The sequence below is a fragment of the Phycodurus eques genome, chromosome 17, assembly GCF_024500275.1.
Source record: "Phycodurus eques isolate BA_2022a chromosome 17, UOR_Pequ_1.1, whole genome shotgun sequence".
NCBI lineage: Eukaryota > Metazoa > Chordata > Actinopteri > Syngnathiformes > Syngnathidae > Phycodurus > Phycodurus eques.
Window position 1 is genome coordinate 7,532,277 of NC_084541.1, and position 271,830 is coordinate 7,804,106.

The 271,830-nt window shown below is 41.0% G+C and overlaps 3 protein-coding genes and 2 long non-coding RNA genes across 14 annotated transcripts; 1 reads left to right on the forward strand and 4 right to left on the reverse strand.

Moving 5' to 3' along the window:
* The first annotated feature begins 13,564 nt into the window (after window positions 1-13,564).
* On the forward strand, window positions 13,565-56,219 carry LOC133416118 (sialate:O-sulfotransferase 1-like). 4 transcript variants are annotated; one of them, XM_061702782.1, is made up of 10 exons: window positions 13,565-13,765; window positions 14,800-14,963; window positions 15,222-15,440; window positions 31,657-31,771; window positions 32,717-32,901; window positions 35,734-35,855; window positions 40,023-40,212; window positions 42,267-42,431; window positions 42,515-42,715; window positions 55,264-56,219. In XM_061702782.1, exons 3-10 carry the CDS (start codon window positions 15,251-15,253, stop codon window positions 55,614-55,616), a joined length of 1,521 nt encoding a protein of 506 aa, XP_061558766.1. In that variant the 5' UTR covers window positions 13,565-13,765; window positions 14,800-14,963; window positions 15,222-15,250; the 3' UTR covers window positions 55,617-56,219. The 4 variants fall into 4 exon arrangements, with proteins under 4 accessions (XP_061558766.1, XP_061558764.1, XP_061558765.1 ...); XM_061702780.1 differs by having other exon boundaries at window positions 14,800-15,440; XM_061702781.1 differs by having other exon boundaries at window positions 14,800-15,440; window positions 35,734-35,768.
* LOC133416119 (uncharacterized) lies at window positions 22,161-25,663 on the reverse strand. Its single transcript, XR_009770215.1, has 3 exons — window positions 24,613-25,663; window positions 22,947-24,005; window positions 22,161-22,861 (listed from the first exon to the last, which is right to left on the reverse strand). It is a non-coding gene; the product is annotated as an uncharacterized LOC133416119 (long non-coding RNA).
* A 14,507-nt stretch (window positions 56,220-70,726) lies between the features above and the next one.
* On the reverse strand, window positions 70,727-129,948 carry LOC133416362 (uncharacterized). 4 transcript variants are annotated; one of them, XR_009770247.1, is made up of 5 exons: window positions 129,668-129,948; window positions 90,325-90,388; window positions 76,265-76,303; window positions 73,827-75,917; window positions 70,727-73,716 (listed from the first exon to the last, which is right to left on the reverse strand). It is a non-coding gene; the product is annotated as an uncharacterized LOC133416362 (long non-coding RNA). The 4 variants fall into 4 exon arrangements; XR_009770249.1 differs by having other exon boundaries at window positions 70,727-74,131; window positions 75,734-75,917; window positions 129,668-129,946; XR_009770248.1 differs by having other exon boundaries at window positions 70,727-74,135; window positions 75,734-75,917; window positions 129,668-129,946.
* A 7,258-nt stretch (window positions 129,949-137,206) lies between these two features.
* On the reverse strand, window positions 137,207-181,930 carry usp25 (ubiquitin specific peptidase 25). 4 transcript variants are annotated; one of them, XM_061702140.1, is made up of 26 exons: window positions 181,708-181,930; window positions 177,569-177,646; window positions 173,783-173,927; window positions 173,439-173,562; window positions 173,088-173,250; window positions 167,227-167,313; window positions 163,932-164,069; window positions 160,432-160,508; window positions 160,233-160,306; window positions 158,884-159,035; window positions 156,255-156,382; window positions 155,967-156,062; window positions 155,695-155,859; window positions 155,098-155,336; window positions 154,905-154,975; window positions 154,563-154,791; window positions 153,318-153,572; window positions 149,798-149,937; window positions 149,022-149,195; window positions 147,718-147,813; window positions 144,827-145,005; window positions 144,108-144,186; window positions 143,939-144,018; window positions 143,612-143,735; window positions 141,303-141,495; window positions 137,207-138,122 (listed from the first exon to the last, which is right to left on the reverse strand). In XM_061702140.1, the coding sequence occupies exons 1-26, from the start codon at window positions 181,747-181,749 to the stop codon at window positions 137,950-137,952; spliced, it is 3,501 nt and encodes a 1,166-aa protein (XP_061558124.1). In that variant the 5' UTR covers window positions 181,750-181,930; the 3' UTR covers window positions 137,207-137,949. The 4 variants fall into 4 exon arrangements, with proteins under 4 accessions (XP_061558124.1, XP_061558123.1, XP_061558126.1 ...); XM_061702139.1 differs by having other exon boundaries at window positions 147,718-147,831; XM_061702142.1 differs by lacking the exon at window positions 181,708-181,930 and adding an exon at window positions 180,773-180,777 and having other exon boundaries at window positions 147,718-147,831; window positions 177,569-177,648.
* Window positions 181,931-203,349: 21,419 nt separating this feature from the next.
* nrip1b (nuclear receptor interacting protein 1b) lies at window positions 203,350-253,900 on the reverse strand. The gene is made up of 2 exons (XM_061702881.1): window positions 253,495-253,900; window positions 203,350-209,382 (listed from the first exon to the last, which is right to left on the reverse strand). Exon 2 carries the CDS (start codon window positions 209,053-209,055, stop codon window positions 205,450-205,452), a length of 3,606 nt encoding a protein of 1,201 aa, XP_061558865.1. The 5' UTR covers window positions 209,056-209,382; window positions 253,495-253,900; the 3' UTR covers window positions 203,350-205,449.
* Window positions 253,901-271,830: the final 17,930 nt, after the last annotated feature.

Sequence of the window (271,830 nt, forward strand, 5' to 3'; positions counted from 1 at the left end):
GGGACACATAAACCCCCCAGGGAAGGGCTATTTTCTCCATTTTGTGCAAAAATTAACTGGGGAAATAAAATTTGCAATATGAAAGCATTTTACCCCATAATAGACAGGATGTGTGATTCTGCAATATACAAAGTTTACCGAATGTCATTTAACCTCCACATCAATACATTTTCTCATTTGTGCCCCTACAGAATAACAAAAATCCAAAGGTATATCAGCATATCTAGTGACCATAGCTTCATTTCTTTGTTGTTGTTGTAACTACTGCATAGATGTGTACCAGTGATGGCTAAGACAAAATGTGCGATCATGACCATAGAACTTAGCTCTCAACTCAACTTCATTTAAAGAGCACTTTCAAAAATCAATCGCAGCTGTAAGTGCTGTACATAATAAAGATTGAACATACAAAACTAAAAAAACACATTAATAATAATAATAATAATAATATGTGTTGTCTGCAACGTCATCAACTGAAAGTTGAATGTACACAAACAACGGCAGTTTTCTAACAGCTGTTAGTTCGTCCATTGGTGAGTAAACTCACATTGCCCAAGACTAATCTGAACTACCAGTATATTTTTCTGGGATTCTTCCGAATGTGATGTAATTTACTGGATTCATACACACATTTTTTTGGACACCCACCGCTGGCGTGGTTCCCTGTATGTTACTCCAACTAGCTGATGATTGCTAAGGATTGCTCATATTTTCTGTCGTTTCCCACGCTAAGTTCATGATTCTTTTTTTTTTTTTTTTATACCTACAAATGCCTCCTTACTGTGCTATGCTCTGCTGTGCTACGTATTAGTGATCGATGCCCATTTTGGGATGCTGTCATGCTAACTTTAACTTAAAAAAACAAAGATCTCGAGAAGTGTCAGTTAGCCTAATGAATTGTAGACGTATTAGGCTTCAACCGACTTTAGCCACTGCTAAGCTTTTTGTCCCACGTAACTTCAAACCTGCTAACCCTATTTTTGGAGATTGTTACAGATTGGCTCACTTCACTCTTTATTGGAGTGTGACTTGGTATATGGTTTGCTCACACAGCTGCAGGATCACTTATCTTATTGGAAAATATTCAGCTCAAGATATACTACTACATTCTTGAAAGAACGCTTTGCGCTGTCAGGCACATGAAACCTGAGAGAATCATAAACCATTTCATAGCTGTTACTGTTGCCTCATCTCATGTGCAAATGCTGTGGGGAGATAATACAGTCAGAGTGTATGATTACGGGTGGCTGATTGAAAGAGGCATACCGAATAGAGACATACCGATTGGATTATGTTTGCCATAACTGCGCTTGTCTGTCTTCCTAATATCTTAATCCATTCTACTTTGCAGAAAAGCAGACAGAGCATGCTTTCTCCTAGCCAATTTGTTGATTGTTACTTGACCTTCAGCAAGCAAATAAGAGCAGAGAATTACAATTAGCATAGTCCATTGCTTGTTAGGTTCAGACGTAAAGAAAGGCAGAGCAAGAAGTGCCAGGAACATTAGCAACCCTTCCGTCAGAGATAACATGCAGGTCGTCTTTGCTATATACACATGCGGATAGCCTCCCCAATTTAGATGCCTCCAGTGTCTGCAGCTTGCTGTTGGTGTTTTTTTTTTTTTTTCCAGATGCATCAAAATTGTGGTAGGGTGAGACAAACAACAGAGGGAGGAACACAATAGTGCATGTTATTTTGAAGGTCACAATTCAAAGTTCTCACAGGACGTTGATTGAATTCTGACCACGTCCTTTCAGGCAAAACTGTTGTTTTTTTAATTAGGTCTAATAAACTGCTGATATGTCTTGAGACCTCAATAAGTATTTTGACTGTACCAAAATAATTTGTTTCCATAGCAGCCTCCTGTACCTTTTGATGCAGTTTTTTTTCTTTATTAAACTGACCAAAAATGAGCTTAGACAAATACAATACATACAACAAAGTTTATTTCACCTGCTCTGTGTCCCATGAAGGGGTGAACCTGGATTCAGTCATCCTATTCACTCATTTCATTTCCTGCAGGTCATGCAGGTCAGTGACTTTTTAATCACTGAGAAGATGTGGTAAAGTTGTCACAAAAATCACTATGGTCAAATTCTATTTTTCTCTAATGAGCCATCCTACATCTTGGGAACTTGGCAATTGGCACTCAGAAATTATATCAGGCAGGAGCAGCGAGTGAGGGACCGAAGAATGGCATGAAGGACATGCCAATGCAGGTTTCGATTTGCCAAGACACAATCTGGACACAAACAAGAATAGAAAAGCAAGCTGCAAGTGAGTGACTCTAAAGGACTGCTGTGACAGCAAAATAGAGGAAGCATGAAATGCAGTGTGAGTGTAAGTTGTTTTCTTGAGGTTAGTGATATTACATTATTGTATTGTATGAATATTGGTTTAACAAATCCTACACATATTTTCAAAACAATTCCTAAGAGCTTTTAAACCATAAGTTGTGGCTTTTATATTATTTAATGGCATGTTGATGCCATTTGGTTGTGCCCTGTTGATAAACATATTTTACCCTAATATAGCTCCTTCTCAGTCATCATTTATAATATTTTTCTAAACCTGCCTGCTAATAGTCTGAGTACCCAGGAGATGGTGAACGAGGCAGTCTTAACTTCAAGGAGATTAGACTTTGCCTGACATCCAAGTCAGTTACTGATGTTTGTGTGCCTCGGCTCAAATATCACTGGAGTCATGATAGATGCTGGACATTTACCTGGGCTGAGAAAGTAAGTTTTGCTTCTGAGATGATCAGAATAACATTTTCAACAAATTGAACTCGACTTTGCATGAATTGCAGATCATTTTCGAAAGCAAATAGACAATACAACTTGTTATTATGGGGTAGGTTGCGGTAGAGCTGTGTGCCATGCCGCACAGTGTTTCACCACCTCTCTGAACCTGCTCCCCCAATTTTAATGCTTTCATCACGCATACACACATTTTGTGGGTATTCGCAGGAAAATTCCTGCAAGCCATGTTTGCCAATGTAGGAATTGGTAAATGTGACGGAAATAACACTAATTACATGGGTGGTGGGTCGCCTCACAAGACTAGGACTGGCATGCCTGTGGTGCCTGAGCCCGCTTGCCGAGGGTGCGCTCCCCTGCTTCCTGGCACTTATTCAGTGTCTCAGCATGTAGTGCAGGTCCATATGTACTTAGACTTAAAAGGCTTAATCTTTGAGACTTTCAACTCTCAACTTTATTTAATGCGCACATTGGAAAACAACCACAGCTGTAACAAAGTGCTGTACATAAGGACTGAACATAAATAGAATAGGAAGCTTTTATTGTCATTGTATGGTGCGGATGCAACGAACACGGCTCTATGAAAACATAAAACACAACCAATAATAAAATAATAATAATGACAAGCATATACTACTATCAGGATCAATTATCTCCTGGTAGTAGTGCCAAGCGGAGAGGGAGAGTATGTTTTACATCTCCTTCGTGGTACCAGATCACTGTTAAACGTATTAAAATAAAAAGCTGCTTTGAATCGCTGAAAATAACAGGCCGCAGTGTTGGCTTGAAGAGCTATCACTTTGTTTTTAAAAAGTAAAAAATGTTGATGAAGTTTCAAACTTGAAGCGTAGCAGCACCAAGCTATTTAATATACCTATTACATAACCCAACATTATCACCAGAGGTGGGTCGCATAGCCAAATATTGGACTGAAGTAAGTGTACTGTTGCTTTTAGAATAATATGACTCGAGTAAAAGTAAAAAGTAGTCTTCCAAATATTCACTCGAGTAAGAGTAAGAAAGTACTCAGTAGAGAGTAACCCGTGACTTCCGATTTAAAAAAATAAATAAAAATCAGAGGGTGAATGTCAAATAAAATAAAATAATAATAATAATATAAGGGAGTCCACACACACTTGCAAAAATCTTAATTCTTAAGTGCCCCAAACCAACAACACATGCATAGGGCCTTACAGAAATATAATTTTATTTATTCACTTAAATGATTGAATGAGGAAGCTGTTTGCTGACCAGACTTATTGATAGTTTTGTGTGTGTGGGAGAGAGAGAGAGAGAGTGAGAGCGAGAGAGATCACAGCATGGCACGTATCCCCAAAGAAACATGTTTACGGTGACTTACGACCATAAAACAGGGCTAATGTTGCCAGATGCAGCGCCAAAACAGCAGCAAAAACATCTGCAACTTACCGCAAGGTGTTTTCTCAAGTTAGAAGTGGGCTGAAATGTCAAACTTTGGGCGCTCACAATTTAAGAATACGCTCCATGACAAAGATGTTGTTTTTCGGCGTCTATAAAGTAAAAACTCGCGCGGCTGGGGTACACCCTGAACTGGTCGCCAGCAGCACATATAAACAAACAACCATCCACACTCACATTCACACCTACGGGCAATTTAAAGTCTTCACTTAACCGACCATGCATGTTTTGTTTTTGGGATGTAGGAGGAAACCGGAGTACCCGGAGAAAACCCACACAGGCACGGGGAGACATGCAAACTCCACACAGGCAAGGCCACATTTGAACCTGGGTCCTCAGAACTGTGAGGCAAATGTGCTAACCAGTCGTCCACCGTGCCGCCTCTCACAAGTACAGTTTATTCAAAATGTTACTTGAGTAAATGTAACGCATTACGACCCACCTCTGGCGGCAGGTAATCCAGGCAGTTAGTTAACAATGACCTCGCAAGGAGTGGAAGAGTGAGGCAGTCTTTTAAGCTGTCAAGAGTGTGCAGTTGAGTGCCATAGATGAGATTTAGGTGTAGAAGCAGAAGCCAGAAAGTAGGCCAGACTCGCCCTGCCAGAGACTCACACAAAACACAAAGACAGACTAAAAACACAGAGGGGAGGAGAAAGGAGCATGAAACAGAAAAACCCCAACCCCAGGAGGTGCCAACTCTGCTGCCCATCATACAGATGCATGATTCTTACAAATTTCAACTTGCTTTCCAATGGTTGATTGATGAATTATTGCCTTGAAGCATTCTTACATCGTAATATAATCTACTCAACACAAAAATCCTTACTTTTCCTTTCCTTTTTGTCTTACATCATCATTTTGGTCGCAACTGGCTGTGCTGACCAAATTAGTGTGATGTGGAGACAAACTCACTTACTCGCCAATAGTTGTAAATTGTTTGTAATGTTGCGCTTTGCCAAAACATCACCTTTTTGACACTTTAAAGCCAGTGCTTGTGTTCGACAAAGTAGATTGTCATATTTCCAAAATAATAACAAATCGATTGATTTTTTTTTTTTTAACGGCTTGATGTTAACAAAGTCAATAAAACATGCGCATTTGCATTGATTTTCACTGTTTCTCCCCAAAACACCAATGCTTGTTATGCAATGTGCACCAGTGAGCTCCATCCACTGATGCAGTCACCCCTCAAGCTGCAGCTGCATTCAATCAGATGACAGATTTCAAGTCATCTATGCCGACTCTGTGTTACATGATGGACGTGTCGTGTCAAATATGAAAGTGATTGACAGATCCACTGCATTAGAAAAGCGACTGCCAGTGGAAGCTGCTCATCATGTTCCCTTTCACTAAGACCAGTCTGAATTTTGATTGCCCTATTGTCAGACTACAGTATTCCTCTTAGCCCTGACTGAGCCCTGCAGCATATGTCAAAGAGCTGCAAGTAATTGCCGCCCCCAAATAGGTTTATAATTATCATTAGCTGCCACAAGATGGCGGCAGAGATCTTTTTTTTCCTATTAGACAAAGCTATGGTCTGAAATGAAGCTCCTCCCCACACATCAGCATAGTTCATTGACACCAAGATGCCACAAGTTGGCACCAAAACAATATTTTTATATTAGATATGCTTTTATCTTGAGCGAATAGGTAACTGCAAAAGTGAATGACAAATATGGAGACACTGTGTTCTTACTTTGTTCCTCATGCGTAATCTGACAAACAGTCAGAAAGGAGAAAATGACCCACAGATAGCGCTGTCTTTTACAGCTAAAGTGATTTCAATCGAAGGTGCGCCATCGAATACTTAGACACTCACCTCAATGTTCATACCCCGTACAGGTATGAACTGGGACGAAAAAATAAAAAATAAAACGAATAAACCAGCACTGGCATTTTTTTTTTTATACTGGCCCTTAATGTTTAGCAGACCATGACCAACTAGTAATTTATGTACGTGTTCCCTAAAAAAAATATATATTTTATCATTATCCTTGCCTTTCATTATTGTACTGAGGTGTATATGGTGTGTGTTATGTAGTATGAATATATGGTCTCGTTTCTCTCTCCTCCACATCCTGGCTTGACGAGACAGTAGGAGAAGGAGGGATTATCACAATTTTGAAAGTGGTAAATTGAAAACTTAAATAAAGAAACGGAAAGAATCAAAACCATTCAAATGTGATAGCATAGGACGACTGTATCTCATTAATGCTTTCTGTTGCATCTTATTTCATCACGCTCTATTTGTTAGCTCTTTTCAGTATCTTAAGGTTATTTTGTTGTTGTTTTTTTTTTGTGAGGAAAGAATCGTTTAGTCATGCATGCCACCAACCAAGATTAAGAAAAGAAAGGGCTGGAGTTGGATTCAGGCATAAAAAATGACATTTGTATCGGGCTAAAACAGGGCTGTTTTATGAACTCATGACAAGGTCCAAAAAACCAAAACAAATAAACAACACACTAGTTTTAAGAGCGCATCTTTCCACAGTAACCACATCTCTGGCTGTTACATTACATTATTACATTCTGTTATTATTATTACAATAACGGTATGACCTTTTGTGTAAAGGGGCTACGCGAAAGGATCTGATATCACAGCTCCGGTGTCCTCAACATGTGTTGATATTCGAAGTTGTCCACCACAGAATACTGGCGGAAATCTTTTACTAAAAAGGCTTTATTTTTTGGGGGGGGGGGGGATTTTTTCAGTTTGTGCATCCCTGTCTGTTCATGAAATTTTGAATGCGTCCAGCCGCCGTTAGAAAGTTTGGTTCATCCAAATACACAGTCACCACTTTAGCACGTCATTCCTTCGCCTGCTCTCCAGGCGTGACCAATCCATTCACAACCTTTACACACTCAATGACACCCAGAATAGACAAGAATTTTTATGTTGCGAGACGCAGGTATTCTCTATGAATACCTCCATTTGACTGTAATATTTAGTGGTTACTTGAATAATGAGCTGTAAAAAAAACATTGCAGGTTCAAACAATTAATTTGGAATTAATTCCTTTTTTTTTTTTTTTTTTGCATGTTTGGTGCATATCAATGTGGTAACTGTGAATAAAATGTGATGCAACGCTGCCCATTCAATAAAATTGGATATTCAACACTCACCGGGTTTTAATTGCCTGCTTCAGGGTTATTATCACAATGAGCACAAACCTTCACAAAGCATTGATGGTATGTTACACAGAAGCGAAAAAATGCAATTTGCAATGTTTTCAATTCCAGCATCTCATATATTCTCAGTGATGTTTAAACAGGCAATAACGGGTCTTTTGTTTGTTTCGAGTTGCACATAAATCAACGGCAGGAACAAATCTTCATGCTTCTATCTATTATATTGCTTCTTGAAAGGCCTCACTGCTATTGTCAGGGATGCAAATGTGAATTAGCATGCTTGTATTGTTGTTGGAGAGGAAATGTAGGCTTGAAAATAAATCATGGTTTGGATCCGAGGTCTTGCACTGTCAGCTTGAGAGAGATAGCTAGATTAATAGAGCAGGAAATGAGCTAATGGCTGTTAGATAAGGTGGTAAAAGGTCTATCGGGGAACCTGGCCAGGATAACATTGTAGTGCCTAGAATATGGACAAGACATGGAGGTTATTTAGTTATGGATGCTTTCATTCAGAGATCATTCTGAGACTGCATGAAAAAAGGGTATTTGGTGACTCACTACAACAAATACAATATTTCTTTTCCAGAGAAAACATGTTCAAAGTCCAAATACAGTTAGCAGGTGGATGATACAAATCTCAATGTGTATGCCAAAAGATGAGAAGAAAGATGTCCTGTCAGTTTCGACAATGGTAGAAATCCTTGAAGTGTGCCTGCAGAGCCAACAAGAAGCTGAATAGCAGTTCTGAAGATAGACAGACATGCTTATCACTTCAGGCTTTCCTCTTTCTGAGAGTTTTGATGCTCTCTGTGTGGGGTGGTTTGCAGGGTGTGAAATTATTCAAGAGGATTTTTTTTTTTGTTGTGTATTTTTTTTTTTTTCACTTTAGCTTCAGACCTGCATCCTCAGTGAAGTGAACGTCCCAAGAGTTTCATGTTTTATGTTGGTGTATACTTCGGTCCCCATTGGAATCTTTAGATCACTGTGGGCTTTTGTGAAAAAGGATGTACTAAACCAGGGGATCTCAAGCGGGCCGGACCACAATATTTGTGGCTTACAAATCCATAAATAACAGCTATTCAAAATGTTCCCCATTGTTTTGGTGCAAATAATTACAAGTACTTTTTTCAGTATTATCTTGTTGCAAATTTTGTTGCAAAAATCATAAGAGCAGTTTAACATTTTTAACCAAAAATTATTTCAACAGTATTATGAATCAGTGAGCGTGCACCATTCAGTCATGCATTCTTTCTAAATGTATTCATAAAAAATTAAGTTACGGCAGTGCATGGAAAAAAAACAACAAAGTTCTAACAAACCAACCTCTTTTGAAGTGAAGTTTTTGACTGAAATTTTGCAATATTCAATGTCTTAAAACACATCTATAGGAGGTATTTATTTTCACAGTGTGAACATGGCACACCATTTTATATTTGTGTGCTCCTGAGACTTGGCATTGTTTGGCCTTCAAAATTGCATCAATGTCATTTGAGTGTTGTCAGTGCACCCTCCAGTGGACAAAATTAGCAACAAAAATTACTTTTATTGGAAAATAGCAATGTGCTCTCCATCCCCATGGGCCGGATTGGACCTCCTGACGGTCCGGTTCTGGCCCGCAGGCCTTATGTTTTTTTTGTTAAAGTCACTACTGCTCCCAGTGCCACTGAGCCATTTGCTCTCACTTATTGTCAGAAGTTAGAATATTTTTTATCTCATAGAAAATTTGGTTCATCAGCTTCAAAGAAATCTGTTGCTATATATAGCGTTAAATGACATTATTTATTTTTCATGAAATGCTATATTTAAAACGCAGGGTGTCCACAAAACACCTCCTAAAGTCATTGACATTATGATATTTAAAGGTCATAGATTCCCTATCAATGATTTTTTTTTGCCAAACAGGTTGACTGGACCAGCAAAATAAGACGATCAGGTCTTCTGCAAATGGTGTGCAATGTCACCACCACCACTGGTGACTTGATCCTTTATAGAGCGAGGTTTATGTACCCCCCGCTTCCTGCAACCCCTGGATGGTCTGAAAAATTGCACCACTGAAGCATTATGCATGATCACTCCTGATATGCTGCAGTCCAGAGCTCGACTATTGCATCAATGTTTGCAAAGTAACCAGCGGGGTGCGCATACAGTGTCTGTAATTCGACCCTGTATACCACACGAAACTGTGAAATCATGCATCTTTGTGATATTACAATAAAGTTTCATCTTACACAGTATATGTTTAAAATCAGGGAGTGCTTTGGGGACACTGTAGTATTTCGACATACTCAATTGTCATGAAAGAAAAAAAATAAATAAAAAATACAAAAAAAGTTGCTGCTTAGCAGCAAAACACTGGTTTATGTTCAGATGTTCTCCGAACTGAAGTCTCACAAGATTCATGAAAACATGCAGAGCTGTGTCAACATGTACGCAGCCATTTGAATTCAAATGTTATAATTTTTTTGCCATAGCAATAGTTTCTCTCTCTCTCTCTCTCTCGCACCATCTCTCTTTCTGTCTTGCGATAACATCTGTTGTGAATTGGCACTATCCATCCATCCACCCATCCATTTTCTGTACGGCTTATCCTCATTATGTAAGTAAAATCCTCTTGTTTAGCTTTAAATGCGATTGTATAACGAATGGGTATTCGTGCTTTTCAACATCCACCAGCATGCACACCTAATGACCACATTAACACTTTTTTTTATTTGAGTCCAACATTACCTATCATTTAGAGACAGAGAAATCCTCGAGTCTCCAGTTTGACTGCCTGAGCACATGTGTCACAGCAATCCTAATCTAAGCAGTGCTTATTGGCATTGGCATCTCAATTCCTTCCTGGTTCATTCCCTAGCCCTAATCTTTATGTTTGTCTTTAAAAATTAACAAGAAAGGTAATTCCTTATCTTTTTGAAGTTTAGTGTGGTTTATTGATCTAAGGAAATGAGTGTGAACAAGATCTGAAGGGCTGGATGTTACTGGACTTGCGGCTGTGGGTGATCATAAGGATAATGAAATCTAAAGCACCCAAAATAGAGAACGGACAACCAACCAAACGTTTAGAAGCAGTTAGGATACAAGCCCACAACCATCAGAACTTTATGTGTGAGGAGAAGGTCATATCATCACCAGCTTCAGCGAACCATCAAAAGAAAGGAACGGAAAGAAAAACAGCAATGAACACCTCAATCATTCAGAGAATGATTGGGAGAAGGTGATGTGGTCAGATGAGACAAAAAAAAAAAGAGCTGTTTGGAATCACTTTGACTCGCCGTGTTTGGAGGAAGAGGAATTCAGACTATGACCCCAGGAACACCATCCACACGGTCAAGCATGGAGGTGGAAGCATTATGGTTTGGGGGTGTTTTTCTGCAAAGGGGACAGGTCAACTTCAACGCATTTAGGGAAATATGCATGGAGCCTTGTACCATAAAATCCGGGGTGGCAGCCAGAAAACTTAAAATGGATCGTGGATGGGGAGTTCCTGCACAATGATTGACCCAAAGCACACATCCAAGGAAATTAAAGAGTGCCTAAAGAAGAAGCGCATTAAGGTCAGGAGTGGCCTAGCCAGTCTCCAGACCTAAATCCCATAGAAAATCTGTGGAGGGAGCTGAAACCGAGAGTTGTTAAGGCACAGCCTCAAAACCTTAAGGATTTGGAGAGGATCTGCAATGAGGTGTGGTTCAAAATTCCTGCTGAGATCTGTGCAAACCTAGTGATCAACAACAAGAAACGCCTGACCTCTCTTCTAGCCAACAAGGGGTTCGCTACCAAGTACCAAATCATGTTTTGATGGGGGACCAAATACTTACTTTGCTCAATGTATTGCAAAATAAATGGAATCTTTTGTTTTATGTGATTTTCTAGATTTTCTTTTTGGTATTCTGTCTCTCCCTGTTCAAATAGAACTATCATTAAAATGATAGACCATTCATGCCTTTGTCAGTTGGTGAACTTACAAAATCAGTGCGGGATCAAATCATTATTACATCCATTTAACATAAATGCTGGAAGAAATGCATGCAACTTTACAATTTCAAACATGCATTTTTATATCAGCACAACATTTTTATAAGAATATATGTACGAGTATGGATCTCAAGTGTCAGAAAGCATCAATGTTCCATTAAGTAGCATTTTTTTAAAGCAAGCTTGGTTGCTGTCTAATGGAGAAGTGGGGGCGATGACCAGAGAGAGGCAGATGGGGAAAAAAAGGTAAGATACTGAGGTATTGTGCTGCAGGAAGATTCCGAAGCATAGAGACAGCAGCAAGTGTTTCCGCCTTGTCTGAATTGATCACTGTCCACGAGGCTGCTCAGAAAAAGACAGAAACAGGAAGAGTCGAGATCCGGACCACTGACTGGCAGCTCCCGTATCCTGCTATTCAAATAGTCCGATCTGACTTCCACGTTGGAATGACATTGAATGATTGATTGATTGATTTTAGACACTTATTCTGAAAGAAGGACCAGCGTCAACAAGGGGCAGTTACGAGAGGAGAGAAGAGCACAAGTTGCCGAGTGCTACCATCGTTTTCAGTGCCACGCCAGCAGGAGATGATTGCAAGGAGCCATGTGGAGATTTAGTCGAAGTGTTGGCTCCGTTAAGCAGTGTTTAGCACGCTTACTGTTTTGTATTCATTTTTTTTTAGTACCTCGTAATTTCCAGTTTTCTTTCATTCAGTTTTCTAAAACAAAAGTGGATTAAAACCATAGAACAGTCCTTTGGATTCAACCACATATTTGTTCTTTATATAAATAATCTTAAAAAAGAAAAAAAATAAGAACCGTGTTGCCTTCATGTGGGAAAATAGAATCCAGGCTGTCTTTGTGGGGGCTAGCATCTGGTTTACAGTCACTGTTTTAAAACCAAGACACTTGGGGTATTTTGTGAATAGCAGGTCACAGACATGTTATTAACACAACTGGGACTTTTATTAAATTGTGAATCTAAAAAAAAATGTACGTAAACTATGTCTCCTTGAATTAAGCAACAGAGAAAACTCATTGTGGTGCATTTTCTTTTCTTTTTTTGGTCTTCTCTTTTGTGAATAAAGTGTTTTTCTAAAAATCTAACTTGTATATATTGTGGTGATAGCGGTTGCTCAGTCCATAAGGCTCGGACACCGGGAAGCTTAAAATCAGATTACGGAACTGAAAATGAATAGAAATTGGGACTGGTTGTTTGAAAGATGTGAGCCTGCTTACTGACAACTGTCAAGGTGCCCTTTAGCAAGCCATCAAACACTGAGCTCTGGGTGATGTATGCAACATTAATACTGAAGAGGTTTTTTTTTTTCTGGAAGTGGGGGGGGGGGGGGGGTGGGGCATTTAACAAAAGAAAAATGGAACAAGAATACAAGAAGGTAAAGTGGATCATTCACATTCCAACATCCATGACTTTCCCAAAATGGAGAGAAGTCTTCAAAACCACTTGACTTGAGGGAAAGAATCCCCTTTCAGCATTGCCACTTTCTTCAGATGTTTTATGAAATATAACTTCTTTTTTTTTTAACATTCCAAAGAAATTAACATTTCAAAACCTTCCGTTAAGTGAAAAGGCTGGAGACGCACACAGTGGCATCCTTGAAGACACCATGCGAGCACTTGTATGCAGGCCATATTGGTTTTTTAAAGGCTTAGTTTGAAGGTCAATCAGCCGTGACGAGGCGCTTTGCTCCTCACTCGTTCATTTGATCTGTCCGTGCAGAAGAGGTGCTGTTCGTGGTGCTGAAATGTAAAGACGACAACTGGGTCACACACGGTTGACTGGCTGATGTGTCATCTATGACTCATGGTTTAGTCCAGTCTTTCACCAAAAGTAAAGTACCGAGCCTTAACATACCGGTGGTTTTCTCGATCTGTGAGGCAGGAATTCATCAAGCGAATTCAGATCCACGCGTTTAAGGGTTTAAGCGAGGTTAGTGTATTTCCCCCCTCCATGAAAACTCACTGTGGTGTCAGTAACGAGTCAAGCTCTTTGACTGGTAATACACTACGGTACCGTGCTGAACACCCTGAGGACTACTGAACACGACTCACGCGTTTGCACAGTGAAGGAGCCGTGACGCGTGCACATCATTGATGCAAATGAGACTGACTCCGCCACTAGAGGCACACACGCACACGCACACACACACGCACACACACACACACACACACACACACACACACACACGCACACACACACACACACGCACACACAGTGCAGTACAGTCTATCGCGGTGCAAACGTCTCAGTGACAGAGTGTGTGTGAGAGAGAGCGAGAGAGAGAGAGAGAGAAAGAGAGAGAGAGAGACAGAGCACAAGAGAGAGCGAGAGATTATATAAAAGCTGCTTTGGGAACGCTGGCGAGCCGCGGTGACCGGAGCGAGGCAGGATGGCCATAACCTGAGAAAGTGATTGTAGCTGTTCGTGGATTTCCGCTATTGAAGGTAATTTTTATGTTCCAACATCCTCTTATGTAAATAGTGGGGAATTGTGTAAGAGAGGGGCTGTTGGAAATTGCGGACCTCGGCGTCTTTAATATGCGAGGTGTTTGCTTCATTCTCTTTCGGGCTCCCATCATTGCTTGATGAAACCAGGGTACGACGATGCGATTATGCGGTTTTGTATTCAAATACGGAGTTGAACCCAACTTGTTCAGCAAACTGTTGCTTCTGTCCTCGGGAGCACCGCACCCCTACTTTTTGTGGGTGCAGTGTCTGCACAAGCGAGGCAGCAAGAGAATTGAGATGAAGGGGACTTTGTTTTATGGAGCAGCACAAAAAAAAAAAAAAAAGAAAATCAGCTGTGGTACGCAAAATCCTTTTGAAAGTCAAAAATCGTTTTTCAAACAGCTCTTCTAACCGCAGAATAAACGTACATTTTAGGTATCTCTATTACACCTTATTTTCCAACATATTAATGAATTTATCTCCAAATGGAAGCAAATAGAAGAGGTCACCCTCCTGAGATCAATCTCAGTTCGTAGGCATGCTTAATGCCCTTTCCAGATTATTATTATTATGTTTTTTTATATTACATGATGTCATTTTCCTGCGTCCCAGATTGCAGCGCTAGTGTTGGTGAGATACACAATATCAGACACTACTGCAAGTAAATGGAACATCTGCACTGAACGATAATCCAGATTAAAAATGGTATGAAAGGTTGATGAACTCGCGCAGTGTCTTCCCTTTCTATGTAATAGGCAATAGAATACAGTCTAAAACAATCTTAAAAAGGACAAATTCTACAGACTGGCTTCTGGATTACAGACAAATATCAGAAGCACAAACAAATACACAAACAAAGACACAAACACAAACCCACATGTCAAGTTGGATGGACCATGCGTCTAATCCTCCAGGCATATACACTGTACTTTTTTTTCCTCCTTTTGATGGGCTCACCGACAGTAATACATACTTGTGCTTTAAATCCAGCTGCATATGTTACGTGCCTGTGTGTGTGTGTCTCCCCCAAGGACCATCCTGGAGTCAGTGACCACAAAGTGGGATATTAAATCCCTCTCTGCTGTGACGCATCCATTGTTCCACCAGCACTGTTGGACTGTGTGCCAACGAAGGACCGAGACTAAATGTCTGCGACATTGCCAAAAACTGCAGCTCCTGCCAAGATTAGGAAGTTGTAAGTAGGTTACTAGATCTGTCATTCTCGCAACTAATCCATGAAATGGCCCTCCTCTTTGATGAGAGAGTGTAACCGGAGCGGCCATGGCGGTGCTGCTCTTCAGAGTGCACTGCCCCTTGAAGCAGGCTCAGATGCTACTGCTGTGCCTGGGCATTGCCTATCTCATGGCAGGCAGCATCCTGCTCATGCAGCGGTCCAACATCCGAGTAGCCCAGCCAAGCCTCCTCGTGTTTCCTCCCTTGCTGTCACTCGCAGCACCGCCGACCACTCTTGGGACTTTAGGCATGGGTGTGAGGGTGCGCTCCAAATGGGCCGCAGTACAATCTGCATCTGGCACTGGTGCCCAGGCAGGGCAGCCCTGGCCCGCCTCCCGAAGCCTGGGAGTCCAACACCTGCATCGCCACTGGCTTCATGGTATCGTACCAGAGAGTCCAGAGCATGCAAGCCCTGCCCGAAAGAAGACCACCCATAAAGGTATTGCTCTATTCGTCCATTGTATCTCTCAATCTACTCAACCATTACATATCACCCGACCCTCCCGCCGACGCACCAATGGCTAAATTACTTACTTACCCAACTACTGCACTTACCTACCTACCCATTAACCTCTGTGCCTGTCTATCGTCTAGCTACTTATATCGTGTATCTACTTAACAACCGAGCAATCTGCGCTATTTTTAACGGAAAGTGTGTGCCACTCTTATTTCATCAAATGTGATACCGGTTTGCAGTGAAAAAGATGCAATGAAAGAGAAGATGCATGACCTTCATGTAAAGGCTGTCTGGAGCGAAACTTAAGATGAATAAAATATCAGGGAGAAAACCTACACATTTATTGTATGTTCGTGTTGAAATGTGTCTCATTGTGAAGATAGCCTGAGGCAGTGGTAATACAAGGGGCTCACATAACACATTCGCAGTAGACTTCATTGTTCATTCATGAGGAGATAATCGTGACCTGAGAACATTTAGAACGTTTAGAAGACTTTTTCAGATGTGGAGGCTTTACATCTTTTAAATTGTAGTGGTCACAATGACTCTTGATATACTGCCAGAGGTGGGTAGAGCCAACTATTGTACTCAAGTAAGAGTACTGTTACTTTAGAATAATATGACTCAATATAATTACTTAATATAATAATTATATTGAGAAGTCCTCAATATAATTGCTTCAGAGTAAGAAAGTACTCAGTGGAAAAAAAATGCAAGTACTGAGGAATTGAGTACCTTCTGATTTATTTATTTATTTTTTAAATCAAAGCATTGTCAAATAAAATAAAAATAACTAAATAAAATATGCGGATATTCAGATATTGCTTAACAATATCACTTAAGCTAATACATAATAAACAAAATATTTATAAAATAACAAATTAAGACAAATTCAGCTCCAAGAAATGGTTTCCACTTGTTAAACAGCACAATAGGCTACAGAGATTACAACAGCAGGAACAAGGCTGTAGTGGACTTACAAAAGTCTACACACCCCTGTTCAAATGCCAGTTTTTTGTGATGTAAAATAATTTAGACCAAAATACATTGTTTTCAAACTTTTTTTCACCATTATTGTGACCTAGAATTTGTATAACTCAATTGATTTGTTTTTGTATCTTTTTGAGAGGGAACGTGAAAATAAACAACTAAAATAAACCTGAATGTGATTGACTTAGACTTGGGGTTTAACTTGCTGCCAGGTCACCGTTGGAAAAGAGATGTTCTGTGTCAACTGGTGTTTTACCGGGTTAAATAAATCTTAAATAAAATCAATAAAATGTAATCTGACTGCATGAAGGTGCACTCCCAACTATAAATGAGACGTGGCTGTGTTCCGGTGAAACCAATCACATTCAAACTCATGTTCAATGGGAGTCCACATGCACCTGCGACCATTTTCGTTTTTTAAATGTAAAGTGGCGGGCTTTTTTTTTCTTTTCAGTATGAGTCACTGTGATTGGCCCACAAAGGCCGATAGAAGACATTATGTGCGGACATGGGACTTTCTTGTGTTGTTTGATTGGTAAAATTGAGTCAAACCACTATAGTTACGTTGGTGCGACGGTGCTGTTGTGGAAGTCGAAAACGAAAGTTTTGAAAATAGATCGCGCAATAATTAATAAATAAAAGTAGCGAGCGGCATGTAGATAATTGTAGCGGAGAAAAAGTACCGTTTCTTCTTGACATAAATATTCAAGTAACAGTAAAATGTATGATGCATTAAAACTACTCTGAAAAGTACAATTTATCCAAAATGCTACTTGAGTAAATGTAACAGATTAAATGTAGCACGTTCCGATCCACCTTAAGTACTGTATGTCACCACTGGATTTAAAAAATATACCCATTAGCATTAAGCCCTCACAACGTCTCCTGTGAAAAACCCATTACAATTAAATAAGTCCATGAATATATCCTTAAAGATTTCTTTCCGTGGTTGTCAGTGCTTTAACCATTTTTGCTGAGATGACAAATACAATGGAATTCCGTCCAGTGGAACCTTTGCTCTCCTGGCTCATTCTTGAAATGCATCCCCCAAGTGCTCTTAATCCTTTTTTTTCTTCTTTTCTTCAAGAGAATAGACAATTACCTGGTCAATGAGGAGTCATACAGATGAAAAATGTTGAGGGCCAGAAAGAGATCAGTTTTAATAACTGCCACCTGGCAAAGTTTTCGATAAAACAAGTAAAACGCTAACACAGTCTTTAATTACACAAATGGTTTGCAGGGGAAATTGCCTGAGGGATAAAAAGCAAGCCATTCTTATATTGATACCACTCATAAACACAGACTCCAGCTATAAACAAGATCTATTCATTTGCCATTGGCAGGTAATACTTAAAAATTCTAAACTATGCAACCATCATATATATATATATATATATATATATATATATATATATATATATATATATATATATATATATATATATATATATATATATATATATAAAGATTAAGCTATGTTGACTCTCGATCTATTTTATTACAGAAGATCAGAAAGCGGACGCAATGGTGGAGTTGGTTTCATTACTAATAAAAGTATCGCCAATTACGTTACCAGCGTCAAAAGTGTTTCAGATACAATCGCCACATGTACCATCTCTATTAGAAAGAGTTACTCGCTTCAATTGATACAAATATATGCGCCGACGATGAGGTGGAAGCATTTTGTGAGGATTTATACCGTTTATAGTCAATCGACCCACAAATTTCTAATAGTCATGGGTGACTTCGACGCCAGGATTGGCCTTAACTCTGCCGAGAAATCAATTGGATCCTACGGAATGGGATCAAGAGACGAAAGAGAACGCTTAATAGAATTTGCTGAAAAGGAAGGTTTTTAACAAGAAATGGAACAGAAAGTGGACATGGATAAGCCCCAAAGGTAACACTAACACCATAGACTACTTCCTGTCCAACGACACCCTAAACAAATTTGACATTGGAAGTGACCAGAGATTGGTTCGGGTCAAAGTGCAAATCAACTGCCAACTTGAACGAAAGAAACTTCTAAAGACCAATCTTACCAGATTAAACTTAATTTAGGAAAGAAGCGACGAGTTTCAAATACGTTTGGCTAATCGTTTTAAAGCTATTCTAATGCTAGACGACACAGATCTGTCAACACACAACGACGGAATTTTAAACGGTTTTGTTCAAACTGCACGTGATTAAAATGGACCTAAGAAATGATCGCCCAATAAGCCTGCTCTCAACGATTTATAAAGTCTTTGCAAAGATATTGGACAAACGAGTAGGAATCAAACTCAGTGAAGCACAGCCGATAGAACAAGCGGGTTTTCGTAGCAGTTTTAATATTATGGACCACACACAGACAGTTCAACAAATAATCGAACAATACAACGAGTACGAAATGCCTCTGTGTGTAGCCTTCATCGACTATGGAAAAGCGTTTGACTCAGTCACCATCACTTCCATACTGCAGGCGCTAGTAAATCAAGGGATAGAGCCGACCTAGATTAACATTCGACAATCAATATACAACGATTCTTCAGGTTCAATACGAATTGATGATGAAAGAGCGCGAATAAGTCAAGGAAAAGGGGTCAGGCAATGCGACACTGTCTCCAAAGCTATTTACAGCTTGCATTGAAGAAATATTTAAAAAGCTCAATTGGGAAAAAGAAGGACTAAAAATTAACGGCGCTTATTTGAGCCATCTTCGTTTTGCAGATGACATCATTTTATTCTCCTACGATGCTGAACAACTACAGCGTCGTAGTCAGGAATTGGAGTTAGAAAGCCGTCGCTCAGATCGGAAAATTAACAAAAGCAAAACCAAGGTCATGTTCAATCGTTACTGTCCACAAAAGGATATCAAAATGGAGGACTATGTCCTAGACGCCGTCGACAACTACATCTATTTAGGCCAACTTGTAACAATGGATGGACATCCAAGCACTGAAGTTGAACGCCGCATAAAGCTTGCCTGGCAGCCTTATGGAAGGCTTCGTGTTATATTCAAGAACAATCTTCCCATTTGCTTGAAAAGAAAAGTTTTCGATCAATGTCTTTTACTAGTCCTCACTTACGGTAGTGACACTTGGACTACGAATGCCCAAGTTATACAAAGACTACGTGTAACCCAAAGGAACATGGAACGCCAAATGTTGAAAATAAGCCTTCGCGACTAGAAAAGATGCAGTCGGATAAGACAGCAGATGCGAGTTACAGACGTCACTCAAAAAATAAAAAGCCTTAAATGGAAATATGTTACCCACATTGCCCGAAGAGCTGACAAAAGTCGGACCACAGAAACTATCAATTGATACCACTGGGCACAAAACGGCCACGTTGGAAACATGAAGAAGAGGCCTTCATCCCGCAGTGGATAGATAATGGCTGATGATTACTGTACAGTATACTGAACGTATTGTAAACATTATTAACAACATTAATTTCATTCATCATTCATTTATCTTTTCAACTAAATGTCTATATGTGCCCTGTCATTTGCTGACACCCAGTTAAGAGTGTACCCTGCCAGCACACCCACGACCCTAGTGAGGATAAGCGGTTCAGAACATGCATGGATGGATGGCTGGATTACATGACATTAAAATTATAAAAGGCATTTTTAACCTTTTAATTTATCCCTGCTGACACATTCTGAGGGTTTAAAATAAACACACAAAGCAACTCTCTGATGGAGCCACGAGGCAAAGACATTGTTCGCTTTAACAGTTTAAAATAAAAAGCAATCTTGAAACAGCGGTGAGAAAGAAATCACTAGTTAAAGACACTACTAACATTTTAGTCATATTTGAAATGTTAAACAAGAATTTTCGTGATCAACACACATGCACACTTCACAAAGCCAGCAATCATGATTCCACCCGGAAGTCAACACAGAACGGCGAGACAGAGCAGACATTTTGCTCTACAAGTCGATGGGCAATCGTCGAACTTGATGTGACGTCAGCTCCATGGTGGGAGGGTGCATTCCTTTGTGAGTGCAGGAAGTCAACGCCCTACCTTGACCCTATTTTTAATTTGTTTTATTAGCCTTATCCATCCGTCTGTACCGTTTTTCCTCACGAGGGTTGACTGTCTACTGTTTATTGTGCTGATCTAAAAATATAATATTTCCATCCATCCATTTTCTGAGCCGCTTCTCCTCACGAGGGTCGCGGGCGTGCTGGAGCCTATCCCAGCTAACATCGGGCAGGAAGCGGGGTACACCCTGAACTGGTTGCCAGCCAATCATATAATATTTCATTTTCATTATTTAATTTTTGTCTAATGCAAGGTGACTCATTTCAGCGGTAGGACGGCACCCTGGCACACTCTACTGACCAGCTGCCACTGCAATCGTCCATTTTCTATACCGCTTGTCCTCATTAAGCTCATGGGTTAGCTGGACCCAATCTCAGCTGACTTTCGCTGAGTGTTGGGGTCCACCCAGAATCACAGGCCATATATAGACAAACAACCATCCACACGTATTGACAATTTAGAGTCTGCATTCAAAATAACATGCAATTTTGGTGGGGCGGGGGTTGGGGGGTAGAGTACCCATCTGCTGGTTACTTAGCAACCTCATTGCAACAAGCAGAGTACAGAAAGGATAAGGCTTTTAGCCATTTAACACCCACATGACCCCACGTTAAATTACAATGTATCCCTTTTCATTATAAAAATATATTTTAGAAACCAGGTATAAAAGGTAGATTAATATATTTCACTAACGATATTGGATGTGCGGCACGGTGTGCGACTGGTTAGCACAGCTGCGTCACAGTTCTGAGGACCGGGGTTCAAATCCCGGTCCCGCCTGTGTGGAGTTTGCATGTTCTCCCCGTGCCTGCGTGGGTTTTCTCCAGGCACTCCGGTTTCCTCCCACATCCCAAAAACATGCGTGGTCGATTGATTGAAGACTCTAAATTGCCCGGAGGTGAGAATGTGAGTGCGAATGGTTGTTTGTTTAAATGTGCCCTGCGATTGGCTGGCGACCAGTTCAGGGTATAACCGCGCCTCTCGGCCGAAGATAGCTGGGATAGGCTCCAGCATGCTCGTGACCCTTGTGAGGATAAAGCGGTACAGATGACGGTTGGATATTGGAGGTGTGATGCTATGCCATTTGACTGCAAAAGCCATCATACTTTAACTTCCAGACAGCGAGCTGTGGTTTTATGTTTTGACACTCATGCATAAAAATAAGTGCATTGGCATTTCATGCACTAAATGCCAAGTCCGTGGTATTTTGTCACATATTGCAGGGGTCCACCTTTGTTTTACACTCTGGAATTATGTATAATAAATGTTTCATAATTCACATGCTTGTACTTATATTGTATACTCTGTCATCAATTTGCAATATAGCCTTTTTAAATATTTTAGATTGAAATTAATTGCTTCATTCGTCATTTTCTACACTGGGAGGCAACGTACAGAAATAGCACCAAAAACATTGTGTTTGATGGAAAAGGTATTGTTTACCCTGTCGTATCAAGGTTATGCAGCTTTACCCACAGCAATCAAACACAATAAAGGGAGATATTTCAAATGGTGTGTCTGCTACAAGGAACTGAATGCCTTGCAGAGATGTGTCAAACGTCCCTTTATGTGATCACTTTGCATTACAAATAATACACAGAGATCTGTGAAGGTACTGGGAAAAGTATTTTAGTAGTACCAACATAGAAACAAACATCTTTTTGTTATTGTATTGTAAATATTCTCTTTTTCTTTTGCAAAAAAAAAAAATCTATTAGATTTATTTGCACACACAAATCAGAGATTTGCCTTCTCGTAACTTGCTGGATGGATAATTGAAGTATCCAAGCGTTAGCGTCTGACCCCGACCTGGGTTAGCACGGCATGCAATGAGGCCCTGCCTGCTGTGGTTTGATGACTTTCCTTGCATCAGTGATCATGAAGAATATTGGAAACGCGGTCAACCGCACAGAAGGGAGTGTCGGTTAGAGCTTGCCCTTTTACTTGGTCATGTCGTTAGTCTTCTTCCTCCAATCCTGCCAGAGACGATCATATCCAGCACTGCCATCTGTCTTAGCATTTAAGAAAGCAGCACAGTGTCTGACCCAAGCACACTCATTTTTATTCAGTCTGAGACTTTGGACCGCTTCCCTCCATTAAGCCCAGCTGCAAATGTCTTTGGCTGCTTCCTCATTTGGATTGAAGCGCCTGCCCGGTGGGTTAGTGAGGTAGCACTCTAACCTAAGTTGATGCATCAAGATGCGAGATGCTTCCTTCACCAGTATCTCTTTAATTCTTGAATGCAGCATCTGCTGGTGTTCCAGGTTGTTGTTTTTTTCCCTTGAAGACAAGTTGCCTTGCCTCTGTTGCCAAAGTGGTTGCTCAAGCAAAGCACTGTTGATTCTGGTTCTCATCCTTCTCAGCGTGTGAGAGGCACGGTCCTGGAATTCAAAAGAAGAGCAAGCACATACTTAGTAGGAATAGTAGCGGTCATACTTTTAATTAAATACAAAATGGCATCAGAACCTTAATTTCAGATATACAATAGGTGCCTTGACAGAGTCCTCCTGCTCTTAACTGGTTTGTTGCGTTGGCGCCTCCCTTCCCAGCCTATTGAACAGTCCCTGTCGGTCATAGCCGTAGGCAGGCATGATGTCTCTTAATTCGCCCCAGGTGTTGGCAACCCATGCTCCACCATAAAGTGACTGGAGATATTTTTTGTCATGAATCTGCACTATAAAAATGAAACTTGAGTTTGTCTGAGTTAGGCCATATTTCAACCAATCAGTGTGTTTTTTTTTTTAGGACAGCAGCAAAGGTCAGCTCATTGGTAATTTACCTTCTTTCAGACAGATGTTTTATGTAAAATGTGTCTCAGAGAACTGGCAGACAAAGGCTTAATGTGATAAACAAATGTGATAGTAAAGGTCTATCTCATGAAAATCCCCATTTGGTATATAAATGTACTCACTAATTATAGTAATACACTGATGCGATGCCAGCAGTAGTTTGTAACTCAATCCATCCAACCATCCATTTTCTGTACCGCTTATCCTCACAAGGGTCCTGGGCATGCTGGAGCCTATCCCAGCTATGTTCGGGCAGGAGGTTGGGGTACACCCTGAACTGGTCGCCAGCCAATCGCAGGGCACATAGAAACAAACAACCACTCGCACTCACATTCACACCTATGGGCTACTTAGAGTCTTCAATCAACCTACCATGCATGTTTTTGGGATGTGGGAGGAAACCGGAGTGCCCGGAGAAAACCTACGCAGGTAAGAAGAGAACATGCAAACTCCACACAGGCGAGGCTGGGATTCGAACCCCGGTCCTCAGAACTGTGAGGCTGATGTGCTAAACAGTCATCCACCGTGCCGCCAGTTTGTAACTCACTTGAAAAAATTACTACACAAGATATGTACAGTAATGCCTGAAATTCAAAATGGAGAAAAATATGAATTCATCTCGACTTTTGCCTCTGGATCTGTTGTGAGGATCCACTGAGCTGTAGTGCAGGCAAAAGGCAGGTGGTCCCAAGCACAGAGAACAGGGAAGGCAAAGCTGGAGTATCAGGGTTTTCTCCTAAAAATATAAAAAGGCAAACAATAGGCAAACAAAGGTAAATGGGTGCAGGCTCAAAAAAGTGTGGGACATATGCGCTTGCCCAGGTTGTTCCTGAGGCTGACCAGAACAACAAGAAGCTCTGGTGGTCGTCTGGGATGCCAGATAAAAGGTGCTTGGCTCGGCTGGTCAGAAGCACAGCTGGGATGCCAAGCACCTGGAGCTCATCAAGCTCGCCAAGAGCTGCATCAGCTACTTGATGCAAATAGTGCCACATTATACCTAAGTGACAGTGTAAATCGCCAGTTAATTTCAACAAGATACAGTAAACACAGTTTAACAATTGAGAACAAATTATTACGATGGCTTTTAGAGCCTAAAAACAAACTTTTAAATGTCACGGTGTTATTGTTCCCATCTAAATACTGCAAAAAACAGAGGTTGTGTGCATGTTCAAGTATGTCACTTGCAAAATAACCATGGGAGAGAACACAGGGCTGTTAGGAAGTCTACATTTACTGTGACCAGACCTCCTATTACTAGAATTCTCAATTTACCATAATAGATGCTACCATAATAGACCATAATAGATGTTTGGCTGCTAGGCAGCAGTGCCTGGTAGACCTACCCAAGGCTCACCGGGCCTCTCCAGAGTTGAATGCACCACACCACTCCGGGGGGCACTGATACACAGGGTAGGGCCAATGACTGCCAGTCGGGGACCCGGTGGGGCGAGGCAGGGATTGGCTGGGGGGCTGGCATTGGGTCCCTGCAGCCCCCCCCACCGGGTTGCCAGTTGTCGGGGCGCCTCGGTGGGGCCGCCGGACCGCTCTGCTCCGTCGGTGTGGAACGTGTCCCGTCCACCGGGCAGCTCTCGGGTGGACGGGACAAAAAAAAAAACATTGTAAAAGAAACAATCACTGAACTGATGGGTGCCTTGCTCCATCCACCCTTTAGGTTCCCTATCATTGGGCTTGGTAACCTAATCCAAACGGGCTGAAAAGTGGTACAGAATGTATTTGTTATTTCAGAACCCAGCACAACTTCTGACAACACAAACACCCCAAAATTGAGTGCCATACAGTACTGCTTGGTGGAAACTGGGCTTTGAGATCCTAATTTTTCTTCCTGGCTGCTGAGTCATGAGCCAATATGCCGTAGATAATAGTATTTCTTGCAGATTGAATTCATGAATTCCATACACTGGTGCATGGTTGGCACCAGATATTCCATTCTCTGTTGCTTGCTCCCCATCTTCTCTACGCACCTTGCTGCCACATGCCTTCAGCCTAAATTTATCTTCTGCAACACCTTTTGGATTCTCTCTTTGGCCCTTAGCAGCATCTCATTTGATGTTGGTAGTACGAAAAAAAAAAAAAAAAAAAAAAAAGGGAAGCTCACACCATTGTATCCTTGAACTCTTAAAAGCAAAAACATCTTGGAAAGCAGACTCTTGGGAGAGATTCCGAACAATATTTAAAAGTCAACACAGAATGCAGTCCAGGCACCCAAAGACAGAAAATAATTTCTTCACAGCATATCATTCTTCAGTGAGTAAAACCTGTGCCAGATAGTCCAAAAATATGATCGCATCACACTTAAAGGGATTGATATAAATGAAGTCTTTTGAAGAAAACACACGCACACACACTTCAGGTCACAATGTCTGGAAAGGACGACTTTTATGCGTCAGCTATGAAAAGAAAAGGATACCATCAAAGGCGGAAGTTGGGTGACATTTTAAAAAGGGCCTTAATCTTGTCACCACATCATAATAGTCTGTCGCAGCCTATAATGCATTATATCATTCTACCCGCAGGGTTTTTTTGTTTTTTGTTTTGCCTGTAAATACATTCACAGCATTGTAGGAATAAGAATAGGCTATGTAATGATTAATTAGACGTGGTTAGATATTCTGTTTCACCACACATTCCAGGTTTTATAATTACTCTGACGAGCTGTTGATGCAAAGGCTATGCTGTCAAAACAAAGGCAGTCTGGCACATATCCAAGTCAAGTTAAAGGTCTGTGTGTCAACAATTTATTGGGGGTAGAGATGATTTGCAGTTTACTGGTATACTGTGAGAAACAGTTAATAGTATTACCGTTTCATATTGTTATCACCGCTGACTACTGTATTTAGCATCTCTTGGGGTAGAAGTTGCCTTTGTCTTCTCCCATCTGGTGCGTGCCACAACAGCAAAGAAGAAGAAGAAGATGCTGTTATGTGGACTCATAAAAAGCAAAGCACTGTAATCATTTTAACAGGACTGTAGTCAATTTAATTGTTGGTGACAGTACAGGCCTCAGTGCACTATGAGGTAGCTATTTACTGAAAGCAGTGTCTGACTCTTCCTCGTTTTCTAGCATCTGAACTTATATTGAATTCAAATAGAGACCTCTAGCAGCTAAAATGACAAAACAAAACATCTCTGTGTAAAAATTCCAAATTCACACATATTGATAGAAATAAAGAGCAAATCAAATTACAATAATTATCTTAAGGTTAATACATGGCAATGAAATAATTGTTCTCATCAGGCACATTAAACATGTAATACTTCCTAACAATCAAAATCATAATTGCAACTGAGTTTGAAAATAAGAACTTCACTTTTGTTTGATAACTGTACCGGTCGAATATTCACAATAATTACATTTTGTACTGCAGATTATGGCATAATATTGTCGTTGTGCCACAATAGCGTGTAATTAGCACGTGAATAATTGTGAGAAGAGCAATGATGTACAGTCCACTTGTATCATGGGCTTGCCCAGCAATTGAGGGAAAGTGAGCAGGGTGAAAGGCATTCCAAGTCTTTCCAAAACCGAATAATAATTGGGTTGAATTGTGATTTTCACTCTCACTGGATTTGTGAATCTTGGGAGAGCTTTTGGAACATGATGAGAGTTTCTTACTCCCACTTTGTCTCCTTATTGAAAAGAAGGCTTGTGTGCACCATTTAGCATCTGAGTAGCGCTGCATTTTGTCCTGTTGTCTTTGAACTGAACAGTAGACTGCTGAATTGAAACATGGCAGATGGCATTAGAAGAATGTCGTGTTTTGTGCGCATTTCCCAACCATAACTGAGTTCATGCATTGAAAAAGATTTTCCTATATGCGGCAAGGCACAATGCACCTTGATCCAGTGCGTTACAGTCTACTACCATGACAGTGACTGTAGAATGGCAGATGTATGCAGCCTCTGAGCGCATGATAGAATCTCTCAGTAGCTCCATTAGCAGAAGAGTAATAAACTGTTAAACATATCTCTGTCGTGCAGGAATGAAGCAAAAATGGCAGGTGCGAACTAATGACTATTATCCGTGACATTATTTTTCTGGGTTACCATGAGAGTCAGGAAGAACATCTTCAGTTATGGCGGCGAGTGAACGAAAGAGTGAAAAGACTTTAAATCTAAAAAAATAAATAAAATACATTTACATATGTGGTTCTGAAATTGGTAAAACCTCAAGGAGTTTGAAGACTGTTTTCAGTCTTCAAAACGCTGTCTGTACATTTTTCATAGTTCAAAACTTATTGCACCAGTCCTTTTCCCAGAACTTTTCTGGTAGCAAAACAAATTGTAAATCTATCCATAGTTTCATTTACACTCTGCCAGTCTAATGATAAGACTTCCTATCCTCATTCTGTTCCTGTACAACCAGTACTATTGCCTGATGGACCACTGAAGAAGCTTGGACGTGACATTGTTGGACCATTCGATACCGCTGTACCTGCCTGAAAGTATGCAATCACACTGATGGACTACTATTCCAAGTGTCCTGAGCTTGCCGTTTCACACTACTGAAAATGTTCTTCCTGAATGTCATGGTAACCCAGAAAAAAATGTCACTGATAATGGTCCATGGTCCATGCTATTTTTGCTTGGTTCCTGCACGACAGCTGTATAGCTAGCAGTAAAACCTCTGTTTATTACCCTGCTGGTAATGGAGCTACTGAGAGATTCTATCGTGAACTCAGAGCCCGCATTCAATCTGCCAGTCAACAATCACTGCAGCGGCAGGAAACTTTAATGCATTGGATTGAGGAGTACTGTGCCATGCCGCATGTAAGACCATCTGGTTCATTGTATGAACTCAGTTATGGTAAGACAATGCACACAAAACTATCATTATTCCATTGTCATCTACTATGTTTCAATTGGGCATTTCACTGTAGTTCATTGTGCAGTTCAAAGACAACAGTACAAAATGTAGCACTACTCGGGTGCTTTTCACTACGGAGATGAAGTGGGAATCAAAAAACCTCATTATATTATTAAAGTTCTTCCTCATCCTGTAACTGAAAAAGAGAATTCCAACTCTTTCTTACTGAGTTTTGGAAAGACTGAGACTGACACAATACTTTGTGGCATTACCTTTTGCTGCAATTACAGCTCTTACAACTCTTTTCGGTGTGACTCGACCAGCTTGGCACATGACATTTTTGCTCATTCTTTGCAAAAAAGCTGACTTGAATTCCATTGCATAGCGAGTGTCTGTGAACAGCATTTTTAAGTCTTGCCAAAGATTTTCAATGAGATTTAGATCTGGGCTTGACTTGGATCTGGCAGAATATGTAAATGGATGTTGTCCTTCTGGAAGAGGAACCTCCGCTGTGTAGGACTGTCCACCAGTAGTTGTTTGACTTCCAAAAAGCTTACTTATGCTGCAGGGGTCCACTTAAAATAATCATTGTTATGGGCACATGCATGCATTGGAGCTACAAATGTTTTACAATTAGGCAAAAACTTTGAGTACGAGGAGATGAGACCCAGGAAGGACCTCAAGAAGTTAGATGGTGGATGAGCTCTCAAGACTGCATCAATGTGCTCTTATCCATAAAGAACATCCTCAGCGGAATTGACGTGACCTTGGAATCGTAAGGAGGGTTCCCTGAAGTGGCATTTCAATTGAGTACTAATCCAACACCTTTCATTTTCTGAAAGGATTGAGATTAAGAATTTCAGAATTTCAGAATTTCAGAATTTCAGAATTTCAGAATTTCAGAATTTCAGAATTTCAGAATCATCTTTATTTGCCAAGCATGTCCAAAAAACACACGAGGAATTTGTCTCCGGTAGTTGGAGCCGCTCAACGACAACAGATTGACAGAGAGCTAGACAGGTTTCTAGCTCGATTGTAGAGGGCCCTGTCCCCGTTTTGATATGCATCCTGCTTAGCTTGGCGAAGTTGTTTAAGTTTGGCAGTGAACCACAGTTTGTTGTTATTGAATGTTGGTACACACACCTCTTCACAGAAACTGATATAGGATGTGACAGTGTCCGTATATTCATCCAGGCTTCCACCTGAATTTTCAAAGGCACTCCAGTCTGTGCATTCCTGTCATGTTTAGTAGTCAAAGTTTGGCCATTGACGATGAGATTATTTTAAATCATTTTGGACACCTGGAAGGCCCTTGACGACACCAACAATCAATTTTCCTGAAAGGCTAATGGGGCCTGTGTCATCTTCATGGAGTGGTAGCTGGTACACCAGGACAATTATAGAAAGCATCTTTTCACCTTGTAGGTTTGGAAACAGTTTCACATGAGATAGGGGTAGCAGTCTGTAATCACAGCTTTATTCAGTCCTGTAGATTGGTGGACGTACTGTACGTTTTCCACCAGTTTTACAACCAGTTACCACAATAGCATCACCCAGGCAGATGCATAAATCTTTTGGATAACACCATCTTTCCGTCAACAGTTCAGTTTTGTTGCGACAGAGGCAATAACAGAACAAAGGCAGCCAACATAGCTTCTGGCAGACTGGTTTGACAGCACAGTTGCTCTTCACTTTACGCACAAACTTGTGTCAGGAGTTCCTGGATGGTCCTGTGATCATCACAGTTGCAAGTGAAGCAATACCTGTATTCATACTTAGTCAAAGTGTTTCGTTCACTAAAACCTGTTAAATGCTGCCAGCGGCTGAGACAGTCCTATCAAGCCAATTGGGGCAAAAAAAAAGAAGTAGAGCCAGAATCAAACCTTTAACAGGAAAAAAAAAACCTTCTCCGTCATCCATATGGCTCTTGGCAATCATCTCCAAATATCATGGCACTAAAAACCCTTGCTAAGACTGGACAAAATTGCAGAAGTCTTTTCTCTTGAGAAATGGAATTCTGCTTACTTAAGTCCTGGAACCGGAAGTGAGTACACTGGTGTATTTTGGCTGCCACCTCTCCCTGCAAAATGTGTCTTTTTAGTTTTAAGTGCAGTACTTTCGCCAGGATTTATTCTAGCTCCCTTAGTTAGCCATCGTGGCTGCCGTCCACCTCCAGTGTTCTTCTTTCTTGCCTCTGTTTTTCCACTGCCCTGAACATCCGTGCATATCCTCAGGCTCGGCTACCAAACTCCTCCTTCTGTGAAGATCATCTCAGTGGCGAGCTCTGATAAGGGGGCGGTTTCTGATAAGCGCGATATGCGTAGCCACCCAGGGCAGCGCTACAACCCACACGTGGTTACGTTGACAATTTCTGAGCATCACATATGGCGCCTAGTTTTGGGACAGTAATTGCTCCAGCGGCAATGCAGCAGCACCACCTCGTTTTTGAAAATTTCAATTCAGATGAGATTTTCTGTGGTTCTGACAAAGATGAAAATGTTCCTTGAGTTTGGCGTCCAAAATCACACATTCGCAGGATTTCGAGACGGTGGAAAGGTATCGACGTGATGATCTACTATTATTTTTGTTTTGTGAAATTTGATATAAATCTGACAATCAGTTTTCTCTCGGCATGGTCCGGAATAAGATGGCTCAAGCGGACGCCACAATTGAAAAATCTGAAAATGGCCTGTATAAACATCACATTTTAATCTTAACTAATAAATATATAGACATTTTTCTACCAAACTGTCATGGCTTCGGTCACACATTTCCTATTGATTTACATTGATTTTTGGACAAGTCAATCTGAGCCGTTTTGCGACGTAAAAAGTGGCATAAAATCCTTAATCTTTATCTAATTCTTACAAAAGATGTCTCATTTTATTCATGTTTCAAATATCTATCCAATGATATTCACTGTTTTGATATACATGTGGTTTTAATATTTTTGTAACATACCTCATATATATTTCGATAAGCTATTTCACAGTGTTCAGACTTCAAAGTACAACTGTATTGTACTGATAATCAGTTGTATATTTAGTTTGATTCCTCGTTGTGTGGTTTTCATCACACATTTACTTTTTTTGCATCAACCTTCTGTGGTGGTTTCACAAAAAAAAAAGAGCAAAACTCACACCTATGTAGTTAACCTTTTCATGCTCATTGAGATTAAGTCTAATAAGATTTTCTGCTGTATAAAACACACGATGGCCGTTCAAAGTCAAAGTTTTCATCACACTTGTGAGGCTAATGATTCCAGAAAATTTGATTGAACTCCAAATTGTACCATAAAGTGGGGTTTTGATTTTATTTCAGCGAGTCCTGTATGAAGTCCTGCCTTCATCTCAGAGTAAATATAATTGGCCAATCTGTCCAGTTGATTTACTGTTACGCTATTGCCAAATTGATTCATTCCATGCCTTTGCTTAAAAAATATGCAATGACTTTATATTTGTAGTTCTAGATTTCCTAAGACAAAAGTTTGTCAATGTAGAATCAATATTATGGTGGATGCAGTTGTCTATTTACTGACCAAAAATATTCCTGATATATATAGGGACCTACATTGGTTGCTTCCTGCACAACACCAGCGAGCGAGCCCTTGGAGGAATTATGCTTTATGACCTGCGGAAAATGACCAGCTCTCTGTGTCAAGACACCTGCTCAGAAAGGTAATGCTTTTTTCACGCAGCCCCAATGAGGGGACTACAGAAGCCCTGCTGTTTGAGTAAATGCTTTAGCTCTCAGTCTCCTTCATGAAAGCCTCCTGTGTGTTGAGCCAGAGGAGAGCCAGGTGGCCAGATGACAGTAAAAGATGAGGCGGGCTGAAAGAAGTAAATATAAGGGCGGATCTGTTGTGAAAGTAAGAAAGAGGGGGGGGGGGGGGGGGGGGCGTGCATGCTTAATTTGATGACATCAGTGGCTGGTGGCTGGAGGAGCTTCAATTCACAGAAAAATCCAAGATGTGAAGAAGCAGGTGGATTTCTTCAAAGCAAAATCAAGAAAGGAATTATTCCTTGTAGTACCTTAATTAATACCTGAGGTGAATTCAGATTTTCTGCTCACTTCTCAAACACCCTACCAAATCTCCTTCCCATAGCCCCTTGGCCCCTCACTCATCCCTAATCCACACGGATGGAAATCCTGCTCGTTAACCGAGTGGGCCAATTACTGCAACTAGCAAAAACTAAAAAGTCAAGGCAATTTACGAGGAAGCGTCAAAAGCAAGTATGGAAAGGTCATTTTTGATGAGGTCTCTGTCTTTTTCTAAGAACAGAGGATAAAGATGAAGGTGCTGAGAAGGAGTCACTACAGCCTTCAAATTCAGATCACAGGTGACTCGTGTTATAGCTTGAAAAATAATTTGCTCGATGAGCATAGGAAGATGTGGTATAAATATAATATCATGTACTGTAGATTTCAAGCAAGGAGGTTTGACGAAAACGATACATTGAAATTATATCAAATGTCCTGTGCGATGTGCTTAGCCTGAGGCCAATAGCTGGATGTTATTGACTGACCTTGCTTTTGGCAATAACTGGCAATAATTATATGTGTTGCACGTGTCTGTGTGTGTGTGCGTGTGTGCATGAGTCTGTGTGTGTGTGTGTTGTTAGTGGGTACCAGTTTGCAGGGTTGGAGTATGGCGCTGATTGTCACTGTGGGAACAGGATCAGTAGCCCACAGGTTGCCGAGGAGGATTGTAATCTGGCGTGCCGGGGAGAGAGGGGGTCTCCTTGTGGCGGTGTGGGACGTCTCTCCATTTACAAGGTGCAGGAGCAGAAGCCTGGTCACCGAAAAAGTGAGTAAAGTCCTCCTCCGTGAAGATGAAGTGAAGTTTATTTTTATTCGGAGCACAAACTGAACAAATGCAAGTATGAAAATATAGCGTAAGATCGAAGGTCAGAAAAAAAATCCCCAAAATTTAACTGGTGGAAATAAATATAACACATTCCAGGGTCACCAACATCAAGTTTTTTTGTAACTTCAAGTGTAGAATACCAACCACAACATGTGACATGTTAACTTCCAGTCTGCATGTACAGTAATCCCTGGTTGTCCACCAGTTCTTTATTGTCCTCCGCTTGGGGGAATGGTCTCCTGTAGTTGGTCAATGAGTGTAATCCTCGCCAAACTGACGCAGAGTTGTTAGCGGCAAACTGGTTTTTCAGTTTTTCTGCATGATTTCTCTTGCCGATGTGAATTTCGTTTGCCAGCTGGGTCCTGGCCTGCTTGTACAGGGCTCTGTCCTCAGTGCAAGTACCGTGAAGTTTGCGAAGTTCAGCGTTGAACGACGGCTTGTTGTTATTGAACGTGTGGAACGTCTTTGTCAGAACACCCACGTAATCACAAAAACGGATAGAAGATCTCACGGTACCCGTATATTCATGCAAGCTGCCAGCTGAAGTTTCAAAGACATTCCAATCTGTGAAGGCCTCACAGTGCTGTAATTCCATCTTTGCTTCATTGCTCCACTTGTTCACTGTTTTCAGTACAGGCTTTGCACGTTTAAGTTTGTGGCTGTATGGTTATTGGTTAGACAAACCCAAAGCTGCACAGGCAACAGATCGCTTCTGTGTCCTTCAGCGTGGTATAGCAGTGCTTTATAATGTTGTTTTCCCTCGTGGGACAGTCAATGTGCTGCTTTTCTTTAGGACGTTTGTGAGTATAATGGAGGAAAACTCGTGTGGTGAATAGAATGGCGTTCAGTTAAAAAACAGTGTCTCCAAGTCTAGGCTGCAGTGTGTGTTAAGCACCGTGACATCAGTACACCATTTTTCGTTGATGTAGAAGCATATTCTGCCACATTTCGTTTTCCCCGAGAGCGCTGTGTCACGGTCCGCTCGGTAGAGTTGGAAGCCGGGCAGTTGTATCGTTCTGTCAGCGATGTCTTCACTCAGCCAAGTTTCAATAAAGCAGAGGGATGTCAGAATGCAAAGTCTTTGTTAGTCTCTGTGAGGAGAAGAAGCTCACCTGTTTTGTCGAGGAAAGGGCGCAGATTGTCAAGATGAGTCGACGGAAGCAGAGTTAGAAAAACTGTGACTCGCAAAAAGGTATGTGAGGGTAAAGATTCAAGATCCCAGGATCCTTACAGATTAGTGTGGAAAAAACACACACACCGTCACACAGTAGGCCTACTCGACACACTAGTGCGCCTTCATTTGATCAGGAATGTTTTTATCTGGATGCGCTCTAACCCTGTACAAATTATTTCAACGTCAAATTGCTGACATAGCAAGTCGACTACCGCAACAGCCTCTCAATTCACTTGTTTCCTCAGGCCACCATTAATTCCTTGAAAAATATTTTCCATCCCTTTTTATCCTTCTGCTGTGCCCATTGAGGATGCATGCAAACATGCCTTGAGTGTTTTTCTCAGCTTTGAAAGTAATTCACATCGATTCCCACCTGGCTGTTTTCAGCTCTCCACCATCATGGTCTTAAATACAGTGATTCCCCTGCAATTGTGTGTTTGCTGAAATGTTTATATGATAATGACAATGTTTTAGCATGTCATACGTGCGCCAGTGTAGCCACAAGTTCAGTTCAGGTGCAGTTCTTTTTTTTTCCACCACCAAAACAAAACAATATTGGCGTAAAAATATGTACTTGGCCCCTTTTGGTTGTTTATACTTTCACCAGCCACAATATTTGGTGCACAATATTTGGTGGGTTAACATTTTTTAACATCAAAAAACTCTGATTTAGAGATATTTATATAACAGTATGTTTATTATTATTTCCGCCCAAGATGTTTTGATTTCCTTTTGTCGGGTTGTTTGCTTATTTGGTAGTCCGAAGTATGATGTAAAAACAATACAAATGATTTCCTGTGGAAGGATGGCTGAGCAAGAACGTATTACATTTTGGCGAGGATCTGAATATCAAGATGTATATTCAATCCTTTATTTGGAACGAGTGGTTTGCACGCCTGCCTCACAGTTCAGAGGTTTTGAGTGTGGATCTCGGCTGCGGCATTCCTGTGTGGAGTTTGCATGTTGCTCTGGCTTCCTCCCAAAATTCAAAAAACTTCCATGTTAACTCAATGACTCTAAACTGCCCATAGGTGTGAATGAGAATGGTTGTTTGTCTATACACTGCATATGCCCTCTGATAGGATGCTACCAGTACTGGGTCTTCCCCACCATCACCCAAAATCAGCTGGGATAAGCTCCAGCCCACCCACGACCCAAAGGAAGTCAACAAGAGGCTATATAGAAAAAGATTTTTAAAAAATGTTTCTTACCTTATTTAGCCACGGGAGAAGGGGGAATGCTGTGCAGTTCAAATGCAACTACAGATTTAAGTACAAAAATAGATCTCTGACAATGACATTCATACCTAAGCATTAGTTTAAAAGGCAAGGCTTTCTGATACAATATTAAAACTCATTTAAGAGTTTGGGGAGTGTAGTTCTTTGAAATGTCGCTGTTTCTGTTTCATATAATTATTTATTGTAATTATGAAAAGTCAGAGAAGTCAAAGAAAAAGAAGGTCATACAAAGTCAGAAATACTTATTTTGAAAGCCAATTTAAAATAATGAGATGGAAAAATGTTAACCAATTAATTTCTTTAAAAGCTATGAATCATTTTTGTGATTTTGTTTTGTTTTGTTTCTTCCTTTCACCACAGTCAGGAATGCTCACCGGCGAGGCTGCTTCAAATTGGTGAACAACACGATCAACACCTTCCCTATTCATTCATTTCAGACCAATCTAACAACACAGTCCTGCATCGAGACTTGCACAGACAAGGTTTGAATTTATTTCTCTTTATTTGGAGACTTAGCAGTTGTAGTGAGCCCTATATTACCGATGGCAGACTTGGGCAAAGTATGCCCTACGGCCCACATTCCAAAACTCAACAGACTCTGATAACAATCACTCCACAGTATTCGCCTCTCATGCCCAAAGTCAGCTGGTATACTGTATGTGCCAGCTGACCCACGACCCAACCGAGGATAAGTGGCATAGAAAATGGATGGAAAGAGTTTATTTCCTAGTTAATATATACAGTATATAAACAATATACAAACTGATAAACTTTGTTTTTTGTAAATATTCGCTCATTTTGAATGTGATGCCTGCAACACCTTCCCAAAATTCTGGGAAAGGGGCATTTTTTACCACTGTGTTACATCACCTTTCCTTTTCGCAACACTCAATAAGCGTTAGGGAACTGAGGAAGATAATTGTTCAAGCATTGGAGGTGGAATTCTTTCGTATTCTTGCTTGATGTATAACATCCGTTGTGCAAGATTCCGGGGTCTTCATTGTCATGTTTTGTGCTTCATAATGCCCCACACATTTTCAATGGGAGACAGGTCTCACTGCTGACAGGCCACAAGTAGTACTTGTACTAAACAGGGATGGCGCTTAAAAAGACACTACTTCGATGGCAGCATATGACGTCCATGATTTCCAAAAACTATTTGAAATGTGGACTCGTCAGACCACAGCACACTTTTCCACTTTGCACCAGTCTATCTCGGATGAGCTCAGGCCCAGACAAGCTGGCGCGTTTTTCTGTGTCATTGATAAAAGCCTTTTGCTTTGCATAAAACCATGTGAAAAGCCTTCCCAGAAGAGTTGTAGATGCTATACAGCGTAGTTGTAAATTGTGGATCAACGTCATATTAAACCTTATAGATTAAGAATAGGGCGTTACTTAAAGGTCAGAGGACAAAGATGTCAAACATTTTCTTGATAACTCTAGAACCTCTTTACAAACCACATCTGCCATTTCAAAGTGATGATATAGCAGTTACACAGCAGTTAAATCGATAAATATGACTCAGAATGCGCTTTCTGCTTTTTGCGTCCAGCGCCTTCTGGTCGGCTCGGCTCTATCTGGCGCTGTGAAGTAACACGTGCCAAACAGCCTGTTCATTCGGCGTCGTGTGCTATTGTTCCATGCTGTTTCAAATCACATTTTTTTGCGTTAATTTTTACTGACCACACCCAAGTCTGATTACCTCCAAACCTGTTCATTCAAGAAATCTCTTAAGTAGAACCTGTTTGACAAAATTAAGCCAGCCAAAAGATCTCTAAAAGAAGAAATTCAAGAACTGATGAAAATACAGTTGCTCCAAAAGGGTATTAGTATTCCAGCGAATGACAGTGAAAGCCATTATCCTCAAATGGAGAAAATACGGAACAGTGGTAAACCTTCCCAAGAGATGCCGGCCTACAGAAATTACCCCAAGAGTAGAGGAACGACCTACCAGGAGGTCTCAAAGGAACCCAGGACAACAGCTGAAGAAGTGCAGGCCTCCCTTGACTCAGTTAAGGTCAGTGTTCATGACTCAACAATAGGGAAGAGACTGGGCACAATTGAGTTCCACGTTCGACTGACGAGACGAAAATTGAACTTTCTGGAAGCTGTGTGTGTCCATGCATCTGGCGTAAATGTAACAAAGCATTTTAGAAAAATAACATCATACCAACAGTCAAACATGGTGGTAGTGTGATGGTCCGTGGCTGCTTGCTGTGATTGATGGAACCATGAATTCTGCTCTTTCCAAGAAAATCCTGAAGGAGAATATTTGGCCATCAGTTTGTGACCTCACACTTGGTTTCTGCAACAGTCCAAAACACACCAGCAAGTCAACTTCTGAATGGCTTAAAAAAAGGTTTTCAGCGGCCTAGTTAAAGTCTGAATCCGATTAAAATGCTGTGGCATGCCCTTAAAAAGGCCGTTCATGCTTGAACACCCCCCAGCGTTGATGAATTAAAACAATTCTGCAAGGAAGAGTGGGTCAAAATATCACTGCAGAGATGTGAAAGACATTGCCAGTGATAAAAAACGCTTGATTTCACCCCTGGGACTTTTTCGCTGGGTGTGGTGCCACTCACTTATTGCGACAAATAACTCATGAATATGCAAATTGCTTGTGAATCCCCTCACTCATACTCTCGTCCTATAGACTTTTATAATTTACAGTCACTCCCACCACACTTCAGTTGTACAGCCGGGTACACGACTCTTGTCGTGCATGCTTCTTCTCCTGTCCTTGTCCTGTCCTTCCCTCACAGAGTGTAGCACTACAGCCCCACACAACACTCATATCTAACGTTTCATTGTTCTAGATATGTAATGATTTATTTTCTCATCTTGTTTACAATTAGTGCTCTGTCTTTTGTCTTCGTCTGTTACTCCCCTCTAGAAACTTTGTATTGTTCGACTGATCGACTCTGATTCTCAATAAATATCAATTGTAATACTGAGGAACCACAGCGGCAGCTTAAAAACTGTGAAACAGTAAAACTGTTCCGCATAAAAGGGAAACAGATCCTTCATTCTGCTTGAGCTAACAGCCGAACAGGACAAAAAAAAATTCTGCAAGAAAAAGCGGGCCAAAATATCTCCATAAAGATGTGGAAGACTTATTGCCAGTTATTAAAAAACGCTTGATTTCAGTTGTTGCTGCTCAGGCTGGCCCAACCATGTGTTAGGTTTAGGAAATATTACTTTTTCACATGGGGCCAGGTAGCTTTGAATATTTTTTTTCCCCTTAATAAATAAAATCAACATTTAAAAACCCCATTTTATGTTTACTTAGGTTTTCTAGTTACATTTGTTTGATGAGCTAAAACATTAAAAGTGGTGAAACTATGCAAAAATTGTGAATTTGAGAAGGGTCCGATTCTTTTTCATGGCAATGTATACTATATTCTACATAAAAGCAGCATCTGATTGAAACAGCGACAGCGATACTGCTTGGTTTGGAGTTTGGGGTTGCAGTGCCATCGGGCGAGAACATGTCCGTTACACACTTCAGCGATTTATTATAAATACAGGAAATTAATAATGAGCACAATTGAGGTTAGCATGTTAGCGTTGCCCTCGACAACCGTTCCGGTTCTCACATGGCCCTTTAGAAGATGAACTGCCGAAACCTGGCCTATAAAGAGTCACGTCCAAGACCACATAGAAACATCTTCGGGGATTTTTGCATTGGATCAGCCTTTGTTCCTCTAATGATAATCCTGTTCCAGGCAGCTTTGTCTCCTCTCCCCCAAAAAATTACTGGTATAAAATATTACTGGCGACATTGTGGAGCATGACCGTGTCGGCATAATTATGCAAAAATATTCCAGAAGTTGTCCGTGTAGTGTTTACCTTGATTCTTAGACAGCACATCCCCAGCAAGGTGCAAACACTGGCATATCTATCCTGATTTTCGTTCAAGCGCAAGGCTCGCTGCTCATATTTGCCACTTTGGCAGACCATTCTGCGCCAAGCTCTGTGTTCCGGTGCAGCGGTGTGTGTCCTTGGAGATACTCCTGGCGGAGTGAAAATTTGGTGACAGAAAGTTACAAAACTTAGGCCTGCTCAGACCACTTTTTAATCCTGGCACAAGTTAGACGACTGCTGTCGTCTAATGCGGTTTCAATGACTTTGATCGGGACACATTCGGACAAATACTGAGCTCCACTGACATATTTAAGTCGCCAGTGGTAATCATTAGCTCATTCTGTATTTAATAAGGTTACCCGCTCACATTGTCTTTTGCCACACCGGCCAAGAGCAGTGACAATGCGCCACTCAAGAACAGATTGCTGCGATTACGCATCGTCCACATCAACACTGCTAGCCAAATTTAAAGGGAATGAGGGTACCTGCTATGAAGTTGGCTACACTACCACAGTGGCCCAGCTCACCCACCCTCAGATCCACCAGAATGCACTGGTCTACGAAATTACCACCCAGTTCTTACCCACCGCTGGAGCACTGTTGTGCTTTCCGCCGCACAGGATTTACACCGTTCATGAAAATGGGATCCTAAGTGTTATCAATGTGCAGGAACGTGTGAGGAAACATAAAGAAGGCGTTCCACCTCTGTGGTTCCCGTGACGAACGTGTAAATAAATCTGAGAAGTCATGAAATGAACATGAACATTTGTGCATTTGATCTGTAGGAGCTCCCGCTTGCTGTGTTCAAGAAGCCCCATTGTTTCTGTACTTGGACATCCTCCCTCTTCAGTCTGGACCAGCAGTCTGCTAGACATCAATGTGCGGAAACCACTGGTCTGAACAGCATCAGCAACTCCACACATACAACACCCACTGAGCAGGACTACTATCAGGTCTATCACACACCTGTACTTGGTGAGATATTTGTTATACATGTAATATAAACCTGGGTCAATTTTGTACATCACACTGTATATTTTTTTATCCATGAAAGCGTATTGCTGCCACACCATAAAAAAAAATAAAAAAGGTTCAGTATACATTATAACGTGAAACCTATCACGTTATAATGTGAAAAAGTTGGTTTCTTGGTGGACTCCTCAACTCTTGTTGCGACCCTGTGGTCACTCACATCCTTCCAAGGTGGAGTTAGTGACACAGGCAGACATAGAGAAGGTGTCTATCGTATCTATAGTTGCATATACAGTAGCTAGCAACTTTGATATCTACGACACAAAAAGGACTTCACCAGTGACCTGAACCGGAAGAAATTGGTTTGTTTTGGTTTGCCAAATGCGGAAGTCAAATTTATTACGTTTTTATCACATTAAAAAGTTTATTACTTATCACGTCACATTATAACGTGAAACTTATCACATTATAATGTGAAATGTATCACGTTATAATTGTTTGTTTTATAAACACGTTTATAAAAAAAAATGTGAGACTGAAGCTCTTTTATTTTTTCTGGTGTGGCAGCAATACGCTTCCGTATTTATCTATATATTTATGTTCACTTTTATTTTGCTTTGTTTTACTCTCCTGTCAGTTGTTTTACTCTCCTGTGTTGCAAATGAGAATGTGTTCTCAATTGCCTTGCCTGGGTAAATAAAGGTTACATACATTAATAGAAATAAGGCTCTGGTTTGAAATTAAGGCCAAGCCTGAGTCAGGCTTTATCAAAAAAAAAGAGGTCTACACTCAAGTATGTAAAGGGAGTCTTCCCTGGAGGAGTGTCCTTAGGGACATGATGGAGCAACCTGCCAATAGAGAATTACAATAATCCAGCCAAGAGGACACTTTTTTTTTTTTCAGTATTAGCTTTACCTTAATTTACACTCACAGACCACAACATTCATTCAACACTATTTTCTAAATTATTTAATTATTATATGGCTGTAGTTTCCTGAGCTATAAAGTCACATGGCACTATACTGATATGTTTTTCTTTTTAATGTTGCAATCACCTTGTTTACCAAAATGACAAGGGAAAGATTTTAGAAACGCATTTAGTGTAATGGAGTGCAATTGGATCCTACTGCAAACTACAACCACTATAATACAGTTACTGTTCAAATCATTTCAGTTATCTATTTTCATTCAATGTAACGCAACCCCATTATCCCTAAGTACATTTTTCTTGCTATGCATTTTTTTAACATTCAAATTACAGCAAATTGAGAGAAGACTGAAATAATTTGAGTACCATCATAAAACAGGGTGATGTTTGGAACAAACCAAATATAAAATGTAAAAGCATTTAAATGCACATGGTTTAGCAAGTGTACTGTATGTCGGGGTTCTCATTGAGATTGTTTGAACTGTTTTGTGTGATATAGAAGCAGTTTGATTTAGGTTATTTTCTGATTACGTTTTGAAGAATATGAAGAATATAAATAAAGCCGAAGATTTTTGCTGCCTGAACCTCACCTCCTTGTGTGCATTTGGATCCACCATCTTGTAACAGTATATACAGTGCCGCTGGTGGGGGCAATAATTGATGCCCCCCAAATGAAAATAATTTTGTCTGAATGAAGCTCCTCAACCGACTTCACCAATGCAATACTGTTATTGATTTGGCCTGAGCACAAAACGAGCAAATAGGTGAGTTTCCAACAAACAACAGGATAGGTTCCTCCAAAAAGTCAGCAAACAGCCAAATTCACGAATGCCCATTTACTATTATGCAGGGGTTCACTGTAGTTGGAACATGAATTATTTGAGGAATGGGGAAGTTATAAAATGGAATAGGCCTAATGGAATAAAAGAGATGAGACTGAATTAGAGATTGGTTGCACCTTTAAAAGCTCCCATTTCTCTTGGAGTTTTTTGTACACTGAACTTTGTCAGTGACAGTATTTTATTATTGTTGTGAGTTTCTGGTTACATATTACTTTGGTGTTGCCTCAAATGAATCCACTCATCACTGTGTCCACATCCCGACAAACAAACAAAAACTGCTCTTCCAGACTCCAGGTGCAAGGAGAGGATGTTTCTACCACAGAGATCCAGCTCTCTCGTGGCTCTCTCCAGTTTTCCTGGTGCCGGCAACACTTGGGTCCGACACCTGATCGAGCTCATGACAGGCTACTACACTGGCAGCTTCTATTTTGATGGCACCTTGTACAGCAGAGGTGGGAATAGCTACCTTTCCTCCGATGACTGTTGAAAGACACATTGCCTTGCATATGAAATTGTGTTTGTTTACTTCTCCCAGGTTTCAAAGGAGAGAAGGACTTCTGGAGGAGCGGTCGCAACATTTGTGTAAAGACTCATGAGAGCGGAAAGAAAGAGATTGAGATGTTCGACTCCGCCATCCTGCTGATTCGGAACCCTTATCGGTCTCTAATGGCTGAATTCAACCGCAAGTGTGCTGGACATTTAGGACATGCATCAGATGCCCAATGGAAAAGCAAAGGTAACACACTCTAATCTATGTACCCATACTGTCTACTGGTTCTAGTACTGCTTGGGTACTGTGATATCATGTCTTAATCTGATGCAAACAAATTATTTCACTACAGAATACTTAATATCACATTCCCTCATTCATTACTCACATGGGTATTAAATCCTATACACGGTTGGTTGACAGGCTCAACTGTTGACTACAGTGTTTCCCAACCTTTCTTGAGCCAAGGCACATATTTTAGATCTGAAAAATCCACCCAACAAAAATGTCACAAAACATATTGTACAAGTACTCAAATAAGTCTCAATTTACTCACAAATTGACTTACTAGTTGTGTGCCATGTTTTCTGTTGTATGATAGGAGTTATGGACCTTCAGTCGTCGAGTGAAAGAGCATTTACGATGTGGGTGTGTTGGTTGAATGGGTGAAACAAAGCCCAGCAGAAAAATGGATGCTACTTTGTCTGGCAACTTTCTTATGCCTACACATCCCTATATTTTTCGTCCGTCAAAATATATCATCTTAAAGCCTCCGGTGACTGGAATATATCCTACCGGTGTCCTGTCGTCGTAGTGTGTAAAGCTCCGTAACATTTTAGCCATGACCAAAAAAATTAAGAAAAAAAATGGTGAAAAACAGTTGTTAAACTGTTAAAATTATCCATCCATCCATTCTCAACAACACCTATCCTGTTCAGGGTCACGGGGCGCTGGAGCCTATCCCAGCTGACTTCGGGTGAAAGGCGGACTACACCCTGAAGTGGTCGCCAGTCAGCCGCAGGGCACATATATACACAGATAACCATCCATCCATTGTCAACACCGCTTATCCTGGTTAGGGTCGCGGGGCACTGGAGCCTATCCCAGCTGACTTCGGGCGAAAGGCGGACTACACCCTGAACTGGTCGCCAGTCAGTCGCAGGGTACATATAGACACGGACAACCGTTCGCACTCACATTCACACCGTCACTGAGTGGGAACTGATCCTACGCTGCCCAAACCAAAGTCAGGCGAGTGTACTGCTACACCATCAGTGGCAAGTTTAACATTATATCTCCACAACATAGTTCTTAGTCCTTGCACGTTTTCAGCAATTATCATTTCCTACTCCTCACTATACAGTAGACCCCCACTATTGGCAAGGGTAGATACCAAGCCCGACCCCCTAAAAAAATTAGGAAAAAAAACAAAAACGTAAATAAGCAGGGTATCCGGTAAAAAAAAAAAAAAAAGAAAGAAAAAAAAAGAAACAAATGCAAATAAGTGTGGATTGTGCAAAAAAAAAACAACAAATGCGAATAAGCGGGGGTTTCCATGAATAACAGGATAGGTTCCTCAAAGAATTCAGCAAATAGGTAAATACGCGGGGGTCCACTGTATATTTTTTTTTTTTACAGTATATCCTGAAGTATATAGTACCCTCAATACTCAGATGCACCATTTATTACATAATTCCTGTCACATAACCTACCGGAACAACGTCAGTTAGTTTACCTTCCATAATAAATATTGGACAAATCAATACATTATAACAAATTTATGTTTGTTTTAAACTGAGTTTATTTTACAAAATTACTACAAACAAATGACTTTGATATGGCAATCCCTGATGATGAGTTCATCTACTTATATTAAAGATATTTTCGTGCCACAACTCATGAATTTCAACCAAAATCAAACAATACCCCAGAAACTGAAAATCATCAGAATCAGAATCATCTTTATTTGCCAAGTGTGTCAAAAACACACGATGAATTAGTCTCCGGTAGTTGGAGCTGCTCAAGTACGACGACTGACAGTCAATTGACAGAGAATACTTTCGAGACATAAAAACATAAAAATACAGTCGCTGAGCAATAAAAGGTTACCAGTGATGTGGTCATGCCGGTACAATTATTTATTTATTCTTTTTTTTTTTTTGACAATTGTGCAAAATGATGCTGAGTCCTCTCGCAATTAGAGCATTTTGAAATGACTAATAGAACAATAGTCTGGTGCAATGACCATTGTGCAAACGGCGCAGAGAGTTCAAGAAATTGATGCAGTTTAAAGTGACTAGTAGTCCGATAATCTGGGACAATGTCAATTGTGCAAATGGTGCAGATAGTTCTCAAGCACGAGTGGCTAGTATTGGTCAACAACAGATGTGCAAGTAGTGCAGGGTGGCAAGACTACTACAGTGAGTGCACGAGTAATGTATAATTGGTCCGACAGAGATGTGACTACATTCTCAAGACAAAATTGGCAGCATGTTACAATAGAATTGTAAGTTAACTGTTTAAGTAGTTAATGGCAAGAGGGAAGAAGCAATTGGAATGTCTGCTAGTTTTAGTTTGCATTGTTCGATAGCACCTACCTGAGGGAAGGAGCTGGAAGAGGCAGTGACCAGGATGTGGAGGGTCCAAGAGGATTTTGCATGCTCATGTCTTAGTTCTGGCTGCGTGCAAGTCCTCAAGAGCAGGTAGGGCCATACCAACAATTTCTTGAGCAGCTTTGATTAACTGTTGCATTTGGAGTTTATCCTTTTTTGTGGCACCACCAAACCAGACTGTGATGGATGAACACAGGACTGATTCGATGACTCCTGTGTAGAAATGCCTCAACAGCTCCGGTAGCAGTTCGTGCTTCCTTTAGAAACTGCAGGGAGTATATCCTATGCTGGGCCTTTTTGACAAGGTTAACGTTGGTCTCCCACTTCAGGTCCTGTGAAACTGTAATTCCCAGAAACTTGCAGGTCTCGACGGTTGACACGGGGCAGCGGGAGAGCGTTAGGGGCAGCTGTGGCAAAGGATGCCTCCTGAAGTCCACGATCATCTCTACAATCTTGTTCAACTCCAGGTTGTGTCGGCCACACCACAGCGCCAGCCGCTCCACTTTCTGACGATATGCAGGCTTGTCAGCATCTTTGATGAGGCCGATGAATGTGATGTCGTCTGCAAACTTCAGGAGTTTGACAGCTGGGTTCATTAAGTTGCAGTCCTTGTAGAGAGAGAAGGGCAGCGGCGAGAGGATACATCCTTGGGGCGCCCTGGTGCTGGTGGTGCATGTGGATGGGGTGGTGTCCCACAGCCTCACCTGCTGTGTCCTGCCCATCAGGAAGCTGTAAATGCACTGGCAGATGGCAGGCGAGACGCTGAGCTGGAGAAGCTTGGAAGAGACGAGTTCGGGGATGATGGTGTTGAACGCAGAGCAGAAGTCCACAAACAGGATCCTCGTATAGGTCCCCGAGCCATCGAGGTGTTCTTGGATGTAGTACAGTCCCGTGTTGACTGGATAATCCGCGGACCTGTTTGCTCGGTAGGCAAACTGCAGGGGTAAAGTAGGGGGCCTGTGACGCTCTTGAGGTGGTCAAGCACAATGCGTTCAAAGGATTTCAAGACCACAGATGTCAAGGCGACAGACCTGTAGTCATTCAAACCCGAAATTGGAGGTTTCTTGGGGACTGGGATGATGGTGGAGCGTTTGAAACAGGATGGTACTTGACACATTTCCAGAGATCTATTGAAGATCTGTGTGAAGACTGGAGCGAGCTGGTCTGCGCAGACATTGAGGCAGGATGGGGACACAAGGTCTGGGCCTACTGCTTTGTTTATTTTTTGTAGTTTGAGGATGCATCTCCCCTCTTGTTTGTGGATGGTCAACGCAGAAGCGGGAGTCAAGAGGTGTGATGGTGATTTTTTTCTTTATCGGCACAATGCATCATTGGACATATTTGATTTTCTTGTGACCATTGTTGTTCATTACTTCTGCAACCTCTCCATTGTGGGATTGTGGGAAGACAAAAGCAGATAACCTACTGTACACACTGAAACAGCACTATAAAATGCTGAACGAGCTACAGGGCCGAATGGTGGATTTTAGTGGAAGAAGCAAGAAGCAAGAGATTTCATGCATTGTAGTTGCAAGCTGAAGCTAATTGGCCTTGGCTCATTTTCTGTGAAGAACATAGAGGCCAAATTATTCTCTGCTTGGGCCTTGCAATTGATTTTGGAAGAGAGTAGCTTTTGATGGTGATAATGCAGACATGGAAAACCGCCGGCCCACAAGCTGCTTGCTGCCAAACATGTGGCCTGTGAGTCTGGGGATTCTGCTTGAATCACGTCCAACTTGTGCATCAACTGTGTGAGCAAACCGGTTTTGCCCTTAGCGGGGCACTGGTTCACAGTTGCAGCTCAGGGTGCGTACCCTCTGGCGGCTTTCCCCAACTACTGTGCCTGTCGGATTCATCTGCTGGGCATCAGTTGGGGGCATCTAAGCTCCACAATGAAGGGTTTGAGATTTCATTCTAAAAATGATTTCATTCTCAAAATAACATTAACAACATTTTAAAATTGCAGTAGTTGCAAGAATAACACAGGAGCCTCAGGTGAGTTTGGCGTTAAGTGTCCACCATATATATAGGCCGACTAAGCACTGCCGCAAATAGCAAAAATCAGAGCGTAATAACCCCACCCACCCACACAAACACACAATGTAGTCTAATTGGCTCAAGTTGACACAAAATGACAAAGCACTTAAAATGGAGAAGAGGGGCATTCATTACAGGGGATTAACTATCATTTCAGCATTGGGAGGTCAGAAATGAGATGGGGCTCAAGTCGTGTTGTCAGTCGCAAACGACTTGTGAAGAAGAAGGAAGGGCACCGCTGCCTAAGAGAACTATCCCCAAATCAGCTGCTCACACTGTACCATACTTCAACTCTTTTAAGTTCATCCAGTGAATTGGGTGGGTTGTGGGAAAAAAAACAGCACTAACATTTACACATACCGGCAACGAATGGTAGCGAATACATGCAAATTGTAACAGCAAAGTACAAATTACATTACAGGGGCTATTAGTAGCTACACTGGGAGAGAAGAAAAAACATACAGTTCAGTTACACTTTGACTGTACACGAGGTGCATTCAAGAATTGTCAACAAAACACCATCAATGAATTAAACTAGGAATGTTCAATACCACTTTTTTTCAGACCAATACCATTACGAGTATTCAATCTTGAGTACTCACCGATACCGTGTAGCAATACAATAGTATTTTTGATACATAAATTTACAATTAACACAATGGCAGATAAGTGTGAGCAAAGACCTTTTGTTCTGATATACATGATGGTTCGCCGATGTGTCAAGCTACCACAATGTAACGCCAACTACTGGCAAGGAGGTGTCACTCGATGTCAGATTTGATTGGCTTAATTATCTGTAGCTGGTATCAGCAACCTTCACGAGTACCCAATACCTTGAAATACACTCTGATACTAATACCCTGTATCGGTACTTGCTAGGGATGTAACGATATCTACATCTCACGCTTCGCTTTTATCACGGTATTAATCTCACGGTAATTATTGCAATATTGCAGGAAGGTTCACGGTACAGGTGGGGCGAAGACACGAAAGCAGGAGAACCAAAAAAACAAAAAACATCTTCTCTTGCTGGCTGAGTCCTGGCCGAGTCCTTCTCAATAGGTTTTAGTAGTTTCTATGCATTTCCCCTCAGGTTTTTGTGAAAAAGAATCATCATCTATTTCTGTACACTTCTGTCCCCATCCATCCAATTTTTACATTCTTACACTGTACTTCCAAAACAGCATTATTGCTGTACCCATAATATATGCTTGCAATAACAAAACTGTTCATTTAGAAATTGTCTGTTCAATAATTTAACAGCATTTATTGTCATTTTTTAATTTATAACGTTAGAAATGGGATACTGCCTACTAACAGTGATTTCTTTGCTGGAGTCCAAAATTTACAGTGAAGTCATAAACGCTGGAGCACTCTTGGCATGGGAATCTTTAGTTTCTTTTCCTCCGCTTAGCGATATTGTAGGATGGTTTATTTTTCTGAGCAGCCTCTGTAATATGTTTTCATTTGAAATGTAGACATTTCATTTAAAGAGAGGGAAGTATTTAAGTTAGATTTATTTTGGCGTCGATATCTGTATTTGTACAGAGTGGACCTATTTTATTATTTCATTTTTGGGACTACTGTATCGACAGCAGAATATGTTGTAACGAGGAGTTGGAATCGTTATTCTCACTGTGTGTGATGTTCTTTCACCCACAACTTTCGACTTGAGTTAACACTCACTCGTACACCAATAAAGAATGCTATTGTTACAATATGCTAAAATAATTCGGCGCCGCCGCCGGCCAGGATGCGGGCTCACAAAGTGAAGATCCAGTAGCAGCCGATCGCGACCCGTGAGTCAGCGTTTGTTGGGACAGAGGCCGACGCGAACGACATGGCGCCTCTCGCCCAATCGATTGCGACGCAATGCTAAAACCGGTATAGAGGCTACGCTGTAGTCTTGGGAGGGACACGAGGCACTGAGTTGTTGCTTTTTTTTATTTTTTATTTTTTTTAACCTGTCCTGTTCAGTTGCATGGCCTAGCAGAATGGTGCGTCTGTATGCCTTTTGTGCTGGAACCGTTTTGCTGTGCAACAGGGGAGTTTGAAATACTCACTCTGCTTATTTTTTAATTATTCTGATATTTATTTGAACATGCAGCCGGACAGAAAAGGGACAGAAAGAGGGACAGAGTGGACAAGGGGAATAGGCGTGCGAACCACAGCAGAACAATAGTAAGACAGTCTACATATTTGAACACGAGTAATGTTACAAAAGTCGAATTGTGTTGTTATTAGTGGGGGTTAGGGTCGTATTAGTGAATGAACACCATATCACATGCATGTTAGCAACTGGTGTACGGAGCTGCTGACCCGGCAAATTTAGGAAGGGTGGGTCCGGCCCCCTCCACCCGCAAGAAGGGCCCAATCCAGTGAGCCTGTCCAACGGGGGACCCAACCAGGGGGAAGACACCCACTCCCCAAGACTCAGGGCGGTCCCCAGCCCAACTGAAGCGCCCTGACCAGTACCAACAGGAGGGGCAGTCTGTGCACAGGCAAATCTTTGACTATGCAGGGTTTCACTAAATGGTGTTTATTAATGTCAATCTGGCGGCACTGTGGGCGACTGGTTAGCACATCAGCCTCACAGTTCTGAGGACCGGGGTTCAAATCCCAGCCTCGCCTGTTTGGAGTTTGCATGTTCTCCTCATGCCTGCGTGGGTTTTCTCCGTGTACTCCAGTTTCCTCCCACATCCCAAAAACATGCATGGTAGGTTAATTGAGGACTCTAAATTGCCCGTAGGTGTGAATGTGAGTGAGAGTGGTTGTTTGTTCAAATCTGCGCTCCGATTGGCTGGCGACCAGTTCAGGGTGTACCCCGCCTCCTGCCCAAAGAAAGCTGGGATAGGCTTTCTCGGTACAGAAAATGGATGGATGGATAATGTCAGTCTTCCACGCCATTCCTTTTTTTTCCCCCAGTGAGTGTGCTTTTATTTTTCAGTGTTTGATTTGAACTTTCAGTTTTTTCACATTTGTGTTATTTGTTTTATTTCAACTTAATGGCAGTATTTTGGCATGTAGCAAAGAGTCTTGGAGGGTGGGGGTGACTTTTTACAATTTGACGCGTGCTGATATCAGCATGACAGTGACACAAAGGGCACTTATGATCCGACGCAGGAAGCGGGCAAAATCTCCCCCATCCCAATGGATTGCTTAGTGCCTGGGGAAAAGATAGTCTACCACCTCTATGCAAAAACTCTGTCATTAAGTTTAAAGTCAACAAGAGAAAACTAAATAAAACCAAGTTAAAATTGGACAACAAAACACTGAAAAAAATAAAGCATTGTCATTGAAAATAAGATGTCCATTTCAGGTGCCACTAAAATATCACACACAAAGACAAATAGCCAAAAGCTAGCGAAGATGTTATGTTAGACTTTTTAATTTAAAAAAAGTATTAAGAAGGGCAGCACAGTGACTCACATCTTGTTCATCTTAGAAAATGAATGGATGGATTAATAATTTCTAAGACATACAATAGTTTGCTTTTCCATCCATCCATTTTCTGTATCGCTTTGTCCTCACTAGGGTCGCGGGCGTGCTGGAGTCTATCCTACCTATCTTCGGGCGAGAGACAGGGTACACCCTGAAGTGGTCGCCAGCCAATCGCAGGGCACATAGAAACAAACAATCATTTGAACCCCGGTCTTCAGAACTGTGAGGCATTTGTGATAACCAGTTGAGCACCGTGCCACCAGTTTGCTTTTCATTAAAAAAAAAAAAAAGTGTTCATGACTATCCTGTGGCTATGGAAAGCAACAGGCGACCGATCATCAGAGCTTGTGTACAAAAGAGAGAGGTACTATAAAGTGCTTTTGCCTTTATGTAAAGTGCTATGATGCAATAAAAGAAACTAATTGTCTTTCACATTAAATTCATCGACAGGCCGCATAGTGCAACATGGTTGTATTCCATTGCGGGGCTTGTAGGGATCCATAGCAATGAGCTTGCCCCCTGCTCGGTGTGGGTATTGAGCACTAGCTGTTTGCTTAATAACTGCGGGGCGACAGGGGCAGTGGATGTGCAGCTGTAAGCCTCCCCACAACCCCAGTGGGAAAAAGGGTGGTGGGAAGCCCTATTACCCTGGGATATGTTTAGTTATTTGTTTCGGAAGATATATCAATGTTTGGGCAAAAGACAATTTCAAACGTAGATTGCATTAAAAAATATATTGGAAAAAAAAGGAAAATGTAAAATTGCACAATGTCCTTGTAAAGTGCAAGAGCAAATGTAATAAAGTGCCGCTTTGTGTCAGGAAGTACAACCCCAATACCAATGAAGTTGGGTCGTTGTGTTAAACATAAATAAAAACAGAATACAATGATTTGCAAATCATGTTCAACCTATATTTAATTGAATACACTACAAAGACAATATATTTCATGTTCAAACTGATAAACTTGATTGTTTTTAACAAATAATCATTAACTTAGAATTTTATGGCTGCAACATGTTCCAAAAAAAGCTGGGACAGGTGGCAAAAAAAGACTGAGAAAATTGAGGAATGCTCATCAAAAACCTGTTTGGAACATCCCACAGGTGAACAGGCTAATTGGGAAGAGGTGGGTGCCATGATTGGGTAGAAAAGGAGCTTCCCTGAATTGCTCAGTCCTTCACAAGCAAAGATGGGATGAGGTTCACCTCTTTGAGAACAAGTACATGAGAAAATAGTCGGAACAGATTAAGGACAATGTTCCTCAACGTACAATTGCAAGAAATGTAGGAATTTCATCATCTACGGTCCATAATATCATCAAAAGGTTCAGAGAATCTGGAGAAATCACTGCATGTAAGCGGCAAAGCCGAAAACCAACGTTGAATGCCCGTGACCTTCGATCCCTCAGGCGGCACTGCATCAACAACCGACATCAATGTGTAAAGGATATCACCACATGGGCTCAAGAACACTTCAGAAAACCAATGCCAGTAAATACAGTTCGGTGCTACATCCGTAAGTGCAACTTGAAACTCTACTATGCAAAGCAAAAGCCATTTAACAACAACACCCAGAAACGCCGCCAGCTTCTCTGGGGCCGAGCTCATCTAAGACGGACTGATGCAAAGTGGAAAAGTGTTCTGTGGTCTGACGAGTCCACATTTCAAATTGTTTTTGTAAATTCTGGATGTCGTGTCCTCCGGGCCAAAGAGGAAAAGAACCATCCGGCCTGTTATGGACGCAAAGTTCAAAAGCCAGCATCTGTGATGGCATAGGTAACTTACACATCTGTGAAGGCACCATTAATGCTGAAAGGTACACACAGGTTTTGGAGAAACATATGCTGCCATCCAAGCAACGTCTTTTTCACGGACGACCCCTGCTTATTTCAGCAAGACAATGCCAAACCACATTCTGCACGTGTTACAACAGTGTGGCTTGGGAGTAAAAGAGTGGGGGTACTAGACTGGCCTGCCTGCAGTCCAGAACTGTCTCCCATTGAAAATGTGTGCCGCATTATGAAGCGTAAAATATGACAACGGAGACCCCGGACTGTTGAACAGCTGAAGCTGTACATCAAGCAAGAATGGGAAATAATTCCACCTACAAAGCTTCAACAATTAGTGTCCTCAGTTCCCAAACGTTTATTGAATGTTGTTCAAAGAAAAGGTGATGTAACACAGTGGTAAACATGACCCTGTCCCAGCTTTTTGGAACGTGTTGCAGCCATAAAATTCCAAGTTAATGATTATTTGCTAAAAACAATCAAGTTTATCAGTTTGAACATTAAATATCTTGTCTTTGTAGTGTATTCAATTAAATATAGGTCGAACATGATTTGCAAATCATTGTATTCTGTTTTTATTTATGTTTAACACAACGTCCCAACTTCATTGGAATTGGGGTTGTACAAAGGAATATTGCACGTTGCTGCCCTACTGCATATCACCAAAAGTACTACTTGTTGTATATATTAAATAAAGTGCTTTAGTTTTACAAAAGTACAAAAGAATATTGCACATTACCCTATTAAAAAGCAGTATAAGAAACTACTAGTTGTAAATAAAATAGTTTATACTGCATCTTAAAGTGTTTGAGAAATTCCACATGGCCCTGTTGCACACTGCCCTGTTACATCACGTATACATAAGTAATTACACATGGTCACAGATATGGTTGGTCCTTATCCACACTTTCAGATGCTTCTTAAATGTTATGTAGCTGGGTGATTCTCTGACTGGGAGTGATAGACTGTTCCAGAATTTACAGGCCACCTAAAAGGTAGTTCACAATCACCTCGAGAGGTGATTCTGATATTTTTCTGTTTGATGAAGTCTTAGATTGGTGATGGTGCGAGTCCTTGTAAAAGCAAGCAAACTTGAATATTTTAATGTTTTCAAAAGGGACCAGGTTTTACTTTGAAAGGATTTTGCAATAATAATAATATTTTTTTTGTGAGATTTTCCAAAGCTTTTTTGAATAAGGACTCCAACGCTTTAATATTTGTTGCTCCAGTAAAACAGCCAGCTAGTGCTACACAGTAGTCAATTTGTGAAAGAATCACTGAATACAGAAAGGCCGCCTTGTTTGAAATTAAAGTTAAATTTTAAAGTATTGGATTTTTTGGATGACTCTTAAAAGACAGAACGGAATCCAAAACAACCTCTAGTTACAATTTGTAGCATTTCTCCTGCAAGAAAGATTTTAGAGACATATATTTGCTGTTCTTTTAGAATATTATACGTATTGTTTTCTTAGTATTCAGTAGCAGAGAGTTACTTGACAAACAGGACTGTATTTGAGTTGCTGGTAGTGTGAGGATCTTAGCAGCTTCAGTGTATAAATTACGGTGTCATCCGCAAACATTTGAATATTAATGGAGCAAACGTTCGGTAGTTCATTAATATACAGTACAAAGAGAATAAAATCGGTCCAAGGACGGAAACTTGTTGAGCACCAGCAGAACACTCCAATAACAAGGATTTTATGCCACTGACCTGCACACAACAACTTTTAATTGGAAAGATATGATTTCATTCAAATGATAGCTTGTGTGGAACAGTTGGTTGTGTAAAATGTAATGGTTAACAGAATAAAAAGCCCTTTTCCAGATTTAGAAATACAGCTCCAAACAGCTATTTTGAATATTAAATAATAGTTCATCAGCAACCATCTTCGCATTGTTCTCTAGTTGATTATTAACTTTAATTTCAAGGTTGTTCTTATAATGTGTAGACTTTCTGGCACTTAATTTGTGTATGTTTTGTCATATAGTTTTGTTATTCTCCCTGGCATTTGTAATCATAGTCATTGATTGAGCTTTTGCCTTTCTTAATGTTAGGTTGTCTGCAGGCGGCACATTCTGTATACAAACAGACCACTGAACTATTTGTATGTGATGCATTTAATCCACTTAGTTCCTTAGCCTGTTAGAGCATATTTAGTCATTTTCTCTGTTATGCAAATGTGATAGTTGTTCCCAAAGATTTTAAACTAATTGAAACACTATAAAAACACTTTGGTGGTTTATTTAACAGTTACACTCCAACTATTTTGTAATTGTTTATTGAGTGTGACAGTTAGATAAGCCATGATGTGTATGTGTATAAAATGAGTCCCGGACAAAGCACCCGTATACAATGTCTTTTCTTTTACCCAAGATACCAAAGATGACACTATCCGATGTTTACTCTTTGTGTTTACATATATCAATTCATATTTGAATATAGATAAATGATATGCATGTATTTAACTTTTCTCCGAAGACACCAGACAAAGATTTTTTTGGTTTCTTTCAGGAAGTTTGGGTTCAAAGCATAATGTCACCAACCCGTTGTGATGCTGGTCATCATGGCATATACAGGAATTCTGCTAACCTGTTTTTCAGGTTTGGTCACGTGACATTCCACATATAGCGGATTACTTTGAGTTGTTAATAAAACTTGCATTGTGGAATACCCCTTTCCGTCTGTTGAACCCATTATTGACAATTACGAAATGCTTCAGATGAGCCTGTCGATTCCGGAAAACAAATGGGTGAGTTTTTTTGTTGTTGTTTTTTTTTGTATGGAAACAAAGTGCGAAAACCCGAACAAAATTTCGATGAATTCATCTCTATGTAACAATGAATGCAATGAAACTGGCTGCGAATATACTGTACATTGTATGTCCAAACAGTCCTGTGTTATGCTGTTTTACTGCAGAATGGCCAGAATTCGTCTCCAGCTACGCCCCCTGGTGGTCATCCCACGCATTGAGTTGGCTGAAGTTTGGACGTCGCCTACACGTGGTACATTATGAGGAGCTACAAAGGGCTCTCCTCCCTCAGCTCAGGCTCATCACAGCCTTCCTGAATGTCACCGCGACTGAGGAGAGACTGATCTGTGCGCAGAGCAACCAGGATGGCTACTTTAAAAGGCCAGGGGCCCAGCAGCCGTCCTTTGACCCGTTTACACCTCACATGAGGCAAATGATTGACACCTTCATTCACAACGTCGACACGGCACTACAGAGCAGGAATTTTAGTGGACTTCCAAGAGAATATCTACCCAGATGATGCCATGGAAAATCATCCATCTAGTCAACAAGAGAGCAAAACACACACACTGGCCAATGTAAGTGGACCAACTGCTTCTTTGTCAGGCCAGATGCACTTTGAATGGAACCACACAGGAGAGTAGAGCAGAAAACAAATCATTGTGCCATCGTACGGTGACCATAGAAGCCTCCAGGCTGGACCTACTTCTCTGTAAACAACAAATACGATGAATACTAAAAGAGGATTTGACAAGATGTGTGGCAGCAGAAGTAGGATTTTCGAGCAAAGTGTCTGACTGCACAACACATGACAGTGCAAATTATAGGTGGACATTTTTTTTTTTCTCCTCAACTTCTCTACAATAATGGTTTTCTTTTAGTCTATGCCCATATTCATTTCCTGTTGTGCTAACACTGATGATAGCAAGAAAAAGCAGATTATACAGATTTGCAAATCTGATGGATAAAAGCCTCAATGTTATTACATGCTGCAGTGATCCAATGACTGTACTGAACTCCTGCTGTATATTGCCTCTTTTCATTAAATACATTGACATTACATTGTAAGAGATGTTGAAATTGTTGCAGTTCAGTAAAATATGTTTTCTTGGGTAAAGTTAAAGTGCTCTGAACATTTTTAAGATACCTGATTTTTCTATACAGCCAGTATGTTCGTGTAAATAAACATTCAGGCAGTTTTCATGAGCACAGATGTAAGATCCTTGCTCCTTTATTAACGTTACAATAATCCCTTTCACGGGAGTTACGGTCCAAACACTGCCGTGAAAAGCGAAAATCAATGAATGTACGAGCCTTTCTTTTCCTAGTAATTCATCTTTTTCCTCACATGAGTCATTTCTCAAATGCAAAGGTCACACATCAGGAGGCGCAAGAAGGTGGACAAGGTGCTGCTGGAGACTCTGGTTGACAAGGTAGTTCTGTATATAAGGGGCACCATGGCGTCCATCAATCCAGTCGTTATAGCCTCATTCAGGTTGCAGGTGAGTTGGAGCCTCTTCCAGATGACTTGGGCAAGAGGTGGAGAACACCTTGGACTGGTCCAGCCAATCACAGGACACATAGACAAACAACCAATCACGCTTACATTCACATCTACAACCAATATAGTCTTCAATGCATCTAAGAAACATGTTTTTTGAACGGGAGAGCTCCCAGAGCATGCCCAATCTCAGAATTGCAAGGCGGGTGGGCTAACCACTAGCTCACCATGCCGCCCCAAAATTGTTAACCAACAAAGAGGCAAACGAGAGGCAGGCAAAAGAAGCTAACTAACACGAAGAAAAATCCTTGACACAGTCGCACTTTGTTTTCAATCATTTTTGCCGGTGTAAACACCAGAGATCCGATTGTGATGATTGCAAAGCAATATTGCATCAATATGAAGCTGTTGTTTTAACGTATAATTGTGTATAGCATATGCAGATGCTTATAAACAGGGGCGTTTCTAGACCCCATGGGGGGCCCCAGTCAAGAAGGACCATCTACACCGCCCCGCCCCCTGCAAAAAAAAATTACAAATAAATAAATAAGTATAAAACATGACGAAGAAAAGCTGTATTTTATTACATAATTGACTTATAAAATAAATGACCAAAAAACAACAATGAAACCCCTAAAGGGAGAATTTGTAGTCAAAAAAAAAAAACACGTTTTGTCATATATGTAAAACTCACCTGACAGTAGAATATTATAGAAATTATATTTACCACTACTGAGCAAGTGTGTGTGTGTTTCAAAGACAGAAACACAGACAAGGCAGCGAAGGTACAGCAGCAGTTTAGAGAGAAAAGCAAAGCTTCCAAAAAACAAATGCCGTCAATTGTGGAATTAATTTGTGACGATTTTGACTGTCTACGTAATTGTGACTCGTCGCCTAATATTGATATCCCTAGCTGCTAGTAGTAATTCGTAGTAGTAGTAATTCACAGTGGAGCCATCCACTTCGCCATTCAGGGAAGATGCTTTTTTTTTTTTTTTTTAGGTTATAGGCAGACATCTATCTATCTATCTATCTATCTATCTATCTATCTATCTATCTATCTATCTATCTATCTATCTATCTATCTATCTATCTATCTATCTATCTATCTATCTATCTATCTATCTATCTATCTATCTATCCAACCATCTATCTATCTATCTATCTATCCATCCATCCATACATCCATCCATACATCCATACATACATACATCCAAACACAAATAAGTACCAGTTTGGACAAACCAATTCCAAGGCAGAATTGAGGTTGTTATCAATTTTAGCATTTGACAAGAAATCCATTATTCTACTAATGGGAGAAATTATCACTGTCAACACAGGACTAACTTTGTGCAACGTCTAATAATGGCATACACCTGTCTGTGTAAACAAATTTAAAGACATGTGTATTGTTTTGGGTGGCACGGTGACCGACGGGTTAGCACATACCTGCCTCACCACCGGCCGCTAGTAAGGGGCCCCTTTGCGGGCATTGCTGACAGCCACCTGTTGTCATTGCACTGTGAAAGCAGTGCTTTCCTTTTCATTGATATGGGCCAATGTCAGCCAACCCCCTGGCACCCCTTCACCTTGGGGCCCCCTAAGCAAACGCCTGCCTTGCCTACTCTGTTTTGATGCCTCTATTTAGGAATAGAATACACAAAATATTATATGAGCAATTAAAACACAAGAATGAATGACACAAAACACATTTGGATTTTATAGTACAGTTGTGGGTGTCCTCTAATGATTTTTTTTTTTTTTTTTTTAATCAATTTTCAGGGCATTAGTGCTGGTACACAAAAATCAAATCCCACTTGTGGAAAAGTGAGTGTCCTATAAGGACATGACTTGCAACAAACTGTTTCATCTTTTGAAACAGACAAGCTTGAAAGCTTATTTTAATTCTCTTAAACAGGTGTCTTATTCACAGACGGTTGTTCATTTCAGACTAAGCCTTCTTGGCTACCTAAAGGCTTCTGAGTCATCTGTCATAAAAACTTGAACGAATTGGCATCCTCTGGCATTTTAGTGCCACGTAACACGACATGCTTATACAGTACATTTGTGACTCTCTGAGTTTCTCTACTTAAGTTTACTTAAGCATGCAAAGCCTGTGCCATTTTCTTGAAGGTGAAAGCGACACGGGTGAGCGACGAGAGAGCTGGAGACGATAGGAGCGCTGCATGATGAGCGAGTTAAGTGAGCTTCCTCGAGCTACTTTTTACATGAGCGGCACAGGTAGTGCAGACAAATCTGTCCATATTGTTCCCAATGGACCCATCACTTCACTGTCAGTAAGTCTCATCATTGTAGGACAGAGAAACCGGGACCGGTTCCACATATAAATCACTTGACTACACTCCAAAACAAATTGTTTGCTGCACCAACTTAACTGAACCATGCCAAGAAAATGAATCTAAAAAAGCCAAGTCCAATTGGAAAGTCGAGAGTCTTGGAATCGAAATAGTTAAGTTATTGTTTTAATTCACTCAGCTCAACTAAACCGCTAAGCATAAATCAGAATAGTTGAAGGAAAACGACAGTACTTTTATTGTCCAGCTTAATAGATTGAATCATGTTGAATATATTTAATACCGGGGTGATAAATTTGGTCTTAATCATATATGTTGTTGGGTTTTTTTCTTCAGCACAAATACACACGGACGTTAGCACATATTTTAGTTCAAATCTTTATCAATCCATTTAACAGATCACGTTTTGTCAAGGTGAATTCTGTCAAGCCATGATGAATGATGGTTTTTTTTGTTTTGTTCTAAATGTAATGTACTATAGTGTTATTGTAATACGTAAATCTTAAAATTAAGCATTACAGCTGAACAGATTTTGCAATCGGTAGTACACATACCGATTTTTAACATCTTAACACATTTTTTTTCTAATACGAGAGAACCTACACACAATGCATATTGTCGTATGTAAGTAGAATACTCGAGATGACCAGCATAGCACAGACCACACGTAGCAAATCAAATGTATGATTATTTTTATTATTATTATATCTTCACTGACAATTGCAAGTTTCCTATCCCAAAACAGACTGACCTCTGAGAGGCATGATTGTTGCGCAGGGCCACAGCACTGCCTGAATATACAAACAAATAATAGTACTGTGCGCAGATTTTCATACAATCGTTTTTATGGTCATGAATTTAGGGTTCCACCCATTCAGCGTAGTACCACGTACCGCAACGTGCCGAACTGGATGTGGATGTATTGTAATTACAGTACGAGCAAAAAGGGCAAGTCAGAGATGGTTGCTGCTGTAGTAGGTGTTGTTCCCATAGAGCGGAGACAATATACTGCATATCCCATATGCCTGAATAATGTTTGTATGTGTTACTGCTCTATATATGTGTTAAAGTAGCAGTTTTTGAAGGATTACAAATTCCAGTAAATTGTATGAAAATTTCTGTTAGCCTGTCGAATGTTTCCCGTTATATGTTAGCATTAAGCTAGTGGACTTAATATTATTATTATATGGTTTGGGCTAACATTTTGATGTGTAACTAGCCATCCATCCATTTTCTATTCATGGGTGAACCTGGGGCCTATCCCAGCTGATTTCGGGAGGCGAGGTAAACCCAGAACTGGTTGCCAGCCAATCGCAGGGCACGTATGAACAAAACAAAAAAAAAACAATTGACCAATTGTTTTTGTTTTGGCTGTGCATATTCTAACCATTATTCCTGTTTTATGGTCTTAAGTAACTGTCAAATGTGCATCATGTGGGGTACAAGACTGATTTATCGTGGTTCATTTTTGACATCTCAAAAAAATTGCCATTTGAACAGGGGTTTGTAGACTTTATGGATGCACTGTAGCGCTGCCTTCCTTTTTTTGTAATCTCTGCCTGGTGAGTCTATTGTACTGTTTAACAAATGTAAACAAAAAAGTATAAGACCATTTCCTGGGGCTTAATTTGCCTTAATTAGTGTTATTTTATAAAGATTTGGTTCATCAGTTATTTCATCCATCCATCCATCCATTTTCTGTACCGCTTATCCTCAGAACTGTGAGGCTGATGTGCTAACCAGTCATCCACCGTGCCGGCCTCAGTTATTTCATAAAGATTTTAATTATCTTCATTTGAGTTAAAGTAATGTTTATTTTTTTAACGTGTTTGATGTTTATGGTCTGTTTAAAAAAGAAAACAAAGGCTTACCAGTTATTCAGTGCTTGAGTAGTAGTTCACTGTACATTCACTTACTCTTGCTTAAGTAATTATTTGGAGACTATTCATTTATTTGGGTCATATTATTTTAAAGGAACCCTATTCTCACTTGAGTACTATTTTTGGCTACTCTTCTCTACACGCATATGATTTCTTGTAAGATACTTGTGGGATGCGAAACACTTTTTTTTTTTGTGTGACTTATATGCACAGAATTAAACAGCGCCACGCAGTGATCATGTCTGGTATATTTCTCCATTCTTATCAGTGCGCCAGCAGCCCCAATAGCCACACGATTAATTACAAGAAACATATACGATGTATGTCCCTAGTAGTACTAGTAGCACAACGTATTCAATTAGTGCCCAGCTTTGTCTCATTAGTAACATGTAGTTGTTCTACTATCCACGCATCCATTGCCTGAGCCGCTTATCCTCATTAGGTTCGCGGGCGTGCTTGAGCCCATCCCAGCTGTCATCAGGCAGGAGGCGGGGTACACCCTGAACTGGTTGCCAGCCAATCGCAGGGCACATACAAACAGACAACCATTCGCACTCACAGTCACACCTACGGGCAATTTAGAGTCTCCAATTTATGCATGTTTTTGGGATGTCGGAGGAAACCGGAGTGCCCGGAGAAAACCCACGCAGGCACGGGGAGAACATGCAAACTCCACACAGTCGGGGACGGAGATTGAACCCGGGTCCTCAGAACTGTGAGGCTGACGCTCTAACCAGTCGGCCACCGTGCCAGTTGTTCTACTAGTCCACAAAAATATCATACAGTAGTGGAAGGCAGTCGTACATAGGTGTCAAACTCTAGGCCTAGCGGCCAGATCTGGTCTGCCACATCATTTTATGTGGCCCACTAAAGAAAATCACGTGCGTCTACTTTGTTTCTTGCAAGAATCTATATTAAAATTGCAAATTGACTTACTTTTAATAACAATGAACTATTGCTAGTATTATTTTATTACTAAACCTACTGGCGTCGCTAGGCCTATTTTCGCTAGGCTGAAGCGCCGCTAAAAACTTGTCAAGCAACCCCCCAAATATATTTGGTAGTATGTGTTTATGGCAAAGTTTTATTATCCTAGCCCCCCTGAACAAATATTGGCCTGCCTATAGCAGGTGGGTCTGTGTTTGCTATAATATGATGAGGTGCTTATGCATTATTCTGGTTTCACAGTCACAAATGGTCCTCTGAGGAAAACCGCAACGACAACATGGCCCACAGAAAAAGTGAGTTTGACACCCTTGCAGTAGTAACACAAACGTCACTAGTAAGACATAGTAGTCATGCACATGCACAGACAGACCCCCGGTGGTGCTGTAGCATTAGCCCCTTCAGCCCTGGATGAGACATTGTTTCTTTGCCTGGAGCCCTTTTTATTGCTCCATTCATCAAAATAAAAAAAAAATTAAAAATACTACCTCTGTCATCAATTCCCCCCGAGTGTTTTGATGCCAGATGGGTATTTGTTTGAGTTCTAGTGAGAATTGTGCCCCTCGCTGATCCACACTGCACACAAGCCAGCGACATTTGATCAGGGGTGTGTTATATCCATTGTGGCTTCCCTTCAACTGAGAGTATACGTTTATTGACTGTTGATTGTGTTCAAAGAAATTAATACATAAGTTAAATCTATCTACTACTATTTTCCTTAATTGTGTTCATAATTTTGGCAATGGGGGCCTTATTTTGGGCTTGAGCACCTGCCCCAAAAAATGTCTGTGCACGTGCCTTACAGTTGTTCTACTCGTACGTATGAATGTCATACATGAGTAGAAGGTAGTAGTGCCAAAAATGGGACGAGTAAGTAGTCATTCTATTAGTGTGCTGAATTGTCTTACGAGTGAGGACAAAGAGCATACTAGTACTGGGACAATACTGCACACTAGTTGAATGTTGAATAAATGCTCAAACGGCTAGCCATAGAGGCCTCTAGCACCGCCAAACCCCAAGTTTTGGTTCCCTGGTCCCCCTCAGAATGGTCTCAGTGTATCCCGTGCTTGGCATCCTCGCGGAGCGGTACATGCTTGAGTTCCATGAACGGCCCTTGTTCCTGCTCTCCTGGTCAGCCCACGAAGCGAACCCACCATGCGCATCTGAGGCAAGCTCGTGTTGTCTCATCACTGCCATCCTTTCATCACTTGAGATAAATGTTCGCATTTGTGGCGGCTTACTGAAATTATTACTTCATTCATTTACTTCAAGAAATGAACCCTAACACAATTAAATGTCCATCAGTAGTCGTGTGTGTTGCCAACATTCATCAGCAGTTTGAAGTTTTTGTCCTTCATTATTCCATTTGTGCAATGAAAAAAAATCCATCGGAGGTATGAAAATGATAAGCAGTCAACTGTTGACTCACGGGTGTCATAGCATTATGTTGGTGGGCTGAAATTTGAACTCTTTTTTTTTTTTTTGCAGTCCTGCTAATGCCAAAAACATTTTGGTTTAATTTCCAAATGTTTCTCTGCTCCTCCATGAAAAGAGGCAAACACAGTCACTTCCAAAGGATAAGCTGTTCTAATTTGCATACAAACAGCAACCTCCTATGATCTATTCTATCTGCGTGTATAGAAGAAAAGGGGACTGAAGGAAAAAGACAAGAGGTTAACATAGATGTCTGACATTAGATTTGAAGGACAGGAACTTATGGTCTACTCTCAAGCTTAAAAACTCCACTGTGACCACAATAAAACTGTTCCGGCATAAAAGGGATACAGATCTTCCATTCTGATTGAACTAACAGCCGAACAGGATGAAAACAATTTTTTTTAAAAAAGATGAGTAATTTATAAAAACACATCACTCATGCTCACATGCCTCCATAGATCCTGTGTGGTGACCAAAGAGTGTATTAGGTAACCTTTTGCCCAGAATAGGGTCCACAGAAGGTTTATGAAAGAATTGAACACAAAATCACCCTGAAACAAATCTAACTTGGACAGCTCCTCGTGTTGATTAAATCATAAGGAGCATTTTACACAAATACACAGTGGGATGGTGAAGAAGACATGCACTTCAGGGAGGCATTTGCCTGAAACGACTGCACTCGGCTGCTGTGACAAGTAACACTGTAGCCTGTCACATTTGCATAGGTGCACTTCTGTCACCTGCTGCTAAATTTCTGCGGGGAACAGCCACGTCAGTCTAATGCCTACTGATTGCAGGGTGGCCAGCAGAGCATGAAGTCGTCGTTTGTAAACAGAGCGATTTATGCCGTTGTTCACTTTTACCTACAGTCTTTGTTTGTTAGAATAACTGATCACTCTGTTTGCATGTCAATGGTTCGTTCTGAAGACAGCCACATACCCCGGTGATAAGAGGGTGTGCACACTTTTGCAACCACATTATCTCCAACACTGGGGCGAATCAGTCCTGTGTTCTTCCATCACAGTTTGGTTTTGTGCTGCCACAAAAAAGGGACAAAATTAGACTGCAATGGACAATCAAGACTGCTGAGAAAATTGTCGTGACCCCCCCTACCTAACCTTGAGGACTTCCACACCGCCAGAACTAAGACAAGGGCATGCAAAATACTCTTTTGACCCTCCACATCCTGTTTCACATTTGTGGTGGGAAATAATTCACAAAAACCTGGCATTTTAATAGGAGTGTGTAGACTTTTTCTATCCACTGTATATACCCAAAGGGCAACACTGAAAACAAAATTGGAAAAATGCAAGAAAAACATCATGCTCTTACCAGAATAAAGTTGTAACAATACCAAGCGATTAAAAATTCCCACATTAACCTAAATGCACCAGTCTCATATCATTCACTGTAATAGTGGATGATATCAGAGAGTAATATCATTAAATATTTACAAAAAAGACTGGTTCGACACGCAAACAAATCCACCGGAAGAGGTGATTTTAGTCTTTGTTGGTCTTTCTCAGGAATCGACACAAACATTTACATAATTGCGTTAAACATTCATCGTGATGAAAACTATTTCATGGTTTGGGAAACATATGATAGCTTCAGTCATTTTTAATGTAATATTAGAACTTTACTCTCATGAATTTTTTTGTATTGTTATCATGTATATTATAATACTGCATATGATTGTTATTCATTTTATTGATTCTCATATGCTTAACTTTTTTCCTCTGGATTTTAATCAATTGTTTACATTGTAAAAGATTTTTTTTCTGGTAACATTCCATCTCGATTCTCATAGTGTAAATAATACTGTGAACATAACATATGCTGCCATCCAAGCAACGTCTTTTTCATGGACGCCCCTGCTTATTTCAGCAAGACAATGCCGAACCACATTCTGCATGCGTTACAAAAGTGTGGCTTTGTAGTAAAAGAGTTTGGGCACTAGACTGGCCTGCCTGCAGTCCAGACCTGTCTTCCATTGAAAATGTGTGCCGCATTATGAAGCGTAAAATACGACAACGGAGACCCCGGACTGTTGAACAGCTGTAGCTGTACATCAAGCAAGAGTGGGAAAGAATTCCACCTGCAAAGCTTCAACAATTAGTGTCCTCAGTTCCCAAACGTTTATTGAATGTTGTTCAAAGAAAAGGTGACGATGTAACACAGTGGTAAACATGACCCTGTCCCAGCTTTTTTGGAACGTGTTGCACCCATAAAATTCTACGTTCATGATTATTTGCTAAAAACAATCAAGTTTATCAGTTTGAACATTAAATATTTTATCTTTGTAATGTATTCAATTAAATATACGTTGAACATGATTTGCAAATCATTGTATTCAGTTTTTATTTATGTTTAACACAACGTCCCATCTTCTTTGGAATTGGGGTTGCATAGAGTATATATCTTGGCTCCAGCACTCCTGTGACCCTTGTGAGGATAAGCGGCTCAGAAAATGGATGGATGGATGGATGGAAACAGAATATATATAAAACTAAGACCTGAGTTTATTGTTGAAAGTGGTACTTAAATATAGGTCCGGTGCATGTTGTTTTGCTGTTAATAACAGTGTAATGGGAAATCTGTAGTGCATTTGATTGTGTGTGGTTATTCGCATGTGGATATTCTGATGACAACAGCCATTAGGTCAGGTGAACTTGTTGCATAACAATAGTAATAACTGTATTTATACAGTATACTGTAACAGCTTTCAAAACAAAGTTACAAGGCGCTTTACATTAAAAATTAAAACATAGGTGAAATAAATAAATAATTAATTAATTAAAAACATGTCCAATCTACTGTAGATTGCTGCAGCTATCATTATGTGCAACAGGAATGTCTTCAGTTTAAGCAAAACTCTCTCTCTCACACACACACACACACACACACACACACACACACACGCAAACTCACATTAGCAAACCTCTCTCACATATCAGAAAAATTAAAAGAATTGTGTGTCTAAAAGGAAGCCCAAAACTGGAAAATGTGTTTGTGTGTGAGAGATATTTTGGTGAGTGTGGGAGGGGCTTTTGTTATGTGCGTGAGTTTTGCTTTTTTGTTTTTATCAGTCTTTCTTTCTGTCTTTTGAGAGGTTTATTGGAGGGAGTTTGAGAGGTTTATTTTGTGTGGGAGGCCAGTATTATTTTTGGCCCATATAGCACTGCATTTAAAGGCAGGTTCTGTCACGTTTGTTGTTGTTGTTGTTGTTTTTAATTTTTTTTTTTACAACTAGGTTGCTGTAACGGGCGAATTTTTGATCCAGTTTCAGTATTGAACTTTCTTCTATCTACCACTAGATGGCGCCGCAGCTTTTCCAATTGTGTCAAAGGCAGTTTCAGGAATGACTAGACATTGAACCGGCTTTATGCTGTTCCTCATAGTCGTAAAAACATTGTCACTGTAGTCATCTAAATTTTAGACACTTACAAATGAACATTGTTTTGAATTAATAACTGAAGTAAAACATTGATCGAGCCTGTCTGCCTCGCCGCAAATGTGTGCGTGTGTGGCACTAACGTTCTTCCACTAGATGGCAGAAGTCAGAGATGTCTCAAGTCATAACCAAGTCTCAAGCAAGGCCCAAGTCATTACCATGAGTAATCAAATCACCCGTCTTTGACCCCCCCCCCCCCAACCTTGGACCTCTAACTTGAATTTTAAGAAATCAAGAAATCACCATGCCCAAGGAAAAAAACAACCAATCAGAGACAGCCAGAGTGACCAACGAGATGTCAGTTATTTGTGGGCACATTCATAGATGGTCACCGGTACAGCCCAGCAGTCGTGCGGTGACCTGTTTACTTTGGCTTCAGCAGCTTTAGTGAACTGATTTAGAATATCCACCTCTTGAAAATAAAAATTAATGTCCATCCCTCATTTGCTCACAATTACATCCATCCATCCATTTCCTGAGCCGCTTCTCCTCACTAGGGTCGCGGGGCGTGCTGGAGCCCGTCCCAGCTATCATCGGGCAGGAGGCGGGGTACACCCTGAACAGGTTGCCAGCCAATCGCAGGGCAACAATTACAACAAAACAAGCAAAAAGAAGCAGAGCAAGGGACCTTAAACAGCTGACGATTCAAAAGTGAGGCAGAATCAGCACCATTTATTTGCACATTCTAATAAATCAAAATTCAAAGCAATAGCAGTTAGTGTTATAGTAACAATCTATTATGAATAATAATAATTATTATTATGCTACCAACAAAGCAGCCATGGCACATGCCAGCTTGTTTAAAGTGCTAATTATAGCTTAGGATTGCTGGCGACGTTATTTTGTTAAAGCTACACAGCGCTCTCTGTAGCTATTTATCGCAATTATGCCATCATAAAGCCCAAACCATTTTCAGCTGGTGCTCTTGGAAGGGCTAAAAAAAAAATCCAGCTCTAGGCACTCAGTAGGCTAACAAATATAAAAAGCCTGAGAGCTGAGACATTAAAAAAACACTGTGTATTGGCCCACTGGCCTTCATCGGGGTGTTGGTGACAAACAATACTGTGCAGTAATGACATGCTTTATATTGCCAAAAGTATTCGCATACCCAGCCTTGACTCAGATATGAATTCAAGTGGCATCCCATTCTTAATCCATCGGTCCATCCTCTGGAGTTAAAACAGCTTAAACTCAAAGTTTAGGAGTGTGTTTATGGGAATGTATGACCATTTTTCCAGAAGCACAATGGTGAGGTTGCACACTGATGTTGGATGAGAAGGCCTGGCTCTCAGTTTCTGCGCTTAATTCATCCGAAAGTGTTCTATAGGGTTGAGGTCAGGATTGTACAAGCCAGTCAAGTTCATCCACATCAAACTCTGTCATCTGTGTCTTTATGAACCTTGATATGTGCACTGATGCCCAGTCATGTTGGAACAGGAAGGGATCAGCTCCAAACTGTTCCCACAAAGTTGGAAATGTTCAAAATATTAGCCCCTGAGCTTCAGTGAAAGAAACTCAGTATGCTTCAGCATACCAAGACATTTTGGACATTCAGACAGTTTGTGGATAACCCCTTCCTGTTCCAACATGTCTGTGTACCAGTGCACAAAGCAAGGGCCATAAAGAGATGGATGAGAGAGTTTGGGGTGGATGAACTTGACTGGCCTGCACAGTGTCCTACCCTCAACCTGTTAAAACACATTTGGGTTGATTTCAAGTGGACAGTGAGTCAGGCATTCTCGTCTAACATCAGTGTGTGACCTCACAAATATGCTCCTGGAAGAATGGGCGAGAATTCCCACAAACACACTCCTAAACCTTGTTGAAAGGCTTTCCACAAGAGTTGAAGCTGTTATAGCAGCAAAGGGTAGCGTCAACATGATAAACCATATGGATGTAGGACAGGATTATCACTTTAAATCATGTGAGTCGAGGCAGATGAGCAAATACTTTGGGATATATATAAAGTTTCAGATAAAAAAAATATATATATATATACACACACACAACCGAATGATAGCTGCAGCAAGACACCTCCCATTCCAACACTTATATCGGGGCTTATTGGTGTAAACTTTAACTGGAAAAAATATCATGAAATGACACTTTTAGATTTATTGAATTTTTGACCAGGGAAAATGTTGTTTTTGTCCTGTTTTGTACTGAAAAACAATTAAATGCATTTTTCCAGAGTGTACAGTATTCACATCTGTCTATTATTTGATTCACTTGTGGACTAAAATTAAAAATAAAATAAATAATAATAAATAATAAAATCAAGAAAAACTGTTTTGGGGATAAATAGTTTTATATAATTAACATGTGATTAATTAAGATTAATTACAAAGCCTCTAATTAATTTAAAAAATAAATTAACACCAATATATATATATATATATATATATATATATATATATATATATATCCATCCATCCATTTTCTGTTCCGCTTATCCTGCCTCACCGTACTGGGGACCGGCGTTCAAAATCCCGGTCCCCGCCTGTGTGGAGTTTGCATGTTCTCCCCGTGCCTGCGTGGGTTTTCTCCGGGCACTCCGGTTTCCTCCCACATCCCAAAAACATGCGTGGTAGGTTTGATTGAAGACTCTAATTTGCCCGCAGGTCTGAATGTGAGTGCGAATGGTTGTTTGTTTCTATGTGCCCTGCAATTGGCTGGCGACCGGTTCAGGGTGTACCCCGCCTCCTGGCCGAAGATTGCTGGAATAGGCTCCAGCTAAGAAAATGGATGGGTGAATAATATATATATAGATATAGATATATGATGTGGAAAAAAATTAAGATATCACTGGAAAGTTTCAGTTTTTTCAATTTGTCATCTTTGATTAAAATGAACAATTTGTTTCAGTCCATAAACTACTGAAAACATAACTCTCAAATTCCAAATATACATTTTGTCATTTAGATCATTTCTTCGCAGAAAATGAAGAAATGATTAAAATACCATAAAAGGTCAAATTGTTATTTTCCAGAGCTGAATAATGTGTATATGTGATCAACTGTTACTAGTCCAAGTTACCTGGAGATGCTCACCATTTGGATGTTTCCACAACTACTTTGCAAGGGTGATGCCTACCTTTTTTCATCGAGCTGGCACACTTCCACACTGGCAACCTCGCTGTCTGGAGATTTCCCAGCACCTGCCAAACAGATAGCAAGGCCGGGCTGGACCAGACGATCAAATGTTCTGCTCGTGGCCCGTGAGGTCACCGGGTCTGTTTGCGTGTTTGTGACTTCTTTGCTTGGAGATATGTGAAGAGAAAAGCTCATGTACCCTCTTTTCCTGCAACCCTGGATGAGCTGACAAATGGATCACTTGAAGCAGTACGCATGATCACTCCAAGCGAGTCCGAACTTCAGAAAGTCTCGACAGAGCTGGACGATCGCAACTTTGCTGAGTAACAAGAGGGGCGCACATTGACTGTTTGTCATGCTACCCTATACAACATGCAACTACGAAAACATGCAATTATAGCTACAAACTGTGAAAGCATTCTATGCTAGGTTTCATCGTGAACAGTGTATCAGCCCAGAAAATAAATACTTAAAACGGATAGTTGATCACCTTTTTTTGTCATTGTCAGTTTTTGACCTTGGAGCCATTAAAGTCTTGTTTTGGTTCTTTGTAAAATCGTGACAGACTTACATCTTCACAACTGAACAATAACACCAACGAAATGGAAGTGGTCTAACTGTGCTATCTCAGAAGTGATCCCTTGTGAAGAAGATAAACACTCAGAACTATTACATGAAAAACAAAACAGAACTCTTGCACAAAATTGATTAAAACCAGACTTTTAAAACGCATGGTCAGGTATACACCTTCACATGACCATGTTTGAATTTTCAAAAGTTGAATTAATACACCCAGACCCTTTACAGTTTTTCCCAATTGCGAAAAAACATTTCTTGAAACCGCCACCCATTTCCTCAAAACCTTAAACACAAATCCAAACATTCTCAAAAGCCTCCAAAACTAAACTATTGCCTCAAAATCGACCCCGGATCAATCAAAACGAAAAACATTGCACTCTACATAGTAAAAAGGAAAACACTATGATCAGATCACAAAGGTGTAGAAATTATCTTTATTGTTTACAATGGTGATGCATTTTGCAAAACAAAACGAAATCCTGTTTAGCACTTGTCGTGAAAAAATGAAAAAATGAAAAAGTACTCGGCCTACACGTATTTTTGAAAATGGATGTATCGAAACACATTTTTTTGTGTACAGCACTGCATAGAGTCATACTGTAAACATTTACTGTGCGTACCTAATGAAAAAAAAGCAATTAGCTGTTCACGTTTGTGAATCTTCGGACTATGGTGGACACAATGAAACTGCTTAGGTCAAACTGCACTCGCTGCCTTGCCGCTTTCCTCTCTGTCAAACCGTGGAAAAGCACATGAGCTACGAAGGTTGCCTGTATTTCATCTGAAATACAGTAAATGTTCTTTGTCTTATACCTCATCTCTCTCATCTTCCTCCTCTACCACTTCTTTCGCTCACATTTGGCCACTGTCTCTCTGGCTTTAACCATCGTGAAACTTCAAAAACCGTTGCTCACTGAAATGGCTTATGTTGGTTTTTAGGCACAAGTGTGATCAATTTTGAGTTGCAGCGTTTGTTTTGAAACACTTTTGCTACCTGTGCTTACTTTTGTGCTGCTCAAGTGCATCGGAGTCGACGTGTGTTTTAGTGGGTGAAAATATGTTCGCATGTTGTGTCTAACAAGGTGAAAAGTGTTTAAGATTCTACCAAAACTGTGAAGAAATCAATCAGTGGGTTCAGGGCACTGAGCATTTGGTTCAGACAATAGGGTTTTGTGTTTTAGCAATTGAGAAATACTGTCATTGGAAACCAAATTCCTCTTTCACATATTCTGTACACTTCATCGGTGGAAAAACGCCTTTGTTGACGACTGTAACAGGATGCTAGGTGGGGGTCATGTATGGAATACCAACGAAATAAATTCAGTTTAAAGACGCATGTGGACATCCAGTCATTTTTCTTTTTTATTCTGCTTATCCTGTGCAGGGTCCCAGCTGACTTCGGACAAAAGGCAAATACTCCAGGAGCATTTGGCAATTGTGTTTTTATATGCCTATCTCATTTGTGCAAAAATTGAAAAAGGGAACAAACTACCAGCATGTCAGCAATCCCGTTCATTTGCGCATGTAATCAATGAGTCCATTGTGTAAGAAGACTATAATGGATTGTAACACTACAACATAATGGCCAACAGTTGGTGGGTCCTTGACCTAATGTACTGCATGGTATCCAAATAAATTAAATCCACAATGCTTGCCAAATGATTATGAAAATTGTTGACATTTGGGCTGAGCTCATGGACAGGAGGTGCGTTAGCTGATTTTGGCACAAAAACGTGGATCAACTTTGTCCCACTGGTAATGTTATTATGTGCGGAGAGTTGACTCTCAGTGTTTCAACTTATTGAGATTCGAACACCACATTTTCTCTGTGTAAAAATATTGTTTTTTGCGTAGGTACCGCTTTACATTAGAGTGTACAGGTTTAAATATTTACACATTGTTATTAATTACTTTGGCAATCCTTTCCTTTAGACTTGCGAAACAGTATGAGTCATTAGATAAGCCCACAATTGGGTTCATCGAAAATCTTAAAATGCTCTTCTCATTTACCCTTTTTGCTCTTGTCTCATGAATAATATAAATTACATAAATGGTAGTAGCTCAAGGAGGCAGCAGAATTAAAGAGTTGGAGACAACTGTAAAGTCTTACAGTCACGTCAATGACCAGAATTGTGAGGTAAACAATTGACATTAAACTGTTATTTACAACAGTTTTAAAAAAATAAAAATAATTTACAACTAATTTATAAATTACTTATAGGGCTAACCTTATTGTAAAGTGGTTGTCTCACTCATAAAGCCACATGAGGTAAATAATACATAGCTAAAATAAGGTGCAAACGACAACTACAGTGAAATGAATACTTGTCGGGCAGTGTGAACAATTATTAGGTTATTATCTTGAGCATGTATCATTGTGTCAAATGATTTTTTTTTTCATTAACATCTTTAAGCACAATTTTACAGTTATTTTTGTCACTTTCTTGTGTCATTTCCAGCCAGTTGATATCCATTCACCAAATAAAAATTCACATTAACAGTCAATTTATCTTGGGTATGAATTAAATTGCTTTATATTTTTTGGGGCAGATTCACATGTGGCATATTACTGCTGATTTGATGCATGATGTAGTTTATTTTAAGCTTAAGGCTCAGACACAAGAAGAACACTTGGAATTTTCCGGGCGTATCACAAAAGCTATACAATGTTGAACAATAGCTTTAGCAACAATTAGTCACGGCCAGGCAGAAAGTATGTAATCCAGTTATAGTGGCTGTCACAACACACCGCTCCCAAACTTCCCGGACGGATATTTAATGTGATTTAAGGATTTTTTTTATGTGACGTTACTTCATTTGTGCAGTTTTGTACCAGCTGTGTTTAAGGTGTAATGACTGCTTTATAAAGTGGAGATTGCGTAAGATACTACAAGGGGCAATCAAAAAGTAATGAGCCCAATTGAATTTAACCTACTAATAATTAAAATATTTTTGATTCCGAAATGTACACAATTTGTTGTTTAAATACTTGTTTGAAGATTTATTTAAAATAAAAGTTTTGCTTAAGCAAGGCCTCTTCCTGTCAGCCATTTTAGAAATGTTGTCATTGTTGGATGCCCGTCAGAAGAACTGTGGTTGACGTTCTTGCTTTGGAAGGGGACCCACCACTAAGTATTTTCAAAAGATTGCAAAATATGTAAGGGGAAGCCGTGATGGGCTACAGCACAGCCCAAAAGAGCCTGCTTTGAGTGACCTCCATGACCCGATCTGGCCCCATCGTATTGTCACCTTTTGGACTTTTAAAAAAAGAGTTAGGGGACTGCACTTCTCGGATGACAAAAAACTTGAGCAAGCTGTAAAAACTGGTTAAAAGGCCAGCCGAATCCATTTTACAAGGCTGGCAAACATGGCCCCGTTCCTCGATGGACAGGCGTCGTTGAGAAAAAGGGAGATTACCTGTATATTAAAAAGTAGTGATGAAATCCCCACTTTTTGGGCTTTATTTCTAATCGTATATTGTCTTTCTATTGCAATAAATAAAGCCAGAGGAAAATCGGGCTCATTACCTTTTGAGTACCCTTCGTATTTTGCTCGTCCAAATCGCAACAGTTGGATGTTGCATGCTGATGTGATTCACAGCAGCGGTGGCCAGACTGAACTCTTTTCGGCTGTGATCCCCGCATCACGGGGTTAATGGCTTTGCGTCCCGGTGAGGCGAAGGAGGAGCGCCGCAGGTTTTGCAGCGCTTTCTGTGACGGAACATTTGAATGCAGCGTCTGTTGTTGGAGGTGGGGAGGTGCCTGCCACTTTCCCAGCAGCCCTTGGGCCGCTGACAGGGAGATGGATGATATCTGCAGCCTAGCCGCATTGCCTCCCTCGTTGCACATATACACACACACACACATAGGCACGCGCACACACACACACACACACACACGCGCACACACACACACACAAAATATGAGTTCTTGTCTTATACAGCTCATAGTGCCTTCGGCAACAAAGCCAATATATTACATATCAAGGGGAATGAAAGCCTCGCTAGTGAAAACATTGGGATTGTTTCGAGAGGAAATTGGAGGATTCCTGCCTTGTTTGTTGGTTTACATTACATTACATTCACATTAGACATGTACACAAAGAAACTGAAAAAAAAGCATTATCTTTTGAGATCAGTTTATTTACAGTACAACTCACATACTGTACACATCTGCAAGAAGAAATACATGCGATTGTTTTGGAAAATCCATAGCTGTACTACAACCTGACTCAGCAAAATAATGATTACAAATACAACTATTTATTCTTACACATTCTTTCACTACGCGTATCTACCTTTAAGGAGCTAGATTTAACACAGATTTGCCACAACATTTGGACAATCTAATGAGACCAAATGAAAGAGCTGTATGAATGTATTTTGATTCACATTGTTAAATAAAATGGAACTATATGATTACCAGTGGTGGTGTAGAACAACACTGTCATACTGCGAGGGGTTTCTAATTTGGGCTGAAAGAGTCAGCATATTATCCTCTCAGTATGCAAATTTAGAACTATACTTAGAAAGATTCATTCATTTGTACAACTGCAAAGCAGCACAGGCACAACGGAATTTTGTTTGTGCTCCTCCCTTTGGGGGGGGGGGGGGGGGGGAAAGCACAAATAAATTGGTTCCAGAAATTCAGCAAACATCAACAGTAAAATATAAAAGAAAAATGTAATCATTCACAGGTTGCAATTAACCAGCATGGAATGACAGTAGCAGTTTAGCAAGAAGCATTCTTCATAGTATTTGGGTTTCAATTTACACTTTTCTGTGTACAGTTGTGTGTTAAGGTTGAGTGAATCGAGAAATACAACAACAATAATAAACATTAAGTTCATATCTCAATCAAAACTAAGTATTATTGTCTTTCACAGGGAAGATATTTTTTCTTGTCTTGTATTGGCTATCAAGTACACTGCGGAATCTCAAACTCTTCTTTCTAGTCAAAACTAATCTGATTATACTTAAAATAAGATTCACCAGCGAAAAACTAACTTGTTTTTAGACAGTTTTCACTTGTTTTGAGCTATTTTTTATTGGAAATAATTCAAAGAAAAAAGTCAGGTTTATTTTATTATTAAAATGACAAATTGCTCTATGAAGTTGAAATGACGTTTTGCTTGCCACAAGTGAAAATTGCTTTAAAACAAGTTCCTTTTTAGGTGACGAGACTGATACTAAATGGAATCCGATTAGTTTAGATTCGTAGAAATAAGACATATATTCTCGGTAAGATTTTGAGTTTCTGCAGTGTCGACAGATCCAGTGGTCACAGTACGGCCTCCAGTCAATGCACATCGGACAGTGATGCAGACAGGTATACAGTACAGTAGTGTCATCTGTATGTTCAGGAAAATGTATCCATGCTTTTCCTCTTCTCCCCTCAATTCTATCACAACCCTGTCTCGCTGTCATTGTCCTTACCTGCTATCCTGCTCTCTATTGCACGATGGATGTTTCTGCAGCTAGGCCCCCATTGCCTTAGCAACAACCACTGCATACTGATGTGGAGCTTGGGGGTTTGCGGCGCGGGTGGGTGATGGTGGACTGTCTCCTCCGCTTCACTTCAAACCTGCCCACTTTTTCTTGCATCTTCCTCATCCTCATTCTGGAAGAAGGGAAAGAAAGAAAGCCTGTGACACACATCACACAGGAGAGGGGAGAAATTTCCAGCGGATGGTGCTGTAGGGGTTAAGGGTGGGGAAAAACGGGGTGTCGGAGGGAACATCTATCACTGTTTTGAGTGGTTGCTGTGGGACACAGCAGGGTAGAAGGTCATCTGGTCTGTTCATGTACACAGTGGGCACCAGACCAGCTTCCAAATGACTCTGGCCTAATTATCTCATGCAGACTTACAGCAGTCTGACTTTTAGTCACTTATCTATAGCCGAGTACACAAGAAAATCAAAAGGATCCTGCACCCAATGCTGCCAGCCATGGAGACTCATGTCTTACCTGGGGACCGCAAAGATGGAAAGACAAGCTCCTCTTCTCCTAGACGAGAAGCAGAATGAAAAATATTCAGCAACTGGGTAAAAAAAAAAAAAGCATCAAATATAGAAGAGGATATACTTTCACAACAAAAGTGGCCATCACTACAGACCAGAGCTACTCCAAAGAACAACATGAATTTGGATCAGCAACTTCATAGATACACACCTCCTAGATACGCCTAAATGTTATTCAAGAGTCACGCATTGTCGTTGACAAATTAAGATTAAAATAAATAAATAGTTTAAAATAATAATAATAATAATAATAATGGATCTGCATTAACATTTTGTGGGTTTTTCCGCGGTCTGTGCCGCAAAAAGGCTTAGAAGGTACTGCGTAAAATCGAACATAAAATGGTTGAGCGCAGTAGATTTGGGAAGACAATCCATAGGAGCAGACCCAGATAGCACATTTTGTTCCTCCCCAGGTTCCGACTCATTAGAATGTATTGTGCAGGTACAGCATGTAAAGTTCTGTTTCAAGGTAAACAGAAGGCGACAGTGATGACTGTGAAAAGACCCACTGTAGTCATTTGTGTTAGTTGTATTCTAATGAATCTATTTCTAGCTCCTGAAAAACGTCTTGTCCAAATATGACAGAAAATCCTATTTTCATATTCCGTTTTTCAGAATATGTGCCATGAACTGTTTTTTTTGTTTGTTTGTTTGTTTGTTTTTTAATTATTGTGCAATATCGGGTTGTGAGCTACAGCTGATCAAGACTACAAATGTTATGATTTTATTGCAACCACTTATGAAAAAAACTATTCGCCAAGAGGTTCTCAGCATGCTTGATTACACCGGCTTAGAAAAACAATATTTTTCTAAGTTGTCTGTTTTCTAAACTGATTTAAGACAATTTTGCTTTGCTGAATCTGAGAATGACATCGTTTTTTCTTGTTCAGGTCAGATTTTTATGTTTTTCAAGTTGTTGTTTTTTAAACAGTTTACACATCAAATGTGAGAAACGTTGCTTAATGTAAATTAATCAGTACACACTGATAAAAGTAAGTAGCTGTAAATTGAATGCTACGTCGTGATTGTTCAAAATTCAGGGCATGAACCTTTATTTGAAGCTTTAAAGCAAAAATACCTGTACATGTAAACAAAAATGTGGCCATGACCTCTTCCAGCTGGGACACAAAATACATACTGTCTGTTCATGCTTTTGTCTTCTCATCAAACTTAGAGAATTATTTTCTCTACACCAGTGGTCCACAACCATAGGGGGCCCGGACCGGTACCGTGACAGATGGATAACTGGATTATTCTTTTTTTTTTTTCAGTTTTTGATTAGCTTCTGCTCAGGAAAGTCCACCCTCCGTCGACGAATGGTTGCCGGCCCGCGAAAAAAATTTGGGGCCCTGTGCTATACACTACTAATTAGAGGAATTCAATTTGAACATGTACATTGACTAGGAATCTAGCAATCTGTATTAAATGTACAACATTACAGCTGTCTGGTGGCAGAGGGGTTAAAAGATTTTGCCCTTTGCAACAATGCCAAGCCAGATATACGTTACATTCAGGTCTTAATCACAGGACAGCCAACCTGGAAGATAGAGGACAATTATCCCAGCTCGTTACAGTTCAATAAGTCCATCAAGCCGCGAGCCAGATACCACGTTTCCCTGGCAACGCCTCTCAGGTAAATCACAGATCGCGGTGGTGAAAGAAAGGGAGCGAATATGAGATGAGGGAGGCACCAGGGCCTAAAAAAATCTGCCTTGAGAGCATCCGAGCTGAGGCGAGTGGTCTTCTTCACTTAAGCTTTGTCACTTGCCTGTCAATCACATCTTTATTGTCCTCAAATCTTAGTGCATCTCTCAACTCTTCTTTCGGTCGACAACCCCACTTTCCACAGCACTTACTGTAATCTAAGAACACTAACTAAGTTCATCGTTTATCCCATCGCCCTGAGGAAAAAGGAGAAACTTTGTCCCGGATGCGCTCGCCAATACAATTACGGGTGGCACTGCGATGCCTAATCTTTATTGGATTGCAAACAAAATTGAATTGGCTTCAGTGTGGCACTTAAAAGGCGGAGTTGGGAATGAAACGCGTGTCTCCATGTTGTCGCACAGGTGCATGTGTGTGACGTTCTCATCAGCGTGTGTGTGTGTGTATTCAGGTGACTGTCTGGCCTCCTGCCGCAGTGTCTGGAAATTCAGACACCCCCCCCCCACCCCCCCCCCCCCCCCAAAACCGCCCCCTCTTCTAGTTCGATGCTGCACTGCTATCAAGCATACCTGACAACACCCCCCTCCTCCTTCTTCTTCTTCTTCTTCCTCCTCCTCCTCCTTCCTCCTTCCTGCTGTGATAAGAGAGCCACTAAACACAAGCGGCTTCACCAAACAACACAACCTGACAATCGATGCAAAAAAAGCAGAAAAGCAAAAAAAAATAATAATTTAAAAAAGAGAATTCTTCTCATTCAGAGTTACTTATCTCGTTACATCTGTCAGCACTAATTCCTAACGAAGCGGATAAAACATTAATCTGGCCTTATTACTTTTGACAGGGACCAATGTGGCAATGCATTATGGTGACATGGCCACCTCGGAACAATGCAGCCTAATCTCCAGCACATACTCGGGTCCATCAACTATAGCCTTTGGTTTATCTACACCTATTCAAGGGCTGGAATAAATCTTCATGTTTTTTTTTTTTAATTTCTCAGTTCAAAATTTCTCTGATTGTATTCATAACAAAGAATGTTTGAGAATTTTTAATAAAATTGCATTCTTATGATTATTATTATTCAGTAATACATTAAAGAATAAATACTAACTGTAATTGGATTAATAACTTAACCTGAATCATCTGTAGATCTGCTATGACTCCATATTTTTCACATCGAATTTTAAGATGTCCTGAATTTAATATTTTGCCATCAACGACGACACCCTTTTGTGACATAGTATATACACTACCTGCTGTTGATTTACTGATACAAAAATATTATCTTTTTGTGTTATTATTATTGGACATTTCCTCAATTTCAACACACAGGAAAAGAAAACAAAGCTCCTAACACTGGCAACATTATTATATGTACTCAAAAAGTCAAAGATGCAAACGCAAATTATTTAACCTTTTGAGCTATCACATTTCTTTTTTTTCCCACCCATGATATGTTGCTTTCATGTGACAAAAGAGGTAAATGTAACATTTGCTTGTTGAGAACTAGTTTGACTTTCAACTAAATCGTAATCCCCAGTGCGTCACATTTGCAAAGTAGCTGGGGGCAGATTTTTACAGGGTGATATTTATTGAATACTTGGCAGATTTCCCGAAGCTTACGGCTTTGTTATCGTTGGGGGAGCTGCTGATGATTTCATCAGAGGGCTGGGTGCTGCCAGACTTGACTGCATGTCAGACAGACCCTAATAAAACTGTCTGGCTGTTTTGTGGGCACCAACTTCGCTCTGGCTGCGGCGCATCTGACTGCTCAGCACTTGTCGCACTGTGCCTGGCTGTTTGGTATTCATGGGGCATGGTGTCCCTTCAGCTGTTGCTGGGGGCTCAGTAGCACACACACTGCCTGATCATTTGGCATCGGCGATGCTCACTATGAAACCAAATGGGAGGCGGGGACGAAGAAAAAAAAAAAACTGAATTAGAGGGCACAAGACTGGAGACAAAGAGATAGAGAGAAGGGTATTAAAGATTGAATTGAAAAGGTCTTTGGTGCTGCATTTCTAACGTGGAAAAGGAATAAAAAAGCAGTCAGCCCGAGGAGCCTGCAAACCAGGTCAAGGTGTAAATGACGTATTACATCACACCTTTGAACAGCGGTGATGTGTTTTTTTTCTATGACACCTAATTTATTATAAGGACATGCCTATAGTCATGTCCATTAGAGGTCAATTCAGTGTTTTCATTTGCCAACCTCATCTTCTCACCAGGCCTTCCTGATCACGTCATATCATAGCTCCAGTTTAAATGTGGATTTACACAGATTACTATCTTGATTTTGGCCTATCGTGGCAATGAAAAATCCTCGCATGAATTATCAAATTAAAAGAGCAAAGGGATTCTAGCTTTGCTTCATATTTTGTCTGTACTCTGCAGTATAATGACCCGAAATACCTGAATGGCATCTGTAACAAATGTATTCAGTTCTTTATACCATTTATGTATTCAATTGTCACTCGCTATTAAAATTATACCTGGGTAATTTTTATGATACAAAAACCCTTTACAACCTACATAGAAATAAAGTCTATATTGAAGCAACACTGTGTTGTTTTTGTCAATTAGGAAATGTAGAAATTCTTTCCATAAAATAACGCAGTGCAACCTATGTCGGCCCTCAATATATGAACTTCTCCTTATTCCACTGGTAAGGGAAAACCCACTGTTTTATTATGGTGAAAAAACAAGCAGCAGATGGCTCCTGTAGTGCCAGAATGAAGGTGGAGGGACCACATGAGAGGAAGCGCTTTAGTCCAGATCACAGCCGTTGGCTGTGTCTCAGCATTGCTATGCTGTGGTGTCAGGGGTTTATCAGCATGAGTCTGGGGTGTGGTGCTGTCTTTCCATTCCTAATCTTCATTACGTGTTGTTTGCATGACAGTGTTGAAAAATATTGCCCACAATGTGCATGCTCTAGATAGCGCTGGATTTTTCCAGTAATAGAACACAGCGCCGACCTACCAGAGATGCACATCAGACATTGTGACAGTAGATATCATGCTAACATGGGTCTCCTTTTCTTGTATAAAATCATTTCTTTGTCTATTTTACCACCACCTGAAAGTCGATTGTGCCCTCCGCCCGCGTCCCAAGAGCCTAACCCGTGATTTTTTATCAGGAGAGCTCACAAGTTAGGGTCTCAGGGAGCAGGTGAAGTACGACAGAGTCTACCGAGGAGCTGCAGTCTGCCGCAAGACACCAGTGTTTTTTTCTCGAGTTATCTTCATACGCTTTCCTAAAAGGAGCCCATTACTGCCCAATGCATCTGCAAGCAAAATAAAAATATTTGCCTTCCGGAGATGGGGGGGAAAAAAAAATATATATATATCATCTTTCATCCACGCTGAATAACTTTGTCCAGGGGACATTCGAAATGACAGACATACAATTGTTTCTGCATGCAAATGATAACAAAAGACAAGACTGCATCAACAACAAAGAAAGACACGTCGCAGAAAGATTTGTCGCAGACGACATGAAGCCGAAATGATTTTTCGAACTGCGCTAAGACCGAAATAGAGGCTCAGACAAACACAGAAGCCTGCTCTGCGCTCACTCGGCTTTGTGTTTGAAAAAGGAAAAGCCCTGCAGCCGAGCAACCATTATATCCTCGAGCATCGGCTGATCATCAGTCTACATTTCTCTCCACTAGGACCGCAGGACCTGACCCGTCTGACAAACTGTTTCCTCACCTTGACTGATAGATGCAGAGCCACTTTGCAGCCTCGCAACGCGGGAGTGAAAACCCCTGAAACTATTCCATGCATCATTTTTTTTTTTTTTTTTTTTTTAAATAACATGTTTCTGGCTATGAGCTGAAGCTGCTTTATATTACATTAAAAAAAAAAATCAAAATCAAAAAAATCAAAAGGTAACGAAACATCCCGAAAACATGAAAGGTTGGCAAGCAAACTCAGACGCTTGGTTCAGACCCTACCACTTCACCAGCAAACTGCGGAAAGCGTGGCACACAATCAGTTGGCATGAGTCAGCATCTAAACAGCCACTAGAAAAAAACAAACATACAGTGCAGGTATAACCTACCAACCCGTACATGGCAAATTGCAGTAAATATTAACAGAGAAATAATGGAGACATAATATCATGTACCCAAACATGTCTGATAGCCCCCCTCTGCCTCCCCATCCCAAGCAGAATTTCTCCCGCCACCTGCCACTAACTGCCTAGCTCCTCCCCCTCAGAGAACAAAAAAATTAAAAATAATAAATAAATAAATCAAACAGATGTCTGACTGTCTCCTTCTCTCTGGGGAAGGCCATGCAAAGTGCAGGCTTCCGGAAATGAATGCTCTGCACCTACAACATGTTGCCTTGCACGCTCATTCTTCTGCCTGCCACCGACTTCGCCTTTTGCGATCCTCCTTTGAGCTGTGGATGAGGAAGTACAGAGACAAAAAGGGATGCAGCGGTGGAAGAAGGTACCGAGGATAGAAAGACAGAATTAGATGGTGGCTGGGATGGGGGTGGGGGGTGAAGCTGAGGTGTCTGTGGGAAGTGGCTGCTAGATGCAGGTCAGTGAGGTGGGAACTCCCCTCCCCTCCCTCTGCAGCATCACTCCATCGCAGTTGTTGCATTGTCAGCTCCATCTCAGCGCCTTCACCAACACCACTACTACCGCTCCGCCTCCCTGCTCCAGACACTGGGGCAGCAGACATGTCATGACACTCATATGCACTCCGCCCCACTTTCACATTTCCACTCCTCCCTACTTCCCTGAGCATCCGACACGACGAGCTCCCGTCACAGATTTAAAAAAAAAAAAAAAAAAAGCCAAAAACATTTGCTTCCTCCAGCTGCTCCCGCCTGCCGCCGCATCCCCCAACTGCCCCCCGCCCCCCCCATTTGACCTCCGTTCCCCAATCCCTAACTCTCCGGCATCCACTGCCCTCCGCCTCCTGCCCCCCTCCCATTATTACACCAGGTCTGTACCTGTCAGCTTGTCTCTGCTGTCTGTTACTCCCTGTCTGCAGCTGCTTGCCCAAAGTGAGCTACTGCAGCAGGAGTCTGCAGCGACAGCCCTTGCTCTTTCTCTCCCTCCCTCTCTCTCTTACACACAAACACGCACACCCTCCATCCAGCCTTTGCTGGTGAACACGTTCCACCCTTTGCTGATCAATTTCTTCTCTTTTTCAGCCGTGCTCAGACAAACACATACTGCAGCAAAACTGTCTGCCCGTAGAAGAGGGGTTGCTCACTTAGTGGTTGCGTGATCTCGTAGCACGGAGCCTTATCTGTCACACACAAAGATTAATCCCGGGATATTTCATAAAATCAAGCGCAGATTGTGCACAGACAGACAAAAGTTGCATCTCGTGCTCTAGCAAGAGCAGACACTAGCGCACAAAGACTCCCGAAGCAGTTAGAGACAGCCACGCTTTTGCGCAGCAAACACACACAAGTCATTTTTGGATGTTTAAGGAGATATGAATTTCTATATATACAAATATACCATATACTAAGATATACAATTTAATGTATTTTATGTTGGATATAAATAAAAATGTTCACGTTTACATTTTAAATGACATCTGCCCTCGACAGCTTGTCCGAGTCTCAGACTTTAATTGCTTTCAATACCCTTGATAGATTTGGGCTATGACCCTCTGTGACATAGAGGGGGCTGGGAGTGAGATCTGCAAATGTTATCATTGATTGATTATGACCTTTAATAAGCATGAAAAACAACAGTGCCATCATGCTGCTGTGTTTCGTTTATCGTCAAATTGGAAGATGGCTGACCAAGTGTAGCTCTCTTCCTGTATTAACTACAGGACAAGGGCAGGCCAAGTGAAGAAGACGCGTACAAGTAAATCCCGCAGCCAATGTCAAAACCGTGGCCAGGTTGAAGTCTATGGGGGGATGGTTTGCTTTCGCAGATTGGCTTGGTGATAGCAGCGGTGGCGCAGAGAGGGAGGGGGTTGGGAATTGCTCTATACCGAGGCGGGGGCCAGCCGGCGACCGTATAGGTGATCAATCAGCTCCATTACAGCAGTGACACTGCAGTCTGGAGCTTGGCTGCGTCCCGCCCATCACCCCTCTGAGTACACACACACACACACACAGAAACATTAGCTGCTTCGTTTCTCGTCTAGACTGGAAATAGAACCAATTTGAGTGGTGAAAATGGTCCACTACAATAGCCAATACCGTGCGGTGACAGATAAGCAATCCAGTTGCTGTTTCACACACACACACGAGACATTTTTAGATCTGTTTGAACTGCACTGAGACGGAGTATTTCAAAGCATCCAAAAATAGGACAGGCTGTTTTGTCATTCTTGAACCTACAATGAACCCAAATACATTACACAAGCAGACTTGCACTGTTTTTGCTTAAGAGATAAGTGTGAATAAATACTGTATGTCCACCAGCATACCATATGTACCATCAGATAGTATTGTCCTTTATGAGTCAATGCAAGCGACGGAGAATGGAAATCGAGAGGCAAAAGTAGGAGGGATGAAGGAGGTGAGCAGAGGATGATGGCGTAAGGTGCAAGGTGGAGGGGGGGAAGGGAGTAGGAGGCGGGGAATATGTGTTGAACAGCGCCTTTCCAGCCAGTCAGTCCACCAGCGGGACATTAATGACGATCATGTCTTGTCACACGAGCTGTCGGGCCAGTCAGCAGATCCTGCCCTTGTCCCTGCCCTTCTCCAATCAATGCCATTGATTTGTCCCAGGGGTCAAGGGGCAAGAGCGTATCAATAGGAGAAGAGTGGCTGATGCAGCATACAGAGAGGGGCTGACTCCAGACAGATCGATGACACCACCGTCTGCCATCGGTGTGTTATGTTTATTCATTGGCCATTTACGCGACCGCATTGAGAGAATACGTTTCTTTGGGAAGAAGAGCTTGAACGGTGGTACGGGTGATATTGTTTATTTTTTTTTATTATATAATGATTTTAATCAAGGCGTTTACATAATGTAGCAGTGTGGCTAATGATCTCAGTTTTCTTGTGTCAGGCAATTTGTTACTAAGGTTTCTGCTCGTCTGTGACGTCAAGAACATTGAACCAATGACTGTGACAAGAGCGTCTTAAAGACACAAAGAGCAATCCTCTAAAAAAATTTAAAAAAAAATAAAACAGGCATCCAACTCAAAACCTGCAGGGCAGATCAACAGAATTTTATGTGGCACGTAATTTTTCCTTGACTTCTGTTTGAAGCTACTTGTGCGTGGAGTGTATTTATTCCATTTTAATTTCGTTGATCGTGTGGTGTTGATCGTCTGGTGTAATATCGTTGCCTAATGGACAAATAGGTACGTGGAATGTAGCCCTGTTCTTCCGTTAAAGGACCTTTGTAATACTGTGAATATTGGCACTTATTCCACAGTTCAGGACTCACAAATTATGTCCACAGGAAAAAAAAAAGACTCACTAGTAATTGTAGGCTTTTTTTCTGGTGAAATGTTAGATTTTCAGCCAGATTTTGGCCCGTCCACATTTTGGAAACATCAGCCTATCACGGTGTGACACGTCAAGTGCAGAAGGCGACGACATTTCCTCATTGAACTACTATGTATTCTGCAGTGTCATTTTTGCCGATATTGAAAGTCTGAATGGTTGTTTTTCTTTCTACAATAACGAGGGAAAATAGTGATAGGCTTGTTTTTTTAAAATCCATTCTTTAAATGCCTCCTCGAGGAAAGAAGACAGTCACATCATCAAGTGCTTGCATATTAATTTCTGGTTTTGTATTGCTCACATCACAAATGCCTTTAAGACATTTGAAAAGAGTTCTAAAGGATGACATAGGCATTTCTGTAGGGTGCACGGTGGCATTGTGTGACAAGTGGCATTGATTGACTTCTTTATTTCGAACGTGAAAACAAATATATTTTAACAGAAAACAATCAGTTACCTTATTCCTGTATTTTATCAGGCTTGAACATTTTATAAAATAGTTTTGGATGATGACATTAAACAAGCGTTTGATTTTGTGATATATTACAGTCTTTTGTATGGTCTAGGGGCAGGGCTGACAGCTAACTTTTTTGGGCATGGGTGGCTGTCATAATGGCCGACACCTGACACGGATCTCCCAGCCAAAAGCTCAACGTCGCTTGATGTCCCGAAACTGCAATCAATCGTCACCAAACTGTATGTGGACATCTCTATTTATGCCCACTTACACCTCTGAAAATGTCAGAACAATCGACCTGATATTGAGAATTTTATGGACGATGAAGTGTTTTCCTCTCAGTAGAGAAAATACTTAAGGATATGTGTCACTTGCCGGCATGTTCCTGTCATTTTAATCGATGACACCCTAATAAAGTAGATAAAATTTTTCGGCAGATTAAATTAGCAATTGAACATAATTTTGGGTGCTAGCTCTTGTTCATGTGAGATAGCTATTGTCCATATGAGTGCAACAATAAATAAGCCTGCTCTAAAGTTTAAAATTGAAGGAAGATTGTTTTATTTGTATTTTTTTTTTTTCTTCAGGGTTATAGCACACAATGACTGCATCTTTGCATAAAAAAAAAAATCTGGTCATTTCAATTTTTATTAAACGGATGTGTCAAATAACTGAAGAACCTCGAGGTTCTCAAAGGGGCAAGAAAAATGCCAACTTTGAACCATCCCTATCTAAGCCCATAATTTATTTGTTCAACCATCCTAGAAATGTAGGCCCAGCTGGAACCAATGACTTTTAGATGTGCTGCTTGGGCAGTTGGACAAGAGAGTGCTGACACGGCATGATTCTAAGCAGCGGATGCTCTGCTCCTCACATCTGGAGGGAAAACTCTGGTTTAGAGGTGAGAAAGATGAGAGACTGACTTATTTTTCTAAGTTTGAGTGTCTTATAAAAGTCATATATTTTGTCTGCATGGTACCATACGGAAAAGTGAAAATAAGTTAAAACACAAAAGTAGAGCAAAATGTCCACTACAATGTCGGTTGTTTTTCATTTTAACGCGAAAAGACACTTTTCACACACTTACATGACACTGCGTGTCGTCAAAGAGTCAGTAGTTTCAATTTATTTTTCCTTTGCTTTATTACACACTGCATAGTATGCAAATGCTTTACGATGGAGACACTTTCACTGAGAACTTTATTAATATATAATTACCGTTATTTTCTATTAGATCGTTTGCTTCTAATTTTTAACAAATTAGAGGGCGACGGTGAACTATGTTTGACTTTGCAGTATGTTATTTCCAAATTCTTTATTTCAAACTGACTTACATGAAGTGTTTTTCTTCCTGGAAACTTAGTACCCTATTTCCTCAAATAATCACCTTTGTTTTAACAGACACAATAGGCCATATTTTCGCGAAAGGCGTAAATCGGCATGGCGGGCGGAGTAAATCTGTGCGGGTATTGGTAAATTCGCAGACGACCGCAAGGCGCGGCTTGTGGGCGTGAACACAGCCGACCTCGATCGTGTCCAATCGAAGTGGCATTCTCACTGCTCTTGACCGGTGTGGCAGCAGACAATGTGAGCGGGTGACCTTATTAAAAACAGAATGAGCTGGTGATACCAACTGGCGACTTAAATATGTCTTATTGTATCTATCCCCACAAGCAGCGAGTCTTGCACTTGCCCGAAAATCGGAATCTGCCAGCATTTCCACTCAGCCGCTGAAAATAGAGCTGTGTCTCATTTCGTTTCTCTGTGTGTCATCCACTCATGAGTCATGACAAATAAATCCCTCCACCTTCATTTCCCTGTCAGAAAACAGTAGTAATTGTAAGTACCGAGGGTACACACGTGTACAACTGTGTGAAGAGTTAAATGCAGAGTCCATTTGAACTTCCTTGCTAACAAAAGCAGCAGCAACTACCGAGATGTTGTTATGAGTTCCCCGCATACTAATAAGTATGATCTTAAGTTACGTGGGCAAGGCATGTTTTGCAGCAGTTAGCATTGCAGTAGATTCTCATTTGCTATCCCGCATAACTGTTTGCTTCCATGGTCATGTTCCGCACATCTTATTTCTTCCGCCTATCTGCCTGTGATTGGCATTTCCTTGAAAGTCTCCAAAATAATCTTTTTTTTTTTTAATCGCAATTTATTACACTTATCTGCTCAAGGGAAATTGAGACTCTGCTTTATATTTTTCAAAAAGTCCCTTTTTGTTTGACGCTCCAGTTTAACTTAATATACGCTGTAGTTACTGGTAATTTTGTTTAATATTATTTCAACAAAGACCTCCAATAGATGCTCCATTCATCTGAATTTGAAATAAATGCCGCAGGTCACTTTTTTAGGGAATTTCTTTTTTTTTTTTTTTTGTCCAAGGTAATTTAGAAGGCAAAAGGAGATCTCGGGTTGCCAGGGGATTACCAGGATCATTCCCTCATAGAAACCAGTTTGATGACAGTGGCTTTGTTGGCATTGCATAGCCGCAACAGGATCACCTGGCAGGTTAGTGTAACACCAGATATACAGTACTAATCACTGCTGATCTAAAATTCCTGGTTTGAACATAAGACACCTGGGTCAGAGGTAAGGAGTTTGCCATTTCTATACAGCTAACTTTTGTAACCAAAGGTTTGTTATGCAACTTTGGGATTTGCCTCAAATTTTATGACTGAAGAAAAACTAACATTCTTTAATCCAATATACAATGCTTTATGGATTTGCCAACATCCATTTTCAACACCGCTTATCCTGGTTAGGGTCACGGGACGCTGGAGCCTATCCCAGCTGACTTCGGGCGAAAGGCGGACGACACCGTGAACTGGTCGCCAGTCAGTTGCAGGGCACATATAGACACGGACAACCATTCGCACTCACATTCACACCGTCACTGAGTGGGAACTAAACCCACGCTGCCTGCACCAAAGTCAGGCAAGTGTACCACTACACCATCAGGGATTTGCCAACATTCACAATAAAATCCCTCCTTTCAGTCTTACAATTAAGTGAAGGCAATAGGCTATCGCCACAGTTTGAAAGACTGCAGAAATGACTGTTTTCTTGCTCAAGCAGCATAAGAACAATATTACCTTCTTTATTTCTAGAATCTTTAACAAGCTCAAGGTACATGCACAAACCATATCATCCATCCATCCATTTTCTGTGCCGCTTATCCTCACTAGGGTTGCGGGCATGCTGAAGCCTAACCCAGCTATCTTAAGGCGAGAGGCGGGGTTCACCCTGAACCTGTCGCCAGCCAATCGCAGGGCATATGTAAACAAACAACCATTCGCACTCACATTCACCCCTAAGGGCAATTTAGAGTCTTCAATCAAACTACCATGTATGTTTTGGGGATGTGGGAGGAAACCTGAGCACCCGGAGAAAACCCACGCAGGCACGGGGGGAACATGCAAACTCCACACAGGCGGGACCGGGATTTGAAACCGGGTCCTCAGAACTGTGAGACAGATGTGCTGACCAGTCGTCCGTCGTGCGGCCCAAGCCATATCATTATAGTAAAATACTAAAAATAAACAAATATAAATTTCATCCAGCTATAATAGAGCAACAACAAATTCTGTTTTGCCTATTCAAGATGTATCAAGATGCACTGATAAGCCAATCCATTTGTCACCCTCTGGAACGTAATAAAATAAAATCAGCTTGTGAGGTTATAAGAGATTGCCACCCCTAAGGAAAAATGGTTGTTTTCCAGATGAAGGGCACTAATGTGGTTGGTACAGTGTGAATACTCTAACTAACCACAACTGGCGGCTGACCATGGCTAAAGGTCAACTGTAAAAAGAGAACACAAAGAAGGTAGCAAGGGACTGAGCTTTGCATGGTGCAGTATAGCGAGATTGTGTTCATTCCGATGTCATTCGTGTGCTCCAAGGAAAGCTAGAAGGTTGTACAGTTAACTCCCAGGGTATAATTCGAAACCATACAACCTACTACCTCAACCCGGATGCACACATTTTCTTTAGAGATTTGTAAATTTGCCACTTGAAACTTAAATAATGCCATCGTAATACAAATGTGTGATGTGCATTGCTAGCCATTACATGTAGGCTGCTTCAGAATTTGAAAAAAAAAATGTAGAACTTGATCAATCTAGCATTAAAGCAAACAGAAAAGCATGGTTTAAAGACGATGTTCACACCACAATGACAAAGACCCACAGAGGCGAGCTTGTGCTGTCAGATTTGCCACAAGATCGGATCTACGGGTTTGTGCCACGTGGTTGTATAGCCAAAGTATCAAAATAATTTCATAAAAATGTAAAAGCAAGAATGGACGAGCAGCAGATTCATACAAAGTGACAACAACAAAAAATTTGGGTTATAGCCTTGTTTTAGGTCAATGGTGGTAATGATATTCATCATAAATATGATCATTGGTGAGACAATTGCGTAAACCTACCTGCCATGGATGTGCTCGTCAATTGAATGTTTTTCTGTCCAGGGTCATTTTCTAGTTCAAGTCCCTAAAAACAAGAACAAAAAGTTATTTTTACTACTCCGCAACAGTGTGTATTTGCTGCTTGTCACAATACAATTTCATTTTATTAATAACACGGGAAAGGAAGAAAAAAAAGACCTAGAGTTGAAGAGAAAAAAAAAAGATGAAAGGTAATCTTTGCTGCTAACTGATGTGTCTTTGGAAGCGTATCATGCCAAAGCGTTTTCCACAAATCCGTTTGTTCTAACAGCAATTAATCTACTATAGTGGATTTACAATCCCAACCAAGGCCACAGAACTGCTGGAGTTGTTTGCTTTCTGACCGGCATGAATGTGAATGCGGTGAGAGGTTTATTCAACTTAGCCAAAACTGCAGAGAGTAGAGAGCTGAGACAGAGAGAGATGCCAGTGTAATCAAGCATGCCACGGTCAGCTACCATTAACTGCGCCAGTGCCAGAGAGCCGTCCGCAATGGAATATTCCTACGGTCGCAGTGCGACAACACGAGAAAAGAGCAGACAATGCAACGGCCACTGGGATGTCGACTGATTCATCGTCTGTATTTTTCAATACAAAAGAGCATCAGGAATTTAAAGATATTTTGCTCGCAGCCTTATTAAAGTGAGCTCCCATGCATGAAAATACAGGCTCAGCTCAGCGGGATGGTGTCCGCCATTTTCTTAGTAACATACCAAAACAGGAGCAGAAAAAATCTGCATGTAAACTTTTGCTATCATCGTAAACTCAGAATTTTCACCCTCGACATGCCTCCCTTCCCTCCTGGCTCAATTATAAAAGCTTGGCAAGAGAAATCCCACGAGTTCCTACCAGAGAGTCATGCGCAGTATTCAGCTTACACTGTGAAGACATCCTTTGTCTGAATCAAAATATTAGCCCAAGTCTGCCCCCACCCAAAAATCTGGCACTTTCTTGTTGAGGAGCCACGGCAACCCCTACATGGCACGCTGCCCAGTACCCTGAGGAGGGTTCGAGGTAGAGGCTAATGTGGCGTTGAGCAGGAATGCTTGATGCCTTCCAAAGTCAACTCTATAGGCCTGCTGGTTAAGATTTCAGCTTAAATGCCATGCTTTTTTGTTTTGTTTTTTTTCCCAACACAAAAGATGAAAGACTGGCATTGAACTTATCAAGATTTGGTGATGATGATGATGATGATGATGATGATGATGATGATGATGATGACATGTATTACACTGGGCTACCCCCAAAATCTTATTGTAAGTTGTCTGCTTTTTTTCATTATACGAAAATGACATGAGTTTCTTGTTTTCAGGTCCGGTTTGTATGCCACGGTGTTAACAGTCTATAATTCAAATGTTACAAATTTTGCTTCATGTAAATTGAATATTAGACATTGATAAAATAATTGAATGTTATGTCATCATTGTTAAAAATTCATGACATGAACCTCTGTTTATTTCAACAAAAACATGTGACCATACATCTAAAACTTAACCTGATTGAGCAAAACCAAAATAGTCCTGAATCAGCTAAAAAATCTTGAACAATAAATTTGTTGTTGACCACTGTTTTGCTTCTCAACCACTGCAAACATGAAAGGGGACTACAGATGAAAACTAGCCTTCTGGCTAATTCTGGCTTTTTTAACCATGTGTATTTCATGTGTTTTATGAAATTGCATTGTCCCCTTTTAAATAAACTGATTAAATATATATATATATATTATATATTATGCATTATAAAATTAAACACTTTGCATGCATGGTGCATCTCCCATTGGTATGGAGCAGAGTGATCCAGGTCAAAATAGTACCAGTAACCTAGTGAATGCATCATAAGACGTGCTAAACAATGGCAACAATGGGTGAGAAGAAGAGTCAATGACTTGGTAATTATGAATCTGATCGGGTTCTAAGATGCATCGTGATGCGGATGTAAACAAATCCAAATGGATTCATACGTTTTATTATTTTAGTTTTGAACAATGTAATGCTGGCAGAACAAAAAAAAAAAAGTGAAAGTGCAGTGGGTCTCTGGAAAATCTGTGGAGCAGATATTGCTGTAGCACGAGTATGAGATGGGCCTTTGTCACATCATACCATCAATGATAATGCTGTTTTTTTGCCTTTACACAATGCAAAAATGTTGTGTGATATTGTCGCTCTTGCAAGTGACAAGTACATACAGACGAACATGTTTTGTTGTGCATGCCGACTAAACAAAGAGTCAAGCCACATCATGATTGAACCCCGGTCCTCAGAACTGTGAGGCAGACGCTCTAACCAGTAGCCCACCGTGCCGCCACCGTATGTGCGATTAATTTTTATCATATATATGGGTCATGCTTGCACGGTGAATGACAGTTCTGAGAACCCGGGTTCAAATCTGGCGTCGCCTGTGTGGAGTTTGCATGTTCTTCCCGTGCCTGCGTGGGTTTTCTCCGGGTACTCTAAATTGCCCATAGGTGCGAATGGTTGTTTGTTTATAGGTGCCCTGCGATTGGCTGCTAACCTGTTCAGGGTGTACCCCGCCTCCCGCCCGAAGTTTGCTGGGATGGGCTCGAGCACGCCTGCGACCCAAGTGAGGATAAGCGACAAACAAATGCTCCTTTAAAAGTTGTAAGTTAGATGAAAAGACATTCATCCATCCATTTTCAACACCGCTTATACTGGTTAGGGTCGCGGGGCGCTGGAGCCTATCCCAGCTGACTTCGGGCGAAAGGCGAACTGCACCCTACACGAACTACACGGGCAACCATTCGCACTCACATTCGCACCATCACTGAGTGGGAACTGAACCCACGCTGCCCGCACCGAAGTCAGGCGAGTGTAGTGAGCCCATAAAAAGACATTTACAGGAAAAAAATGACATACTTTCAAGAGGCATATTGCGCCCTCTGAATCGTGAGGTTGCTTGAGATTCCCACCGCTTTAACTTAGAAGGCTCAGAACCCTAGCTTCTTGGGTAAATAGTGCCTGGTTTATGCGAATTCAATTCGCATCATTTACTTTTAAAGCCCTTTCACGCCGCACCTGCTCATTGCGAAAGGTCCACGCGGCAGCGTGCAAAGGACAATGGCAACCCTGTGCGGCCATTGCTGACCATGCCCATATTTGGAAGTGCTAACGTAGCAGCCGGCATGATAGTCGTGAGGCTTAAATGACAACTCGCCAATATATAGTTGTCATTGTTCAAAGGGAACCCCTGGCTTTGCTTATTTTAAGGAGGAGGAGGTGACACAGCAGTAAAAAAAAAAAAAAAAAAAAAAAAAGGGAAACGTGTGCGTCCCATACTAATATCGCGGCAGCATTTCTGAGTCTAAGCTCATTCGTGAGCAATAGTTCCACCAAGAATGCTTCGAGGTGTATTTCAGGCTGAGCAGGGACCAGTTTAAGAGGGTCCTGCAGAGACATTTTTCAATTGTCTCAAAGCTCAGGATACCGAGACAAGCAATTTATTATGACTTCTTCTATTTCCCCGTTGCCGTTTCCGCCAAAACAGCACTTAGAAATCACACCACCAGCCCCTTCTACGCCAGGCACTTTTGAGGGCGCGCAGAATCACGTCGACTGCCCTCCGCGGCACAGCAATCCATGGTCCCGCCCCTTCAGCACACACACACAATGAATGGGAAAGTTAACGTCGGCTTGAGGACTGCCAAGTACGATGTGAAAAGGCCTTCCTTCTGCGATTGGCTGGTGACGAGTCCAGGGAGTTCCCCACCTCTAACCCAGTCAGCTGGGATAGGCTTCATTTAACCTGGGGTGTAGAAAACGGAATGCTGGATCTACTTTTATTGGCTTGACTTATTTAGCTTCTGATCACAGATTTCCCACTGTCATTCACCACAATTAACTTGAGCATGAAGCTCTTTGACTGTATATTTAAAAATAATCATTCCATACAATGCATGACAATATCAAGTCTCCCATGCAAAACAAAAATATTCTCTCATGTAATTAGTCAAACATAATTACCCGTCATTTTTAACTTACTGTTACGAAATCAATAAAAAACGTCAATATGCTTGAGAAAAAAAAAAAAGTTTTTTTGTTTTCCCAAAAATTTTCAAAAGGCTTTTGTAACCATGCTATTTGGCTAATAATGTTCATGTTCAAGATTAGTCAGAACAGGAGCCAAAACTATAATTAGAGCTTTTGCTACAATTCAAGTCAAGCACCTGTGACTGATTAAATAACAACATTACCAGCAGGGAAGGACTCACCGTCTGCCCTTGGAGTTTCACATATTTTGGCTTTCCCAGTCAGTTTAACACCAAATTTTTGATTGCACTTTAAAATGATCCAAGTAAAATACAACCTACTAGACCGCAGGCCTCCTCCGTTGAACTGCTAAAAAAAAATTCTTTTTTTTCGAAGTCGAAGAGTCATGTTTGTTCGTCTGACTACATTGTTGGAAGCAGCCTTTTTATGCTATCAGAAGCACGTGTTCAGACAAGCAGATGGCAATTGATAGCCTTTATTGAACTTACACAGCTATGCAAAAGAGAGTTACCGGTAGATAACACAAACAAACACAAAGACGAACTTGACTCAAGGTGGTACACAGTAGTGGTGGTATAATGACATCGCAAATTTTATTGCATTGTCATCTCTCACAGAATCAATACTGTCGCGGTCCGACCTCGGAAGCACCCGTTGTGCACTTGAACAAGATAATACATGGGCCACTCCTATATAAAGTTTCAAAGGACCTGATTTAGTAAATTTTGCATAATGCTCCCAACTAACTAACAACGCTTTAATAACACTTTAAGACTGAAAATATGCATTTCTTCCAACTATGCAAGAACACCAGTAATGTGAATGGTTATGTGCTTCGGATGATATATATTCAATGTGTGCAGTTGCAAACAAAATAAATAAGAAATTGTCCTTGATAGCCACTTACTGACTCATGCCATCTACTTGATCTATCTAAGCATACTAGATTTAGATGAGAATTACAGTGTGTTTGTATAATGTAAAACTTCTTTGTTGTCACAAAATACATCACTAGTCATTACTGATACATACAATAAATCAAGTCCTCACAGATCATTTGAAACAAGCGATAGGAGAAAGCCAAACCATTATCAGTACCGGATGCAGATACTGACATAATGCCCCAATGGCGGAAATCTGAGGTCTGTGCTAACAAGGTTGCACCAACTTCGGAACAATAAAACACAACACTGTATGCAAACATCAGGATTAAATCCTAAAATCTGAGCATGAGTATCAAATAAAGATCTAATTATTCATTATTCACAGCTACTCCTTCAATCAAAAATACAAATAAAGTGGTACCTCAATTTACAACCTACAAGTCTTTCCAAGATATGAGCTGTCGCTGAGATGATATTTCTTTGCCTTGAGTTGAGACCAAAAATTTTATTTCCGGGCACTAGATGGTGTCAGCAAACTTAACATCAAACAGCAATTTGGCAAATAGTGAACAATTCTTCAAATAATAACTCAAATGCTTGGTTTAAGTTGCTTATTACTACTCCTAGTTGAAGTTTACTGTAAAACTAAAACTAAGAGAATTACACATTGTATCTTTTACCAAACTAGAAAACTTTGTCTTTTGAATGTCTTTCAGCTTAATGCTAATACTAGTGGTATGCCGGGAGTGCCTTCAGAGCTCTCTCTGCTGACCTAAATGCTCACAAAAAGAATTGACCTACAATTACAACTTAATTTTCCATCCATCCGTCAATTTTCTTTACCGCTTATCCTTACTAGGTTCACGGGTTGCTGGAGCCTATCCATGCTATCTCCGGGCGAGAGGCGGGGTACACCCTGAACCGGTCGCCAGCCAATCGCAGGGCTAATAGAAACAAACAACCATTCGCACTCACATTCACACCTACGGGCAATTTAGAGTCAATCAACCTACCACGCATGTTTTTGGGATGTAGAATGAAACCGGAGTACCCGGAGAAAATCTACGCAGGCAAGGGGAGAACATGCAAACTCCACACAGGCGGGGCCGGGATTCGAACCCCGGTCCCCAGAACTGTGAGGCAGATGTGCTAACCAGTCGTCCAGTTTACGCTTCATAATGCGCCACACATTTTCAATTAATTTTAAATTTTCAATCACATTTCCTAGTACCCGCACTATTTTACGACGAAGCCACGCTGTTGTAACACGTGCAAAATGTGGTTTGGCATTGTCTTGCTGAAATAAGCAGGGGCGTCCATGAAAAAGATGTCGCTTGGATGGCAGCATATGTTTCTCCAAAACCTGTATGTACCTTTCAGCATTAATGGTGCCTTCACAGATGTGTAAGTTACCCATGTCATTGGCACTAACACAGCCCCATACCATTACAGATGCTGGCTTTTCAACTTTGCGTCCATAACAGTCCGGATGGTTCTTTTCCTCTTTGGCCTGGAGGACACGACGTCCACAATTTCCAAAAACAATTTGAAATGCAGACTCGTCGGACCACAGAACACTTTTCCACTTTGCATCAGTCCATCTTAGATGAGCTGGGGCCAGAGAAGCCGGTGGCGTTTCTGAGTGTTGTTGATAAATGGCTTTTGCTTTGCATAGTAGAGTTTCAAGTTGCAATTACGGATGTAGCGGCGAACTGTATTTACTGACATTAGTATTCTGAAGCCTTCCTGAGCCCTATGCGGTGATATTCTTTACACATTGATGTCGGTTTTTGATGCAGTGCCACCTGAGGGATCAAAGGTTACGGGTATTCAATGTTGGTTTTCGGCCTTGCCGCTTACATGCAGTGATTTCTCCAGATTCTCTGAACCTTTTGATGATATTATGGACAGTAGATGATGAAATCCCTACATTTCTTGCAATTGTACGTTGAGGAACATTGTCCTTAAACCGTTCGACTATTTTCTCACGCACTTGTTCACAAAGAGGTGAACCCCACCCCATCTTTGCTTGTGAATGACTGAGCAATTCAGGGAAGTTCCTTTTCTACCCAATCATGGCACCCACCTGTTCCCAAATAGCCTGTTCACCTGTGGGATGTTCCAAATCAGTTGTTTGATGAGCATTCCTCAACTTTCTCAGTCTTTTTTGCCACCTGTCCCAGCTTTTTTGGAACGTTTTGCAGCCATAAAATTCTAAGTTTAGGATTATTTGCTAAAAACGATAAAGTTTATCAGTTTGAACATTAAATATCTTGTCTTTGTAGTGTATTCAATTAAATATAGGTTGAACATGATTTACAAATCATTGTATTCTGTTTTTATTTATGTTTAACACAACATCCCAACTTCATTGGAATTGGGGTTGTACAATATAAAACAGTGATAACGTTTACGATCCACATAACCTGCAAACGCGGAAAATGCGACCATAAAACACAAGTATACCTAATGGCCTTTCCTCCTTTTTTTCTGTGGGGTGTATAGGGGGTTGGAAAACCAGCTTAATGGCACATTACTACCACCAACTGATGTTGACCGTCTACTGCAAGTCAACCAATGTGGATTGGTGGGGAACAGATTTTGTGAAATTTGCTGTCTGCATCTAGCGGTGGGAAACTCTGAGCACATTTTATTTGCTTGTATCGCAAGACAAAAAAAATGTCCAAGTGACGGGTCATATCGTGAAAAACGTGTATCTCAAAGCACCAATGTTTTCTTTATCCTTAGCGAAAAATAACTAATATTGTTGCAGCTTACACCAGAAGCGGCATAATTCAATGACTTACAGCAATAAATCATGACGTTTAGTTCTAATTATGTTATTATGTTTATGTTCATGACAAGACCGTAGAGTGCAATTTTTCTTATTAAAAAAGAACGTCACAAAAAAAAATGTGTTAGTGTTTTTTTTTGGGGTGGCTGTAACGTATGAATGGCGGTTCCGTTCATTTCAATGGAGAAATAGTATGTCAGGTGTGTGTTCTGAGTTACAATTGTGCTCAGAGAATGAATTAAGCTCGTCAAGACATCACTGTGTACACTTTTCAACTAGCGAAAAAGTGGCCCTTGAAACAGAAAAGAGATCCAAAACATTCTCCTTTCGAGGGAGGGTCATTTCATATCCTGACCAGGGTCAAAGTTCAAATTAGAATGGGGGAGTAGAGGTTAGAAGACCCCCCCTTGGGATGGGATAGCGCATTGCCAACCAGACACGGGTGGAAAAATTAGACAGCGTTTTCAACCTGGTCAGACATAATGTATAATGTGATAGCTCTGTGGTCAGTGGGGGCGGGAGAGAGAGGTGGAGACAAAAAGCAATTTGCTTCTCCATATAAATATGCTAAACACACATATACAATATTAACTGATTCAGCAACCTCGGCCAGTTAAAACGTCATTTTAAAGCAATAAAAATAAAAATGCCGACGTGTGAAAGAAACCCAGGATCATCTACCCGAGGCACTAAAGAAGAACAGCGTCACAAATATGTTACTATTTGAAATTTAACAAACTCTGTGGCACACATCTGCTTTCTTAACCAAGTCCATCATGCTGCCAGACAAAAAAAAGTTCATTTGCATTGTTATTCTCAGTAGGCAAAGCTAGCTATTTTTGGCCTCGCTCTTATCTGCATTCATTTCAGGTTGCCTCAAGGCATCCCAGAAAAAAAAAAAAAAAACAGTCAATAGGTTAACCTCAGCACAACTAAGTGTAGTTTGCGTTCATGAGATACCGCACACATAACATGGCAGACGAACATTGCTGAAGATAGCACCATGCTGAAATGTGATATTCTGCTAAGAATATTTGATGTGATTCAGCATCGTGCTCCACAATGATAAACTGCACACATGGTTTACTCCTCTCCCCTTAAAATGTGGCCTCAGCACACTGTTCTTCACTTTAAACTAGTTCAAAATGACATACGTTATGATTTAATGCATATTTTTATCTGTGCTGTGATGTTTGTTCTGGCTTGGATAAATAATGTTTAGGTGACAGTAAATTTGGGGTTTAATGTTGCTTAAAAGACCAAAAAAGATTTCTTGCGAAGAAAGCCCAGAGGGGGCGATGACTTTGCCTGACCCACCTGTCTGTCAACCCTGCTGCCTAGCACCAGACTAAACTCTGACAATTTTTTTTTTTTTACCAGGAGTGATTGGCTGTAGCCGTCTAATAAGCAGCCAATCAGAAGACACGGAGAGAGGGATGGATGGCGGGGTGAGAGTCAGACAAGGAGCGGTAAGGAGAGAGGAAGAAGCTGAGCAGAAACAATCAAACCTAACTCCACTCAATGCAACAAGGGAAAAAGGAATCAGTCAAACATGAGAAACTCTTCAAAAGCGAAATGATCTAATTTTCTGCTGCTTCTTTAGTGTGAATATTGATACATAATAAGTCATTTGCTCAGAAACATATGCAATCATAGCAAAGCAATAACAAACCAGAAGGACATGTTTTTAAAAGGCACTGAATTGATTAGCTGACTTCAGGCCATGTTGCTATCGGACTGTACTTTTGACGACTCAAAAAGCGATCGATACCTAATGAATTCCAAACAGCTGAATTCAAGAAACATAAATGTATCCCAGACATGAGTGCGTAAAGTAACCTCAACGGATCAATGAATACGGCATTACAAAGCGAGCGGAATGTTTCTTAATTCACCCCAGCGTTTCAAATTCATTCCAACAACAATTAAAATGGATTAGACTCTGTGGCGGCTTCATTCCGGAGTCTTAGGGACCATTTTGTTGCAAGTGTCCTTTGTTACTGCAGTCTGCTATCAGGCAACTGAAGCAATGTGCAGCCGACCCAAGGCAAACCGGGAGAAAACTGAATTAAATAACCAGGAAACAATAATTACCTTTTTGTTTTCTTTGTTTCGTTTTGCTCCTGGGCTCCTGCTACTCCTACAAAAGTTGCCCTTTGAGATCATGACATACAAAATACAAACCTGATAAGTGGACAGAAACGTTTTACAACATTGCAGCCAACTCTAACCAGTAATGTTTGCTGTCGCTCGTACTCACAAGACAAAACGGGTCCTTGTCACAAGTCTAAATTACAAGCTGCAATTTTAAGGTATCCTTCTTACAGCACATTGTAAAGGTGCTTTAAACGTACAGTATTCACAAAGTAAACAACTTACCAAAAATACAATGAAATTGATTGTATATAACGTGTCAATACAATACAACCCAACTCGTATAATCATATCTTTAACATGTGCTGTTTGGACATGGTTTGTGTGGTTCGATCAAATAGGTCTTATTAGACATGGTTGTGGTTGTTATTTATACCAAGCTCAAATTGCACGTTATATTTATGTTATATTTCGCTTGATTGGTTGCACTGTAAAATCTCTCAATTTTAGCCTCTCTCAAAGTTTTATTTCTAGTCAAAATTTGTCTGATTACACTTGAAATACTGGTTTGTGGACAATTTCCAGTTGTTTCAAGCACAATTCTGCTTGAAATAAGAAGAGAAATTTGCCCTTACTTGACTGACAATTTTTTTTTCTACTGACGGTATTTCAAGGTAAAATTAGCGGGAAACAAGTGAAAATTGTCTCAATACAAGTTACTTATTAGATGAGTATTATTTTAAGTGGAATCTGATTCATTTTGACGAAAAATGAGATACATATTCTTGCTCAGATTTGGAGGTTTTTGCAGTGTGATAGCATAGTATTGTTTGTCTTAGATGACGCTAAACGACCACAGATTTCTACTAAACTGCGTACAATTGTGCATCATTGGTCGGGGTTTACCATTTAAAGTAGCGAGTTGTTATTTATGAAGGTTATCTTACAAAAACTACGTAGGACTATGGAACAGAAACAGTTTTTGACAAGCTATTGTCCAGGGGAGAAGAGAAACTTGGCTTTTTTAACCATGCGTATTTCATGTGTTTTATGAAATTGCATTGTCCCCTTTCAAATAAACTGATTAAAACAATTTTAATAAACACGATTTCGGTTGCAAAAAGTGCAGCAATCACCTTTCTTTATGTTTTACCAAAGATATTCCATCTGCAAAACCTGTACTTATCAAAGTAATCTCTTGACAATGAGGAAAAGAAGGCAAGAGATTCAGTCAATTAGTGTAAGACTATGAAAAATAAGAAGGGACGACTCAATACTTTAATTAGGTTCTTGCGAAACAATCTTTGAAAATTTGATGATTTTTAAATGGTAATTTGCGCTGTGATACCTTTTGATAACAGTTGGATGCTGAAAAGTGTGGGCAGATCTCAGTGTGTCGAATTAAAGCAGGTGACTTGCAGGTAAATCAGCATGGCCTGGCCATTAGCGTGTAAATGGCTTTCTAAGCACTTTGTGAATGTAACAGTCAACATGCACTGAATAAATAAATAATTCGCAGTGCAGCATGCAAATGTTATTGTGCTGGTGGAGAGCTCAGATGCAGCTATTTTGTCCATTTTGTGGGGTTTCTTTCTTTAGTCAAGTCTCATACATACGGTATGCACACTGAGCAAAACACTACCTTCCATATTCAGAAAACAAATGCTTAATTGCTATTGGGTGGCACGTCTGCCTTAAGTTAAGGGTCTGAGTTTGAATCTCACCTCAGACCTTTCTGTGGGGAGTCTCCTTGTGCTGCCTCGGTTTACGCCCGGTTCGGTCTCATGCATGGTATGTTAATTGAAGACAATAAAATTCACAGGTGTCAAACTCGTGGCCCAGGGCTCAGATCTGACCCACCACATCATTTTATGTTCCCGGCGAAAGCAAATCCTGTGCGTCGACTTCATATTTGTTGCTAAACTACTAAAATTGCAAATTGTCTTAACCTTTAATAATGTTGAGAATTGCAAGCCCCTTTTATGATCCAGTCTCCCTTTTAAAATAAATTCAGTAATAGTTGAATGGTTTTCATTAGCTTTTGATTTCAAAACTAGTTATCCATCAATGTGTTGTGTACTTGTAATAATATGAGATGATTATACATTTAAGCTAGGGCTGCAACTAGTGATTATTGTATCAGTCAATTCATCTGTCCATTATTATTCATCAATGAATTGGATAAAGAAAAATATTTCCATCCCTAAATGCAAAAACCCATCCATCCATTTTCTGAGCCGCTTCTCCTCACTCGGGTCGCGGGCGTGCTTGGAGCCTATCCCAGCTATCATCGGGCAGGAGGCGGGGTACACCCTGGACTGGTTGCCAGCCAATCGCTGTAATGCAAAAACATTATTTCAAATTGACAGTGCAGAAAATGCACCAACATCAATTGATTATGATTCAGTTCATGGTTTCGTCCGTAACATCTGTCAGAAAACCGGCAAAAATGATGATTTTTTTTTTCCCAAAGTAAAAGCACATGTTTGCAAATGGAGGACTACAGAAATCCGAGAATATTTACTGGAGAGAGGATTTAATTTTGAGGATTTGGACAATTTAAGTTAAACACGATGTCTAAATGATTAATCGATTATCAAAATAGCTGCTGATTATTTTGACAACCGATTAGTGTTCGATTAATCGATTAATCGTTGCACCTCTAATTTACATTTCTATGGTTCTACAGTCAAAACGGTCCTGTGAGGGAATCCAAAGGAAAGCTGTGGTCCACGACAAAAATGAGTTTGACACTGCTGCGTCTAAATTGTGTGCAGGAATGAATGGTTTGTCAGTCAGTATGATTTCAATGTGTTGCTTCAAATGACTTTTTAGGATATCTGAACTACAAAGACAAGAAAAGGTTTAAAAAAAATAATAATGGGGAGAAGGTTGCATCACGGGAAGGATTTGAACCCCGAACCTCAGACATGTTAACCACTGTTCCACAGGGCTATCCAGGAAAAAAAAGAAAGCATTTCGTTTTGTTGTTTATATTCAGGTTTTTGGCAACCCGAATCTATTTGAATTGAACACAGTCGATTGTGTCCAATATTTTATTTGATTAAAATGTGATAAATGAATTACAACGCCGGTGATTAATTAATTAAATATAATAGTTTCACCCCGACTATCTGATTAAATAAATTGCGTTGGGTCTTTGTTGCATGCTTTGTTTGGTTATTACGATTTATAATTTTCTAATGTCAAAAAGTGCATAGGATTGCTGTTTTTATAACGTATTATTAGTATTCAAAATCAAACATGTTTCAATGCTTTCGGAGCATGTCGGATTATTTTTAAGGACGGATCACTTTGGTGATAATCATGATGTGAAATTTTCCCACCATTTGATCTGTTTTGTGTGTGTTGTAGTACAGAGGCGGTCTACAGGTGCTCTTCACGCTGCAGAACTACGTACTGTCGTCCTTCTGAGCGTGTCAGTCAGCAATGATTGCAGTGAAAAAAAATTTGAGGCAGACCAGGGATTATATGACAGCCTGGTGTTTCTACCAGGGTCGCCCCTGCTGGGCAACATGGTCCCAGCTCCCTTTGTCTGCTGTTAACCCGTTAAATTCCGCGGAAGAACCCATTCAGGAATGTGTCACACACCGCAGGGGTGCTTTTTATGTGGAATAATGACCTCAAAGGTGTTACAGAAGATTGCCACAGTTTTATTACATCCCGTTTTGAAACATTTTGGAAGTCAAGTCGCAACACTGAGAATAATTTTGTTTTAATAAACCAAGTGCCCAGAACCCTGGGTAATGGGCATGATGGTTTGAGTCGATAATAAAGAAACAATACAGGAGTAACAATAAGAAACAAATCTGGAGTATGCAGGTCAAAATTCTGTGAGTTAATTTGCCATTACACCTCAATTTAAAAATGAATTATGTTGAGTCTAATGTAAAATATTAATATATTGTTTTACAATAACTTTAAGAGCTGTGAGTAAATATGACAAACATTTTTTTGATGTGCATGAATATTTTAAAGCATTCAATTTTAATGCACAACCTACATAGATGTATATTAGTGGCACTAAATCAATCAAACCTCTGTTGTGCTGTCTTTGGTTTTCTGCTGTGTTTTATTTTTTTTATTTAGTCATTATCTCGCTAATTGAAATAATCAAACCTACCGACATTTATTATTGAAATATTATGGGACAACAGTTGACACCTCCACAGTTGTGATGCATTCTGGATGGTTTTATTCCACTATATTGATTATTGCAGTATTGTAATATTATCAGTTACAGAATTACAGTGTATTTTCCCTCTGAATTGACAATTGGATGTTTTTTTTTAGCAGTTCAGACCGCCCTCGTTTTATGACAGACTATGTTGCTACTGCTGCGACGTAGTCTATCACTAACTCACGCCAACGCAGTAATAAAGTCATAATTAAAGTAAACATTTGTATAAACACTTCTAAGCCACGAATGGAAAACAAGCAACTGAAAACCAGTCAATACGGCGGTAATTGAGCCTTCTTCGGCCACGTGATGCCAGATTCTTCGTTGGGTGCTGTTGGTAACCTTGAAGAAGAAGAAACTCTATGGTCCTGAATACTGTAAATGCAGGGACACAAAATGTGGCCTAAAGTTAATCCAACAGCAAACACGCAGGGCCCCATTTTCATGACCGGCGTAAATCCGGCAAGGCGGGCGGTGCAACTGTCCACCAGGGGCAAGTTAGCCCGGTGTTGGTAATTTCGTAGACCAGCGCACCCTGCGGATCCGAGTGGACAAGCTGCGCCGCCGTGGGAGTGTTTACAGCTGACTTCATTTGCCACCAATCATAACGGCTCCTCTCATTCCCTTTAAATATGGCACGATGACAGTCGTGCATGCAGACATCTCTGTGCAGAATAGGACAATGAGTAATCGCAGCGATCCGCGCGTGAGTGGAGCATGTCAACTGCTCTTGGCTAGTGCGGCAACAGACAATGTGAGCGGGTACCCATATTAAATACAGAATGAGCTGGTGATAACTGTTACAGCAAGATTTAAACGTGGTCTGAACAGGCTTAAGTTTAGATTGACTTTCTGCCACCAAATTGTCACTCCCTCGCTGCGCCGGAACACCCAGCTTGGCGCAGACCGGCCTGCCAAACTGGCAATCGTGCAGTGAGCCTTGCGCTTGCACGAAAACCAGGATTCGCCAGCATAGCTGCGCTGTCTCCGAAAATACAAACTGTTAGTAGCACACACCGGAGCAGGGGCTGACGTAAACATCACGTCGGTACCGTCGTAAACCGAGGACTCCCTGTTGAGCAGTACAGGGCAGGCATTTCTACACACAGTAACTAAATGCAACTGTTTGTATGCATTTTAGAGAAATAAAACATGTTCACTGGGAGAAAGTTAAATTATTCTGCGGTATCAGCACAAAAGATTTATGATGCGGACCTCTAAAACCAAACCATCAAACCGATGGCAAATTACCACTATAAAATAAACCATGATGTGACTGGGTCAGCAATGCCAGAGCACAAAATGTCTCTGGTTGTGTATTTATACGCAGTGCACGAACGAATAGGGAATGAGCTCCAGAAACCCAATTAATGTCCATCCACTGTCAAAGACCAACTGTGCGTAGTGTTGAAGTAAACACATTGTTGTTAGTGTTAAGAGTTAACACAAGATACGTGTGAGCGCCTCTGATAAGCTTCATGATCTTTGCACATTAAAAGCATACAGATGCTATCTCGAGATGAGTGCAATGCTCGAATGCCAAGTGGGCTAAGAGATAACAGTTGAATGGAAAACAACGGGCCCTCAACAAAGCCTGTTGGAGTTGGAAGTCAAATGGCCAAAGCTTTTTATTTTACAGCATCGCTTTCACAGGAAATGGAGTCGATTAAGGACAACGTGACGTCACCTGCGCAGCCCGATGAATGCCACAAATATGGCACCTGGATGAATGTGAAGAGCACAACAAACCTCAGACTCCGCTGCTGCGCACTTAAGCACCACAAGGTCAAGTTGGATTTTTTTCATTTTTTCTGTCAAACAGACTAATGCAACACACATCCTTTTTCACATTGAGAGCACTTGGCTCGTGCTTACGTTGAAATCACGGTCCATTGTTTTTTTGTTTGTTTTTTAAAAAACATAACATATTGCCACTGTAAATTGTAATATAAGATCATTTTTTTAAATGAATTCTTTTATAAGCCGTTAACTCAGGTATTTGGGAAATGGAACGAATGCGTTTTATCCTAAAATGTTACCCGAATTAAACTGGGAAAAGTACAGTAAGAATATGTATTATTTCTAAAATGGTCAAATAGGAGAATAACCAAGATTTTAAAACAGTAAAACCTTTCTTTTTAAAATCCAACATTAATATCACAATTTACTTTCTTTTTTTTTGTTTTTGATTTTCTTATGTTGAAATCTGCACTCAGATCATACATGGGAATTCTGGTGAATAAAGATGTCTGGATGCTACACCACACTGCTTCCTGCTCCCAGTTTCAAGTGCTTTGTTTTTGTTATTTTGTTGTTGTTGTTGTTGTTGAAGATGAAGGGCATCTTCATACATTCCAAAACGTGCACATGTTCCAGCCCAACTGATCGTATTGCAAAATCAAATGAAACGTCGTCTCTTGTGATGATGAATTTACAGTACAACTTTCGATGAAAGGTTAACAAATATCCACATTCTTTTTTTTTTTCAAATGATAATCAATCACAGAGCCGTGTCTCTGAGGCCAAGGGAATCAAATGCAGCGAAAGGGATGATCGACCAGATCAGACATTATGTTTTAAATCGCAACTGTTTTTAACCAGATTGCAAATTGTTCCCTTTAGGATTTTTTATTTATTTTTTTATTTTTGGGACTAAATAGTGAAAAATGGGCTTTTTCCATGAGAATGCGCCGTTGTCAGCTTTAGTTAGAAATTCCCCCTTCTATAAATGCTGTTTAATCCGGTCACATCAGCCCCCCCATCCAAGAGCAGGTGAAGTCAGCCAGAGACTTTCCCACGGTCTAAGAGCAAATCCAGCACCCTGAGCCCTTCCTGAGGGCTGGCCATCTGTCCGTTCTGTTCGAAGCATGTTCGGGGGGTAACGTGTCAGCCACACAAGCAAATTCAACGTTCCAACACTCTCTGGTGAAAGAAAGCCCAACACATCCATTCAAGTTAGCACACGCTGCTTGTGGCCAAACACAAACACATCAACAAACACCCTTGGCAGATGCATTTCCATTATTTGTCTTCCAACGACCCCAAATATTCTTCTTGCTCAAACTGAAAGTTTTATGTTTGTCAAATATAATCAAAACATAGCGAAATCACCATGGACAAATATGATGATTAAAAGTTACTGTCAACGTGAAAAGAGACGATGCATATGTTGCTTCAAACATGAATTAGCGGGTTGGAGATAAATCTCATTACGACGATGTCCCTGCATCTCAACAAAGGAGAGCCCCGCATAAATCTTGACCTTTGCTCCCTCTGATGATAAATCATCAGTGCCAGTGACTTCCACGAAACAATTCAGTTTCTGCACAAACTAAATTCAAACTATAGACCCAGCAAATAAGAAAAAAACATTTCTGCTCCTTCCAAACAAAATGAAACCAAAAAAATCCTCTGAAATTTGGATTGTAATTCTTTCTTCCTCAAGTACATGCGGACACCCCAAATTGCATTCCACCATTTTTTTGTCCCCACATCAAAGTGAGTGCATTTTATTTCTCCTTGAAAACCCGTGACTCTGCTGCTGGTGGATGTGGCGCTCACTCCGGCCTGACGCATTTTTAAAAAGCGTGACATTGCCTCTGTGGGAGCATGAGAACGGAGCTTTCTCAATTGTCGGGTCCCCATACCCGGCCCGTAACCATGGAAGCAGATGCTTGCCCTCCCGGCCCTCCTTACCTCCTGTCGATCGCAGGCTGTGTGCTGCCTCGCCAGTGAAAAGAGGGCATGCGTGTCTTTCTCCTCGCTGTGCCCGAACTTGCCCCACTCCTCAAAAGGACCCATTGAACAGGTCACCGGTCTAGACTTGTTTGCACGGTCCAGGGAGCAGCCTTGATGTAACCCTTGCTCTCCTCTCTCTCTTTCTCTCTCCGCCTTGCCACAGCAGCCGCCCAGCGACTGCAGACTGCGGAGGGGTGGCGGGGGGACATCGGAGAAGTGCGTTTGAAAAGGAACCCGTACGATTTTGCCATTGTGCCTTTTCATTCATCGATCGAATGAGTATCGAACCTTCTGTCCCTGCGTGTGTGAAACGGATAGCTCAGCGAGCACTTTCCCCTCCCTCCTCAAAGGTCTGTGTTGGGGCCCTGAGTTGGGGTATTGGGAGATTTAAAAAAATGTGATTTTTATTGCGTGGTTTTTTTTCCCCCTTATTTTCGAATTTGTAGTTAGAGTTTAACCTCTCTTGATATGTTTTATTATTATAGATTGGGTATCAAAACTGGATTTGGTGGTTTCCTTTTCTACAAATTAACTGAGGTGTTTGCTTTTTAACCCCCCCCCCCACCCCCCCCAAAAAAATTGATTCATAATATAAATGAAACAAGTTTGAGTGTGTAAAATGAAAACGAAATGAAAATGATGATCATGTTTAAATTACAATATATGAATATAGATTACAATACATTTCCATTCCTCCATTTTCTCCACCGCTTTGCCTCACTCGGGTCGTGGGTATGCTGGAGCCTATCCCAGCTATAGATGACATTCAATTGAATGACTTGATTAACATTCAAGTTATATAACCACAACTTGTATTACAAATACAAACAATTTAAAACAAATAATACAATCCATACTATTTAGGCAAACTCGTGGACATGTTGAGTTCGAGCAACTAGGGGAATTAAGTGGGGAGAGAGAGACAGCGACGAAGGCTTTGTAAAAGGTAAGACGATCAGTGTCAACATATCAATATTGTTCAATCGAGCATACGGCCATGAATAAAGTGACTATTTGATCAATATAATTTATAAAGCAAAACTCATTTTGTAGTTAAGTTGACATAAGGTTTAATGGATTTAAACTCACTTCCAAAACTGACAAAATTGGATATTTTCTGAAATGCTTTACAGTATTTTGATTACACCTTCAATTGCATTTAAAAAAAAAAAGAATGAATATAAATGATCAATTTCATAACATTTGATTGTATCTATTTATTCTTTTTATTGAAACGAATATCAACAATTAAAGCATCCGAAGTACTTACAATTTCCAAATGTCAGATTCTATAATTCATCTTGGTTTTGTGATTAATTAGGAAACGAAGGAACATGAGTTATTACAATACTATTTGCAATCAAAATAATCCCAAAATGTCTGAGGAGCAGTAATGTCCGCTGAGCTGCGTGTGACAGGTCGCTACGCAGGGGCCAATTAAGGGAGCAGAAAGGGGAACAATGCGGGCAGAAAAAGAACATATTCAAAGGCAGAGGAAGGAAAGCAAAGGAACCAGCGAAGTAAGACGGCACGGCCATTGTGTTTGGCTACTTCGCAGAGCTGCTTCCACAATGAATAGCAGCTCTGTCTCTGAACATCGGCACATTCACGTGCAGTAGCACAAACGACAGAGGCCGGCCCAGAAATTGGTCAAGGCAAACAACATTTGTGTTTTGAAAAAAAAAAAAACTCAACCAAGCAATGTTGACATTAATGACAAATAACTATATACAATACTATATGTATCGTATAAAGGTGTATATATATATATATATATGTGGATTTCGAATTATAAAACAATATATTAGGATCAAATTGGTGACTGCACTATGATATGGTTTACCATTCTATAACCTCATTTGAGGTTGATATTGCATTAATAAAACAACTTATCGCAAATATATTCAAACAGTGTTTGTATGTACAATTCGAATGCTTTACGAACCAAAGCAGTAAGTGTATTTCAATTGAAAGCCACTGGGATGATTATATATAACTCCAGATTTTGTGAGGGTTTTTTTTTTTTTTTTTTTGGTTTATTTTGCGAGTTATTACCAAATAATAAAACAACAAAAATGATATTTCTTCACGTTTTGCATAAAAAGGGGAAACACAATTTAGAGATCCAGGCTTTTCATTGGATATCAGCAAAATGGTCATTTGGTCCAAAATGGAAGCAGAATCTGATGAATTTACAATGAGGATGAAGAGATTCCGCTGTGAGTACGTAATAGGCGCAAAGGAACGTACGGTACATTTCTGCGACGCAGACGCACAGAAACGACAGCTCTGGCAAATATTTCCAGTGATATGCAAGTCAACATCCCTCAACCGCAGTCATTCTACCTGGAAACACAGGAAGTCAAATGCAAAGTGCAGCTCGGCTCGCATCATTACAAGCGAGCGAAGCAAACAAAATACAAGAGAAATTGCAAGCAATGAGATGTTCCAGTCACACTCTGAGCAAGCAAACAGTTGACAATGTGATACGTGACAGACACACAGAAAACACATGCAGACATGTTCCCAAAATACAAAGTTTATTCTTTTTTTTTTTTTTTTACCAATGTCAACATCGCTCCTTCCGTCCAAGTCCGTAACGCACGTCAATCACATTAAATTAAAGAAAATCCTTTGGTCAAAATGAAACATTTCAGATTGGTGAAAATACATTTAACCAACATTTTTTTTAATTTCACAATTAGAATTGTTTTTGTTTTTGTTTTTTTTTAAATAACAAAAGACAGCTTTGTTATACTTTTTTCGGTGTATGTAACCGTTATGTGTATGACCGTTATGTTAAAATTTCCATGCATCTGAAACTAATGAAATTCCTCGAGGGTCAAGGTCACAGATTCCGAATGAAATGATGAAAATAGAGTTATAAATAATAAATGCATTTTCCAAATTAAAAATTAAAGTGGTAACACGTGAGAACAATCTTCAATGTTCTCTTTTACAAACTGGTGCTCAAGAAAAGGCCTGTGGTTACAGTCAGTGTTGTTCTACGCGAACTAGTTCAAAATGCAATTCACCATTCCAAAAATGATCATCGTTCAAAATTTTGAACTACGTTCACCATTCCAAAAATGAAATAGTTCATAGTTTTTGTTTTTTTCTCTCAATATGTTGTCGATGGGCTAGTCCCCTTACAATACCGGCATTTCATTTTCCTATAGTTGTCACCAATTCAGTTCACACTAGTAGTCGTGCAGCTGCAGCTTTTGCCCTACAATCCCCAAAACTTGAGGGACAATGCTTAATTAAAGCATTCTGATACAAATAATAATTATCCGAGTAATCACTTTTTACAATCATATACGGTATTACAAAAGAACCATCGGAGAACACATTGACTACCATTCACGCAGTTTCCATGAACGCAATTCGCGTTTTCATGCAGCTGCGACGTGCCCGCACCGAATCTGGCGCCAAATACAACGTTTATCCACCGACATATGAAGGCTCGTATATAATGTGTTCAGGCATGTTTGTCCGGTAAGCGCCTAACAAAACTTGGCACTTTTGAATGAAAATGAACTTTCCTTTGAAAACGTTCTTCGACGCCAGAATGAGGGCGTTCTCAATTACGTTCATCAGGCAGAAATGAATTCATTTCAGTTCACGTTTGCAGGAAATACGAACTGTTCAGATGCAACGCTGGTTACATTATGAGTAGAGGTTTAAAATCGCATTCCGTAAACAAAACTTTGAGATACTGTACATGTCAGTAAACTGTGCTCAACCAGGTCAAGCTCACATGCTGTACAGAGCACACATGCCGTAATCTAAGATCCGCGAAATCACCCATACTAAAATTGCACAATTTCACCGTCAGTTTTATTTGATGATTATTGTTTTACAACACTCGGGTTAAGTATCACTTCCCCTGCTTATGATGTGTCTGTAATAGTGTCACATGGTTGGTGCAACCCAAGCATGCACCTGTTTAATGATTGGCTGTTGGCACGTCACTACTAACCCTTTTCCCGTTAGTAAGGGATACGGTGAGCTATTTATGAACCGGAGAGGGAGCACGTTGATGCAACCAAATTAGTCAAATCAAGCGCTTTCGTTCCACTTCTGTAGTGATCCACTATATGCCAACACATCAAATTAATCACATTTGATCATGTATATTTGCTTTAAGATCATTTCTAAGTTCAAGGTGATCTAAAACAATGGAGGAGCCGACAGATTCCAAACAGCTTGCAAAGCTCTGAACGGCAGCTTCCGTGTGTCACATCACAGCGGGGATTTGTCCATGCTGTCACCAAGTCAAACATCGTGCTTTGGAAGGTGCTTCAGAAGGTGAATTGGAACAAAGGCCCGGCATCATAACCATTAGTCAAAGCACTGTTTAATTAGGTGTAGAGCAACAAATCCTCCCTATTCAGTGGCTGGACACTTGCGATGTCAGAGTGGTGTTTTTGGTCCGTGAAAGACCCCCGTCATAACACTTAGAGGAGTGTCCCCTCCCTCACAAAAACACACTAATTCAACTAATGCCTGTGTGTGTTAACAAGCCCGCTGTCTGCTTCTCTTAGCGATTGTCTTTTCAATAGGTGCTAATGGCGAGACAAAGCAGCATGTGCACACATACTGAGGCCCTCCCACAGCACATTCCTCTTTTTATGGACTCACGCTACACGCTGGCATTGGGAGGCGCAATCGTATTCCAGTCATATATTATTGACGGGAAACATTTATTCTGCACAGCAAAATGTAAATTTACAAGCCAGCAGGAATAAATCAAGCACGAATTTTAAAATGATTCAAATCAAGCTTTCGAAATATTCAATGCAAGCAAATCATTTGGAAATAGTTACATAGAAGAAGAATATATAAATGTGATATCACATTGTAAAATGCATTAATATAAATATAATATATATAATTTAACAAATTTAAGGCAAAAGATTTTTTTTGCAAAGCTACTAAATAAATAAGTTCAGGCACGTCGGTGTCCACACAGAGAAGGCACACTTTGGAATATGGCTGTTGGACTCTAATGCTGACGGACAAAACCAGCACATCCACCGAAGCAAATCTTGTTTGATGGATCCCTGCTGCTAGACCCGACCACAGCAGACCGGTCTGGGGGGCCCTTTGTGTCACAGACACTCAAAGAAGGAAACACGCTCCACTTTTATTAGAACTGTGACTCAGCTATACAATAACAATTTCCACACAACATAAAAGCAAATTATCGTTATGCATCCATGGACTGAACACTCACTCAATTGGAATGGGAAAAAAAACCAAATGCTCAGTTGATGTAAATTTCCTTATGATGAGCAAATAGGTTTCTGTTTTGGTTTTTTTCTAGAAAATATTTTGACATTTTTTCCTAAATGCAAAGATTTAAGTGTTTCATTCTGAGTATAATTTAGTACGGTTTTGGTGGATGAAAACTGTACTAATAAAATGCTAAAAATGTGAGGCAAGAGGTAAATGTAAGAGAAATAAATTGAAACATCTTTAACATATAACATTATTTTGGCATTGCATATTTGTTTTCTGTGACACAGGAAATAATTTAAACTAAAATTCTAAGGTTACATACATATCTGGTTGCATTACTGGGAGTGGGGACGAGACGGCAAAAGGGTTAATGGAAGAAAGTGGCTGAGAAGAAAAAAAAGATGAGGGCAAGCTTTACCAAGCTGCCTGTGTAAGTCAAATGGAGAGAATAAAAAAAATGGTGTGCTCCCATTTAATTCTGCAAGTGAAATTGTGGGGATCTTTTATTTCTTCTGGTCTGAGGTTCGAAGCTGGGCAGTGCAGTTATAACCAGCTCAGGCTATTCATGACCAGATCAAGTTGATGTGAGATTCTGTCCCTCCTTTGCCCCCCATTTCCATATGAATAGAGACGGACGCTAAAGAAAAACAACAGCAACCTAGATCGTTGTCCACGGCAGCTGTCACAGAGTGAGAAAACACACATTTGCAGAGAAGGGCTCGGACAAAAAAGCAACTCCAGACAGCAAAACTATATTTGGATTGAATAATAAAAGTGACATGGTCACACAATGTCGTTTTGCATCATCTCTCTGAACACTCATGTCCGCAGACGGTCAAGGTCAAAGCTGCTGTCAGGCTTGCATCTTATGAACTCATACAAATTGCATACTCATATTTGAAATGCTTTGGCAGTCGGTGTGGATAAAGGGCTAGTTTTGCTGTTAAATTTCATTTACATAAGAACATGAAAAACTTACCATTAATTTCCATCCATAATTGTTTGGAATTTTTTATTTTGCAAATTACATCTCCGAACCCTGTTAAAATAAAAAATGCATCCTTGCCTCTTAGTCCAAAGTGTGTAGAAATGCATACGGTTTGTCCTCAAAGAAACAGAGCAAGAATCTCAGAGGCAATAAAATAAATGGCCCCTGAATCATAAAATCATGCAAGAAGAACATGAGTGCAAAAAAAAAAAATTAGAGGAGTAAGAAAATACACAGATTTGATTTTGCCGTGAATACCGCTTCTCTGTGACTGGGCCAGTCTGGCCTGAACTCACTTGAGTCCTCATGGCCTCCTGCTACACACAGTGACAATGTCACAAGCTTTTATTGTTCCACTCGGCGATTTGGCCGCAGACAATCCTTTGTTCGGTCAATCTGTTTGAATGTGGACTTAAAACCAAGAGCAACCAGACAAAAAAGGGGAGGGGGAAAAGAGCCGGCTAAATTCGGCGACGAAGCACCGGGAGACCAAAGCTTGCTGCGGTCACATTAGGAGGACATTGCATTCACAACAGCTGGCAGACGCACTAAAACCCCAATTCTTATTCACTGCTTTTTTTTTTTTTTCCACTGCATTGATACCTGAAATAAATACCAAGTCGACCGGCTTTCTCACTCAGCAGCATGGGAAGAAATGGTGGCTGCAGAAACTCAAGTTACAGTATATTAGCATTAACTGCCTACTTCATCTGATATCATATGTTAGAACATGATATACTGTAAATTAAAGTAGATCATCATATGATCATTACTACTTACATACTTACAGAACCTGCGTACAAAATGAAAATAATAAATAAATAAAACATACTGTAAATGTTTCTGGAGTTCACTTAAAACAACGTAGATTTTTCTACGTTCAAGATTGCAAAAAAATGACAAAAACTCAATTTTACAATGTTAGCCCTTCTGCAGAACTTCGACAATTCACTGGGGAAAATTTTAATAACCCAAAACTTTTGGCCACAACTGCATAACGGTCATTTTCATATCATTTCATCAGTAACGGTAAAGATCCATCCATCCATCCATCCATCCGTCCATTTTCTGAGCCGCTTCTCCTCACTAGGGTCGCGGGCGTGCTGGAGCCTAACCCAGCTGTCATCGGGCAGGAGGCGGGGTACACCCTGAACTGGTTGCCAGCCAATCGCAGGGCACTAACGGTAAAGATGTTCCCCATCAAATTTCCTTTTGAAATTAATTTTACGGGTATGAGTATTCGAATTATTGAAATTATTGGCAGTTGTTATCATTAAAACTAGAATAATTGTTTCAAAGGGGAAACAAATTCTAAAGTAATATTTTTCAAACTTTTAATGCCAAACTATCTTTACCATTAGCTGTCTGAAATGAAGTTTCATGATTTGAAACATGTTTCTGAAGATGCTAATAAAATTTTTCTATATATAGGATTTTTCTCCTATTGCTTAATATTTCACTATTGTGAAAGTGTCAGAACTCTTGCATGTCTTCAGCATTATTATGATTGTATAAAGACAACAGTTGAATGGTTTAATGAGCAATTATGATAATTAAGGCACCTGTATCCCCAAAGTTTGAAGGGCACCACATGTAAATTGTGCAACTCAAATGTTTTCTTAGGAAGCAGTTTGTCTTTACCATTACGCACTTTTTTCTTTACCTTTATGCAGCACAATTGGCTCTGTCAATACTCTGAATGCCTACGATTTTAAATCATCAATAATGTTTTGAAAATAAGACTTTAAGCGTGGCTGTTTGAGCATGGAAAACATTTATGTAACTCGAAGACCTTGAAAGACCTTCTGCAGCATACTTAAGTACATAACCTTGGTTATATTATATTATATTATGTTATACTCCTGCACAACTCAGTCCTGTCAGATTACCATTAGTCAAGTGTCATGGACAACTTTGAGTCCTCCTCAAGGAGGAAGCCAGAGTACCTGGCGAAAACCCATGCAAGCACAATATTAACTTTGGGACAATAAGAATAAGAATATAATTGAAACATGTCAAATCACTTGCTCCTGTTTTGGCATGCACCCAGAGGCACAAGTAGCTCCTCCTTGTAACTCCTCTCGCTAGCATAATGAATACATATTTAAATCTGCCAAGTGCATCATCTGTCTAACCACTTTCTATACCACTAAACCAGGAACACTGGTGAGCTGGAGCCTAGCCCAGCTGATTTTGGGAGAGTGAGGATACACCCTGGGCATGAACTTTTTGCCAGTCAATTGCAGGCTAACCACATAATGTGATGGAAACCAGCTAACACTAGAAAGAAAATACAACATTTATCTCAAGTTGGTCCTGTGTGGCGCTGGCTCTGAGAAACATGACCACTGCACGTCAGTGAATGCACATCGTCAAGTGAGACTGGGTGTGCGATCCCTGCGCTATTTACAAACTCCAATTCCAATGAAGTTGAGACCCTGTGTCTAACGCAACTAAAAACATAATAAAATTATTTGCAAATCCTTTACAACATTTATTAACCCAGAATCCAAGTATGCTTCAGTTTGAGGTCACAAACGGTTGGTTAAACATTCTCCTTCAGGATTTTCTGTTAAAGAGCAGAATTCATGGTTCCATCAATCACAGCAAGTTGTCCAGGTCCTGAAGGACAAAAGCAGCCAAAGACCATCACACCACCACCCCCATGTTTGATTGTTGGTATGATGTTCTTCTTCTGAAATGATGTGCTACATTTATGCCAGATGTAACGAGACACACACCTTCCAAAAAGCTCAACTTTTGTCTCATCGGGCCATAGAATATTCTCCCAAAAGTCTTGGGAACAATTCAGATGTTCTCCCAAAAGTCATCAGTCAAATGTTTTTTTTTTTTTTTGTTTTGTTTTTTGAAAAGGTAAGACGAGCCTTTATGTTCGTTTTGGTCAGCAGTGGTTTTCGCCTAGGAACTCTACCATGGATGGCATTTTTTTTTTCTGTGTGTCTGGATGCCAGACTTAAGTGAGCAATTGATTATTTCCTGCAAATCAGCTCGCACAGACCGCAATAGTTTTCAAAAAGTCAGATGGTATTGAATTAAGACAGCTCGTTGACAGTTTCAGCTGCTGAACTGTATTCTCTACAGTTTTTTTGGTCAATGTATCAAATTTTTGCATGGTAATAGAATAATTCCTGGGAAGTTGTTGGTGTATCATTTTTTCATTTTGCTGATTTGTGCTGATACCACTGGGGTACACAATTTTTGTTGAGTTAGGTCTGACAGCTGTTTTTAACAAATTTTTGGGTGCGGAATCCAAAACTGATCTGTTTTTCTCCATCATATCAAGTTTTTGAACAAAGTCAGAACAAAGTGGAAAAAAGGAAATATGTAAAAAAAAACACTAAGATGGTTAATAGAAGAGTTACAAACTTTGAAAACTAAAAAAACAGCTGAAATAGAACTTACAACAGTATGGCCATGGTTACAAGGTTAAGAGAAAAGCCAGCACAAATCCTTTTAATTCAGACTATGCTAGCTTTCTGATTGCATGCCAATGTTAGTTTTAATCAGCATAAAAAATCTAACTCAACAGAATTATTTTTTCAAATTGTTCTCCAGTGTACTTGACCTGATCGATTCAATTTTTTTCATTAAACTAGCAAGCAAATTAATTGCATTTATCTCTTGTGTGAAGTTCTGGAGTTACTGTATAAGTTGCATTTGTAGGTGTAGCAACAAACTGTGTTAACTGAAAATGGTTATCTGAAGTGTTCCTGAGCCCACGTGGGAATATCCTTTGCACAATGATGCCGGTTTTTAATGCAGGGCCGCCTGAGCGATTGAAGGTAACAGGCATTCAATGTTGGTGTTCGGCCTTGCCGCATACATGCAGAGATCTCTCCAGATTCATTGAATCCTTTATTAATCTTATGGACCATAGTTAATTAAACCCCTAAATTCCTTGCAATTGTATGTTGAGAAACGTTTTCTTAAACTGTTGGACTATTTGCTCACACAGTTGTTCACAAAGTGGTGAACCTCACCCAATCCTTGCTTGTGAACAACTGAGCCTTTCAGGGATGCTCCTTTTATGCTTAGATCAGACTACAGGATTTCAGACCTGATTTTGCAGCCGATTTCCCAGATCGGGCCCGACATATTTTGTTGTGTACAACAAAGACTTGTAGTGTGACATAATCCACGACCAACAATTTGGCCCTACGATAGCCCTACAATGAACATTCTTCAATTTTGCCAATCATTTAAATACACAATGAAACACTACTGTCAGCAGGCTTCACATTTCCATCACTATCCTTAACCACCATAACCTAACCTCTATCTATCAACATGTATAGATCGTTCTCTCCTTCTTTAGTGTCCAACCTGGATAAATGTCATCATATGCCTCTTGTTTGTCCTTTACCACCTCTACCTACGCCCTGTCACATCTCCATGTATTCTTGTCTCCTCTCAGTGTCCCACTTCTTCTTAGCTAACCTCTTTCCCTGTATGCTTTACTGTACTTTGAGGTTCCACCATCAAATCTCATTCTCCCCTTTCCTACAAGAAGACACACCAAGTACTCTCCTGCCTGCCTCTCTGATCATCTTGGCTGTTCTGGTTCAGTCTTCTGGAAGGTCCTCCTGTCCACCTAGAGTCTGTCTCACCTCGTCTTGAAAAGCCACAAAACACTCTTCCTTTCTCAGCTTCCGCCACATGCTTCTCTGCTCTGCCTTTGTCTTCTTAATCTTCCTCACCACGAACAGAGTCTTCTTACACACCACCATCCAATGATGTCTAGCCACACTCTCCCCTACTCTCACCTTACAGTCAGTAACCTCCTTCATATTACATCGTCTGCACAATGTCGTCTGCCTGCTTCTACCTTCGCTCTTGTATGTCACCCTATGTTCCTGTCTCTTCTGGAAAAAAGTGTTCACCACAGCCATTTCCGTCCTTTTTGCAAAGTCTACCACCATCTGTCCTTCCAAGTTCCTTTCCTGGATGCCGTACTTACCCATCGCATCTTCATCACCCCTATTTCCTTCACCAACATGTCCTTTACAATCTGCACCAATCACGACTCTCTCTCTGTCTGGGGTGCTCAGAACTACTTCGTCTAGCGCCTTTCAAAATTTCTCTTTCACCTCTAGGTCTCATCCTACCTGTGGGGCATAGCCACTAATCACATTATACATAACACCATCAATTTCAAATTTCAGCCTCATCACTCGATCTGACACTCTTTTCACCCCCAAGACATTCTTAGCTAATTCTTCCTTTGAAATAACCCCTACTCCATTTTTATTCCCAGCTACACCTTGGTAAAATTATTTTACCCCTGCCACTAAGCTTCTCCCATTACTGCCTTTCCACCGGCTCTCATGGACACACAATATATTGTATCTAACTTCCTCCTAATCATCATGTCAACCAATTCCTGAACTTTTCCTGTCATACTCCCAACATTCCAAAGTCCCCAAATTCAGTTTTAGGTTCTGTGGTTTCCTCTTCTCTTTCTGCCTAAGAACCCACTTTCTACCTGTCCTTCATATTGTTAACCCGGGCCACGACTGATCTGGTATGGAATTCTTTGGGTGAACGCTCATATTTGTTTGGCAAAGTTTTAAGCTGGATGCCCTTCCTGACACAACCATCTGCATTTATCCGGGCTTGGGACCGCCCTACATTTTGCACTGGCATGTGACCCCCAAAGGGCTGCATTCCAAACGTTCACAAACCACGATAACGTTTCCCATGAAATGAATAGAAATGCAAATCATCCGTTCCAGCCACAGAACAATGTTATAGTTGCCCAATTTTGATAATTGTGTGGTTAAAAATAAATACTGTGCAACATAAAAAAAGGTGAAAATAAAATTTATGATGACAAAATAAGTAATATTTACGTTCACTGTGGTTACTGCTAGCCCTAAATGGCCACCACCTTCCACAATGCAGTGCAGCTTTTGCATTGGTTTGTGGGATGTGTTGATCACTTTAGGCAAAAAAACCACACACCACAGAGCTAATGGTTATGTGGCGCGAGAAAAAGCACAGAGTTCTGAGCCTTCCACAGCCAGACTGAAAATAGTGTGTAAACACAAGGTAAGTAAAAAAAATAAAAAATTCATAAAACCAAATCGTTAATAAACAGGGTCATTCGTAAACCGAGTCTCCACTGTATAATACTACAATTTAGTGCCCCATGACAGTCACATCTTTTGTTTGGGCACATCAAGGAGAGCACTCTTTTTTTCCTTGTTCTAGAGAGCGAATTACAGCTTTTTTGTCATGAGCTGTGCCCTGCAGTTCCTTTTTTGGAGCTTGGGTGGCGTGCTGCACCCCTCTCGCCCGCTCTCTCTACCCAGCAATCAGCACCACCTCGGCCACGCACTTGTTGTCAATCAGCATTCATCATTGCCTGCATTTAAGCCTGCCAGATTCAGGACTCCACTGCCAGAGTATTAACGTTCATCCGTGGTACACTGGCTCTCTACTCGCACGTAAACTACGCTACTTCTCACAGTTGACCTCCATGTTCTTCCTCATCCTCAGTGCTCCTTCTATGCTCCCCGCCTTGCTGATCTCTCCAGCCACCCTGTCTGGATGCAATCCTCATAAACCATTCTCCACAAACTTTTCCCGCCTGCGCCTGGTTCTGGGTCCAGTCAAACCTGATACAATTGTATCGTGACAGAATACTCTGGCCATCATGGACCCAACAACCCCGGAGGCGTTAAGAGAAGCACTCACCCACCAAGGCGCAAACATTGGAAGACAGGACAAAGTTCTCCGTGAGATCATGGACTCATTAAACGCCCTCTCTCAACAAGTATCCCTTCTTTCTTCCTAAATGCAGCCCGCCCATCCTCCCATGAGTATTCCTTCTGAGCCCGCAACCTCCGATCCATCCCGGCTCCCATACAAAGAGCCTCATTTTCCTCCGCCCTACTCCGAGGACTTAGGTTCATGCAGCCAATTCCTCTTAAATTGCTCACACCATTTAAACTCACCTAGCACCCCAGAACCACCCGGACCATCCAATTCCTACAACAGCACTTCTGGTGGCCCGGTCTGGTGAAAGACACCCGGGAGTTTGTCCGAGCCTGCTCCGTCTGTGCCCGAGGAAATACTTCACATCTGCCCCCAGCTGGTCTGCTGCACCCCTTACCTATCCCGATCCGCCCCTGGTCACACATCGCCTTGGACTTCGTGACCAGCCTACCTCCTTCTGAAGGTAATACTATCATTCTTACCATTATAGATTGACTCTCCAAGTATGTCCATTATGTACCCCTTCCCAAATTACCATCTGCCCTTGAAACTGCTAACCTTCTTGTCAGTCACGTCTTCAAACTCCACGGAATCCCCATCGACATCGTCTTGGACTGAGGTCCTCAGTTCTCCTCACAAGTTTGGAAGGAGTTCTGTAAGGCGGTGGGCGCAGCAGCCAGTCTGTCTTCCGGATAGACTGTTATATAGCATTTTAAAGTTTTGTAAATTGTCTTTGTGAGATGAACAAAGATATATGTAACTTTCCCATGTCAACCATTATCTAAGAATATGCTTATTATACAATGTTCTAAAGGCAGCATGGGGAAAAACTGGTTAGAACATCTGCCTCACAGTTCTGAGGACCGGGGTTCAAATCCGGCCTCGCCTGTGCGGAGTTTCCATTTTCTCCCCATGCCTGCGTGGGTTTTCTCCGAGTACTCTGGTTTCCTCTCACATACCAGACACGTGCATGGTAGATTAATGTAGGACTCTAAATTGCCCGTCGGCGAGAATGTGAGTTCCTGCGATTGGCTGGCGACCAGTTCAGAATGTACCCCTCCTCTCGCCTAAAGATACCTGGGATAGGCGTCAGCACACCCGTGATCCTAGTGAAGATAAGCAGTAAAGAAAATGGATGGATGCATGGATGGACAATGTTTTAAAGATGTGTAAATTATGTTTGTGAAATAAAGAAAGATATATGCAACTGTTAATTCCCATTTCCACCATTATCTATATCTATAAGAGTATTATACAGTTTATTGTCCTTATGTTGATGCTGTTACTAATTAAAGTTTTTTATTCTAATTGATCGTTGGAGCCTATTCCAGCTGACTCTGAGCGAGAGGTTCACCCTGAACAATTGCAGGGCACATACTGTATACTGGGCCATTTCAAGTCTTCAATTAACCTTAAATGCATGTTTTTAGAATGTGGGAGGAAACTGGAGCACCTGGAGAAAACCCACGCGGGCACGGGGGGAACATGCAGACTCCACACAGGGGAGGGCAGATTTGAACCCGGGTCCTAAGAACTGTGAGGCAGATGGTCTAATCAGTCCTCAATGTCCCACCCTAGTTTATGTACATAAATACAGCCTGTCTATATCAATGTTCTTCAACATGTTGGTAAATCGATACCATATATCCTTTACTGACTAATATATCAGATATTGGCTTTTTTTTTTTTAGCCTCCAGTACCGGTATCGGCACCAGCCCCACAAATCTCATATCGGTATGTCAAATACTGTTTAAGAGAAGTAAGTACTTCTCTTAAAGTAAAAAGTAAGCATCTACTCTTGATGCATTAAAATGCACCAATAATTAGAATCATATAGAAAAGAGTCGTAGCCCACTGAATTAAATTGTGAGGCATCGACAACTGTGCCCAACCCTCTCCAGAAGCGAGCCAACCTCTCCCAAGTACACAAAAAGAGGATGAACATGACATCACTTACTGTATATCATACACCAGAGGCCCAGAGTTCAGTACGTTCAGATGCTCGAAAAGGGGAGGGTAATGTAATCTGACTAAAGTAAAAGATACAATTTATACCAGATACTTATCTGTATGTGACCTTCTGAAATTTATGACAGTGTTGTTTGTGTTAGCATTGGATTTCAAGAAAATTTCTATTTTTCTTTTTCCAGCAGCCTTGCTCCTGGCTACACAAAGGTTTGACCATGGATGGTTTGCACGTTTATGTTAGCAAATCCAGACTTTCTGTAGGAGAAAAGCCTCTGCAGAAGACTGAAGGATGTTCCTCGCCTGATTGTGCCCCATGAAATAGTGGGAACCACCTCAGTGGGCATAAACTGAAATAAAATATCCTTTCTTATAGTTCCAGTTTCCAGTCTGCATGTCTCCATTCACACATTTGAAAACAGTCTCACGACATTACAATGCAGAACGCATTTGGGATTTTGATTTAAAAAAAAAAAAAAAAAAAAAACAGAAGCAAAGAGGAAACAAATAAAATAATCTGTTATCTCCTTGGAACACAAAGCCAGCGGTTTCTGGTATAAAAAAAAAATGCAACCTGTTCCAACAAAGCACAATTAAATGCCAGTCCAAGAGAACAGGAGAGAAAAAAAACAGTAGTCTACCTAGTGCCCCTCAATATTCATTGTTCCTGTTTAATTTATTTTGGGTGCATAATCCTTTCAGTTTCAACAGCAAATTTAACAGTCCCTAAGGTCTAAGCACCAGACTGGTCAATACAAAACCAGACACCTAATTACTGAGCATACCGTGCTCTCTTTCAACCCCTCCTCCCTTCTTTTCTAGCTCTCTCCTCTTCTTCTCGCAGCTGTGGGGTTCATATACACAAGAGCAGCAGTCAGGCAGTATTAGGTTTCCACTTCCCAGGTCTCGCTTAAAAGCCTGTCCCATAATGGCCCTTCAGTCACACAAACACGCATTGGGTTTCACACAAGAAATAGCGCACAACATTGGACGACTACGTGTGAATACTGGACCCTAGACGTTCACTTGAGCACTTTTGAGAGACCTAAAAAATAATTATTTATCTGCCTCCATACACACTCTAGTTATGTTGCGTAAGCATTAGGTGATTTTAGTTCTATGCCAAAATTTCTCCCCAGTGTAGTAACATTGAAATCAAGAAAATTGTATGTTTGCAATTGTACATTGCTAATGGAAGGCACCATTACAAGGGTGCAATTACTCAGTAATGGATGCCTCGTTGTCAGGTAATAAATTAGAGCCCCAAGATGATAGGCTGCTTAGCTAACAAAAGACAGCTGACCAACTGTATAGTAAAAAAATCAATATTATTCATGTTAAATAAAAATAATCATGAATGAAGCCCAATAAATGTGTAATTAGGTTATTTATAGGGGGAGGGGGGGGGGGAGAAACCCACACAAATATGTCACAATAAGTAGATTATGAAGTTTGAGCTCCAGTTAGAGTAGAACACACCAACAAAAGCATTTGAATACTGTCTACAGAGGAACCTCGGTTCACAAATGTCCCTGTTCACGAACAAATTGGTTTCCGAACACAATTGTCAGAAATATATCGCTTCGGTTCACAAAATACATGTACGCTTTAGTCCATGCAAAGTCGCAGCATTCACTCGGAGTCGGAGCGATCAGAAACGCAGCTTCTCACCGCCACTTAGCGAAATATAACAATACTGACAATATTGAGAACCATATTCCGATGATAATGGAAGCTCATTATGTTTATATTAAATGAAATCGTGTTTGTAATGTCCTCCAATAAATGTCCAGAGTTTAAAATATGAATTTCTCAGTATTTCATTGAGAACCCTAAAGGGTTAAGATCACTTCCCTCAGACAATGGGAAGAGTTAGCCCCTCAGTGACCCGAGAGGAATGTCCTTTGTCTCGCTGCAAATGTTTGTCGTTGCCCATTGTGTCCGTATTACCCACGCACCCCTCGTCACCCCGCAATTTGAACGTGGCGACCCAGCGCACTAAGCTGCTGCCACATAGAGGAAATTCATACACATAGCCTCATATGCAAGCTCACATACAGATACACAAAGAAGGCCCCCACCCCTTTTACTAACGGATGAGCTGCTGTCAGCTTAAACAAATTGCCATTGATCTCTTGACCCATCATAGGAAACTGCTTGAAAATGTTTTGAGCACAAAATTGGCTAATAACTTTAAATGTGAAAAGAAAATGGGATACAACAATGCAGCCATACTGATGGATTACATTAGATTTGTTTTGATTTGTTTTGTTTTGTTTTTTTGTCCTTAGAGTTGATGATGCTTTTATTTCCATGTCTGAAATATTGGCTCTGTAAATTCCAAATGAAATATTTTTTTAGATCAGTCTTTATTCTAGATTTATGATAGTCGAGCGGATAAGATTTTAAGTGATACTCGGTCTCCATCATATTCTATTATTATTGTTTGAACCAGAAACCAAGTAGTTGTGCATGCATGAAGGCGCTAAAACAGATATTTCGTAATTCCAGTTTAGTGTCACGATGCCACTACATGCAACATGAAAAACTCCACACTGGCGAGGCCGGACTTGAACCTGGGTCCTCAGAACTGCGAGGCAGATGTGCTAATCAGTCGTACGCCGTGGCGCCTAATAGCATTTTATGACTGAAAATGTTATAACTGAATATAAAGGGTTGTGGTTGAGCAGGAGGCTATCCCTACTGACTTATTCTGGATTCGAGACTAGGCACCCCCTGGCCAGGTCACCAGCCAATCACGAGTAATCATTTTCTATAGGTTTTTAAAATTTCATGTGCAGTCATGCGATGTAAATAATAATTTCACAGGGTTAAGATTTGTGGAGCGCTCCAAGCAAACATCCTTCCGCTCACCCAATGGATCCCCAAACGTTTTAGTGCAGCCAAGCACACTGAGCCATATTAGTTGTCTTGAGGAAATTCACAGAAGTTGGATGACTTGCATTCCTCTTTGCATTATTTTGTTTGTAACAAATTACAATTTGCATTCAGTCAAGATTTTAAAAATGAAACACTTCAGTCATTGAGATAGAGGATGTGTGGGTTAGGTATCCTTTTTTTGTGAGCGGTACATTTCAATGACTGTCCACTTACTGTAGATATTTAAATTTACGTGACTTGCAACAGTAACTCGGGAATTAGTCCTTGGTAAATACTTCAACTGTAATTGCCTGGGCCTATATCATGTCTGAAAACAACGTGCATCAGTGCAATTGAAATGTTGCACATCTGAATTTGGTTATTTCGATTCACTGAGAATCATCTCTGCGCGGGAACAGTAATCGTAATCCGCTCAAAGTAAGTCAATATAAAGATTCAACAAGTTTATGTCAGCACACAGAGCATGATTTTGCTACATGCTGTCAGGCCAGTAAATCTAACTGCAAACATACAGGTAGGTAGATTCAAACAAATGCTTGTAAAGTATTTTAGGAAAAGTGAAATTGAACACTCCCTATCATGTGCTTTTCATAGTTTGCTTTGGTAAAAGTGTTATGGCTTTAAACCTGAGACTCTTCAAGTCAAATATCTGAAATACCGCATCATCGTGATAAACCGACAAGTGGTTTATTTGCACAGCATCATGGGCCTCCTCAGGGACAACTTGTATTCACTATTCATATTGTAGGTAGAGTCGTACGAGTGACCCGGCTTGGAATTATTGGATAAAATGCTGAACGTATGAAAAATAGATCTTAAATTTGGGGGAATATGGAAAACACTTTGTAATTGGAATGCTTTGAATTGGTCAAGAAATGTTGAAGCCGGTGGGAATAATGTAGAATACAGGAATGTTAATGTGGAGTTTGTGTTTAAAGTGTGAATTATTTGAAAGCTGAAAATATTTCCCAAAGTGATTTGATACAGTCCACCCTTTGCAGCTATAACATCTTCAACTCTTGCGGGAAGGCTTTCAATCAGCTTTAGGAGTGAGTTTATCGGATTTTTTATCCATTTTTCCAGGAGCGTATTTGTGAGTTTACACACTGATGTTGTACAAGACGGCCTGGCTCTCAGTCTCCACGCTAATTTATCGAAAAGTGTTCTATTGGGTTGAGGTCAGGATTGTGCAGGCCAGTCATGTTCATCCACATCAAACCACAAAGTTGGTAATGTCCAAAATATTAGCCAGTGACCTCCAGTGAAATGACCTCTGAATGCTTCAGAATACCGAGAGATTTTAAGATGAGTTTTTTGCAATGGATTTAGTTGCACGATAAGCTTAAACTTATTTTATTGCTGATAAATAAGGCTCGACGATCCTAAGTCAAGGTCTACTTGATGCTCCATCCATCTATTTTCTATCCCACGTAGCCCCTTAGGGCTGCGCGTGAGCTGGAGTCTATCCCAGCTGAATTCGGTACACCCTGGACAGGTCGCCAGCCAATTGTGCTTCGATGATACGATGTTCAACCGGTTGAATCGGCCAGAATATTTGCTGATGTTGCAATTAAATTGCCCATTAATTAATTGTCCGAGAACCAAACTACGTTGTTTCTTTTCAGACAGAAAAAAAAGGTGGCAGAAAAGGAAACCATTTCTTGTTGTTTAAGCTGTGAGACTTTAGCAGCTTGCTAATGTGCTGCTTTCATCCTGAACGCCACCCCGGTCACATGGCAGCAGCAGGATCACAACTAATAAATCACAGCTACTGAGTGAGCTTTTCCTTTCACTGCTTGCAAACAACAACTGGGCTAATTTATAACCAGGCACAGCACACAGAAGATAAGCTATAATTGGCAGTGGAGGTCAGGCAGGTTATCTGACAACACCCCGCAATGCAACAATAAAAGTCTTCACCTTCCAAACAGAGATGATTTTATTATAGCTTTACAACAGATTAGCAATATTATCAAATGCCTTGATCTAAATAAACTCAATCCGAACGCTTTGGACAGTATACTTGATGAGACCTCATTACAACAGCTCAGAAAGCGTCATTAGATTGTGACCCACTTGCTCAAATTAGAGTATAATTTGTGTATATTTTTAAATCAGCAGAGCTTGTGGCTAAAATCCAGGACCCCCGCACCCCAAGAGTATTAGAAACATGGGCATTATGTTGCTCTAATTACTAAGACAAAATGGCACAGTGAAGTTAATTTTTGCCAAGACAAATTGATGTGTGACGAACTTATTTTTTTTAAATACTGGTAATTGATATGATCTCATTGAAATAGTCTCCGTAACAGATCTGGGCAAAGTATGGCATGCGGGCCACATCTGGAACGTCCACAGTTTCTGGCCGGCCCTCACAGTATTCATGAAGTCAAAATAAAACAGAAAATATGCGATGCTTTTATTTGAAAAGTGGTGCTCCTATTTTGACGCGCACTTACAGTACGAGGGCGGTACAAACGAGCAAGCGCAACGACTTTTGTCTTTTGTGTGGCCGAATTACCGACATCGTCGCTATATTTAGTGACTATCCTTGTAGGAACTATTCTTCAAAAAAAGTGACGAGTTATGATGGCAACAGTGGTCCTCATTTTGACAATATTTTTATTTCCTCCATGTTGGAGGAAAAGTGGGCCAGGGGGATTTGCCCTCGGAGCCCCAACGAGAATTGACTAATACTGTACAATTGGTGCAAAAACATTTATCGTACTTTAAAAAACAGAAATATTTGCACTTAGTGTTTTTTTTTTTTTTTTGTGTGTGAGTGTTGATTAAATAGTGATATCATGTTAATAAGTCTATATATGTATTTAATGACTGCATTTTTATTTCCTAATCATAAGAACATATACCATATCCACACAGTTATCAGCTTATCAAAACAATACAATTTAATGCTTTATATATATATATATATATATATATATATATACACATATACATTGATATTAATCAATTAGGAACAAAATCGAGGTTAGCCTGCCGGCATGGCCGTCGACAAACAGTTCCGGTTTCTCGCATGGCCCCTTTGGAAAATTGGCACAGTTGAATTTGTATATCAGGCTTTGTACAGTCTATCAAATCTGTCGTAATAACACATCACATTACTTATAGTCTGGTTGACTGTAATCTGCAAGGAATCTGAAAATTGAGAGAGAGGACACTTATTTCAAAAGACGCTTCAAAATAAATTCTGACATAAACCAGCTGCTATCATGAACAAATGTAGTCATTTACTGATGCTCCCGCTTGATTCACGATGACTTGTGGAATCAAACAACACAAAACGCATCCAATTTAGGACCGTAAAGTTCCGAAACACATTTATTTCACAACCAACATGAATTTGCATTATGTAGTCGACTGATTCCTTCCAAATGAAAAGCCGCTCTGTAATAACCGACAAGTCAATGGAAACATTATGATAATGTCAAGTGAAAAAGTTTCAACTTCACTGCGCTTCCCCCATACTCCCTTCCCCCAGTTGGCCTCCAGTCCACCTCTGCTCTCACTCTACCTTGACCCTAAACACAATTCAAAAAGCACAAGGCTTTCTTACCACTTCCATTCAAAAGCTCACAAAATGAGACCGTGAACTTGAAAGAAAGAAAAAGAGGGCAAAAAACACTAAACACAAAAAACTAACACAAAATTGACACTGGCGTGAAACACAGCAGCTGCTAAAAGCAAACATTGTTTTGTCCCAAAGTGGCAATCAAACTTTCCAAAGTGCTAAGAAAAACAGAAACACTTACCACAGAGATCCCAACATCCCAAAGAGAGAATGTAAGATTCCCCTTTTGTCCGATACCCCTTCCATTTCTCTTTCAATACAGCACCCCCACCCCTTGGAGAGGCAGAAAGAAGAGAGTGAGACCGAGGGAGAGCGGTAGAAAGAGATGGGGGCGGGCGCTGTAGACATTAGTTCTGGTGTGGAGAGAGATGGAGGCGACAGTTGCAGCTGTGCACCCCCATCAGTATCTGCTCAAATGCAATCCTCTCGTCCATGTGGGACTGTGGCATCGTGGAAAAAAAAAACAAAAAAAAAAAGGAAACGGAAACAAAGTGATCCTCTTACACGCGGCCCAGGGAAACTGGGCGAGACAAACAAGGAGAGGACAAGAGAGAGTCGGCACGAGAGCGGGAGCGAGCGGGGAAGGAAAACACGTGAGCTTGTCACAAGGCCGAAGCAGAATAGCAGGTTCAAGTTTTCAGCGTTTCCTTTACTTTGTCGCGGAGCTCCGACGACTGAGTGGGAGGGAACAAGCCACAGCTTCTAAGAAGGCAAGGAAACGGCAGATAATACCTTCCAGCTTCTTTCTACCCCCACCAATCCCTCTCGCTTTCTCTCACCCAAAATCCCTCCTTTTTTTTTTTTTTTTTTTTCTATCTCTCTTCGCTCTGGTAATAAGCCTGGCTCGCAACAACCCCCTCCTCTTGGAGCTGGAATGCAGGCAAGAGTTTCAAGAGGCCCAGTTAGACAACCCTCAAAGCCAATGCACCTTGACCTCCAGGTCAGACAGACAGTGTGCGACAGTGTGTGTGTGTGTGTGTGTGTGTGCGTGTGCGTGGGCGTGTGTGCGAACTTGGGAGGGGAGGGGAGTTGTAGTTGTGTCTCGGTGCACTTAATTCTGTGTATTAATTTCTAGGGCAGCTAAGCCTTACAAGATCACATAACCATAGCCGCGCAAGCACTTGACAGAGGCACACTACGATGCATCGACGCCGGGAAGGAACCGGCCCGAGTCACGATTGGCACAACACTCCATGTTCTTTGCTGTACACAAAAGCTGCTTTCATTCTGAGAGAGTCATTTGATGGCGAGTTGCTTGGGTTGGTAAGGAAATCAATTCTATTGATACTGTTGCCCAATTGCTAAACAATCAAAACATCCCTTTTAAATGTTTTTTTTTTTTTTTTTTTAACTTTTACAAGTATAGGTCTATTAGATACGCTACAAACAGGCAGATTTGCATCGTTGGAATAAAGTAAGCTTCAAGACTTTGGTGTTGTGGATCAAGTCTCCCTGCTATTACGACAGCCTTAATATTAGTCCAGTCAAGGACCGATTCATGTTTAAAACCAGAAATGAATTTAAACTAACTGTAATGTTACAAAAATGCCCAGTTTAATTCTTTTTCTTACCTCGATTCCTTCCGCCCAAGTCTGTAATGTGTGCAAATTACATTCAATTAAAAGAAAATCCTTTGGTCAAAATAAAGCACTTTAGTTTGACGCCCTGCTTTAAATTGAGCTCACCTCACCACTGTCTTATAGACTTTGCCGTTCATCCTAGCAGAGACTCTTCTGTCACACAACACACCTGACACATTCCGCCACCCGTTCCAACCTGCTTGGACCCGTTTCTTGCTTTGGACTGTTGACCCCAAGTATTTCAAGTCCTCCACCCTCGCTATCTCTTCTCCCTGTAGCCTCACTCTTCCCCTTCGACCCCTCTCATTCATGCACATATATTCTGTCTTACTTTCCAACAAACGAGGGACACCGTCCCAGCCTCAGACGGGGACTGGCTGTATCGTGGGCCCTGCGGGTTGGTGGGTGTCTTGCTCTCCTCGGGGTGGTGGCGGGGCGCGTGGGGCAGTGGGGGTGTGTGGGTTGGCTGGTGGGGCGGCATTGGTTCCCTGCGGCCTCAGTGGGGCCAGCGGACCACCCTGGGTCCCTCGGTGAGGGACGTATATTCCGTCCCCCGGGCTGCTCTCGGGTGGAGTCCTGGGCCCGATCTCTCGATTGATTGGGTGGGGTCCTCAGCCACCGTGGTGCAGGCACAGCAAAACGGTGTCAATTCCCTTGCATTTGTCCGCAGGCACACGCCCCTGGGGCTTTTTCGCTGGTTATGGGACCACTCACTTATTGCGACAAATAACTCATGAATATGCAAACTGCTTGGGTAGCCCCTCACTCACACTCTCGTCCTATAGATGGTTATAATTTCCATAACCACTCCCAACACACTTCAGTTGTACAGCCGGGTTCATGACCCTTGTCCTGCATGCTTCTTCTCCTGTCCTATCTTGTCCTGTGCTTCCCTCACAGGGTGTAGCACTACTGCCCCATACAACACTCATTTTAATGCGTCATTGTTCTAGCTATATAAGGATTTACTTTTCTCATCTTGTTTGCAGTTAGTGCTTTGTGTTTTGTCTTCTTTTCTCACTTTGTTCTGTTCGACTCTGATTCTCGATCAATATCCATTATAATACTAAGAAACCTCCAGCGGCAGCTTAAAAACTCCACTGTGACACAGTAAAACTGCTCCGGCATAAAAGGGATACAGATCCTCCATTCTTCTTGACCTAACAGGGCAAAGAAAAATTAGCTTGTTCACTTGTGGGATGTTCCAAACAGGTGTTTGATGAGCATTCCTCAACTTTCTCAGTCTTTTTTGCCACCTGTCCCAGCTTTTTTGGAACATATTGCAGCCATACAATTCTAAGTTAATGATTATGATCATACGAACGATCGTTGGTGGGGACAGAGACATGAAGTCCGCAGAATTCCGCATATTTAAGTCGCCAGCAGTTTTCAGCAGTTACCTGCAAACGTTAAAAGCTCCAGTCAAGCACGGAACAAATCTGTACACTTCCGCACAGAGACATCTCCATGCAAGACTATAGCGCTGCATTTAAAGGGAATGAGAGGCGCCGCTTTGATTGGCAGTGAATATCGTCGGCTGTAGACACACCAATAGTGGCGCAGTCCGCCCTTTTTTTTTTAATATACCAACTGCGCGTGTCTGCAAAAATATCAAAAACCCAGTCTAACGCACCTCCACGCAAACTTTGTTTACTTTCTGTTGTCCTTCTTTTATGCTTCACTTATTGTCACTTAAGACATAGTTCAAAACAGCCCATATGGGTGTGTGTAACCACTTTTCATGTTGAAAGAAATTCTTGATCTGAGCTTCTGGAGCGCAATTCGATATTTAATGGTGATCACTGCTGCCATACAGTCATTAACGCGGACTCAAAATGTTCCGGTTCGGGATGCGGGAGAGGACCCAGCAGCAGAGATGACCAAAGCAAGTAAACTTATAGGGCATTTTATTTTCCTTGCAACAAGACATTGCAACATGACGAAAGCTAGCTGTAACAACATAAAGTTTGCTTTCTTAAATGAGTAGCTAAGTGACAGTCAGTCCGGCAGCTGAAAACACCCACTTTTTTGTTTTGTTTAAAAAATTAGTCCAACATTTGCTGAAATGTTGTCAAATGCCCATCCCTACTTCAGACCATCACATATTTGAATATAAGTAAAAGCTGTATTTTTAACAACCCTCTCAAACTTTATAGCTTTCTAGCAAAAGCTACAATGAGGATTGCATGTTGGCTTGGCACCTTACACAACTAACATCAGTCATACTGACAACTTCTTCATTGCTGATGCCAGCATTAAGTATACCGTGACACGTATTAGTCAAACCGTTGACACAAAGAACGGTTATTTGAGGACAAGCACGTACCTCAGACGGTCTCTTGCCTTACAGCCATGTGGTTTAATATAACGTTTCATATGCCAAGTGTGCTGGCAAAGGAAATCATGCCATTTAGTGAAACACTCAGTGATGAGGGCCACAAGGTACAGAGGGGGAGCTAAACAAACAAAAACTAGTGAACTGAAAGGGTTCATTAAGGATGAGTCGCAGGACTTACATTTTACATACATTAAATGTAGGGGTTGAACGACTAAAGATTTATTTGTAGCTTATGACTTATTAATGACTAATGCTCGTCACCAAACGTCCGGTTATGTAAATCTGACCAATGAAATCTTTGTTGTTGGATATAAACCTAAAATTGAAATGTGAAAAAACAGACCTAGTTTAACTTTTTTTCTTAGATTTAAAAATAAATAAATAAAGTTTTAAAAAACCAGTTTATTTTTGATTGCCAATTGAAAATGCAAAGAACGAACGATACAAAAGAACAGCTACTATTAAGAATGGATCCAAACATACATTTGGATTATTTAGTGATAAATTGCCTTGACAATGAAAGTAATGTTTTGAGATGGTTAATAATACCTGATACTCAGTGATTCCCACACGCAAAATATAAATTGAAAAGCATAAATACACTGTAATAATAACGTCGAGGTGGCTGCACAGTTATCGTTCACTTGACAGTGCATTTTGAGTGAATGACAAACTGTTTCAAAAATATTTGTCTGCCCTTATTGTTCAGGAGCAAGGAGCAGGGAGAGTGAGTAAGATTTTGGGCTGTGCGAACACAGGATGTGGCAATGCATTGCTGAAATGACGGATTCATGATAAGACAATTTACAGCTAGCATTATGATCTCTTTCCATCTTGCAGTTCAGTTCAGCTGACATAGGCAAAAAAACAAGACTACAAATTCAATGGGAATGACAGAAAGGGTGGCGAGCTTTGAAGACAAGCCAACCCCAGGGGTTGCAACCCCAGCTAAGTCGTGATGAATGGGCCCACTCAAGCACCTGGCGGTGGACCGAATCAGGGACAAACAAGGAGTTCCGGGGATCCCCACCAGGATCGGCTTGCTCTTCCTGGCCCTCCTTTACCAGTGTTTCTATTTCTAGTGTGATTAAGCCCAGAAAACAACTGGGAGACAAGATGGGATCAGGTTCATCTTTGGTACTCTCTGAGGTGAACTGGCGGGACAGGGTATCAGGCTTGGTGTTCTGGGCCCCTGGGCGGTAGGAAAGGGTGAATGTGAACTGGTCAGAAAACAACGCCCACATGGCTTGACGGGAGCTCAGCCTCTTGGCAGAGCGGATGTACTCCAAATTCTTGTGGTCCGTCCACACGATGAATGGGTGTTCGGCGCCTTCCAGGAAATGCCACCATTCCTTCAACGCCATCTTCACCGCCAAGAGCTCCCGGTCTCCAATCCCATAATTTGTCTCCGCCTGAGCCAACTTGTGAGAAAAGAAGGCGCAAGAGTGGACCTAACCGTCATTCCGGGATCGCTGAGACAGCACAGCGCCAACCACCGTCTCCAATGCGCCGACCTCAACAATGAACTGCCCCTGTGGATCTGGATGGACGAGGATAGGCGCTGAGGAAAAAGTTTGTTTAGCTCACAGAAGGCCAGGTCAGCCTTCTCAGACCAATGGCAGGATGTTAGCGTTGATGTGAGGGCAGTGATGGGTGCTGCGACCCGACTGTAGTTCTGAATGAACCGCTGATAGAAGTTGGTGAAGCCAAGGAACCGTCGCAGCTCCTTTGGTGTGGATGACGATGGCCACTCGGTGACTGCGACTACCTTGGCTGGATCCATTTGAAGCTGCCCCTCACCAATGACGTAACCTAGAAAGGTGGTCTTTGGAACATGGAACTCTAATCCGCTTTGACAAAGAGCTTGTCCTCAAGGAGTCTCTAAAGTACTTGGCGAACATGTCGTTCGTTATCGGTACTAGAACGGGAGAAAATCAGGATATCATCCAGGTACACAAAAACAAATTTTCCGATCACGTTACACCGGACCTCATTGCCCAAGGCTTGAAAGATGACAGGGACAAGAAAACAATTTTATTAAACTGGAAAAACAAACAAACAATCTATTAACATCAATCAGTGGCTACATCTCATCATAGAATATATTGCATTAGAAAAAAATGTCATCAGAACTTAAAACCATTAATATGTCAAGTATAACTTTCGTCTCATGGAATGAAAATGGCATTCGTTCACAGGCAAAGAGAATTAAGATTATGGATTGCAACAAACCCATTTGTCAAAATCTGAAGAAAATTACGTATCCGATTTAAATTTCAGTCCTTTTCAGCTAGCTGGAGCAGCAGACAACGAGGAGTCTCAATACTAATTCATGAGACTAGTTTTTACACTAAATAGGACAATAATTGAGCCAGAAGGCCAATACATAATTGTTCATTCAACTATCCATCCATCCATTTTCTTTTACCGCTTATCCTCACTAGGGTCGCGGGCTGCTGGAGCCTTTTTGAAGCTGTGACTCCCGCCTCATTCCACTCTTTCTGGACCTCTGCTAGATTCTTGAATCGTCTCTGTTTGATAATCCGCTGAAGCCCACGGTCATCTTTTTTGTTGGTGCATCTTCTCCTGACATGTTTTGTCCTTCCACTAGACTTTCCATTGATATGCTTGGACACAGCACTATGTGAACAGTCAGCCTCCTTAGCTATGAACTTTTGTGGCTTACCCATCCTATGGAGGGTATCAATGATGGTCAGTTGTCAAGTCTTCCCCGTATTGAATCCAACTGAGACAATTGAACCAAATTAAAGCTATTTAATGACACCTGGGGAAACCTGTGCAGGTGCTTTGAATTTGGTAGATGATTAGTGTGTGATGGTTGATAACATTTCTTCACAGTATTCAAATGTTTTGAATTCCTGATTTTTATGGGTGGGTTTTATGAGCTGGAAGCTCAAATTATGTAAAAATGAACAAATAAATATTTGAAACGGTTCAAATTGTGGATTCTGAATGTATACTCTATGAAAGATTTTTTTGGAAAGGGTCTGTATCTATATCTATATCTATATCTATATATATATATATATATATATATATACACACATTTTATGTATAAATTTGTCTTGTCGTTTGAACCGCTGACATTTTTATTTTATTTTTTTAGATAACTTCTTCATTGGCTGTCAGATATTTACTACGTCTCAAGACCCACACGACAGGGCTAAAAATAAACTAGCTTTTGGATTTAAATATAGTGCGCGCGCGCACACACACACACACACAGTGTATTATATAGATCGGGTGGTGTATTCAACTCGACTGTAGTTTGAAAAGGATTTGCAAATCATTGTATTGTGATTTTATTTACATTTTACACAACATGTCAACTTCCTTGGAATTGGGGTTTGTGAATTGCTCGTGTGCATGCACACACACAAATGCACACACACACATGTAGTTGCACAGTAGTTAACAAATAAAAATTCAATATTTACAAAAAAGAGTGAGCATTTTCAGTCTCTTTGCAATTGAGTAACAAAGTTAATTAGCTTTACTTTGATCGTAACCAGCTGACATTGTGTCAGGTATCACTTCGCTACTTTAGAAAGGTTTTGAAAACTGATTTTATACAAAGGACACAAATATTAGTTCTTGTGATCTTTGACACTTTGTTAATACAACAAAGCGTACTTTCAATGGTTCAGAAAATAAGAAAACAGGATTGAATTATTCCCATTCATCAATTTTCATGGTTAATAATTCAGTGCATTTTGAGAATCTGTATTCAGTAATTAGTGCAATTTACCTTTTAACCTAGTCAAGGAAAAAACACAACACATTTATTTGGCCTAAAAGGGCCATAAATAAAACTTTATTCTATGGATTTATTAACAAGCCACAGAAAGTCTATGGCTGCCCACCACAGCACTTAAACCATCTCATTCCGAAGCAGCCCACAAAGACGTGAGACCCTTTTGAGTTACTCTGAGGTGCTGATAAACTTGTTTTTCTTTGAAGGTTTTCTTTCCTTAGAAAAAGGAAACAAAACAGTAATACTGTACCAAACTGGAGGCAGAACAGCTGGGCAAACATACCTTTTCACACAGAGACAGATGCTTTGAGAAAGGGCTTGTAGCTTGGTTGGGGGAAACTTGAATCAAAACAGTAACAACCGGTAAACTATGAACACCCCCCAAAACAGTAACAACTGGTAAACTATGAACACCCCCACCCAAACTTGTTTTGTCTTTGTCTCACAAAGCTGAAGCTGAATGTGCTTGGCTTTTGGCTGCATGATAGTCTTTGTGCTCCACTAGCATTTCTCTTTTCACCCTCTCTCCAAAACAGTCCATCTTGTCCTTTCCCCCTTACACTTCCTCTGTTGTTTTTGCGTAAAATAAGTGAAATAATACCTTTAATGATAAAACCTATAGCAGCAAAAGAGTAACAGAGGAATAAGAGCTAGAAAGCAAGTGAGCCCTGGATTTCTAAAGGAAGGCATGGGTTAAGAGAGGTCCATGGGATTTAAGCCCAGCGTCGAGCCTGGAATAAGGGGAGAGGTGCCCGGCTCATCCTCAGAGCTCATCTCCCATGGTTGGCCACGTTGCAGAGGGTGGTCATGATGTGGCTATATCTTTCACACAGCTCCAAGGTGGAGTAGGCAGGAACCTTCGGGGGGTCATGGAAGCTTTTGATCTCCGTTGAGCAGTCCAGTAACTTGGGGAGGAAGTCAGTCAGCTTTTCTTGGAGGTTGGCTATCATCGGAAAAATGGCCAGAGAAAGGAAGATAACAAAATGATTAATTGGACGGGCTTTGCGTCCTCATTTAGACCTCAAAACACAGACATGAAATGAGAAAATATTTGCACTATGATACCACATGTGGAAGTGCGTTCTACTAGCAGACAGTAAAAGTCTAAAGAGTATGGGTGTGGGTGATAAAAGGCAGCCTTTCCTGAACATTAGCCAGAACAAGCGCTTGCTGGACCAAACTGATAGGATAAGACAATTGCCAAACACTTAAGTGCAATCTGACTGCTGACTTTATTACGACAGCGTAACACAATCATAAATACATGATGGACCTCACCATCATTATTTTGTTTTAATAATCCAAGTACTGACATTGAAGAAAATGAAAGTTATATTGTAAACAGATTCCAATAAAGGTAATACTTTTATGACTTCATCTTGTTTGTATAAATTGCTATTTATCACTAAAAGCTGAGCTTGCATCCTACCTAGCTGTTGCATATGTGCCGGTCCTGAATCAAGTCCACTTAAACATTTTAGAAGATAAAATTTACAGACCATACAGTGATGACTGTGAAAACGGAGGCATGGATGGACATTTTTATTTTTTAAATGCTTCCTTTTTTGAATGATCAAATACCTTCAAATATAAGTAATGGGGGGGAAACAAACACTCGGAATGTTGCTAAATTGTATAAAAAAAAAAAAAAAAAAAAAGAAAAAGAAAAACTAAAACAATGGTCACTTCTATAACTTGAAACTGATTACCGTAATTTCTTGTGTATAATTTGCACGCCCACCCCCCCCCCCTCAAAATTAATCAAAAGTCAATAGAGCGTATTATAAATGGGTATATGAAAAATGAAAATATAATTTTACATTGTACAAACATATGCCATATTCCTAGTTGTAAAAAAGGTGTACTTTAATTTGAATATCATATGTAATATCTAATGTTGTAAATTTATATATATATATATATATATATATATATATATATAGGTACATTTTTACTGCTGACCGAGGGTGCATTTGCAAATTCAATCTGACGCCCTAACTTTTGAGTGCGTGTGTTCCCCACATTCCAACAACGTTTGAGTTTCCCAACGGTCCGAGTGTAGCACAGCAGCGCCAGAGTACATTTCCGAACAACCCCCTCTGAGAATCATGACGTCATTGCGGGCGTGCGCCATGTGTTGTTATAGCTAATGTCTTTAGCATCTTCAGCAGATTTATTTCTACCACTGCCACTTAGCAGAACAGATTCCAGCAGAAGTTAAAAAATGTTGAAGAAAAGAAGGGCAAGTTACTCTTCTGCTTTTAAGAAGAAAGTGGTCACTGCTGCGGAGTCAGAAGGGAACCCTGTTGCTACTAAACTAATGTGAGGTTATGGAGGAAATCCAAAGTAAAGCTCCTAAGATCCTACCCGATAACCCTAATAGTTTCAACAGTACTCTAACAAACTGGTTATGTGTGTTGCCTGCTGAGCTGCTGCGCTGTTATTTCCAAGTGGTTTTGAATGCATCGCTTGGCTCGCAGGTGTGGTGAAGGAGAAGAGAAAGAGACTTGCAGAGCTTGAAGCTAATGGTCGTGTTCTGTTTGCGACCTTTTAATCACTGCAATCAAATGATTTCTATAACTCTCAATTAGGCTCCACACGATCAGGATAACTGAGGCCGATCAGCGGGTTAAAAAAAAGCGATAACCGATCGGCTCACAAGATGGAGCAATGTGTCCATTTAAATGACTTTTTCATTTCCTGTATACACTTGCGTACTGTATACTGAGTATCTTCTCTAGTCTAGTGATTTCCAACCAGTGTGCCGTGGCACATTAGTCTGCCATGAGCAATCTTCAGGTGTGCCATGGGAAATTATAACATTTTACTTAACTGCTGAAAAAAATTATTCATTTCCAAGAAATAATGTATCTTTGTTCCTCTATTTATGCCAGTGAGGCATAGTGACAGACAGAACAAATAAATGCTCTTCTATTAGATGGCAGGAAGTATATACAGTAATTACTGTATTATGTTTTCTGACATTTTTGTTTGTTGGTGTGCCGTGAGATTTACCAATTGTAAAATATGTGCCTTCGCTCCATAAAGGTTGGAAATCACTGCTATAGTCAGGTCATGTATTCTAATCAGTCAAATCAAACCAACATTACAAAATGACAGAAATAAGGGGTAGTTCGATCCACGCATTACGTTGTCTGTCTCAGACGTGTTGTCTGTCCCACAGCGCCGACATGTTTTTGAAAAATAATTTATTGGTTGTCAGATATTTACAGTACTACGTCAAAAGACCCACGAGAACGCTAAAAATAAACTAGCTTTTGAATTCAAGTATACTGTACACGATGGCGACGCGGAGAAAATGTCTTTTGTGGAGCCGATCAATAACGTCATTGATCGGATCGGCGAATTAAATGTACATTAAAGCCGATCAGCATTAAACGCTACTTATCGGCCGATACCGATCAGATCGGTGTAAAGTCTACTCTTAATGAGACTTGTGCACCTGTCAACAGGTATATTGACCTATTCCTCATGAGGAAACTGCAGTTTGTCTTAGGTTTAAAGGATGCGTTCTCCAGACGGCACATCTCCTTCCACAGATATTCAATAGGCTTTAGATCATTGCTCATACAAGGCCACTTCACAAAAGTGCAATGTTTTGTTTTCATGTTTTGGTCTCCTGGGGATTTTTAACTGTGCGTTTTGGGTCATTATACTGTTGGAGGATCCATTGCTGCTGAGACCAAGCTTTCTGACCTGGGCAGCGCATTTCACTCCAAAATGCCTTCGTAGTAATAGTTTGAAATTTAATTTTGCCATGCACAGATTTTAGATACCCTGCGCCAGCAAAGCAACCATATAACATAGCCTTGTCCTCTTCTATGTTTCACAGTAGGTACAGCGCGCTTCATTTTTGTATCTATAAACATACTGCAGAGCTAATGTGACCTGGCAAAAAATTACAGTTTTGGGGCTGAATAAAAAAAACTTTATTCAAGTGATTAACACACTTGAATAACGACTATGACAATAACAGTGTCTTTCCCTAATATTCACAGAATGAGTGGTTGCACGTAATAGTTAATATTCCCAGCCCTTGTACCAATAACCTATTTAGAAATACCCAAACATTTGGGTATGTTCTTTTCAGTCAAAAACTCACGTTCCATCTCCTGGCCCAGGTAGGAGCACCAGCGGTTCCTCATGTCTTCCACTGCCAGCAGGTCTCTCTCAGTGTCATGGACCAGGAGCAAGGGGATGCAGGGCACCACCAATTCATTCATGATTCCCAAACCAGTGGTCACCACTGGTTCTTCTCCCGACTCAAACATGGCAGCTGCTTGCTCATTTAATTTCTATGGACCATGAAACACATTACACACCATTACAGTGAATATGCTGCTACATGAGTAAAACCAATGAGTATGTGGATTTGTATCCTTTTAGCTTACCAGACATTAATACGTAAACTTAACCTTTACCTAGAATCACTAAATTCTGATAGGGTGATGTTTTGCAGCGATTTAAAGAGGTCAAATTAATTGACAAATATTTTGATAATCATTTAACGTTTAGAGCCATTGTTTAATTTAAAACTGTCCAAATCTTTGGAATTGCAGCCTCTCAACAGCAAATATCAGATTTCTGTAGTCCTCCATGAAACCACACAGGTTAATCAAAATAAGACATTTGAAAACATCCGCTATTACTTTGGAAAACAACGATCAACATTTTTGCCTGTTATGGACCAAACCAGTCACTGAATCACAATCCATTTATATTTGTGTATTTTCTATACTGTCAATTTGAAATAGCGTACTCTGAATAAAATGGTTGGAAATTGGAATTTTTTAGAATTAAAAAAAATAATAATCTGATTCACCGATTAATCAAAAAAAATAATCCACAGATTAATCCATGATTAAAATAATTGTTAGTTGCAGCCCTAGATTTAAGTAACACTTTTTAGTTAAAAAAAACAAATCCTGAGATTTTTGGGTGTCTCTTTGTTCTAAAATCTTTGATTGCCTAAAAGTAATTCTGTTATCCTATAGTTTTAGGGCATGATTAGGTGCGGGACAAAAAATGTTGATGTTGCTAAATATTTTGTCAGCTCTTGATATTGTCACTGTCCAATGTCCAAATATGTGCAGTTGCACACTTAATTACCTTTTTTTTTTTTTTATATATATACTGAGGATAAGCGGAATTGAAACTGGATGGATGGATGATGTTATTCTCTGCCTCTGTTCTCTACTACGGACTAACACTGCATACGACCACTGAAAATGTTAACATTTGTCTGCGCTAATATACATGCACTTTCTCTCGCTATTGTTTGAGAGAGTGTGTCCAAACTTTACAATAATACTGCATATTCTGTACAATATAATATTTCGTTTTGAGATGTCCAATGAATCCAATGACAAAAAGGAGACTGACAAACTAATGGCACATATTTGCTTGTTAAACAAGGCACGCACACATTTAGGAACTGTCAGTCTCCAGTGTTTTAACCACCTCACTTTTTCAGTGGACTAGTTCTAAATTAGTTTGATTGCTGTTGGACAGAACAAAACTGGTCTTTTCGTACGAACAGTAAAGCCACCATCATTAATTTCTTAGGATATAGGCAGTGGAACGTAAGGGGGATACAGACTTTTTGTGCTGTGCTTGGACAAAAACATCTTGCTCTAACAAACTCAGTGACCTCCTACTCTGGGAGGGGAAAAAAATAAAAGTTTTTCCTAAAAGCCAGTTTGGAGTCCGGGGAGTCAAGGTTGGATACACAAAACAACCAAGTGAATTAACTATGTCAATGTTAACAGTGTTTTCAATTAAAACAAGAGCAGGAGGTAAACAGCCGAACCAGAGGTTCTGGACAGAGATCTGAGATGACCGATGTGGCTGTGCAGAGCCAAATCTTGAGGTTAGCTGAGGACATGCTAATGTGTTTACACTTACTGGCCCTCTTGCTTCCTATTCCCACTCCAATGATTACATTACAAGCACAATGCTGGCGTAAGGTTACTGAGTGCAGACTGCTAAGGATCAGCTTGAGGCTGATCGCACTGAAAAACCACCAGCTCTAACCAGGCACATAGCTGTAAAGCTCAGTGGGAATTAATGTGTGTGTGTGTGTGTGTGGGGGGGGGGGGGGGGGTGTCATATCAAAGTGTAGAGGGCCTTTTCATCGCCAGCTTCTGATGACAACCCTTTAAGTGGAATATTTAATGTGCAAACGAAAGCAATGTCTCAGCAAAAGGAATCAGATTATTGTACAACTGTTCAATTTAGTGGAGGGGTTCTGGTCATGTTGGTTTTGCTGAGACACTGAGATAGTCATATACAATGACAGGAGTAGGATCGCAGAGAATTACCACTGAATATAAAGGTTCCTGTTCCAAAGCATATCTTGGAGATAATTTGCAGCCCAGAGAACAGACCATTTTATAGCACATTTTGACTCACCAACAAACAATCGCGACGGTAATGACCAAGGAACTCCTCATCATGTCCTCTGTACAGGCCCTTAGACAAAAGCTCCTTGTTGTACTGGTACGAGTATGTCAGATATATCAGCGCCTCCACGTAACTAAAAGGGAAGAAACAGGGAAAAAAAATTGCTAAGTACAAAAAAAGTACATCCTTTTAAAAAAACTTGTGCATTGTCTTTAATGTGCTGCCCTCTGCAGGTGATATCCAAGTTCATATTAAAGCAAAAAATTTTTTAAAAAGTACAGCAGCTAGTTATCCAATATTACAGCATAATGACACCATGTTAGTGTTTGACCATACTTTGTCTTGTGGAAGAGCTCCAAGCCAGTTATCATGAAAATGGTTGTTTCACGGAAGTTCCTATAGTCCTGATGCCATATCTGTGTTGAAAAATATTAATTACAGGACAGCTCATTGAGATAGGTAGTCTGAAAGGAATGCATTTTAGATAAGGGAAAGCCCAACCGACCTCATACTCATCCATGTTGACCTCCTCTGGCTTAATTAGGTCCAGTTTTGCACGTGCCACATTCATAATGCTTTTGCATCTGTGAGGGAGGAAGGAAGCCCGTAAGACTAACTGGCATCAGCTCTGATGCTGAGTCATTGTCAGGAGATGATACGGTCTAGCCTGCCCCTGGGCCATAACTCGGCCTAATGAATCACTCTTTAGAGCTGAGAGGAAAAGTGAAACACTCCTCCGGAGGCTCCTATTGAGGCCACATGCACACATAAATCTATTTATCCTGCTGAAAATAGAGACGTGAGAAATCAATTTTTCACTCAGGAATTTGGATAGAGGCCAACACGCATTGGAAAAAAGAGATGCAGCATTAGGAATGGTACAATCAGGAACACATTGTAAATACCAAGGGAATGCTGATATCTGTCAGTGACGTACAAAGGCACTACTGCACGTCTTTTTAGATTTATGCGTCAACTTAAGGTTGAGGATCAAGAGCTAAGCACTGTCCTGGCTGCCTCCAATACTACAAGTGTCTGCTACCCTCTGCTGGCCAACACAGTAAACAAATTGCAAAAATAAGGAACATTTTGCATATCTGTGAAAGCTCACAAATGCAATGCTCCTAAAATTGTACAACTTAGAAAACCAAAAAAAGTATACCTTAAAAGTAGCACAAAACTTTAAAATATGATTTTTAATGGTTTGTGTTTAGCATAGAATACCTCTCATCAAATGCCAGGTTACGGTCAGCAAACTGAGTGAGCAAAGTCCTCTCAAGGATCTTCTTGGGTGCTTGGTTCTGGAGGAAGTACACAATGATGTGCTGAAGTCTGTAGTCATTCTGTGGGGGAGTGTCCTCTTGGGCAAACCTCAGAAGACGAGCATATTCTAGCTTGAGAGCCTGATCAGAAAAACAATGTCACACGTGATCAATAAAAATAGAGCTTACGCCACAGGTTGCTCAAACTGGATGTAGACTACATAATCAAGTGACAATTCCAATTTGTTTTGCTTCCTAATGGCACAATCTGGATAACTTGACTGTCGGTCATGTCCAAATTTGGTCAATTTCATGTTTTTTCAAATTTCAAATTTTTACTATTGGTCAGTCCCTACATGGGTCTGTTATTTATCCGCCCCCAAATTATTGGCCAATCAACGATGTTGACAATGACTTGCTCTCTAACGATGCAATGTTAACGGCTTAACAAAAGCATGCTTCGTTTTTTTGGTTTCCTAAAAAGTGATGGATTTGGGGATGCAAGGATTCTGCTCGACGCCAGTGATATTGATCACGGCAAGACAGACAGAAACACGCATCAAGCCTCTCCCAAAAGTGGATTACAAAAAGCTATACAATTGCACATATACTCCAAGTTTAAGTACCCTGGCAGAATGTTTTGGGCAGTTTTCCCAAGAATATGGATTATAATTATTTACGAATTAGAAATACAAACTTTTATTTTAAATTTAAAGCCATTTGCTGTCACAAACATGTTTGCACTTAAAATATAAAAATCATTGAGGAGTACAACAACAAGTAAGTCTTGCCTAGAGACAAGCATGGTTGTGGTAGTGTCATGGTCAGGGGCTGCCGGCAGTGGAGAGCTACAGTTCACTGAGGGAACCATGAATGGCAACAGGTACTGCCACATACTAAAGCACAGCATGAGCCCTTCCCTTCGGAAACTGGACTACAGGTCAGTGTTGTAACAATAACATTCCCAAACAGACCTCTCAAAGATGACTACTGCCTTGTTAAAGGGGTTGAGGGTAAAGGCAATGTACTGGCGAAGCATGTCTGCAGACCCAAACCCTATGGAGCAGCTGGGGGGCATGCTCAAATGGACGGACGGTGGAGGAGCACAAGGTCACAATTTTCCACCAGGTCTGTGCTGTCGTCATGGAGGAGTGGAGGAGGCTCAAGTGGCAACCTGTGAAGCTTTAATGAACTCCATTCCCAAGAGGGTTAAAAACAGTGCTGGAAAATATTGGTGGTCTGGACACTTCGGCTTAATTTGGACACTCTCATTTAAGGGTGTACTCACTTTTTTTTTGCCAGCGGTTTAGGCATTAATTGCTGTGTATTGAGTTATTGAGGGCCAAGGGCAAAGACGAAGGGGATGGGCTAAGAGGTAGAATTGGGATTGGCCCTTGAAGTGTTCTGTGATTTAACACACAAGAAAGGGTGCACAAAATCTGACTTGATTATGAATACAACCTAATTCACAAACCACTCTTAATTGGAAAAAACATTCAGATTTACAAACAATCCTCATTTACACTCACACTTTTGCAGTTAATACATCTCAGCAGTCGAAAAGATTCGGGCCAGTGTTTCAAATCCTTTAACAGTCTTCCAAGGAAGCACTTCTGGACTAATCAGTGACCCTAATTGGTCTAAACTAAGTATTTGGCTGTTGATAGGGATGAGACCATTTTTTTCCTGGTTGATTTGGTCTGTCCGGTGGTCGGGCCATAGGGTAAATTAGGGATGAGCTACCGTCTGCCACTTCGTCAGTCTGCTAATGTCCACTGAGTGTGAGGTGCTCTGGTACCCAAGCAGGTGAGGTTTTGTTTTACTTTCAGTTAAAAAAAGCATGATTGTTCATTTATTAGATGTTTACATAATAATTTGATAATTTGTCATTTTTGTAATTGTTTATGATAGATGACCGGCTCAGAAAATGGATGGATTTACATAGTCATTTGATAATTTTTCTCTCAGTGTGATAATACTTCATTTGTCTATACATTTGGTACATTAGATTTTTAATGACCCCGCCTCGCCCCAAAATTCATCAAAAGTTGATGGAGCGTTCTATAAATTTGTATAAATGAAAAAAGTCTCACATTGTATAAAAGTATACCGGTACTGAGGAGTTGTAAGAAAGGTGTACTTTTATTCCAATATGATATGTGTAATATTACAATTTTTTATATCCAGTCCCCTCCGCAAGTATTGGAACGGCAAGGTCATTTCCTTTTTTTTGGTTGTATACTAAAGACATTTGGGTTTCCATCAAAAGATGGATATGAGATAAAAGTTCAGAATTCCAGCATTTATTTCATGGTATTTACATATAGATGTGTTAAAAAACAATTTAAGGGGTCTGAATACCTTCCGTACCCACTGTACATATTTTCCTAGGAATGCAATTGATAATGGAGAGAATTTTGGATGTTGGCGCTTGCAAGTTGGTTCTGTATAAGCACTAAATTGGAATTGTATCTTAGACCTGCAGTGTAAATCCAGACTCAGACACAAAATTATTTTCAGCTTTGAACTTTGATACCCTAGTATGGAGTCCAAGTACGGTTTGATGTAGTAGAAGTTACTTGATAATTGCTTAACAGTTTTGTTGTACTATGGCCCCATTGGCACATTTTAACTTTGAAGAAAATTAATGTTCAATTTTCTGCCAATCTATCAAGAGACAGAAATTGTGGAGAAAAAAAACATAAAAAATTACTGACGAAGTTACTTTTTGCGTTTCAAATTGTAACTACTGGAATGTTAAGTACGTACACAGGCGAAGACAAACATGCTGATTTGCATGAAAAGGTGGAAGTGGGTGGAGAGGGAATGCAAAATGTGAGGGAGAGACAGTACCTTAAAAAAGGCTGCCTCAGGCCCATTCTTTTCATAAACTCTGCTGGATTTGCCAATGGCCATAATTACACCCTGCATGTTCGGGGTCATCATTGCCTGCCCGGGAAGCAGGAACTGCATTAAACAAAATAATAGGCTCTTGTGATGGAATAAGTGTGGGCAATCACAGAGTTATTCACTCTGAAATTCTAAAATACAGACATGCCAGACATACATCACTCTGCAGTCCATGCATTTGGTACAGTGAAACATCCTTGAGGAACGGAGCCATCAAGTTTAATGGCTCAAAGTCTTTTCCTCACTGGGATCATGTGGGAAACAAAGAAGCCATGACAGCTGGGTTTGACACTGCTCAAAGCTAGGATGCCTGGTGACCACAATCCTACAAACAAGATGCAGTGATATACAAACTATCATGCATTGGAAAAGTAAATGGTAAAATAATGCGTGTCTGAAGGCTTTGTTTAGCTTTTAGCCCCTTTCACACTGCATTCTGTACAATTGGCACATCACAGGTGTTAACTTGAGAGCCGACATTTAAACGCCTCTCACACATAGCTCGCCAAATCATGTGAGGCAATGTCTTGTCAGTGTGAGCATTTACACAGCTGCTGCGGCTCCCCACCAAAAAGATTAGAAGTGTGGCGACGCAAGCGTCTCGTGTGACATACTCCATACTTTCTTACAGCAACAATTTCTTTCAAAACAAAGGGATAGGAGATGAAGGACTCAAGTGTTATAACTTCTCACTCTGGTCCTAGCTTCTCGCTATCCCCTTACGCACAGGCAGCAATACGCCTCTGTTACGCCTGTGATACCACGTCTGTCGACGACAACACCCCAGTCCATACGGGTAACTTTCACACAACACACCGATCCAGGAAATATAGCAGAGTTACGAATATGTGAATAAGTATTAGTGGTTTAATAGTGCTTATTGTTAACTTTAATTCCCCCTATCATCAATCCAGATGTGGAATTCTTGGATAAAAGCAATGATGGCCAGTCTGAAAGGGGCTTCTGTTTCATATTACATGTGTGGAGGTACAGTAGCGCACAGCTTGCTGCAAAAGATTAAAATGCAGTTGGGCTCTAAAACAGTTAGAGCCCAACTATCTATTCTATTTAGAATGGCCATGCAAGAAGAGCTTCATATTATTGCATTTTCAGTCTGAAGCCATACCTATCCATCACTATTAAGCAAGCATAACAAATGTCATGTAAAACGTGGATGGGCACTGATGACCATCACTCTTCTATCACATTTATCACACACAATAGAGATTTGCTAGGTCTTGCGCTACCTCATCATCATATCCCCCTTCTTCTGACTCAATGACAAAGGTCCCCACATTGGGAATGGCCACCTCTACTGTGTGGTGGCCAGGGGACTCATCCTCTATGACAAAATCAGGAGGCGGGATTGAGGGGGTGGTCAACTGGACTTCAGGCTGAGGGGAAGTGGGAGGGTCAAGAGACTGGAGAGACAATGGGAAAGATGAGACAGGAAAGACAGAGGACTGTTGGGATGTACATTGAAATAAAATATTTGGAATATTGCATGGAAGTAGTATAAAAATAATTTGTGTTCTGTTAATTCATCTGTCCCCTTATAAAGAATCTTGGTTGAAATTACTTGACTGATTGAATGGTCTTCTGGCTGCAGAATTCCAATTGGAAATATGCCCATAAAGCAATACGAACTGTCATTGAATGTAATATTGGTCGTGTTCCCCTTCGTTTTCCAAGCTATAATGACAGTAAGTACCGGTAGTAGCTGAATTTCATAAAAAGCTCAAAGCAAATAAGGGGCAAAATGTGGCCGCAAATAGGAAAAAGGGTGAAAAACCTAACTGTTAAAAATAAACTTTAAATAGTTTAGGATGAAGACGACTCAAAAAATGTTCACGTGCACATTCTTGGTTAAGAACGGGGGGGTCTTGCAAAGCGCGCAAATGGCCTGACATGGGTCACAAAGACATTTTTTAACATATTGAACTACCCTATGAAGCAAACTGACTCCTAATGATGTCTGTCAAGCCACCTATCGTGTGTTATGAGTTTCCTGTGTTTTACATACAGCATTTAACAGCGCTTCAGGGCTTCTCTCCTCCTGTTCAGCAGTGGCCCTGGAGATGGCTCTTTCTGTGTCCTCCTGAAGATGTTTGGAGTCATTGGTGAGTGATGGCTGCTCCATGTACTCAGGATCCTGTTGGGGTGCTGTAGGAGAGCAATTACAACCATCTCATTTTTTAAAAAATACAAGCTCAAGGGCTTAATGGGAAAAGGGAGAGCAGTGAGAATAAAATATGTACTTTCAAATTAATCTATATATGAAAAAGATTTCAGAATTATTACAGCATTTATCCGTGTTGACAACACCTTTTTAATGTCACCACATATAAATGTGGTCTTACTTTGGACAGTTTGGACGACACTAAGGATGCATTCAGGAGCCGTATACACTGGGTCACTAAAAGATTTTGTTTGGGCAGCTTTTAAGCATAGCACATGCACACGCTTGCAATGTAGACTTGTCAATGCCACTGTTCCACCAGCCAGTTAGCATTAATAACCACCAAACTGCATAATAGAAGTGATGGAATGATTCAAAATCAGCAACCAAGTTATGAACCTTGCAGTATTGCAGTGAGGACAGTGCATTGTGATCTCAAGACGCTAAGGGACAGGAGAGGAACTTATGTAATTGTCCCTCAGTTCATTTCTAACACGTGGGAATTAGTGTCACATGATCTGCAGACGATAGGACCCTGCATGGAAGCTACATAGTGAGGGAGCAATATAGCGGACTTGTTGACAGAGGCAAGCAGGCAACAAAACATTCTGTAGCCTAGCAAGCTAGTGCTAGCACTAACAGTTGTACGTAAACATGCCGGCGTTTTGTCGAATCACGCTCTAAAGTTTTGGTGTTTGCGAAGTGATTTAATTACACTAAATTAGCACCCATTATTTCTGTCATGTTGTAATGTTGGTTTGATCTGACTGAAACCTTAAACTTATGTCAGTGGCCAATCCTTGAATGCCCCCTAGAGGTCATTAATGTTTTACCTTTTGTCTAAAATGCTAGAGAATACTTTTGAAGATACTCAGTATACAAGTATATCCAGTAAATGAACAAGTCATTTAAATAGACACATTGCTCCATCTTGTGATCAGATCGGTTATCTTTTTCTTTCCTCTTTGAACTCGCTGATGGGTGATCGGCTTCAAAAATCCTGGTCATTAAAGCCTACCTAAAACCCTGCAAATACTAACAGTAATCCTAATAAATAAATAAATATTGTTTGAGTATACATGCACTTTTTTTTTTTTTTTTTTTCAATACAGAGCTATCATGTTTTTACTTACTTACTTACTCCATATGCACAAAGAAGTTATGTGCAAATTTTTATTTTCAAATGCTTTATTAAAAAAAAAAATGACGTGACAAATATTTTTACAAGGCATCAAAATTAAATATTTCAAAATTTACTCTTAATCATTTGTGTAGTTCTACTTACTGAATCGACAGAGGCGCATTTAAATCAATATCGAATCAATCAGATCCTAAAGAATCGAGATCGAATTGTGAGGTTCTTAACCATGGCCAGCCCTATCTTACAGGGTGATTCTAAGTTTTGCTCGGGCACTGTGTGACATATGGCCAGTGTACTACCAACTGATGTTTGAGTAGCTACATTTGGAGTCATATAGATGAAAAACGAGGTAAAGGTGGTGAGAGAGCGCTTAAGAGTAAAATGGGCCATGTACCCCTACAGGAGGGTTTTGGTCAAGTCAAATTAAAGAAATATTTTTTTCCTCTTGAGGTGTCTTCATTTAAGTTCAAATACTTCCAAAACTTCTACAAGGAAAAATAATATTTGTCTTATTCGTGGTCTGCTCATCTAAGGTCATAAACACACAGCCATGAACCTACTGTATTTTGTTGCATCCTAAAATGCTAGCTGCTAAAGTGAAGTTACACAAAGGCTGCTAATGCCTTTTTTAAATAATGCCTTGTGTTTTTGATACTTACAGGAAATGGACAAATTAAACTGAAATGTATAGATATTTGCTAGAAATTGCTCCATGAAAAATGTTTCTTGTCAAGAAAAAAGGTTTGCTGCTATGCAAAAAAAAAAAAAACACTACTGATTATATACAAAAATCAGTCATTCATTATTGAGTGAAATTGCTTACTCTCTCTTTTGTGTTCATATTTGCTCTTTAACCAAGCAAAAAAATATATTTGATCAGGATTCTCGATTCCTTGATAGAGTTTTCTGTAGAATACTCCAGTACTAAAACATTCAATAGCTGCAGCCCTAAATCCTTTTACATAGTGCCCAGAAGTTTTCAGACATAAGTGAAATGCCTTGTGTTACAGGCTACGTTTAATGAAATGTGTGGCAAGACTGAAAAACATGCAGTTGGCTGTTTAAATGTCAGTTATGGCAAGTTGCTCTAAAAAGTGTGATATCTGAGTGACACATATGGCGTGTTCAAGAAAAGTTTGTGTTTTTGAACAATATTTAATTAAAATAAACCACATTTTAATCATAATTGCTCGACGCAATAACATTAGTGGTACTAGATTTACTTAAATTTAAATGGCTTTACCTGTACTAGGTCTGAAGAAAGTGGTACCGGTGCAACCACAATATTTTTTTTTCCCCTCAACAACTCTGGTTCAAGTACAACATCAATCATTCAGGTATGTGTCCATATGTCTACTCCAACTACTAATAATGTTAATACTGTTCTATGTCCTCTTGTATTGCTCCATTTCGAACAATATACTGTGTCCAATCGTATCACGGAAAAGAATATTGGAGAGGACATATTTCAGTCACTTGTGTCTGGCTTCCAGCTGAATGTTGATATTCATTAAGTATTTTCAGTCGTGTATAAATTACCTGAAAGCGATAGTTCAGTAAAAGTCTTAAAGTATCTAACATTTGCTGCACTTATACCAACAAAATTAATTTCCTGATATTAAATGTCAATGTTAAGTAAAAGTAATCCTAAAAAATGAGCGGTAAGAATATTTTATTTTAGTGGTGTAGTTAAAGTGTGTTGCCTAATGAGTGAGACACATTACCAGTGTGTCCATATAAAGATTTCGCGATCTGATTTTCATGTCCTCCCCCAAAAGTATCTCTACCACATCAGCACAGGCAAGACTGCGGTTCAGGCCTTACGTCAGCGAGCAATTTAATCATATTTTATAGTGTTGTAATAAATATGGTTAGGGGTACTGTATCAGCCCTACGATTGGCTGGCAACCAGTTCAGGGTGTACCCCGGCTCCTGCCCGATGAGAGCTGGGATAGGCTCCAGCACGGCCGCGACCCTAGTGAGGAGAAGCGGCTCAGAAAATGGATGGATGGATGGGTGATATATCAGAGTAAAGCATACATTTTATTTAGGAAATGGAGTGGAGGAAAATTGACAGTTGCCAGAAATATAAATAAAGTACAGTTACGTGAAAATTCTACTTCACTACAGTAACAACAAGTGTTTGTATTCCGTTACATTACAAGACTGGGTATTCTGAATAGGAATCCCTCCCCCCTTTGTGCTTGTGAGTGCGACTCTAACCTGCATTGTCTGGAGGGCTGCCATCAATACTCATGGGCTGGGGTGAGGAGGAGGAAATGGAGGTGCTGGATGCTGCTGATGCCGCAGCTGCGGCGACAGCCATTTTTTCCTGCTGGGCCTTGCGAGCCTGCAGAGCATTCCACTCCTCAATTTCCTTGACAAAGAGCTCATTGTCCTCTTTTACATACTGCTTCAGGTCCGGCGGAAGTTTGTCCATGCCACTCAGTATCTGGCCGGTTTCTTTATCAAACTCCTCTGTGTTGACAATGGAGGGAGACAGTGAGCATTTGATATATATTATATAATATATACATATATAATATATACATATATATATAACATATATACATACATACATACATATATATATATATATATATATATATATATATATATATATATATATATATAGACATATATAATATATACATACACACACATATATATATATACATATATATATATATATATATATATACACACACACACACACACACATATACACACACACATATATACATATATATACACACACACATATACATATATATATATATATATACACACACACACACAAAATAATTCACACCAGTTAAACTTGTATTGACCACAGATACGTGTGCTGATACAATACTCAGCAGTGGAGACATTTTCCCAACTACAGCACGATATTTATCGTACACAGTGCAACTGATCAAAGGTTTACGCGATGGCAACACGTAATGCTTGTCAAAAGTCTATGATATAATATAGGCATCTATACAGGTAGTAATAATAATGTGTGTAAGGTAATATTGAGTTATAGACAACTCAGAATATTTTGGGGGATGCCCATCCCGTATATTCGCAAACTACTTTCGCAATCGGTAAAACAGGTGAAAGCACTTCCTCCCTGCATGGGTAAATGGCGGAATGGGACTGGGACAGAGCACCTGTAGGAACTTTAAAGGTCGAAAATGTCTTTTGTTTCTCACTTTGTCTCTTATACCCATGATGAAAATTACAGTCCTCCAATTGGTGGCTGACTAAATACTTTTTTGCCCCAGTGCATGTATGGGCGCGCATATATATAACAATGTAATGTAATGCAATAAGACTCTCTCTCTCTCTCTCTCTCTCTCTCTCTATCTATCTATCTATATATATATATATATATATATATAAATAAATAAAACAATGTAATGCAATAAGACTGACTACTAAGAACTACACAGGTTCTTCAGTCTTAACTAAGTCCATGCGTACCTTCTGTAAGAAAGGGCTTCTTGTCATTGATATACATAAGACAGTAGGCACTAGCGTTGCGGTAGCCTCCGAACGAGTCCCGCACAAGTTCCTCCCAGGAGGATTTTGTAACAGAGATGTCATTGTACTTCATCCAGCAACGCTGATGTGGGTCATAGATGTAGGCCCAGTAGTGACCTGCGTTGGCCTGGCCTTCATGGACCAACACTGCATGAAGCCGATAAGGAACCTTTAATAACACAAGAGGCATTTTTAGTCCATTTTAATGAAACTGATGTAAAAAAAAAAAAATAATTATAATTTATGACAATTGATGATCACATTATCACCAGAACTTATCACCTGCATCATTGATTTGTCTGAGTACATCAGCTCAATGGTTCTGTGGATTCTTTTTATACTGTCCTGTAGATCTGGTTTGAGCAATATCATAGAAGCAATCAGTCAGTGTGCTACGTACAGTATTTAAATTTAACAGCAGTAAATATAAATGAGATTATATATCAGGCAGTAAATGAAGGAAGGAAAAACTTACCACGGGTGTCATTTTCAACTTCACTCCTCCATCGGTGCAGGCATCCCTCAAGCACTCTCAATTCTTCTTCAGTAATATGGCGAGGTGCAGGGTGCATGGGGAGATCAGGAGGTAGTCTGGACTGGGTGAAAGGCTTATGAATGGGTGCTCTCTGCTGCTGGGCTGCAGAAAGAGTTGAAGCAGGGCCTGAGGCAGAGCCTGAGCTCTCTGGGGAAGCCAAAGAGTCCTGCTCGGCCAAGCTGCTGGGTGAAAGATGTGGGTACCAAATAATAAAAAACAAACAACATAAAAAAGGTTTGAGAGCATTTTTAGGCATAGACTTGTTGAATAAGATTAACAGTTAAATATATGTTTATATGAACTGTGTGGTTAAGATATCAATATAATATTGTTTGTGAGTAGGATTACATTTAAAATGTTTAACTGATATTTTATTATTTAGGCTGGTCTTGGGTCAAGGAAGAGACCAGTAATTGTTTGGCAGGTCTGAATGAATCATAAGAAAAGTCAGAAATCATTGTTGCTTTTTTTTTTAACATGTCCCTGAATTTCTAAGTAAAAAAATGCATCCCCCTTGTAGTTTATTCTGAAACTTGCCTTGAAGGAGGCAGCTGTAGTCCAGTTGTGCCACCAGGGGGTGCTGATGAGTCGATATCTTCCACAGGCGAGGTACACACAGGCTTACTGGAGGCAAACTCCATAGCATACTGGAGGACATCTGCCAGAGGAAACCTCTTGGGGCCGGAGCCATAGCTCAGATACCTTCATGTTAACAGGGAGATTGAAACATACAAAAAATACAATGACAGTGTGAGCCATCACACTCCTTTGCAGGTTTTGTTGAAATTGAACTGATAAAAGACATTTACCTTTCCAGTCTTTGCTGGAGCAGTGTCAAATGTTCTTTCAGCCTCCTGATTTCCTCTCTCTTAATTCTGGTTATTTCTCTGTTTCTGTCCATGTATCTAATAAAAATATCAGATAAGATCAGAAGGTTCAGTCATTTTGGTCCATGACAGATGAAGGGAACTGACAGACCAATTGGCATTGCAATGCCAGGAGAATACCAAACTGTTAATGAACGTTTGCTCGCTGCTATAATTGTTATTTACCGCAGTGATAACTACCATTTCTCTGACAATCTAAATGTGCATCACCTGTCCATGTAGAGCATAGAAGGGAACTCAAGCTTGTTGTGGATCTTCTCAGGTCGTCCAAGTGCTTGATTAAACTCAAATCTTGAGAGCTCGAAGGTCAACACGGGAGGGAGTTCTGTGAACCAGTGCTGAAAGAAAACATGTTGTTGCTCTGATTTTGGGAGATGTTTCTGGGCTTCGTCAAGTCTGCTTGTTACAAGTTGTGCAGTTTCAATTTTTTTTTTTTTTCTTCATCAAGCTCAAAATAATAATCTCGATTTATAGTACATTGTTGTTTTAATGGCAACTTTATATTTTTTGGCGGGCTGTAAGCAATAACAACAAAACAGTCATTTATTTATTTATTACAAATCGCTACCTGATGTTGTCGTTCCATCCCTGTGCAATGTGGAAGGCACATCGCTACATCTATCACTCTCATGCTCGCTCACCTCACTACTTTTACATGATGACTGGAGCTTCTTGTTGCACTGTGTATGATGATCACTTATACGTACATAGAAAGCATTTAGAATATGGTAGAAAAAGGGTGGAATGGTGGTCGACTCTGTTTGCATGATCTCCCCGTGCATGTGTGGGTTTTCTCAGGGTACTCTGGTTTCCTCCTGCATCCCAAAAACATGGTAGGTTGATTGAAGACTAAATTGCCCGTAGGCGTGAACGTGAGTGCGAATGGTTGTTTGTTTATATGTGCCCCACAATTGGCTGGCTAACAGTCTATAGGGTGTACCCTGCCTCTCGCCCAGAGTCAGCAAAGATAGGCTCCATCCAGCACGCCCGTGACCCGAGTGAGAATAAGCGGTACGGAACATGGATGGAAGGATGGTAAAGTCTTTTTTTTTTTTTCAGTACTCATGTTATATAGATTCATTAAACAACAGGGGAAAATACCTGTACTTTTCAGGGGGAAATTCCTGCCTTAGTTTTACACTAAAAATCATTTTGTTTTTCTTTTGTCCTGTTCAGCTGTTAGGTCAAGCAGAGTGGAAGACTCTTTAATGGCGGAACAGTTTTACTGTGTCACAGTGGACTTTTTAAGCTGCCACTGTGGTTTCTTTGTTTTTCATAGTTTCTTGATTGTTTGTTATGTAATATTCTACTTTCAAGAAATGGTGAATTTAGGGTTTTCGTTTGGTGTAAGCTATAATTATCAAAATTATACTTATAGATTAAAAAACTAAATATTTCACAGTGTGTGTGTAGTGCATCTCTATAATGAGTTTAACTTTTTGAATTGAACTACCTAACTAAATTAAGCTTTTGACACTATTCTATTTTGTAGACATGTACTTGTATTTACTAGCTTGATATTAGCTGATCGCACCTTACACAGAATATGAAATATGGGAAAGGAGGTGAACCCCTCAGAAACGTATTTTTTAAATTCTCTGCACGCCTGGTAGACACTCTATGACACTGAAGAATTGACAATAAAGCTTCTTGAAAAAGCTTCTTGAAATCTTGAAGCTTGAAATGTGATGAAAAAGGTTGGTCACTTTGCGGCTATAATACAACACTGGTTGTATTATATTATAACCCTGGTTGTGAATACTTTCTACCTGATTCTGGAGTGTCAAAGGGACTATGTCCATTCACACAGAAAAAAACTTTTGAAGGGCCTCGCTCTCGATCTCCATGATAGTTTATTCATTGGGACAGCATTTGGAAGCAGACGGTCACAGTCTGAGTCCTACTGTGGACAAATGAAAATCGTAGCTAATTGTTGGAGGGATGCTAGTCTGCTTCCTGACTACTGGCAAGGCACTGACCCCACATCACATCTCTCCTTGCATGCCTACATGTGTGATCTGATTACACAGATCTGGTTATACAGGAGACAGTGAGTTGAATTTGCCCAAGAGAAATTATAAGTAGTACAATAAATTGAAAAATAAGTAAAATGTTTCGATGAGCTTGACGCATACCTCTATTAAACTTGCCTGTACATTGAGACACAATCACGCAGGAAAAGAAAAGGCGTCCTCTCCAAACTCTTACTACAGAGTTGGAACCATTAAATTGTCTCAAGTACATAGGTGAGATGAATGAAGACCATGAGTGATTAGGATTCAGGAGATGGAGGGCTGGAACGACAATTATTTTAATAATCAATTAATCTATCAATAATTTTTTCGATTAATGAAGTTTTGTTTTTTTACGTTCCATCCCTTTACTCAAAAAAGAACAAATTGGCAGTGCAAAAAATGTAAAAACAAATTGATTATGATTCAGTCAGTGGTTTGGTCTTTAACGTCAGGAAAAAAGGCAAATGTTAACTGTTCTCAAAGTAAAAGAAGGCAAATGACTTATTTTTTGACAAAAGCAAAGAATCAGTCGGCTTATTATAGTAAATATAATTATTAATATTTACCGATTCATTATTATAATGAATATAATTAATATTCTTGAGATGCTAAAATTCCCAGGATTTGGAAACAGGGTCTCTAAACGCTTACTTGATCATCAAAATTTTTTATAAATTAATGTGATAATCGATTAGTTGTCAATTAATCGTTGCGGTATCTAAATGGATGTATAAAACAATGCGTATGCTCTCCACTGTACTTGACCAAAAATGTGCAAAAAAGTTACAACATGATATTTAGGGACATTGCTTCATGACACTGACCTCTTGTCCAGACCGGGCAGAGTTCTCTGCTGAGTGTAGGGATTCAATCTCCCCTTCGATCATTGCTGCCTCCAGACATTCGTGGAGATCCTTGAAGCCATTCACTTGCAGCGGATACTGGCCAAACATCTCTGTGTTCTCAAATTTTTTACCTGGAGAATTGCACACACACCAGACATCCACTTGTGTATTGATAACTGGTGAAGAAAAGCGCAGCAGTCTGTGCTATTACAAGGTAACAGAAGTTATGTCAAGCTCAGTGTGCTCCGGTGCTCTTGTTCAGCAAGACAGTTATTCATTATGGTTACTTGTACTACAAAAATGAGAAGCAAAAAAAAAAGGAAAAAACAAGCAGGAGTTGCTAGCAGACATGCAGATGTGGCATTAAATCCAATTCGGATACAGAAAGTATTCAGACCCCCTTACATTTTTCGCTCTTTGTTATATTGCAGCCATTTACTAAAATAATTTAAGTTCATTTTTTCCTCAATGTACACACAGCACCCCATATTGATAGAAAAAAAACAGAAATGTTGAAATTTTGTCAGATTTATAAAAAAGAAAAAATTAAATATCCCACAGCCATAAGTATCCAGACCCTTTGCTGTGACACTCATAGATTTAACTCAGGTGCTGTGCATTTCTTCTGCTCATCCTTAAAATGGTTCTACACTTTCATTGGAGTCCAGCTGTGTTTGATTATACTGATTGAACTTGATCACGAAAGCCACACACCTGTCTAAATAAGACCTTACAGCTCACAGTGCATGTCAGAGAAAACGACAACCATGAGGTCAAAGGAACTGCCTGAAGAGCTCAGAGACAGAATTGTGGCAAGGCCACAGATCTGGCCAAGGTCACAAAAACATTTTTGCTGTACTTAAGGTTCCTAAGAGCACAGTAGCCTCCATAATCCTTAAATGGAAGACGTTTGGGCCAACCAGAACCCTTCCGAGAGCTGGTTGTCCGGACAAACTGAGCAATCGGGGGAGAAGATGATTTTGATGATTTTAGCAAATGGCTGCAATATAAAAGAGTGAAAAATTGAAGGGGGTCTGAATACTTTCCGTACCCACTCTATGAGCAGCAGAGCCCACTGGCCCAGGTTTTGGTGGCTCTGGGCCAGTATTGTCATGCATAATAACCACAATGTCAATCAGCTGTCAAGGTCTTCCACAATCAATGCATCAGCACTCCTCTACATGGAGAGTATCTCATTAAGACAAGGTCACCTTTCATTACCAGGGGCAAAGACTTGTTTTATGGTGACTGCAATCAAACCACCACTCTTTCTCTGACAACTTCACACTTTTGCTTTTTATCGATTTCAATTTGACACCTCATCTCACCTTCCAGGACACCAACGGCAAGGAATCGTCCATAGAAAAGCTCTACCATCGGGTTCTTTGGCTTGTCTTCTTCCCTGAATGCAAAACATATAGATAGGGCTTATAAACAGAAAGCATACCTGCTTCAATTATAGTTAATTAATGGACAGTTTATTCTCTGTTTAAAACTTAGTTGCTCGTTGAGAAATTATGTAGTTACCCGTCTTCTTCAGTCTTCATTTTGAAGGCATCCTCTAGCCAGTCCAGGAGCTTGTGTGTGAACTCACTGACATCCTGCTGTAGAGCAAAGGATGTAACATGCAGTGCATAGAGTAGGTCATTATCAATTTCATGACTACTTTCAGGATTCAGCATTGTCAGCCGACACGATAAAGAGGAAAGTAGGGTCAAGAAATTCAAGTCATCTGCTGATAGGCCCTAAGCTCTAGCTTTGAGATGACTCATCTTTACAGAGGCGTTCACAAATTGGTGAATGTCAAAGAAACGTTAACACCCTGTGGCCACTCGTAGACCTCAGGACTACCTGCTGATTTGGGTCAATGCATACCCAACCTAACTAATACCAAGCAAAGTGACATGACTGATGAGTGGAGAGGCCAAGTGCTTGACCCAAGTTAACCGCCACAAAGACACTGGCTTAGTACAACTGCTTATGTAAGGAGAAGAAGCAAAGAGTTTTGTACTCTGACATCAGGGCCTCACATTGTAGGATGTGTTTTTGCATAGTTCAGCAAAGGATGATGTGGGTTTGAGGATTAATTGTCAGAGATAAGAAAGGTTAAGTATACTCCAGCTCCATAGTTACTGGAGCTGAGTTAGCAAAAAGAAAATTTGCAGTAAAGCCTGGGCCAGTAAAGAGAAGGCGCAACATGGAGATTAGAAATACTCAACTTTAGCATTATACAGAAACTGCAAGACAAATAACAAATTAAGACAAATATATATTGTTCTTGATCTATCCTTTACCCTTACTTTATCTTTCATATTATATTCTTGTTGTTAGTTATTGCTATTAATTAAGTTTAGACAATCAACCGTAAGTGTTTTCCTCAGCTTTAACCCCCTGCAATATAAAACAATGACATGGCTTATTTGTGGATTTTCCTGATCCCAGGAGCATCACGTTCTCATTCGGGGCCTTTCCAACCAACCAGCCCAGGAACTTTGAGTTCCTGGTAGCAAAAGGCTCCTGTGGCCCATGGGGTTTGTTTTTCCATTGTACTTAGTTTAGGGTAGCTAAAACAAATGAGGCTGATCTTGCTCAACACTGACACTTACTGGACCTAAATAAAATTGAGAACTGATTCTCATTTGCAATGCCAACCTGGCTGCAGAGGTAGGGTATTTTATTTTATACAGGTACATTTCAATAAATTTGAATATTCATTCATTCATTCATCTTCCGTACCGCTTATCCTCACTAGGGCCGCGGGCGTGATGGAGCCTATCCCAGCTGACTCTGGGTGAGAGGTGAGGTACACCCTGAACTGGTCGCCAGCCAATCACAGGGCACATATAAACAAACAACCATTCGCACTCGCATTCACACCTACGGGCAATTTAGCCTTGAATTAACCTAGTGTGCATGTTTTTGGGATGTGCGAGGAAACCGGAGTACCCACGCAGGCACGGGGAGAACATGCAAACTCCACACAGGCAAGGCCGGATTTGAACCCAGGTCCTCAAAACTGTGAGGCAGTACTAACCAGTCATCCACAATGTGACCCTAAATTAGAATATGTTTATTTAATTTTATTGAGATGACAGCTGGAGAATTTGCATGAAGAAAAAATTAATCGCCCGAATGCCAAGACATTACAAAAACTTTTTTTTTTTAAGAAATACATATATAAATAAATGAAGCTTGCAGATGACTATAGATGTGATTGATCAGCTGGAAAATGCAATAGGGACATGAGCCTGAAGACTGACACAGTTCCACAACAAATTTGAGAACAATAAATCCTGTTTATAGTCATCTGCAGGCTTCTATATTTATTTATTTATTTTGAAAAAATAGTAATAATAAAAACGTTTTTCTAATGTCTTGGCATTCAGGCGATTACTTTTTTCTTCATGAAATACTCCAGCTTTAGAGAACGTTCGCTCACGTGCCTTTTATGGACCTTTTATTCACCATGTCCGATGATGTAATGTAATATTTAACTTGTTACTGGATCACTTTGTATAGTTTGGATATGCATTTGCTTCTATTTTGCTTTGTTTTACTCTGCTATATGCAGGAAGGTTGGCATTGCAAATACTGTACCTTACCTTGATAACGTTAAATAAATTCATTTAAAAAAAACATAACTTCATGAAAAGCTCTTAGTCAGTTTTTAAATACAGCAGTGTCAAGTATTAGGTATCTGTAAATGTGGTTGCATTAAAATAATAAAAAAATATATATATTTAAAAAAAAAAAACAGACTGTACATTGCTTATATTTATTTGTGAATGTACAAATACAGACAAAAAGTTGTGCTTCATTTTCTGGTCTTACACTACGGCAAACGCAGAAATTTCTACCTCGAGGCAATACAAAATCTTAATTAAAGCATATTTGCGCTGCGCCCGGAACCATCTAGCCTCTGTCCATGTTTACTGCACGGACATTTGTTGCGGCCGGACGCACTGTTGGGCCAATGAAAAACATTACCAAAAACGACAGAGGAGATTCTTTAAGTGATTTTTAAGACAGTATTATGTGTGTATTGTAAATATAACATGATGTATGAATGAGCTGAATGGTAGTTAATTTATTTATTTATATATTTATTTTTAACAAAAAAGGTCATCGCTAGCACGCTAATGCTAATCACGAATGCTACCCGTTTAGCAAAGGCTGATTTTGTCATCTCAAATCCTATACAGTCTCAGTACCAACATGCAGTTTAAGGATAGAAGTCAAGCCTTCATAAATGAGAATAAAATATGTTAACAGTTAAAAAAAATAAAATAAAATTGTATTGGGGGCAGCTATAACTCAACGAAATATCTATAGGATAATCGATTCTAAAATGATTCGCTCTTGACAGCCCTACACTGAAACATTCAGATTGATACTGAGATCCTCTCTGCTCAAGCACAAGAATTCAGTGGATTCCGAGAGCAGGATGACACTGAATAAATGTGGACATTTTTGTTGTGACACTAGTTTTTCGCTTCTGCTACTGTTTCCACTTGTTTGCTACATAAAGGTTGGCAGTTTTTGTGTTATCTTGTATGTGCAATAAGTGAATTTCTTTTTTGTAATTTTATTTATAGGTGAGATTTCTGAATAAACTGAATTTTACAGAAACAACTAATTTCAAACTAATCTCTTTTTTATTATTTTCGACTGCTATAATATTTCATGCTTTTGAACCATCAATGTTCTATTTTAATTCTTTCTTACTATTGTTTTCCTTTCTTCTTACCTCTCCTTTATGCAAGTCACTTCTACCGTCGCTAGTGCTTCTTCATCAGTGGCATTTCATGACAGTTTTTTCAACATCGGTCATGCTGCTGTTTGAGTGATGGTCTCTCTCTTGTTGCCAATGACCATGCTTTTATTTTAACTCACTTTGTGATACATTGTATGAGAAGTGCTACATAAATACATAAAGATTGTTTGATTGACGTGTAGAGGTGAGATTTTATTGTGTTAAGTCAAGTGTAAATGTACTATCATGCTCAGCTGAGCACATTATGGCTTACCTGTTGTGATTCACTGGATTTAAAGGCATCTTTCAGGATTTCTACAGCCCGTGATGGATCCACATATTTTCTCTTGGACCCAACCATAAGGGAGAAGAGATTCCTCAGCTCTTGCATGAAGGGAAGGTTCCTGTGTTCCTTGTAAGAGCAACATGAATAAAGAATTTAGAGCAGGGGTGGGCAATTAATTTTCCAAAGAGGCCATGTGAGAAACTGGAACACTAGTCGAGGTCGAAGGCAACATGCTAACCTCAATTGTGTTCCACATAACAGCAATTTGATGATTTTTTTATAAAGCATAAATTGCACTGACAGATCGACATTGACAAGGAGAATCTGTTCTCAATTGCCTTACAAGGACAACTAAAGGCTAAATAAAATCAAAAGAAACAAAACACCACACACGCACGCGCACACCTACAGTTGAAACCAGACGTTTACATACATTATATAACAAGATATATTTTTTCCTCATCGTCTCACATGAAATTAAAACTTCCTGTTATAGGTCAATTAGGATTGCCAAAGGTTTTCGAAATGCCAGAATAATGAGATTTTTAGACAATTTTTTATTATTTTCTTAAAGTCAGAAGTTTACCTACATTAATATTTGGTACCACTGCCTTTACACTGTATGACTTGGGTCAAACGTTTTGGATATCCTTTGACAAGCTTCTCTTTTGGCAGGAATTTGGGCCATATACTGTGGTGTCTCATCCAACCACTAGGGGCACTACGGAAAGGAGTGACTAGATGTGGGGCGGAGAAAAGGAAATGAAGAGGCGAAGAAGAAAGTAGCCTTGACAGTGCTAACTGCCGCATGCTAAGTGAAGAGAACAAATAAATAAAAATCAAGCAACCAAAGTAAAATGAATTACAAGCGTTTTTCTTGGAAATACAACAAATACACACCTCCATATAAAGCCTGCCGTGCGTAATTGCTGTGCGTGATCTAGCATCGGTACAATCGATTGATTACCTTTTAAAACGACTTAAATCGATATATTTCCGTACGGAACGCTATCTTGCCGAGCATAGCTCGATCTATATGGATCGTAGAATATAAATCGATACATCGATATAATGAATTAATTGTTACACCACTAGAAAATATACATACACATATAATGTCAACAGTTGTCCTCATGTTAGCAACATTCTTATTTCCTGCACAGTGGAGGGAAGCGGAGTCATAATTCTTTTATTATTTTGGAGTCCCAACTAGGAATTATCCCCACTTCCCTAACACCGTGCAGGAAATACGGATTCCAAAAAGTTGCTAAATTCAGTGACAAAGTCACTAAATTGGCAACACTGACGACAAGTCATTGCTCGCCTATAACACCCACGCGTCAAAATAAAAGCAGTTCTTCTTTTCAAATTAAAGCACAGCATATTTTAGCATTTGATTTTGACTTCAACAACAAATCAATGTTACTTAAGTTTAGAGGGAAGCTGGATGCTCGATGATTTATTTAGTACGGACAAGCCATTTGAAAACATTGCCTGATCATGCTTAATATGAACTTTTGTCACATTTTAACAAGGGATCTGCTCTACTCGCATCTGATTTGCAATCGGTACTTTAGGCTATGTTCCCACTGCAGTTAAATTAAGATTGCTAAATTATTAAATTATTATTACGGATACTCCGGTTTCCTCCCACATCATAAAAACATGCATGGTAGGTTAAATTGAAGACTCGAAATTCCCTGTCAGTGTGAATGTGAGTGCGAATGGTTGTTTGTTTGTATATGCCCTGCGATTGGTTGGCGACCAGTTCAGGGTGAACCCCGCCTCTCGCCCAGAGTCAGCTGGGATAGGCTCCAGCATGCCCGCGACCCGAGTGAGGATAAGCGGTATGGAAAATGAATGAATGAATGAAATACAATAAAATACAATACCAAGTAATCTTTCGTATGTGGAAATAAATCTGCTACGTATTGAAGGCGAGTGCACTATACATGCGCAGATGTGGCACTCGTTTAACTTATTTGTCATCAAAAGGCCGTCGCAGTGATAAGCAGTGGCGGATGAAGGAGCAGAAAACTGTCAGTGGCGAAAAGAAGATGCTTTAGAACTGATATGTAGTGCCGTTAAAAAGTATTGGCCTCTTTCTAAAATTCTTATATTTTTGCATAGTTTCCCCACTTTAATGTTTAAGATCAAACAAATGTAAATAACAGACAAATATAAGCCAAGTGAACTTAAAATGCTGTTTTTAAATTATTTTATTTATGAAGGGAAAAAAAAAACTTAAAAGTTGCCTGGCCCCTAAACCTGATAACTGGTTGGCCCATCCTTAGCAGCAACAACTGAAATCAAGCATTTTCTTTAACCGGCAATGAGTCTTTCACTTCCTTGTGGAGATATTTTGGCCCACTCTTCCTTGCAAAATTGTTTGAATTCAGCAAAAATTGAGGGTTTTTGAGCATGAACGGCCTTTTTAAAAGGTCATGCCACTGGATTTCAATTTGATTCAAGTCTGAACTTTGCTTAGGCCACTCCAAAACCGTCATTTTGCTTTTTTAAGCCATTCAGAAGTTGACTTGCTGGTGTGTTTTGGATTGTTATCCTACTGCAGAACCCAAGTACGCTTCAGCTTGAGGTCACAAACTGATGGCTGAACATACTCCTTTACGATTTTCTCTTTAAAGTGCAGAATTCACGGTTCCGAACACAGCATTTTGTCCAGGTCCTGAAGGAGCAGGGTAGCCCAAGATCATCACACGTTTTAGTGAATTCCTGATTGAATATGTCTGGAGGTAATCTGGCTTGGGTGTGATCAGTGAAAATTAATTAATTTCTCGACTGTTCTGGAATTTCTTTGGATTGTGTCATTTTGTTGCCGCTTTTTTAGAGGGCCAGGTAACTTTGAACAGTTTTTATTTATTTATTCCTTAATAAATTAATTCACCATTTAAAAACAGCATTTTAAGTTCACTTGGGTTATATTTGTCTGATATTTACATTTGTTTGATGATCTTGCACATTAAAGTGGGGAAACTATGCAAAAATATAAGAATTTGAATACTTTTTCACGGCACTGTATCGGGGGACTGGTGAGTTAAAGCACAAAATCCTTGAAATTGTCACAAATGCATCAAGCGACCTACACACATCTAAAGCTCCTACAGGTGCTTTGAAACGGTCGCCTCTCATTCTCCCGAACTGGCCGGTAGTGCTTTCACCCGATTTGTGGAAGTAGTTTGCGCATATACCGGATTGGGCATCATGCCCAGCAGTGTGAATTTAGCCTTATTCTCCACTGTCTCAGGAGCAGTAGACCTCTTACCTTCTGGTTGTGAGGCAGATCATGGACCCTAGCTGGTGGAGAGTAGTTGAGCACCAATCTCTGGAACTCCAGCAGGTTAAAAAGAGACTGAAGTTTGGAAATGGAATGGAGATATGTTAGTCATTACCCCCCTGGAAAAATCAAGTATATTGAACTCTAAAAATCTGCAAAAAACAATCAGATTGCATTTGCAAATATAAATCCAATAAATTGCAATTGGGATGAAACTGTGTTGTGTCACCTAACTTGCACTTGTAACCGATTCATTTATCATTCATTCTTAAAAGCATGATGAATAGAAAAGAAACAGTATGAACATTTCGCATCTTGATTATCATGACCATTAGTATTATCATGAAATTATCACAATTATCGGTATTATCTACTGAAAGCAATGAGACAAAAACAAAACCTGATACCTGGACCAGAAGCACTGCAACACATTTTAATTTGAATACAAAAGTACTTTGAGATCATAAATTAACACCTAGCCTACAATCAAAATGATTATGCATTATTGCATTCAAGCTCTTGCAAAAATCGACATTGAAAAGGTGACAGTGATATACAGACCCTTTCCAAAAAATTTTAATATCATGGAAAAGTTTATTTCCATAATTCCATTCAAAAAGTTAAACTTTCATTGGTTATAGAGTCAGGGCAACTTCAAGTATTTATTTATTTTTACATCATTTGGGCTTCCATCTCATAAAACCCACGAAATCAGGAATTCAAAAATATTTTAATACTGTGAAGAAATCATTTACTTCTCAGTTTTCGTGATAAAAAAAAGACAAATAAATTATGGTCACATTAACTCAATCAAAATATGGTACTTTCAAAACAATATTTTAATCTTCAATAGTTGTTTGGGAATCCCTTTGCTTTCATCACTGCCTCGATGCGCCGTGGCATTGAGGCAATCAACCTGTGGCAATGCCTGGGAGTTATGGACGTCCAGAATTCCTTGATGCTTGCTGTCAAGTTCTTCTTTGTTTTTGGGTCTGGTGCCCCTCATTTTCTTCTTGATAATACCCCATAGATTCTCAAAGGGGTTTAGATCCAGCATGTTGGCTGGCCAGTGAAGCACTGTGATGGCATGGGCATCCAACCAGGTTTTGGTGCTTCTGGCGGTATGGGCATGGGCCAGGTCCTGCTGGAAGATGAAATCTGCATCTCTGTACAGGTCCTCAGCAAAAGGAATCATGAAGTCCTCTAAAACATTCTGGTAGACTGTTGCGGTGACCTTGGATTTGAGAAAGCAGAGTTTACCAACACCTACACTGAACATTGCACCCCAAATCATGACTTACTGTGGATAGCTCACACTGGAGGTCAAGCAGCTTGGGTTCTTTTCTTCACCAGTCTTCCTCCAAACCCTTGGACCTTGATTTCCGAATTAAAGGCACACTTTACCTTTATCGGAAGAGGACCCTGGACCACTGGCCAACAGTCCAATCCTTTTTCTCCTTGGCCCAGTTGAAACGCTTCCTATGTTGGCTCAGGCTCAGAAGTGGCTTGACCCGAGGAACCAGACAGTTGGAGCCCATCTCCCGAATGTGGTGTTTTTTGAAGCTGCGAATCCCACCTCATTCCACTCTTTCTGGATCTCGGCTAGATTCTTGAATCTTCTCCGTTTGATAATCTGCTGAAGCCCACGGTCATCACTTTTGCTGGTGCATCTTCTCCTGCCACATTTTGTCCTTCCACTAGACTTTCCATTGATATGCTTGGACACAACACTCTGTGAACAGCCAGCCTCCTTAGCTATGAACGTTTGAGGCTTACCCATCCTATGGAGGGTATCAATGACTGTCTTCTGGCCAGTTGTCAAGTCTGCAGTCTTCCCCATATAGAACCCAACGGAGACAAGTGAACCAAACTGAAGCAATTTAATGACACCTGGGGAAACCTGTGCAGGTGCTTTAAGTTTAGTAGATAATTAGTGTGTGACAGTCAGTGTAAAACTTTGGGCTGATTTATTCACAGTATTCCAATTTTTTAAATTCCTGATTTCCTGGGTGTTATGAGCTGTAAACCCAAATTATGTAAAAATAAACAACTAAATACTTGAATTTCTTTTTTTCAAATTCTCACCCCAGACTCTATAAACTATGAAAGTTTAACTTTTCGGTTGTAATAACGGAAATAAACAAACTTTTCCATGATATTAATTTTTTTTGAAAAGGGTCTGTATTTAATAGAGGTATGACTATTAAAATGTTTTATTAAATTAGAAGCTATCCATCCATTCTCTATACCATCACAGGTGAGCTGGAGCCTATCCCTGCTGACTGGGCAAATGGCGGGGTACATACTGGACTGGTCGCCAGCACATATAAAAAGCAACTCTTCTCACCTATGGACAATTAAGAATCTTCAATAGAACTAACAAACCCCCAATTATTTTTATTTATTTTTGTTTATTTGGGAGAAACCCCCTATAAGCACACATGCAAACTCTACACTGGAAGGGCCAGAGTTAAGATTCAAACTCTAAACCTCAGAACTGTGAGGCAGACGTGCTAACTACTATGCCAATATGCTGCCGGCTGTGTAATTAATCTAATTTAAGCAAATATAAATATATTTTGTCAGTGAACAGACCTCCAGAGCAGAGATGTCTGCCTCACAGTTTTGAGGTTCTTGGTTAAAATCTCTGGCCTTCCTTTTTGGAGTTTGCATGTTTTGCTGGTGCCTGTGTGGGTTATCTCTGGGTACTCTGGTTTCCTCCCATATTCCAAAAATGTTCAATTAAATAAAGACTCTGAATTCTCTATAAGTGGGAATGTGTACGCTTGTTTTTCTCAATGTGCCATGTGATTGGCTGGTTACCAGCCCAGGGTGTCTTGAACATTTTCAATAAAATTTTGGTCCCATGTCGAGATCTCAAGAACTGAAAGTGTGTGCACAAAAATGAAAATAAAACTCCGTGGCAGACAGGGCAGAGGAATGACCTACGTATTGCAGTCTGGTAGAACAACTACCTAAATATGTCACTGTACACACAGGGGCCCTGGATGTTCTCAAGCAGCAATCAGAGGTACTGAAGCGAGATTTCATTAATCTAACAAAAGTGCAATGTTTGGATGCTGAGGTTTTTATTAGTGGACCTCTCCCACTTGTACGATTTGGAGATGAACGTTTCTCTCAGTTGAGTCAATTAAATAAGTGGCTCAAAGGAGTGTGTACAGCACTATCCGTGAGTTTCATTGACAATTTCTGCATTCTTTGGGAGCGCAGACATCTTTACAAGGCAGACGGTTTCTGTCTAAATAGACAAGGGGTTAAGTTATTGGCTGCCAACATTTTTTACTGTGTACGTCATTCAGCGGCCCAAAAAGAAAACACTGGCCTCGGTGACAATGCTGAAGGACAAAAAGATACAGTTGTTCCTAAACAATTGGAGGAACAGGAGATAAGGCGGCACGAGGCGCAGACGGATTTACCAGGGTCATCCAAACAATCGGAGGAGCGACTGACAAATAAGATGAGCCAGCACGCTGAATCTCCCACAGCCCTCCCTGCCCCATTGGAGCAAAGCCCAACGCAAAACTCACTCTCTACTAGCCTAAATTCTCTGCTCGGTGGAATCCAACGCACACCACGCCAAGACCTTCCTCCCATCCCCCCTCGCCTGAAGCCACCATCCACTAAGATGCGACGGGCCCCTCCTTCACCCATGAAGAACTTTATCTGCGAATCTGACTGATATCTGCGGGGTCTTTTCCAGAATAATTTATATCTAGCAGTGTCTCCAGATGACTACAGTTCAATTGAGGTGTTGTGCCACTGTCTAAAACAGATCATTAACTAGATGAGCCAAAATGTTCTTCAATTAAACCACAACAAAACTGAGATAATTGTTTTTGGCAATAAAGAAAAGAGGATTGCTGTGAGTAAATACCTGGAGTCCCTCTCTTTAAAAACCGAAGACCAAGTCCGAAACCTTGGTGTTCGACCTGACTTTCAACAGTCTTATCAAATCAATGACTAAAACGGCCTTCTACCATCTGAAGAACATATCCAGAGTGACGGCTTGCATGTGTCAAGCAGACCAGGAGAAGCTCATCCATGCTTTTATCTCAAGTAGACTTGTCTATTGTAATGGTCTTCTGACTGGACTCCCTAAAAAGAGCACTAAATAGCTGCAGCTAAGGTTCTGACCAGAACAAAGAGGTCAGACCATATTACTCCAATTCTCAAGTCTTTATGCTGGCTTCCAGTGAGCTTTAGAAAAGATTTTAAAGTTCTGCTACTGGTCTATAAATCACTAAACGGTTTAAGTCCTGAATACATGAATGAAATACTAATGGAATATAAACCCAGTAAGGCTCTGAGATCGACAGACTCGGGTCAAATAGTGGAGCAGAGTCCAAAGCAAACATGGTGAAGCAGCATTTAGCTATTATGCTGCACACAAATGGAATAAGTTACCAACAGAAGTGACGTCAGCCCCAAGTGTGCATGTTTTTAAGTCCAGGTGAAAAACTCCTTTTTTCCCCAATGCTTTTTAGAGCATTTCCACTTTTAAATGATATTTCTTGCACTGTACGCTGTTTTAATTGTATTTTTATTTTTTTCCCTCTTTGTTTTAAATGTTCAGTTTCTTCTTTGTTTTTAAATGCTTTTAATCATATAAGCACATTGAGTTACCTTGTGTATGAACTGCGCTAGTTAAATACATTTGCTTTGCTTTGCTTTACAATATAAGTAAATGGCAAAATACCTCCAGCAATATTATTGCTGTCAGTAATTATGCTGTTTTCCTGGACAGTTTATATAACCCTTTTCAGAGATTTCAGATCATGTTCTGGAAGGAGAATGTTGTTTACTGCACCTCTTGTTCTAAAAGCAACAAGCTCGAGTTCATTCAGTGCCTTCTTCTAAAACGCTGGGGAGTCATATTACAGAGCAGCTAGGCAACATGTGATAAGAGTGTCCGGTGTTCAGCCAGCATATTTCAGCGCTGGTCAAACTGCATCATTAACTCAATTACAATACATACTCATATTTGTAAACATTTTCATTCATAACTAACATGTATGTTAGTTATGAACTGAACTGAACACTTCTTGCTCTAGCCATGGTCTCAAAATCCTAAATGCTAAACTTACAACCTGCATGTTATTTTTTGTGTAACCAACCCTGCATAGAAAAAGTCCAGCCAAGTGGGGGGGGGGGGCAGAACCAGAGACTGTGACTCCTGAGTAAAGCTGTCTCACTCTCACATTTGTTCAAGTAAAACAAAACAAAAAATTTTTAAATAAAAAAATTAAAAAAAAAAAACATTTGGTGCACATGTTCAGATTGAAACAAAACGGCTATGTAGCGACATTACAATCTTATTCAAGATTTTATGAGGGTTGTGTGAGCATTGTAAAAATGCTTTCTCTGAAGGAAGCAAAATGAGACGATTTACCATTTGATGTACTCACAAAATAACTTCCTCTCTTGGTAGTGGGGGATGCGCGAGGTAAGCCACTGTTGTCAAGGAGCATGTTACCACGCTGATATGCAATTTTTTTTTTAATTTATTAACTACACCTGCATCTTCCACTGCTATTAGTAGTAGAAGTATGTAAACACTGAGTGCTTTACAAAGATGTCCTTTCCCACCCACAACAACTCTCCGTCACTGGAAGTTCCCAAACTTTTCTATGCTCCCACTTTTTATTTGAGCAAAGAAAATGTACACTAAATTTTACACTCTATGAAATTATATCTTACACCTGCACAGTCCTCAAGTCGGCTGAATATTATTTATAAATGAGTCTTTTTTTGTTTTTGGAAAATTGGGCAAAACAAATGTGATTTTGACAAGAAAGCATGCAGGTGCATGTGCGTTTGGGTGTGCCCACCTGAATGACGGCACTGAACCAGCAAGTATTGCCAACATTTTTCAAGCCTACGGGGCAGTTGTCTATCCTCTTCCTGTCATGTGGGTTGGGTGAATCACTCCATACTTCTGTGTGGGTGCGCTTCAGACATGCCTTGTTCTCTGCTATGCTGGCCTCCAAAACTCTAGGGACATAAGACTGGTATAAACAAAGCCTAACATAATAGCCCCTTTTATCTGGTAATACCAATCTGCTCTCTATGGTCTGCTTATCTTTTAATCATATTTATGGTTCTCCATAACTTAAATTTAACTCAACATTCAAATATTGGTTAATACGCCTATAGTAAACGAATGTTGTTGTGGTTCCCACCTGCTGATGGCCTGCTCCTCATCGGTGATCCCGGTCTCCCTGAATGCTCGGTTGGACTCTGCCAGGCTGAGGGCAATTGCTCTCTGAAGGTCATCTTTATCATCTCCAGTCAAGTCAATGACATCTAAACCAAAACAAAAGCAAAATGACTGGAAATATGGCACGCATGAAGAGTTAATACTTAGTGCTGTGTGATATGGAAAAAAAAAAAATATCCTGAGAAAGGTGATTTTATATCCCAATAACGCAACGCAATACCCCGCACATCAAAATAACAAATTGAGAGTGGATTGACCGTTTCCTTTTTGTTTGTTTACACTTTTAGTTAAGGTGAAGATGCTTACTGGAGTCTGCTTGGCTGCCCACACTGATATATCTGTCACTGGACACCTGAGAAGTCTGGTAGTAGGTAGTCTCATCTTGCTGAGGAACTTTGGCATTCTTCTCTGTCAGAAAGGCCACAGCCTCAGCCAGGTCTCCATTGCTGACCTGCAATGAGCCATTCAATTTCATGCCAGTAGCCGCTCAATGTGAACATTCTGTTTAATTCAGGTTTACTGAAGAAGACCGATCGAAAAACCTTATATTATCAGGTTAGAATGCCTGGTTTAATTTAAAAGCTTGACAAGTTTATAACACTGATCCTCGACCCACTTTTGGGTCACTGATTTTATTACGAAAAGGTATACAGCGGCTGAAATAAGTATTTAACACATCACCATTTTTCTCACTAAGTATATTTCCAAATGTGCTATTGACATGATAATTTCACCAGATGTTGAGAACAACCCAAGTAATCCACACATACAAAGAAAGTAGAACAAATAAACTCAGAAATTGTGTGTCATAATGTGAAATTACACAGGGAAAAAGTACTGAAGATGCCAATTGGCATTTATTTGCAATGACTGCTTCAGGATGGGCGGCACGGTGGCCGACTGGTTAGAGCGTCAGCCTCACAGGTCTGAGGACCCGGGTTCAATCCCCGGCCCCGCCTGTGTGGAGTTTGCATGTTCTCCCCGTGCCTGCGTGGCTTTTCTCCGGGCACTCCGGTTTCCTCCCACATACCAAAAACATGCATTAATTGGAGACTCTAAATTGCCCGTAGGCATGACTGTGAGTGCGAATGGTTGTTTGTTTCTATTTGCCCTGCGATTGGCTGGCAACCAGTTCAGGGTGTACCCCGCCTCCTGCCCGATGACAGCTGGGATAGGCTCCAGCACGCCCGCGACCCTAGTGAGGAGAAGCGGCTCAGAAAATGGATAGATGGATGGATGCTTCAGGATGGCTCCTGTATAGACAAACTAGTCGCATGCATTGCTGGTGTGGTGCGATTTTGGCCCATTCCTCCACACAAGCAGTCTTGAAGGTTCCGTGGGCTTCTTTTATGGACCTTGAGTTTCAGTTCCTTCCATAGATTTTCGATTGGATTCAAGGCAGGTGATTGGCTGGGTCATTCTTGCAGCTTTATTTTTTTTCTTTGAAACCAATTGAGAGTTTCCTCGGCAGTATATTCTGGATCATTCAACTGCTGAATTGTCCACCCTCGTTTCATTTTCATCATCTTCATAGATGGCAGCAGATTTTTGTCAAGAATGTCTCGGTACATTTGCCCATTCATCCTTCCTTCAATAATGTGAAGTTTCATTTGCTTAAAGCAGCCCCACACCATCATGTTCCCACCGCCGAACTTCACTGTTAGTATGGTGTTTTTAGGGTGATGTGCAGTGCCATTTCTCTTCCAAAAGTGGTGTGCATTATGGCATGCAAACAGTTCAATTTTGCTCTCATCAGACCATAGTATATTCTCCCGCTATTTAACTGGCTTGTCCAAATGTCGTTCAGCAAACTTTAAAGGAGCTTTGACATACTTTTTTCAGCAATGGGGTCTTGCGTGTTGAGCGTGCATACAGGCCATGGCAGTGGAGTGCATTACTCACGGTTTTCCTTGTGATAACAGTACCTGCTAATTCCAGATCTTTTTGAAGCTCTCCACAGGTTGTCCTTGGCGCTTGGACAACTTTTCTGATTATTCTTTGCACTCCTCTGTCAGAAAATTTGTGAGGGGCGCCTGATCGAGGCAAATATATGGTGGTATGATTGGCTTTCCACTTACGTATTATGGCCCCAACCATGCTCACTGGAACATTCAGAAGCTTCCGTCTGTGACCAATGCCATCGTTATGTTTTGCAACAATTAGTTTGCGATGGTCTTCAGACAGTTCTCTGCTCTTACCCATCATGAGATGTGTCTTGACTCACACCTTGGCAATGAGACCTTTTTGTAGGCCATCAATTAGGACTGAACCAGCTGATATTCATTTGCACTGACAAGGGGGTGGATTGCTGTTTGATTATTGATAGATTTTAGGTGTGATTTTAGGTGGCTTTCTATGCCTTTTTCCACATCCCCTTCTTCATGTGTTCAATACTTTTCCCTGTCTTTTCACAATCTTATACACAACTTAATTTCTGAACTTATTTGTTCCACTTTCTTTGTATGTATGGATTACTTGGGTTGTTCCCAACAACTGGTGAAATTCTCATGTCAATAGCACCTTTGGAAATATATATAGTCCAGATATGCAAACCCCAAAGGCATGAAAAAGGTGACCCAAAAAATAAATAAAAAATAAATAATTTCTTTTAGGGAGGGGTATGGGGGGGATCCCCCGCAGAGAGTTTTTAAAATTTTATTTTAACATAAATTAAGCAATCTGGAAGATTCTGAAGAGTACAATAAGGCAAAAAAAAAACGAACAAAACCATTTTCTTCATGCAGAAAAACATTTTTTACAGCGCTCAAGTACATGTTGATGTATAAATTTAAGATTATAATTAAATTTGCCGCATTTATTTGCTTTTTTGTTCTGGCCTCTTTCTTGAGCCAGGCCCATCTCCACCTGCACCTGATGTCTGCTTTAAGATGTGCCACATGAACAGCATCCTCCTCTTTAAGCACTGTCATTCTGGAAAAGACTAAAATCATTGTCTTTCACTTCATTTTTCACTATTACCAACTTCAAAGGCTAATCCCAAATGCAAACTCCAGGAAAATAAGTACAATATTTTTGTGTTTTTATTGGCCATTTCTGAATTTGAAGTTACTCCATTCTGTGTTGTGACATTATCCCTAACATCCCTGCGCCGCTTACCGTATTTTTCGGACTATAAATCGCAGTTTTTTTTCATAGTTGAAAAATACGGTAATATTAATGAAAGGTCAATACACTGTCAGGAGGTTGCATGAAACTAATTTTGATACTGATTATAAATTGTTTTGGTTTTTAACTTAAACTATTAATTCAAGGACTACGAAAAAGCCTATGACGTCAGTGACGGCGAGCGGTCAAGCGTTTCAAATACGCATCATCATTAAACAAAACATAACCATAAAGAAATTAATGATGGTTGTTGTTCAGTAATCAGTCATATTTATAAAAAACAAAAAAAAAAAAAAAAAAAAAAAAATATTTCACAAATTCTGCCAGGGTATGTAAACTTAGGAGCACAACTGTAGATCTAAGCAGTCATACGTGTACCCCTGTCATTTTGGAATGAAAGTGTAGGCTACACCTATGTTTTATAACCACTAGGTGGCGGTGGCATTTTGGAATGAAATTCTACAGCTTTTTCATCACCACTAGATGGCGGCATACGTTTATAAAATGTGAAAGTTTTTTTCCCCCATTTGCCCCTATACCCATGGATAATGCACACTATTGACTTTTGACAAAATTATACACGAGAAATTACGGTAATTTTCAGAAATAGAAAAAAAAATACTTTGTTACGTATTAAATAATATTTCGCACTTGATGGGCAGGCAGGCAGGAAGGCACACCAGAGACCCAAATAATTTCATACAAGCAATTAAAATGTTTTTCTATTTTATTTTTTATATAATATGGTAAATACAAGAATCATGACTTGACCATCAAGAAAATTAGTCCTAATGCGAGATGTTTTGAGAACCCCTGCTTAATATGTTACTGCATATAATGCTACCCAGCCAGCAGATCAATGAGGTTTTAAACGAATTACAATAACCTGTAACTATCGATAACATGCCTAGATTCCGAAACCTGAGGAGCTGTGTAAGAGTTAAGTGCACGTGTTCAATTAATTACCTGCAAGGCCTGTTGAAGGAGCTGCACATCTGTGGTGCCTGTGACCTCTCGTAACTGGTTTAGTAGCGTCTGCTGGTGCTGTTGAGGGGAAAAGAGCATCAGTTACTAAAAGGGAACAGAAACATAACGTAATTTGCTACGGCTTCACTAATAAAATAAAAATAGTAATAAAATGTAAACAGCTTTATAACTTTAATAACTTTTTGGCTTTTTAATAAGTGACTATATTCACTGACTTGGGAAAGTATCAGGCGACATAGATGTAGAGAAGTGTAATACAGTAATCCACCACTGATTTACGGTTCGCTATTCACAAATTCAGCTGCATTTTTTTTTAAACCAATCCTTAGCTACTTGCTGAAATTGACCTAAATTGCATTTTTTTGTGCTTTTTGCAATACACAGATATGCCACAAGATGGCGGTGACCATCATGAAAATTTCTTAAAATGATGAGCGTGTTTAAGTGTAAATATTTAAGAGTGGTGGGTCTTATTTAAAAAATAATGCAATCAATTTGGCGGCATGGTGAAAGACTGGTTAGCACATCTGCCTCACAGTTCTGAGGACCAGGGTTCAAATCCCAGCCCCGCCTGTGTGGAGTTTGCACGTTCTCGCCGGGCCTGCATGGGTTTTCTCCGGGTACTCCGGTTTCCTCCCACATCCCAAAAACATACGTGGTTGGTTGATTGAAGACTTTAAATTGCCCGTAGGTGTGAATGTGAGTGCGAATGGTTGTTTGTTTAAATGTGCCCTGCTGGCAACCGGTTCAGGGTGTACCCTGCCTCTCACCCGAAGATAGCTGGGATAGGATCCAGCACGCCCGCGACCCTAGTGAGGATAAGCGGTACAGAAAATGGATGGATGGAAGTAATCAATTTGAGGTTTTGTAATTAATTAATACTATTTAATAAAATAAAAACATTAACAAACATTGTTTTTCAATTTAATTATTTTGGTTGCTGATTAGATATACTTGATGAACAAAAAAAAGTCAAGCTTTTAATGAAACGACTTGTCTGACAACATTGTCAACTTAAGCACTGTATCCAGATGTTTGTCGCTCCTCCTTGACATTTCAAACCATGGGGGAGTTCCGTCTATCCGAGGGCTGAAGTTGTGGATAACCCGGGGCTAATTCCTCATTTTCCCTCCACTGCAGGCGTGAGTGGACACAGACTCTGGTTGTGGTCGTCTCCATGGATCCACCGTTGTTATTGTTTATGTGTAACATGCACTCACATAGCTAAACCTCTCTCTCATGCCAAGCGCTTGGTCCCTCCCTCCCTTTTTCATGCTCTTGCTCTCTGTTGGCAAAGAGGCCATGCACAGGTTAAGGCATTAGGCTAAAATACTGAAGTAACATTAATTAAGATTTAAAAACGATAATATCTACTGTTTGAAATGTTATCGTGGTTTATCCGCATACCACTTTATTCCTCGTTGAGACAATGTTCTAATGTTCAGAATTAACCAATTGCATTCAGACTCGTGTCAGCACAACTGCTACCATTTTAAGCGCCTCGGATTAACCCCATAAAGTTCAGCTAGTAGTTCCAGTAGGGTTTTACTGACTTGTTTTTTTTTTTCCTTTCAAGCAGAAGCCTGAAGGTTTTGTGGAAATACTGACTGCTATTTCCAATTTCCACCTTGACTAAAGACCCAGTTCCAACTGAAGACAGCCCAGGGCTCTACACTAAGTTTTGCATTGGTGGAACTGTTTTCAGTTGGTCACACCACCACATGATTTGGTGGCAACTTTTTTTGGGAGGTTTAGCATGACCATGAAAAATATCTATCCATCCATCCATTTTCTGTACCGCTTCTCCTCACTAGGGTCGCAGGCGTGCTGGAGCCTATCCCAGTTATCTTTGGGCGAGAGGCGGGGCACAGCCTGAACTGGTCGCCAGCCAATCGCATGGCACATATAAACAAACAACCATTCGCACTCACATTCATACCGACGGGCAATTTAGAGTCCTCAATTAACCTACCACGCATGTTTTGGGGATGTGGGAGGAAACCGGAGTGGCCGGAGAAAGCCCACGCAGGCACGGGGAGAACATGCAAACTCCACAGAGGCGAGGCCGGGATTTGTACCCCGGTCCTCAGAACTGTGAGGCAGACGTGCTGACCAGTCGTCCAACGTACCAACACAGACACAGACAGACACACACATACCCACAAGGCTTTACACGATCAGGATTTCTGGGGCCGATCACTGAGTTTAAAAAAAATGATAACCAATCACAGATCCGATCACAAGATGGAGCAGTGTCTATTTAAATGACTTGTTCACTTACTTAATTGCTCAAAAAAATTAGATTTACAATAAATATATCTTTGTTCATCTATTTATGCTACAAATGAATGCTCTTCTATTAGATGGCAGGAAGTACATACAGTAATTAACGGCGTCGACTACCGATACAGTTGTATCTCTCACCTTTACGAACTGTTTTCACTGCGTTCGCATTTTTCACCTTAGCACTGTACACCACCACTGATGACAAAGAACATGTCCTAGTTTTAATTCACGATTTCGAATTTGAATTTTTATTTCTCGACAAACCTCCCTCAAATACTTTAGGTGAGTAAAGCCAAAATGTATGTAAATCAGTCAACAAAATGATATTTTTTTGGACCCACAGGCGGCCTGGTCCCTTGTAATATTCCTCTGACCAGCAATGATGGCTCATATATTCTGTCACTAAAAGCCATAATTTCATGAATTTTATCAACTACAAATGCCTCTTAACTGTGCTATATTTATTCCTTACTATGTATATTAACAATTTATCAAGTGTTTGTTCATTCTCAACTCTTGATTTTAGCTTTATTTGCTGTATTTTACCACAGTATCACATTTGTACATTACTTGACTAAAAGAAGGCATTCAAATTATTTTGTGCTGAAAATTTCAACTTCATAATCATTGTCATTTCAAAAGTATAATTTTTGTTAAACCGAGATTTACCTATTTGTTTCACACACTGACTGAAATGAATTATTTAGAAATAATTAACATGATTATATATTGTCTATTTCTGTGTTCAGCAATATTTCCACTGATACCAGCCTTTTGAACACAGGATAAACATTGGCCATAAATTGGTGCATTTTCACCAGCTTTGAAGAGTCATAACCTTCTTAATATTTGTCACAGGAAAATCATACTTATTCCACTGGAATAGTCTTGAAAAGATTTGAGAATGCTGGTCTTGTTTAGATCAATTAAACATACTCTTGCACATATCTACCTACCTTAGGCTGTTTCTTTTCTTTTGCATTCAATGGACAAACCGCATAAATTAAATCATGTCACAGACTAATTTTGACTTATGTTATGCATAAAACAGAGTAAAAAAACATTTTGATGGCATGGGTGCTTTAAATTAGCACACTTAGAATTACTAACTGTATGTTACCCGTCTAAAAGGAATTTGAAGGTACAGACAACTGTCGTTTGTTTGTTTCGTTTTGTATTTTTAAACAGTGTCGGCAAACGCCTGTGCTTGCTCATTCAAGTCAAGTGACAGATACAAGCTGCTAAATAACCGCTATGTATCAAGACTCGGCTATCCCGGTTAGCCATGCTATGTAAACAAAGCTACCAGATACTTTGAAAATGAGTAACCACGACAACATTAGCATGCCCAAAAACGGAGAACATTCGTTTCAAACAAAACACCCCGTGGATTTTTGTAACCACTTACAATACACTGACACAAAGTGATTCGTGTTGCAATTTTAATAAGTTAATGACACTAGTTACGTGACATAGACATTTGGCGTTGCTTATTTGCACTGACGCCGCGGTTGGGTAACATTACTCAAGGTCAGCAAGACCAACGCAATGTTCACAAATGGCGGTAACATGAAGCAAAACATGGGTCTCGACTGCTAACACTGGCTAACAACTAGCAAAACATTGCCTTCGTGTTATGCTACAATAACGCTAGGCCCCTTGTAAACAAATTGCATTCTATTAAATAGCGAAACGTATCCCTCAGATATAATTCAACTGCATAGTGATGCTAACCATCCAGAAACGCATAGATATTAACACACTGAACCCCAAAACTGCATTGCATTGCACTTACGATAAAGTTAGCGAGCAGCAGTTAGCTTTAAGCTTACCTTTTGAGAATGCTGCTGGAGGACATTCTGCTCTACAGTCATGGCCGATTCAGGGGTAAATGTTGACCAAATGAAACACAAAACGCACGAGTTAAAGTTTTGCTCAAGTGACTTCAAACACGGTGTGAATCCTTAGTGTGCGACATTACGAGCGCCATGGCAGAGTGAGTTGGCCAGATTGTCAGGAGCAGGCATGAAAACATTGCCGCCTCCCATGATCTGGTATCGATTACTCACGTCTGTCGGTACGAAGCAACGGCACGTCATATTAACGTAAATCGTTGAGGATTGAAATGATACATTTCAGTAATAATTTTTTTTTTTGCAACAAATGTTTTATTTCAATGTAGATTATGTATACAGCTTTTCTTTTGATAAATGGGCAAGTTATGTAATAGTTTTGGAACCGATACATAACTGTTATCCTGCTACGTTCACTTTTTATTGTTTTTATTTTCTTACACTCACTTATGAGCCTGCTTGTGGAGATCAATGCTCAACCTAACCTTCAACTGCTGACATGATACTGTGAAAATAAATCGTCACTCTAACCATACAATTCACTCCTATATGTATTGTGTGAAATCCATGTTAAAATTGTAGATTTTTATTTATTGAGCCTGATGATGATGATGATCCATCCATTTTCTACTCCGCTTATCCTCTCCTGGGGGTCGCGTGTGTGCTGGAGCCTAACTTAGCTGATTTCAGGCGAGAAGTGGGGTAGGCCCTAGACCAGGGGTGTCAAACAAATTTTTGTCGCGGGCCACATGGCAGTTTTGGTTCCACTCGGGGGCCCGTTCTGCCTGCAAACCCATATGATTGGCTCATATTATTACATATACACAAATTAATGGATAATTACTTTTGAAATCAGAAGCCAGTAAAAACTGTTTGTTCAACAACAGTATGAATAAATTTTATTTTAAAAGGGGGGTTGGTAACAAAAAAAAAATGCTTGCAATATCTCAACATTTTTAAAAATGAAGTCGATTAGCAATTTCTGTATTTTAGCACGAAGCACTAAAATACAGAAATTGCTAATCGGCTTCACGAAGTCGATGCACACTCTCGAGGGCCACATAAAATGACGTGGCGGGCCGGCTCTGGCCTCCGGGCCACCAGTTTGACACCAGTGCCCGAGACGATAAACAGTCAAACCCGAAATTATTCAGAGCCCTGGTAAATTCTGACCAAAAGTCATATTTAGTCAACAAAAAGTTGTTTTTTTTCTTGTTTGGAAAAACAACAGGCATCTCCAAGAAGGGAATAAGATGATGTAGAAGAGGCATAACTTTGGGAAAAAAATTACTCAGCAGCTTTTATTTATATTTGGACAAAAAGTGACATGTTTAAAATTAACTGTCGAAGTCTACTGGAAAAATGAAAAAAAAAAAAAAAAAAAGGAAAAAGTGCTAAGTTCAATATCATTCTAAATAGTTCAAGCTATTCTAAAGCATCCTAATCCCCCTGATTGATTGGGAACAGCTATTTTAATCAACCTAACAGGGGGAAAGTTATAGCAAAGACAAAGGAGCTCACTGAGTACCTGTGGCTGCGCATTGTGGCTGCTCACAAGTCAGGAAAGGCCATATCTAAATGTTTTCAAGTTCCAGTGGTCTACAGTATTTACAAAAATACAAGACGTTCTGCACCATGGAAAATCTCAGAGGATGTGGTCAGAAGCCGAAAGTGACCCCTGTGTTGGCCAGGACGATGAAAATTATTTCAAGTATCACCACCAAGGCCATCCTGGTGAATCTGGGCTATGGTGGTGGCAACATCTCAAGGCAAGACAGTCCAACAGACACTGCACACTGCTGGGCTCTCTACGGACGCAGACCAATGAGGAACTTCTCCAGAAACGGCGTTTGAAAGCCCGCTTGGCCTTTGCAAACGCTTACATGGACAAAGAAGAAGATTTCTGGTCTCTTGTTTTATGGTCAGATGAAACAAAAATGCAATTGTTTGGCCACACGATCCCCACTGCTTGTCACACATGGTGGTGGGAACCTCAACCTATGGGAGTGTTTTTCCAGCCAATGGACCAGGGAACCTAATCAAAGAAAACGTCACAATGAAAAAAAGAGTAATATGTCAAGATTCTCAACAACATCGGGCAGTCTGCAGATAAACTTGGCCTTGTGCCTCAGTGGACATTTAGTCCAACAACAATCCAAAACACACTGCAAAAGTGGTGAGGAAATGGTTAGCAGACACAAACGTTTTGCAGTGGCCCAGCCAGAGACCTGACTTGAATCCAATTGAGAATCTGTGGAGGGAGCTAAAGATTAGGGTGATGGCTAGGACACCCTCCAACCCCGAAAGTGTTGGAGCTCATTGGTAAAGATGAAGGGGCAAAAATATGTGTATTAAAGCTGGTCTGGCAGTATATAGTGCATGCACAGCTTTGCTAGTGTGTTGGCACGTCAGTCAAGACCGGCAAGCGATCCCTCCTTTTCCGTTGCGGTCATTAGCAACCATGCTACCAGTCTCTTTGGGAAAATTTACATCTCCCCTTCCCAAAAACGGCCAAACAAAAGATGGAGAACAGGAGCATTTAAGACAGGTAGGAGGCAGATTTACAGTATCTGTTCACCAAAGTAAAGGACAGACCTGATTGTCTTGTGTGCAAACTTGTGGCTGTCACAAAATAATATACAACTGTAACAGCTTCAACTCTTGTGGGAAGGCTTTCAACAAGGTTTAGGGGAGAGTTTTGGGGGGTTTTTGCCCATTCTTCCAGAAGCATATTTGTGAGGTCACACACTGTTGTTGGGACGAGAAGGCCTGGCTCACTGTCCACTCGAAATCAACCCAAAGGTGTTGGGTTGACTCTGTGCAGGGCAGTTAGGTTCATCCATACCAAATTCTCTCATCCATGTCTTTATGGACCTTTCTTTGTGCACTGGTGCACAGACATGTTGGAACAGGAAGTTCTTTAGAATTTAAAGTGAATTGTTCTTAAAAAGGATGTACTTGAATTATTATGCTCTATAATATCATATCAGTGGCATAAAAAAAAAAACATCCACGATACTATACATGATAGTATTGTGGAAAATATGTACTTCTAAAACATTTGTTATCGTGGCAGGCAGAAACATAATGTACTGAGAGAGAGCAAGCACAATGGATAACACAAAAATAAAAAAAATAAAAAATCTGCAATATCGCGGGACCGCAAAGCAACAACCATCAGATAGTGGAGGATGACTGTATCTGTACTCTGCGACGATAAATTGCAGGGACTCGTTGTTGCAGGGCTAGGACTCATTGGTTCCAGACACGCATCCTGTGACTCACATAGTCTCAAGTGTAAAATGATCGATGGTCTATATTAATGTCAAATGTACATAAAATACAAAGGTGGTACGTCATGAAGAATTATATAAAAATGAGGCAGACTATAGTGTCTACTAAAGATGAAAAAAAACCATGCATACACTTTTGCCACTCAAAAGGCTGGAACAGAATGATGAATGTAGATGCATTAAATAACCACCACACTTACAGTAAGACTTCTGTGCAATAGTTTATCAAAGAGACATTTCCTAAAATGTCACTTCCTGTTCCAATCTCCTGGTTGAGATTGTAACCTAATAATTAACCTATGCCCTCTAGCGGCCAGGAAGCCTAACAACACGTCAAATGTTCCAACACTATTTTTCTCACACTTCTCAATGTAAGAAGTGTCACTTCAGTGTGACGCAAATTGAATTATGATGACATCATCAGAAACTTTGACTGCACACATTCTTTGATTTTTAATTTATAGTCATATGTTGTGTCTGGACTCAGAATCCAAAGTGTATTTAGTTATATTCTATTCTTATTCTTATATTCTCAACTGTGTTTTACTTTACCTCTTCCTATCTGTCTTTTTTACGTCATATAATCATCCGTGGGCGTTGAAAAAGTAAAAACTTTATTTTGTCAAAGGAGTAGAAAGTAGACTAAAGATCCATTTTCAATTCCAGGGAGTAAAAGTGCAGTCGTCTGAAAAATAGAAGATCTTTTGCAGACAAATTTGAGGCCATCTGTCCCAACAGTTGAAGCTCAAAAGAGGTTGGGTGTTGAAAGAAGACTAGGATCCAAAACACAGAAACAAATCAACAACAGGATGGCTTCAGAAGAAAGAAAGATGTTTTCTGCAGTGGCCCAGTTATAGTCATGACCTCAACCCGATTGAGACACTGCGACATGACCTCAAGAGAGCTATTCACAATAGACATCCCAGGAATTTTGCTGGACTGCAACAGTTTTGTGAAGAGGACTGGTCCAAAATTCATCCTGATTGTTTTGCACGTATGACCTGCAACTGGAAATGTTTGGTTGAGGTTATTGCTGCCAAAAGGAGGGTCAACCAATTTTTAAAAGTCCCATATTTTGGCTATTTAGACCTCCATAGAGTAACATTCAAACATGGGCTATTGAGAAAAGTGTCAATTTCATTAAAAAAAAATAAAAAAATTAAAAAAACTCCTCTCATTCGAATGTCCAGAAAAGGCCCCTCTACTTCTGTTTGACCTAGCTTGTATCATCAGCCTTATCCATATTTGGCCTCTGATTGGTTGCCACCGTGTAGAAGACGTATTTGTAAGGGCACACGTCTTTGTTACGTTGACAGCGCTGGCTGGGGAGGTAGTTGGAGGTATTCGCTAGTGACGTAGATAAGCTCGAGAAATTTTAACGACCTGATTTCAGGCCTCCAAAGAAAAACGCCTTTAAGTCAGGACTGCGTGGACGATTTGCATACATGATTTCGCACGTTTACTGCGTCACCAGGGAGCCAATATTCCATCCCAAATAGTGGAAAAAGTTGGTTTGGTAAAATATGCCACCTTTAAATCCAAGGGTTACCCTAGTTGTTCCTCCCTGTCCTGTGAATGTTTACATGTTATGTTCTTTAAAAATATGAAATAATATTTTGAGTGTGTGTGGTATTAGTTCAAGCAGACTCTTTTTGTATTCTTGTGATTTGGATGAAGATCAGATTACCATTGATGACCAATTTATAAAGAACAAGAAATGTCAATGGGTTCACATTCAGCACGTGTGCAGGTGCTGTTTTTCCAGCAGGTGGCAACATCCTCCTTTCACGCATGTACGCACACAGAAGCACTTGAAATGTGGACTAAGAGATGAATGATTAATGAGAATGATCTCAGTGGGAAAATCAACTTGCATTATAAGTCACAAGGTATGATTTTAGAATTGCGACTTCATCGATATTTTGCACATGTGGTTTGCGACTATTGACTGTGCATATAGCTACCGAACCTAAATAAGCAGTCAGTGTGCTTTATTCGTACAGCCCTTTAAACAAGCGTCTTGCCTGAGCAGATACATCACAGTTTGACCTCAAGGCCGGGGGCTTGAGCCATCAATCATGAAAATCTGGAGGGCTGTCAAGGAAGCTGATCAAAAATTAATCAGTTGAATCAATTGGCAAAGACAGTTGTTAGTATAATCTGACTTGCCCGTTGGCTGAGAAGACGATACAGAGAGTTCAGACCTGTTTGCAGAAGATCGAAAAACACATTTCATGAATGCATTTAGTAAAACATAAAGTTGAATACATTATAATAAGTTATAATGCGGCAGCGTGGTGGGTAGTGGATGGCGCGCTTGCCTCACAGGCAGGAGATCCGAATCCGTTGGAACATCTCTGTGTGGAGTTTGCATGTTCTCCTCGTGCTTACATGTGTTCTCTTGGAATCCTGGCTTCCCTCCACATCGCAAATCATGCATGTTAGGTTAATTGAAGATTCTTTAAAACAGCTACTACCATACCCACCATTTGCATACCCCCGAAAAGCTTTTGTATTTATTGTTCTCGTCAAACTGTAGCTTTTGACTTGTAAACATTTGACATATACTCTGATTTTACTAATTTATTACAGTTACCAGTAAGCAACAAGTCCCCTTCAGCAACATTTCATTGCCCCTTTCCCCCTCCCTTAAAAAGCAACTGATGTTTTTGTGCCTGCAACCAGAATCGTTGTGTAACTCAAGAATTTACCTGACAACATTTTTATGAATGCCTTACATAAACTCCAGTTGTCCTTTAGTCCCCACATAGTACAAAGTTCACAGGGCAAGTGGTTGGACAGCAGTTGGACTGATGAACTCTCTAATTCTCCTTTTGAGAAATGTTTACTTGGAAAGTTCATGACCCTGCAGATGATCCACCTAGTCATCATTTCTCACTTAACATACAGGAAATTAGTGAGATTTTCTGAACATGATATGGCGCTGATGAGAAATATTTCTTACCATTTCTGGTGAAGTTTCTTCTCTGTCATACACCCTTCAGTTAATCACAGAAGAGATATCTCTTGCTAGCCTCTCAAATATAAACACCCAAATGAATGTCAAATGGATGCCTGTAAAAGGACTTTGAAAAAAGGTTCGCAGTGAGAGCGGACACCAGATCGTCGGGATACTGACATTGCTTCTTCCTCTCCCAAGCCACTTTGTAAAACACACTTATCTGACGTAGCAAATATCATCCATGTTTCTTTCAGTGTCAGCCAAGAACTATCAAAGTGACAGGCCGCACCGTGAACCTCAGGGACTCTCATGAATATTGCATTGGCTCAGTTTCCATGATTGGATGCAGCGATCATGGATGCTCTGCAAAGCCGTTAGTGATTTGAGATAGGGAAAAGAAAGCAGTCACATCCTTGCCTTGATTGTACACGACGTTCACTGGGCTCTGACTTTCTTTACATTTGTTGCTAATTACTGTACCATTTCATGTGTTACATAGGCATATTGACTGCTTAGCGAAAGATTTAATCTGTGCTACTCTTGTCACTTTTTTTTTTTTTTTTCATACACAGTGTTTGAAGAAAAGGGGCGGGGGAGCAAGTTGGGGCGGGGAGGTCACACAGCTGCAAGCCAACAGTTGATCCTGTCCCCGGGAACAGGTCAAGGAGTTGTGGCCAAAAAAAAAAAAAAAAAAAAAAGGTTCTGACCCCTGGGGAGACGGAACAGACTTCACAAAGAGGTACATCTTCAAAAGCTAAGGCCCCCATCAGGGGAAATGGCAAAAAAAAAAAAAAAAGGTTGGAAAAATAAACCACTTTGACCTATTTTCTCAGAGTCAGTTTCCCCAGGTGTGTGGTTTAACCTCTTTCATTGTTCTTTGACTTGTAGCTGCAGCACATGTTTAAACGCACATCCAAGCACACTGGCCATTTGAAACAGATTTGATCGATTTTTACAATTTATATCAAGTGTTTAGCATAAATGGGCACACCCCAGATTTCTCTGAAAAACAATTCTGCAAATGTGTTTTTATTGGGCGGCACGGTGACCGACTGGTTAGCACATCTGCCTCACAGTTCTGAGGACCGGGGTTCAATCCCCGGCTCCGCCTGTGTGGAGTTTGCATGTTCTCCTCGTGCCTGTGTGGGTTTTCTCCGGGTACTCCGGTTTCCTCCCACATCCCAAAAACATGCATGGTAGGTTGATAGAAGACTTTAAATTGCCCATAGGTGTGAATGTGAGTACGAATGGTTGTTTGTTTATGTGTGCCCTGTGATTGGCTGGCGACCAGTTCAGGGTATACCCCGCCTCAACGGCCAAAGATAGCTAGGATAGGCTCCAGCACGCCCGCGACCCTAGTGAGGATAAGCAGTGAAGAAAATGGATGGATGGGTGTTTTTTTTAATTGTTTTTAAATGTGATCCCTACCACAACATGATTTAACTGTGTATAAAAAAATGAGCAAATGCCATTGAATCTCAGAAGATAAATGCAATAATTTAAAACTGCAGTTTGCAAAAATACAGCATAATGTTGCTCGACTAAGAAACAGGAAAAAAAATACTGACAACCGTAACTTTGTACGCTGACACCACTGTCCCAATTCAATAAAATCAAAAGACACTAATGAAAGACTGTATAATAGGAGCCATACTTGATAACTTTGCTCAAAATGCTGCTAAAATGAATAGAACTGCACGATTTGAACCTGCCAATCAGTAAAGACAAACAACCCAATTTAGAATGAAAGATGTACGACACAAAACTTCCAATTTTCTTATTTTGTTGAAATATTGTACGTAAAAAAAAAATTATAATAAAAAAGTTATATTGTGAAACACTTTGTCTGAAAGTTGCGAGATTTAATTTCCATCACGGGATGAACAAACCATATATATATCCTGTTAAAACACATGGTTTAAAAATAGCCCAATTTTGGGTTAATTTTAACACAATTACCTGGTCAAAAAGACACTGACCTCTGCTTGGGTCAATTTAACCCAAAAAATTGGGCTATTCATTTGACCCAACTTGTGGGTAACCCCCTTGCATATATGCAAATAAAAGGTCAATTGATTTATATTTCCTAAAAGTGTTCAACTATACTGTATATTATGGGGAATGTAGTTTGCATGTCTCGATATGCATGTGTGCCTGATACTGTGTGTACATAGTGCTCTCATTTACAGAATAGGATCAGGCAACCGATAAAATAAAACAATCTGCTTTCTGAAAGTGTGTGGGCATACGCACGCTCAGTTAAGACGCGTTATGGATAAGATGAGGTGAACAAACCTTTAAAAACAGTTTATATAACACGTGAGGTTCAGGTTCAAAGTTCATATTGACGTGGAGAGTGAGAGGAGGATACCTGCGAGCCACCACACTTAACCACTGTCACAACGTTCGACAAGTGTTAGCGCGGTCTCCACGTGGACAAACAAGAAACCTACCAAAGTATCACGATAATGCTCAAAAATCGACAGCGTCGTTGATGTTTGAAATAGATAAATGTCTTCTAAACAAGGGAAGTTTCTTCCAATTTTTTTTTTATTTATGCAAGTGAAATGAATGTGCATAAACTGTTGTGTTGAGACACTCTTGGGGGGAGGGGGGGGGGGTGGCAATATACATACACGCATGCTGTGTGCTGGTCTTTGGGCCACAAGCTGAGGTCAGGGAATCGAAGCGTGAGTGCACACAGACAAACAGTCAATTGTCAAGTTTTACACATTGACCTCAAGTTAAACTTGTGACTCCCTCCTTTATGTTTTCAGCCGCTTCGGCAATTAGAGGAAATCAAGAGGATACTAGTGGTTCAGGCTTGATAAGAATCTTGAAATGGAGAAGTTCACAGAGGAGAAGGGTGACTGGGAGTTTAAAGAGTGCAGTCAGTCATGGGGATTTAAAAAAAAAAAAAAAAAAAAAAAAAAAAAAAAAAAAAAAAAAAAAAAAAAAAAAAAAAGGGGGGGGGGGGGGGAAGTCAGGGCTAAAGGGAACTGTGCTGCTTTTTCAGAAGTGCACAGCAGACAAAAAGCCCTTTGTTTGCTCACTGGATTTTACATTCAAACCAAGTAGCATGAACTTGAGGTCTCCTATGAAAGCCTGCTTTTGTCAAGTACACCAGCACAACACTCTCCACTACCTGAAACAATTAAAAATGTATTTACTTTATTTTGGCCTCTTAAGTATTCGTTTTAAATAGTGTTACGTTTTCTGGGGCAAATACTTGCGGTTTTATTGTACATCTGGTGACCTACACGTGTCTCCCTCCCTCCAGTGTCTTTCCTGCCTTTGTTAACATTCAGCACTAGTGGGCAGCAGCCAATTCAGAAGCTGTTGTTTTGGGAGTGAATACAGGACATCCTCTCACTTAACTTTAATAAAGACGCACAGCCTTTGGTGACACAGTTGCTGCTTGACTTGGATGTCCTTTAAGATAATAATCTTTATTGTAAACACCCGAGTCTTATTTGCATGCAAGGTGCTACATAAGGGATGTCATATGTTTGGGCCGTGGGCCATTGGTCGCCCGCTGCTTCAGAAGGTTGTGCAAAAAACATTTAAATATTGAAACACATAAGTTTTTTTATTAAGACAAAATGAGCAAAATTTGAGTGTTACAAGCTATCAGTTTGTATTTCATAGTTATTTTTTAATTGTGTAAAAGTTTAAATCCATTTTTGTTACGGTTACATTTTTCAGTTTTATTCATTTTGTATAAATCAAATTCAAATTGTTGTACAAATTTGAATGTTACAAGAGAACGCACATAAAAAAATAAAAAACATTTTGAATGTTACAAGATATCACACTCAGAGCTTGACAAACACCTGCCCTATGTGGGTGAATCTCAGCTGTAGCGGGTAACAGTGCCACTCCCACTAGCCACTTTGGCGGGTTGTATTTCAATCAGGAAAAAGTTCTCTCATGCAGCCCCCAACGGCTATTACAATGTATTTTTTGGTGGCTACTAAAATCTTGAGTGGCTAGTAACTGTGAAACCAACAGCCACAGTGGCTGGTGAGGAAAAAAGTTAATGTCAAGCCAACAAATTACTAATAACTTTAGCTTTGCCACTGCTACCACCACACTTTTTTTTTTTTTTTTTTTAAAACAAGGTGACACGGCCTCTTTCTTGCACTTTTCTGTATGCAGTCCTCTGTGGAAAAAGTTTGAACATCCCTGACAAAAATGTTTTACACTCAATAGTATCTGCAAATCTTGCCAACCTCTTGAATTACACAAATGAAAGTGAATCACCCTATGAACAAAAATGCTTTTCAAAATGTTATACCCTTTTTGTACGACGACTTCCTCCCACATTTCAAATACATGCATTTGAGGTCAATTGAAGACTTTAAATCATATGATTATGAATGGTTATTTTTTTTCTATTATGTGCCCTACGATTGACTGACCAGTCCGGGTTGTCCTCTGCCATGCCCAAAATCAGCTGGGATGCTAGGCTTCAGCTTACCCACGACCCAAATTAGGACAAGTGGTGTAGTTATGGTGACAGTGAAAGGAAAATGTAGCGTTTGGCATAGTGGTGTTGATGTGATGAAAAGGGTGCCAATTTGGGATGCCGGCGTTATCGAGAGCTTGAGGTGAATTGCATCGACAGCTCTAACCACCTAACATGAACGCAGCATATCTCTAAATCCTCTATTTGTCGCAGCTCAACTGGTACATCTTTAATATTTGCTCCTGTCTCACTGCGAGATGTGATTTGAGCAAGAGGGATGATTGATGACTGATGATTCAGACTGAATTAATAGAACAATTTTTTTTTTTGCATTTACTGTCTCAGGTGCTTCAAGACATGATCAAGCTGAAATCTATTCCGTACAATTGACAAATTCTTAATGTTCAATTTATCACGTATGCCTAAACCTAAAGGGCGTATTTCACTGGCGGAGTCGTCGCAGAGATTGCCGTGGTCAGTGGCGATAATTGGCATGTGCGTAGTGTGCGATCGCACATGGCAGCATTTCCTCCCGTTTACGAATGGATGTTATATGTAAAGTTGCCCCTCAGACAGTATTTGGACTGGTTTGACCCTGTGAAAGGTTTTTGTCAGCACTCAACCGTCGCAGCGACTTTGGGACCTGGGAGACTACTTCTTGTGCTATAACCAGGACAATGTCTGGGAGACGTTTCCAGACAACGTGATGACCAATTCACCCAGAAGTCGCTGATATAGGCCAGTATACAGCATGGATCATTTTACACTTGAGAATATGAGTTATTATATTCTTATCTTACTATATATATATATATATATATATATATATATATATATATACACACACACACATACTATATTCTTATTCTTACTTATCATCACGGTTCTTGCTTTGCGGTCCCACTATTGTATATTCCAGATTGCTACTACAGTTTTTACTCTATTTTTTAGACTGTACACTATTTTTGTGTTTTCCATTGGTCTTGCTCTCTCTCAATATGTGTTTAGGCCTGTCATGATAGCAAATATTTTCGGACAATATATTTTCCTCAAAACTATCACGACAAACTATCATTGATGGTTTTTTTTCTGCCACTATTAAAGTTTAGTAATTCAAGTACAACCCCAATTCCAATGAAGTTGGGACGTTGTGTTAAACATAAATAAAAACAGAATACAATGATTTGCAAATCATGTTCAACCTATATTTAATTGAATACACTACAAATGTTTAATGTTCAAACTTATGAACTTTATTGTTTTTAGCAAATAATCATTAACTTAAAATTTTATGGCTGCAACACGTTCCAAAAAAGCTGGGACAGGGTCATGTTTACCACTGTGTTACGTCACCTTTTCTTTTAACAACATTCAATAAACGTTTGGGAACTGAGGACACTAATTGTTGAAGCTTTGTAGGTGGAATTCTTTCCCATTCTTGCTTGATCTACAGCTTCAGCTGTTCAACAGTCCGGGGTCTCCGTTGTGGTATTTTGCGCCTCATAATGCACCACACATGTTCAATGGGAGACAGGTCTGGACTGCAGGCAGGCCAGTCGAGTACCCGCACTCTTCTACTACGAAGCCACGCTGTTGTAACACGTGCAGAACGTGGTTTGGCATTGTCTTGCTGAAATAAGCAGGGGCGTCCATGATAAAGACGTTGCTTGGTTGGCAGCATATGTTTCTCCAAAACCTGTATGTAGTTTTCAGCATTAATGGTGCCTTCACAGATGTGTAAGTTACCCATGCCATTGGCACTAACACAGCCCCATACCATCGCAGATGCTGGCTTTTCAACTTTATGTCCATAACAGTCCAGATGGTTCTTTTCCTCTTTGGCCCGGAGGACATAATGTCCACAATTTCCAAAAGCAATTTGAAATTTGGACTCGTCGGACCATAGAACACTTTTCCAATTTGCATCAGTCCATCTTAGATGAGCTCAGGCCCAGAGAAGCTGGCGGCATTTCTGGGTGTTGAGTTGTAAGTTGCACTTACAGATGTTGCGCCGAACTGTATTTACTGACATTGGTTTTCTGAAGTGTTCCTGAGCCCATGTAGTAATATCCTTTACACATTGATGTCGGTTTTTGATGGCAGTGCTGCCTGAGGGATCGAAGGTCACGGGCATTCAATGTTGGTTTTCGGCCTTGCTGCTTACATGCAATGATTTCTCCAGATTCTCTGAACCTTTTGATATTAGAAGAAGAAGAATCATTTTTTATTGTCATGAACATGCATGCATGCACACGAAATTTGTTCTCTGCATTTAACCCATCACAGTGAACACATACAGATGTTAGTGGAACACACTGGAGCAGGGGGGAGCTGAAGTGCCCGGGGAGCATTTCAGGGTATTAGAGTCTTGCTCAAGGAAATGCAGCCCTATGGGGGGCACAAGTCAGTGCAAACTGTAGGCCGGTCCCAAGCCCGGATAAATGCAGAGGGTTGCGTCAGGAAGGGCATCCGGCTTAAAACCTTGCCAAACAAATATGAGCGTTCATCCAAAGAATTCCATTGCGGATCGGTCGTTAACAACGTCCGCCACCGGCGCCGTCAACCTGCGGGGTGCCGTTGGAAATTCAGCTACTGTGGGTCGAAGTCAAAGAAGAAGAGGTGGAAAGCGGGTTCTTCGGCAGAAAGAGAAGAGGAAAACACAGAGCCTAGAACTGAATGTGGGGACTTTGAATGTTGGGACTATGACAGGAAAATCTCGGGAGTTGGTTGGCATGATGATTAGGAGAAAGGTTGATATATTGTGTGTCCAGGAGACCAGGTGGTGAGGCAGTAAGGCTAGAAGTTTAGGGGCAGGGTTTAAATTATTTTACCATGGTGTAGATGGGAAGAGAAATGGAGTCGGGGTTATTTTAAAAGAAGAGTTGGCTAAGAATGTTTTGGAGGTGAAAAGAGTATCAGATCGAGTGATGAGGCTGAAATTTGAAATTAAGGGTGTTATGTGTAATGTGATTAGTGGCTATGCCCCACAGGTAGGATGTGACCTAGAGGTGAAAGAGAAATTCTGGAAGGAGCTAGATGATGTAGTTCTGAGCATCCCAGACAGAGAAAGAGTCGTAATTGGTGCAGATTGTAATGGACATGTTGGTGAAGGTAATAGGGGTGATGAAGAAGTGATGGGTAAGTACGGCATCCAGGAAAGGAACTTGGAGGGACAGATGGTGGTAGACTTTGCAACAAGGATGCAAATGGCTGTAGTGAACACTTTTTTCCAGAAGAGGCACGAACATAGGGTGACCTTCAAGAGCGGAGGTAGAAGCACACAGGTGGATTACATCTTGTGCAGACGATGTAATCTGAAGGAGGTTACCAACTGTAAGGTAGTGGTAGGGGAGAGTGTGGCTCGACAGCATAGGATGGTGGTGTGTAAGATGACTCTGGTGGTGGGGAGGAATATTAGGCAGACAAAGGCAGAGCAGAGAACCATGTGGTGGAAGCTGAGACAGGACGAGTGTTGTGCAGCTTTTCGGGAAGAGGTGAGACAGGCTCTCGGTGGACGGGAGGAGCTTCCAGAAGACTGGACCACTGCAGCCAAGGTGATCAGAGAAGCAGGCAGGAGAGTACTTGGTGCATCTTCTAGCAGGAAAGGAGAGAAGGAGACTTGGTGGTGGAACCTCACAGTACAGGAAATCATACCAGGAAAAAGGTTAGCTAAGAAGAAGTGGGACACTGAGAAGACCGAGGAGAGGCGAAAGGAATACGTTGAGATGCGACATAGGGCAAAGGTAGAGGTGGCAAAGGCAAAACAAGAGGCATATGATGACATTTATGGCAGGTTGGACGCTAAAGAAGGAGAAAAGGATCTATACAGGCTGGCCAGACAGAGGGATAGAGATGGCAAGGATGTGCAGCAGGTTAGGGTGATTAAGGATAGAGATGGAAATATGTTGACTGGTGCCAGCAGTGTGCGAGGAGTTGATGAATGAGGAGGGAGAGTAGAAGAGGCAATTGTGGTGGACCAGGAAGTGGCAATGATTAGTAAGGGGGAAGTTAGAAAGACATTAAAGAGAATGAAAAATGGAAAGGCAGTTGGTCCTGATGACATTCCTGTGGAGGTATGGAAGCATCTAGGAGAGGTGGCTGTGGAGTTTTTGACCAGCTTGTTCAATAGAATTCTAGCGGGTGAGAAGATGCCTGAGGAATGGAGGAAAAGCGTACTGGTGCCCATTTTTAAGAGCAAAGGTGATGTGCAGAGCTGTGGGAACTATAGAGGAATAAAGTTGATGAGCCACACAATGAAGTTATGGGAAAGAGTAGTGGAGGCTAGACTCAGGACAGAAGTGAATATTTGCGAGCAACAGTATGGTTTCATGCCTAGAAAGAGTACCACAGATGCATTATTTGCCTTGAGGATGTTGATGGAAAAGTACAGAGAAGGTCAGAAGGAGCTACATTGTGTCTTTGTAGGTCTAGAGAAAGCCTATGACAGAGTACCCAGAGAGGAACTGTGGTACTGCATGCGGAAGTCTGGAGTGGCAGAGAAGTGTGTTAGAATAATACAGGACATGTACGAGGGCGGCAGAACAGCGGTGAGGTGTTCTGTAGGTGTGACAGAAGAATTTAAGGTGGACGTGGGACTGCATCAGGGATCAGCCCTGAGCCCCTTCCTTTTTGCAGTGGTGATGGATAGGCTGACAGATGAGGTTAGACTGGAATCCCCATGGACCATGATGTTTGCAGATGACATTGTGATCTGCAGTGAAAGAAGGGAGCAGCTGGAGGAACAGTTAGAAAGATGGAGGCATGCACTGGAAAGAGGAGGAATGAAGATTAGCCGAAGTATAACAGAATTTATGTGCATGAATGAGAGGGGTGGTGGGGGAAGAATGAGGCTACAGGGAGAAGAGATAGCAAGGGTGGAGGACTTTAAATACTTGGGGTCAACCGTCCAGAGCAATGGTGAGTGTGGTCAGAAAGTGAAGAAACGGGTCCAAGCAGGTTGGAACGGGTGGAGGAAGGTGTCAGGTGTGTTATGTGGATGAAGGGCAAAAGTTTATAAAACAGTGGTGAGGCCAGCCATGATGTATGGATTAGAGATTAGAGACAGTGGCACTGGAGAGACAACAGGAAGCAGAGCTGGAGGTGGCGGAAATGAAGATGTTGAGGTTCGCTCTTGGAGTGACCAGGTTGGATAAAATTAGAAATGAGCTCATCAGAGGGACAGCCAAGGTTCGATGTTTTGGAGGCAAAGTTAGAGAGAGCAGACTTCAATGGTTTGGACACGTCCAGAGGAGAAATAGTGAGTATATTGGTAGGAGGATGATGAGGATGGAGCTGCCAGGCAAGAGAGCTAGAGGAAGACCAAAGAGAAGGTTGATGGATGTCGTGAGGGAAGACATGATGGCAGTTGGTGTTCGAGAGGATGATGCAGGAGATAGGCTTACATGGAAAAGGATGACGCGCTGTGGCGACCGCTAACGGGACAAGCCGAAAGGAAAAGAAGAAGAGTCTTGCTCAAGGACACCACAGCTGTGAGTCGGGGGGGATGTTGGCGGATGGTCCAGTCGGGGTCTTGAACCTAGGTCCCCCACGGTGGCAGGCGATGATCTTAACCATTGGGCCACGGCTGACCTTAGATGATGAAATCCCTAAATTCCTTGCAATTGTACGTTGAGGAACATTGTCCTGAAATTTTTCAACTATTTTCTCATGCACTTGTTCACAAAGAGGTGAACCTCACCCCATCTTTGCTTGTAAATGACTGAGCAATTCGGAGAAGCTCCTTTTGTACCAATCATGGTACCCACCTCTTCCCAATTAGCCTGTTCACCTGTGGGATGTTCCAAACAGGTGTTTGATGAGCATTCAACTCTCTTTTTTACCACCTGTCCCAGCTTTTTTGGAACGTGTTGCAGCCATAAAATTCTAAGTTAATGATTATTTGCTAAAAGTTCATTATAATTTGCTAAAAACAAAGTTTATCATTCTGAACATTATATTGTCTTTGTAATGTATTTAATTAAATATAGGTTGAACATGATTTGCAAATCATTATATTTGTTTTAACATAATGTCCCAACTTCATTGGAATTGGGGTTGTACGTAAATGTTGTTAGTAGTACCTTACATTACGAATTCACAACACTGACAAGGAAACTGGATTGTCATCACATCACATTCTCACCATGCCTTTAAAAAATATCTCGTTTTTGGCAGCGTTTGAACACACCTTAACCACAAAAAGCACCGCGCTGCTTTTTGTCAGTTGTGATTCTTCCCCTTCTTCCACTTTGTCTTCTTCTTGGTGGTTGTTGTTGTTGCGCGTCAACAATTAAGCATTTGTCTCTCCGGCATCAGGCTCACCGAGGGAGGCCGAGGATATCACCACATGGGCTCAGGAAAACTTCAGAAAACCAATGTCAGTAAATACAGTTTGGCGCTACATCCGTAAGTCCAACTTGAAATTCTACTATGCAAAGCAAAAGCCATTTATCAACGACACCCAGAAACGCCGCCGGTTTCTCTGGGCCCGAGCTCATCTAAGATTGACTGATGCAAAGTGGAAAAGTGTTCTGTGGTCTGACGAGTCTACATTTCGAATTGTCTTTAGAAATTGTGGACGTAGTGTCCTCCGGGCCAAAGAGGAAAAGAACCAACCGGACTGTTATGGGCGCAAAGTTCAAAAGCCAGCATCTGTGATGGTATGGGGCTGTGTTAGTGTCAATAGCATGGGTAACTTACACATCTGTGAAGGCACCATTAATGCTGAAAGGTACATACAGGTTTTGGAGAAACATATGCTGCCATCCAAGTAACATCTTAATCATGGACGACCCTGCTTATTTCAGAAAGACAATGCCAAACCCCATTCTGCACGTATTACAAGTGTGGCTTCGTAGTAAAAGGGTGCGGGTACTAGACTGGCCTGCCTGCAGTCCAGAGCTGTCTCCCATTGAAAATCTGTGGCAAATTATGAAGCGTAAAATACGACAACGGAGACCCCTGGACTATTGAACAGCTGTACATCACGCAAAAATGGGGAAAAAAATCCACCTACAATGCTTCAACAATTAGTGTCCTCAGTTCCCAAACATTTATTGAATGTTGTTAAAAAGAAAAGGTGATGTAACGCAGTGATAAACATGACCCTGTCCCATCTTTTTTGGAACGTGTTGCAGCCATAAAATTCCAAGTTAATGATTATTTGCTAAAAGCAAAGTTTATCAGTTAGAACATTAAATATATTGTCTTTGTAGTGTATTCAATTCAATATTGGTTGAACATGATTCGCAAATCATTGTATTCAGTTTTTATTTTTAACACAATGTCCCAACTTCATTGGAATTGGGGTTGTACATTGTTTGAAAGAACAATTAACTTTTCATTCTAATTACACGAATATTGAATAACAATAAATAAAATGTATTAGATAAAAATATGAAACAGACTTTAGGATGCTCACAAAAAAATGCACTTCAATAATGCCTTAACAGGCAATATACGTATATTGCCTGCTACTGTACTGCACCCTTAACGGGCAATCAAGTTTCCAGTCAGTTAAGAAAAAGTGCGAAGTAATAACGCAACACTGAGTTCAAAGCAACCTGTTATGCGGTTAAGAAAAAGTGCGAAGTAATAACGCAACACTGAGTTCAAAGCAACCTGTTATGATTCAAGATTTGTACCACTCTCCAGCCTGTCTTTCAACACTGCTTTGTCAACATGTACTGCACAATATCGAGAGCATATGTATATGTGCACAATATCGAGAGCATATGTGCACAATATAGACTGTCATGTGCGTAATTGCATTGTTTGGGCAAAGGGGTGGGCAAAGGCAGGGACCTTGGCAATACAATCCGGCTACAGAAGCTGGCTATAGGGAAGTGGAATTCCACGTCTCTGGCAGGAAATGAGCCCGAGCAGGGGTGTGAGGCTCGAGAGGTTCCGACTAGATATAGACGGGCTCGCCTCTACACACGGCTTAGACTCGAGTACCAGGTTGGATTCTTCCACTCTGGAGTTGCCCACGATGAGACGTGGTCAGTGCCTGTAGTGGTGGCAATGCCCAAATCCGTTGGTGGACACCAGCGGTGAGGGATGCCGTCAAGCTGGAGGAGGAGTCCTATTGGGCCTTTTTGACCTGTGGGATTCCTGAGGTAGCTGGCGGGTACCGGCTGGCCAAGCGGAATGCAACTTTGGTGGTCGCTGAGGCAAAAACTCGGGCATGGGAGGAGCTCGGTGAGGCCATGGAGGAAATTAGGGTCCATCATCTGGCGTCTCAGTGTGAAGCAGTGCACCATCAACACTTTGTAAATTGGGGATGGGGCACTGCTGACCTCGACTCGGGACATTGTGAGTCCGTAGGGAGAATACTTTGAAGACCTCCTCATTCACCAACACGCCTTCCCATGAGGAAGCAGCGTCTGGGGTCTCTTATCTCTGGGGTTGAGGTCACCGAGGTGGTTAAAAAGCTCCTCGGTAGCAAAGACCCGGGGTGGATGAGATTCCCCCGGAGTTCTAAAGGCTCTGGATGTTGTGGGGCTGTCCTGGTTGACACTCCTCTGCAACATCGCTTGGACATTGGGGACAGTGCAGACTGGGGTGGTGGTCCTCTTTTTTAAGAAGGAAGACTGGAGGCTGTGTTCCAACCAATGTTCCCTCTAATTTTTCATGTGTCTGGGCAGACACACAAGCTCCTTGAGCGCACTGAGCACCACTGTGAGTAACATCAGATGTGCCCACTGTGGCCACACACCAGTATGACACCTGTTCAAAACCTTGGATCATAGGCAAGTTGCATGTCTTATTTAAAGAACCAAATTACAGCAGCAATTTTCATTGGTTAATTTTTAATATAATTGATTTGGCCCACTTGAAATGAAAATGCTTTAACCACAGGAGTCCTGAATTTTTTGTTTTTGCGCAGCATGGATTTTCTTGTGCGCTGAGTACGTGCTAGCAGTGCGCGATTGCGCAGGCGCGCAGCTTAGAGGGAACATTGGTTCCAACTACAGGGGATCACACTCCTCAGCCTCCCTGGTAAGGTCTATTCAGGGGTGCTGGAGAGGAGGGTCCGTCGGGAGGTCGAATCTCAGATTGAGGAGGAGCGTGGTTTTCGTCCTGGCCGTGGAACAGTTGAGCAGCTCTACACCCTCGGCAGGGTCCTCGAGGGTGCATGGGAGTTCGCCCAACCAGTCTACATGTTTTGTGGACTTGCAGAAGGCGTTCGACCGTGTCGCTCAGGGAATCCTGAGGGTGTTGTGGGGTAGCAGACTCTCCGAGACAGGCTGTTCGGTCCCTGTACGATCAGTGTCCGAGTTTGGTCTGCATTGACAGTAAGTCGGGACTCGTTTCCGGTGAGGGTTGGCCTCCGCCATGGTTGCCCTTTGTCACCGATTCTGTTTATAACTTTTATGGACAATTTTTTGGAGCAGCCGAGGCGTAAAGGGGGTCCAGTTTGGTGACCTCAGTATTGCATTTCTGCTTTTTCCAGATGTGGTTCTATTGGCTTCATCAAGCCGTGATCTCCAACTCTCACTGGAGTGGTTGGAAGGTGGAGAGCTCTCTCCAGGTCAGGGATGAGATCCTCCCCCAAGTGGAGAAGTTCAAGTATCTTGGGGTCTTGGTTCACGAGTGAGGAAAGAATGGAACTGTAGATCGACAGGCGGACTGGTACAGCGTCTGCAGTGATGCAGACTATGTATCGGTCCGTTGTGGTGAAGGATGAGCTAAGCCAAAAGGCGAAGCTGTCAATTTACTAGTCGATCTACGTTCCTACCCTCACCTATGGTCAGTCACGGGCTGTGGGTCGTGACCAAGAGAACAAGATACAAGCGGCCAAAATGAGTTTCCTCAGCAGGGTGTCTGGGCTCTCCCTTAGAGATAGGGTGAGAAGCTCGGTCAGCCGGGGAGGGACTCCTCCACATTGAGGAGCCAGATGTGGCTCCGGCATCTGATTAGGATGCCTCCTGGACACCTTCCCGATGAGGTGTTCCGGGCACGTTCCACCGGGAGGAAGCCCCAGGGACGATCCAGGACCCACTGGAAAGACTCCCAGCTGGCCTGGAAACGCCTCAGACTCCCCGGAAGACCTGGATGAAGTGGCTGGGGAGAGGGAAGTCTGGGGTTCCCTGCTAAAAATTACTGCCCCCGCAACCTGACAAGAAAATGGATAGATGGATGGATGGGCAGAGAGTTCCATGACTTGAAGTTGACAGGAAATGGGAAATGTCCGTGTTTTTTGTTCCTCACTGAAGAAATTGGGTGGGATGGTTGTTTAAAATGGATTTTGTCACTTTCGTCACTTTTGCGACTTCTTACAAATTCAACATACCAGCTTGTTGGTGTTGGCGGGATGGCCGCGTTAATCAGGTTTGAATCCAATATGTTCTCACATCGTCGCCGTGGGGTTAGGCTTTGAAACTAATTCCAATTATGCCGCTCAAATATTTTTAGCTGTACCGGCTTGGCGTCAGAAAACTTTCTGCTAGCACCCACATTTCAAAAGCACATGAGGCGCATAGACATGCACACGGCCATCTATTTGAAGAAAACGCTTTAACGTACAAAAAATCCCAAATATTGGTGTGGTTCAATATTTTCAGAGGTTGAAGTGGCTTTAAGTATAGATGTCCACATACATTTTGGTGACGAGTGATTACAGTTTTGTCACATTAAGCTACATGAAGGTTTTTCTCCATAGTGAGCATATTAGTCGTCGCCAAAAGGTCTCCAATGAAATCTTAGTTTTTCCGTTGGTAACGTTCGATTTCACCATGACTCCCTGGCAACCCGGTTAGTCTACAGGAGACGTCTCTGCAACCAGTGGAGATTTGAGTCGCCATCAGGTCACCAACTAGTCTCCAGTCCAGTGAGATCTGACAAACCAAATTCTAAAAGGCCAAGTAGAAAAAGTGGAAGAACATTAAACTAGGTCATGCATTTTAGAACTTTATTTCAGAGATATCAGTGCAAATGAACACCAAAAAAAGGAAAACATAAAAAATGAATTGTTTCAGGTCTTCACATGAATAAAAAGAAACACCCTTTTTTTGTATTTGCAGCTACAAATTCTTAGATGCACAATGCAAATCTATGATTGTACGTCAATTCTTCACTAAAGCCCTTCCACAGAGCTTTGTTGACCAGTAACTCAAAAAAATATCATCACAAAAATATTCAATGCACGATTATATTCACATATTGTTCATCAACTTGTTAAACAGTCTGTGGTTATTTAAAGACCGTATCTTCTCAAAGAAACTTTTGTGTGATTAAAAAAAAGAGACCTATTTTTAAGACTTAATATTTTTCCCCCATCACCAATGGGGATACACAGGTAGTTCCCATGCGTCTGCATGCAACAGGCAGCAGTGAGGAGAGTCTGACATTATTACACAACACAGCGCAGAATAGATTTTTACCACAGACACATGCAAAGAACAAACCATCCAACCAAAAAAATGGGCATAACCTCCTCTTTGTTTGTATATACACCTTTACGGATATAATTTGTATTTACACATCAGCGCCAATAAAAATTAGGGTAATATCTTTGCTTAAACATTACAAAATAGTCATCTTTCATACTGAAAGTACTATTTACACAAATACATTTAACCATTGTGAAAGTGTATCAATAACTGAAGAGACATGTATCTGTATTTAAAAAGATCACAATATTAAGTGGAGAAAGCGGCATGTCTAATGAAAATTAAAAGAATACAGCATAGTCAACGATTTGAAAACAACCTGTGGTCTTCTCTTCAGTATCATGCAATTTTTTTACATTTTTAAAAAGAATTCAAGAGACGGCCACAGAAACGTCTAGAAACCACAACAGTTAAGAAATGAGGGGCGGGGTGGAAATCACTGTCAATTTCTTAACAGATAACAACACTGACATTTTTATCACATGCCATTTTATTATTCTGTAAATGACAAGGATTTTGGCTTCAATAGTGCAAACTCTGGGTGCTCCTTTAGAAGAAATTAAGAGTAAAAGCCAATGTGCTTCATATTCAAACTTTGTGCACAAATATAAATAATGCGTGTTCAACTGGGGTGGTAAGCTTAGTTTTTCAGATTTTGCAGAAAACCACTCATGCGCCGTGGTACCAATTAACTAAAAAAGTACACAATCCACTAACACACTTCCCTGAATTTGCACTGTCGAAAGTGGAAATAAAAGCAAAAATAAAATAAATGAAACAAATGTCATTGGCTGGCAACCAGTTCAGGGTGTACCCCGCCTCCTGCCCGATGATAGCTGGGATTGGCTCCAGTACACCCGCGACCCTAGTGAGGAGAAGCGGCTCAGACAATGGATGGATGGATGATTTAAAAAATTTTTGAAAAATTGTTAAAAATAAATGTTATATATGTTGATAAACTCTACTCCATCATTATATTACAATACACGTAGAGCCTTAAGTCAAAATTTAACAAGGCTACTGTATCAACTACAGAGTGACCATTGTTTTCCTCTGTTGAATCAATCATGGATGCTGTTGTAATAGCGCATTGGGACTATCCTGTTTAAATAAAACTTGTGATGCAGAAAATAAAACTGAAGCGAGTGCTACCTTTTTTTGGAGCCATCAATATTTTTTTTATGGTAGGCAACATAGCAATGGGGACATTTCAAAGTGATATGTTATATTATAGAATCAAATACATCCAATCATTTTGACAAACAAATTATAAGCAAAACTGAACAATTGTAGCGAATGACAGGGCATGGAAAAAATACAATAAAAATGTACAAGGCCTGAGCATTACTGAGGAGTTATTTTTTTCAGCAGTACACTTATCCAAATATAGACCTTCTTTGCAGTACTGAATGACTAAGTGTGCAATTATAACTAGCATTGTTAATTTTTTCCTTCTTTGTCATTTCTCTCTCGCTCTCTCTCTTTCTCTCTCTCTCTCTCGCTATCAACCAATTTGGCAAGCAGTTGAAAATAACAAACATGGCAAGCAGTTGAAAAAATAAACAAACAAAAAAATTATTCGTGTCATATTGGATAATCCAACTTCTATTCAGATGACTGACTCAGCCTCTGTTTGTCCTGGCTGTGCTTTTCATGGCGGTTGGTTGGTGATTGTGGGGTGGAGCTCAGACTTTGTTCAAAGGCATGCATGTCACTGATGGGCTCTTCTTTAATTTTCACGACAGACTGAGTTCCTTCAGCCTGATTCATTAGCTCCTTCCTAAGCTGAACACTGCCCTTTTGCAACATGTAATACAGGATAGGGTTGGAACGTGATAGCCGAGGAGAGTCCGGGTTTGAGTCACAGCTCTCATCGTTCTCCTGACTATTCCATTGAACGTGACTCTCTGGCTCCTGTTTGACAAGAGTCGGTGGGTCTCTTTTGTGTGTGCCTTGCCATGGTGCTTGGTGATGACCCCGGGGGCTGCGAATAAGGCTGTCACTTGCAGGAGGGGTGGGCAGTGTTCTGACGTTACTCGAAAGCCCTGAGTTGAGCGAACCGTGAGGCTGCCAGCTGGGCACATGGAGGAAGCTGTGGTTATGGGCAGGTTGAGAGAGGATGTTGCCATTAGCCTTACCATTGGCCTGCTGGATGGTAGGGCTGGGTCCCCCACGGTGCTGCTGAGACAACTCTTTCAGGCAGTTGTCAGAGAGCAGCAGCTGTTTGAGCACATTGAATCCCCGACTCTCTCTGGTAAAAGTTTCTCTTGGTGGGCTCCTGGTTGGAAACTCCTCTTCTTTTGGAAGCCTCTGCTTGTCAGGTTCTACCTGAGCACCAGGAGGGGTAAAAATGTTTGTGTCACCCCTTTGAAATGCTCTTGGAGAGTTGGTATTGTCCAAACTGTCAGTCTGCTTGGAACATAAGCGTCTCTTCTTAGGACTGGGGCTGGGGTACTCTCTCTTTTCCTCTTTTACCTGTTTGGGTTGTGACTCAGTCTGCACAACAGAACTGGTATAGTACGAAGCTGTCTGATGTTTAAGCAACTGGCTAAGTAGACCATATTTTGCAATAACCTCAGCTGGTCCATGTTCTGCTTTTAAGTCAGCATCTGATAGGGAGCTACGTTTTTCAACGCTGCTCTGTCTATTTCTGTTGATTAAGTCCTCAGACATGGCTGACGATGGCCCCACCCCCTCCTCTGTTTTGACCCTTACATCAACTGCAGACACGTCAGCGCTATCATAGATGTTTGAGACACTGGGGCTTTTGTCATAACTCCCCCGTTCCAACTCCACACTCCTTTCAGGCCTGTCTTTGCGGCTGACTGAAGCAGTAGTTGAGCCTGCCCCTAGAAGCAGCTGCAACACAGTGCGCCTCTCCAAAAGGTTCTCTATCTGTGAAGGAGGAGGAAACGTTTCCTTCCTATTTAAAGGAGTGCCACTTCTTGCAGGTATGTCAGAGATTGGGGTGGCGGTGGTACTCCGGTTGGTTGGAGCATTGAGTCTTTCCAATAGGGATAAGGGCCTGCTGGTATCAAGATCCTGACCCAACACACTGCTGGATGGGATTGGCGGGGAGGATGAAGTAATTCCAGATTGAGCCAAATTTTGTAACAGTTTACTGGCACTGAAGGCGGGCTCTGAACCCTTATCAACAGGGAATGCTTTCGACTTGCACAAATCCAATGGACTTGACTGGACCTGGGGAGAGGGAGGGTGGGGAGACAATGTACCACCTGGGTCCCGACTCAGGGAGCAACTAGGCTGAGCTGGAGCTACAGGCTTATCTATTGGGCTTTTTGTCCTGGATTCCTCCCAGGACACAAGGTTAGGTTGACTTCGAGACATGGTGGCCATAGTTATATCAAGTGGCAAATCCTCATCTGTGTTCTTATTTACAAGATCACTATTTCTGCGCTCAAGCAGAAGCTGCATTAGTGTTACCTTAGATTGGGATTTTATGTCTGAGTTAATTTCATGCTCTTTGTTCTTCACCATGTTTGTTCCTGATGGCTCAGGCTTCCACTTTTTTAGTAAAGATTCTGTTAGTTTATCCAAGGAGGAGGTAGAAATAGATGAAGAGGAATATGAAGAAATAGCTTTGGAGGGAGAAGAGACAACAGTGGGCGGCGGTGAAAAGACTGCATTAGTTGTTGGAACAGATAAATGACAAGAGAATGTTGTTGCATTGGAGGAAACAACAGTGGCAGAAGTGGATACACAGGTTGGAAGGATGGAAAACGTGGCAGAAGAGGTACAAGGGGTGTAAGGTTTTGGCCCTGTATCTTGTTTTTTGGTCCTGTTTCGCATAGAGAGGTCCATGGGAGAACATCTTGAGTAGGAAGTCTCTGCATCACTGCTGTCCTTGGTCAGGCTTTTCTCGTGAATGGAACATTCACTATCAGATGTAACTGACGAAGAGCCGCTTGGTGGTAGAACACTACAGCTAACCTCCAGGTGTCCATTTTTTGTCAGTTGCTTCTGGTTGTTGTGGTTGTTGAGTAGCAACAACAGCAAACTGCTGCATGTTTGGGGGGGGCGAGTTGGTCGTGAGTCAAAGCCTCGCTTCAGGGGTTGGCTGTGAAAGTGGCTCAGAGCATGTGGGGGAGTTGGTGAGGAGCTTTGGGAGTGCCCACACAACAAAGGGGGGCTATGTGGACTGGACAAGGCCATTCGAGGGAGTGTTGTTGTTAGTGTGTTTGTCTTTGTCAGTCCATTTTGGGTTGTTAAAGAGCTGAGTGTCTCTGGACTCCTTGGCAAAGTTCTGCCCACACTTGGAGGCCTTTTGTCAAGGCCATGTTGCTGGTTTGCCATGGCAGCGAGTCTTTCACTAGCAGATCTTCCTGAGAGCTGAGCTTTGAGCGCATGCTCTCTGGAATATTGCTGAAGATGAGCTTCACTGGACAACAGTAGGGCGAGCTGGCTGCAGGCAACACTAGGCTTGGGTGAAGGGGCTGGACTGGAACGTATTTTCACCATGTTGGCGACAGCCTTCAAACGGTCTGCACAGGATACTGATTCAGAAGCTGTAGTTGCAGAAGGGGGTGTGGCGCTGTGTGCTGCTCGGGGTGATTCTGGTGGTCTGTCATGACTGTGTCCCCGGCGGCTGTAAGGGGTGTTGCTGTGATTTTGAAGTTTGCTCTTTCTCATTAAGCCCTTCAAGCGGCTTGAGGCGGTCCCATACACAGGGAGTGGCTCCTTATCTGTAGGTGGCGCAGTGGACGGAGTGGAACACTCACTTGGTGGGTTGTTTGAGTGCTGAGACATTGCCACATTCTGAAGTCGTGAACTGAATGACTGAAGCAGGGAAGCCAAAAGAGTACTCTCACCACCATGAGGGGAATCCTCCTGTGACCCATTCTTCAGCTCTCCTGCTTGGCCATTCAGCTCCAATGGTGGTGAACTCAAACAGTGGTTGCCTGGATCATTCCAAGCTCCAGAGCGCAAGAGACGGGCCTTCTTCAAGTGCTGTGAAGCACCTAGGGTCGGTCCATTGGTTCCAGCCTTTGGAGCTGTGGGTCCATGAGTAGGTAGTTGAAATGGACCACCCACTTTCTCTCCCTGATCTTGGTTGCTGTGGGCAGCCTCAGACCTCCTGCTTGCCGTGGCCCCAGGCCCGGCCACCACTGGATGCATCAGTAAACCTTCCAGATAAGTTAAAACAGCTGAATCTTTGTGTGTCTCAGGGCCAGGCTCCTCCCCATGAGTCATGTTCAATACTAGGATCCCCTTGTATGGTTCAGCAGCGCTACAGGGAAACAAATGTCAACTAAATCATCTGGTTGACAGTGCCATGCACTTCCCAAGTACCCAAAAATGCGACCAGTCTCTCTGGTGAACACAGTCAGCACTGTGGTGAAAAAACAGCCATGGTTACAGATAATCCAGGCAATACTGTATGCCGTAGACTGTCAGAATATCTCCCTCTATGTTTGAATGGGGAACATAAGGAGTCAGAGGAATATTGCTGGAAAGATGTTTACACATTCCATGGCTCCTGGGTGTCAGTGGCAACTCTGCACATCTCACATGGGGGACCTGTTGGACATGGGGAGAGACAAAGAAAATGAGGACTGTTAAAAGGAGGGATTGGCAAACCACTACATCACATACATTTCACCACCTCGTCTACCAACGTTGTTACCGAACAAAATTTCAAATTGACTGCCCCAGCAACACCCCGCCACCCCACAATTACCAAATAGATGACAGATGTAGATTAGCTCTGACTGGATTCAAATTGAAAATTCAAGCCAACTACCCTGAAAACAAGTCTTGAAACATAAGCCCCTCACAAAAAAAGGGCCTTATGAGTGTTGTGAATAATTTCTTATGCATCTTGTCATTTCACTGGATTATCCCCCCATCACCACCTCCTGCTCCTTATGTACATGAGCAGCATCTCACACGATACAAATCAACAAAGCAGGAACCATCCCCCCCACTCACCCACGACAATTATGATTAGACATACAGTATGCATAAATGTGTATAAGGACTAGGGTTGCACAGTATCGAGGTACTAGAAAAGTACTACAATAATGCGGAGTCAAAAATTAAACAAATCACATTTTTAGTACCAGTACTTCTGCGCAGTTTGGCAAAAAATAGGCTAAGTGTGCTTGCTTCAATCTGTTTATTAGTCACTCCTGTAAAATGTGTACAGTATATGTATGTGAAAAGGATAAACACATTGCAGTAGACTGAAATGTACTTTATCCAGTTTCCCATCGGGACCAAACGAGAACATTACAGCAAGCGTGGTCTAATCCACAACACGTTCAAAATCCCAATTGAGATTAACTGTATGAATCTAACCCCTAAAACAAAGAGAATTATACACTGTGCAATATATTAAAGCAACCTAATGAAACAGACTGGCTAACAGAAATTAGCATGAATGTTACGATACTTATAAACCTTCAACCAACTGCTACTTTTAACAACACTAATAAGGACAAATACAAATACAGTTGATACTTCTCACAACAGGCCAGGCCACATCTTTATCTGTAATGATGCGTAGAGAGGAATGAAACCTTCACGTTATCTGTCATGTGTTTATATAAGCAAACAATAACGAAACAAACAAACAAAACAAAAAAATTTGAAGGCACAGAAACAAACTGAGTGAGATTACTTGCTGACCAAGTATGTGTGTGTGTAGGCAAATTATCCGGCATGTGTATTGAAGGTTGATGGTGGATCAGAGGTGTCCATCACACCACACCACTGACACTGGATGTTCAATGTGCCAGTTACTGTGTCAGTGGCGCAGCCCTGGGAGACCTCCACACTGAACCCTGTCATCTTGGTTTCCATGGATACTGAACACCTCCAACAGTCATGGCCACCTCCCAAAAAGGTTCATTCATAAAGGTTAATTAATACTGAATTTCCACCTCGCTTCAGCTATTTTCACCTTTGGTGTCCGCTGAATGGACCAACATAGTTGGTCACATGACCAGACAACAGTCCTTGATCATGACCAAAGGTCATGGTAACCCCATTCAGTTGCCAGTCTAAACATCCATCCATCCATCCGCGGGTCACAGGAGTGCTGGAGCCTATCCCAGCTATCTTCGGGCAGGAGGCGGGGTACACCCTGAACTGGGTGCCAGCCAATCGCAGCCAGTCTAAATACCTAACAGGAAATGCTAGCAAGGGTCAATAATGCGGTGAACTTTAAACTAGGTTGAAATCTGCCCCCACAGATACAAGTTGTCATGACAGTAAAGGTTAACAAGGTTGTCTTTTTAATTCCACCTTGAAAATGAGCTGGGATTAGATCTTGGATTTAAATTGATCAGGGGCAATTAAGTCTGAGTAGCACTAAGAAAACAATCCAGTTAGCCATTTTTGGTACCTCTTCTAAACAAAGGTACATCGTCAATTAATTGGTTTAAGCACAATGTGTAATTGTATAAATAACATAACTAAGACTGGGCCACTGGCATCAATTACTGATAAAGGCCATCTTTAAACTGTTGACCTAAATCTGATGACAACAAAAGCCAACCTGGTCATACTGGGCCATCTGATGTCTGCCGCCATGCTGCTTAGATACTAAGGATTAGGGCTATTTTCCCGCCAGTGAGCTTAACACAATTTTAATAGAATGCCTCCGCAACCACCATTTGATCCCTTTCAGTAAACCTGTACACACATGTATTTTCAACTTGGATGTAAGGTAGTTTGAATGCTATGATTCATTGTCTTGTCTCAACTGGGGGAAGTAATGCTAAACTTGCTAATTACAGTTAACTTTGTCTAGAGTTGCCCTGAGAAACTTTAAGCAAGAACATAAGGGAGCATTAGGGACACTGAACTTGTTACAGCATCCAGTGTTGTTTATAATGTATCAATAACTTTAAACAAAAGTAGGAACATTTGGGCTCTTGACAGACATGTAATGAAAGAGTCGGCGTCAGAGAGCCCTACTAAAGCTAGGGCATAAAAAAAGATGTTCTTCAGTGACAAGTCAGTTAACTAATACATTACCATTATATAGGGAAAGCTGTCCTCTATAGTCTTTACTGAGCGCCAGAAGCATATTAACTCCTCATTTCCTCTCTCATACCGTGTGATGTGTTTATTAGTATTACATTATCTCCCCTGGTGTATACATTGAAAATGACCTTCCACATTTGTTAACATATCATCTCTTTGGTAGTGGCACCCAACAAGCCTGACCTCCATCTTCTCCTCCACCACAGGACACCTATAGCACCAACAAACTGCTCTACAGTTTCAGGGGTGATTATCCATTATCCTTGACAATGTCAGCCAATGACAGAGAAGGCACGATTCAAAAGTGATTTTTACCCCTACTGTCTGCCTCTTACGCACATGCAATAGAACACGCATGAAGGGGAGGGCTAAAAGCTTTATCATCCATGACTGGATGCCTCTCTTTGTCTATTTTTCTTTCAATCTTCTCTCATACATAAAGGTAACTGAGCAGTAAGTGTCATAGAACCCTTAGTTGCTTCCAAACATTTGGAATATCAGCAGGCAAACATGAAAATATGACACAGATGGCACAGATTACAGATCTAAGAATGTGACCTTCACTCTGTTCCACATGACCTCCACATGAACATACTTGCGTATCCAGTCTCTTATCTCCAAATAAAAAAAAAGTTCCAAAATGACCTTCATTGTTGTGAACAGTAATGAATTTAAAATGTATGAGACTAAACAAAAGAATTGTGAGGAAAGCTGAAACAAATTCTTTTAAAGTCAAGGTCATTTATGTAACTAAGGCTTTTGCACTTGATACAACAGCTGGTGTCCATAGAAAAGCTCTCGGCGTTAATAAAAAGTGACAATGCTGCCCGAGCAGTGTGTACTAATGTCTGACACCAGCCTGGCAGATGTGTTCTCCCTGTTGTTTAGGGGAGTCAAGGTTAAAGGAATTTTAAAAGGAGAAGCGATGCCTGAACACCATTATATCATGTAATCTGCAGCCCATCCCTGCTGCACATACACAACACAGTAGCCCGCTTACATATGCAGTGTGACCGCTGTTTGCAAATTCAATATGGCGTGGCATGATTAAATAAGGCAAAACATAAGCTGCTTGACCAAATGCAGTTCTTCTAAGAGTGAGTACACCGGAGGGAAGTTGAATTAAAAGCTCTTGTTCACCGTGAGGGGAAAACCAGAGAATACCAGGCTAGCAAACAGCAGGAGAGCTCGGAAAAGTTAATGTTTTTGCATAAAGTCAATTAGGACAAAACAACACATAAATGCATTCAACAGGCAAATGCATTCCCACACAATGAAAACTAGAGCACTCTGATCCACTTCTTGGGATGTAACGAACAAACGTGTATGCAGTTTGTGGGCACTGAAACCCATGGTTGCACCCCACATAAATGAATACAACAAACTAATCTTCTGATGAAACATACCACATGCAGTTCAATAGCAAAACAAACCCCAAAAAACGGTCAGTGCGTGAGTGTATATACAGTATCCAATGCTAACATTTCAGACTTTACCAAAATGGAATTGAAGTACAAATCTGTAGGGTAATTTTTTTTTAACTTCATCTGAACCCCTCAGTATGAAAAGTACCAATGTCTAGGGTAAACATTTGGCAATTGATGCCTGAAGATTAGTCATCGCAATGGGACCCAGCCAGTGGTGATATCACAAACCCATAATGCTCTTTCCACTTACCTACCTTGACAACAATATGCTTACAAAAATATTTGTATCTATAGTAAATATTTGTGTGCCATTTGGACGACCCACCCAAGGGCCATTTCCTGAGTGGCCGCAAATTAGTGCATCAATTAAACACACATACATTCCTTCTTAATGAGGCGTGGCTGCTATCAATCTATACCCGATTTATTCCTATCAGGCTCTGAGGTTATCTTTCGCTTATATCGTCTTTTCAAAATGGTGCTCATTTCCCTTCTGATCCAACACACATTTTCCATTAGTAAACACGAGAGCTAAAACTAAGAACAGCCGCTTGCCCCAAAGCGAGCACGCCAAATGGCAGAGCTAGGCATTTTGATATAGACTGCAGCAGTGATGTCTGAGGGAAATGGGCCACTTTGCAATTGAGATCAAATGTCCCACTGCCAGGCTGCCCTGAAAGCGAGGTAAAACCAGCTAAAATCCTTGGCCTTTAATGAATCATTTTCATAATATCCTTGGCATCAGCCCTTAAGTGGCCTTCTGCCATGAGTCAGCAAGATGTCCTTCTTTATGAGTATTGCTTTTTCCTCCCCCTTTTGCTGTGAGTAATTTGGGATGTGCTGAAGGAGTATGCTATGCGACAGAGGCCTGAAAGACAGAAAAAGATAAAGGACATACTTCTACAATCAGTTTGCCTCCTGGAAAGCCCCTACTGACCTTGCTCTGTGTAAGGATAGCGAATGCCCATGTTGCCTACAGAGGTTTGATAATTCACAACAAAATGTGTTCAACTTTCAAAAGTACAGTCCGAGTTAACGACACTATTAAAATCATGTTAATTCATTCAATTGGATACATTTAACCCAATCAAGTATGTAACAATTACGGGTAACCTTTAACAATAAAGTCTCAAGCAGCACCAGTCCAGCTGGCAAGGAAGATCTGAACCCATGCCAATGAACAGGAGACTTCAATTAGATTAGTGCTGTGTCTCTGATACTGATGCCTGACCCAGTACTCACACACCAGGAGCTTTTGAAACCAGTACTCACACACCAGGAGCTTTTGAAACCAAGGAAATAATGTCCTATATTTCTGACACTGGAACAGAAGCTAAATTATTAACCAGGAGGATAACTAATGTTTAAATGCAAGTTTGCAGCTTGGAAATAAAGTGAGTGTGACATACATCTGTCAGCATCTGGGCTTAATTTGCTACGTTAAAGGGCCAGCTGATGCACAACTTGGAGTGAACCAAATGTTTTAGAGAGAGATGTTTTACGTTAGTAGTAAAAGGCCAGTTTGGAGCAGAGGTGGGTAGTAACGCGCTACATTTACTCTGTTACATTTATTCAAGTAACATTTTCCATAAAATGTACTTGTCAGAGTACTTTAAATGCATTGTACTTTTTACTTTTACTTGAGTATTTATGTGAAGAAGGATCGATACTTTTACTCCGTTACAGTAATCGACATCCCGTTCGCTGCGTTTATTTTTCCATTCCTGCGTGTGCAGGTCTATTTTTAGACTCCATCTTTGACTTCCGCATAGGGTGCCCATTGCGCCAATCAGGCGACACAAGGCAGTCACATGACCACGCACGTAGCCTTTGCGAGCCAATCATAAGGACTAATTTATAAAAAAAAAAAAAAAAAAAAAAAAAAAAAAACAGCTGCGCAAGTGTGTTTACTTTCCAGACTCTGAAAAACAACAGCTTTGCCATGCAGCTCTTAAATTGTGACTGCCCAAACTATTTCAGCCCACTTCTAACTTGAGAAAACACCTTGGGGTAAGTTGCAGATGTATCTAGTGTTGTTTTGGCAGTGATATGGCAAAATTGGCCCTATCATATGGTGTCGCACACGCACACACAATCACTCAGTCTGATCAGCTTCTTCATGAAGTCATTTAAGTGAATAAAGCAAATCATGTTTCTGTAGGGCCCAATGCATGTGTTGTTTTTTTGGGCAGTTTAAAATTGAAATGGTGGCAGATGTGTGTCGACTCCAATATAATATTATTTATTTGATTTTATTTGATTGCCATGCTCTGATTTAGGGGGAAAAAAACAATCTGAAGTTACTCAAAAGTTAGTCTTTGAGTAGTTTTTTAATTCAGTACTTTCCTTCTCTTACTCAAGTAAATCTTTGGGTGACTACATTTTACTTTTACTTGAGTGATATTATTCTAAATAAAGTAACAGTATTCCTACTTGAGTGCAATATCTGGCTACTCTACCCACCTCTGGTTTGGAGCATAAAGACAAAAATATATATATGTTTGCTAATTACTAATATTAGACAATCCAAGTTGATTACATAATCAACATGGAAATTTGCCCTTTGGACAAGACAAGCATGTCCATGTCCAAATCTCCCATTGCAGGCAAAATAAGTGGATTTATCATCAGTCATTGTCTTTGCAAAAACATCGTTAGCCCTGTACAATACCAAATCAACAAAGGGAGTCTTGATAGTCTATGAACCTCCCAGTCATAAATATCATTTTAGACAAAATAAATGACAAACTTTAGTCCAACATATACATTTAAATTATGAAATTATGGACAACATTGATTTAAGAATCACTAATTACAGGCTGGAGAGTGGTTTATATAGCTTAGGATGCAGTAGAATTCGCATCAAGGTAATAGGCCGCAAGGAGATGGGTAGCAAGGAGACATAGCGGGTTTGGCTACAATATGCTAGGAAGTCAAATACAGGATGTCTTCTTTGTAGCCTTAGGTGCTGTATATGTAAGACCAATTTAGCTAACACAATTAAAAATAGCCACTGAAAAGACAGAAGATGAAAATTCATATTTTGTATCTGTATTTCTACTATTAGCTCAATTTGGATCGATGGAAACTTCCGGATTTCTGGTGTCTTTGACCTAGGCATAGAATATCATGCACCGGGAGTTAATAGGCAGTGGTCTCTGGTTTTCGCACTTGACAGTGCTGAAAAAGAAGTGAAGCAGTTAGTCGACCACAGTTCCAAGTTATTGTTGAGGGAGAAATGATAAGCAAAATGAAAGCAAAAAATAGACATTACTCCAAATGATAATTCACATCTTCTGCTTCTGCTACCAAGTAGCATTATCAGTCGAGCTTTGACGAAATTGTCCAAACATAATCAAGTAATATCAAATAATATAATTGGTGTTTTCTAGATCACAATTGATTAAAAATGAAAAGGAAATGTATGTAAGGACAAAACAGCAGTGATTCAAAGTGCGAACTCATTCACCTTTTTTTGGACATTTCCTTGAGGTATTGTTGCCATGACCTTCATTCGTACCAGTCACTAGGGCTTGACCTCCTTCCATTCAAGCCTCCTCATAACTAGTAGTCCTGAAAGCTAACATACAGAAGTCTGCAATAGGCGTATAACAACAGCATAGTTTCAGTTTGTGTATATGTTGATTTGATCTATAATCAACCAATTAGGTGTCAGTAGTAAGACTTTTTCGAGGCACTGTTATTTAACTGACAAAGCATTTGAAATAATACATCAAGGACTTAATACAGCAAAGATAATTCAACAGTTACTGTCTAATTAGTATTCAATGACAGGAAAGTGTCTGTGAATGGAGGGTTCAACGCTGGGCATTTGACAAACCTATAATCAATTGTTACCCTCTTTTTTAATGAGATGGGAAAATCTCATGTTTTAAGCTCCTGTTTTGATGCCAGTGTCTTTTTGAGCAAAATATCGCTGCCTGAAAGTGTTGTACCTAGAATAGTTTGAATATAATATATAATAAACCAATAAGTTCAGACTTTTAACCCAAATTATCAATTTGTTATGAAGAAATCTCTGGCTTCACTACTGTCAGTCACTATAATACTATCAGTCACTATAATGACAGAAGCCACAAGTAAGGGCTTTTGAAAAAAAAAAAAAAAAAAAAAAAAAAAGTATATTTCTTAAACCTAAAATACAGCTGGAAAGGTGCAGGTTTACTCCAATGAACAACATCACCTAGATGTCCACATGAACGCAAGCCAAGATTTGAGTGTGTTTTTCCCATTAACCGTCATAGACTGTTAAATCATACAGTGTGGCAGACAAGGCCAGCACCCAACAGCAACCAGACTATTTTGTTGTAATGAAGGAGACTGAGTGGAGAAAGAAAACTATCCACTGGTAATCACAGTAAAAGATGTTTAGAGGACAGGTAAAATGAATTCCTACATAGCCAAATGCTAACATTCCTATTCTACTGTGGTTGGGATGTGAACAAAGACACACATCAAGCTCCTGTACCTTGTCATCCTTAGCTGTGGAGGGTGATACAGGTAAAGTGCAGTAATCAATTTGCTCTACTGGCACAAGTGCTCCTTTAGAATACTAATCAGGCTTGTCCCCTCCCCTCGTCTCTTGTTCTCACTATCCCATCTGACGTGCCCCCCTCCATACCTCTCTCCTTCCTCATTCACCTTTCTCATGACTTGCCCCCATATCCCACCCTGTGCCCCAGACCTGACCAAATGCTAAAGCAGGGCGCGCCATCTTATGCGCAGATAACTGCTGCCACTAATCAAGCCTACGTGCACCGGGGCATGGGATTAAAAGAGCTTGCACAGCTTGACTCAGGCAGTGAATGGTGTTACATACACATACATCCATAGGAGTTCATAATAAAAACCTACAAGAAAGCCAGCAGAGTCCTAGAAACACACACATGCAAAAAACAACACACAACAACAAGGTCGACTTTGGAAGCTAATATTAGGTGAGCATTCTCTGGTAAAAGAACACACACAGGAAGATTAAATCTAAATTTACTCAGCCAGTCAAAATGGGACTCAGCATGAGCCACCCATCTCGATCAGACATGGCACACAGTGAACTGCAGTATGACGAGTGTCAAAATTATGAATAAAGAATAAAAGCTTCTGTGGCTTGACAGCCACTTAATTACATGTATAAAGTAAACTAGTGTTGCGTTTGAAAAAGTGAAACAGCACCCTATTATCGGCAGGGATATTTCATGATGTATACGAGTGCCATTAATCGCTCTTAACAAGAGGACACAACCTCACCTTGGCAGTCTCTCAAAAGGGGGTGGGGGCATGGAAATATCTACACTGAAATTGAAATTCACCACACTAAAGGATCACCTTATGTCTGTGTGTGTCGGGGGTCGGGTCGATGTATGGAGAGGCAAGCCAGAAGTCGTGCAGAAGCTGCTTAAGACATGTACAAATAATTTTTTTGGGTTTGTTTTTTGAAGATGATCAGGGGAGGGGCAAGGAAATTTCTGAATAAAAGGGGGGGATGCTGCATTGCTGGGGGCTCATGCCCTTGACATACTGACATGGGCAGAGGGGGGAGGGAAGGAGGCGGCTGGGCAGATCCTGTCATGTTACAGTTGTCATTTGTCTGATCACCTACCTCGCCCAGCCACCTGGCAGACCCCCTCCCATCCTAATATCGCCCCCACCTTTGTGCGACCTCGTCCTCTGCTGACCTGATACCCCTCCTCCCACCTGTGAGCACAGAGTCCGCCCCCGCTTGTGCTCCGCCCCTCTGCAGTCCTCGCACCCTGTCTTCCCCACTGCTTGTGCTCTGTCGCTCCCACCCCTCCCCATCCGCCTCTTTCTCCCCCGCGGCTGTGCAGCAAGGTCAGGCAGGTCACAGTGTCCTCATCTGTAATCCGCTGCCATTCGTCAGCAGCCCCAGCCCAGGAGGAGAGAGAGGAGAGCAGTCGCTCCGACGAGGGGAGAATGCCCAATTAGGCAGCTGTCACACACACACACACACACACACACACACGCACGCACGCACCCACCCACGCACCCACCCACCCACGCACATTACAGAGTAAGGGAGTGAAGGAGGGAGGCTGCAGGAACCTACTGTCCACATGAGGGGACACTTTCAGCTGCAAGGTGTCAGTGTATTGTTTTAGTGTGAAGGAGGTTTGGGGTCATCTACAGTTACGACATGTATGACTATTTTCTGAGGCCTGACAACAAGAAGGGCAGCAAGGTGCCTGAAAATTCTGGGTAAACAATAGTGCAGTGACATTAAGTCAAGAAGATTACTTTTGACAAAAGGAAATAAGTGTTGAGCATTACATGTAATGACAAGCTTCAATAGATAATCCTGCAACTGGGTGCTACTTGGATTCGAGCCTCTCATTGAGGCTTTCTATACTCCAGTCAGCCATTAAAACAAACCCAAAGGCCAGGTCAACATGTACCAAACTAGAGCAGCCAGTAATATTCTTTACACTTTTTTTGTAGCAGATACCAAATGACTGAGAAATACACTATAATTGGATCATCTAGCACCTGTAAACATCTGTTTTAAGTAATGGGGAAACTAATCAACAAAAATGATACCGGGACGATTCCATGCATGGACGCAGCAAGAAGATTTATGTTACAGAAATTCATTGCTGAGGCCTGTACTTATTGATTCTTCAGTCAAATGCTCTTATTTATTCTAATCAAAGGAAAGCATTATAATGGTTCAATGCCAGCTGAGTGATATAGGGCTCTGATTAAAACACCGTGGGGCGGGGGGGCACTGTGGAGTGCATCAGGTACAGGAGACTCTTTTCCTCCTTACATTCCCAAGTTCATCAGTGTTAAGAAGCACCAATTCCAGCTTTGAGTGGTTGATGGTCAAAAGGATTCCATCACGGGTTTGAGGGACACTTATCCAATAAAGCTTGTCTGAGTAGAGAGTACAGTGTATAGGGATGTGAATGTTCTGTTAACTGGGAAGGAGAATTCAACATTTAATGGTCAGAATATTTGAATAGGCATATAAATGTGAAAGCCATAACATGCATATTTCTGGAATAATCAGACATGTTAATATTGATGAACACTTTGTAGACTAATATACACATTTTTAGTCAATTTCAATGTTCTTAGTTATATTCCCCATCAAACTCTTTGGCATCATCTCGCATTTCTAAGGAATACTCAATTTCTAAAGGTTTGCATGACTGCAGTACTTCACCCATCTCTGTGATTATTATTATAATGACTAAGTGATTTGTCAGCCAGTTCCTCCTCTGTCAGGACACTGAAAGTACATTGAATGCTCCTAAAGACTAAAGATTGTAATCTGTAATGTCATATTGATGCATAGCTTGGAGCACCTCGAAAGCATTAGGGCAGCCGCACACCAAGCAATGGGGCCGAACGAGACTGTTTCTGTCACAGAGTGTGGGGGTTGTGCAACTAGTTTTCATGACTGGCAGACCGTCGGCAAGTAGTTTTTGTCAACAGCCTCTCAATTATACACACACACTCCTTTCTTTCTCTTACGTTTAGTCTCTTTGTATCATTATATTATAGCTACAGCAGCCAGGTCAATCCGGTTCTTTGACAATCACCCTATGTTGTTTGTGGTTCAATAAAAAATAACACACTACAGTAAAGTACTGTATATGCCAGGGATACTGAAATACAAATGCTATAGGCCGCAAATAATATTTTCAATGAGTTAAAGGTAAATTTATCGAGGTCAGTCAGGCCACATGCGATAATACTTCAATATTCAAAACAAAATGTCCTTTCCATTTAAAACAAAAATACAAGCTGAAAATATATATTGAGGCTTCACACTTTTCAGTCTGAGAAAGAATAACTAAATACAGATTTGTAAATGAACCCAAACAGGATAAATAGTATAAAAAAATCAAATGAGCAAATTTGCAAATTATATCAAGAACGTTGTTAAGTTATTTATAAAGTTCAAATATCACTTCCTGTAATTGCTCTTATTCTGAAAGACCTTTACCACTTCCGGTAGCGGACATTGTTTACTTAGCTATCGATACATGTAACTAATAAATAATGGCTAATAAATATGAGAAAAACACTTTTGTAATGCATTATGTTGCAAAAAATAATGGCTACTGCTAAGAAGGCACTTGTGTCGCTACTCACTTTGTCATTGAGGCATTGAGGTTTCCAGCCACCCCAACAACTGCCCATGCACAAGCCACGTGAATTTGTCCACTTGAATAAGAAATATAGAATGAACAAATGCATACTTAAGACGCCTACATTACAGAGATGAACCTATTTTCCCCTCACAATGAATGACTTGGGGGGCCTTTTTTTTTTTTTACAGACTTACTGTGTATTGTTGGGATGAAGACAAGTCCCGTTCAACACGTGCTGACCCAACCAAAACAGATAGTGAAGGAAAAAAAAAAATTCAATTGGGCACACATATCATGCGGTAGGCGCCAACCTCGTGCATGCAATCCTCACATACAACAAATAATGGGCTTACTGAGTGTGAGGTGAAATGTGGCTGCCTACAATGAAAACGCTCGACCTCGTCTGATCTTGGAAAGAGCCATAACAATACTGGGACCACAAATATTATACTGCGTACCTTTGTTATATGTGGAGACTCAAAACCTTGTTTCCAAATAACAACACGAGGGGTCGCAGTTTTTCCGTTGAAGCAATGGGTAGGTGTGGGACAGGAGGGGAAAGTAAAGGCTGTAATTGGTTTGCGATCGTTCTCTCCAGTCTTGATCAGTCGGATCGGTCGGTGTATACAGAGCCTTAGTGGTCTGGCAGATTGACTTTTAGGACTGATACAACATGTTTACTTTAACATTCCATGAAGTACAAAGCTGGCGCTTGAGCTACAGGGTAGTCTGTGGACCTACTACAAAGTTACTATAGTACAACCTTTTGCTCTCGTATTACAAAAGGGTCGTGAGGCTAGCTCTGTAAGGGCACCATAAGCTGAAGCCTCATTGATCAATGGACACATGACAATGCTGTTAGCTAGACTTATCGCCATGCGGGGGGTGTGCACCCACCACACTATCTAGTCGCAGCTTCCATCAATGCTTTACGGAGTCACAATATATTGATGTAATTACATTGATGGGTGTTTTTTTTGGGAGGGGGGGGGGCAAAACAATGCTTGACATACATACGTTGAGTACTGAAAGCTGTCAAATACAGAACATTGATTAGCTAACAATAAAAGTAGCAGAACCATATCAAATATTACACAAAAATAAACATTTGTGGCAAATTTAAGGGAACTCCCTCGAGGTGGTTCTGAGCTATCACTCCCCAAAATAGGCTTGTGAGGTCTAAGTGACCTTGCTCTTTGACTACAAAGTCAGTTCACACTTCGGTCTCAAATTTGAATACATTCTCTGGAGGAAATACAAATATAATACTCAAATATGGCTGAACATACTCTGTTTTGTGCAGCAATCACAGCGACCTTGACCTTTGACCACCAAAATAAAATCAAGTCATCATTTAGTCCAAGTAATGACTTGATTATCTCGTGCCAAACAGAAGAATTCCATCGAGGCATTCCTGAGATATCTAGCGAGAGCTGACACAGGGATTACGTTATCCTGGATCATCATACAGGCATGTCAATGTTAAGGTTTTTACTAAGTATGTCTGCATACACAAAACTATAAAAACTAGGACAAAAAGACTGCAGATTATTTCCGAATATAACCTATCGGAAATTGATATTTAAGATGACAACTTATTATCCGTTGATAATCGCTACAAAGAAATAGGGCTGGGCAATAAATCAATAACAATATGTATCGTGATAGACACATGATCAATATCAATAGAAAATACGTTCGATAAAATGTTCAAAAAAAAAAAAAAAAAAATCAGCAAGCAAGGGAGAAACTCCCGTCGCTGATGGTGCAACACGGCGGGAAGCTATGGTGGCTGAGCACCAAAGAGGTGGCATGTGTCATGGGTGTCTCAGTCTCGCTGTTTAGTAGCTATGAGGGTATGTCAAAATGTCTTAATTAGGGCTGGCCGATAAAAGATACACATCTCAAAATACCTTTTCCTTGATAAACATATGAGAAGCACTCAATAGACTTTAACAGAATACATTCATCCATGTTTTAACATATAAAAGGAAATAGCCAATAATAATGCTCATAGGCGCTCCGTACTGAACCAAACGTGGCGTCAATGGAAACATGACAAGTTAGGTTGGCGCACACACCACATTAGGAGCGAGACGCGACAGGCGCTAATGTTTGTACTGTTTCTACCTGTGGAGCTCAGTAGCTGGAGAGCGACGGGAGACCCAGCCCAAGGCTCAACGGCTTACATCGTTGACAAGAAAGGCCCAGAAAGTTGAGCAGTGTGGATATATACACGGTTTGTAAATCCTGACATGGCTGAAAATAAGTGATTCAAGTGGATGATTAAAGTAAAGGACCGTCGTTACAAACTACTGTACCTACGTGTAAATTGGAATAGGAAAACTTGAAACTTGCTTTTGAATGGTCAGATTGTAACTTATTATAAATATATAGCCTACATGTGTTTTTGACTGACATGGTTGTATAATGTTCCATGGCCTCTTCAACTTTTGTGAGAAAACAAACACTTAAATCAAATGATTAAGACTGGTTTGGGCTGAATTCATAGTCATTGTCTCACTGGTAAAATAAGATTACAACTTGAACAGTGTCTAATTGCTTTTGTAATATATTTTTCAAAACTGTTTGCTACATAGAGTGATTCGTACAGAGATCCCAACTTTGACAATTGAAATCGGGAATTTATGTGGCAAGTGAAACGGGTGCCAGTGAGGCAATCATAACCCAACTTTAAAAAACGTTTTAATATAAAACAGAATACATACAAATAAAACGTAGGGGTAAATACAAGGTTTAAAAATTAAAGTCAGCTTAACATCATTAGGGTAATTCCACATTTTTTTCATAGTTTGTCTAAGGCTGGGCGATTTATTGATTTAATTGATATGTCACATTTTTTGGATGATGTTGATTTTTTTTCAAAACGTCACTTATTCCACCCCCCCTCCCCGTAGCAGCTTCTGTAGCCTGTTGATGCGGAATGTTTTCAATGACAACATGGCTGCAAACAGAGATGAGCTTGTTGACTAGAGGCACCGTTTCCTTAGTCATTTAGAATTTTTGCGGTTTGCACATCAGCCAATGAGGAAACGAACACCCTGCTGCAAAGTTTGTATTAAAAAATGTTGGAACCAAAGCGAGTACCAAGACACATTTATTTCAGCATTTGAAACAGACACGTTGCAGTAAATGTTGCTGTCTGCAACGCCAAAGGGAAAGCTCTCGTTAGGAAACAACATGGAGAGTCACTCACATTTTTTTTACGAATGACAAGAAAGCTTGGTGGAACGCAATCATTGAGTCGATCGCGCAGAACATTGTCAATATCAAGTTGCCTGTTTTCTATATTGCAAAAGCAGTCATCTACATATTGATAACTAATCCATTTCAAGAGTGGTTGCAGCTGTTGTGATAAACTACACACCATCTGTCCTATAGCTTATCCATTACAAAATGCACAATTCCCTGGGGTTATGTTTATTAATACAGTATTGTTTGTAATATTCGTCCTGTCACAGTGTATCCAGAGCACTCTTTCCTCTACTACTTCTGTTGGTGCAATTTCACAATAAGAGTTCACCAAACACAACAGCAGCATCAAACAAACTTCCCATGGCTGAATATAGGCTAGAAATGTCTCTCTATCCCCAAGTGCCCCATTAGAATGGTTTTAAGTGATTGTATTTTAAGGCCATATCGCCCAGACAAAATTTTCCCTAATTGTCCATGCACACGTATTAACACATGCATACAGTCGTGCTCACCGTTATTGGCGCCTATGAAGTTTAAGTACTACATGTGGAATATGTCCCGAAGAAAGCGAATCAAGGGAACAATATTTTTCTAGAGAGAACTTGTGCTGAATACAAAAGCGTAAATTACAATATATTATGGACAGATCAAACAAAAATAGAACGTTTTAGTAATGCACACTAACAGAGAGAAAATACCACACGAGAAGTGCAAAGAGCTTATGCCAAAATAAGCAAGTGTGGAACCAAATATTAAGGAGGGGTGCCAATATTGTGGCACATGCTGTTTTCAGTTTTTTTTTCTTTTAAATTACAATACCTAAGTTGGAAAAAAAAAAGTTAAATTAATTTGGACTTCCAATTAAGAGATGCTGATATAAGTTTGGTACAATACCCTTTATTTCTGAATATTATACAGGTTATGCAAAAAATGAAGGGACACCAATAATGGTGATCACGACTGTACATACACCAGGAGATAAGTTCACATAGGCAGATGTTCAAAATCAACACCAATTACCCTTAGTGGTACCTCACTGATTTTGTCCCAGATTCCTCATTCTACCATAGTTTCCTTAGCCAGTTCATACCATTGATGGCTGCTCTTATCCAAGTAAACATATATACTAATAGCTCACCCAGGGTCCTGCCTTCTTGGTAATATTGCTAGTGTTGATCAGGTAATACAAGAATATTTTAATTTTTTTAGTTTTGTTGGTGAAAGCAGCAATACCCTCTACATTACCTCCCTTACTTGCTAGGCTAGTTACTAGATAGTGTTATTCTAGAGGTTATTTAGAGCTGTAAGCGAGCAAGTTATGTGAAACATCATAAAAATATTTTGGGACCACGACAAATGTATAGATTCACATTACACGTTTCAACCATCAAAAAGTTATATACCAAAATATTCCTACAAAAAGAAATTTAATAAATCAAAGGGTGAGGCGAATCAAATGCTGGATTACAATCTTTATCGATAAGGATTTCATCTCTATTCCGTTATGGTACAGCAGGATTTTCGCACCATGTTGATGCAAACCATACCATGACCCATGATGCATGACCCAAGTCACATCCTGTGTTCGGAATCACTCCCGATATATCCACTATGCAGTATCCTACATGAGTGAGTATGCCATTTTGTAATGCTGTCGTGAGTATAGATACTGTAGGTTATCCCCAATATAGCGGTATAGATACTGTAGGTTATCCCCAATATAGCGTCCTCAATATATCCCAAAATGCATCTTGAAAAGTGGTGAACGATTCCCACGGGAAAATTAAACATATCCTGTGATGCATCGAGCTTATACAGAAAAAACTATGATTTGTTTTTATGGTATTGTTTGATTTTCAGCACAAGACAAAATAGAGGAGTTGTGGCATTAAAATATATTTCATATAAGTAGAACACATCACTACATGGATGAACATTAAGTGATTTGCTTGTATAATTTTTATAGTAAATGTATATAATTGCCTCTTGTAAAATACACTAATCTTAAAATGATGTTATTATAATATCCCCCTTATCGTGGTGGAGGGGTTTTTGTGTCCCAATGATCCTAGGAGCTAAGTTGTCTGGGGCTTCACGCCCCTGGTAGGGTCACCCATGGCAAACAGGTCCTAGTTGAGGGACGAGACAAAGCACGGCAAAAAGACCCCAATGATGAACAAAACAAATGGATGGAGGTTTCCATTGCCCGGACGCGGGTCACCGGGGCCCCCTCAGGAACCAGGCCTGGAGGTGAGGCTCGAAGGCGAGCGCCTGGTGGCCAGAAAGGGTAACGTGGGTCCCCCTTCCCATGGACTCACCACCTGTGGGCGGGGCCATAGGGGCCAGGTGCAGCGTGAGCCGGAAGATGGCCGAAGGCAGGGACCTTGGCGATACGATCCCCGGCTACAGAAGCTGGCTCTAGGGACGTGGAATGTCACCTCTGTGGCAGGAAAGGAGCCCGAGCTGGTGTGTGAGGTCGAGTAGTTCCAACTAGATATAGTCGGACTCGCCTCCACACACGGCTTGGGCTCTGGTACCAGTCCTCTTGAAAGGGGTTGGACTCTCTTCCACTCTGGAGTTGCCCACGGTGAGAGGCGTAGAGCAGGTGCAGGTATACCTATTGTCCCCTGGCTCGGGGCCTGTACATTGGGGTTCACCCCGGTGCACGAGAGGGTAGCCTCCCTCCGCCTTCGGGTGGGGGGACAGTTCCTGACTGTTGTTTGTGCCTATGCACCAAACAGCATTTCGGAATACCCACCCTTTTTGGAGTCCTGGGGGTGATGGAGACCGCTCCCGCTGGGGACTCCATCGTTCCATGCTCACGTGGGCAATGACAATGAGACCTGGAAGGGCGTGATTGGGAGGAATGCCCCCCCCGATCAGAACCCTAGTGGGGTTCTGTTATTGGACTTCTATGCTCATTACGGATTGTCCATAACGGACACCATGTTCAAGCATAAGGGTGTCCACACGTGCACTTGTCACCAGGACACCCTCGGTCGCAGTTCGATGATCGACTTTGTGGTTGTGTCATTAAGAGTTGCAGCCGCATGTCTTGGACACTCGGGTGAAAAGAGGGGCGGAGCTGTCAACTGATCATCACCTGGTGGTGAGTTGACTCAGATGGTGGGGGAAGAAGCCGGTCCGCCCTGGCAGGCCCAAACGTATTGTGAGGGTCTGCTGGGAATGTCTGCCAGAATCCCCTCTCAGAATGAATTTCAACTCCCCCCTCCTACAGAACTTTGCTCATGTTCTGGGGAAGGTGGGGTACATTGAGTCCGAGTGGACCATGTTCCCCGCCTCCATTGCTGAGGCCCCTGACCGGAGCTGTGGCCGTAAGTTGATCGGTGCCTGTCGTGGCGGCAACCCCCGATCCCGCTGGTGGACACCAGCGGTGAGGGATGCCGTCAAGCTGGAGGAGGAGTCCTATTGGGCCTTTTTGGCCTGTGGGACTCCTGAGGCAGCTGATGGGTACCGGCTGGCCAAGTGGAATGCAGCTTTGTGGTCGCTGAAGCAAACACTCAGGCATGGGAGGAGTTCAGTGAGGCCATGGAGAAAAACCTCCGGACGGCTTTGAGGAAATTCTGGTTCATTCCCAATTCTGGGAAACAGTGCACAATCAACACTGTGTATATGGGGCGCATCTGACCTCGACTCGGGATGTTGTGAGTCAGTGGGGAGAATACTTCGAAGACCTCCTCAATTCCATCGACACGTCTTCCAATGAGGAAACAGAGTTTGGGGTCTCTGAGGCGGACTCTCCTATCTCTGGGGTTGAGGTCACAGAGGTGGTTAAAAAGCTCCTCGGTGGCTTGCGGGATGAGATTCACCCGGAGTTCCTCAAGGCTCTGGATGTTGTGGGGCTTTCCTGGTTGACACGCCTCTGCAACATCACGTGGACATCAGGGACAGTGCCTCTGGATTGGCAAACTGGGGTGGTGGTCCCTCTTTTTAAGAAGGGGGACCGGAGGATGTGTTCCAACGACAGGGGGATCACACTCCTCAGCCTCCCTGGTAACGTCTATTCAGGGATGCTGGAGAAGAGGGAAGTCGAATCTCAGATTCAGGAGGAGCAGTGTGGTTTTCATCCTGGCCGAGGAACAGTGGACCAGCTCTACACTGCCTTGGAGTTCGCCCAACCAGTCTACATGTGTTTTGTGGACTTGGAGAAGCCGTTCGACCATGTCCCTCAGGGAGTCCTGTGGGGGGTGCTTCGGGAGTATGGGGTACCAAACCCCCTGATACGGGCTGTTCGATCCCTGTACGACCAGTGTCAGTTTGGTCCGGATTGCTGGCAGTAAATCTGACTCGTTTCCGGTGAGAGTTGGACTCCGTCAAGGCTGCCCTTTGTCACCGATTCTGTTCATAACTTATATGGACAGAATTTATAGGCGCAGCCGAGGCGTAGATGGGTCCAGTTTGGTGGCCTCAGTATTGCATCTCTGCTTTTTGCAGATGATGTGGTTCTGTTGGTTTCATCAAGCCGTGATCTCCAACTCTCACGGGAGCGGGTCGCAGCAGTGGGTGAAGCGGCTGGGATGAAAATCAGCACCTCCAAATCTCAGACCATGGTCCTCAGTCGGAAAAGGGTGGCGTGCCCTCTCCAGGTCGGGGATGAGATCCTGCCCCAAGTGGAGGAGTTCAAGTATATTGGGGTCTTGTTCACGAGTGAGGGAAGAATGGAATGGGAGATTGACAGGCGAATGGATGCAGCATCTGCAGTGATGCTGACTTTTTATCGGTCTGTTGCGGTGAAGAAGGAGTTAAGCGAAGCTCTCAATTTACCGGTCGATCTACGTTCCTACCCTCACCTATGGTTACGAGTTGTGAGTCGTGACCGAAAGGACAAGATCCCGGATACAAGCGGGCGAAATGAGTTTCCTCCGCAGGGTGTCCGGGCTCTCCCTTAGAGATAAGGTGAGAAGCTCGGTCATCCAGGAGGGGTTCAGAGTAGAGCCACTGCTCCGTCACATTGAGAGGAGCCAGATGAGGTGGCTCGGGCATCTGATTAGGATGCGTCCTGGACGCCTCCCCGGTGAGGTGTACCGGGCATGTCCCACCGGGAGGAGACCCCAGGCACGACCCAGGACACGCTGGAGAGACTATGGCTGGCCTGGGAATGCCTTGGGATCCCCCCGGAAGAGCTGGATGAAGTGGCTGGGGAGAGGGAAGTCTGGGTGTTCATGCTAAAGGTACTGCCCCCGCGACACGACCACTGTAGTATACAGTGAAACATCGTATATTCACGGTTCAGCATCTTGCAGATTCACGTATTTGTGGACTTTCATCAAAATATATATTTTTTAAATTTCATCGATACCGGTAACAGAGTATTTTCTCACTAGTTCAGACTTCTTTCAGGGGAATAAAATCATGCCATTTATAACGGGCGTCAATTATTCGCAGATTTTCGCTATTCACGGTGGGGTGAATAGTGGGGGGATTCACTGTATACAGTCTGTAAATGGTGGGGTCCCCTGTATAACAGTCAATTATAAATAAATCCCTATATAGTGATTAGGGAGTAGGGAACGAGTGAATGATTCCGAAGACAGCCATAGACTCATTCAAGGAAGCAGGTCCAATAGTTGTGACGTTTTTATCTGAGGTATTGCAAAAATATTGCTCATTGCACATAACAGCTGGATTTTACATTTTAGTTCGAGGTGTATTATTCGTAATGACTGCTTTTTGAGTTAGCGACTCAGGTTTGTTAATTTAAGATCCTGCAATGATTCTGCCAGTGATTTATAATATTTATTTTGTTGCTGCTGGATTTGTGCAATGCTGAGTAATATTGTAGTTTACATCTTTTCCATTCAGTCTTCAAAAAGATAATTAAAGTAAGGTCATCCGCAATTTATTTTAAACATGGATGGAAACATAAAGCTGTACAAATGCTGTTTTTAAAGTAGGGGGATCACTTCTTCAGACCAAGACCACGAGTGCTTCAATTTGAGTACTTGCCGATACTTGATAATCCTATGCAATTTTGATGAGTTTTATTTTATCCATCCATCCATCCATTTTCGGAGCCGCTTCTCCTCACTACGGTCGCGGGCGTGCTAGAGTCTATGTCATCGGGCAGGAGGCGGGGTACACCCTGAACTGGTTGCCAGCCAATCGCAGGGCACATACAAACAAACAACCATTCGCAGTCACAGTCACACCTACGGGCAATTTAGAGTCTCCAATTTATGCATGTTTTTGGGATGTGGGAGGAAACCGGAGTGCCCGGAGAAAACCCACGCAGGCACGGGGAGAACATGGAAACTCCACACTTTCGGGGCCAGGGATTGAACCCGGGTCCTCAGAAATGTTTGGCTGACGCTCTAACCAGCCGGCCACCGTGCCGCCTGTTTTATTTTATTTAAACATTTAAAAAAAAACAAAATTTCACTCAAATATGACTTACAACATTTTGTAAAAACAAACTTTCATTGAATACAACTGTTATGCAAATGTAACATCATTTTACATACAATCAAATGTTGTAGGATTTACAAGCATTTGTATGTAACGCATAGACGTCACTAGATACTGGATTTCATCCCTGGTGATTCTCTGCTAGGCCTCTGCTGCAAATGTTTTCAGTTCCTGCTTGTTCTTGGGGCATTTTCCCATGCATGCTCGATCGGATTGAGGTCAGGTAATTGACTTGGCCATTGCATAATATTCCACTTCTTTATCCTTTGGTTGCTTTTGAATTATGCTTTGGGTCATTGTCGATCTGCACTATGAAGCGCTGACGCCCGAGGAGTTCTAAAGCATTTGGCTGACTATGAGCAGATATTATTGCAAGAAACACTTGAGAATTCATCCTGACGCTTTGTCAGCAGTCACATCAATAAATACAACGGAACCGATTGAATGGAGGGGTGCTGCTAACAAATATTTTAGTACTTGAGTATCCTACTAAAAATTATATCGAATTATTATTTGGATAAACTATATTTTTGCTTGGTTAAAGAGCAATTATGACTACAAAGGAGAAAATTAAATCCTTCACTAAATAACGTAGGATATATTGGTTTAAATCCATCCATCCGTTTTCCGTACCGCTTTTCCTCAGTAGGGTCGCATTTTCAGTTCACAATTAATCTTTAAATAACAGCAAATGATAGATAATAATTACAAAATACATATGTACCCCAACAAAATTCTACTTTAGCAAGGGCTAACCGAATAAATGCGCTATTACAAAGTGCAATCAGGACTTTCAACTTAATGGAAGCAATTACATTGCATAAAAGACTAACATTAGGCTGTAAGCACCGACTTTTCATTTGAAATCCCCGTCGTCAATATATTGAATTGTCCAAGACGGTACCTCGCCGTTGTTCTACTTGACCATTGGTCAGTCGTGCACGGACACAAAACTGCAAAGAACTCAACAGTTGTGATTTCCCACTCGTTACTCCAGGAGTTTCTTCATTGTGGTCAGACCAGCCGAAAAGTTGCAGGCAGCTGCTACAACTATTGTTAATTGTGTCTTACTGTGACAACTTCAAAATAAAAGCTTCATATATTACTACATCTAGCACAACTGCATCACAGTTCGGGGACCTGAGTTCAAATCCGGTCTCGCCTCTGTGGCGTTTGCATGTTCAACCCATGCCTGCGCGGGTTTTCTCTGGGTACTCCAGTTTCCTCCAACAACCCAAAGACATGCATGGTTGGTTAACGGAAGACTCTAAATTGCCTCAATTGTAGGTGTGAATGTGAGTGCGAATGGTGACCTGGCTTGGTCCAGTCCAATTAGCTTGCAACCAGTACAGGGTGAACCCCGCCTGTCGCCCACTGTCAGCTGGGATAAGCTCCAGCACCCCCGCGACCCTTGTGAGGATAAGCAGGAATGAAAATTAATAGACGGTTATTTACTAGATTGAACATCAATGCCATTTTAGGGTTTCAATTTGAAGTTGGCGCAGGAACTTGATGAAGCCTTAACCATGCGTTCGCCATCCCTAATATAACTAATTTTTAACAGAGTAGGAAGGAGATTATTATTAGGGATGTCCCAATCCAACTTTTTCACTTCCGATCCGATAGCGATATTGCAGCCTTGAGTTCTGGCCAATACCGATATCAGGCCGATCCGATTTCAGCAATAATCATACATAATTTACTTATTTTGTAGTATGGATGTTAGGAAGCCCGCGACCCTAGTGTGGAGAAGCGGCTCAGAAAATGGATGGATGGATGGATGGATTAGGAAAGGCTTGATCAAGTTATATTACTCAAACAAATGCAAAAAACTGAACCATTAATTATTAACCAATGGGTTAAATAAAGTAACTGCTGTGCACGTCTTGACCTCTGAGGGGCAGTGTGGTGGACCCAAAGAGATACACACTTGCAGTAACAAAGAAAGTAGAAGTCACCATCAAGTATTGTTATTATAACTCCTTTTTTCACAGAGTATGAAGAATATATTCCAGAGAGTATTGTTATATTGCCTGTTTGTGTGTACAACAATGTACACAAACAAATGTGCATGTGTTTGTGTACCAATAATCATTATTTTGAGAGGTATAAGTGGCAAAATGTTATGCTAATTTTAATTAGCTCGTCAATCGTGTTTTTCATTCATTTTGTGTTAGTTTCGAGCTCGCAATTTTTGTGACAAATACGGAGAAACTAAGTCTGTGATGTATTTGAACATTCAATAGGTGTAATCATTTTATGTCTGTTTAGCTTTACAGTGAACTTCAACTGGAGTGTCAATAAACGACTTTAAGCAAGCAACATTCAGTCTTACTCCTTGGTCCTATTTTCGCACATTAGCAACCTGCTGTTGTGATCACGTGGGCTCTGCATGCCATCAAAGGTGCTGCTGGATAGAAGTGCTGCAGCGGAGCCAGGAATGGACAACTTGTATAAGAGCGGTAAAACCTGAGATTAGGTTAGGACCGATTTCAGATTTCAAAGATCGGATCAGGACACCCATAATTTTTATATAATCTTTCACTAAATGTTGCGGTGTTCGAATATTCGTTGTTGAAAATTTTATACTGCGAGAGGAATGCTATTTGTTAGCATGTCTATGGTATTTTACATTATGTTTTAGCATTAAGCTAGCAAAGAGTAATCTTTGTAAGACAAAGTATGGCTGTTTAAAAAAAATTGCTGTGCCAAACCACACAACACACGCTCACAAAGGACAGAATAGTATAGTACGTATCTGAGGCTGGTATCGGTTGACGTAGTATAACACTGTTTTTATGAGTCCAAGTAAGGGTGAAGACAAACAGTATTGGCACCAATACAAATTCCGGTGTTGGTGTATCCCTATTTAATAAGTAGTCAAATACCAATAATTGAATCGTATCTCTCTAAATGCCAATATAATTGAATATTGATTTAGCCGAAGAGTCCCACCAGATACGTTCCCATCATTTGGATCTCACGCGCATCAGCTTCTATACTGGCTGCTGCTTCTACAGGCACTCAAAACACAATCTCTGTAGTGCATCTTCTGAAGATCCGCGCACAGACACCTGTGCACTCTGTGTAGCACAAATATACTTTAGGTGGTTTTCAAGTAGCCTTCCTTAATTCCTTTATGGAATCTCTGGTAGGCAGGGCTAACATGTAAACAGAGGATTAAAGACAGACGAGGTTGTAAATAAGGAAATGACGAGACACATTGAGCCTGCTGACAAAATAAATTGGGACAATCTATTAGTCCTGTTTTTTTTTTCTCCACATAATTCATTTTTGGGTAGCCTCAGATTATATGAACTTTTTTTTTGTCCACTACAGTACGTTTTAGAGGCTGGTCATCAGACAAAGGAGGCCATCTGAAGTCCTAATTATTGAGTCTAGGAATGCACAATAAGCATTTATACCTACTTATCTTTTTAAACAAAATTATTAACAAAACCCATAACAGACTGAAAGTAGAGTATTTACTATATAAAATTAACCAAAACCTGCAACTGAGCCCCTAAAAAGAGTAAAGGTGCATTTGAAAACAAACAAAGAAGTGTTTGAAGAAAAAAACAAATCTATTACTTTAACTACTTTACACTGATTGGGTGAAGTTGATCCTAAATTCTCAAGTGAAGACCAATACCATCAGTTCCCAGTCTCTTAAAATAACTTTACTTCACTCCCCCTGTGGTTTATCAGTCTTCTCACCTCAGTCATTCTGCACTGCCTCAATATATTTATACAGTACACAGTATCTTGTATGTGCAAATGTCTACCCAAGCATCTTTTTACTATGTGCAGAGAAGACACTTGCATTGCTGCTCGCAAAGCCATAGTAGACCCTGACAGTCTAGTTACTTTACAACCCTTAAAGCTCAGTTCTGTGTGGTGCGTGTGCGAGTGTGTATTTGATGGTTTTATAACCCCCCCCCCCCTTCCTGTTCCTCTTTAATGTCACACGGCTGGCTCATATGACCTTGAACAGCAGCATTGGCACGGCAAGAGCTGCCTCGCCTATGGGCGCCCTTGAACTGGGAAAAAAAAGCAGTGTGATAGACATCTCAGTCTTCCTCTTACTCCCCCAACCTATTCTCCACAGCTTTTAGTCAATCTAAGAGAGTCCTTATCTGTTTCCCCGGGAATGGATTTATCAGGATGCTACATATTTAACCTCTCTATTGGACAGAAACAGAATTTTAACATTTCTGACCAGTAGCAAAAAATAAAAATTTGCAACCCCGTCTACCTTGCGACCTCAAGCACCATCTGAGTCATTCAAGAAGTGGGTGGCTTTATGGAATACACCTGGATGATGACTGCCAAACCGGTGTTTATGTACAAGGAAATTCCAGGCACTTTTTCCTCCCTGTTGCGTTCTGAGTCACCAGCACACTGTGACCTGTTACTTCATAACAAATAACAGTATACCAGCCTCTCTTCTGAGGATAAGCGCCTTGCTTAACAGCCAATCACAATTCTCCGATTGAGATTGGAGTGAGGGGGAGGGTAAATGCACCTTAGGTCCAGTGTTTTGACAAGTTGATGGGTGACCTGCTGGATCCCAATAAAGACCTTTGATTTTCTAGAGTAAACACTCGGACCAAGGTCTGGCTCAGCGTTTCTATTGTCATACTGGGCTCTTAAACGAGAGCTAAGTGTAGACCATTGTAAAAACCTAAAGCAGGGTTGTTATCAGTATGAAAATATTGCGGCACCCTTCCTACAACTTTAAGTCAGGCCACCAAAGTTCAAGTAACCGTAAAAATTCCCACTGCATTGTGTAAGAAGGCAAAGGGGAAGAAGAAATGTATTATATACTGTGTGTTTTAAAATCAATACAACAAAGTGTAACGCCAACGTTTTGGAGGGTTGGAAACTCTAGAGAGACTGCACTCTACCTCCCTCCAAGCCTGACCTTTCCAAACTATGTTATCACATGTTAAACTCAGACATCCTGGAAACCATCTGCTAAAGGTGGCGCTGTGTTGGCAGCCTATTACAATAAAAGAGAAACCCCTCAACATTTGTTATAGTGGCAGAGTATTAGTCCCGACCGGTTTCTCGCATATCCGCTTAACACACATAAGCACAGAGAGAAAGACCACACATATGCTGTTGAGAAGCTGTTGATGAGTGACATGAGCCATGAGCAGTCTCCTCAATTAGCTGCGTTAAGGGGCTTTCACACAGAGGCATGAAGCTCTGGGGCTAAGAATAACATTGGACAGTTGTGCTTACAGCAGTGAAAGGGCTTGTGAGCTGTGGCACTGTGACTTTAGTGTGTGTTCTAACAAGAGTCTTGCTGCTAATCCGATCCTCCCAACATGTTTAGCCCTTCCCCAGGACATTACGTTGTTTGTGTTAGTGTAACACCTTGGCTAATGGGGCTGTTGTTAAAGACAGCAAAACACAACTCACAAATGACATAAATGTGAATATGTTAAACTAACAAAAAGCAGTGTTTTTGTGTTATGCAAATGGTACACTGAAATGGTGAAATGGCCCACAGTAGATCCTTCATTGCCGAAGAGCCCAAAAAGCAGACTTGTTTGTCGAGGCACCAGAGTCCTGAGAGATTCATTACAGGCAGATTTGTTCCACATAGTGAAACACGAGTAAGAGCTACTGCCTGAAAATTGCATTGCTCCAAAGACAACTCAGTTCGGGGATGCAACAACGACAGCAATTATTGCTAGGGAGGAGATCAAACCCAGTGTTTATTTCCAGTGTGTGTCTGAGACACATTAGAAGGAACAAAAAATGTATGACTCAGGCCACTATGAAATCAATATTAACACACATAATTATTTCCTTTACCCATCTCAAATTTTAAATGTCCAAGTCTTGATGTAACACAACACCCTGATTTTAGTCTGCTTTATCAGTGATAAAGTTTGCTTTGGAAGGAACAGTTTATCAAAATGGATCTTGTTTGGAAGTGGTTGAATCAAGGGGAAAAAATTCAGGAGAGGTCATGTAAGCAAATTATCTATTCACATGTTTGACTTTGGCACAGATGATATGCAAAGAGGTAATTTGAGCTGAATCGCATCTGTATCATTCTGTCTAAACCACAGTTGAACTTGGTACAGTAAATAACCTGACCTGAATAAAGTCGGGCAAATCTAGGAGGAAGTAGGCTAAATTTAGCAAACAGCGAACTGTGTGTCAGAGAAATGGAAATGTGAAAAGATCCTTTACTTAAAAGCGTATGCGGCTTGGGGCTTTGAGCTTGTCAGATCTGACTGCAGTAATCAAACGCTATTACTGGAGACTGAGAGGGCCAGAGAGGAACTCAAAGGCAGAGGCAGTACTTCAGAGACTCCTGCACTGTACTGTAAGGCTTATATGTGTGTGTTTTTGAAGTGTGATGCTGGGAGTGCAGTGAGACCTCAGTGCTCAGCTTGGAGCATATAATCTATGGTTCATTTGCAGCTTTTCTCCCCACTATGACAAGCCGTTTACAAGACGTAGCCTCTGCTGCTGACCCAGTTCTAAGTGGCTGCGTCTAGCGACAAGGCCCTGCCTCCCCATCAGGCCCTGCTCCATGTCTAACTGACGATAACACCACCACCCTCTGCCTCCGTGAACTGTGAGAAAACAAAAAATAGGTCACCCTGACCCACTTTTCTTTTTTCCCTCCCCTTCCCAAGATCGTGCTAGGAGTTCTACTGAGCATGATCGAGAGAGACAGTCCAAGCAAGAGAAAGAGAGGTAGACAAAGAAAGAAAAGCCATTTAAAAGGCAAGCGTGCAGATATTTTGGTTATGTGTTCTTATGGCCATTGGAATAGCTGTGACCCTTATCAGCTGGCCTGCTGTATGTTTGGAGAAATCCCTCCCACTCCTTAATACAACTGCTGATGAGGTTAAACACCCATCTAACCAACTCTTCATTTCTACATCTCTTCTTGGTAGCCTTTATCTCATCGGCTACTCAGAATGCTAAAAGGGATCCATCGCCTTTATTTAAACACATACTGTACACTGCTTTTTGCAGTCATTTAACACCCATGACGTTATGACAAGTCATCCCAGAGGGAGAAATTTATTAGCTTCTTGGCTCGAATTGATATGAAGGGAAGAGAGCTGAGCCAGGGCCTGTCCTGGTGCCTGGTAGCATGACACTGGTCCCCTTTGAATGCCTGTGTGTGATTTGGGGCAGCTCATGATATATCTCCAATCACGCACATACAAAGCCTACACTCATTAAGCTTGTACTTGCTCATGCATTGCTTTTGTAATCCCTCCATACATTAACACGGATCTCAACTGGCACGTTCTTCTGACAACAGCTTTCAAACAAAACAAAAAATAGGAATCCGGCAACACTATAATCCGCATCTTTAACAGTGCGTATTCTGACTCTTCAACCCTCTGTGTAATTACTCATCAACACGCACCTTTGACTGCTAATTTCAAATAAATAATGTGAAAGGCAAAAATCATCACTCAATGAGGCCTTAGTGTTGGCCAGCAACCACTGTTTAGCTTTTGTTTAAGAGCTATACTTGTACGAGAGAGACATTTAATTATGCCCTTTTAAATACTCTTAAATACGCATTTTAAAGAGACACACTGAACAATTCTACTTGAGGTTTTCTGTGCAAAATATGCAACCTCCTAAATTAAATGTAAGGTACTCACCACTGTTTACATCCTTTAAAACCATTACTGTGGGATGGTATTCTGAATATTATCCCGCCTTATGTGAGCACTACAGTGTCTTACAGGTTGCCTGTAGAAGTACTTTTATTCCACCAGCTGCTATCGAGGACACGTTTATGTATGTACTGATTTGCATTAGCAACAGTTTGACATGCTGCTTTAAAAAACAGAGGAAGGTTGACCTGCTGCTAAAATCTGACCAGCACAGCGCTAAGCCCATACATGCTTTTGGTGACCTGGTGCACATAGACATATTGTTGCCTCTGAGATGAGTGATGGAGCCTAGTGTTCTAATGTTCTCTTCTGCCAGAGATGCTGAAAGGCCTTGCTGTCTTGGAGCCTACTTTGTGGAAAGTAACAAAAAAGGCCAGACACAAGACAAAATTACTGTAGAAAAAAGTTGAAACGGTCCCAGGTCTATTCACCAGAGGCTGGTTCGGTTTCTAGTTCCAGTTAAAGGGGTTGATGTAGGTCAAGCCCTGCCTCCTCATAAGCACCAAGGTCAACGCTGAATGGGAGAAAAGGTGGATTAGCATGAAAGAGGCCCTGGATAAACCACATTTGTCTGGCTCCTATGCCCGTTCTGGCCGCAGACATGTAAACATGGTTATAAAAGTGTGACAGTTTCTCTTTGCATGTGTCTGTGTGCAACTAGGAGATCACAAAATCATTATACAAGCTTTCCTCAATTTCCTGTATTCCAGTTCTTGGTTGCACAGTGGACGACGTAGTACAACCGTCTCACAGTTCACAGATAAGTGGCTCAGAAAATGAATGGATGGAAGTTTCCGATAAAAAATAAACATGGCACCTTGAAGTATAGATGGCAGTAAACTTAGGGCCCAGACAGTTGGAGAACCTATCATATGGAAGTGGTTTGGCTATAAAAGGTTGTATACTGGCAAATAAATGTTAAAAATTAGTTAAAGAACTGAAGTGAGCAACGGGCACATTATTAAACATGTCGAGGGATTTTACTGCTCGTACTGAGGTGAGTCGTTCCTCATGAGGCACAAGTATGGTGCACTTCCCAGTTCCTTAGCACAAAAAAAGCAAGAGAAAGTCACACTAATCCATTATTTGCTCATTTTGCCGGCGTCTCAAGAGTTATGCTGAAGTCTTACGAGATATGACGTTATGTCCGATGGTGATTTGAACTTCGGGTTTGTGTGCAACTTTAGAGGCATATTTCCTTATGCCACTCTGAATTGTAGGATTGAAAGAGCATTCAAATTTAGAGGTCAACTGTATTAAGGTGAAGGGCATTTATGAAATCATATTTAGACAGATCCTGATTTAGCCAGCCATATGGTAAACATAAAGGTGGCAGACATGTTAATGTACAAGCTTAAAATACTCTCAAGCTGCGACAGTAGGATGTTTCACAATGAGACAGCGAGCCAGCCGGTTTTAAACTGCGGGGCAGTTGTAGGCAGACAGCACATACAACAAATAATGCAAGTCAGCAAAAAAAAGAAAAAGCTCACCCTGGGCATCACTGTGAAACATGAAACAAACTTTTTCTGACATTCTCTGTGATTGAGAATGGAAAAGGTAACTGAACCTACTCACTGCCCTTAAATCAGAGTGAACATTTGCAGCCTGGCATTCCCCAATTAGACACAAGGGCAGGGATTGGTGGAGAAAAATTGTTCAGTCTGGCATGACCTCAACCCTTGTCGACCTTGGGATTCATTACCCAATTGACTGACAGCTGCAAACCTGCACATCATAAGGGTCTCCACCCCTTTTATCCTTATATGCATACAAGGTCAAAGAGTTGTTGAGAGTAAAGGGTGTCTCACATGATTGTATCTCTTTCTGGATAGTTAAGTAAAAAGCCTCCTCAAGAATCAGTTCAAGGTCACACACTAGCCACAATGCCAAAGGAAAAGTCAGTGCATGTGAGTGGGGAAGAGCACAATTAGACAGTCCAGAGGGTGGAGGGGTGACTGTGGTATACATGTTCAGTCCTGCTTTCATAGCTTACAATCATAAGCGCTAATTTGATTATCAGTTTTAATCTTCCTGCTTAGTTGACAGTTTCATTCAAAGTCACTTGCACGGTGATCGCTCTTGCACATCTTTTCCCCTTTGTACAGCTGGATATTTACTGGAGGAATCCAGGTTAATTGCCTTTGCTCAAGGGCAGAGGGTGAGTGGAGTATGAGCCAGCAATCTTCTGGTCACCAGTCCATTTTGCCTAAGTAATAGGTCATATGGCTGCCTCAAGTCATCAGCACTGTGCCCACCATCTCCTCCTCAAATGGCCTTTTGTCGACCACAGTTTAGGAGAAAGCTGTACTTCTGAACTCACTTTTCATTGTTTATTCTGCTCTGGAGTGGACATACTGAATATCGTCATCTCACTAACAGATTTGTAAGTGGGTTACAGGTTTACAAAAGGAAATAATTGAGGAGCAATTCAAGGATCACTCTTAGTGAGAGATAACTGGGTTTCCGACAAAATGTCACTGGCCTTTCAAATATAGGAACATAGAAATGAGCAGTGTTGCGCAAATTACTTTTCAAAAAGTAAATAGTTGCAGTTACTAATTACATTCCCCCAAAAAAATATTGAACTTGTTGCTGAAGTACTCCTTTATAAATGTAATTAGATTCCAGGGATACAAATTATTGCATTACTTTTGGAAAAACGTTCAAATATAGATATGTTACCAGCCAGTTACATAGAGTAGAAAGCATAGAAGGATACTTTATTTAATATTTATTGCACTTATAACCACAACTGGTAGACAAACTCTAGGTTTTTCCCACTACTAAAATTTTCAACAGTAGAGTAAAACAAAAATTAAAAAAAAAAAAAACTGTCAAACAGCTTCCAGAAAATTGGTACATGGTGTAAATCCAAGTATTTTCAACAAAGTATTCTCCCTAACAGTGAAACAATCAAGTACTTTAAAGACTTTGTATGAAGGGTGCAAAGATACATTCATGACATTGATGTATACATTTATTTACCTACAATCCAAATAGATCGATCTGGGCATGGCAAATTAGCCTTCCGGATGAAAATAGTTTTAAAAGGTAATCAATCGACCGTATCAATACTAAGCAATAACAGCAGATTTTATATGGATGTGTGTGTGTGTGTGTGCGTGTGTGAGAGAGAGCGGAGAGATATCACTTTTAATGAAAAGGACTTCCTGTCTGTGACGTTGCAGGGGATCATGGGAGTATCAAACAGTAGTTTGTTTGTTTTTTCCTGGCGCTATTGGGTGGGCCGGTCTGAGGAGCAAACCACAAACCACAAATGAAAAAGAGCATCGAGCAGGCACAGCATCTAGGGTTGGGCATCCGGTTCCGATTCCAGTTCCTTATTTCGATTCCAATTCCAAACGATTCTCGATTCCGATTCTTTTAGGGGGCTGGGTCAAAAATGTTTGCATGGTTTAAATGAAGGGTGTCCAAATTATGAACATCTCTTTTCTTAGCACCCCACAGCACAGACTAAAATTAACATTTGACTCGGGTTTTTTATAACCAGTATCAATATCAAACCTATGAACTAAAAAGCAATGTGTGTGCAACTAACCCAATTGACTTAATATTCATAAATTAATGTTTCAGCAAAAGTTAAATATAGCATTGTTGAAATTGTTATTTGGGACTGTTTCATCACGTCAAATGGTTTATATTTCCAGGTTTTAACTTGACTTCCTGTTTTAAGCTTGTAGCCTTTTATTTTGAAGAGTAGACACCGGAACTCAGGATTTTGGCAAGAAATGTAACATCACACGGCACCGGTAATTTTTTTAAATGGATGGTACCAATTGCTATATAACGCTGATTCCTTTCCCTACTCACCTATAATGCCTAAGGTTAGTGTTTGTGATCGTGTGAGACAACGTTTATGTGAATTTTGTCCCAATTCATTGTGATGTAAAGTTGCTCTGGTGAAGTTTTGTTTCACTCACCCAATTGACTTCACTGAAGCTCCGTGCGGTTTAGGCTGAGGCTCGGAGCACGTCAGACACTACACATCGTGAAAGCCTCCTTTACACAATATAATCTAATTCCAAGTGTTGCACTGAGGCGACTGGTCATTAATTTTTAACAATGTTATGACACACTTTTGTTCGCCGCCACCACCATTGGGCACAAGCACGTCTTCGTGCACACTCTTCTTCGTTGGTTTTCGCCACTTGTTCTTCGTGGTGGACTATAGGCAACCTAACTGGGAACCAACATTTTTTAATTTGAACTATTCCGGGTGAACCGGAACGTTAGTCCCGGTTCCAATCGGTTCTTAATTCTTGATGCCCAACCCCAATAGCATCTCACTCGTTACAGATAGTTGGGCATCACAAGCTACTCAGTGGTACATAACCACAAAGGAACACATTGTGAGTGGATAGTAATAAATATGATTAGAACATTAGAGTAATATATTACTTGTTGTGTTGTATTATTATTATTATTAATTTCTTATTATCATTTGTATTATTTCCATGTTGAAAAACTTCCCCACTTTATCCTTACGATACAAAGTCGGCACGCTCCACTCTTGTTGTCGTCGCCACGGTAACGTGTGTATCTGGTGGCACACCGCCGACATTTTTTTTTTTTTTACTAACTTTATTGGCCGTCAGATATTTCCAATACTACGTCAAAAGACACGTGACAAGGCTAAAAATAAAATAGCTTTTGGATTAAAATATACTGTGCACGATGGCGACGCGGAGTAAATGTCTTTTGTGGAGCTGATCAATCATCGGAGAATTATGACATTAAAGCCAATCAGTATAAAATGCTAAATATCGGCCGATACCGATCAGCCCGATAAAATAGGTGTAAAGTCTATTATATACTACATGGTTTTGCCTTTTACATTGTTTGGGCACCTATTACGTATTTGTGGATGAACCATTTACAATGTGGAAGTAAACCTGTCAAATTAAGAAAAAAAAGTGTTATGTCCTGTAGCCAAAGGCAGCAAAGAAAAAAAACAGCAGTCATAGAAATCTAGCAATGCAATGCTGCTGATGACAGTTTTGTGAAGTGTCTGTACTAGAGACGAAGCGGCATGAAAAATTAATTTCGTATTGACACAAATGTTTTTCAATCAATTTAATTTTTATAAACTAAAAATAAACATACAAAATTAAATCGAAATGGTTAATTTTCCATCAACTACATACCAATTACCGGTAATACCATTTTTAACAGTGCAAGTGCAATTCTTTAAATTAGGGATTTACTAATACCACTTTCATAGCCAAAATTGTTGAGAAAGTTATTTTTAATCAACTCAGCAATTTCTTGAACTTAAATGAACTTTTTTACAAATTTCAATCAGCTTTATGAACTCATCACAGTACAGAATTTGCTCTTAACAAAGTGCTAAATGATATAAGGTTGAATACTGACTTGGGAAAGGTGTCAATTCTGATGGTGTTGGATCTCAGTGTGGCTTTTTATATGGTAGATCATCTGCTGCACAGGATGGAAACGTGGGTAGGATTAAATGGAACAGTCGTTAAATGGTTCAGGTCCTACACCTGAAGGAAAGGAGTTAAGGTGTCTTTATACTCGCGCGGACGGCTACCGTCCTAACGTCACTGCAGCTATCCCGCACGCAGTTTGCCTTTCTATTCGAGCACAACCCACGCGCGCTGTTTTGAATGTGTGCTGCAGGTGTCCTCCAAGTCGGGGGTGTCGCTACAGCTGGTATTGGCGAGGATGCCAGAGGGTGGAGTTTCCTCTGCATTTTTTGGCCATTTCCGGTTGCTGTTTTTCCTTTCCTTTCCGTAACAAGGAACAAAGCAACAACAATGGCGACCGTAGAACAGAGTCTGCTAGAACAAATGGACCTAGATGACCAGATGATACGTTTAATTATGCTGCAAAATCAATCGAGAAGGCGGCGGCGTAAGGTGCTATGTGGAACCGGGAGGAACGGTGAGTACGTCGTCACAGCATGTGACTAAAACGGACCAATCACGAGAGATGATCTCCGCGGCATTCTACGCGCAGCAACAATTTTTGCCGTGTGTGCGTCAAGCAACGCAGCGGGGCAGCGCGGGCCAGTTCGTCGGTCACGTGATGCAATGTGGCCGTTGTCGGGAGTATAAAGAGGCCTTTATTTTGTAACCATTGGAAGTGTTCAATCTCATCGAATGGCAATGACCTATGGGGTCCCTCAAGGGTACATTTTTGGACCCCTCCAATTCAGCCTGTATATGCTACCCTTGGGCCAAATTCTTCAGAACTTTAATTTTGACTATCATCGCTATGCAGATGACAATGTTATATCCAGGAGTGTCTCCAGATGACTACAATTAAATTAAGGTGCTGTGTCACTGTCTAAAACAAATAACTGGATGAGCCAAAATGTTCTTCAATTAAACCACAGCAAAACTGAGATAATTGTTTTTGGCAATAAAGAAAGAGGATTGCTGTTTTTAATACTTGGAGTCACTCTCTTTAAAAAAAACAAAGACCATGTCCGAAACTATGGCGTACTGATAAAAGAGTCCGACCTGACTTTCAACAGTCACAGCAAATCAATTACTAAAACTGCCTTCTACCATCTGAAGAACATATCCAGAGTGAAGGCTTGCATGTGCCAACCAGATCAGGAGAAGCTCATCCATGCTTTTATCCCCAATAGACTTGACTTGGCCTTTTGACTGGACTCCCCCAAAAGAGCATTAAACAGCAGCATTTAGCTATTATGCTGCACACAAACTGGAATAAGTTGCCAACAGAAGTTACATCAGCCCTGAGTGTAAATGATTTTGGCCCATTACAATTTTTTTACCCCCATGCGTTTTAGAGCATTTCTGCTTTTAAATTATATTTCTTGCACTGTACACTGTATTAATTGTACTTTTATTTTTCTCTTGTTTGAAATGTTTATAAGCTGTTTTTCTTTTGTTTTTAAATGCTTTTAATCATGTAAAGCAGAATTGAGTTACCTTGTGTATGAAATGCGCCATATTAATACATTTTTAATTTTTATTTGCTTTTTTTATTTATATACCACTATTTTTAGACCGAGTACAAATACTATAACAAGTTGACCAATTCACAGATACAAAGTAGCAATACTTGATAATGCCCTTACATCTTGCAATTGTGATGCAAATGTTTTAATAAGATATTGTTTAAAAATTTTAACATTTCTTGAACAGGTCACAAGTTTCACTTAAATAAAACACTCTTTAATGTACAACTTGTCATTGCTAACATTTTACCATTCAACTGCATGTTTTTCTAACAGTGTTGCTGCAACATTTATTTAAAGATAGACTACGACACAAGGCATTTCAGTTGTGTTGTCTCAGTCTTAACACTAAAGGGCACTAGGTAAAAGGATTACATACAGTAGATAAGAGACGAGGAAGAAGAAATAAGAAACGAGGAAGAATCTAGATTCTGGTTGGATGCCATGATACCTCTGTGTTTTAACTACAAAACTACTTGATCACACACACTTGTGTCGCCCGCTCGGCTTTCTTCGCTGCGGCTTTGTGATGGGAGCGGGGCTGGCTTGGCCGGAGCCGAGCAGCACGGAGCCGAGTGGGTGAAGGGGCTTGAAAAGCTTGGTGCTTGCTTGGACAGCCGGACGGCCTCCGTCGCAACCTGAGCGGAGTTCATCACCCATTTTGCAGAGCATAATATTTGATCGAGTCCAGATGTGCAGTATCGGCACAGATACCGATACTGGCATTGGTGCTTCCCTAATATAAATGTGATTTCAAGCTACATTTTGAGCTGAACAATATTCACATGGCTTTAATTCATACATTGAAGTTGGATAAATTCAAGCTTTTAAAAGGACTTTTTATAAACTCCACAACTTTACTCTGGCCTTAGCCATTTCTGCTCAAGGCTCCAAGACCATAGCGGGACCACCGGGGAGCTCTGTCTGGTACTCAAAAGCTGACGTCAGGGCTGCCTAGACTTCAGGGTAGACTTTACACCGATATTATCGGGCTGATCAGTATCGGCCTATATTGCGTGCACAGTATATTTGAATCCAAAAGCTAGTTTATTTTTAGCCTGTCGCGTGTCTTTTGACGTAGTACTGTAAATATCAAATATCTGACGGCCAATGAAGTTATTTATAAAAATAAATACTTTTTTTTTTTTTTTTTAAAGTCGGCGGTGAGGGACAGACAACACGTCGGAGACAGGCAACACGTAATGCCCGGATCAGACTACAAGACAAATTCGCTACTACTGCAATAAAATCTTGTATTCCGATTACACCGCATCGTTTTTTACGACCAACTCAAATGCGACCGCATACACTTGTTACCGTGGCGACAACAACAAGAGAGGATCGCGCCGACTATATTATGAGGACAAAATGGGGGAAAACGTGTGTTGGTGGTCACCGGTGCTCAGGACAATAGAGGACGTTCGTTTAAGGCTTGCTTGAGGTATGTTCACATACTTTTAATAATATACGGCTCACAAGCAGGCAATGTTAGGGAGCCTAGCAAGCTAGCGGTACCACGAACGGTTGGACATAAACATGCCGCCGTTCTGTCGAATCATGCTCTAAGGTTTCGGTGTGGGTGAATTTAATTAAAAATAGAGTAATTTAATTACAGTATGTTAGCACCCATTATTTCTGTCATGTAATGTTGGTTTGACCTGACTGATTAGACTACACGATCTGAGTAGAGCAGTGATTTCCAACGCTTACGGAGTCAATGAACATATTTTACAATTGAAAAATCTCACGGCAAACTAACAAACAAAAATGTCACAAAAAGTGGATACATTAATTACTGTATTTACTTCCTGCCATCTAATAGAAGACCATTCATTTGTCTGTTTATGCTTCACTGGCATAAATAGAGGAACAAAGATACATGATTTATTGTAAATATAATTTTTGGAGCAATTAAGTGCACAAGTATATACAGTAAATGAACAGGTCATTTAAATACACATTCCTCCATCTTGTGATCGGATCGGCGATCGTTTTTTTTTTAAACTTGCTGATCGGTCCCAAAAATCCTGATCTGTAAAGCCTACTTCAGGGCATTTCCCCATTTTCCCTCCACTGCAGGAGGCCAGTTTTTGGTTGACTTAGAACTTTGTACTGGTCCGGTCGGGCCAGAGTCTATAGTTAGGTGGTGGCCTGACACAACGGCGTACTTGCCGCGGGCCATCGGGCCACTGTTAATGTCGAACCTTGCTGGAGGAGCGTTATCAATCCCTTTATCTTGATTCGAACAATGTAATGTACCAATGTACTGCCAATCATAAATGATTGTGATGCACTTGGGAACTATGTACTGTTTTAGAAAAGGGGTGGTTTTCATTGTCATGTAAACGAGCATCCAAAGTGAGTTTTAAGATGCTTTCATTTAAAGTCCCTTGTAAGGAGTCTTTCTTTACCACAAGGGTCATTATTCTTTTGTGTTCAAAATGGTCTTACTGGTACATCAAACATTCATTTCCTGTTGCTGATTTGATCACTACAGCAGCCATTTAGCAAGAAGAAATAGTAAAAGACTCAAAAAATAATTTTAAAAAAATGCTTCGGGATCACTTTGCAATAATCCCATTCTAAACAATGCACTGTATAATTGTACTGTATATATTGTGCCGCAGATCCACCTATTTATTGTTGCCAAGCAACAAGTCAGCTCATCACACTAAATCAACAAGGATTTGGGGTGTTAAGCATATGATAGGGTTTCATCAAACTACTTGGAAAAAGTACTGAAATGACAAATTTATGTGTTCTAATCTGTAAAACTACAAGTACCTCTTAGGAACAAAGTTTTGATCCCGATGTACCCAATTTTACTTTATGGAAATACATCCTGCAGGTCCAACTTTTGACACCTATACTGTATATGCATCCCTGCTCTCTCGTCTCCCCTCCCATCCCTGCTGCCTAGTGCAACATATCCATCATTCATTCATAAATTCTGAAAACGCCTCTTTAGTTAATTGCTGAGGAAAATGTAATTTCAAACGAAAGCTTTTAAAAGATCTCTCTTCACCCCCCTTGTCTGGGGTGATGTAGATGGGGTATATTAGCTGTAAGCTGCGCTGCTGTGCACTGCACTGCTCCGTGTCAAGGAAGTCATACACCCATGTTTCAAGCAGAATGTTACGTAAAGCCTCCCCCTCTGCACCGGCTTACTGCACCAGACACTATGCCCTTGCCTATGCTGCTCAAGGTTCCCAAAAGGACAGGTTGCTAAGAAGTTGGGAAGGACATGGTCCTGCGATAGCCTGCAAAGTGAGGGAAGGACGGCTTCCAGTGACAGCCTTGGACTTTGAATTTAGCGCCAGACAGCCTCATGCATCAATCCCTCAACTTACAAAGACAAGCCACTAACCTTGACGAGGGCAGGGACTCTTCGGGAATGAGTGGCATTTTCACTTAGCCCCCAGCTTCTCCCCTTCACTCCTGGCACATAAAGTGGTTAAAATAAGACACAGCTGAATAACAGCTGACCTCAGTCTCTCTCAACTGTGTGACCCATTGTACTAGCCTTCACCTAAACTTCTTACAGTTACACCATGCCATTTACATTGTGTAACTGGCGACAACACAAATATCATTAAGTATAAGAGGTGCATAACCAATCAAGTCGTTTTGTACATATTTGATGATTCTCAGGAGCAATTACTGCATTATTGCAGACTTGATACTTCAAGTGCGACAAGTGCAGTACAAAGACGAATATCTTTTTCCTTTGTACTTCCTTTGCAGATACAACACAACTGTGCCTCCTGCTATCTCTTGAGAGTCTGTCCTCATTCCTCTTGCAACCCGCCCACTCTGTCACGGCTTTGACATCAGCCTGCTTGTGGCAACAGAGACCTTCCCCTTGTCTGACTGCAGCACAGTCACCACACTGGTAGAGAAACCTTCCTACTGCACCTCTACAGCTGGAGGGCAGCAGCTCCGCTACAGGAGGAGAAGCAGGGGAGGTAGTCACTTCTACTGCATTCCTCTGCTGTGACTACACCGGTCCAGCCAGGAAGGAAGTCAAATCCTCTCACATCATTGCTCAATTCTACATTTCCTCAGTCTAATGTTTCAAAAAGGAGTAGCAGAGATTTTGAGTTGAGCATCTCATAGGTTTGTTTACCTTCTCTGCTTCATTGATAAGCACAGGTGTAATGGGCCTGTTTTTTAAAAGCAGGGGTGGCACTTTGGTAACACGTCATTGACTTAACCTGCATGTTCTCTTTCTTCAATTTAGTGAGCCATTCTCCTGCGGTCTAAATAATTCAAGACTATTTCAATCAGCCACAATCAATGGGTGAAGATAATTTAGGGGCCTGTCATTGTGCCAAGGCCAAGGTGAAGCATGCTTGCAGTAGGGTTGGAGGTGAGGATGAACGAGGGTTCGGGGGGTTGCAGGTGGTTGAAAAGCTATTCAACACTGGCCCGTATAGCTCTCGGGGCTTGCGTTGGAGGCGTCCATTTTTCTTCCTCACACTCAGTCATCCCAGCCTGCATCCAAGAGAGATAGCTGTAAATACGCATTTAGCTGTTCTTGCCTTGTCATCAAAATGAGTCCCATTGACTTTGGTTGCCTTCTGTTCATGACAGAAGCACCAATGGGGGCCAGAGTGATCATCTGTGAATGAGATAATGCCATAACTGAAGAGCTTGCAACAACACAAATCTTCCAAGCAACAGTACACCTAAATAGGGCCTTAAACAATCCAATCCATTTCAGCCATAAATTCACTTAGAAAATGTATCTGAGGTTTTTGTAACTTGTGCATCCTCAAAACAGATTACTGTAAAACACCATGTGGCATGTGAGAAAATCAAGAGCTATCATCTTCTATAAAATACAGTGGAACCTCAAATGCCAAAATCCAATCCATTGTAGGACACTTGTCAACCTCCTGATTTCTTTGGCTTTCCAAAATCTTCCAATATGAAATACTAGATTTTGTAAGAATATGTTCCAGCGTCAAACTGTCACTTTATTCAAACTTGACAAGCAATGTTTTAGAAACATTTTAACATTATTAGTTACTGCAGCTGTAAAATCCGTGCAAGCACATTAACCACCACTTTAATTTTAATAAAATGAAACAATATTTAAACACTATTAACTTTAATCGTGAATAAGGAGAGTGTAAATATGTATCATTTTACAGCTTTAGAGGTCACACAAGCATAAAAAGAAGCTAATCACTAATGTAAAATGTTCAAACAATACACAAAATATCTTTTGATTACAAGTGACAACTTGTGTAGCAGCTAGTCAGTCAGTGGAAAGGTAAAATGATCACTAACAGCTAAAATTAGCAGTAAAATCCAAAGCCTGGATTTCACATTCCCTTATTTTGTGAAGCTTCTGAAGCAAACAGTTCTGAGACATTATTATAGCATTCAAAATCTCTGGGTCCACTCTACAGATAAGTGTTTATTTCAAATATTGATTGAGTACAGTGTTTTTGTACTGGGCCAAATAATTAAAGACATGAGCTCTTTAATTCTTTCATATAAATCTCAGTACAATAACAGGACTGGAATAATTATTAAACTACCAATAAAATTGACATTTAAATAATGGGACTCAATGCATACTGCTTACAAATATAAAGTCCAAACAATTAGAGAAATGAGCTTGAGGTCAAATGGTCTCTGGTATGATTCCCTGCTGGGCTCTAAGTAGATGAGAATGCGCTTCTGTTCCTGAACATCTACTGTCAAAGTGCCCTTGAACAATGTTTAGTGGCCAAAAAACAGTACCGGGCAGCTCCCAGGTCTGCAATAAATCAAAATGTGCAGTAAATGCCCCGACACTTGTTCTAGTAGATTGTGCTTTTGATTTGTTTCCCCCCACAGAGTGACTCAGTGATCCAAAAGTGTGAGGCAAACCTCAAAACTTTCGGATTTTGCGTCTTACACTTGTGACTGACAGATGTAATGAACTATGGAGTTGAAGTTTGTTTTTGATGCCTTTATCTATGGCATGATGTACTACTGTGGCATGAAAATGCTATCGCGCTTCATAATAAATCTAAGTGCCACTTCCGATGACGTCGTAAAGATACTTGCAAAAAGTCACATGGGAAATTGTTGAGTGAATATGCAGCAGCCTCCCAAGAATTGGCATTCGGCAGTTTAAAAGCCCTCTGGTTCTGTTGCAGGCTGTAATGCACATCACTCGAAAGCAGCTTCCAGGATAATAGCAGATAACTCAGTTAACACAACCTACCACCACCAATACAATGCCTATAGATACAGACCACTTTGTAAACAGTAAAACTTTCAAGCATGGTTCTGAATGCGGATGTTTTAGGTTATTGTGGCTACAAAGGGCAAACTGAATAACCTTGAAAATCTTGTCTAGGTTCAGGTCAAATAATTAAGCAGCTTAAATGCTCAACAAAAGGCAGGCTAAATGGTAGAACCCCAGACACAGGATTTAAAAAGTTAGATTTCCCTCTACATTATTCTAAACTTGACTGAGGCTAAATTAGGTTTGTGAAAGGTGGCGCATGAATACACCATTCCTTTGTAGACTTTGATTGCAACATCAGGCAGCTTCTGTGAGGCTTTCAAAGGTGCCCTTTTCAAACCTAGGAGCAAAATGTACTTTGCCTTCTTTAATGTAACTTGTCACAAACCTCAGCGTATGACCTTTCGACTCTGCTCTCAGCCAAAGTCAAATGGAGCAACAGGACATTCAAGGAAACAAACCACCCCACATAAAGGCCAGTCAAAGGCTGCTACTTATACAACGCAAATCTTTGAACTCCAATAACACATGTCATGATGACATGAACATTACAGGATGCACTTCACCAACACCAGAGAAAACAAAAACACTCTCCCTCTCTCTCGCTACCATTTTTTTCCACTAAGAAGCAGGACAAAATTGCCATTTTGTGGCTCATGACCCAAGCCATGCAGATCACATTTAAAGGCCGAATGTTTTTAACAACAACAATAGAAACTTCTCAATTCTAGATCTAAACCCAAACTGTAGTTAAAGTACTTGCTCACTGTCTCCGAGTAGGTGATCTGTAATGTAAAAAGTAGAATATGCAACATATATTGGGAACAAAGTCAAGGAAATATCTAAGCCAAAATATGAATCCTAAACCAAAATATGAATTTGTCAAGTCTGTGTATTGCCATTTAGTACAACCCATCTTGATTCTCAGGTTCACATTTACATTTCAATTTGTATGTCCCCCCCTGCCAAAAACTATCCTATGTCAGAGCCTGTCTGTTGTGTTTGGACCTAAAGTGATGGACTACAGTAACTACTGTTACAAAGACTGAGAACAACCATTCGATGGGGTGGCTTCGATGTTCAACGAGCGGTAATGCCCCTATGATCAATTTGTGACAGTAACGTTACACTAGCAACACAGCACGGTGCTTTCATTTTTCCAATGGCTTTCAAGTTAACGATGTATCATTCTTAACTTGTTTTTTTGTTGTTGTTTTTTTAATCTATAAACATTTTACACACAAAATACGTCTGGCCCGGGACTAGTTTATTGTTCGGCTATGCAGATATCGTCTGTGGGCGGCTTTATACTTCATCACACGTTTTCGGTGATACATCCGTACGCGCCTCCGCTCGCCTTACGACACCCAAGCAACCTCGCCTGCCCTCAATAAAATACGTAATTATAAGACAAAATAGTCCACACAGCGCCCGTTGTGGGTAACAGTGTATACAGTATATCTTTCTTTTCTTTTTTTTTCTTTTTTTTTAAAACCCCAGTGTATGTGACATGAGTGTTTCTCTTGGTACGCGAATCTCCTACCTGCGGTGTCCAGCCAGAGAGGCGCATTAATCTTCGACACGGGTAGGCAAATCCATTGAAAACGGCATGCATCTGTCTTGTCACTCCGGGCACGAGACAAAAAAAATGGCGAGTCGGGCTTTCGACATCAAAACATAAGTCCAGAAATGCCTCAGTGACTCTTTTCTTCGTGCCACAACAGTCCGGGCGGCGGTGTGCTGCGTGCGGCCAGTCTGTGGGAGTTGTTTCTTCGCGGAGTCCCCTCTCGGTGTACTGGAGCACTGAACGGGGACAATCACACTCCTCCTCCCCGCCTGCTGCTTTGACACCACCCTTAAAGGAACACGCACTTACCGCCACCCACACAATAACAACCAAGTGGAGACGACGCCTTGGTTGATTATTAGCAGCTCATTATTTCCAACATTGTCACAATATCTATCCTAAAATACAGTATGCACAAGCAGTTCAACGTTACACATGACGTATTTGTGTTTGAAGGTAAAGTGCCTCTGACGTACGAGGCTGGCGAGAGAGCGAAACAACAGTGACGTCATCTGGTTCGTGTCAACTGGTGTGACGAAGTTGATCGCATACAAGAATGACGACAAACAAAACAAATTATGTTGTAAAAGATTAAAGAGTCGGGGGAAGTACATTTATTGGAAATGACTGTCGATGATAAAAATCACCTTAGAATTACACAAAGAAATACAGGGTCAACAATAGGCCCATATTAAGTAGGTTCGAGATCAGGAATTACTAGTTTTGCCATATTTAGACTATTAGTGTGGAATTTTATACTAATAATTACAACTGTTCATTCATTATCTATTCTGCAAAAGCAATTAAAACGGATTATTCATAGTACTGGATTCATCTGAAACATACAATCCCAAAATTGTATTAAACTATTAAAATGTATTGTTATTGTATTTTTTTTTTCAAAAAGCAAAAAAACGTAAAAAATAAAAATAATGTACTATTGTAGTTAAAATATTACAAATGTTTGGGGGATTTTTTTATTTTTTTAATTCAGTATTTTCAGTGCTGACAGCCAGTCCTAATTTTATATTTGGAGTCAAACGTTTATAAACACTTTCCCAAAATTACAGGCAAGAAACAATTGTTATAATAGTTGGATATGATGGACGAGGTAGGAAACAATGATTTGCGTAGAAGAAGTAGTATCAAATAGGTGAGTTGTATCAAAATTACTTGTTTTCGAATGTCATTGTCAGGACCATTTCTTTTGTTTTATGTGTTCCAGTATTTAAATCTCACATGCTTTTCATGTAATTGTGTCTATTGTCTTTTTCTTACATAGTAGAAATACATTAATATCCATTCTAATTATTCTTACTCATATTATAACATTTTTAAGTCTCCGGGCAACATGTTGTTTGTTCACCTTTGTATTTGCATGTAGGTGGAAATCTTTAATTAATAGGGATGAATGGATGATACCATATTTTTTCAGAACGATATTCACTCGAGTACTCACTGATACCGATACCGAGTACAGATAACAGTAGTACTTTTGATACAGAACATTTAAATTAACACAATGACAGATCATTGTGAATGAAGACTTTTCTCTCTTTCTGATGCACATGATGATTCTCTGATGTGTCAAACAACCGCAGCGTAGCACCAACTACTGTCAAGGTGGACATGCTCAATATAATATTTTTTGTTTGCCTTATCGGTGGCCTTCACGAGTACCCGAGACCTGGTATCAGTCGTCGCCCAACCCTAATTTAGAGCATAGAATTACAGTATTCAAATTTAATTAGGATGTAGGCTAATGATAAATAATGCTTTCATTCAGCATAATGTATCTAACTAAATTATTGGTTAAAATTATGCAATTCTACTGTTGGGTTGGCGCTTTTGGGCCACAGCTTGGGTCAGTTTAACTCAAACATTGGATTCAATTGTTAAACCATCTGTTGGCCAAGAGATGCACCGCCCACGACACAAAACACAATGAATGTATTTCATAACCCAACTACTGTATATAGGTTGCTGGGTTTGAGTTTGATCAACAACATCGGGTTCAAGCTACATCACTATTGGGTTGGAAAAGACCCACCTTCTCGAATTCGACATTTTTGTTTCTGATTCCACTTTTTCAGCTGCTTTGGAGTGGCTGCTTTTTTTTAATGGTGAAGTGGAACAGTAACTGCAGGGGTCTAGTTACACCACCTTTGATGTTAATATAAGATATTGCACTTTCTGTGAAGCCTGCTGTATTTTATGACCTTTAGTGTTGTTCACATTAAACAAACAGAATACAAGTATGGCAACTATGGTTATCCTTGCTTAGCAATAACTAGCTAATCTTTACCAGGGCATTGTTGGAGAAGATAAATTATAAAAATAATCTGACGCTGTCTGTGTCGGAATGGCTGTCTACTGTGAGGTAAATAACATTACAACCTGGATGAAATGAAGGAATATTTCCGACAAGCTAACTTATCGTTAGCCACTGTGGTGGATAAAGCTAATGTAAGCATCCGGTTAACCTTGGCAGCCAATCTAAATGCCAGACGTACAGTTAGGTATGGTTACCGAAGTTGTTACTTTTATGGCACCAACCGAATTACGTCGGTACTATTGAGTATCAAATTATGTAAAATCAAACGGCACCGTGTTTCGGTACCTAAATACATCCTTGTTACTGAGGAATGGAAGTGTCTGAGATTTTCCATGCTGGAGTTGATCACAGCATTGCACGCATAAGAACGTAGACGGCAGTAGCTGCGGGTTCAGTCAGTAAAGCAAGCCAGATGCCAGCTAAGCTGCGCTGAGAGGTGAGTGGCTAGAGCTTTAGCCAAACGGTTTGTTTGTTGCACCCCCAATGCGGCACATGTTCAAGACTAGGACTAGATCGCGACCAGGGTGGCCACCGTGGGTTACACAGCCGAAGAAATAGTATGGCAACATTTATTCATTGTGGAAAATCTTAATGGCAAGGTATAGCTTGCTCTATGTCAAAGCCAGTGTGGAATGGTCATTTGTTGCCCTAAATATGTTTTATTTATTTTTCAAAAGATGGATGACTCTGTGAAGGAAAAGCTCAATGCCTATGGATAAACTGACAGTAAATGCAATCATAAAGAACATGCTGGTACTCCTGTATATTAGGTGGGTAACAACATGGTGCACATTCACATAGCTGGCCAGACTTTCTTGGTACAGTACAGTTCTTTGGTGTCATGTTGTAAGCTTGTAGATCTTCTATTTCAGTTTTTTTTTTATATATGAAATTTTAAAATGGAAATGATTATGATGAAATACAGTAATTGTGATTATCTCAAATAATTTTGATTAAGTGATTAGGTAATAATTGGCCCATTCCTACCAGTACAAAATTTCCAAGGCGCATATTCTCCCATGTGCTTAATTCAGCAAAGGCGTGCAGCTTCCCGCTTCTCTGGCTGTGCAGATTCGCCCGTCGGGCCTATCTAATCCTGTAAGCATTTATTCCATAGCTCTGGACTCACAAATGATGCCTGCAGAATAAAGCCTCCCCAGAATACACTAAGTAACATTTTTAGGCTCATTTTCTGATTAAATCTTTGTTTTTCAGCCAGATTTTGGCCGGCCACATTTTGGACACGTCAACCTGTCACGGCCTGACATGTCAACTGCAGCAGGTGAGGAAATGTCCTCATTGAAGTACTATGTATTTGGATGCTTGTTCTAGACAATAAGAAGTGCAAATATTGATGTTGAAACATTTTAATAGGCTTGTTTAAATCAATAGTTGAAATGCCTCCTTGAGGAAAGAAGACCGCCACATCATCCCACATGAGGTAAGTGCTTGCAGATTCATTTCTGCATATATAAATGGGTTTTGTCAGCTCAGTTTTGTATTGCTTGCATGCCTCTAAGACATTTGAAAAGAGTTCTAAAGGATGACACGTTTCTGTAGGGTGCGTAGTGGCATTTTGTGACACAGGCGGACTTTGATGTGCACTGCTGGCTGTCACGGCGCCCGCACTTCATGGCAGTCACCTGCGATCACAGTGCCGTGTTTATACTATTTTATCAGGCTTGAAAGTTTGTACAAATAGTTTTGGACAATGACGTTACATAGGCATTTTGATTTTGTGGCATTTTTGTACGGTGACGGCGCTCGGCTGCCTGCAGACTTTGATGGCCACTGTTGGCTGTCATAACAGCGGACACATGACAAGACTCTCACGGCCAAAAGCTCAATGTTGTTTAATGTCAGAAAACTATCACCACCAAAATATATATGGACATCTCTATTTATGCCAAATTACATCTCTGAATAAATCAGAACAATTGGCCCAATATGTTTATTTTATGGACATTTATGCATTTTCCTCTCTATAGACTCTCATTCGAGAAAAAGCACCACGGTTTACGTCCAAAACATCTGTAACATTTGGGCTATCATTCTGATATTTTCAGAGGTGGAAGGGGGCATAAGTGGAGATGTCCACATACCTTTTTGGTGATGATTGATGATAGTCTTCTAACATTAAGCGAAGTTGAGTTTTTTTATGCTTACATTGAGTGTTTTCGACTGTCCCCACAGGATCCACCGTGTTTAGCATTTTAAAAAGTGACACCCTAACAAAGAAGTGATTTTTTTAGCACAATGAATTAGCGACTGAACGTAATTTTGGGATGCGAGAGCTGTTGTTTTCATGTCAGAGTGCAAATCAACGGTACACGATTGCTTGGGTTCACAAGGCTTGCAAAGATGTGTGTCACTTGACATTGTGTGGGTATAATTTTAATCGATAACACGAATAAATTCTGTATTTTTCAGCATAGTAATTTAGCTTGTTGACGATTGGACTTATAATGAAAAGAGTAACATCTGTCATCTTTGGAGGATTGTTGATCGGTGAAAATTTACCATCAGCACACCCATATGACATCACAGAGTGGGCAGAAAACAGTGGAATTAAGGACTCCTTCAATAATTAGAATTAATTATATTTTAGACCACTTTTTGGGTCACACTGGATTAACCCAACAGCAAAGTCACATTTAACACAGCAGAAAAGTCACATTCGACACATTTTAGGGTATACAATCCCAACCCAACACACATGGTCAGACCCATCATCCAGCTCAACTGGTCTACAATAACCAGTGGCTGGGTCAGCCCAACTTTAGGAATGTGTTGGGTTACCCAACTAAACTATATTGGGTTATTTTCAACCCAATTGTTTTTACATATGAAAGAAAATACCAGTCCTGAATATGTGTTGCATGTTTCAACACAAAGTGACCAATAAAAGATGACCTTCACAAATGATGCAGGGTGCCCTTGATCATGAAACTGAGTCTGCTCCCAGGGGTGAAAGCATGTCCCTAAAGTGTGAAGTCATTCACGAAAAGCAGATGTGCCCGTGCAGCCTTCTTATTGACCTTGGATTGGTTTAGACGTGATCGTTATGATGGATATCTCACAATTATGCTGCAAATGCGCTTTTTGTTCCTCACTAATATCTTGTGCTAATCTGTGATATCGAGTCGCTTGGCCTGCAGTCTGTCATGTCAACATGGCCTTGGCTTGAACAAACTGTCTCTAAGGACCAGCAGAATATCACTGTTCTCATAAGGAAGACAAACACATCATTTATTTATTTCCCCGCGTTACCTCATTTGAAAATGGGAGTACGAACACTACTAGTAACAGTAATAGGTAACAGAAGTATTAGTAGTAGTAGTAATAGTAGTAGTAGTCGTAGTCGTACTAGTAGCAGTGTGTGTGCGTGTGTGAATGTGTGCGTGTGCACACGCCTCCCAACAGCTCTGTCATCATGTCACACTCTTGACCAGTCCCTCCTAATCTGCTATTTAAACATTATTCAGTCAGGTAATTCGTCAGTATCATAAACAGCCAAGGCATGGGCATGCCACATTTTATTTTTTATTGAAACAATTCACAGTGGGTGTTTCCAGAAATTTGCATGATCGGCTACAATGGAGTTAAAGATTTGCTCAAAGTCCTGGCCAAAGTTGGATAAGTAAAAAGTTGCCGTTGTTCCATTTTTTGTTGTTGTTGTTGCCTAGTTATTCCTATTTTAGACATTAATATTGTGCTGCGCTGGAACCATTTTGCTCAGCCTCAAGTTAGAAGAACTTGACTGGTTCAGCATTTTGGACAGTATCTCGCCAAGTAACCTTTGCACTGGAATGACCTTTCATCTTTGAACTCCAACCCTGAATGCCACATAAATGGAGATACAATATCCTCCCTTTCATTCCTTCCCACAACATACTGAACTTTGCCCTTGAATCTTTTCACAGAAATGTGGCTCCGAGAACTCTGTCCTTTGACCTGAGGTGTAGGGAAAAATTGTGGCTAACAAAAAACATTTCATTGTGGTTTTATTTATGTATGTGATTTAACACACTCTGTTAGGGGCAGGGGAAAAGATTGTGCACTGATGTTAACAGGCTTGTTGCTAACAATAGTGGTTGTTAACAACAAAATAAATGTATTAATATGTATATCATGACAAAGGCGTAAAAAGGAATTCAGAGTTCCCTTCTTTAATCCTAATTTAAATAATTATTTTTTTTCTCCATCCATCCATTTTCTACCGCTTATCCGAGGTCGGGTCGCTTTAGCAGGGGCCCAGACTTCCCTCACCCCAGCCACTTCATCCAGCTCTTCCGGGGGGATCCCGAGATCCCAGGCCAGCCGCAAGACGTAGTCTCTCCAGCGTGTCCTGGGTCGTCCCCGGGGTCTCCTCCCGGTGGGACGTGCCCGGAACACCTAACCAGGGAGGCGTCCGGGAGGCATGCAAATCAGATGCCCCAGCCACCTCATCTGGCTCCTCTCGATGGAGGAGCAGCGGCTCTACTCTGAGATCCTCCCGGATGACCGAGCTTCTCACCCTATCTCTAAGGGAGAGCCCGGACACCCTGCGGAGGAAACTCATTTCGACTGCTTGTATGCGGAATCTTGTTCTTTCGGTCACAAGCCACAGCTCGTGATCATAGGTAAGTGTAGGAACATAGATCGACCGGTAAATCGAGAGCTTCGTCTTTCGGCTTAGCTCCTTCTTTATCAATATGGACCGATACAAAGTCCGTATCACTGCAGACACTGCACCGATCCGCCTGTCGATCTCTCGTTCCATTCTTACCTCACTTGTGAACAAGACCCCAAGATACTTGAACTCCTCCACTTGGGGCAGGATCTCATCCCCGACCTGGAGAGGGCATGCCACCCTTTTCCGACTGAGGATCATGATCTCAGATTTGGAGGTGCTGATTCTCATCCCAGCTGCTTCACACTCGGCTGCGAACTGCTCAAATGAGAGTTGGAGATCACAGCTTGATGAAAACAACAGTACCACATCATCTGCAAAAAGCAGAGATGCAACACTGAGGTCACCAAACTCGACCCTCTCTACGGCTCGGCTGCGCCTTGAAATTCTGTCCATAAAAGTTATGAACAAAATCGGTGACAAAGGGCAGCCTTGGCGGAGTCCAACCCTCACTGGAAACGAGTCTGATTTACTGCCGGATATGCGGACCAAACTCAGACTCCGGTCGTACAGGGACTGAACAGCCCGTATCAGGGGGTTCGGTACCCCATACTCCCGAAGCACCCCCCACAGGACCCCCGAGGGACACGATCGAACACCTTCTCCAAGTCCACAAAACACATGTAGACTGGTTGGGTGAACTCCCATGCATCTTCAAGGATCCTGTCAAAGGTGTAGAGCTGGTCCAATGTTCCACGGCCAGGACGAAAACCACACTGAATCTGAATCTGAGATTCGACTTCCCGACGGACCCTCCTCTACAGCACTCCTGATTAGACCTTGCCAGGGAGGCTGAGGAGTGTGATCCCCCTCTAGTTGGAACACACCCTCCGGTCCCCCTTTTTAAAAAGGGGAACACCACCCCAGTCTGCCAATCCAGAGGCACTGTCCCCGATGTCCACGCGATGTTGCAGAGGCGTGTCAACCACGACAGCCCCACAACATCCAGAGCCTTGAGGAACTCTGGGCAGAATCTCATCCACCCCTGGGGCCTTGCCACCGAGGAGCTTTTTAACCACCTTGGTGACCTCAACCCCAGAGATAGGAGAGCCCGCCTCAGAGAACCCAGACTCTGCTTCCTCATGGGAAGGCGTGTCGGTGGAATTGAGGAGGTCTTCGAAGTATTCTCCCCACCGCCTCACAACGTCCCGAGTCAAGGTAAGCAGCGCCCCATCCCCACTATACACAGTGTTGATGATGCACTGCTTCCTTCTCCTGAGATGCTGGATGGTGGACCAGAATTTCCTCAAAGCCGTCTGGAAGTCCCAGAATTTCCTCGAAGCCGTCTGGAAGTCTTTCTCCATGGCTTCACCAAACTCCTTCCATGCCCGAAGTTTTGCTTCAGCGACCACCAAAGCTGCATTCCGCTTGGTCAGCCGGTACCCATCAGCTGCCTCAGGAGTCCCACAGGCCAAAAAGGCCCAATAGGACCCCTTCTTCAGCTTGACAGCATCCCTCACCGTTGGTGTCCACCAACGGGTTCGAGGATTGCCGCCACGACAGGCACCGACCACCTTACGGCCACAGCTCCGGTCGGCCGCCTCAGCAATGGAGGCGCGAAACATGGTCCACTCGGACTCGATGTCCCCCGCCTCCCCCGGAACATGAGCAAAGTTCTGTCGGAGGTGGGAGTTGAAACTCCTTCTGACAGGGGATTCTGCCAGACGTTCCCAACTGACCCTCACAATACGTTTGGGCCTGCCACGTCGGACCGGCATCTTCACCCACCATCGGAGCCAACTCACCAGCAGGTGGTGATCAGTTGACAGCTCCGCCCCTCTCTTCACCCGAAAATCCAAGACACGTGGCCGCAATTTCGATGACACGACCACAAAGTCGATAATCGAACTGCAACCTAGGGTGTCCTGGTGCCTAGTGCACGTGTGGACACACTTATGCTTGATCATGGTGTTCGTTATGGACAATCCGTGATGAGCACACAAGTGCAATAACAGAACACCGCTCGGGTTCTGATCGGGGGGTTCCTCCCAAGCACGCCCTTCCAGGTCTCACTGTCGTTCCCCACGTGATCATTGAAGTTCCCCAGCAGAACGGTGGAGTCCCCAGGGGGAGCACTCTCCAGCACCCCTTGCAAGGACTCCAAAAAGGGTGGGTACTCTGAACTGCTGTTTGGTGGAAGAGAGTCCAACCCCTCTCGAGAGGACTGGTACCAGAGCCCAAGCTGTATGTGGAGGCGAGTCAGACTATATCTCGTCGGAATTTCTTGACCTCACACACCAGCTCGGGCTCCTTCCCTGCCAGAGAGGTGACATTCCACGTCCCTAGAGCCAGTTTCTGTAGCCGGGGATCGGATCGCCAAGGTCCCTGCCTTCGGCCCCCGCCCAGCTTGCACTGCACCCGACCCCTGTGGCCCCTCCCACAGGTGGTGAGCCCATTTGCTCTTTAGTTTATTAAGTTTATTAACAAAATAAGACAACAAAAAATAAGTCACATCATCATTATCTATGTATTGTTTTACAAAATAATGAAAGGCTGACGTAGAGTACAAGAGCAAAAAATAAAAAAAATAAATTCTCTTGTTTTATGTCCAATGCTAAACAAATGTGTGGCAAATTATGGCAGTGCCACCCTAATTTAACTGCATTGGTAATTACCAAAATATTTGTTAAATTTCTGTAATGTTTAATACACTAGAATGCAGATGTTCATTCACTGAAATTATATTTCTAATTCTAAATTAGAATTATTCTGTCAAATTAACTGTTTCTTTAAATAACTGTAAAAACTAGCAAAGTGTGGTATTATTTATTAAGATGCTAAATTGTAGTTTACTAGCATTCCTGAACACCAAAAAAAAGTTTTAGTGGCTAAATGTTTTCCGTAATTTCTGACTTTTTTGGGGGGTTAAAGGGTGAATTCAGTTTGAAATTCCAAATTTCTGTTCAGAATGATAAAATGTTGAGAGCTCATGGAAATTGAAAGATGTCCACATGAAGTACTTCATGAAGCTGAATGCTGATTATTCTCTCTTGCTCTATTTATTTTTTATTTTTTTTAAAAACATTTTTTATTCCAGGTGGTCGAATACATTTGTAATGCAGTGTAATGGAGCCACAAGCCAATACAAGTTGGCCGGTTCAAAGCCCAGGAGGAAGGGCATCCAGCATAAAAACTGCAAAACAGAATGAACTGAATGAGCGTTTATCGTAAGAATTTATTTGGTCGTGGCCGGGGTTAACAATGCCTACCATCGGTGACGTTAACCCACAGGGCTCCGGTGGAAATTCAGCTACTGTGGGTCAAAGGCAAAGGAAAGGAGGAAAGCATGTCTATTAACAGAAAGAGAAGAGAAAGTCGGGAGTTTGAATGTTGGGGATATGACAGGAAAAGCTAGGGAGTGGGTTGACATGATGATGATCAGAACGATAGCTATACTGTGTTTCCAGGTAACCAGGTGGAAAGGCTAGAAGCTTTGGTGCTGGGTTCAAATTATTATACTGTGGTGTAGACAGAAAGATAAATTGAGATGGAGGGGTTTTCCTCAAGGAAGAGCTTGTTACAAATGCCTTTGAGGTGAAAATAGTGTCACATTGAGCGATGAGGCTGAATCTTAAAATGTTTTTGGTGTTTACGCCACACAGGTAGGATGCAAACTAGAAGATAATTCGACATTCTGAAAGGACCTCAACGAATTAGTACAGAGGGTCCCTAAGAGAGAGAGTAGCGATTTGGACAGATTTCAATTAACATGTTGGTGAAGGCAAGAGAGGTGACGAAGAAGTGATGGGCAGGTCTGGTATCCAGGACAGGAAAGATAGCGGGACAAATGGTGGTAGACCTTGGTGGTGGAACCAAAAAGTGCAGGATAGCATACAGGTAAATATTTTGGTTAAGAAAAAGTGGGACCATGAGCGGACTGAGAAGAGGAGAAAAAAATACACAGAGATGCGACGTAAAATGACGATAGAGGTGGAAAAGGCCAAACAAGAGGCAAATAACTTGAATGCCAGGTTAGATAGTAAAGAGGGAGAGAAATCTATACAGGTTGGCCAGGAAGAGCAATAGAGATTGGGAGGATGTGCAGCAGGTTAGGGTGATTAAGGATAAAGGTGGAAATGTGTCAACTGGTGCCAATATTGTGTTAGAAAGAATACTTTAAGGAGTAGATGGATGAGGAAAATGCGAGAAAAGGCACAGTTGAAGAGGCGATTGTTGTGGATCAGGAAGTAGCTCTGATTTGTAAGGGCGAAGTTAGAAAGTCACTGAAAGAGACATGGAAGGCATGGTCCTGATGACATACTGTACCTGTGAAGGTATGGAAGCATCTAGGAGAGGTGGCTGTAGAGTTTTTGATCAGGTTGTGACAATGATATAAAGCTTAGAGACATTGACATTGAAGAGACGACAGGAACCAGCGCTCTCAAGTGGCAGGGATGAAGATATTGAGGTTCACTTTAGGACTCACCTGGTTGGATAGGATTAGAAAATTTGCTTTGTACAAAGACCAAGAATAGGGTTGATAGCTGTAGTGAGGAAAGACGTTTGCGAGAAGGATTCAGAAGAAATTTGAAAAGATGACGCGCTGTGGCGACCCCTAACAGGACAAGCTGAAATGAAAAGAAGTAGGAGAAGGTCTAATAAATGTGTGTTATGTATGCACTTGTACACTGTACGTAACATACAAAGCTAATTTGCCTTTGATTCCAATAGGAGTTAACTGGGATACTGGGGCAGATTATTAATACAATTTTTGAATAGAGTATGGAAATTACAATTATTCCTCGATTTGGGAATTGAGTATGACCCCAGGCCTGTGTCAGTTAGGTTTGTAATACACTCATAATGTATTCTATAGGATGTTTAAAGGTAAACAAAAAAACTGAATGGAAAACATATGAATGTGGGGTCAAAGGTTTGCCCTGCACTGGGTTTCTCCTGGCCCAGCAATGCAAACAGAAGAGAGTTTAGATTCAGACGCCTGATTGTCTCCGAGGGAGGGAGCCAGAGTTTCAACAGACATTAACCTTCCACCTTTGACCTTTTCCTCCCTGGTTTCAGGCACAGTGACTCCTAAGGTTTAGAGTGAAGCGAGGGCCTCTTTGGGAGGAGGCAGGTGCAAGTTGTAGAGGGAGGGCCCATTGGAAGTCACACCATACTGTAACCTTTGAACTAAAACTAGTATGGGACAGTTGTGACATTCCCCACGCACTGCAGGGAAGGTTCTTCTTAGGCCATATGACACTTTAAAACACAAGGTAACAGGTAAAACCTAATTGAGTTCGACAGTGATTTTTGCTTAAAAATCAACATTTACTGGGCCACATACTGTATTTAGCTAAAGCAATTCAAACACATATTTTATCTCAGAAAATGAATTTAGACAAGGTTAGAAAAAGTACTTAACTAACATAAAACACATGACACTTTTTTTGTCCAGACTCAGCAGTGGACTGTTGATGAGTAGATTATTCATTAACGAGTGAAACTGTCTTTATTGGTTAAAAAAAACAAAAACAAAAAAACTGGGGATGCAGAAAAAAATGCTTGACCTCTGTGCAAAATAAACAGACAAGAGTGATTATGACTGGATTATGGCGGACAAGCTAAACAGCCATCTCAGTCATCTCGGGAAATATTCTGCTTTTGTCCTTGAAGTATGTCAGAGAAATTAAACTGTGCCTGATAGACAATTCTTGTACAACGCTGTGCCGTCTCTCTCAATTCACATTATTTCGTTGTCTGGGAAGTAACCAGCACGATATGTGAGTTATTTGAATTTTCACTCCCAGGAAAAGAGCTCCAGGGAAACAAAATTATATTTGACTGAGGTCATCATGAGGTGTTGAGAAATGGCTTCTGGGGCACTGACGCACAGACAGTTGATACTACAGTCCCCATTCAGGTATGTCAGTGTTATTTAGTTCAACAGCTCCGTGTTGGGTTTCTGTGCAGTGCTAGTGCCCTGAATCAAATGATCCAGAGTTGACGTGCTGCTTTGCGAAAGGATATCATGCCCTCGCAGTGCGTATGGTGTCTTCTTTCCCATCCAACAGTCGTTTACTCTGCTGTTGGCACATGAGAGAATTAGGCTGCAACACCTACTTTGAAACAACAACGGTTTTACAAAAACACAATTTTGATGGACATGATGGACATGACACAAACACACACATTGTATCATGGTAAGGAGTTAAACAAGTACTTAGCGCTGAAAATAACATCCCTTACCAAAATTATCCATTTCATAATCTTCCTTTAACCTAGTAAAGCGAAGAGTTTTAAGGCGGATGACAGCAGTGGGAATGTTTACATCTCCCCGTGCCTGTCCTCATATCTCACGCTTTACCCGTACCCGCCTGTGCTGAAACAGAAAAATCAAGAGGAATTTTGGAGTTGTTTTTGGATAACTGTCAAAGTATGGGAAAACAGGTCACTGCGTAAGCGTTGCTGTCTCTCTGCGTTTGAGCGTGTGAGCGAGTTCACACGTGTGAATAAAAAAGCAGACAGGACTAGGCCGGATCCTGTGTGGGTGAGTTGTCCCCCTGCACATGCACTGGCCCTGCATCTTGTTGACCCAGTTGGTGCTCTTTGACTAATCCCTGGTGATTCTGCGGGTGGTCTGGGAGGAGCTCTCCTCCAGTTTCCTGTGCATTTGAATATCACATGGCAAAGGCGGGGCCACAGAACTGACAAGGGATTTGACTGAAATGCCTGCCAACACAACACGCAATTTATTTAGTGCTCCAGACCCACTCTCTCCTCATGAGCCCTCTGTCATCCCCTTGGCACACATAAATGCAATAATTTCTTGCCCATATTGACCCACTGTATCAACGTGACACTGATCTTTTCCTTGTGTTAGTGTGTTTTCTAACTTCCTGATCATGTACTTCTGTTCAGGTTGCACATTTAACTGGCATTTTCCCACTGACACAAATCTGCCATGCTTGAATGAGATTCTATTACTTATCTTTTGAGATGACCGGTATCCAATTTATCCCTGTGATTTGTGCCTCTTGTAACGTTCTTGCTTGCTCAGTATGGGATGTTTGCAAGCATAATGACTCATAGATATGCTGTTATAGCACACTTTTTTTTCCCCCCCAAGACCCTTTCATTGATGGTAAAAGTGTACCAGCAACCCCAGTTAGAAGCCACTATGGCTGGGTTTTCTTATCATCAGTGTTGGGCAAGCTACTTGGAAAATGTAAAATGGAGTTACCCACCAGAGAAATGTAACCAGTTAAGCGACAACAAATACTGATCCGTGGGTCAAAATAACAAAAACTGTAAAAGTTGGTTGGAGCCTTGGAAAAAAAAAAAATCATTTGGAAATTTAGCAATTTTACTGTTGGGGTATAAATGAACACTTAATTCTAAAATCTTTGGACAATCATGCTTCTTATTACCACTGAAATATCTGTATCTTGGACTAATGCAGTGACAGCGCTCTGTTACATAACTGAGCAGTGTATACAAAACAAATAATATATTTTAGTGCCAGGCTTGGTCATCATTCCCCTCTATTAAATTTACTTTTTTGAAGTTTGATATATACTGTATATATATATAGTATATACTTGATTAATGATTTAAATAGACGACAACTGTTTGATTTTGTCGAGACGATAACCAGCACAAATTATATTTCTGAGTAACAAAACCCAGTTTTACTTTTCAGCTTTTTTCCCCCACTAGTTCTTCGGCTGCTGTTCTGCTTCTCTGCAGCCCGTGAGATCGTGTGCAATGAGACCGTGCCGTGAGACAAGGCACATATTTGATTGACAGCTGAAAGTTCTGGGGAGGCGGGGTTTTCACAGGATTCAGTGACACGCCCACAGCTTCTGAAAGCTGAAAGAATGTCTAAATTCTTTACCATTTGGAAGCCTGATTTCACAAACTTTGCTATTCTTTTAATTAATTCATTCATGTCTGGCTTGTTAACAAAACTCTTCTCTGTGGTGTGTCAAATGTACAAAAAAATCTTGGCCTCTTTGGTTCATCGTTAACTTGTCTGTCCTTTTAATTTGGGCTGGACGTCATGTATATGACAGGAGCGTCTGTGTTCTGTGACGGCTCAATAAGTAGCATGAATTTGTAAAGGTATAGTCCATGCTGATTGATGAGTTGTACACACTTCTGCCCCTTCCTTTGCAATTGCATCCAATTGCGAGCTTTCCATAATTCATACAGCGCCACACATTTCGCAGGCATGGTCGAGGACGGGCATCAATAGGAGGATAGGTACCTAATGTGAAGTAAAACAGAAAATATGCATTTAGGATCTGGAACTGCCTGGGAAAATGTACTGTAGCTTTGTGTAATTGTTTCTGTATCGCTATGTGATCACAAAAATAGCTTCGCTACTGGCAAGCTATTTGTCCGCTACTGGTAAAGCCCCTACTGCCCAAGACTGCTCATTATAGCCAACATACAATGCTATACATATTTCTTTTACAGTTTGGAATAGGAGAGCAAGACTAATCCTGAGGCAAAGTTGTTGTGTTGATGACGAGTTTACACCAGACTTGCACCTTTGTTTGACTAATGCTTTACAAAGAGGACACAGCAGGGGGCTAGCTAAAGAGTCACATATCAGGGACAGAGGTACTTTACTGTCCCTGATGCACTCACACTGTCTCTCATACACGTATGGTGATGACTTAGAACACTCACAACATAGCTCGCTGTCCCGAGGCCCTCGTCCTTCCTCCATCCATCCACCACCAGCCGTTCCCACGGGGCCGTTAACATCCTATTGACCCTGCTCACTCATTATCAGATCACCATGGAACATGCTGGGGCACGTTAACCCACACGTGCACTTACACACACACGCACGCACACACACACACACACACACACACACACACACACACACACACACACACACACACACACACTGAGTATTTTGGTCTGCCTCTTAACTGCAAACCATACCCTCGAACCACATTAGTATAGTAAGCTTGTCCCTGTGTTGTTGTCCCTGTTTCCACAGAATCATTCAGCAGGAGCTCAGCGCCCATCGGTGCGTCTCCTTCACAGATGCTGCCTCGTCCCTCGGGATGGCCTTGGCTTCAGCATCCCCTCCTGACTGTCAGCAAATGTGTTGACATAAATGTAGTGTGGCTACTAATGAGCTGCCAAGCAACGACAACTGTCAGCTCCTTAAGCCTTGTCAATATAATACAAAGGCAGATTTTAGCTCATTATGCTTTTACGCTAAGATGTGTTGCAATAGATTAAAATAAAGCTGAATATTTTTTTCATTTTCTTTAAATTCATGTCTCCCAAACATCTGCAGTATGTGACGACCCTTTCCAGCAATTGATATTCATGACAAGTGCGATACTCATGTAGGCACAAAGCCTGTGCATCTAATGTTTATTGATAGCAAAGCCTACATTGGCTGTGATTCTTTCAAGGCAGTACGGGAAGGCTTAGTTTTGGCATCTGCATACGTGTGTGTGCTACTTGTGTGTATGTGCATGCTGCGTGTGTTTGTTTGTGTCACACAAAAAACAGATTAGCAAAAACACTGAGGTAAAATAAGCAGCATGACCTTGCTCTGAAACTGAAAGGCAATCCTCGGAATGATCCGCGGGTCAGTAGCTTTGTCCTTCAGACAGTTAAAGTCTATCCTTCTCATCCCCTCCCTGCACCCCCACCTGTCTCTCTTATTCCTTTCTCTATCCCTCACTCTCTTTGCCATCTTTCTGATGTGTTACATTCATTGTATGCCAAACATGACCAGAACCTAATGTAACACTTATTCTCCAGATCTATTCCTGTGGCAAACAAGCATGCACTAAGCTACGCACACAGATTGTTTGATATGCATGTCATCTTTTTATGTCTGTTCTTTGAGCACGGCTGTTTGTGTTATTTCAAGACATGATTGCTCCTCGTGACAAGCCCTGATGGCTGTGATGTGTCCAATCTGCTGCGTGATGCAAAGGCAGCAGCAGATACTACCTGTTTACATTAAAGACCCCCCCTCCTCCAACTCTTTGTACTGTGAAATATTAGACGCTTTAAAGGTATTGCTAGTTGAATGTTGTCACTCCCACACCCTCTTGTGTCTTCAAATGTAGAATTACTAGAGACTTGCTGCATTCAGTATTCAGAAGTGTGTCACCAAGTCTTTCAGCAATGAAATGGTCAGTTGCTACATCAAGAAGTGTGTTACTTTAAAATTATATACACTATGCATTTCTGCTCATTCAGATAGGCCCATATTTTTTCTTCCAAATGGTCAGGTTTACGTCTCCTGTGTCCTGTGTTTAGAAGATTACAATACATGCTTGATTGTCGATGTATCTCGCCTTACAAGTTTGTTTACCTAAGCGTGCCATCACAAAGCCCGTTTTCACACTTCTTTGTGACATCTCAGTTTACATGCCCTAGGTTGAATTCGATCTATGGCCATATTAGGTGTTCCTCCAAATGTTAGGTTGCGATTATGCTCCTTTCAGCTTCTTCAGCTTAGGGAACAACAAGGAAGGAAGGTTGCTGGTGAGAGGTGGACAGCAGGGGCAATTCGAGAATCAGAGGTTTAGGGCTGCGGAGCTCCCAGCCAAGTAAGATAAATTTCTCATTTTAAAGTAGTTTCAGTCACACATTTATGATGGAGAGAGAGTCAGACGAAAAAGTAAAATCTGATAAAGGTGATTTAAATTTTGAGACACAGCAAATGAGGAATGGATTGGATTTATATAACAAACATATTGTAACGCTTCTAATTTCTGGGGGAAGACTCAGTTTGACACAACAGCACCTCCATCCATCCATTTTCTGAGCCACTTCTCACTAGGGTCGTGGGCGTGCTGGAGCCTATCCCAGCTGTTATCGGGCAGGAGGCGGGGTACACCCTGAACTGGTTGCCAGCCAATCGCAGGGCACATAGGAACAAACAACCATTCGCACTCACAGTCATGCCTACGGGGAGTTTAGAGTCTCCAATTCATGCATGTTTTTGGGATGTGGAGAACATGCAAACTCCACACAGGTGGGGCCAGGGATTGAACCCGGGTCCTCAGAGCTGTGAGGCTGACGCTCTAACCAGTCGGCCACCGTGCCGCCACAACAACAGCTCTAGATACAAATTAAAGGTATGCAATTTTTTTCCGGAGTAAACGAGCCCCCTGTCGTGACTGCTAAAAATATAAAAAATGGACCGTGGACTATTTGTTTGGACTTATATGAAATACAATGCACGGCACAACATGTAAAACACATTAACAGACAAAGATTGAGTTAGGCGCCAGCACATGAGGAGAAGCGACTAAGAGAATGGATGGATGGATGATTTTTGTGAAAACGTTGAACAACAGTAAACAATCTC

Bases quoted from the DNA above. Each gene is read 5' to 3' on its own strand.
- LOC133416118 (XM_061702780.1), top strand. From the start codon at position 15,050: ATGGCGGTGCTGCTCTTCAGAGTGCACTGCCCCTTGAAGCAGGCTCAG. The intron at 42,432-42,514 runs GTGGGAATAGCT...TACTTCTCCCAG, and splicing joins TGGCACCTTGTACAGCAGAG to GTTTCAAAGGAGAGAAGGAC. The intron at 42,716-55,263 runs GTAACACACTCT...GTTTTACTGCAG, and splicing joins TGCCCAATGGAAAAGCAAAG to AATGGCCAGAATTCGTCTCC.
- nrip1b (XM_061702881.1), bottom strand. From the start codon at position 209,055: ATGACTCATGGGGAGGAGCCTGGCCCTGAGACACACAAAGATTCAGCT.
- usp25 (XM_061702139.1), bottom strand. From the start codon at position 181,749: ATGACTGTAGAGCAGAATGTCCTCCAGCAGCATTCTCAAAAG. The intron at 154,976-155,097 runs GTAAGTTTTTCC...TGCTCAAACCAG, and splicing joins AGTTGAAAATGACACCCGTG to ATCTACAGGACAGTATAAAA. The intron at 154,792-154,904 runs GTGATAAGTTCT...GTGTTATTAAAG, and splicing joins CAGACAAATCAATGATGCAG to GTTCCTTATCGGCTTCATGC.